Source organism: Ictidomys tridecemlineatus, chromosome 2, assembly GCF_052094955.1.
Source record: "Ictidomys tridecemlineatus isolate mIctTri1 chromosome 2, mIctTri1.hap1, whole genome shotgun sequence".
NCBI lineage: Eukaryota > Metazoa > Chordata > Mammalia > Rodentia > Sciuridae > Ictidomys > Ictidomys tridecemlineatus.
The window spans coordinates 20,969,602-21,257,959 of record NC_135478.1 but is presented as its reverse complement, the minus strand read 5'-3'; the positions used below and the strand labels follow the sequence as shown (position 1 = coordinate 21,257,959).

Sequence of the window (288,358 nt, the reverse complement as noted above, 5' to 3'; positions counted from 1 at the left end):
GAATATAAGAAAGTATTCATAAAGTTTCTTTTTGAAAACTAGGCAGATATGGAACAAAAATAGAAAAAATAAATAAAAAGACTTTTCCCTGTACACTTGACCTTACTTCTAGCTTTCTGGTTCATAAATGAGTTTGCTCTTCAAAACAAATTTACATACAAATATATTCAACTGAACATGTACAAAAAACTTCCTGAATAGAAAGAAATAATGCTAGTGGAAATTATTTTTAAATATAAATATGGAGAAAAATTGCTTTTGGTGCATTAGAGTACTAAATATCACAAAGATAGCAATACTTTCCTAATTGCTACACATATTCAGTACCAGTCCTAACATTTACTGGAAGACCCAAAATTCTCCTCAAATTTATCTGCAAAATCAATGTTTTTTTTTTTTAAATATGATTTACAGACCGGACAAGCTGACTCAAAAATGTATTATGACATGTAAAGGGCCAGGAATAGCCAAGACACTAATGTAAAGAAAGAACAAGAAAGAGATTTGCTGTACTATCAACACTAATTATAATATTTTAAATATTCGTATTTTATAACAATTGGTAGCTACCTGAAAGTGATGATTATTGAGAAAGTTGGTTTAACATGGATCTAATAATATTCAGGTTGTGTAACATTTGAGCAAGTTCAAGAACAAAAAACAATCAAAATTTCCTTATTAATTTAAAACCTACCGGTATCTGCTTAAAACTGAGTATCACATGATATGACTAACCCATAATTTATCAATATCTATTCAATTTTTTTTATAAAACATTAGTGGAATATTAAATTTTCTCTTGGTGAGTTCAATAGCACTTCCATATTGTAACTTTAGAAACAAGAAGTCAAATCCTGCCATTCTATATTAGTCATATTAAAAGCCAAACCTGCACAAAGTAGTGTTTTATTTAAACTGAAAGGGGGCTCTATTTTGAAAGAAACAATGGTCTTCTCCTACCTGAAGGAGTCAAAGATGGCAACAACTTAGGGAACAATTTGGAGACTTTTAGTTCATTATTTTTGAGATATGGTCTGAGAATCTCCTACATGTTTAAGGAAACTAGGCACTGAGAGGGAGGGAAGAAGAGAAACAAGGTCAGTTAGAGAGAAAGACACTGAGAAACTCTTCCCCAAAAGTAGTTTCTCCTAAGTTCCTTAGGCATGCTCTAAGTGGAAAAGTCAAAAAAACTTTTATAGGATATTAACACTCGTCAGCCAGGATGTGTTGGAACATGTCAAACAGCAACAGAGTTAATCAGACAGTCTCACCTGGGTGGCTACAAGATAGATCAGCTCCCCAAGGGTTGGTAAAAGGCACTGTTTTAATTTGCTGTTCCTGAAGTTCTCCCTAATTAATTCAGTTAAGAGAGCAATTGCCTGAAAAGAGAAAAGCATATTAGTTCAGGTGTATCACTCAGTTCTTTAAATTATAACGTTAAAAGCAAAACATGCCACAAATTTATCTCCCATTTTTTAGAAAGTATGTTTTCAAAGTATGGGAATTAGAGGAAATCATTTCCCCATCTTTAAAGAAGTAAACAGAAGTTTACAAAGGTTCCATCAACTGAACTAGGCCATCCAATTCACTGAGACACCAGGACACAGATTTTACCACACCACATCCCTACTCTTCTCCAGCACACTACAGTTTGAAATGTTCTCACAGTACAGCAGACTTTTACATGATTCCTTTAAAAGTCTGCGAGGGAGAATGTTATACCAACGTTTCAGTGTAATCTACTCCAAAATTCAGCAGCTTAACTTGCTAGGAGTCGGACTAAGAAAATCACATACATATTGAATTTGTACATAAGAACACAGGTTAATTGAATAATGAAGTCAGACAGAATGGTTTTAGAATGATACATACAGAATGACCCCATACTAAGAAGAAAAAAATGACTATAAATATTGTGGATGAATTACTCTAAAACACTGAAAATCAGAATGCAGTGCACAGATGAGACTATTTCTTATCATTCATTGGAAGACACTTGAAAAACTGAAAGTGAGCACTTCAAAAATTTCAGAGCAACTCAACAATGCCACAACATTCAAGCATGCAATTGCTGGATTTTGCAGATGCGTGTGGGGCTACAGCACTATACAGAAGACACACATTGAAGGAACACTTCTTGTCAAGGTATTTTTAAAGAGCTTTTTTGAATGATAACATATATACAATAACTATGGATATGCCTGTGAAATCATCACTATAATCAAGATGGTTAACATCCCCTAGAATGTCCTCAAGGGCCTCCCTCTGTTTGGCTCCTCCCCAACCAGCCTCCAATATATTTTTGATCAGTAGTTTGCATTTTCTAGGGTTTATGTAAATGGAATCATATATTTTGTATTCTATGGTTTCTTTCACTCAGTATAATACATTTGAGATGCACCCACATTGTTGCACTTATCAAGAGCTTATTCCTTTTTATTTCTGTGTAGTATTCCATTGTTTGGATGTACCATAATGTGTTAATCTCACTATGTTAGACCAGGATGCAAGAAAAGACCACTGACTCCAATTAAAATCAAATTAAAGCAAGCTTATTATTTCGACCGGCCGGGCTGCCCTTTCCTCCCAAAATGGCGGGAAGAAGACAGCAGCCCCACCTTTCCTACAGTCCAGCTTTACAGCCCAGCAAGTTACACAAAAGGGGGGTTACAGATAACAGAACTCTGACAAGCATCACACTAATGGTAGTTTACAATTTTTTTTTGCTGGTCCCAACATCAGAATTTATGAGGACCATTAGAGCCTCAGAGAGCGTTGTTGTCTGGCCAGGGAAGGCCAATATTTATGAGGTGTCACTAAAGTTTCAGAGAGGGCTGCTATCTGGTCAGAGAGCCAGGCATGGGTGAGTTCAAGGCACGGGCAGGCATTCCAAGCAGGTTCAGAATTTGCAGTAATTTATAGTAAAGCTGAAATTAGCTTTTCATGGCTTTGTGGCAAGATGGCTCCCAATTTTAATAAAAGATCAGGTTGGGTCTATCAACTACCCAATGACTAAAATGCAGTGAATCCCTACCAGAACATAGGATGAACAAAGAATGATGCACCATCACATTATCCTTTTCAGTATGTCATTTCCACAGTTTTCCTTTTCTTTGACCTTCACTGATCATCCACTAGGACTACACCGAATCATCTAAAATGTGCCTGTATTCAATTTTTTACCTACAAAGACAAACTGTCACCAACACACTACCCTAAAAGAATGGCTCAAGTTAAATATATGAAAGAGAAGGAAGGATGAAAAGAAGGAAGCTTGGAATATCAAAAAGGAATGAAGAACACAGTAAGCAAAAGTATAGATAAATACAATATGCATTCTTTTTCCTATTAATTTTTCTGAACTGTTTCATAGTTAAAGCAATTATATCAAAAATTGTGATTTTGTTCTAAATATATTTATAGAATATATTTAAGGCAATTATACAAAATGATAAGTCTAAAGAGATGAAAAGAATTAAATTTTCTGTACTTCACTTGAACTGGTAAAATTATGACACCTGTGGACTATGATAAGGTGTATGCAATACCTGGAGCAAGGATTACAGACAATTTATGCAAAGAGAAACACACACCACTATAAAAAAAAAGTCAAATGGAATTGAAAAAATGTTCAGTTACCCTTGGAAGATAGTAAAAGGAAAACATAAATGAGAATGAAAGCAAACAGAAAGTAGCAGGCTTAAGATCAAATATATCACTAATTATATTAAATGCACATGATCTAAATATAGCAATTTAAAGACAGTTCAATAAAGTGGAATTTTAAAAATGGCCAACTATATGCTGCATACAAGAAACTCACACCAACATATCGATATAGGTAGGTTGAAAATTAAAAACATAAAAAAGTAAATCAGGGAAGCAGTAATCAAAAGCAAGCACGAATGGCTATGTTAATATCAGTAGAAGAGAAACACTGTAGAACAAGTTAATCCACCACCCACCAAAAAAAAAAAAAATGCTAATCACCAATGTGTATCACTGAATAAGAAAGTCACAAAATACATGCAGCAAAAAGAATAGAACTGGAACGAGAAAGATAAATACACAATTAATGTTGTAGACTTCAACACTTCTCTCTCAGGTACAGAAAGAAAAATACTGCATGATCATCCTCTGTGAAATCTTAAAAAGTAAGACTTGTAGAAATAAAAAGTAGAATAGTGGTTACCAGAGGCTGTGAATCAGGTAGAGGGATAGGGGGTTGCTGATTAAAAGGTACAAAGTTATAGTTAGACAGGAGGAACAAGGACCTACTGCATAGAATGGTGACACAGTTAATGTGTATCACACAACTGTTCAAATTTTAAATATTCTAACTATAAATAACTATAGAAGGTGACAGATATGCTAATTTTCTTAATATAATCACTGTATAATGTATACATGTTAATATGTCACATTGTAAACCATAAGTAGATATTTGTCAATTTAAAATTTTTTAATAAATTGATAAAACAAGCAGACATAAAATGAGCATTCATCAAAAAGATAATGGAAAACTACAACCTTAGGCACATAAATTTCATAACTTGAATGAATGGACCAATTCCTCAAATACAAATTATCACCACTCACTCAAAAAGGAACAGTTATTTGCAAATGACATGATTCTTTACATGTCAACTAGGAATGTGATCTTCCTAGAGGTTTGGCAAGATCATAAGATTCAATATCAATATTCAAGAAACAATTATATTTCTATATATTAGCAATGAACACATGAAAATCGAAATTAAAAACAATGATATTTACAATAAAAAATATAATACTTGGGTGTAAATCTAACAAAACATGTGAAGAGTGTGTATGTGAAACTATACAACGCTGTTAAAAAATAAAATGTAAATCAATGAAATGAAGATCTAAATAGAGATATACACTATGTTGATAGATAGGAAAACTCAACATAATGAACATGTTAATTCTTCCTAAAATGATAGTCAGGTTTAATGCAGTTCTTATCAAAATCCTGGTAATTTTTATAGGTATCAACAAGATTTTAAAATTACACGGCAATTCAAAAGAATTAGAACATTCAAAAACCACTGTGAAAAAGAACAAAGTGGCTGGAATTATTCTATTTGACTTCAAGATGTATGTACATAAGTACAGACAACTGATTTTTGACAACAGTTCAAGATTTATGTTAGGGTTTAGATGCAAGGTGCCCCCAAAAGGTCATATGTGAGACAATGCAGAAATAGATTATGAGCAGTAGACCCTCATCAATGGATTACTCCACTGGTATGGATTAAATGGATGATAACTGTAGGCAGACAGGGTGTGGCTAGAGGAGGCAGGTTGGAGTTATGCCTTTGGGGTTTATTTTGTCTCTGGTGAACAGAGCTCTCTGCTTCCTGGTTGCCACATCCTGAGCTACTCTTCACCACCACACCCTTCCACCATGATGTTTTGTATTACCTTAGGCCCAGAGATACAGAGTCACCCAACCATGAATTGATCCTTGGAAACTGGACCAAAATAAACTTTCTTACAAGTTGTTATTGTCAAGGTTTTGGGTCAGAGGAACAAAAAAGCTGACTAAAATGACTTACATACTTTCTGTAATCAAGACAGTATGGCAGTTTTGATGGGACAGACACATGGTCAATGGGACAAAATAGAGAATCCAAAAATAGCTATACATAAGTACAGACAACTGATTTTTTACAACAGTGCAAAGGCAATCCAATGGAGAAAAAAAACAAACTTTAAAAAAAGAAGAAGAAAATGGTGGAATATTTGGAAGTCCATAGGAAAACCAAAAAGTGAGACTTAACCTAAATCTAACACTTCATTCATATAGTTAACTCAAAATGGACCAAATATAAAAAACAGAACTATAAACTTCCAAGGCATGGGGGAGGGGAAAAAACAAAATAAATCCTCAGGATGTAGGGCTAGAGCTAAGGAAAAAAGGTAGATCAACAGCAAAAGCATAGAGACATTGTACCAGAGAAGACAGTTGGCAAATAAGTGAAAAGATGCTCAACAGCACAAGAAATGAGAACAAAAACCAAAGTGAGATATCACCATACATCTATAGTAATAAAAAATAGAGAAAACATCAAAAGTTACTGAAGATGGTGAGAAACTGAATCACTCCTACCTTGATAGTGGGAATTAAGAAAGGTAAAGCCACTCTGGAAATGGTATGGCAGTTTCTTTTAAAAGTTAATGGAAAAAAAAACTCAATTACTGCACTCCTAAGCACTTATTTCAGATAAAGGAAGACTTTCATGCACAGAAAAAATGTTAATAGATATTCATAGCAGTTTTATTTGTAAACGTCAAAACTGAAATAACCCAGATGTCTTTCAATAAGCTAATGGTTACATAAATTGTGGCAAAACCATCCCAAGACGACCTCAGGAGGAAAAAATAAATTATCAATACACACAATTACCTAGATGAATCTCCAAAAAAATTAGGAATGAAAAAGAAATCCCAAAAAGGTTACATGTTACATGACTATTTATACAACATTTTAAACATGACGAAAACATAAAAATGGAAAAAAGATACTGAAGGTTGTGGGAGTGTGAGATCACGTGCAGTAGGAGGAGGCTAAGGTGGGCATTAAAGGGATCCTGAAGAATCATAGCAGTGATGAAATTTCTCTTTTCTTTAACTGTCCCAGTGTCAATATCCTGTGGTAATAGCATCCTATCATTCCCAAAGATGCTATCATTAGAGAAAGTGGACAGAGGATACTCAGCACTTTTCTGCGTGTTTTTTTTTTTTTAACAATTGCATGTGAATCTACAATTATGCCAAAATTAAGAATTTAATTAAAAAGAACCTCACACTAAACTCAAAACTCAAATCCAGCTTTCTGCTTCAAAGGTGGCTGCAGGGATTTACAGCATTTTTTCCATTTTATAATCCACTGGTCCTTTTTGTCAGTAAGCATCACTGGAAATTTAAAATGTTTTAATGCTGTAGACCCTTAAAGTGATAAAACTGTTTGGACTGCCTCCAGCACAATAGAAATTACTTTGGAGCTCAGTGTCTTGTAAACAGACACACATCATATAATTTATTCTAGCAATGCCACAGCAACCTTCATCTCACTTGCAAAAGTTAACTTTGGATAGCATTAAACCGGACTCAATGGGTAGCGGCTCCCTGCAAGGTTATTTGTATGGGTTTTCCATTTATCTTTAAAATTTACAGAAATATTAATATTAAAAGGGGAAACTAAAAATAATGAATACAATACAGAAAAGGAAAATACTAAGGAGAAGAAAATGTTTTTATTGACCTAGGTACAATGATATTTTTTAAAGGCCAATTCTAAATAGATAAAATAGATTTAGTTCTTCTTTGAACTCAAATCCATTTAATATGTGGGTATTATTCTTAGGCATGTTTGTCTTAGAAAATAAGTCTATTAAAAAAAAAACCCTGAGTAAAGAAAATAGTTTTATTGTTGTTCTTATTTCTACTCTTACACTTTGAGGCCTATGTATATCATTATTGATTCTTAATTAATTTAAATGGTTCTTCTGTAACCACAGGCATAATTAGTTGGTTGATGGGTATGCAGACAGTCATTTAAAACCGTATAGTCATTTCCCAAATTACTTCTTTGAAATCAAACCCATTTTATAACAAATGTGACCAAGTATAGTCAGGTCTTTTGGCTTTATCAAAAGTTATCTAATTGCTATTAAAAAGGTCAATCGCCTCAATTCCATATACCCTGGACTGAGTTTCTTAAATCAAGGGCCAAAAGAGAAGCAGATGAATTAAGATCCTAATAGTTTGCAAGGTCTACAGTTTAAAACTAGCCTGCTGATACTTGTACAAAAATAATTTGCCTGCTCTTGACCCTCAAAATGTAGTTGTTCAATGTCCAAGGTAATGTATGTGTAATTAACAGTTACAAATAGAAACTAAATTAAGCTCCAGATCCAGAAAGTTTCAGACATTTTTTATATGGTCGGTGTTTTACCCTGTTTACACTCAATGGGAAATTTGGCAATAGTGATTATACTAACAATCTTTTTTTTTTAAGAGAGAGAAAGAAGAGAGAGAGAATTTTTTAATATTTATTTTTCAGTTTTTCGGTGGACACAACATCTTTATTTTTATGTGGTGCCGAGGATCAAAGCAGTGCCCTGCACATGCCAGGTGAGCACGTTACCGCTTGAGCCACATCCCCAGCCCTATACTAATAATCTTTTAAATCATACACTGTCCAATACTGTTTCCTGAACTCTAAAATAAGAGGCATCCCAAAATTTTTCAAATGGAAAGAGAATGCCAATTCTCTGTCCAAGCCTTTTCTTTCTTGAAGACTCACTTTTAATATCTCAAAATTCCCTTGGACACTTGATTCTGTAAGCCTCATATCTTTTTCCCCATTCATGTTCAATTTTATTGATATTCAATCTGAAACTTCTTTGGATCTTATATATCTCATCAAGTCTTATCAAGAAAAATCACATCTATAGATGTGAAACTTCAAACTCTCATTTTCAGTGTTGGCTAAAAAAGAGGATGAACACCCTGGACACATAAGGGCTGGACACATGCAAAAAGAAGATAAAAATGAAGAGAATACAATTCTGTTCTGTATGTAATAACTCTGAAAGTGTCCTTGACAAGGTTGTAAGAAGCTCTCTTTGGTGACATCTGGACATCAAAGTTCTAACATTAGCTCTAATTTTCTGCGTGTTAATTAACTGCATTAAAACTGCATCTGTAATTTACATCTATCTCCTAAAACTAAATAATCAGTCAGAAGTAAGGACAACTATCTTGTCAGTTCTTTATGGAGCCCTAGGTTTAAACAACCAACGAGTAAACTGGCAGATTCCTTCTCTCAAAAATAAATAAAATATGTAAGTAGATGTCTCGAACAGTTTTTCAGTCATTTAAAAAGTATGAACATGCTGTTTATTAAATAAACTGTCAAATATGTCAAGAGCTTTGTAATGTTGTGAACAACCAATAAAAAAAATAAAAAATTTAAAAATAAATAAATAAACTGTCAACTTCCTCTGCTTTTCCCCCCACAAATGTCAACTGCAGAAGAAATTTGGGTTTTGGTTACTAGTTACCAGGTCCCTCTTCCTCAACCACCTTTTGAGATAAATCCTTTCCGATACTGGCCCTAGTCTGTTCAGCCTTCCAAATGTGGAAGACAAAAGGATCCCTGGCTCCCTTCAAGGGCTATCTTTTCTCCCATAATGTGGTACCATCAAGGGCAGGGCCACTTTTAGCCAGCAAGGCTCAGGAATCTGAATGACACAGAATAAAAGATTTGGCTGAAGTTCACTCATTGATTCTAGTAGTATCCCCAAGCAAGTCTCCAGGAGAATCCTAGTCCAAAGACCTTCGGGAGCTGTCAGGTACTTTTTGTTCTAAAATTTCTTTAGGAGCCATTGATCCTGTCCATTTCCTTCTAATATCTAGGTTAGGTATAAACACCTAAGTTAAGCATAAATAACTTTATGGCTAAGTTAGGCAGCACCCTTCAAAAGTGATAGTACTAGTGCTGTTGCTCACCCTTCCTGGACACAAAAACATTTCACAGATCCTTTACAGTTGGGTGGTACCATGTTACTAGCTCTGGCCAATTGGCTGAAATTGAAATCATATAGTATATTCTACATACCCATCTGACCTTGGAAACTTTTAAAACACTATATGCTGGATGGAGATACCACATAAAATGGAAGCAGCAAGTAATGCCGAAGTCAGCTGCCCCTCACCCCACAGCTAAAGAACAAGTCTCAGATTTTGACAGTCTTCATTACCACAACAGAAGCTTGTCTATCCTGAGACAACTAATTCAGTTTCAGGAGAGCACTCTATTTCTATGTAATAATGCAAGAGTTCTTACTTTCAAAGAATCATTAACAAAATACTCAGTAAACCATTGCATCTACATCTTACAGAAGATTTGTCTGGCAGCTAAGATCTGCTATTGACATTTATGTCATGGATCTGACACCGGGGTGGCAACACATCAGCCACTAGAAAAGTAGTCCATGAAAAGTACACTGAAGATCGTAATCCAGACAAGGCAAAGCCCTGAAGATAGTAAAAAGATCAATTGTCGCCAGGGGGATTGTGGGGGAAGGAGGGATTAACAAAGCATAGGAGATTCTTAAGGCAGTAACAATATATATCATATTGATGGATACATGTTGTCAAACATTTTTCCAAATCCATAGAAAAAAATGTACATCTTAAGACTGTTTTATACTTCTGTAACAGAATACCACGAATAGGTGACTTATAAAGAACAGGTTTAATTCTTATAGTTATGGAGGCTGAGAAGTTCAAGACTGAGAGGCTTGCATCTGTTAAGGGCCCTCACGCTGCATCAGAGAAGGCAGAGCAGAAAGAAACAGAAGAGGAAGGGAGAAAGGTAGAGGGTGTGAGGGACCAAACTTGCCTTTTTTATAACAAACCTACCTTAATGACAATGTCATTAATCACCTTTTACTAGGCCCTACCCAAAACTGTTGTACTGGGGATTAAGTTTCTAACACATGCTTTCTGGGGGATACATTCAAACCATAGCAACTTTCAACATCAAGAGTAAACCATAATGTAAACTATGAACTTTGGGTGACAATGAGGTGTCAATGAAGATGCAGCAAATGTACCACTGTCCCATTCAGATGCAAAAGGCTGATAATGGAGAAGGCTATGCATTGTGTTCAGGCAAGAGACATTGGCTATCTCTGCTCTTGTCTCTTATTTTGCTGTAACTGTTCTAACAAAAAAAGAAATTTGGTTTTTGGTGACTAGTTAACAGGTCCCTCTTCCCCAACCTCCTTTTGAGGTAAATCCTTTCTAATATAGTACTCAATCTTGCCTTGCAGATTAAAAAAATTGCTATCCATTGCTATAAATCTGTAGTTCATCATATTACTCAAAAATTCTTTGTCCATTTGTAATGGATTGCAGGTAAGATATTCTGAATGCTCTCCCATTGAAAATCATTTTTTAAATGCTGTTTAAAATATCCTTATAAAATGCATAGCTGAACTGTCATGAAAATGGGAAACTTCGAAGACTAAAAGGAGAGTAGAAAAGGAAAAACAAAGAAAAAAGGAAATGAGATAGGTAAGCACTAAGGATACTTTAACCCATGGGACATGTGCTGAATTCTGGTGACCTTGAAATGACATTTTTTTTTAATAATTATTTTTTAGTTCTCGGCGGACACAACATCTTTGTTGGTATGTGGTGCTGAGGATCGAACCCAGGTCGCACGCGTGCCAGGCAAGCACGCTACTGCTTGAGCCAAGTCCCCAGCCCCTTGAAATGACATTTTGAAATGAACAAGAGGCAAATCTCAGGATCTGTCCACAGGGTAATATAAAAATAGGAAATCATTCACATTAAGTTGGAACCCCAAGTATATACGAATAAGAAATGAACCAGCTTGTAAGAGAGCATAGCAAGGAATTTTGAATCATTGATACTAAATAGAATAATGGAGGTGGTGGGTAAATCTCCCAAGAAAATCAAGCCAGGCCTAAAAAAGCAGGTCTACAGCTCATATTATGCTTCTTTTGGGAGAACTGATTCAAATACCTAGGAGTCTGCTAGGCTGGTCTACATGGCCTCTAGTTAGTAAAGTCAAAACACTATTTTTTTCCTAGCATACTCTAGAACAGTGGTTCTCCAATTTTAACATGTATCACAATCACTAGATTTGCAAAAACCCAGGCTGCCAGGTCCCATCCTCAGAGTTTCTCATTTAGTAAGTCTAGAGTAAGGTCTGAGATTATGCATTGTCGACAAACTTTCCGAAGACACTGCTGCTTGTCTAGCACCATACTTTCAGAATCACTGTTCAAGTGCTCAGTAGTGCTACACGTTAGAATCACTGGCTTTCAAAACTATAGATACCTGCATCCACCTCCAGAGATTCTGATTTAATAGGTCTCAGGTACAACCTGGACATCAACATTTTTAAAGTCTCCAGAACTCTAGTGTGTCACCAAGGTTGAGAACCACTGGGCTAGAGAACAGAATCTGAAAGTTCAGTCAACTGAAAATGCTTATATGGTTCAACAGAATGCAATCTGCCCAGCCGTCTCCCAAACTACATCTCCTGGGTGGACCTAGAAGATATGTCTTGGTAAGGGGGATGATAGCACCCCTTAAGAGGTTTAAGGTAGCTATCCTTTACAGGTCAAAGAAAACAGTGAAAAACATTGACAATGTGATTGGGTATCCTGATCAAATGGGAATAACATGATTCAGAACCTGTCACAGTACTAGCACTTAACTGCAGAGACAAAAGTTGGCACAATTACCCTATGGAGTTACACAGCATTGTCATCAGATCATTCTGACCCTCCGACACAATGGTAAACTAACCATCACATCAGTTCACTAAGTTGTCACTTCACATTTAATAAAAAAATATTGAAAAAAATTAAGCCCCTGTACCAATGATTCACAGACTCATTCCTCTTAGCCAGATCCCAAACCCACATTGGTTCACAGAACTATGAAATTCCTCAACTACACTGGCAAATCCACTGAAAGAGACCCCTATGAAGGGGTCTCAGGTGAATTTTCCAGAAAGTCTTTAACATTTATCATGTGACTGGGCAATAGGGGAAAAAAATACCCAGACCCTTTGAAGTTATTAGATAATGACTCTGAACTTGAACTGATATCTAGAGAAAGCTAAAATGCCACTATAATCCAATTGTCAGATTAGGAGCTTATTAAGTTCAGATACTACATGGAATCATAGCTCAAAGTCATCTCAAATCTGTTCCAAGAACCAAGGGACCCAAGGTTATTTTCCTAGTCCCAGAACATTTAATAACTGGTAAAGTTCCCACACAGGGTCCCTCCTCAGTGGGCAAAAACTTACTCTACTCACTACACTTGCTCTACCAGCTCAGTCAATGACAGTAAATCAAGCAACCCCATATTCACAGGGAACTTGAGAGATTCAGTGCCAATAAAGACCAGAAGGTACAGAGATGGTGATTTCCACCACATTGTGTTGCCTGTCCAATGCAGACACCACATAGGTCATGGAGAATGACTATAGATTATTGCAAACTTAATTAGGTAAAGATGCCTATTGTAATTGCTATTTCAAATGTGGCATCTTCACAAACACAAATGAACCCAGCTCCTGGCACCTACTATGCTTTCTTTTCTATTCCAATCAGTACATAAAATCTGAAGACGCTTCTACTTATTGGATTACCCCATATCAAATGTCCTGCTATGTCTTAATACAGCCCAAAGGCACCTCGATCACCTCAATGACAGAGAACATCAAACTGTTCCATTATATTGGCAGAATGTTAACTGGACCTGATGAGCAGAACCCTAATTTATAAGACAAGGAGTAAGTAATAAATCCTGGAAAAGTTTAGTCTGCCATCTGGATGGTCTTCCTAAGAGCCCAGCATACTGGGGCATATGAAGATATTCCCTCCAAAGTGAGAGGCAAGTTGTGGTACCTTGCATTACCCACCAAGACAGAATTATTGAGACTGAATTTTGAAGGCTTCGACTCATTTACTGAGAATTGATAAGGCTGCCAGATTTGAGAAGGGCCCAATACCAAGTCCTATAGCAGAGCCATGCTGAAGTACAAAGTGTTCTTCCATTTGGGTCTTAAGACCCACAGACCTAATGCTACTGGAACTGTCCAGGGCAAAAAGGAGTTGCACACAGCCTGTAACAAACTCCAGCAGCAGAAACAGAGCACAGATCCCTAGGAATGGGGAAGATGGCCTTGCCCTCCCCTCTAACAACCATTATCCATTTGAAAAAGTAGCTTTTGACTTATTTCCAGGCCCTGGTTGAGACTGCATGATTGACCTTGTGACTATGAAAACTGACCTGCCCATGCTGTACTGAGTGTTACCATAAAATTGGTTATGCACAGCAGCATTTCATCTTAAAATTGATATTTATGAGACCAAGTTGAGCAAATTAATTCACTGCATGAGCACGTGGCTGAGACTCCTGTGTTATCTATTCATTCCACTGCCTCATCCCCTTCCTTAACCCATACCCACAGACCTCATGGAGTCCTGCAGTACCTCTCAAGAGGAAAAAGTACAGGCCTGGTTCACACATGGTCTATACGGTATGTCAGCATCAGCAAATGGACATTGCACTGCAATCCCACTCAAAGGTACCCGGGAAAGTCAGCAGCTAAAGGAAATCCTAGGTTCACAGAACTTTGGGAGGTAATCCACATTTACTTTAAGCAGAAAGAGATGACACAAGGGATGGATCCATAGCAGCTCAGAGGCAGTGGTTTACAGGCTAGCAGATCAGAAACTTAGGGGGAAAAAAATGTACTTAAGAGGAAGAAAAAAAAAATCTGGGATTGAAAGGCATAGATGGAGCTTAATGAGACCACAATATAAAGACATTCGTATTTCACATGTACAAATACCCACCATATCAACAGTCACCTGAAAGAATGGAGCATCTTTGCATCTTTCATCAATTACCCTGTAGATTGCTCAGCAAGCCCAAGTACAAAGAAAGCCAAACAGAAGCATGTAGGAAGGAAGCCAGGCAACAGCTCAACAAGGGCCCCACTCACCAAGGTCGATTTGGCTAATGCCATTGCTGGTACCCAACCAGTCAAGAACAGAAGCCCACATTAAGCCCTGATATGGCTTCATACACTGAAGGATCCACATAAATTATACCAGAACCCTGTGATCATGAAAAGGACAATATTTTTTCCCTCACAGGAATAGATGGCTATTCTAGGTATGGATTAGAGACCCCTGCTCCCTGGGCTTCTGCCAACTCCACCGTCTGTGCTACTGCACCTTCCAATCAGCTTCCCAAACACTGTTTCTTCTTGGTTCCAGGAATAACAGTCCCCACCCTACTCCTTCCGTTTGGGCCAAGAGGAAAACTCCACTATTACTACTAACTCTGGACAAGAGTACCACCGCTTTGTAAATTAACTATCAAATTATCTCAATTTGAGTATTCCATCTGTTGGAAACTAATATATTCCCCTTTGAAAGGTTCATGTTTCCGTTTTCCCCTTATTGGCTTGCACAACCAATATTGGAAACAAAAGCATCCATCATAATACCTGGGATGTAGCCTTTCCTTGTGAATACCTGTACTATATTATAAACTGAGACTGATCAATGAAAACCCAGAAAACTTCATTTGAGTAACAGCCTTTTAAATTTTCCCAAACTAGCCTTTTAAGCTTTCCCAAACTTTTAGTTTATCCTTCTGAGTTAATTTTACTCAAATTAAAAAAGTAACTGTTGGAATCTCAAGGGACAATATAACCATGTCATGTCAATATCAGAGAACAGACCTTCAATCCCCTATTCTCAACTACTCACCATGCAAAACTGCCCACCAATGGCAGTGATGTAACAGAAGTACAAAGAATGGTCCTGCACTCTGCAGAGGCATCCCCAACCTACAGCCTACCTACAATGATGAGAACAATAATAGTGTTCAAACAAGTGCCTTTGTGGGAACCCTTAGACATGATGGAAATGTCAATTCATACAGACATTATGGAAATCAATCAGTATTCAGATTCTTTATAAAACTACAAATATAACTACCATATGATCCAGCTGTATCACTCATTGGTATCTACCCAAAAGAATTAAAGAAAGCATACTTTAGAGATACATGTATTCCCATGTTTCTAGCAGTACAATTCACAGTAGCCAAATTATGGAACCAGCCTCAATGTATAAAGAAAATGTGATTTATATATATATATATATACACACACACACACACACACATATATATATACACATATATACATATATATATACACATATATATATATATATATACACACACACACACACACACCCCTAGTAGAGTTTTATTCAGTCATCAAGAACAAAATTATGTCATCTGAAAAAAAATAGATAAAACTTATGACCCTTTAACAGTCTACAAACCAACTGTAAAGCTAAATAAGCCAGACTCAGAAAGACAAGTATCAAATGTTTTCTAGCTAGTGAGGAAAAAAGGGGAAAGGATCTCATGAAAATAGAAGGGAAACCATTAGGTTTGAGAAAGAGGGCTGGGAAGAAAAGAGGAAGGGCAAGGGAATGTACTGGGGATTTAAAATGATCAAATTATATACATGAACATACCATGTATAAAATGAAATACACTATTGTACATAAGTCGCACTAATAATATATTTTTTAAAACAAGCACCTTTTTATCAATGCAGAGTACTATAGCCAGAATTAGCAGCTTCACTGGAAAGAGACACATAACCTCTTCCTATCCTTCTCTGCTGCCTTCTGACCACCAGAAACAACCTGATAAAGATGAAGAAACCATTCCAGGTAGGAAGAAAATTGGCATACTGCTGTGGCAAGTCCCCTCTTCTGTACATAATAAAAACACCTACAGGGGCATGGATGATACATGTATATTAAGGAGCAAAAGACATTTTATGCAGTAACAGAACACAAATGTGTTCACTACATTGTCTGATGAAGCCAAATTACCTTTGTCCTATTATTAAAATTGAGTCTTTTAGATGCTTTAGTAATTTAAAAGTTATGGCACAAAGGACATAATACCAATATAACAACTTTGAGCTTGCTATCTATTACTAATGTTATTTACTAGCTACCATATTCGTAAAAGTTCTATCTCCAACTCTCCTCAAATAGTAGAAATATAAAAGAGGTTTATTTTAAATTGCATTTTTCTGCTTCAGGGATCAGCTCTGATTAGTTGTGTTTTGTGCAATTCTTTCCATCACCAATTCACTCTCCATGTTTCTTTCATCTAATAGAAAATTAAATGTGATGCTTTGCTAGGTTCCCAAGGATTACTAAATTACATTGCATTCAAATATATAAGCCTCATAACTGCTGCTCTAAAAATATAGCAAAGGTACATTCATAGCACCCCAGGTAAAATAAGCATCAAAATTGGTCATACCAGAAAACACAGAAGCTAAAAATGGTTCTACAAGATGTCAGATAAGAAATTAAATAAATACTGTCATTATAAGAAATTAAGAGGCATGCCTTTTAAGAATCATTTTACATGAGATGTTTAATTTTTTTGCAAAAGTGATTAAATATGGCAGTTTCCCAAATGATATGCATTTGAGCATCATAGCTTAACAAATTGAGAATGTTTCACTTTACCCTACACAAAAATGTGGTGATTATTCAACTTTATCATTTAACAAAAATTTGTCTCTCATGCTGTCAAAAAAGAAACAGAAAAGATTGAAATTTTGATTGTTTCTGAAATTAAAACTTATGGATTAACATAGAAGAAATTGTCAGTTTTACATATTCAGTCTCTTCATCCTGCAATTGGAATGTCTCTCCCTTTATTTCATGATATTTATTGCTCAATAGGTTTGTGTTTTTCTTTCCCCAGCATCACTGAAGTATATATAATTGATGAAAAGAAATTATACATAACCAATTTTATACATAAAAATATGTAAAATAAAGAAGTTTAGCAGAAAATATAGTGAAATTAATTATGTAGGTGATTAAAAAATGATATAAGTTCAGGGCTACGAATCCAGAAATTATCATGCACAGTGTTTCATGTGACATGTGGCATCTTATGACCCTTTAACAGTCTACAAACCAACTGAGAAAACTACATCAAAGCAGCAGCAGGGTACAAAGTACTTTGTGAAAACATTAAACACAACAAAAAGGGAAAAGATGTAAACTAGATTTCACCTCCAAATCCAACAATCAAGTTTTTCCGGAAAAGCATTCAATTTCTACACACTGCCAACAACAAGAACACCTTACTTTGATATAGGTTTCAGATAATATTAACAAGAACAGCTAATTTTCTAAAAGATCTTCTGCCCTACAACATTATGGTTAGTGCTTCTTCTTGGGATATATAATCCATCACTGTTGTTAACCCAGACCTCATGACAGGATGCATTTAGACAGCACTCCATCCAATGAGAGAGAACATTTTCTCTGAGATTCCAGTATGGCATCATCTGAAAGCCTAAGCCTGCCTTTGATTCCCATTCGCTGCTGAGCAGCAAATGTCATCTTGAGCCTAATTCACAAAGCATTTGGAGGGCAGGTGAGGCTGCTGTACTCACCCATGCTGAGGCTTCCAAGCCCCATCTTGCCAAAGAATGTGTGAATGTTGGCAAAGTCAGTTCCTCAGCCCTGACCTTCCAACCCCTGCTGACTGTCCTTACCTGATGATGGTAGCTCCCTGTTCACGCAACTCTCCCCTGCTGTGTTCCTGTCCTTACACTCAGCACCATTGACATCCACATGAAAGACACATCAGCACCCTGAACACAGTTTCTTGACCTCATCATTCCATTCCTTCACCTTTTCCTTCTCCCCAGCTTAACCACTCACCCACAAAGTCACATCCCAGATCCTGACATCTCTAACACTTCAAATTCAAACGTTACCTGATTATCACTTATATATTCTAAAACTTCATTATTCAGTGCCTTTCAGCAATTTTTTTTTCTTTTTGCACTGATCAAGAATTAGCCAACCCTTGCTCAGAGCTTTTCTTACTAACCTTCTTTCATGGACTAGGCATACTAGGTTCTGGGGTATAAGACTCAAAATCATAGGGTCTCATGCAAGAGGGTTTGGAGTGGCCCCAGAAGCTGAACCATCTGAGACCATCACACAACTGGGCAGACTGACTTCATTCACCCCAAGTTCTTCATCATAGATTTGGTTTCTATGGAGCTCTCTTCTCTTTCCCTGGGAGCAGCCTACCCTTTCTCTGAGACAACAGTGTCACCTCTTCTCCACCTCTAACCCCTTGGGTGCCACTTATGCTATTTCCAATGGTGATTGCATTGCTGCATGCAGTCCAACATCAGCAGCTGTTGGATAGGAGACTGCTCATTCTCCCACCACCAACCACACCCTCCACTGCATTCACTTAGTAATCCTTTTTTCCTGCTATAGTGATAAACATGTTCCCTCTCTAAGGCCAATAACTTTAGGTTATTTCCTCCTACACATTTTAAAGACAGCTCATTTCTAGTTTTCTCTACAGACATCCCAATCTGGTTTATACCTTGCAAATTGTCCTTTGCGAGTCACTAATAAACTTCACCTTACCAAATGCAACAGAAATGTCCAATTTCTACTTTATAAAATAAAAAGTTGACTTTTCTCCTTTGTACAACACACTCCTCTCTTACCTTCCAACAAAGCAATTCTCCCAAGTTTCTTTCTACCTCATCACCATTCCTTTTCAGTCTCCCTTATTACTTCCTGTTTGATTGCCTCCCCCATTAGAGAACTCCTTGAGGGCACACTGTCTGCCCTGCTCATCACTGTCTACAGTGCTTAGACCATTACTAAGTTCAAGGATGGTGCTTGTTAAATATTTGTTGACTAGATGAGGAAAAAAACCTGATCCACATTTAACATTCTACTTAAAATTAACTTAAAATAGATTATTGGTCTAAATACAAAACTCAAGACTAAAAAATTTTAGAAAGAAACAGAGGAGAAACTGTATTCTTGGGTCAAAGGTTTTTTTTGTTTGTTTGTTTGTTTGTTTTGGAAATAAGATACCAAAACCATAATCCGTGAACGAACAAATTGGTAAACTACCTTAAGGTAAATTTATCAAAAGGTAAATTTATTCAGGGTAAATTCATCCAAGGTAAATTTATCAAAATTTTTCTTAATTTTAATCAGAATTTAGAACTTTGCTCCTTCTCAACTCCATCTTTGCTGTAGTGACAACTGAGGCTGTGGTTCAGTCTGACATGCAGTTCTTTGTCTACGCCCAAGAGCTACACTTCCTTGAAGTAACCAGCCTTAATCACTCTGATTAAGGCACATGTAACTTCACTGGAGGGCACCACCCCAGAAGATCAAGTTATGCTCCTGGCAGGCAGGCATGCTGCTGGAGGATGGGGCTACCCTACGCCAGTGTTGGGTGGAGGCCAAGACCACCGTGGAAATAGCCATGTGCTTGAAGGTAAAATTCATGGTTCCCTGACCCATGCTAGAAAAGTGTGAGGTCAATTCCCAAGGTGGCCAAACAGAAGAATGAAGTCAGGCTGGGTCATGCAGCAGATGCAGAATAACTGGTACTTTGTCAATGCTGTACCCATCTTTGGCAAGAATGGCCTCAAGGTCATCTCGTAAACCTTATGTAATCCTTGCTTTCTCTAATAAAGACACTTTATCCAGACCAAAAAAATAATAAGAAGAAGAACTTCTAATGAAATTATGTCATTTTCATGAAAATAAATGAAACTGGAGAGCACCATGTTAAGTGAAATGAGTCAGTCACAAAGACCAATATTATGTTTTTCTATATATGGGGAAACTGGGGCTAGGGGGCGGGAGATGACAAAAATAGAAGGGAGACCATTAGGGGAGAAGGGGTGCAAGGGAAGAGAGGAGGAGAGGGTAAAGAGAGGTACTGGGGAGTAACATTGAGCAAACTGTTATATGCATGTACGAACACGCCACAATGAAGTCAACTATTCTGTATAATTAACATGCACCCATAACTTTCTTAAAAAATTAACTTTTAAAGGCAATAAAAAGATAAGTCACAAGCTAAGAAAATACTGAAAAAAAACATTGAATCAAGGATTTGTGCTCTGAATATTAAAATAACTCAGGTAAAGGTAGGCAGGCATGGATAGATGGATGGGAAGGCAGATCACACTCAAAACTTATCAATAAGAATCAAATAATCTTAAAGATAGTAGTTTTCTTGAGACCATCTGATCCATACCCAACCCGCCACATCACTTGTGACATCCTTCCCAATTGCAGAGCGACTTGGATTTTCACTAATTACACCTATGTCATAGGACCTCTGCTATTACCACTCATGTTAAGTAGCCTGTCTTGTACCTTCTTAAGCTAAGTGAAATTAGTAATGAGGGAATGTAAATGTAAATCAATGTATTTTATGTATCCTGTATGTATAGTGCTATGCAATTATGGGGGGAGAAAGAAAATATTAATTCATCAGTGGAGTCATCTAGGCCTGGAACTTGTTTCATGGAAAGATTTTTAATGAATTATTAGCAGATATAGAGCTCCTCAGATTTTTCTGTATCTGTTATCAGATTCAGAAATATATAGGCAACTTCTCTAACTCATTTGAGTGACCAAGTGTATAGGCAGAAAGTTGCTCAGGCGAGTATTATGGTCTAGGTATTAGATGTCCCCCAAAGCTCATGTGTGAGACGATGCAAGAACATTCAGAGGTGAAATTGTTACAAGAGCCTTAACCTAATCATTGCATTAATCCCATTACGGGGAATAACTGAGTGATAACTGAAGGCTGGTAGGGTGTGGTTGGAGGAGGTGGGCACTGGCAGCATGCTTTTGGGATATATATTTGGCAATTGAGCATAGACTTTCTGCTTCCTAAATGCAATGCCCTGAGCCACTTTGCCTCACCAAACTCTTCCACCATGATGTTCTGCCTCACCTCAAGCCCTAAGGAATGAAGCCACCTGTCTATGGATTGACACCCCTGAAACCATGAGGCCCAAATAAACGTTTCCTCCTTAAAATTGTTTTCATCAGATTTTTTTGGTCAAAGCAGCAAAAAAAGATTAATGAGTTACAAAAATACAAACTACTAGGTTTGTTGGGTTTTGACTATTTTATCTGTTTTTACTTTTTCTATTATCTATTCTTTCTAGGTGTGCAAGCATGTGTAAGTACATAAGTGCAACCATGCAAGTGCACAAGCATGTAGGTGAGTGCGCAGGCACGCAGTTGTGTGGGTAGGTGTGTAAACATTGGGTATGCAAGTGTATGCAAGCATACACTTAGATGCTCGCATGCTTAGACTCACGTGTACTTACACTTACAACACACACTTACATGCTTACGCACTGACACTTGCACTTATACCTTACATACTTACATTCATACATGCTCACATTTACATGCTTACACACATTTGCACACTCACATCCTTACATACTTTCACACACTCGCATATTTACATGCTTACTCATAAATGCTTACACACATGCTTACACATTTACTTATACTCAAATAAGAATGACTGTGCAAGTGTGTGTGAGTCTAAGTATGTACACATACATGTGTGTGAGCAGCCCTTCACAGGCTATTCCAACTCAAAGTAAACACAGTTCCTTACAGAAGTGGCTTCAAAGCTAGGGGATGATGATTCCCAAGCAGCCCTGTGAAATGTTGCTGCCAAAAAGCAAGCACATCTTTGGAGACAGTGGCAGGGTCACGTCAAAAGGAGCAATGAGTAAACCTGAAAGGACTCTCAATGGACAGATGTGGGCCAAAAAAAGCAACAAAAAGACTAATGACCGCAAAGGAAATAAACATGTGTGTATGTTTATATATATTTCTCAGTACAAAAAAACCTCAATGGATGTTTTGGAGATAAAGGCATGAGCTTATCATTTTTAAAACTGGCCTATAAAGGGAAACAAGCAAATATCCTGCCTTGCTAAACACATCTTAGAATAACCAAATGGTTGATCAAGGAAAATTCCTCTAAGAAAAACATTCAACTATCAATGGTAAAGGAGTTACTGAATGGAAAAAATCATTACATTATAGTCCTCAAGAATTAATGCATCTAGACAATGATAATCTTTGTTAAAAGTTTTAAATGAAAGTGAGGGATAAATTTATAGTAAGACTAACATCTGAAACTATCGAGTAATCCTAATACACTAATAACAAGACAACCATATGTATGCTTTTCTCTGTGAGGCAATGGAAAATACCACAGCACCACCTAAGAATTCTAACCCCCATCACAACCGTCCAAAAATGTGAACTTGGATCTAATCAAGGGGCTACATCTAACCAATCTTTTCAGGCAATGCAGGTGATAGGGGACTAAGTTAAATGATAGCATAAAGCCACAAAAAAGTTTGACATTCCACTTTCAACTAAGACAAATGGAAATCTCTCTAATAAATGAATGGTACCAAAAGTAAGAGGGAAATGTCTGATAGTACTTTTTCGGGTGTAATAATATAATTTGGGCTATATTTTTAAGTTCTTTTCATGAGAAAAAAAATGAGTGTGAGGAAAATGTGATTTTCTTAAAATAAAAAGGAGAAAGGGAAGGGAAACGAGATGAAACAAGATTTGCAAAATGTTGATAATTTCTGGAAGTAATAAAACCTCATTATTCTACTCTACTTTTATATATATTATGAAAATATTCCACAATAAAAATGTTAATGAAGAGACTAACCTAATGTTAATATTCCTTTCGATTCTAGAATTTTCTGCATCTATATTCAGTTTCCTAAAATATATTCTCTACATGCTTGAGACGACATGCAGCATAGTACCAGAAATATTCCTTACAAATTATTACACTTAAAGAGCCCCAGTAATTAGAATGGCAAATGTATTATCAAGATGATAATAAAAGATTATCATCTTGATAATACATTTATCAAGAAAAATGTATTAACTAAAATCATCAACTAAAGATGACTGTATTTTTCTATGGAAAAGAAGCCAATAAAAGATCATGACCAATTCTTATATGTAGCTAGGAAGAGATAAAAGAAACCTAGAGTATATCATAAGGATAGCAAAATAGATTTTTTTATTGGTTTCTTCTGTGTTTTTATATTTTATTTATATATGATATATATACACACACATATACATATACACACACACCACTATACTTTTCTTATCATTCTTTTAATCATTTGTTTAATCCTTAAGCATTAACAGAGTGCCTGAAATACATATGCAACTTGGCTGGCTTGGCACTGTGGGATACAAAGGGAGTAACAAAGTAAGATTCTTATTCCTTTAAAATACTTACTGGATCTTCAACCTATGTTTATTATTCATGGGTATTAAAATGACTAGAGAAAAATTCATCAAACACCTGAAGTTTTTAATGAATGATTTAGTGAAAAACTATATATAAACACCCAACTGCATTATACAGAAAACTAGTCTCAAAAGCTCTGAGCCAAAGGTTCACCAGTGGCTCCACACAGTCCCCAAGTCCCCTCAAATCATGTGCAAGATGTTGCATGAATTTTTCTGGAGAGGATATCCTGGATTTCATTAATCTCATTGACCTAAAATGGTAACAATCACCAATAGAATGAAGCCAAGTTTTTTAGAAGAAACTCCTAAAAATATGAAAACACTGTACTGTACAATACCTGCTGAATTTCCATACATCTGCTTCTTTCACAAGATAAATTATTAAACTTACATAACATTTTTCCAGTGTTTGAGTGACATCTAGTGGTTAAACTGTCAAATTCAATTGCTCACAAAAGAACTGAAAAGTGCTTTAAGAAATAAAATTTAAAATGGCATCACGGGGCTTGGGGGTGTCACTCAGCGTCTCGGCACACACTTAACATGAGCACAGCTCTGGGTTCAATCCCCAGCATAAAAATAATAATAAAGACTGCATCACAAAGGAGCACCTGGCATGATTTCAACTTATGATGTAAACTCATTATCGAATAAAATTTCGTTCACTATGTAATATGCTGAATTCAAAAGTTTACTAGATAAACAGAGTATTACTTTTTTTTAGTGAAATAATTATTTCTCCAAGTCTGCATCCAAACACCAGTGAAAAGCCAGGAGGGAAACAGTGCAAGAATAAAATATACAGAACCTCAGAAACTAGTGCCTGGCCTCTCCTCTCAACAGAGGCAACATCAGGAATACTGTGTTGTGAGAGGGACAGCAACAAGAATTGGAGAAATACTGAAACACTACGTACCCAGCATCCCAAGAGAAGGAAGCACAAGCCAAGAACTCTAGCTAACAGTACAAACCACTGTGCAGTTCAGCTCTCAGGCAGCAGCAAAAGCATGTACCAAAAGGATCAGGCCACAGAGGAGGAGATCCCATCACCCAGGGTATGGACAGGTCCCAAGTTCCTGCAAAGGCCCTCTATCCAGACCCTTGAGGATTCCTATCACAGCAGAACATATCTCCTAGCCACTTACAGAGGGTTCCAAGCACAAAGATGCCACAGGGGTTAAGGGCAGCATCACAATACAGCCTTGGCCTCTAGCCTGTCTTCCCCTAACTAAGCCACAAGGCAACTCTCTTCTCCATGTACCTTCCACAACACCCACCTGCTCACCTCTCCCCGACGTTGTCTGCTCAAGGGGAGCTGCCCTTCTAGGGAGAAACCACCACAACCCACGGAATAGTTCTGAATATATGATCAGTCTTTCCCATACAATACCTACAGGTGTCTAAAACAATAGTCTGAGATTCACTTGGGCCTGTTGCCCAACACTGCTGTTCATTACTCTCAATGCTATTCTTTCAGCACTAACTAGCACACTGAATGTGACACCCTTCACTCATTCTTCTGTTGATGGAATATGGATATGGATTATTTTAAATGTGGGGCTGTTATAAATAATGCTGTCAGTATGTATCTACTTGTGTCATTTGGCACATTGAGTTTTAAGGTAATGATGCTGGGTTACAGGTAGAAATGTTTTCAGCTTTAGGAGACATGGCCAAGAAGTTTTCCAGAATGGCTACATTCATTCATACTCCCCCTAGAAGCATCTAAGAGCTCCTTCTCTCCAGTACTACCACAACCATGTAGGATTGAGAGACTTTTTCATTTTTGCCCATCTGGTGACCATTTTTGACACTTCACTTTTCTTTTCATTTGCATTTCCATGACAACACAGCATTTGGAATATTGAACAGTAGAATTTATATTGGGCAGACTTCTTGGATATTATAGTCTGCTTTCAGATATTATAGCAATTAGCAAATCTGTCACTCTTCTAGTATATCCAGGAAATAAGTATATGTGTAAGTACATGCAAGTATGCGTAGGTGACTAAGAACCTGATGCAAGTCACCATCACCTCTCACATTCTACACTAGTCTGAGTCTACCTTACCCTGTCCCTGAAATAGAGTGATCCTTTTAAAATATAAGCACAACAGTGTACCCCTCTGTTCTCAATCCTCCAGTGGCCTCCCATCTCATTTTGAATAAAATCCCAAGTTCTTATCACATCTTACAACAAATCTACATCATCTAGTTCCTGACACTTCATCTTCTACCAGTCCTCTCATCAGCCCTATATTCACCCCTCCTCCTTCCTTGAAATGGGCAAACCACACTTCTTTTACCTCTAGCCTTTTGCAAATGCTATTCACCCTGTCTCAAACACTCTTCTGCCAGATAGTTCACTTCATTTCTTCAATTCCTTCAATTCAGGCCTCTGCTTGGATGTTTCCATCACTACAGAAAGTTCATTTGGACAGTACTTAGACAAATAATTCCTCTAAATGCTCCAATACCACACCATCAGCTTCTGCTCTACCAAAGCCCCTCTCCTTACCCCAAGTTTTTGACCCTAAAAGCTTTGGTATTTTTTTATGCATTTTGACTCTTGACTCTTTCCCATTCCAAGGAATAAAAATACATTACCAATTGACCATACTTCACATTAACAGGATAGGTAGAAAGCCATTTTCAGTATTCAAAGTCACTCATATAAGTAGTACAATAGTAGTATTCACTTCACAGAACTTAAAATTATTAACTAAACAAGAAAAAATTCCCAGTATTAGTACTTGAAAGAAATGACTGATTGATACTAGAAATATCCTTAGTGCATGAATCAGCATCATGAATCAGTTATCAAGAAATAACTGACAACTGGTGAGGATGAAAACAAAATCAAGGTGAAAAGCCAAAAGAATTTCAATTTGAATTATATAGAATGATTCAAAAAGGCCTTGTATTCTGCCACACCATCTTCAATAACAGACAACTGTTGTAAATGAGCTTAATTCTATCCAGATCTTCATTTTACAATTGCCACAATTCCACAAAGAAAAATTAAGTGAAAGTCAACATAAAGCTGTATGTTCTAAACCACGAAAAAAAAAAACAATCTTTTTTGTCATTCATAACATGTCAGTAATGAAAGAAATTACCTCAATAATGGGTGTATTTTCCTGGAGCTCAGTTGTGTGCGAAGCCAGCAAACCAATTACCCGAGCAACTTTGGCCCGTCTGTAAATGGAGAGAATACAAACTTTGAAAAGAAGAGTTGGGACCAAAGAAGTCAATACTAGCTGTCACATGCTTTAGATATAAGACTATGAAATAAAAATTCAGTGTAATAGGACAGGCCTATAATCCACACGTACAATGCCCAAAGAAACCATCCCTCATGTATAAGGAGAAACTTGGAACAACCATGTCCTTTGTAATGCTATTTTGTTGACAAAATTTAAACAAGCTATGGTTAATGATGAAACGGAAAATGGACTTTTGAAAAGGCCTTAACCTGAGACGAGAGAGAAATACTAATTAACCCTTTTATGTGAGTACACAGGCATTTGGCTTAAGGTCTCTATTCCACTTTTACTGAGCTAGTGAGTTTCTATATAGGTGGTAAATAATATGAGCACCGTTAAAAAGATTATTTGTATTTTAATTAATCCTATTCAGTTTTAATGATGCATTTCTTTGGCATCTAGCAAAAAATGAAGTTGATAAATAATTAAATTTCAGACCTCGGTGTGGTTTGAAATACAGGAAATTAAGACTTTTTTTCACCAGAAAAAAAATTGGGAAGTTGATGAGAACCACATTTAGTGACACCTGCCTGTTTCCTGGCTCATCAGCATGCACTAATTTTCACAGTTCCTTAAACATTCCCAGGACCCATGCTACTCAGAAGTAGCATAGAGAAAATGTGCAGTGACACTTCTGACAGATAATTCTGACGGAATTCAATTCTCTTAACATACGCAGATAAAAGTCCTAGCCATTTAATGATTACCATCCCACCTCTGAATATAAAGACTGTACTTTAAAAGTGATCATTTTGAAAAAGATTTGGTAGGATATTATACCAACTTACAAAATAAAGAAGCTTCCAGTCACCAGTTTGTCATTGTTATGCCTTGGATCCTAAATGTCTCCCAAATATCCATTAGTTAAAAGGCTTGGTCCCTAGCCAGTGGCACTACTTTTAAGTTTTTTGAATGAGGTATTTGTCACAGCAACAGAAAGCTGACAAACAAGGCCATTGAGTAGCTGCAATTGCAACCAAGTCACTTGCTTTATTTCCACGTGTGCAATTCAAACAGGTAGCTGCATTAAGATCTAGTTGGGTTTTTTTCACAATTGTAAAACAAATGCTTGTTATCAAAAACTCACCAATGAGTAGACAATATGAAACACAAAACCTGTTTTCAAAAATAAGCTCAAAAATATTTATGAAGGGCTGGGGCTGCCTGGTACAGTGCTTGCCTAGCATGTGTGAGGCACTGGGTTCGATCCTCAGCACCACATAGAAATAGATAAAATAAAGCTATTGTGTCCAACTAGAACTAAAATATTTTTTAAAAATTTATGAGACACTAAATCATTTCTCAATCTACAAAATTAAATATTAAAGACTAGATTTACTCATCTAAAATACAATGTATCACAACATGGTAATATTTCCAATTTCCCCAGAAATAACTTCAAATCAAATCAGAGAAAATACCCTACCTAAAAACACTAATACTTTTCAACTATAAACTTAAAGTAATAATGACAGTAGTCCTCAGTTTATAACAAAAACTTAAATACAATAATACTCTATATACAAGACCCTCACAAGCCTGTCGTTTTCAGAATTCAGGTTTCTTCAATATGGCCACTCCAGGTTCTAATGCCCTCCCCAACTCAGCACAGTCTCCTAAGAACCATCCTGTATCCCCAAGAACATCTGGGGCAGCAGTGTCCAACAGACTTCCATGTAATAACAGGAATGTTCTATGACCACACTCTTCAATGCAGTATACACTGAAAACATCACTATTCGTGCACATAAAATATGCCCGGTGCAAGCAAGAAACTTAATATTAAATTTTATTGAATTTTACTTTAACAAACTACATGTAGTTAGTGGCTATCATATTAGAGATTAGAGCCGATTTAAATTTTTGTAGTTACTGTTCATTTGTTTACTCAATTATTATCTACCTCCCTCAAGGTCAACCCTTAAAGTCAATGAAGGCAGAGCTTTGTTCTGTTCACCATTGTGAACACTGAGACCAGTGCTTGGAGTACAAGTATGCCCTTTCTAAATGTCTGCTAAACAAAAATGATCACACCATCAAAAACTAAGTTACTACATGTGTTAGCAGGAAAGGAGTGGATAAAACATGGCTGCACATTGCAGAATTCAGAAGTGAAGCAGAAGTGAAAGTGAATTAAAGGCTGAAGTGAAGTAAAGCAGAATTCAAGGCTAAAAGCATTAAATGAGAAATTTTCTTATAAACTAAAAACTGTATGACCTACAAAAAATATAAGGTATGATCCCTCATACAACAAATAACAAAGCATGAAAGTAAAGCCAAAGGGAGTCAGAAATTTCAATCTACTTCTTCCCCAAGCTCAGCAATAAAAAGTGAGCATACACACATTCAAGCATCCATGGTAAGACCAACAAGGCTAATGGAACACATGTATACACCAAACTCTACACCCTGGAAAAAGATGAACACTCTTACTCAATGGAAGACTGTACAGGACGGTATCGATGACTAAGAACCACATGTCCTATGCATTGTCTTGAGTCCACAGTGAGAATAATTGGGGCAACAGTGCCCTGAGTAGTTATTCATCTTTTATGTGTCTGGGTCTTGGTTACCTCATAAGTTCAGAAGGACTAATATGTACTCCCTCAAGTTGTAAGAATCAAGGAATATAATCCACATGCAGAAACTATCTTGGAGTCTGAATTGAACAGGCTAGCTACCATTATTGACCATATTCATGGCCTAATTTTAAAAATTGATTTTATACAAGACCACAAAGATAAATTAGAACACTCCCACAAGCAGAAATATTACATAGAACTCACTATTATAATAAAAATAGAGAAGTGGAAATGATAAGCAAAAAAGCCTTGACACCAGCAAATTTAGAAGCACTTCTGTGTATATTATACAATAAGTAAAAAATGAAACCTCCATAAATCACAATCATGTTAGCGGACTAGACACTAATCCCTTCAAGAATCTGTTAAAATAGAAAAATTATTTTAACTCCATGATAATTAGAAACAAAGAAGGGCTGAAAGTGGAATAGAAAGTCCCAGATGACAAACAATCACACAGCAAATAAAAGAAACCCCTAAGGCCGGGCGTGGTGGAGCATGCCTGTAATTCCAGCGACTCAGGAGGCTGAGATAGGAAGATTGAGAATTCAAAACCAGCCTCACCAACTTAATCAGGCACTAGCAATTCACTGAGACCCTAGGGCTGGGGATGTGGTTCAGTGGTTAAGCACCCCCAAGTTCAATTCTCAGTATAAAGAAAGAAAGAAAAGAAAGAGAAAAAAGAAAAAAGAGAAAGAAAAGGAAGAGAAAGAAAAAGAGAAACAGAAAGAGAAACAGAGAAAGAGGAGAAAGAGAAAGAGGAGAAAGAAAAAGTGAAAGAAAAAGAAAAAGAGAAAGAAAAGAGCAGAAGAGAAAGAGAAAGAGGAGAGAAAGAAAGAGAAAGGAGACAGAGAAAGAGAAAGAAAAGAAAGAGAAAGGAGAGAGAAAGAAAAAGAGAAAAGAGAAAGGAGAGAGAAAGAGAAAGAGCGAGAAAGAAAGAAGAGAAAGAAAAAGAAAATACACCTGTCCACCAGCCAACAGATCCCACCTATTGATACGCACGTCCTCTCCCATAAAGGAGAAACACTAAACAAGCATGGAGGAAACTGGTGTTACCACATTATACATCATTTAATCATATTAAGAATAAAGTATCGTCAAGCATTTGAGAAATAAACAGCATTAAAAAGCAGAACTATAATGAAAAAGAAGTGACCTACAGGTTCAAGAGATAAGCGCACAAGTTTTATAATACTAATGCCTTACCTTAAATATTAATTATTATATTTAATCCTAATATATCTCAAAGGATTTTTTTTAAACAGTCCTAACATTTATCTCCAATACAAAAGTATATTTCATACCAATTGTAGGCAGGAAGAAAGAACAGAGAACAAAAAAGTAAAAACTTTCAAAAATGATTATTAAAATTAAAATTCACTAGAAATCCTAAAAAATAAGCCAGGATAAATACCAAACTTGATGACAGAGAGATACTGAACAGCAAGCAAAGAGCATGGCAGTTCTTCAAAAGATTGAACACAGCATTTCAACTACTAATTACATTTGTGATGAAAACATTTAAGTTCAGACAAAAACTGGCATATGAATATGAACTAATACTTACGAGATGGATGAACCTTGACCTACAAAAAATATAAGCCTGCAAAATGACAGAAGTTAGGCACAAAAGGCCACATACTATATGATTCCATTTATTTGCAATGTCCAGCATAGGACCAAAAAAAAAAAAAAAAATCAACATAAAGTAGGTAGGTGGTTTTCAGAGGCTAGAGGAACAAAAGGGGTACAAGGTTTTCATTGGAAGATAAAAATCTTCTGAAATAAGATAGCAGTGATGGTTGCACACCTTTGTATGTACTAAAGCCCAAACTCTACACTTTTAAAAAGTTGATTTTATAGTGAACTGTACCACAATAAAAAGGACAAAGTGAGAAAGCAAAAGAGTTTGAGAGAAGAGTCGGACAAATCCCACACCCATACTGCTCCTACTTTCAGGAGCAGAAAAGGATGAAATGGTGGAAGGAGCTAAGAATTTAGTAGAGCAACTGCTATAACATGTTTGTAAAAAGATTCCTACATATGGTCTGGTAAAAACTTGCCTGTCCTGGAATGAAAAGAAAAGTTCAGACAAAATAAAGCAAACTCAAACAAGATACACACAAGTTGAGGTTGGCCCCAGTTCCTGCAGATCTACAGTCAGCACAGGGGAAGACAGCACAAGTCCAAACTGTGGCATGGAGGTGAATGTGGCTGCAGGGGCAAGACCACCTCCCTGAGCCACTGGGTCTGAGAGAAACACCTAAGGAGGCAACTACTCCAGAAGCAGAGCCACCGACAGGCCTTCTTGGAAAAGTAAACAAAACAAACCTACAGAATAATGAAATTTGATCAACTAAGAAGAGAATTTGATCATAGAAATGGAGGAAACGTTCTAAAAAGATGAGCATTTAGGGCTGGGGTCGTGGCTCAGCGGTATAGCGCTCACCTCGCACATGTGAGACCCTGGGTTTGATCCTCAGCACCATGTAAAAATAAGTGAAATAAAGGTATTGTGTCCAGCTACAACTAAAAAAATAAATATTAAAAAAAAGATGAGCATTTAACCACCTCATCTTATTCAGATGTAAAACTATTACTAAAAAAAAAATAGGAAAAGTACTTCCCAAAATTCATTTTTTAAATTTTATTTATTTATTATTTATATGTGGTGCTGAGAATCAAACCCAGTGCCTCACACATGCTAGCCAAGTGCTTTACCACTGAGCCACAACCCTAGCCCCAAAATTCATATCTTAATGGACACTTAAGTGGCTAAAACAGTCTCAAAAAATGTGGACTTTTCACAATTTCAAAACTTAAAACTACAAGTAATCAAGACAGTGTGGTATTAGCATAAAGTCAAAGATCTAGACAAATGGAATGGAGAGCCAAGAAATAAATCCTCACATGTATGTGTAAACAATTTTCAACAAGGGTACCAAGACCATTCCATGGGGAAAGGCAAACCTTTTGACAAATAGGTATAGGTAAAACAATATCCACACACAAAGGCAATCAAGTTTTACCCTCAACTTACACCATTTACAAATACTAATTCAAAAACATATCAAAGATCTAAACTTTAAAACAAACTATAAAACTATTAGCAAAAAAAAAAATAGGAGAAAACTTTATGGCTTTGGATTTCACACTGACTTTCTAGATAAAGCACAAACAAGCAAAGAAAAACTACTTGAATCAAACTTCATCAAAATCAAAGCCTTTTATAAATCAAAGATCACTACAGCACAGTAAGAAGGCAAAAAACCCTCTGGACGAAAGAAAATATTTTCAAATCTCTTATTTGATAAGAGTTAATACCCAGGATATATAAAGAACAAAAATAAATTACTCAATTCAAAATTGGGCAAAGGACTTGAACAGACATTTCTCCAAATAAGATACAGATAACCAACAAGTACCTGAAAAGCTGCTCGATATCACTAGTCACAAAAGAAATGTAAACCAAAACCATTATCTCCAACTGGAAGAGCTACAATCAGGAAAATAAACAAAGACCAGCATTCATAGAACATGATTCACAATGGCCAAAAGGTAAAAACAATGCAAGTGTCCAACAGATGAAAAGATACATGATATTAGAACATTATTTGACCTTAAAAAGGAAGGAATCAAATTCTATCACATGCTATAACTTGGATGGACCTTGAGAACACAAAGCTAAATGAAATAGCCACACACAAAAAGACAAATATTCATACTTCTACTCATATAAGTACACACAATAACCAAATTCATAGATATAGAAAGTAGAATTGAGGTAACACACACAGGTATCAATAGAGAGAGAGAATGAGGAGAAACTTTAAAATTGTATCGTGACTCTAATTTTGTTTTCCTATATGCAGAACAAACTTGGAAAACTGAACAAAACTAGAAGCATCAGTTTCCTTATTGAAAAAGAAGGCTCCAATCAGAGGACTTGTCTACCTTAATATTTATCATTTTCCTCAAAACTGTTTTACAGTTAAACTTCAATTTAAAAAATGAAAAACAGTTTTAAAGCAGTACTTGGAAAGAACTAATGCCTACTCTAATGTCACTAGGGGGCACTCCATTCAAAGATAGAAGCTTTAAACAAAAGTATTTTAATAAAAATTTCAATGGTTCCTTTTCAATGAACATACAACAAATCTCATATTAAATGCTCAATTATCACCTTTTTCTTTACACCAAATTTTACTTTGGGAGAGTAACATTGGAAGATGCATCAGGGTGATTAATTACCCTAAAGCATTTTGTGCACTTTTCCAGCAGGGAAAAACAATTACTATCATGCCACTACCACAATTCACAAAATTCTTTCACCTCCCTTTTCTCATGTTTCTCCTAACAATCATGAGATAAGTATGCATGATAATAAGAATTACAAATTCCACACCCCCAATGTATATTAAGCACCCACTAAAATGTACGTGCTGTAAAAGATTTTCCACATATTTAGTTTATCAGGTAGTTACACTATCCCCATTTTACAAATAAGGAAAGTGAGGGTCAGCAGTTAAAGCAATTTTCCCAGGGGGAAAATCTGTAATCCACCACACCCAGGTCTGCCTCTGTCCTATGCACACTCCCCAGGAAGCAGAGACTCAAGAAGATTTCAGCATTTGGCTACGTCTCATTGGCAGCCAGAGCCCTGAGCCCTCTAATACCTGATGCAAATGTGCTTTTCACTCTGGCACCCAGAGTCCATAAAAAGTGCACTTCTTCCCTCAGGAGTTTACAGATCACAGGAAGCTATGTGCTGGAGTACATAAACAAGTAGCAATGGGAAAACTCAAAGGAGTGTAACAGAAAACACAGAATCCATTCCACAATGAATACTCAAGAGTAACAGTCGATAAAGTATCTAGACATTGCTTAGATAATCCCAGAATTGTGTTTATAGTAGGATAATGTCTATTTTTAAGTCTTTTTAAATGAACAAATCAGGATGCCTCCAGAAATTGCATTTAGACTCAGCACTTGTTATAAATATGTATTTTGTAATAACTTCATAAAACCACAAAGAACTCTTTAAAATATAAATGTTACTTACATATCCCAATTTGGAGCTATTCGCAAATGCTGGATTAGCAACTGGAACTAGAATTTTAAAAATATACGTTTAATTCATGAAACGGCACAGAAAGGGATGACTAAGTTAACAAATCAGATCTTTACACAGCTAAAATGTAAATTATACACCAAGAAAGTAATTTACAAATATGCAAAGCACTGAGTACATGAATAAAGTAAAACCAAAAACTAAGTAATTTAAGTTTTTCTTACCATTTAATGTTACTTTATATTCCACTCCCACCTGACACACCAACTATCAAAAGAAATCATTAATACTATCTTAATAGTATTAATGCAAAATGCACTTAATTTTTTTTTTTCAAGTTAGTTCCCAAATGAGGTCCCTTACAGAAAACACCTCCAAACCACTGTAATTCCTCCCAGAAGAGGACTTCAAAAGCTCTGCCAAATCCCTACAGGTTTATTAATAAGCCAAGACATTCCAAGCAACAATATTTCCAGGGGCAACAGAAAATAAGTCTAGACCCTTGAGGCCTCCCTTCAATGTCCTCTCAGAAGCCTTGGCATTGACCAGGTTGGCCCAGTCAAGGGGCCCCATATTCCAAAGGACAGTTCAATGCATGTGTGAAAAATTTCTTAGAATTAAGTTACATAAAACAAAAGCTGAGAATCACAAAAAAAAAAAAAAAAAAAAAAAAAAAAACCCACACCACACCTTGAAATCACCAATTACCCAGTGTTTTTTTAGGCCAAAAATTAAAATATGGATAATTTTCATGAACTTAAGATCTTGTAATCTCCAACAGCTAAGCACATGAAGGCAAGTTGTAGGGATTCTAGAAAAGGCTTTTGCCTCACTCTACCTACCAGGGGGGAATGGAGTAGCCTGGTGGCTACCTCCTTGTGACCAGCCACCACGCATAAATAGCAGAGGAGATTCAGCTTAGCTCGGGAGGCCGCTGTGCTCTTCTCAGTGGAGTCAATCTGTGAGCACACTTGTTGCAAAAAGTCATTCCAATCTTGGTCTTTCAGAAATAACAACTTGTCAACTGCAGAGGGAAAAAAAAAAAATATATATATATATATATATATATACTTTTAGTAATATATTATGTGAAAAAAAAGTACTGCTGAAAACATGAGAAATAAAACAATTTTGAGAGCAAGGATGAGGACTAAGAAAACCTTAACACTGTCAAACCAAAAACACTCCACAAATGACACTACTTTTCTTTGTCCTATAGTCCTCATCTCCATCTACCCAAGGAGACTTCTTAACTACTTCAATGGAAAGCTGCTCAAAAAGGCAGGCAGATGAGTAAAGGAGAACTGTTCTGCACCTAGGACTTAACAAAATATAAAGTTAGATAAAGTTGTATTTCAAGAAAACAAGATAGCCTTTTTATCTTTCTATCAGCCCAGCCCTAAAATACTGAAAAAGCCCTAGGTTCTACAGTTGTTAAAACATGCCCATGAGGGCTGGGATTGTGGATCAGTAGCAGGGTGCTTGCCTCGCACTCTGGGTTCAATCCTCAGCACCATATAAAAATAAATAAATTGTGTCCATCTACAACTAAAAATATTTTTTTAAAAAGTGCCCATGAAATTACTGCTCACTGTAACCAGGTTTATACAATAGCTGGAATCACCTAGAATTCCTACCTCCAAGTCCCTATACAAACAAAAGGCAAAGGCTAGAAAATGATACCATCTAAAATGTGCAGACACACATGGTGGTGCATGCCTGAAATCCCAGTGGCTCAGGAGGCTGAGGCTGGAGGATTCCAAGTTAAAAGCCAGCCTTAGCAACTTAGTGAGGCCCTAAACAACTTAGTGAGATTTTGGTCTTTAAAAAGGGTAGGATGTGATTCAGCACTTAAGCACCCCTGAGTTCAATCTTCATATTAAAAAATGAATTAAAATGTGCATACTTTCAGCTGACCTTTTTAAGAAAGATAAACTGGAAAAATAAATTTATAAATAACTCAAAGAGGAAAGAAGAATGTTATTCAGATAATATTTCATAAATAATCGTTGGCACTGAAAGCACTATGAACAATATTTTGCTTCATTTTAGTCTTTCCAAAACAACCCTCTGAGATTTTGGGGCTTTATTAGTTAAGGTGACCTATATAAAGCATTAGTTGGTTTATTCAAATTTAAATACTTTATTTTGAATTTACTTCAAATCATAAATACTACATGACTATAGTGAAGAATTTTCTCCAAATTTAGCTTAACAACTTGAAGTATCATTTGTTCAGCTTCTTCAATCAAGTGAAGGTATGTAAAAGTTTCTGGTGTACACTCAAAATTAAGACATTCATTAGCTGAAAGGAAACATAAGAAACATTCTTTAAATATCTCTATAGAAACACAATCCTCACAGCAGTACGCTGAGTAAGACTCCATTTCTTCATTATGGTCCCAACCCTGTGTACCCAGAAGGGCTCCGTAAATCAAAGAAATTCTACTAGCTCTCCAAGGGAAGGGAAGGAGAAGACTCTTCATTCACTGATAAGGAAAACTCATCGACAAGTGTGCAGGACAGCCAGAGCCAGCTGAGGAATATCAAAAGCTGGCAGGAATGGATTGCAGATGGTTTAGGATTTGCATAACACTGCCCTGAAGACATAGCCAAATAGCAAGACAATAGAAATTTATTCCTACACAAATTTCATTTGCATATAAATTTTATATTTGAATCTGAATTCAAAATGTTTGATAAGCCATTTATGAGCCTACCTGAATGTGCTGGTAGATGCAATATTTTTGGATCAAATTTAACTGGCGGTTGCTTCAAAATCTGTGGTTATAAAATAAAAAAGAAATCTTTTAAGATGCATTCTGAGATTCTGAAACAGATGTGTGTCCTAAAATGTCCCCTACAGAATATAAATCAATGAGGAAAACAAATGCTGTAAAACTTATAAGAATTCAACAGTGCTATTCCAGATTAAAATATAGACAATTTATTTTTAAAAATCATTTCAACTGATATCTGCAATAAACTATACTTTCACAAAAAAGATTTGCCCTACCTTGGATTACTCTTCGACTAATTTGTCTAGGTTAGAAATGTCAGCATTTGACAAATATTTACTGGGTACCTACCAGAGTAAGAGACTATTCTAAGCACTAAGGTGGATACAAAATAAAAGACACAATCCTATTGTCAGGAAGCCAATATTCTTGTCAGAGACAGAGGAGACATTAATAACTGTAATACACGAACCTAGAACAGAAAAGGGGCATTAATGGCACAGTGGGAAAAAAAGCAAATAAATCTGGTAATTGACAGCACTGTTTCAATCTTTAATTCCTGGATTTGCTATAGTACTGTGGTCCTATAAGATGACTCACACCAGGAGAAGCTGAATGCCTTTTGATTCCCAAGAGCTCCACTATAATTTTGAACCTTTCCTCGATATCTAAAATTGGTCCTAAAAGTCGGGTTATAAAACCAAAGAAAAAGAACATGGTCCAATATAATCAAATAGTTTGATAGAAAGTTCACTGGGGAAAATGCTCTATTACCCATCAAATGTAGTGTAATTCACAGTTACTCTGCTAGACATGTGAACTCATAAAAATTAGAACAGGAAGTAAAGTGTGAAATGTGTTGGGGGTCTGGATTAAAAAAATAAAAAAACAGCAGTACAAAGAAAGTAATTATTTTAAAGGTGATTATTCACACCTTAGTAACATAATATTACATTCAAAAACACATGAAGAAACAAAGCTCACTCTGGATTAGAAGTGCACTATGAACCATGACTCCTTACACTCTGGCTGTTGCTCCCACATCTGCTCTGCATCTTGACAGCCTTCAAGAGAAAGGGGTCTCTGTATGACCCGCTCACCTTCAGCCTCAGCCTGGTGAGCACCACTCACTGACCCATGGCCACCTTTTGATACCTCAGCAACCAGGATATTTGGAGTGATTCAAGGACATATGGATGGAGAAAGAAAGGGACTGAGAGCTAAGGTCTGCGGTGTAGAGGGCTGCAGCCAACCCCCACATGTCAAGACTGCAGTAACAAGAGGCAGAGCTGCAACATCAAAAACAGTGAGGGAGGAGGAGGGAGGAGGAGGAGGAAGAGGAGGAGGAGGAGGGCTGGGGTTGTGGCTCAAGTGGTAGAATCCTTGCTTAGCACTCGTGAGGCACTGGGTTCGATCCTCAGCACCGCATAAAAATAAAGATATTGTGTCCACCTAACACTGAAAAATAAGTATTTAAAAAAACAAAACAGTGAGGAGAAAACTCACCACTCCAGTGAGGTAGAAGTGAAGGAGAGAGTTGCAGACCAGGTGGGAGCTGGAAAGGCAGACGTAGTCGCTCAAATGAAAGAAGCAGACAAGAGGAATAGCAAAGAATACTCTGAAAACATCACCAATTCCAGCCCTCAGTGAAGCCTAAAACTCGGCCCTTAGTGGTTACACATCTTTCCGCACCTTGGGGTTGTCGATAATTGGGGTGACAATAAGATCTGAGTCTGTGTAGATTAGTGCTCTCATCTGGGATTCCAGGGCCTCCTGGCTCAGGTGTCCATTTGTCACCTGAAATAAGAACAAAAATTACACTTTGTTTCTATGACTGATAAAAGGCTTAGGAGACCTAAAAAGATGCTGAGGAAGACATCATTGTGAAAGGTCTTTGGTATCAATGGATCTTAATTGCTATTCATAGCACTGTCACAGTTTCGACCAATCTTCACAAAAGTCCTGAACTGTGTGTATCATTATTCTCATTTATAGACGGAAAACACAAGGCTTGGGTTTGTTCATGTCAGGGAATCCTTGCCACCAAGACTGGTTAGGACTAGGAGATAGACCTCCTATAGTGGGATATTCTAAACTGTGAGGCAGCGAACTGGTTTTGATTACTAGCATGGCTTTATCTTTCACAAAATGCTAATTATTTGTCTTATGAATATTCAATATGAAACTAAAATTGTAGTTTGGTAGCAAATCAGTACTTCAGCCCAAAGTGTTAAACACCAATATATTTAAAAACCTAAAGTAGAGTTGATAAATAAGGAAAATGGATAAGCAGATGTTCACCATCAGTTCCTCTGAGGTGTTTCTTTGTGCTCTACTTAACTAGAACTCTTATTCCTAGTGTTATGACTTAGTATATAACATCAGGGGATTTGTTTTTTTAGGGAATGGCTGGCTTCACTTAGCATAATCTGCTCTAATGCCATCCATTTCCCTCCAAATTATATGATTTTGTCATTTTTTAATGCAGAATAATACTCCAATGTGTATAAATGCCACTTTTTTTTATCCATTTGTCTATTGAAGGGCATCTAGATTGGTTCCACAGTCTTGCTATTGTGAATTGTGCTGCTATGAACATCGATGTAGCAGTGGAAGAAGATTAACATTAAACAGGGATGAGAGGTGGGAGGGAAAGGGAGAGAGAAGGGAAATTGCATGGAAATGGAAGGAGACCCTCAGGGTTATATAAAATTACATACAAGAGGAAGTGAGGGGAAAGGGAAAAATAATACAAGGGGGAGAAATGAATTACAGTAGAGGGGGTAGAGAAAGAGGAGAGGGGAGGGGAGGGGAGGGGAGGGGAAATAGTAGAGGATAGGAAAGGCAGCAGAATACAACAGACACTAGTATGGCAATATGTAAATCAATGGAAGTGTAACTGATGTGATACTGCAATCTGTATACGGGGTAAAAATGGGAGTTCATAACCCACTTGAATCAAAGTGTGAAATATGATATATCAAGAACTATGCAATGTTTTGAACAACCAACAATAAATAAATAAATAAATAAATAAATAAATAAATAAATAAATAAATAAATAAATAAAACTTAAAAAAAAAATAACATCAGGGGAAAAAGAAGATCTAGGCATTATGAACTTCAACTGAAACAAGGACTAACAAACTGAATAAAACAGAAAACCCAATCAGTGAGGAAAGAAGTTATCTAAAACTAAGGGACATAGATAAAGAAACAGCTTATCAAGTTTCTAGAAACCAAGACGGGCCTTGACAACTTTAGACAAAAGATATAAAAACACATGAAGAATAAAGAAACATGAACTTTCAAGACAGATGGAGATTGACTGACATGGGCACTTGTTAATTATGGAATCTTAAAACCTTATTTTATCTTAGATTAAAACTATAAACCTTCCAGGACTGTGAAGAATAAGTGTAGAGCATTTATAACAATGCTCGACACTGCTCAAAAGAGAACATTTGTAATTGATAAAGTTCTTTTTAAAAATCACACCAGCTTTAGCAGAGAAGGGGCTGGAGGAAGGCAAGGAAGACCTGGGGAGATCAGTTAGGAGATTAGTTATAATAAAAGTCTGATGGAGAGGATGGTGTCCTGGGAGCCTGGGGAGCAGGAAAGGAGTGGAGTCATCACCAGAGCCAAGGGATGGGCATCCCTGCTGACGGCCACTTGTAGGAACTGCTAGTAAGTAACTAGTCCACAGAGCAAACAGGCTGGTACTTGAAAAAAATGGGACTAAGTTAACATTATATGTAGATGCTGTAACTGAACAGTCAGGGAGCCAAAAATCAACTGAAGAATTACTAGAAATAATATAAAAGTTGTTAGGTAGATCAATAGAACATTTATATGTAAAAATTAATCTATAGGTAAACTGAATATATGCACAATGTTATTACTAAGTGATCAATAACTGCAATGAGATCAAAATCATAGTATGATTTTGAAAATACACTGTTCCTTTGAAAATACACATGTGTATAAAACTGAAATTACAAATGCTTACTCTGGGTAATGAAATTCTAGGTGATTTTTCTCTTTGTTCTCTGACATTTTTCAAGTTTTCTATAACTTTTAACTGAATAAAAAGTATCACTTAAAAATCATAAAACACAAATAGTTATACAATTATTGCTTGAATATTCAATAAAACGATGATTCTCTACAATAACCATCTGCCACTTCAACCAAAAAAACATTATTCCATTATTTCTGGAAGAGAGTCCAGAAATAAATCTATACACGTGCTGTCAACTGATCTCCCAAAAGATGTCAACACAAGAAAAGAATCTTTCAATTAAGTGGTGGTAACATCCAAACACAAAACAGTAAAGCTAGACTCCCCCCCCACACACACACCTCCTGACATATAAGAAAATTAACTCAATGGATCAAAGACCTGTATGTAAAAAAGTTATTAGAAGACAGCATAAGCACAACCTCTCTGACCCTGGAGGAGGCAATGGCTTCGTAGATGTGCCGTCTGAAGCACAAGCAATAAATACACAAAAAAGACTAACTGGACTACTCAAAACTAAAACTTTTGTGCTTCAAAGATACCATCAAGAAAGTGAAAAGACAATCTACAGAATGGGAGAAAAAGTTTACAAATCACACATCTAGAATATGTCAACAATTACAACTCAATAATAAAGATAAATAATATAAATGATCAAAGGATTGGAATACACATTTGCCTTAAGAAGATAGATGAGTGGGCAATGACCACATGAAAAGATTCTCGACATCACTATCAAGAATACACAAGTCAGACCACGAGGGGCTGCGCCCCAAAGGGAGTGAAAAGAGCTCAAGAAAACAAAGTTAAGTGTGCTGATCGGGAGCGGACCTCTGGTCTTAAAACTAAGAAGAGACGTGAAATACAGGGCCCCTAATTTTCCAGAGAAGGAAAAAGGACAATTTAGCCAAAGTCCTAGAAGTTCAAAATGTTGGCTTCTAGTTGCATTCCGTCCTGATCCTCCCATTTGGCAAAATCAGAAGGAGCTTATGGCACTGTGTCCAGGTGGTGGAACCAGTGGGAGGGATGAAATCAAGAAAGATCTGCAGCCTCCCGGGCTCAGTGCCCTTAATCCCAGCAATTTAGGAGGCTGAGGCAGGAAACTGCAAATTAGAGGCCAGACTCAAAAATATAAACAGGGCCACCCCTGGTTTCAATCCTTAGTATAAATAAATAAAATGAAAAAAAAAGACACAGATCAAAACTACAATGATACGGAATTTCACACCTACTGGGATTATTATAATCAAAAAGAAACAGCATAGCATTAGTCACAATAGCCAGAAGGTGGAAAGTGTCCATTAACAAATGAAGACTAAGTAAAATGTGGTAAATACATACAAGGGAATATTACCCTTAAAAGGGAATGAAATTCTAGCTCATGCTAGATTCATGGATGAAGCCTGAAGGCAGAGATTTGGGGGTTCAGTGGGTAGAATTTGAGATAATGAAAACATTGTAGAGATGGATGGTGAGGATGATTGTACAAAAATTTGAAAATAATGCCATTTAACTGCACTTAGACATAATTAAAATAGTAAAATAAATGTAATGTATATTTTTATAACTTTTTTCATAGTACTGTGGGTTGAACTGAGGGCCTTGAGCATTCTAGGTAAGCACTCCATCATTGAACTACATTCCCAGCCCCTACCACTTTTTTTTTTTTTTAAAGAAACAACAGATGTTGCTGAGGATATGTAAAAATTGGAAACCTAATACACTGCTTTTGAGACTGTAAAATAGTCTAACAGTACTCTTGAAAGTCAGTTTGAAAGTTCCTCAAAAAGTTAAAACAAGGTGTTTCTATGACATAGCAATTACACTCCTCAGTATATACCCAAAAGAAATGAAAATATACACCCTCACAAAAACTGTACACAAATGTTTAGATGTTTTTTAATCTTTTATACATATTGTTGTTGTTGGACCTTTATTTTATTCTATTTATTTATATGCAGTGCTCAGAATCGAACCCAGTACCTCACACATGCTAGACAAGCGTTCTTTCACTGAGCCACAACCTCAGCCTGCTAAAAATGCACTTTTATTATAGCCAAATGATAGAAACAATTCAAGTGTCTATTAAACTGGTGAATGGGGGAAAAAAAGATGTGATATATACAATAGAATTTTTTGAGAATTAAAGGGAATATAGTACTCATATATTACAACTTGGACAGATCTGGGAAATACCCTATTAATAAGTGAGGGGGAAAAATAGTCATAAAAGACCACATATTGTATGATTCCATTTATATGAAATGCCAGAATAATAAATTTAGAAAAAAGGTACATAAGTGATGTCCCAGGATAAGAGAGGGGAAGAAGTGGGGGAGGACTGCTACAGGATTTCTTCATGGGATGATGAAACAGTTCTTAAAATTCACTGGGGTAATGGTTGAATAACTACGAATACGCTTAAAGACCCTGATTTGTACACTTGACATGGGTTACTTTTATCCCAGGTCAATTTTATCTCAATAAAGCTGCTACCAAGGGTGGTCCCTGCCTGTAAACCCAGCAATCAGGAAGGCTGAGGCAGGAGGATCCCAAGTTCACAGCCAGCCTGGGAAATCTGCAAGACCTTGTTTCAAAATAAAAATGGCTGGGGATATAGGTCCTGGTAGAGCACCCTCAGTTTAATCCTCACTACCACCCCCCACACACGCACACACAAAGCCATTACCAGAACAACTACTAAGAAGCAACAAAATGGGATATTTCCTTTAGAGTAGCTACTAGAAAAAAAAAATGGTCACAGAAAATAACTATTATAAACCTTGCAATTATGAATACAATTCAAATATCAATTGCAATTATTTTTTTCTGAGCTTCTATATCTTATATAGAAAAGATTCTGTCACTGCTTACCTTGGTCAAAGGAGAGGTTTTCTGGGGTGAGTTGTGAGTCATATCCTCACCAGGACTCAATCCCACTGCAGTGCTAGTTCTTGGAGTAGGACGAGAACTGGAAAATACACATAATTCAACATTATTCAGATTTCACAAAATTTATCTGCTGCTTAGTATTTTCTGGGGGGTGGGGGGCAACGCACATACCATGAAAACTGGTAGAACGTGATGGTTACATAAGATCTCACCAAAATTTTAAACTCTAATTTGTGTTTATATGCTATAATTTTTGTAACTGTTAAAGCAATTTCTGGATAATTTATTATTTCTTTCATTTGCAGCTTCTGTGCTATAGCTTTTTGTTGTTTTTTTTTTAAGCTAGAAACTTCAAAACATTCATTTTATAATTTTTTAAATGTCTGCCAGTATAGGCAGGATTAACATAATAAGTCAAAGATTCTACAAAAGATGGAAAATATTTAGCTGTATTTCAATAAAGGGCCCCTATATTCAATTCCCAGTATCACCAAAAAAAAAAAAAATAGCTTGACTTCTGGAAATTTAAATTCATTTTTATTTGAAGTTAAAATACAAAATGAAAAGGCTTTGATCTTACAAATAGAAAAAGCGGTTTTTAAAATTCATAGCAAAATCTAGATTCCTGGCCATCACTTAACTACAACCTTGAAAATGGAGAGTGAAAAGTAGAATCTGGAATTAATATCCGTGTTCTTCACCTCTGTGTAACATGGTTTGCCAGCAGGGCAGCGAGTGCTTTAAGGAAACTTATCTCTCACTGATCCCTTGTTTTGGGACTTCACATACCTAAGAAGAAATATGGATTCATTCAATTGACCCCCAACAGTATTCTTCGGTCGCAACTCAGTTGGATTTTCTAAAACAGAAAAACAAGGTATCATCAAAAGGAATAAAAGTATCATAAGTAGAAAACAGAGAGATTTGAAAAGAAAGCTGAGATTGAAATTAGGAAAACAGAATCCAAAGCAATATGAATGTGCTGGAATGAAAGCTCACCAAGTCTGAAAGATTGGCTTAGCCGTTGGCTACCCTTCTGCCCCTTCGCTTGTCCATTCTGAGGGCTCTGTAAAAACTCCTTGGAATCTTGTGGTTCTGAACACTCCATCACATTTCTGCCAATCAAGAGGAGAAAAAAATCAACATAAACTTATTCAAACTCTACAGTTTTATGTGTAGACCACAAGGTTGAAAAAAAGTAATTAAATTACGCATGACATTTGGAAAGTCATAGTTAGAAAAAGCAATATTTTTCACCAGGTAGTTAAAATGAACACTTTCTATATACAACGTGTTGTACCCAGATGTCTATAACCCTTTCCCTAAAAAATGAATGGTAGCAAGCAGACTAAGATAACACTAAAGCAGTAACTAAACCCAACAATGAATTTCCCACTATTTTTCCTTTTCAGTTGCCTGGCCTGGTCTTGAAGGCAGCAAGGTACAAAGAAAAGCCCTCTATTTCTGTTCCAAGGAACGGAAAAGGGAATTCCTAAGAAGGCAGCAGAGGAAATCCCCTCTTGTTTTTTCTCTTTTCCCCTTGTATCCTACCCAGCCTCCAGGTAATCCTGCAACAGCTTATTGGGGACAAAAGCAGATGCTGGCCAGTGCCTGAAACTCTAAAAAAGGGGAACCCTTTTCTCCGATTGGAAAGCTAGGACCCCAAGAAAATGTGGCAAATCCCTCTTACTCTGCTTCCTCCCTCCCACTACTGCCTCCCACCTCTTAAATCCAAAGACATCCAGCAAGACATAAAAACTACAATATACCGTGACTAAGGGGTCTACTCTGGAAGGTTAAGACTGGCTGGATATTTGAAGACCAACTAATCTAATCCATCAGAGCAAGAGCTTAAAAAAAAAAAAAAAGCCATATGATCATATGAAATTACACAGAAAAAGCAGTTGATTACATTTAAACTGAAAAAGGGCAATTTTAAAAACCTCCAGCTAACATCATACCTATCAAGGAAAAGACCAAATGCTTTCACCCTAACCCCAGAAACCAGCCAAGGATTTCCACTTTCATCATTCCTGATTTAATATCTCACAGGAAAAGTTCTAGCAAATGCAATAAGGTATTGAAAATCCAAAAGGAAGAAATAAAACTACCACTATTTGCAGAGGACATGATTGGCTATATAAGAAATTTGTAATTAACATAAAAATCTTTCATTGGTTGATTAGCAAACTTTTCTAAATAGATGAAAATAAACAAAATTGATGAAAAGAAACACTACACATTTAACAGTAAGTTACATTAGTTCATTTCTTCAAGTCAGACCTAAATATTCATCCAATAAACAAAAAAGGATGCTGAGATACAGCAGAAAATTAACAGTAGCTATTATTATACTCTATTTTTCAAAGTGTTTTCATTTTTCAGTCTCTCATTTTTCCCTCTACAACTCTCGGGGTAAAATAATAACTACACTCATTTCAGAAATGATGAACTAAGGATCAGAGGTGTCCTGGACTTGCTGACACTAACAAAGACCAGAGCCCACTCTCCTGATGCACCTTTCTTCTTTTCTATAATGCCAACTCTGTGCCAGATAAAAGCAAATGGAAGGTGGAAGGTGTAACTCAAAGTTCTGTGGCTCCAGAGAGCCTAATACAATAATGAGAACATATTGATGCCCACTGGATCACAGAAATTCAAGTTTGGGAGAAATTGTAAATAGAATTCTCACTTCTCTGCACAGTACACTAAATCTGCCAAGATTAAAAATAAGCAGACAATCCTTCACCAGCAAATGAGCTGGGGATGGGGGAAGCTAGTCAAGAAAGACTTTCTCCCTATTCAGCTACTTTTCACACATTGCTCTTCTCCAAACACTTCAATTGCTAAGTGTCCGAGGCTAACAGGATTTTATAATAAACATGAAGTACATTAGGCAGGATGAGCTAGGTGATGCAATGGTTATATCCAAACACCAAATCTGGGTGGCTTAGAATCTCACTACTTTGCATCTCACTCATGTGCAGTCATTGAAGGTTGGCAGGAATGCCAAGTGTATCACTATTACTCAAGAGCCAGGCTGACAGAAACTTCATGTTGACGTTTTCCTTCCAGATTACACCAGCAGAAAGAAGAAAAGCGGCCAATCACACGTTAGTTCTTGAAGTTTCTATACAGAAGTAACATCACTTCTACTCATGTCAGCCAAATCAAGTCATATGACCACACCTAACTTAAAAGGGGAAATGGCTTTCTACCATGTACTTGGAAGGCAGGAAGCCAGGCATGTTTGGCGAGCAGGACTGATAACCACTACAGTACATCACTAATTGAAATAAAAAATAAAACTGGTCAGAAAATGAGCAAAGTCAAGAACACAAAAATATGACTAAACTCATTAAGCAACCCTGAATTATACAAATGCTCTATTTTCTCTATGAAAGCACAGAAATTCAGGTCACTGATATTGCATCATTAGAATAGTACGGGGCACATATGTTCAATAACTACACTCCAAGCACAAAAAATGTTTACACTACCTGAAGCTGAAACCCTCCATGTTGGATTCCTGGTCTTCTCTAGTGAAAGCATTCTTCCAAAATGAATGCTGCAGTAGTCCTGTCCAAGTTAATCTTGATAAAACAAATATTAAAGTTCCATTTTAGCATGATGTACCATAGAGAATTCCCAGGGCATTTCCCAATTATATATAACATCAGATTTTATAATTTGTAAACATCATACAAATGTACCTTTGAAATTGCTTTACAGTTTTCCGTTTCATTTCAGAACTCAATTAACCTCTTATACAACAAAGTCAGAAGAAATATTTCAGAAGCTTTAAATAGTACATAATGAAACTAGGAATTACAAGTCTCAGGTTTCACATTACATTGAGCTGGATAAAAATATTTCAGGTGTCCCAACCAGTCTAGAAAGAGAGTCAATCAATTTGCGATTTTAAAGTAAATATGTCAGATATTATCCATCTATAATTCTGTCACCCATTATATCCCAAGAAAAGCAAGATTAATTTAGTTACCCTGCTATTTGGGACATTTCAGTTGGGGAACTTAACCTTTCCTATTCAGAAATAGGAATATCTGTTTCTTAACTATATACAGTCACACCCCTAATTAGGAGTCAAAATCATATCTAGCTTGTTCACTTATACTAAAGTGACTTTAGGCTAATCTAAAACCCAGATCCAATTTCAAAGAATCAAATGTTACTACTGATTTAAACTCACTAGATTGAGAAAAGTTAAGCCTGACTGAAAATTAAAAACAAGTAATTTTTTTAAATTTTCACATTTTTCAAAATATCTATTTAAATAAAATCACTTTGATTAAAAGTAAAACAAAAATATTAAAAGAATTTGCAACTACATATAATAATATCCTTTTACACAAAGGGTTCTTTTTTAAAATATTTATTTTTTATTTGTAGTTGGACACAATACCTTTGTTTTATTTATTTTTATGTGGTGCTGAGGATCAAACCCAGGGCATCGCACATGCTAGGCAAGCACTCTACCACTGAGCCACAACCCCAGCCCCAAGCAAAGGGTACTTATAATTTACTAGATAAATAAAAATGGTCAATAAAGTAAAATTGATTTTTTATCCATAAGATTAGCAAACACCTAAAAAATTAAGCAAGCCTACTGTAGATGAAGGTGGTAGGCAAGGAGCCTGCTAATATACTGTTGCTGGCAGTGTAAATGTAGCAAGTGTACCAAACTTCTAATGCTCCCAGCCTGAGCAATCCTGCTTTGAGAAGTTTATACAAAGATCTTTGCTCAAGTGGACACCCTCAAAAAACCCAGAGCGATATCTAGTCCAGTTATTATAATATTCTAAATCTAGAAGCACTCTAAATGTCCGTTTTTATTATATATTATTGTACCTACATTCTTCAGCCACTTTAAATCACTAAGCAGATATATATATCTATTAATTTGGGAAAAAGATTCCACAATATACTATGAGAGAAAATAGTTGGTTATGGAGTAGTATTAAGTAAAAACAGTATACAAGAAAAATTATATAATATAAATGTAAGAATTTGCAGATATACTATACTAAATATAGCTGTCCCCCAGTGTCTTTGGGGGATTGGTTCTGGGATCATCCCACCAACATACCCCAAAAATGCAAGGATACTCAAATTTCTTTATGAAACGACATATTTGCATACCATCCACACACATCCTCTTCTACACTTTAAATCATCTCTAGATTACTTATCATACCAAACATAATAAAAATGCCATGTACATATAGTTATACTGTATTATTTAGGAGCTACTCACAAAAACAAGGTCTATACATGATTATTACACAATTTTTCCCCCAGTACTAAGGATTGAACCCAGGGTGCTCAACCCCAGGGTGCTCAACCACTGAGCCACATCCACAGCGCTTTGTTATATTTTATTTAGAGTTGTTTAGGGCCTCCCTAAGTTAAGACTGGCTTTGAACTTGCAATCGTCCTGCCTCAGCCTCCATGCTTGAGATTACAGGCATTTGCCACTGTGCCTGGCTAATAGATATTTTTATTTTTATTTTTTTTTAATATTTATTTATTTTTTTTTTTTAGTTTTCGGCGGACACAACATCTTTGTTTGTATGTGGTGCTGAGTATCGAACCCGGGCCGCACGCATGCCAGGCGAGCGTGCTGCCGCTTGAGCCACATCCCCAGCCCCTAATAGATATTTTTAAATTAATATTTTCAATTTGCATTTGATTGGATTTATAGACACAGAACCTACAGATACAGAGCACTGAGTATAAATCTCTATATTTATATATTTATATCCTATCAAAAAATGCCTGAGGGCTGGAGTTGTGGCTCAGTGGTAGAGCACTTCCCTCGCACGGGCAAGGCCCTGGGTTTGATCCTCAGCATCACATAAAAATAAATTTTTAAAAATAAAGGTACAATAAAAAAAAAAAACTGCCTGAAAAGTTAGCCACCAAAATAACACCAATCCTAAAGTATTCTAATATAAGCAAAAGAGGTTTAGTCCTACAGCTTATAGAAGAATTTGCTTCTCCTTCTACAGTGTTTTTCATACATTTGATAAAAATAGGGAATTATTTTACATGCTATACTAAACATTCCCCATTTTATACCCAGAAAGAGAACGCCCAAATACTTAACTAAACCCTCTCCCTAACTCCCACCTATCAAGTGGCAGAACCAGAAAAGCAGTTGCTCTTGGGCTGGTGATGTAGCTCAGTGGTACAGCACTTACCCAGCACACACAAGGCCCTGGGTTCCCTGGGCTCCATGCTCCCATACACATTTTCAAACTAAGGAGACTCCCCAGCCTCTCTGACCTTGTACTATAACAATTTCTAACTACTTGACCATCACTGAAACTCAAAAAATTCACCATATGCCTATTATCCTTTTCAGTGCTATCTTCATTATGATAGGATTATTATAAAAGACATCACATTGAAATGTCACTTTGAATTAACTCTCTTGACAGCATCATTCCTAGTTCTATAGTCTCTAACACTTTCAGCAACATACAATGGAAAGAAGTGTACTCCTTGGGTCTGGGAGTCATAAGAAAATAATGTATCAACTTATCAGGTAATTTTTTTTTTTTAAACATGATGCTGGTGATGGAACACAGGGCCTCCTGCATGCTAGGTAAGCACTCTACCCTGGAGCTACACCCCTACCCTGGCAACTATTTAATTCATGAAAAGAGAAACTGACTAGAAATACCTCATGATTAAAAACTCTTACAAAGTGAGAAAATGCAATCCAAAGTCAGACTTCTTAAAAACAAAGTAATTTGAATAGTTATTTAAATATTAAGAACACTACTTTAAAAGTATGTCAGAAAAAAATATTATACAATCATTCATGTTAAAAACTGGTCATACCTTTTCTGAGGGTCTTTTTGAAGTAACCCATTAAGCAAATTAATAAAGTCTGAAGATGCTTTAGGAAGTGAAGAATCTATAAGCAAATTTCCAAAAAGAAAAAGTGAAAAGTAATGAATACATAACATTTTAAGCCTACATCAGAATATTTAAAGTAATAGTAATTAAAGCCTACAAAGTACTTTTAAGAGAACAATTACAGCCTCCATTTAATGGGGCAGGACAGGGGAGGTGCACAGCACAAAGGTACCGAACTTCTCCTAGATCACACGAAATAATGAATCTCAAAAACTAAGTCTTACCTAACCTTTAAACTTCCTTTTTACCAACAAACAACCTCAATAAAAGTCACCAACTTTACAATGATGCTTCTGCCTTCTGCAATTGGTTAAGCCTTATTCTCAGAAGGTCTCCTACCCTGACCAAACTTGCTTTAAAAATATACTATCATTAAACTACTTGTAATGACTTCTTTATTTTGAAGTTCGTTAACAGGGAAATAATTTACATTGCAAATTTATAAAACCGGCCAATTTCATTAATCTCAAAATTTTGTTTTTTTAGTTAGATGAGCATTAAATTATGGACAATTCATCAGTTTATGGTAAAAAGAAATGATCTAAGACAATAGCCAAACACCCCTGAGATAAGGCAATCAATTTAGATGGAACCACTATGCACCGTGGCCCAAGTTTGATGAAGATCACCTAAATAATTAAGCTTGGGCCACTTGTGATAGCATGACCTGACCCCCTAATACTTTTTCAGATTTCTCTTCCCCACACGAAAACCTATAAGTTATACCAGAAAATACTTATTAAAAAAATTTGATCTTCTAAGACTATTTTTGACTTTTTAAAAAAATGACAGCAGAATGCATTACAATTCTTATTACATGTATACAGCCCAATTTTTCATATCTCTGGTTGTATATAAAGTACGTTGACACAAATTCATGTCTTCATACATGTACTTTGGATAATGACGTCCATCACATTCCACCATCCTTGCTAATCCCCTGCCCCCTTCCTTTCCCTCCCACCCCGAAGGCCGACTCATAGTGGGGTAGGGAAGGGGAGCATGGGAGGAATAGATGAATTCTAGAAAGACTATTTTCAAGGTATCAAGATTTTTATTTTTTCCACCTAGGATAATTCTAGAAATATCAAAAGTATTCTGCATTTCTATTTACTCCATTTATTGCTTCAGAAATTTTTCTTTTAAATATTCAACAAATATTTGTCCAGTTCTATATTCAAATGTATCTTAAGGTCAACTTATTTAATAATGTTTTATTTTTCATTTCTTAAAATGAATGGTAGATTGTTATGTCAGTCATATTTGTATAATTAAAGTTCCAACATTTTTTAAATACAATGATATCTAATTTTAAAGATTTTTAAAATTTCTCAGGATAGCATTACTATTCATCCAGCTAAGGACAGATAATCATCACCTGATGTGTTCTATAGAAACACAACAGAAATAATCATATGAGACATGAATACCAATAAAGTAGTACAGTCAAGAAACATGTATGATGATTCTTAAATCTTTAAATCTGTTTTCTTATAAGAGAACAAAATTCATGTTTTTAAATGAAACTTAGTAATACTTTCTTTTCAATTTTAATATAAAAAAATGGCAAAGAAAAAGCTATTAACTTGGGATCACTTGTAAAATACTTTTGAAGTTTATGCATCAGTAAAGCAGACTTGGGGAAAGGTACACTCAGTATAAGGTATAAATTAACTGCACTTTTTTGAAATCTTACCTTTTGGAATAGGTGGTAAAGGATCTTCATATAAAATCTTTTCAATTAATTCTGAAACACTTTCTGAGAAGAATGGAGGTTTTCCTGAAATCACATAAACTTGCAAAATTAAACAGTTTGCTATCACCAATTCTAAACTTATCTCAACTACAAATACTTTAGAAATATACAATTTATAGAGAAAAACAAGTACTACTCTGTGAATACCTAATATGTACACCAAGCACATGGTATCTTTTTATACTTCTAATTCAAAATTTACTATTCTAACCAACACATAAAATCATCACATATAGATCACTACCATGATCCAAGGGTTTCATGGGCTACTCAACAGATCTTAATTCTGTCACAAGGCACCTTTACAAGAATTTCTACTAACAATCAATTTTTAATAGACACATTTTGATATTCCAGATTACTATCACGATTACCTACATGTCAAAAAATTTCTAAAACCTATATACACCTAAGTATCAAGCAATTCAGCCAAAATGGGTATATATAAAAACAATAAAACCAGCTTTTTGATATCTTATAGATAAAATATTTGCAAACTAGAGAATTAACCTGCTTTTTATTTATTTGTTGTAGTCTAACCTTGATTTTATATTAAACAAGAAAGTAATCACCTGAAAACATTTCATAAAGCAGGCAGCCCAAAGACCAGAGATCACTGGTGACAGAGAAGTCAGTACCCCTCATAACCTCTGGTGCTGTATAGATAGGAGATCCTAAAAAAAGTACAAAGAACAACTCCGTTAGGCATTTGTATTATACCCACTCAACCTGGGAGAGATCTAGTGAGATGTAGAAGACAGGAAGAAAATATACATGAATAAAAAACTTCATGTGTATTTTGCCTTTTAAAATGTTTAATTTTTTTCAGTAGTCTAGGCAGTTTTGTTTTTTTATTTTTTAATTATCAGGGCTGGGGTTGTGGCTCAGCAGTAGAGCGCTCGCCTACCATGGGCAAGGCCCTGGGTTCAATCCTCAGCACTACATAAAAATTAAAGATGTTGTATCCAACTACAACTAAAAAACTAAATATTGTCTTTAAGTAATAGATGAACACAATACCTTTATATTTTATTTACTTTTATGTGGTGCTGAGGATTGAACCTAGTGCCCCCCCTCACACGTGGTAGGCAAGCACTTTACCACTGAGCTAAAACTGCAGCCCCATGTTTGTTGAGATTACATCTTGCAAAGGATATATATAAGATTTTAAAAATTCTCCTAAGTGAGAGGCATGGAACTTTCAGTTTTTATACACACATACTCTTTAATAATTTATATAGTCAAAAAAAAAACCTTCATTATACCATTATAATTTAAAAAGGTTGTTGGACAGCCTCCATAACCCAAAATTCTACTGGCTTAACAATGAAGGTACTTGTTAAAATCCTTGTCCATCACAAGTCAACTGAGGGACTCTGTTCCTCACAGTCAAAAACCCAGGATGATGGAGGCTCCATCTCAATCCATGCATCCTCAGTTATGGAGGCAGGGAAAAAAGAATTAGCAAATTACACACTGGCTCTTAAAATTCCCATCTCCAAGTGATTTGGCTGGCTTCTGCTCAAACCTTGATGGATTTGGCTGGGGAGAAAATTCAGTCCTACCACATATCCAGGAGAATGGGAAACATTTGATGAGTGGCACTTACTTACGTGTATAATATATACTTTATACAAGTTTAGCGTTACACAGAAACACCACGATAGAGCCTGAAAGTTCCTTTATTCACTAATGAGAGATGTTACAGGGGTATTCACAATCCCACAAGTCACAGCTGGGCAGTCAGAACCACCACCAACACCAACACCCAGGTGTTGGTGGATATTCTTATCTCTACCTGGTGGATACTCTATCCACTCCACCTCCCAAACCCCAGTAAGAATGTTCTCCCCATGAAATAATCAATTATTCAGAAACAAAATTCTACTCGGGTAAACCTTCCAGCACATTTTACCTCCACGGCTTACTACAGCCACAACGGCAGCCTTATGTGTTCCTAAGTGTAGTTTCACAGTTCTCCCAAGGAACTTTCTTGGTATGCTGTCACATTTTATACACAAACTCCTTCAACATTATGAAGGACCTATTTGCCCACCTTAGATGCTGAGGAAACAGAGATAAATTGGACCCTTGGGATACCCAGGCATCCTGCACAGCACTTAATAGGTTCTTCATTAACATTTGTTAAATGTGAATGACTATGTATCTTTTGCCACTAGAAATATAAGTTCAGTGAGCACCAAGGTTTTTACCTGTTTATTCACATCATATTCCTAGGACCTAGAACATGTCTAAATGTCAAATTAATAAACATGAAATTATCAAAGACATTAATAAAAGAATATGAAGTCCCTACATTCATGATCAAACAGGTAAAATAAATAAGTGTGTGTGTGTGTGTGTGTAAATTCAATGATAAACTGCATAGAATACTATGAAAGAAAACAACCAATACTTAAATACCTGGTCCAATAAAATCTTAGACAACGAAGAAAAAAGTCATCTGGGAAAAAGCTGAAGGCAGAAAAGAACAGGGGGAAACTAAAGGAAAAGGGACATATGGAAGCAACCATCTGATGTGTGCAGGAAAACTGTAAGCATGCTGTTTTAATGGAATGTAAGGCAAAAGGTAGTGAGGGCTGGGGATGTAGCTCAGAGGTAAAGCACTGCCCTGGCATGCACAAGGTCCTGGGGTTTGGTCTCCAGCACTGCAACCCCACCCCACCCCCACCCCCCGCAAAAAAAAAAAGGGTAGGGAGTCATGGGGGATGGGGTAGTCGAGGTCTTCCAAGAAGCAGACACAAAGTCAGAAATCAACAGTGCAAGGAAAGTATTACAGGAAGCTCTAAGTTAGGGGTAGTTGGTCAGACAGCAGTGTATAATGGACCCCAAGTGAAATACCACACAGTCTGAGAGGGGTTCAGAAAGTCATCAAGAATCCCTGAACCAACACTGGCATCAGACCATCTCACAGAAATAGGCCTGCATTAGTATCCTGCCACGCTGGTTGTGGCTTCTGGGGAGCACTGCCTCAGAACAAAAACAGGCTGTCCACGTCAAAGCCCCTCAAGGAACAGGAGACCTTGGTTAATCATGTACCCTGTAGTTGAAGAATGAGGCACACTTTTAGGAGCATCACAAGAATAGAGAAGCAAATAGGCAGATGATCTGGAAACCCAAACTTTAAACTGTAGGAAGGAGATTCTAAACTTGAAACTCATTTCATCAACTCAAATTCCCAGCTTCTCTCAATCAATCAACACTGATCCAGGGCAGAACTGAGTGAGTCCAGCTCAACATAATCTTCTCCTCTTAAACTGGGCCATTTCATTCATTCACATAACCCTCCAGTTCCTGAAGTTTGGGACCCATGATCAACAGGAAATTAAATCCTAGAAGCTATGACGTTATTCTCAAGGTTACGCAGTAAGGAGTAAGTCAGAATGAGAATCCAGGTGTCCTTTTAGAAGCTCTTTGCAATGCTACCTTTATACAGACCATCCAAAGCTTTCCATTCATCATAACATCAGCTTCACTCCTAACAGATTCTTGATGGTTATACACCGCTGCTGACCAACTGACAACCCCACCACAACACCCAGTCACCTGCATAGGTCAAAAGTCAGGTTATTTCATGTGCCTTGCTCATCACCATACTTAAATTGTAAATTATCAAAAGCTCCAAAGAGAAGTGGTTTTGCTTATTATCAGAGGATGTGAAGGTGAGTTGACTACGACATGGACAGCCCACAAAGGCAAGGATTGATTCTGCCCTGCTAGTTATGAGGGCATTCTCCACTGACATGACCTATCACAAGGACTGTGCTAGCATCACTTCCAGAACTTCTATACTTCACACAGCTCTCTTCAGCTTACTAAAGGGGAATATTTCAAATATACATTCCTGAAATAGCCTTTCTTGGTTTCTATAATAAAATCTTAAATAACTCAGAACTCAATATTCTACTAATATAGCCACAATAGCTATCTTCATAGAGTGCTGGTCATTCTATGGAAAGCTAATTGAGGTTCCTAAAAGCTGCAATGTTGGTGTGAAATTTTTCCTATACAAGACTGGCTCTAATAGTTAAATTTTCTTTGGTTACATTTATGGTGACTACAATTATCCTGCTATTCTCCATACTTTTCCCTCATCTCTCTCATCCCTAGGGCACATGGCTGCCAAGCCCAAGCACCCAACTTAACTGATGGCACAGCAGGTATCATAGAGCTTCAATGGCCCCAGTCTCAGGTACCTTTTCATGGAATTTGAGAAGAGATCTTCACCATTTCTACCAAAAGGTAGAAGAAATAGCACTTCAAGGGCTGGGGATGCAAGTTACTGGCAGAGCACTTGCCTAGTATGCATGAAGCCCTTTGATCTCATACTACAAAGAAAAATAGAAATATCACTTCAATTCTCCCTTAGGTACAGTAATTTTAACACCCCAGCCCCATTTCATTGCCAAAGTAAACCTACCAAGAATACACCCCCTAGAAATCTGTCCCAAATGGAGAAGATAAGTCACTTAATGATATTGAAGTATACCTACTAACCACAAGGGTGTGCCAGGCACTGTTCTAAAGAGTTGGAAGAGTCCCTTCTCTGTTCTAATGAGTGGCTGGTAACACATCAATTAGCACATAGCATTAGAGGCTTCTCACACCTAAAAATATTAGATCCAAAAGGAAATCTGTAATCCATGGACAAAGCTATACCCATGTCCAAGTTTCTTCCAGTAGTTTCTATTTTCTTTTTTTTTTAATTTTTTATTTTTTTTAATTGGTTGTTCACAACATTACAAAGCTCTTGACATATCATATTTCATACATTAGATTAAAGTGGGTTATGAACTCCCAATTTTACCCCAAATGCAGATTGCAGAATCACGTCGGTTATACATCCACAATTTTACATAATGCCCAATTAGTAATTATTGTATTCTGCTACCTTTCCTATCCCCTACTATCCCCCCTCCCCTCCCCTCCCCTCCCATCTTCTCTCTCTACCCCATCTACTATAATTCATTACTCTCCTTGTACATGATTTGTTTATAACAAAAGACCAACACCATCTCCTAAACACAAACTTTGGGTGGCCCAAGAATTATTATGATCTTTAAGCTCTCTAAGTCCACATACCTTTGACTCTATTTTTCATGCTTTTCTTCAGCATATTTTCCCCACTGTCACCTCCTCCTTCTTCTGCTGCCACCAAGGCAAAGAACTCTTCCAAATTTTCACCTTCCACTTTCGCCAAGCAAAAATTGCTAAACTTCAAAGTGCCAGGCCCTTCCAAGAGTATCTATAAAGATCAAAATACGTTTCTAGAAACAAGTTCAATTTAATTTGCATATCCATTAGTACCTCTTATAATTGCACTACAGACTTTCAGAGTTGGCTTTCTTGCTTCATCACAACTCAAAAATGCTAAAAATTTTTTAAAGAAGCTAATGAAAAATACAACATTTTAATACATTTTAATAGAATCGTCCATGTTAATAGAATTGGCCATTCTCAGATACCATATAACCACAGGGGAAACCTCAGACTTTTGGTAAATAAAGTACAATGTATATTATATTTAAAAAGTGTCTATTTAATTCATTTTTTTCCATGTTGAACATTTTGAGGTCTTTACATATTCTGGATATTAATATTCTGTAGAAGAATAGCACCAAAGATTTTTCTCCCATTCTGTAGGTTTTCAAATCGGGTATTGTGATAGCTCCAGATTGCCTTTTTTGGCTTCGAATTGCTTTGACTGTTCTGGGTCTTACTATTCCGAGTGAATCTTAAGACTGTGTTGTTTTTTTTTTTTTCCCTAGTTCTGTGAAGAATGTTATTGGTATTTTGATGAAGATTGAATTGAATCTGTATATTGCTTTTGGTGTATGGCCCTTTAATAATATTAATTCTGCCTGTCCATGAGCATGGCAAGATTTCCCATCTTCATGAGTCTTCAATTTCTTGCTTCAGTGTCCTATAGTTTTCACTATAGAGGTCTTTCACCTCCTTGATTTATTCCTAGGTTTGTTTTTTGTTGTTGTTTTGTTTAAGGCTACTGTGAATGAAATTGTTTTCTTGATTTATCAGCATATTCATTATTGGTATGTAGGAAAGCTATTGATTTTCATATCAATTCTATAAACTGCCACTTGGCTAAATTATCTCTATCAATCTTCTGGTGGATTTCTTTGAACCTCCTAAGTATAGAATCATATCATCTGCAACAGTGATAATTTCACTCTTTTCTTTCCTATTTTTATCTCTTCCTTTTCTTGCCCAATTGCCCTACCTAGAATTTCTAGCACCATTTAAGTAGTAATAATGAACATCCTTGTATTTTTCCAGATTTTAAAGAAAATGCTTTCAGTTTTTCCTCATTCACTATAAGGTTGGTTTGGGGTTTTATATTTACAGCCTTTGTAATGTTGGAGATTTCCTCTAGCTTTAGTTTCTTTAATATTTTTCAGTTCTAGGTGAACACAATATATATTTTTATGTGGTGCTAAGAACCAAACCCAGTGCCTCACACGTGGTAGGCAAGCGCTCCACCTGAGCCACAACCCCAGGCCTATCTCTAGTTTCTTAATGCCCATTAAAGGCTTTCTCTGCATCTGTTTAGATGACCAATTTCTGTCTTTAATTCTGTGTGATGAGTTATATTTATTACTTTGTGTATGTTAAACCATCCTTGCATCTCTGGAATAAAACTTGGTTTTGATGTACAATCTTAATATGTTGTACACATTTTGCTAATATTGTATTAAGGATTTTTTCATTTAAGTTAGGGGTATTTGAGTTTTCTTTCCTTGATGTTTCCTTACCTGATTTTGGTAAGATATACTGGCTTCATAGAATGAATTTTTTAAGTGTCCCATCCCTATTTAGTGGAATAATATGAGGAACATTGACATTAGTTCTTTAAAAATCTAGAATTCAGCTGAAGATCCATTTGATCCTGGGATTTTCTTTGCTGGAAGGCTTTTCATTACTGCTACTTGATTACTAGTTACTGTTCTATTTAGGTTTTCTATGTCTTCTCCATTCAATCTTGGCAGGCCACATGTCTAGAAACATCCATATCTTCTAGATTTCCTAGCTTACTGGAATTTCCAAAATAGTCCATAATGATCCTCCAGATTTCTATTTCATGTGTTATTTTAATTTGGGTCTTCTCTTTCTTTTGGCTAGGTTGGATAAGGGCTACTCAATCTTGTTTATCTTTTCAAAAAACCAACTCTTGATTTCATTGATTTATTGTTTTATTCTCTACTTCAGCTCTGATCTTAATTATTTCCTTCCTTTTTACAGGTTTTGAAATTGGTTTCTTCTTTTGCAATGGCCTTAAGACGTATCATTAGGTTGTTAGTTTGGGCTCTTCTGATTTTCTTATGTAGACACTCATAAGCTGTAAACTTTCCTCTTAAAATTGCCTCCACAGTGTCCCAGAGTTTCTAGTATGTTGTACCTCTATTCTCATTTGGGTCTAAGACTTTGATTTCTCCTGATTCCTTCTATCACCCATTCATAATTCAAAAGAATATTATTCAATATCCATGTGGTTATCTAGTTTCTGTAGGGTTTTTGGGTGTTGATTTCAAATTTCATTCCATTATTATCTGATAAGATTCAAGGAATTATATCATTTTTTGTATTTGCTAATTGCCTTGTAGCCTAAAATATGATCTATTTTTGGAGCAAGTCACCGAGAAGGAAGTATATTCAGTTGTTGGATGAAACATACCACAGATATCTGTTAAATCCAATTTACACACAGACGCGCACGCAAAATATACACACACGCATGTAATACACAAGCATCATCCTAAGCCCTCCTGGCTTTTAGAGTTTGTGCTCAGAAACCATAAATCATTCTTTTGGCCTGCCTCTATAGCCTATTTCTCTCGAGACTTTTAAAATTCTATCCTTGTCCTAAAAGATGTTTTAATTATAATGTGTCAGTTGTTTTTTATTCTTGTACATTTGGAGTTCTAAATGCCTCCTGTATCTAGATGTTCCTTTCATTCAAGATTTCTGAACTTCCAAGATACTCTTACTGTCCAATATTGAATTTTAGGAAATCCCTTTCACCCACCTCACTATGAAGCAGTACTCTCCCTTCTTGAAGTCTGAGCCACAGAGCAACTAGGAATGCAGTTTTCTAATCTACCATCTTGAATCCCCCTATGGTTTAGATCTTAAATATTTCCCAAACGCTCATGTGTTAAAGCCTTGTTCCCCAGGGCAGCAGTTTTCAGAGGTAGGCCTTTGAGAACTGAGTATATTGTAAGAGCTCTGATCTCATGAATGGACCAATCCAATTATGGATTCAGAGTTTAATGTGCTATTGGGAAGTAGTGGAAACTTTAGGAGGTGGGGCCTAGTTGGAGGACGTAGGTCATTGAAGGTGCTGTGCTCCCTTAGTGTGTATTTTGCACCGAACACCTTCCTCTCACCTCCCTAGCAATCATGAAGTAAGAGTTTTGCTTTACCACAAGCTTCCCACCAACATTCTGGCTCACCACAGGTCCAGAAACAGTAGAGCCAAATGATCACAGACTGACACCTCTGCAACTGTGAGCCAAAACAAATCCTCCCTCCTTTTAAATTGTTTGGTGTTGTGTCACGGCAACAGGTAGTTGACTACTACGGTCTACACTAAACCTGTACAGTTTTTTTTGTCATCATTCAATAAATGTAATGTAACAACTATTTACATAGCATAGCACTTATTGTATAAGTAATCTAGAGATTTAAAATACGCAGGAGAATATAAGTTGAAAATACTATGCCATCTTATATAAGGAACTTGAGCATCCTAGGATTTTGGTAACAAAAGAGGGTCCTGAAACTAATTCCCTTGTGGCTATCTAGAAATGACGATACCGTATCTAACAAACTGTACTTATCAACCCTCCGTGACATCTAAGAGACTTGGAAAATCCATCAACCTTTTATTCAAGAGGCAATATAATAAAAGATAAAAACCAGAATTCTGAATTTACAGAACTAGACTTGAGCCCAACACTTACTTGCTATCTGATACTTCATGTGTAAAATGTGAAACACCTAAGTCTTCAGATTACTGTAAGGGTTACAGTAAGGGCTAATAACTATGACTAGCAAGTGATAAGCACTCAGGTTTGCTAATATAATTTGTGAATATATTTTTTTTTTATAAACATGCTGGGAAGTGACATGGTTTCTTCTAGAGTCATTAAGAATATTTCTAGGTGGTTGTAATGGATTGGGTCACGTCTGTTTTTAAAAGTAACTTGAAGTTAACTCATAACTTCTAGTCATAAATACTTACTATAACATGTCTATTAGTCTACAAAAGTGGTTTTTGGACCTCAAGCATCAGAATTCTCTGAGGACTTGTTAAAGTGCAGATTATTAGCCACTCCCCAAAAGTTTGTTTCCTAAAGTCCAGGGTAAAGCCCAAGAACCTGCATCTCTAACAAGTCCCAGATAATAATACTGATCTAAGGAACACACTTTTGTTTTGTTTTGTTTTTAAATATTTACTAATTTATTTTTTAGTTATCGGCAGACACAACATCTTTGTTGGTATGTGATGCTGAGGATCGAACCCGGGCCGCAAGCCTGCCAGGCGAGCGCGCTACCGCTTGAGCCACATCCCCAGCCCATAAGGAACACACTTTGAGAGCCACTGGCAAACCATAGTATCTTTGTCCTGACTACTAAGTAGATTTTTATTAAAGAATTGTGTAGGATGGCTGTGTTCAAATAAAACTTTATTAACAGACAGGAATCCTGCCCAACTTTTCCCAACTCTTGCTCTAGAGCACCCATTACTTAATAAATCTGAATTTTAGATAACAGCTGATAAAATTCATTAAACTCCCATTCTCTGATCCAAATACAGCCACTGCCTGGTTTTTCATAGATATGACCTAAGGAGTTTAACATTTCCAAGTGGATTAAAAAAAATCAAAAGAATATTTGACACGTGAAAATTCTATGAAATTCAAATTTCAGAATCCCTAAATAAAGTTACTGAAACACAGCCACACCCATGCATTTGCACGCTGTCTATAGCCGTTTTCAGCACTACAATGACAGTTGGGTGGCTGCAGGCTTGGGGTAAGCATATGAATAATTCAAACTAGAACTTCTTTGCATGTTAAAGTTTCATGAAGTTCTCTTTTCAGGTTTAATTATCTTCTTATACAGATGGCCTACTAAAATAAAATTAAAATGAAATATTCAGCTTTTCACTTCATTAGCATAAAGAAACCTCAGCCTTGTAACATGTGCAATTCCTCCAGACCTATACTTATAAAACAGTAATAGCTGCCATTGATTTTGGACACACACCTGCCAGAAAGCACCCTAGAAGTTTAACCTAGATATAATACATAATCCTTTTTACTACTCTGAAATTATTTATCTACATATCACAAAGAAGGAAACTAAGGCAGACAGAAGCAGGGTGATTTGTCCAGGATCACATAGCTTCTGTGTCAAAACTGACTGCAACTCACCACTCTGGAAAGCAGTATGGAGATTTCTTAGAAAACTTGGAATGAAACCACCATTTGACCCAACTATCCTACTCTTCAGTCTATACCCAAAGAACTTCAAATCAGCGTATTACAGTGACACAGCCACATTAATGCTTACAGCAGCTCAATTCACAATAGCTAAACTGTGTAATCAATCTAGATGCTCTTCAATAGATGAATGGATAAAGAAACTGTGGTTATATATACACAATGGAATATTACTCAGCATTTAAAGAGAATAACATATGGCATTTGCAGGTAAATGGATGGAGTTGGAGAATATCATGCTAAGCAAAGTAAGCCAATCCTAAAAAAACAAAGGCCAAATGTTCTCTGATAAGTGGATGCTGATCCATAATGGTGTGTGGGGTGGGGCGGGGGAGGGGGGATAGGAAAAATGGAGGAATTTTGATTGGGCAAAGTGGAGGGAAGAGAGGTGAAGGGGTATGAGGGCAGGAAAGATGGTGGAATAAGATGGACATTATTACCCTAGGTACATATGACTGAAAATATAGTCCAATGCTACATCATATACAACCAGAGAAATGAAAAGTTGTGCTGCAATCATGTACAATGAATCAAAATGCATTTGCTGTCATATATACCTAATTAATTTTAAAAAATTGACTGCAACTCAAACTAAGCAGGTTTCATGACTCACATTGAAGATTTAGTTATGGGAATCAATTTTACCAAGAAAGAAAATATTTGATCCATGATATGAAGAATCACCTATATACTGCCAAGAATGCCATTGCCAAGCTAAAATAATGGTTCATAAATGTGTACTATAATTTAATAACTAAAAGTCTTATCTTACCTATTGGGTTCATCATTTACAATATACCTCAGTGGCAATAAGCACTTCTCAAATACCTCAGAAAGGAAGAGAGGCTTTACATTCCAAAAATTACTTAAATAGGCAGCTAAAATGTAGTACTACGTATTTTCTTTCATTTAAAAAAATAACTTTGAAAAAAGCACTCTAAATTGAGATAAGCCATTAGGAAATCAAAACTCATAAATTACCTTCCCAGGAGAAATGTCACAAAAGAGAATGCCAAGTTTATGAAGATGATATAATCCAGTAATCAGGTCAATCCCAAAGTCTCTTACAACATCTTCTGGGAGGTTTTCATCTTGAGCAATAACTGTTTCTAAGGAACCACCTGTAACAAGTTGATTAAAATCATCCATTTTAACCCACCAACATCACAAAGTCTTGAGAAGTCCAATACTGGCTGAGAGTAAGCATTAAAATGATTAAAACAGTAAACCCTGATAGACTAGTTGTGGACATAGTGGTTTTGCACTGTAAACAATGTCTGTTACCATATCCTAGAGTCAGTCCCAGGGAGCACCTGGAAGGATGGTATTAAGTCAGCAAATGGATAAGAGGATAATCCCCCCAAATCCCCTAGGAAATAAACAGCTGCAAAAATTAAACATTAACCCCAAACTGTACACTTAAACATACAAAGCTTAGGCTCATTTACTCACATGCAGCATCAGGCCACATTCCACAAAGCACTGTATGGCAAAAAGGATGACACCCTCCCTAATGTGGCTGTCACAACCCTTACTGGGCACCATTGAGACAAAAAGCCAAAGACACTGTGAATTCTATTGTTCTATCCTTCAAAGGTGCCAGTCCTGCCTCTTATCTAAGTGCCAGGGGCAAACTTTTAATTAAAGCATCAAGATTATAAAAGGAGTCAAGTTCTGATAAAGGAGTGTCTCAGCTGGCATGTGAAAGTTTAATCAGAATGACTATGATGGAAAGAAAAGGTATTCTGGGTTTATTTTCTTTTGGTGGATGAGGAACCAACCCCAACATTGGTATAAGTTAAAATAGGATATTACACCTGGTCAGGGGTCAGAAACAAACAGCTGAAGTCAAAATAACATTAGGGGTATCCCCTGATCACGCTGCCAGTGTGTATATCTATGAAGGTAAACCCACCATGACCCCCTCACACTGACTCAGAAAAATACAAATTAGCCCTAAAAGTAATTTGGTTTTAAGTTTTATAAATTCTGACTGCTGACAGGCAAAATTCATAATGCAAATAATCACATTACATCAATATTCAATGATCCTTTATTACTAATCAAGGTATAAAGTACACCAGTGGTGATGCTTATTAGTTTTTTTCTGTTAAACTCAAAATGTTAAGGCTAAAAGTCCAGATAAAATGTATTCATTCACCTTCCTCCCTGTATGTAGTCCCAGAACATTGAGTAAACAGCTATAACATTTCCATTGTCAAGGAGTGAGAATTGTTGGTTCATCTGTACTTTTCCCACATTGCTTCAGTTCTTATAAAGTGCAAGTATCCTTTTCATAAAGCCAAAGGATAACTGCTTTATGAATGTATTAGCTATTTAAAACTAGCTAACATCTAGTGTTTATTTTTATTTATTGTGAAAACTTACTTGACAAGTTAATCATCACTTTAAAATATCAAGTTTCTATACAGGTAATTTAATAACAAAGTAAACTCCAAGTAAACTTTTATACAATCTTTCCTTTTATCAAACATCTTTTATCTTTTGCCCTTCCCTAATATTCATCAAGCAATAGCTTTTCAAATTAACATAATAATATCTATAATAGATGATTTTTAAAAAGCAACAGGAGCTGGGGATATAGCTCAGTGGTAATGCATGAGGTTCTGAGTTCAATTCCACAGTGCCAAATTTTTTAAAAAGGTAAATACAAACATACACTACATTTCAATACTGCACCAGGGGACTACTTCAGAGCATGCCTTACAGCCTTACCTGTGCAGAGTTCCACCACCATCCAGAGATGATTGCTGGTTTCATACCATTCGTGAAAAGTTACAATATTCTTGTGTTTAATTTCATGGGTGAGACGGACCTATAAAAACATATGGCATTCACTTTAAGAAGTTCTTAAACTCTTAGATATGAGAGGCACCTAACTATGTAATTGGGACATGGATAAGAAGACAGTGGAAAATGGACTGGGGTTGTAGCTCAGTGATAAAGCACCTGCCTCACATGTGTGAGGCGCTGGGTTGGATCCTCAGTACCACATTAAAAACCAAAGATACTGTGTGTTTACTTACAACTAAAAATATATTAGAAAAGTGGTAGAATTTACTTACAGACATTAGAAATAATAGGAAGGCCAGTCACATGGAAAAATGCTAACAGTATATAATCTTAAAAAACATGCATCTGGGGGCTGAGGATATAGCTCAGTTGATAGAGTACTTGCCTTGCATGTACAAGGCCATGGGTTCAATCCCCAGCACCGCAACAACAACAAAAAAGATACGCATCTGTGTAAATACAGATTGTACAAGATTTACGGTTAATAACTAGAAGATGTACACACAGCTGTTAGTAGAAATATAGATACTCCTTGACTTATGAGGTTGTAGTCCAATAAATCCATCCTAAATTGAAGATACTGTAAGTAGAAAATGCATTTAATAGATCTAAACTATTGAACATCACAGTTTAGATCACAGTTTAGCCTCACCTACCTTAAAGGTGCTCAGAACACAAAGCTTAGTTAATAACTGTTGCACCTTATATACACAGAGAATAGATACGATGGGATACTAAAAAATAAATAAATAAAGCCATCACACATTGTGATGGTGCTTGCTTGTAATCCCAGCCACTTGAGAGGCTGAGGTAAGAAGGTCTCAAGTTCAAGGTCAGCTTGGGCAACATCATAATATCCCATCTCAAAGAAAAAAACAAAGACAAACCAAAACTAACACTGATCGTCTTCAGTGCACCTTTTTTTCTATCCATTTTTCTATGTTGTCCAGATTTTCTATTATGAGTATGCATTACTTTTATAACATTTAAAAGAACTTAGGATTTTACAATCTTCTTTTTCAAAAATATTCTTAATGAGTCCTAATATCAATTTATCCAGATTATTAAAAGAAATCACAATGAACACAGTGATCTTAAAACTGTATATTTTTATTTGACCTTAATACTTGTGCACTAAAAACAAATAAAAATGCAAAAGTCTGTCAATTTAAAAATACTAAATTGCTTCAGGGGCTTTGCTTTAAAATTCCATTAAATATGAAAACTAAAATCACAAAGCTATATGCATTAGAAGTCAATCATCAAGACTTAGAATTAAATCTTATTAAAAAGTGGATTATAAACCAGGTATAGTGGCACATGCCCAGTCATTCTGGAGGAGAGAAGATCACAAATTCAAAGTCGGCCTCAGCAACTTAGCAAGGCCCTATCTCAAAATAGAAAATGAAAAGAGCTGGAGATGTAGCTTAGTGGTTAAGCATCCCTGGATTCAATCCCCGGGGATTGAAAATAATCTACCAAAAAAGTGGATTATGTAAATACAAAATAGAACAGAGGCTAACCAGAAGTGGGAGGAGGAGAGAAATGGGGAGATGAAGGTCAAAAAATACAAAATTGCAGTTATGCAAGATGAATAAGTCTAAAGACCCAAAAATACAGCATGTGGACTGTAGCTAATACTGTAGTTTTACTGGAAATTATCCAAGAGACTAGATTGTAGGTGCTCTACACACACACACACACACCCCTTCACTATATAAAATGACAGTTATGTTAAATTGCTTACCTGTAGTAATCATTTCACTATGTAGACGTAAGTGAAAACATGTTGTATATTTTAAATTTATACAATTTTAAGAAGTCTTTGAAAATACCTAGAATGGCTGACAAGTACAAAAGTGCCTCAGATTCTTTTTTTAAAAAAAGGATCACAAATCCTATTGTCTATTTAGAAAGAGTTTTTTTAAAATGGAATATGTGGTACACTCTCAGAACTAGATAAGCTCATATTGTAATACAATTAGAGGAAAATGATTTAGAAAACAGATGAGAAAAATAATCAGTGATCAAGAAAGAATTTAAGGACTAAGAAACCATAAAACTAAAAAGACCACTGAAGAATGGTGAAGGCCATGTGGCAAGCATGTTTAAGGATGCCCACTGATTCAGGCACAGGAACACAGAGGTCCTGATGGAAAGAGATGAAATTCCCACAGATTCACCATCAGAATTCAGTTCTCAGCACACTCTGACACTCCCCAGCATTCGCCTTCCACCCAGTACCTACTTACTCTTCCAGTGTTCATTACAGGGCCTCATCATCTCTGGCAACCTTGCCGACTACCCCCACCTCAACCACCCATAGCTACTCTGCAGACCCGTACTATACAATATATGAGCTGCTTGCCATACAGGGCAATTACAAAGCAGCCAATATGAACAGATGTGTTCTAAGTGTCAAATATACACCAGATTCTGAAAACTTAATACCTGAATGAATGGAAATGACCAAGTTCTGATTAAAAATTACGTGTTGAAATAAGGTACTGTATTTATTGGGTTATACATTTAAATTAATTTCACCCTTGTGTTTGTGTGTGTTGCCTGAGGTCAAATCTCAAACCCGAACCTTGCACATGTAAGGCAGGTGCTCTACCACCAAGCTACACCCTCAGTCCCTTTTTTCTTTTTCAATGTGGCTACTAGGAAACATACAATTAGATTTGTGGCCCCCATTATAGTTTATGCTAGTTTTTCCTAATAATCATGACCTCCAAAATCTACCACACATGCCTGTGAGCACACTCACTTCCCTTTCCCTTGTCCTAGATCCCAATTGCAGCTAAATTCAGCCTTCTACAATCCTGCATGTACTCAAACAGCTGAAGTAGACACAAACCACCAGGTCACAATCTCAAAAGGCCCCCAATTACCTGACCTTCAAGAGGCTATTCTCACCTCCTCTTTCCTCAAACCTCTAATACTGCCTTCCCCTCCTCCCACCTCTTAATTGATGACTGCTAATTTCAGAGACAGCAAAATCCTTCAGGACTTTCTCTTGCTCCTGACACCAGGCTATCAAGCAGCATCCTTATCTCTATCCCATTCTCCTCTCAACTGACCACCCTCCTTTCAAAGCCACTGTTTTCTTAGGTATACAAGATCTCATGCAAACTTCACTTTGACAGCCATCTCCTCCCTACCCTACATTCATTTTCCCTTTATACTGGCTCATTCCCTGCAATTATCTCTGTGGAGAGGTTCCAGTGGCTTACCTAATACCCCTTTCACCTATATGCTTAATACAGAGTTCCTATATTGCCAAAGACAGCTTCATGCCTGGCCAGAAAAAACACTTCCTCACTTTCTGAACAGGTGAGAGGGCAGAGGAAAGGTACCAAGATGGTAGTCAAGTTACTGGCTGAAGTTTCCTAGGCAACTTTAAAGGGGTTTTATTCAAGACCCCAAGTAACACCTAAGCACCCTCTTCCTACCCAGGAAAACTGGCATGATGGCTAAAAGGTATTGTCACCCAGCAACTGTGAAGTGGCCTTAAGCACAGAGCCAAGCAATAAAGACAGCAGAGACAAACAACAGCTAAGAGGCATTTGGTGAAACCAGGTTATAAATCCAAGACTTCCTTCACCTGAGAAAACAGGCCATCTGCTTCAAGCCCTGGGATTTGAGGTCTTTCATCAGGAGTCACATGTAACTCCTAATGCCCCATATTGCCATCCAGCTGTCACCCTATTTCTCTGCTCCTTGCTTCATCAGAACTCAAGAGTGGCCTCCACCTCCTCCGGCTTCCTCTTAAACCAGTTCTGGCTTTTATCCATAGCAATTCACCAAAACCACCGTCTTTAAGGTCATCAGTGGCCTCTGTTGTCAAATCCTCAGTCCTCACCTTATCAGCTGCATTTCACACAACTGATTTCTCTTCTCCCTGCATCACTTTCTTCATGATTTCATGACAGCACATATTTGGCCAAAGTTTTCAGCTTCAGAAAACTGAATTCACTCTGGCAACAAAAGAAACCCCTCAGGGGCATTGGAAACTCAAACAATTGAGTTTCAATGAACAACTGAGGTTCATTGAAATCTTCTAAGCTGAACTTCCAGAAGAGATTCCCAAAAATCACACCATAAAACTAAGCCACAACCAGAAACAGCTGTCAGCTAATGTGTTACCTCTGCCACCACTAAGACGGACATCCAGCACCACCAATCTCAGCCCAACCTGAACTGATAAATTGGTCCCTTGAGGCCTCTCTCATCACTTCAGTTTGGAAACCAAATCTCCTCTAGTACATCCAAAGTGGATAATTTCATCAAGAATTTTATAAATTGGAGAATTGCTGTTTGTAGCTTCCCCAAGTCTGCAGAACAGGAAAGCATGCCAGAATGGGCAATGACCAAGTCAGTCCCAGCACTTCATCCCATTCTTTTCCAGCTCTCCTTTCACTGGATGCTCCCTTTCACACTACTTTGCTACTTCTACTTATGCTATGTGTTGCAGTAGGTCCTTGGTGCTCACCCATCTTCTCATGTTTACCCAACACCTACCAGCTGATGACACTCAAATATTCAACTCCACCCTGAACTTCCCCCTAAATGCAGACTCGAACACTCAATGTCTTTACATATCCATTTGTATATAAAATGGGCACCTCAAAATGTAAGTGCCCAATGAACCCTCATACCTAGACTTTCCCCTCTTAGGAAATGACATCACCATCAATCCAGTCACCTGGCCCAAAACTATAGAATAATCTTTGGCTTCTCTTTCACACCTCATATCCAATTCATGACCCAAACTCTCAGCTCTACTTTACAGAAGAACCCAAAATTATCTGTTCACATAAGCTCAAAACCAGCAAGACAATATCTGTGATGAAAGAAGCCAGGACCGTCATCATGCTTGGGGAGGAGAGGGTCTGAAAAGAGGTATGAACGGTCTGTAGAATAATGCTCATGTTCTGTGGCTGGCTGGATGCTAAGCACATCTTCAGGAAAATTTGAACAATTATGATTGTATACTTTTTTGCATGTATGCTTTATTTCTATAAAAAAAACTCAAGCTGGACACAGTGGAACATACTTGTAATTTATAATTCCAGTTGTTCAGGAGGTTGAGGCAGGAGTATCATAAATTCAAAGCCAGCCTCAGCAACTTAGTGAATCTCCAACTTAGGGAGACCCTGCCTCAAAATAAAATATAAAAAGGGCTGAAGATATAGCTCAGTGGTTAGCACACCTGGGTTCAATCCCAAGCACGTGCATACACACAAACACACACACACACACTCAAAATGTATACTTTTTAGTAAATAAAGTGACTAAAGTACTTGCAATAACAGATAAATCTCAAAAGTTTGATAATAAAAAGAAGTACAACACAAGAGTCACCACAGGAATCCATTTATTTGAGGTTTAAGAAATAAAATCTTCAATGCCCAGAAATAAGAGTAGTCGTTACAAAAGGGTATTGAAGAACAAGATATTTGTAAAGAGGCATGATGTACTTTCTGGAAAGAGAGATATACTCTATCTTGACTTGGAGATTTGTTACACGACTGTATACATTTGATCGAAGTCATCAAATATGAACTGAGCATGGTGGAATACACCTGTAATCCTAGCAACTCAAAAGACTTGAGCCATGTGGATCTCAAGTTCAAGACTTGCCTTGGCAACTTAACAAGACCCTGCCTTGAAATAAAAGTGGGCAATAGGAAAAGCTGGTGACATAGCTCAGTGGTAAAGCACCCCTGGGTTTATTCTCCAATATTGAGGAAAAAGCAGCCGTTGAATTGTAGACTGATCTATGCATTTTATGATAAACAATACCTCAAAAGAACTTACTGGACAAAATTTTTTGAAAGAAAATTTGAGGGGATGGGGTTATGGCTCAAGAGGTAGAGCACTCACCTAGCATGTGTGAGGTGCTGGGTTCGATCCTCAGCACCACATAAAAATAAAGATATTGTGTCCAATTACAGCTAAAAATAGATATTTTTTTAAAAAAATTTGAAAGTCTACCTTAAATGAGTATGTAAATAAACACCCTATCTATGCCTTCTCACCATCTCTACTGAAACCACCCTAGTCCCAGGCACCACCATTCCCCTCTTACAATGGTCTCCCAACTAGCTCCCCAATTCTACCCAATCTGCACAATCACGTCTCCATACAGATGCCAGAGAGAACTTACCCAGGAGCCTGTCACTCCCCTCCTGAAAATCCTACAAGTCTTCCCACCAGCAAAGAAACCTCCCCAGCTACCCTGTCCTGGCCACACTGGTCTCTCCTGTTCCTCACCCATGCCAGGCTTGCTCTAACCTCCAGGCTTGCACACTTGCTGCTTCCTTTGCCTGGTTATCCCCATTCTCCACCCCAGACACACCCTTGGCTGGCTCCCTCCCTCCTCACCTCTGCCCACATTTCACCTTAGGATCCTTCCAGCTACCCTAACTATGCAGTGACCATCATCATTCTTTCCATTACCTTCTTTATTTTTCTTCTGGCAACCAACACTAGTAACTATTACAGATCTTTACAAACAAAATGGAAGTTTCCTGAGGATAGGGGACTTTGTCTTCCTCACTGCTCAATCTCCAGGGACTAGAAATGTACCAGAACAGAGCAGGGACCCAGTAAGTACATGTTGAATGAATGAGTGTAAATGGTGAGCTTGGAGCTATGATAGAGTCAGACATGGGAAGACAAACAGTAAAATTGATAAATCCTGTTACAGAAAGAGGTGATGTTCAAAATAGGTCATCAGCCACAGATATGGGCACTGGCCAGATGTCTGGTGACCACTTGTGATGCCAGGGAATGGGATCAGAGGTCTCAAGAAACAGGCCACGGCAGCCCCACAAGGCACTCAGTCATTCATTAACCAGTATGGATAGGATTCAGTATTTTAAGGAAGAGTCCAGGAACCAGGTACTGTGGAAACACCAGGGAAAGAAATATGAAGTGCTTAGGGAAGAACTGACAGAAAATCAGCGCTTATCCTTAGAGGACTCAGAAATAAGAGTAATGACAATAATTAATGTGGAAGGAAAAAAATGACATTACAGATTTTGGGGTAGATTTTCACGGTAAATTCTCAACTCTTCAGGTGAGTACTACTATTTTCCCTTTTTATAAAGGAAACTTTAGATTTTCCCAGTGAAGATGAGGCTTAAACAAGTTCAACAACTTGACCAAGTTCATTCAGCCAGTTAAGTCATGGCTCCAGGACTCTACTTAGTTGTGCCTAGGACCCAAGACCCCAAAAACCCTAGCCCTACATAAGCACTCCTCCTGGTATCCAGCACAATTCTCAATCGCATTTGTTGTACTTGGAACGGCACCAGTTACTAACATGTTTTCACTGGGATTCTGGCATCCACTTTCACATCTGGCATCTGCAGTGTCACAAATTGCATTCTCCTGGCAAGATTGTCTCCCTGCTGTGATCTGGTCCCCTGCCAGGGTGAAAGAGTCAAGAGATTTAATAGAGGTGGCACTCATTCTGGACCTTGATAAGTTTCAAAAGTGTCACAAAGTCTCCTGCCTAAAATCTTCCCACCTGATGGGTCTATTGTAGTCTCTGAAAATTCCCAATTATTCACCACCATCCCCAAATTAAGCCACTGATGGACTCCAAAATGCCAATGGAATGTGATCAGAGAAAGGGATGACACTTTAACAAAAATGACTTTACTATGTTAGCTAGATAGATTACCCAGTAGTATCCTGAAAGAGGTGACTTGTAAATTAGGATACCTGAAGCTGTAGTTACAAAAAGGTCCAAAAAGGGCTGAGGGTTGTGGCTCAGAGGTAGAGCCGTCACCTAGCACGTGTGAGGCACTGGGTTCGATCCTCAGCAGCACCACATAAAAATAAAATAAAGATTGTGTACACCTATAACTAAAAAAAAAATTTAAAAAAAAAACTTTAAAAACAGTATGTCCAACAAAACACTAACAAACTGAATTCAACATATTAAAAGAATTATACACCATAGCCAAGTGTATTTATTCCTAAAACAAATATAGTTTAACATGAAATCGAGACAACATACACCACATTGACAGAATGAAGAAAAAACGGCACATGATCATCTCGCTTAATGCAGAAAAAAAAATTTTTGACAAAAGTTAACACTTGTTGTGAAAAAAACCTCAAACTAGGAATGGAAGGAAACTATCTCAATATATCAAATCTGTATTAGAAAAACCAAAGCAAGCAACATACTCAAAAGTGAAAGGTTGAAAGCTTCTATAAGATCAGGAATAAAGCAAGAATATCCATTCTCAGTTTTATTCAAAGTATTAGAAGTCCCTGCTAGAATATTTAGTTAAGAATTTTACTTTCCTTCCTAATTAGAAAAACCAAATTCTCTGCTTGCAGATGACATAATTGATTTTATATATAGAAAGCACTAAAAATTCCACATACAAAAATCCAGCAGAGCCTGGTGCAGTGACACATGCCTATAATCCCAACAGCTCTGGAGGCTGAGGCAGGAGGATCATGGGTTCAAAGCCAGCCTCAGCAAAAGTGAAGCACTAAGCAACTCAGTGAGACCCTGTCTCTAAATAAATAAAATACAAAATTACAAAATAGGGCTGGCAATGTGGCTCACTGGTCGAGTGCCCCCGAGTTCAATCCCCCGTACAAAAAAAAAAAACTAGCAGAATAAACATAGTCAAGTAACACGGTACAAAGTCAACACTCCAAAATTAGCTTTACTTCTATACACTAACAAATAAATTTGAAAATGAAATAAAGAAAACAATTCCATTTATAATACCATCAAAAAGAATAAAATGGCGGGGGGTGGGGAGAGCACTATAGCTCAATGACAGTGCTTGCCTAGCATGTCCTGGGTATAATCCCCAACACTGTGAAGAAAAATAAATAAATAAATTTCATAAGTATTAAATAAAGAGGTAAGACTCGTATATAATGAAAACTGCAAAACATTGAATTTTTTTTTAGAAATATTTCCAAATTATTTTTTTATTTTATTTATTTCTTTTTATGTGGTGCTGAGGATCAAACCCAGTGCCTCACACATGCTAGGCAAGCACTCTACCACAGAGCCACAACCCCTGCCCTGTTGAACAAACTTTTAAAAAGACAAATGGAAACATATCCCATGTTCATGAAGAAGATTTAAGATGTCAATACTAGCCAACACAACCTAGCCATTCAATGTAATCCCTACCAAAATTCCAGGTTTTTTGCATAAGTACAAAAACCTGAACAAAAATTCACACAATCTCAAGGCATGCCAAATAACCAAAATGATATTGCAAAAGAACAAGTGGGAGGATGCACACTTCCTAATATCAACACTTAACTTCAAAGCTATAATAAGTATAATAAGAACAAGACACAGGCCAATGGAATAGTACAGAGCCAAGAAATGAATTCTCAGATACAGTCAAATGACTTTCAAACAAAAGTGCCAAAATTATTCAACGGGGGAAATCAGTCTTTTCAACAAATGATACTAGGAAAACTGGATGTTCATATGCAAAAACACAAATTGGGACCCTTATCTAATACCATATAGAAAACACAAAATGAATCAAAGACCTATACACAAAAGTTAAAACTAGGGCTGAGGTTGTAGCCGAGTGGTAGAGAACTTGCCTAGCAGATGTGAGGCACAGGGTTCAATCCTCAGCACTATATAAAAATAAAAGTATTCTGTCTATCTACAACAAAAAATTTTTAAAAGTTAAAACTATATAACTCAAAAGAAATTATAGGACAAAAACTTCACAACATTAGATTTGGCAGTGATTGTTGAATATAACACCAAAAGGGTAGGCAATGAAAGAAAAAACTAGACTTCTTAAAAATTAAAAACTTTTGTACAAACTATCAGTGAAAAATTCAATCTAGGGAATGAAAAAATATTTGCAAATCATATGTGATGAGATCAATTTTTTGAGAACTCGTAAAACTTAATCACATTAAAACCCAGGCAAAGAACCAGGTACATACTTATAATCCCAACAACTTGAGAGGCTGAGACAGGAGGATCATAAGTTCCAGCCAGCCTCAGCAACCCCTGGATTCAAGCACTCAGTTCCACAAAATAGAATAAAATGGGCAAATAACTAGAATAGATATTTCTCTAAAAATATAGAGAGCTGGGATGTAGCTCAGTGATACAGCATTTGTCCAGTTTGTACCAGGCCCCTAGATTTGATCTCCAGCACCACCCCAAAAAAAAAGTCAATGATCACGTGAAATGCTATGCAACATCACTCGTCACTAGAAAAATGCAAATCAAAACAATGTTTTAGCTATAAAAAAAACACCATAACAAGTATTGGTGGTGATATGGAGAAACTGGAACCCTCATACACTGTTGGTTGAAAGGCTAAAATGTATATCCACTATGTAAAACAGCATAGTGGTTCCTCAAAATATGGAGTATTACCATAGGATCCAGCCATACCACCTCTTGGTATATTTGTAAAGGAACTGAAAGCAGGAGATATTTGTACATGCATATTCATAGCAGTATTCTCCACAATAGTTAAAACATGGAAGCAACTCAAATGGATATTGATATATGAAGCAAAATGTAGCATGTACGAGGTTGGTCTAAAAAGGAAAAATTCTGGCATGCTACAACACAGATTAACCTTGAGGACATTATGCAAAAATGAATCAATCACACATATACTGTATGATACCACTTATAGGAGGTACCTACAGGCATCAAAAGCCTAAGAACAAAATAGAGTTGTGGTTGCGAGGAGCTGGAGGACAGGACAGAATTGATTTTTCAATTTTTCTTTAGTTGTAAATGGACACAATCTCTTTATTTTTATGTGGTGCTGAGGATCAAACCCAGGGCCTTACACATGTGAGGCAAGCGCTTTACCACTGAGTTACAGCCCCAGTCCCAGAATTGATTTTTTTATGGGTATAGAGTTTTAGTTTTACAAGATGAATAGTTATGACAGAGGATGGTGATGGTGCTAGCATAACAGTATGAATGTACTTATCACTGAACTGTAAAATTTAAAACACGAAGGTGGTAAACTTTATACTTTAATACAATTTTTTTTAAAGGTAGGGTCCAAGAAGCCTAGGCTGTAGTTGCTTCAAAGCCAAGTCACTTTGACCCAATGTCCTTTCCAAAAGTTTCATATACATACACTAAATTATAGAAGAATACAGCTTCCCTTGCACCAAAAAACAACAAAAAGCCTTAAGTTGGTGATAACCTGGTTATGTTTAATTGTAATTTTTCAGGACTGGTAGTACTGAATAGACAGGTAACCCATCCAAGTGGGAAATGTGGCATTTGACAAAAGGAGTTCAGTAGATTCCATTCATATGCCACATTTGCTTGGTTGTAGCTTCGTCCCTCCTCAGATGAGAACACACTTGACTCACCCAGTTGGTTATTTCAGGCCTTTTGCACTTTTCAGTACAAAGAATCGCCACAAAATTGATTGTTCCCTTCCGTCGCCCTTTGTAGACAACAGTCTTGCTTCCTCTGCCAATCTCCTCATACAGAATAAAGTTTTCCATCTCTGGTCCAACTTCTTACATATGATAAAACAGCATCTTTAACTCCTAAATAGTAAACAAAAATGGAATTTATAAATGTAAGCTAGCTGCACGATTAGCACAGAATAATTACTGAAGGATAATATATATTAGTAAACCTAAATTCTATAAACTCAAAATTCACCTTTTATAGAATAAACAAAAGCTAAGGAAAAGATAAAAGGAAGATTCACAAACCAATATTCAACTTCCTATCAACAAGAGCTGAAGAAAAATAGTGCAGATAAGTCATTTTGAACATAAGTAACAAACTCAGAATGGATGTTTTTCTCCAATACTTCTTGATATCTTTTTTACCATGAAAACCTGGTTCAATGCAAAGTACAAGTCAATGTTTACTTTCCACATTTTTATTGGTACATCATGGTTGTATATAATGGTAGGATTTGTTGCCACATGCACACAATATAACAATGTAATTTGCCTAATATTGTTTCCCTGTATTTCCCCTTTCCCTCTCCTCCCTCCTTTTCCTCTATTAATCTCCCTTGTCATGAGATTCCCCCACCAAAACCTTTTTCCTTTCTGGCTTCCATCTGTAAGACAAACATACAATTTCCCACTTTGAGTTTGGAGTATTTCACTTAACATTCTCAAGTTCATCCATTTTCCTGCGAATGACAATTTCATTCTTTATGGCTGAATAAAATTTCTTTGTGTATACATACATACATTTTCTTTATCCATTTGTCCACTGACACCTAGGCCAGTTCTATACTCAGCTACTGTGAATTGTGCTGCTATAAACATGGGTATGCATATACCATTATAGCATGATGACTTTAATTCTTTAGGATAAATACTGAGGAGTGGTATAGCTGGATCACATGGTGGTTCCATTCCTAGCTTTTTGCAGAATCTCCATACAAATTTCCATAGTGGTTGTAGTAATTTACAATCTCACCAACAATGCCAAAGTGTTCCTTTTTCTACATATCCTCTCTAGCATTTTATTGTTTGTATTTTTTTTTTTTAAGAGAGAGTGAGAGAGAAGAGAGAGAGAGAGAGAATTTTTTTAATATTTATTTTTTAGTTCTCGGCGGACACAACATCTTTGTTGGTATGTGGTGCTGAGGATCGAACCCGGGCCGCACGCATGCCAGGTGAGCGCGCTACCGCTTGAGCCACATCCGCAGCCCCTTGTTTGTATTCTTGATGACTGCCATTCTGACAGGTGTTAAGATGAAATCTCAGTTGTAAAAAAAAAATGCAGAAAGTTAAAAAATTAATTTCTGTTCAAAGGACCCTATCAACAGAAAGCCAGTGAATGGGAAAATGTTTTTCAAATCATACCTGATATTAATACCCAGAACATATAATGAACTCCAATAAAAATTCAAACAAGGGCAAAAAATATGCATATACATTTCTCCAAAGACAATAAACCAATTATCAACACATAAATGTTCAACATCACTAATCTTTGGGGGAAAGTAAATCAACTGAGAGCCAGGGGCAGTGATGCCACCTGTCATCCCTTTTTTTTTTTTTTACCAAGGCTGGCCTTGAACTGGGCAATTCTCCTGCCTCTGCCTCTGAGTGTGGCTTACAACATTCAAGCAATTCTCTCTCTGGAGCTGTTTCTTAGAATAATATGAATTTGATCATAGGCAATGCCTACACCTATAGTCCCAGCTACGACTTGTGCCCAGGAGTTTCTGACAACCTTGGCAACACAGGGAAACCATCTCAATTAAAAAAAAAAAAAAAAAAAATCAGATAAATTTTAAACTTATGTTCCAAGTTTGAAGTTTCAAACTTTAAGGTTATTCTGACTTAGTCCAAAAACATTCCCCACGGAAGACTTCCTAATGCACTTTTTAAAAAATCTGTTAACTCCTTATATGTAAAATAAAATGCAGAAAACTCCACAACATAATAAATATCTTAATAAATTATGAGGAACACCCTGGTAATTACCACCCAGGTAAGGAAACGACACCTTGCCAGCCTCAAAAGAAGCCCCTCAGTTAGCCTATCCGAATCACAACCTGTTCTTCAAAAGTAACCACTCCCCTTTCATCCTCCACTTCCTTAGATTGCTTTATAAATCTCACCCAAGTGAGTTCTTCCCACAGTTTATTCTTCCTCGTTTCCTCAAAATGTGGTGCATCTTCTGTGATTTCTTAGATCTACAAGTTCACTCAGGAAACTTCTGAGAAGCCAGAAATCAGCGCCACTTACGTGCATTCAGTGAACATTGAAACAGATCACGTGATGGGAACACGCAGGTAAAAATCACCTCACCAAAAGTATTGACTCCCTGACTTGAAAGTATCCGCATCACCTGGGAAATCAACAGAAATGCAAATCCTCGGGCGCCTCCCAGATGCACAGCATCTACTCAAGAGGCGAGGCCCGGATGGCGGTTAATACACAGCCTCTAGGCGACTCAATGCATGCCCAGGTTTGCGAATCAACCTTACACGTGGACTTAACAGGCAGCACTACTGTGCTAACCACTAACAGGTGATCCTCTTCGCAGCCCTTTACAGACTGATGAAGCGCAGGCTTGGAACCACTACGTAATGACCAGCCCCTCGTGGCCCCAGCAGCTTCTCCCGCCTTCCAGGTCGGTGAACATCAGCCAGCCAGGACAGTTTGGAGCCCTGGAAATGCTGAAGGGCTATTAAGACGCGACCGCTCTGAATTTTAAGAAGTGGTCCCGGTATCGCCCCAACCAAAGAGCACCTTGGTCCTGGAACAGGTGACCCGTATGTCCTGAACCAAAGCCCCATGAAGTTGTGTAGAATTTTAGTTCAATGACTGCAAAACAGACAGCAGAGAGAGGCCTAGGGGTCGCGGTGGGCGAAGGCTCAGGAGAGGGCTGCCAGACCGCGCCCCTCCAGGTCCATACTCTTTTCACGTCCGCTAAGATTCTAGTCTGGACTCGCAACCACTACAGCCACTACCTCACGCACCTGGTAGCTGGATCTGTAGAAGGCGCCAGGCCACAGGACCGCTTGCTCGAGTGGGCGCGCCTTGGCCTTGGCGTGGATCAGTCCACTGGCCCACTACCGGGGGGGAAACCAACGAAGAATGACGGAGGTGCGGATGCACTCTCTGGCCCAGCTCCCCTCCGCATTTGGATTAGCCCGCGCTGTCTCTAGGGCAGCACGCAGAACGCCGGAAGAACAGCAGGGAGCTCACTGGCTGCTCAGTCTCCTTTCCCATTGGCCGGAGCGCGGAAGTGAGGGGCCACCAGGCAGCCTCCCTTAACTTTAAGGACCTCACACCCTACCCTAGGTGAAACCACGGCTGGAGACCGGGGTGAGACATGCTAGAGAAGGAGGGACTCACAATGGTAGTTTACGGTTTTGCAGGCCGATCACCCCCTCAGCATTTAGATTCGACCGCGCGTATCCATCGCAGCACGCAAACGCCGGAAGGAAGGCGGGGCGCTAACGGACCGAGCCTTATAGTTCCTAGTGACTGAAATTGCAAGGCCCCCTGCGTGTTCAGTCTTAACAGGTCGCGCAACTGGGGTGTGGTACAGGTAGATCTGACCTGTCTGGACAGTTGTTCCAGAGTTGGGGGCCGTGGAGGCCTGCCTTCACTGTCCTCCAGGAGCTGAGGTGTACGTGTCGCGTAGTCCGTGCAACTGAGCGCTCAGAAGCGGGCTCCTCACCCTTGAGACAAGAAAAGGCTGTGGCATATCATCCTAATTTATAGATGAGGAAACCGACCAGTTCTTCTTGAGTTGATGGCTTAATAAACAACGCTCCACGCTTTCAAATTCCCGCCAACCAGACACGTGAGAACCACCTGCCCCTCTTCTGCCTCCTTCCACCCAAGATAGCGCAGTGATTTTCAAACTTGAGCATCAAGATCACCTGGAGCACTAGTTAACAAAACACAGCTTTCCAACTTCATCCACAGAACTAATGATTCTGTAAATCTAGGGGCTAAATGTATACACTTCTATCAGATTATCAGGAGATGTCAATATTGCTAGTCAAAGGCCACACTTTGTAAGCCAATAACCATTCTCTGGTCTCAGGTGAATCATGTCTCGTATTATTTTCCTTCAAACCCTTTCTGCCTTCTCAAGAATCTTACTATTTTGTGCATTTAACAACTTTGGTATAGAAAAGATTTCTTCCTGGACCACTCCCAAATTAGCGAATACAATATTTCAGTTTATTCCGAGTTTTGATAACTAAGAGTTTATGTTAGAAAAAGTATTAAATCATGGGGACTCTTAGCCTGGTTTCCTTGGATGCTTCCAGGTAATTCATGAACCTGCTAAGACAGGTAAAATTTTTGTAAACGTGTACATTTTTCTGACTAGAGTCCACGGGTTTAACAGAGGTGCTAATGACTCAGAAAGATTTAAGAATTCCTGCTACAGATAATTTTAAGACAGTATCAAAAAGATAAGCTGAAAAACACATGGACATGACTCAGTGGCTACTTCTGGTCCAGACTTTAACAAACTAATTAATCTTAAAAAAAAAAAAATTGAGCTAGGCACAGTGGGGGACTCCTGTAATCCCAGAGGCTCAGGAGGCAGAGCAGGAGGATTAGGAGTTTAAAGCCAACCTCAGCAATGGCAAGGCACTTAGCAACTCAGACCCTGTCTCTAAATAAAACACAAAATAGGGCTGGGGATGTGGTTCAGTGGTTGAGTGCCCCTGAGTTCAATCCCTGGTACCCCACCGTGCACCCCAAAAAAAGTTGAGTATTGAACAGTCAACAGCTGAAACATGTTTTAAATTTCTTAAATTCATTAATTGGGCACAGCGGTGCTTGCCTGTAATCCTAACCACTTGGGCAGTTGAGGCTCAAGGATCTCAAGTTGGAGACCAACCTCAACAACTTGGTGAGACCCTGTCTCAAAAAACAAAAAGGGATGAGGATGTAGCTTAGTGGTAAAGTGACCTTGGGTTCAATCCCCAATACAAAAACAAAAAAGAAAAAATGTCAAATGCTTTCAAATGGTGAGTTTCTCAGTCAACCTTCTTTTCTCAGAATCCCCTAATACATCATCTTCCTCACCTCTAGATTATCATATTTAATGTCTTCATTCAACACAGGAATTTCTTAAGGACAAAGCACTGTGTTAGATGTTGCATAAGAGGAGAAAAAAATCATTTATTTTAATTCATACAAAGGAGTGTATGAATAATAATAATGCATTTAAAGTCATCAAAAAAAATTGAGCCAAAAAATAAACTCATAAAATTCACTTGAATCCTGGAGAGACATTAGAACAATACATACATTTTGAAGACTGAAGGATTGTAGGTATTCAGAGTGGGCCCCCAGAAAGACCCTCTACTTCCACTTAGAAGGGAGACAAAACAAAACACTTGGGAAGGGCTGTGATTGTCTTCACAAAATAATTTGGACTTGAAGTTCAATAGGAGGAGCTGAACATGAATTTACCATGAGGCCTCCCAAAACCTCTCTGAAATTATTGAGATTGAAACCATCAGGGCACTTAGGAACAAAGAAGGGAACCATCCTTAGATGAAAATTATGAGGCACATCTGGAGCACAGAAAGGACAAACAGGATCCATAGCAGAGGCAATCCCAACTCCACCATTAAAAATCTGAGGACCTAAGCACTTAATCCTCTTCTTGATAATGGATGAAAGGAATGCAATCTCCACTATCAAGAGACCTCATCACCCAGGGCAGTGGCTCATGCAGTAACTTGCTTTATTTATTTATTTAGGTACTGAGCTACATCCCTAGCCCAGCCCTTTTTATTTTGAGACAGGGTCTCACTTCCTTGCTGAAACTGGCCTCAAATTTCTAACCCTTCTGTCTCATCCTCCTGGGTCACTGGGATTACAGGGGTGCTGGCTCCCTGCAATAGCTTTTGCTTACAAGATAAAATGTAGAAATACTATCTAAGCAACATGAATAAAAGGTCAGGGTAATAGAGAATGAGTACAAATCTGCCTTCTGAACTATGAGGCCTTTCCTTAGCCCCCTGTCCTTCACAAATTATGGCAGCTAGTCAAAAGACTAGAATAAACTGAAATTGCTGTTGCAGTAGTGCATGCCTGTAATCCCAGTGTCTTGGGAAGCTGAGGCAGGAGGATCATGAGTTCAAAGCCAGCCTTAGCAAAAGCAAGGCGCTAAGCAACTCAGTGAGACACTGTCTCTAAATAAAATATAAAATAGGGCTGGGGATGTCATGTCGCTCAGTGGTCGAGTGCCTCTGAGTTCAATCCCTGGTATCCCTAAAAAAAAAAACTGAAATCAATTTCCATGCATGTATGAGTTTGTCAGGATGAACCCACTATGTATAACTATAAAGCTCTAATTTAAAAATACTGCAATTTTTTTGTTGGTAAAAGAAATTTACATGAAAAAATACCAACATCTGGGAGAAGGGAGAGTCTGCGGTTTAAAAAAAAAAAAAAAAAAAAAAGCTACCTCACTGCCTCATCATCACAAAATGAAAGTTCATAATTCCCTAAATATACAACAAATACTGAGCCTGTTAGGTCCTAACTCTTGCATATGAACACATAGATAACAATATCAAGGGCTGGGGATATAGCTCAGTTAGTTGGTAGAGTGCTTGCCTTGAATGCACAAGGCCCTAGGTTTAATCCTCAGCACCACAAAAATAAATAAATAAATGTGTGTGTGTGTGTGTGTGTGTGTGTATGTGTGTGTGTGTGAAGACATCAAAGAAAGACTCTAACATGAAGGAGATTGAAATATGCAAACCTATAAAAAAAACAAAATAATGCTAAAATCAGATGAAAAAACTTTTAAACTTATAATTGATGTCCTCAAAGTCGTGGTAAGATATAACATTCATAGTTTTCACTTTAGTTTAAACCAAGATACTTAAGTGCTGTGGATATTTTTAAATAAGCAATTAGATTTTTTTGTTGACCTACATGTTATTTGGATGTGAGAATTTATTAAAATTTTCTTTGTGGCCTAATGAATGGCTACTACAGTTGCTTCCTCTTGTCCTCAGGGGCTACATTTCAAGATCCCCAGAGGATGCCTGAAATAGCAGATAATACTGAACACAAGTACACTATGCTTTTTCCTATACATATATAAATGTAATGACTTTTCCATCTTCACTAAGCATTTAATATCCATGAAACTGTAACTTTTGCTGTTTGAGATGTGATAGCAAAAACTACCACAATTTTTTTCCTCCTTCACAATTTTAGGGATATAAGATTCCTTCTTATCGAGATCTTAACAAATTTCCCACACGTTTTTTTCCTTATTAAGTAAAAAACTTTCACTTTTTCCCTTAAAGGAGGTACTTTATGGCCTCCCTCTGGAGTATCCAAATTGCTAGTATCACTGATCTTGCACTTTGGAACCATTATTAAGTAAAATAAGTGTTACTTGAACATAAGCACAGCAACAATTAATCAAACCAAAATATCTACAAAGTTACTAACAGTCTGATGAAGTATACAGAATAGATACACTGGACAAAGAGATGATTCTCATCATGGGTGGGATAAAGTGGAAAGATGTGAGCTTGCATTATGCTTCTCAGAACAACATGCAATTTAAAATTCATGAATTATTTTTGGAATTTTCCATTTTATATTTCCAGATCATAATTAACTGCAAATAAATGAAACCATAGAAAGTGAAGCTGTGGGTAAGGAGGGAGGGGACTACTATAGTTTTTTAATGTTTTGCAGAAGTTTAAAAGGAATATATTTTTCTCACTTGAGGGGTTTAAATTTTTATATGCATATTTTCAAGCTTACTAACTGATATGTTCAAGTCCTCTAAATCTCTTTGTATGTTTCTTTTTTTTTCTCTCTCTCTCTACTTCTCTGCCAGTTCCTGAGAAAAGTGTTTTGAAGTTGCTCATTGTGGATTTGCCAATTATTTGTCCAGTTTAGTTCAAGGACAATGAAAAACAAGAATAAAATGATCATAGTAGAAACAGAAGGAAAACATTACTAAAGAAAAAAACAAATGAATGAGATAGAGGGGTGTTGGGAAATCTACTAGGCAGAGGCAGAAATTCAGAGGGTAGGAGATAAGTGTCCTTTGGTAAGCTTCTGTATTGTAATTCCCCACAGCACTAGACAGAAGCTGGCCAGGAAGTGATCGGATCTCTAGTCATCCTTAGGAGATAGCATGCTCTGCTAGAAGTTACCAGCTTGGGGAACTTCTTTGCCTTGAGAAAGAAACTGGAGTCTGGGAACCTCAGATTGCTGCAACCCTTTGCTCTGGAAGGACCTAGAAGGAGCATGATCCTTCTACAAGCACCAGCTTGTCAGTGATCTTCAGCACATTCTCTTTGCCTCTTGGCCTTATTCCCCTCACATTATTGACAGTGTAGTCCTCCAAATTTGTAAATTCTGTGATTGGGGACCTTTTAATTAAACTAACAAAAGAGATTTTTTTCTTATATATATGACTCTAGTGGAGTGCTTTACAATCATAATTATCCATTCATAGCACAATTCTTCATAACTCTGTATATAAGTATGTTCACACCAAATTATGCCATTATACATGAGCTCTCATTATTTTTTTTTTTGCATTACAATTCTTAATACACCTTTATACCATAATTTATCATATCTCTGTATATAAGATATGTTGACGCCAAATTCACATCTTCATACATGTATTTTGTATAATGAGGGACAAAAGAGATTAACGGGAGAAAAGCATGAAAATTTCATTTGATGTTAATATTTTAATTTCTTTTATGTGCACATCAGGATCTTCACAGGAAAGAATTGAAGTGGAAAATAAACATTATTTTAATAAGATTTATTGGTATAGATTCACTTTGGCATTAACTCCCCATCAGCAGTGATAAGAATGTTTTTCCTGCTACAGGGAGAGTACTTTTCTCACAAGAATTTATGCTATTTTTAGATAGAAAGATACAGGTACAAGCCCTACAAGTATCTACTGTTTCTCAATCACCTTTAATTCAAAGTAATCAGTATGCCAAAGCAGCTTGTTTTGAGATGGCATGTTTTGATTCCCCTCAATGATACTTCTCATAGGACTTTCCTCCACTTTCATTCTCTAAAATCCACGTCACTGTGTGAAATGGAGTTTTACTTAAAATATGGCAATAACAGATAGCAGTTACAGCACAGAAAGGGAGCAACTTAAAACTATTAGATAGAGTGGTGGTAAAGGAGTTAGAAAGCAGAAATTTGCCCATTACTAATAAGGGAGCACTTTAGCAGTATCTAGAAAATCACAAATCATATACAAATTATATCCCTATGGTCATCAATTCCATTTCCAGGAATATTTATAACCAGATATCTATCTATCTATCTATCTATCTATCTATCTATCTATCTATCTCTCTCTTTCTCTCTCTCTCTTTCTCTCTCTCTCTGACTCTGTACAGGGATTGAAACCAGGTACAAAGCCACATTCCCAGTCCTTTTTATTTTTTTATTTTTTATTTTGAGACAGGGTCTCACGATTGTTTAGGGCCTCTCTGAGTTACTGAAGCTGGCTTCGATCTTATCCTCCTGCCTCCACTCCCAAGCAATTATGATTATAAGTGTGTACCATAGTGCCTGATGCAATAGTTAAAATGTTATCTTTTCAAAATTATATCTGCAGAAGTATATTTATTGTGGCTCCATTTGTAATTTTTAAAAATCAGTTAAAACTCAAATGTCCATCAGCAGGAGACAAATTTAAGTTAGAAACAAGCCATTCATGGGGATGCATGCCTGTAGTCCCAGCTGCTTAGGAGGCTGGGGCAAGAGGACCACTTGAGCCCAGGCTCTGGGGTCAGTCCAGGCAATACAGTGTGAAGTGGGGGTGGGACAAATTAGAAGTAAATTGACTCTTCTTGCGTTGAATATGCAAATATCTCTAAGGTAAGGTATTAAGAAGAAAAACCAGGAGCAGGGGTTGTGGCTCTGTGGTAGAGCGCTTGTCTAGCACATGTGAGGCCCTGAGTTTGATCCTCAGCACTACATAAAAATAAATAAATAAAAATTAAAAAAATAAGTTTCATAACATTTAGTACACTACAATTTGTGGAGAGAAAAATAAAAAAGGAAAACTACATGTAGGTATTTTCTTATATATGCAATGAATATTCCCAATATTTCCTGAAGTATATGCAAGAAACCAGTAACTACTGATAGAAGGAGAGTAGGCAGGTACAAGAGATACATGTTGCACATTTTAAATTTAGAACCATATACTGTAGTCTTTCTGCATATCATATTATTTAAATTAATGTATACTTTTAATTATATATTATATGTGTATACAGTCATATATGTGTGTATTATGATATACATGTATGTAGCATGCAAATATGTATATAGTATGTGTATACATACCTATGTCTTATATACATAAATATTAAAATGGACAAAATGGAGTTTGGCAAATCTAGCTCCCACAAGCCTCTGAGGACTATGCCTGCAGCTCTTTCTATTTTTACCTTCTCATCTCTTCTACTCAGTCCAGGACTTACCCCTCTTTTCTCCTTGTCTTCAGGGAAAAGCTATAAGACTGACATGTGGTCTAATATAGCACTTAATTCTCTATTAATCACTTTCCTCTAGAAAGAACTGACCTGATCTAATCTTTCATCACCTATAAGAGTCAGTAAGGAGTGTTTCTAAAGACAGTGTTTTAGGACTCTGGTTTTGACCTTTAACAAAGCAAAAAATATGCACATTATTTGAATTTAGAGTTTTCTCTTCCAAATTGAGTTCAAATTCTTAGGCTAAACTCCCTTAACAGACTTTGAGGCAGGAGTCGAAGGGCACCTCCAGAATAAAAGCTAGTTTCTTTTCATCATTCCTAATACATAGGTAACACTGAAAGGATCATTCTTATTCATCAGTCTCGGCAAGGATCTTTGCTTTTATTTTTGAGGATAAATTCCTATGTAATAGAGTGATGTCAAAAGTTTAGAATTTCCTCTATGATTTAAAAAAAATGATTATTTTTGCAGCTCTGGGTGTCAAACCCAGCGCCTCAAACATACTAAGCAAGTGTTCTACCACTGAGCTACTCCCTCAGCCCTAAAAAATAATTTTTAATCTTGGAAAGACATTTTCTATTTGGAGATTAGATATTTGCCTATTTTTCTACTTTGTTTCACCTTTTACATCAGATTATTTAATTTATATGAAATTTATTTTGGTGAAAATTGGGAATTAGGATATAACTTTATTACTCCTCTGAATAATTAGCTAATTATACCAGCACTAAAATTCTCCCATTTTTAGGAATTTATGTTATCTCCCTCACTGTAGACCAGTTTTTTAATATACGCATTGAGGTCTGTTTCTAGCTCATTAATTTTGCTCCGTGGAGCTATTTTTGCACTAGTTGGAGACAGTTTTTAATTTTGATTTTAAATTTTTATAATAAAAAGGAAAGAAAAATTGCCTAGTGCCAGGTACAGTGGCTTGTGCCTGTGTCCCAGCACTTTGGGGCTGAGGCAGGCGGATTGTGTGAGCCCGGGAGCTGGAAGACAGCTGGGCCAAATAGAAAGAAGGTCCTTTCTTTAAAAAAAAAAAAAAAAAAATCTACAGAGAAAGGGGCCGGGGATGACCATGAAGACATAAAGGGGAGGGGAGGGATATGGTTAAGACAAGGCAGTGCAGAGTGCAGAGTGTGTGTCAAGGAGTCATTTAGAGTTAATAACTGAGGAGCTTAGTGGCACTAATGGCCTGACGGTGTGATAAAGCTCATCAAATTGTTGCAAGAGGAAAAGTCTCACATCAAGACCCTCAAATCTACAGCAATCTAAGAGCAAAATCAGAGGAATCCTATGTATTACCCTTCTATTTGATCCATAAAGGTATATTGAGACCTGCTATGTGTCAGACACTATATTAGCCTGAGCCTAAGGCAATGAACAGAGGATCTGCTTCCAGGAGCCCCCTGCAAGTAGAGAGAGATGTTGACCCTGCAGCAGAATATTTAGTTAATGGGAATTATGCCTCTTGTTTTCTATTGTGGATGTTTGTCAATTTTACCATCTTAGAACCTGAATCTTCTTATGTTTGGGTTATTACTTACTGTCTGAGGTTTAATTATTTAAAAAGTAGTACCCTAGGAGAGCATCATGCTTGAGATTTATTGGAAAAGGGTTCTTAAGAGAAGGGAGATGGGCCCATTCTATCTGTAAGGATGATAAGAAACATCATCTCTTAGCTGGGCACATTGCTGCCATGAATAAAATCAATGTTTTTTTAAAAAGGAGGAGAGTAAAGAAAATAGGACAGGTCATAGGGAAAAGCTAAGCAAGGAAGTGGTATAGCTGGAGACCCTTTGGGAGCTCTGAACCATAAACTGTACTTCAGATTTGGTCCCACCTTGAGGCAAGGATGTCACTTTTGAATGTCTGAATCAGTCAACCATTGATTGAAGACTACTAATGATAAGTAACCTAATTTCCATAGCTAAGGTTATCACCATTAATACAGGAAAAGTTATGAGATGTGTACTAGCCAGTTAAAGAAAACCTAGGTGAAGGGTCCAGGTCTGCCACTTTGGAGATTACGCAGCCTCAGAGGCTAGCCTGTTTACTCTGTGGGTGGGATAGTGAGCAGCAACTGCTCCTAAGGTTTGGCTCTAGTATCTACTACTGATGCCACCACTAATAGTTCTACTACCATGCTATTTACCTCAATATCAAATGCTTTTACATTCATAACTGCCATGGAGCTCTCATTTGGTACTCCGACAACTTCGGCTAGAATACTTGGTGGTATAACTTTGGGATTTGGATTAAAGCTCCCTGGAGTGGGTGGAGCAGCACGTATTGCATCTACTACAATTTCCACAACTACCACCACCACTGTCACTGCCATAGCTACTACCACAATCACGAGTGACTTTCACCTGAATCTAAGACCACTGACATCAACTGGGATTAATAACAATGATCCAGTCAGTGTTTCTTCTGTATCCCTTACTTCAACTGTTAATTTAATAATAACTCCACTGATGATATACGGGCAGCTGGGATGGTCTGATAAATAAGTGATGCCTTGAGTTAGAGGATCAACAGAAGTATTTTCTTCACCAGGCCAATGCTTGAAACTGCACATTGATTGAGAGCAGTGAAGAGATTACTATTTTACATGGGAAAAGTGGAAAAAGTGAAACCGAATCAGAGAAGGTTAGAATGAGATTTTTATCTTGTCACAGCAGAAGGAACTCAAAGATCTGTTGACTCCTTTAGAGAAGTCTGTGAGGGACCAGTGTGTCTGTTTACTGCAGCATGCAAATGAGGAGTGTGAGAGGACTCTTGATACAAAAGAAAGTAGAAGAGAGAACAAAGATTTTTTTTTTAATATTTGTTTTTAGTTGTAGTTGTCAATACCTTTATTTTATTTATTTATTTTTTTATGGTACTGAGGATCAAACCCAGGGCCTCGCACGTGCTAGATGAGTGCTCTACTGCTGAGCCGCAACCCCAGCCTCAAGAAAAACAAAGATTTTTAAGGACTGTCATTGCAAGGAGCAGGAACACAATATGAAGATTGCCTTTGACTCAACAACCATATCTTTAGCAGGTTGATTGTGGATTGTTACCTATGTATTCCAAAGATGTTAAATAGTGTTTACAGTTACTTAATCTTTGTGCATGCTTTTTCCCCATCAAATTACTATGTTGTTAAGAATTATACTTTATTTTTTTCTCAGAATTAAATAAAAGTTATATCAGCCCTTTTGCTCAGGCAGCAACCCATTAGATGTTGATTCTGCATGTGCAATACATATCTTACTCTCCTAGATTCCACATGCTACCACCAATTCACATTTTCCCTCTCACTCCAACTTAAATGTGAAAAGATGTCTACCAAAATATATGCATCAATGAATCTTTACTGTGTGCTAGTTAAATTCAATGTCAAGTGCTAGATATTTCAAAGTCTCTCTCTTCAATGGAACATACTGTATAGTTGGAGATATAATTAGTTAAGATCTGTATAAATATTGTATAGACAAAACAAGGAACTATTTGATGAATTACAGAATGTATGTTATAGAATTTCAGAGAAGGGCCAGGTACCGTGGCTTATACCTGTAATCTTATTGGCTCAGGAGGCTAAGGCAGGAGAATTACAAGTTCGAGGCCAGCCTGGACAACTTAACAAGACCTTGTCTCAAAATAAACAACAAAAGGAGCTGGGGGTACAGCTCAGTGGTAGTGTATCCCTGGGTTAAAACTTCAGTACCACCAAAAGGAAAAAAAGAAAGAAATTCAGAAAAGGAAGGAACAGTTAAGATAGATTAGGACTCAAATAGATTTTTTTTTGTTGTTCTGATGATGTTGTTTTATGTGTGTGTTGTGGTACTAGGGATCCTATACATACTAGGCAAGTGCTGTACCATTGAACTATACCCCCAGATTTAAACTAGATTGTTTTTTAGAAGAGTAAGGGTTAGGGCCAGGGTTGTGGCTCAGTGGTACAGCACTTGCCTAGCATGCGTGAGGCACCGGGTTCGATCTCTACAACATATAAAAACAAATAAAATAAAGGTATTGTGTCCATATACAACTAAAAAACATACTTTTTTAAAAAGAGTAAGGTTTAGAAAATTCAAGGTTTGTTTGTTTTTTATTGTACACACATCCTGGTGTGTTTTATTTGGTTTTATGATATATAGTTGTTGATCTTTGTGTATTTCTTTATTTGCTGTTCAAGAAAATGGCTTCTTGTTAGTTTTGAAACATTGGAATTTCTTGTGTTTTACTTAGGTCATATATAAATGTGATGTTCTAAAAAATAAAAACATGACACTAAAATAAAATAGACCACTTACAAGAAAAGAAAACTAGGTGAGACTCAAACCCTGTTCTACATTCACCTTATGACCTATAGCACTGCCCTGTGACCATGATCATAACCGTAGCACTAAACAAGGCTCAAGCAATAAGCCTCTCTTTGAACTTACATTTAAAAAGCCCTCAGCCTAACACAAGCCAAAACCCTGAATCTGGCTCTTGCAACCACAGATTTAACTCTAGCCCTTAAACTAATCCTAGTCCCCTTGTTTTTTGTTTTTGTTTGTTTTTGATACAGGGATTGAACCCAGGGTACTTTAACACTGAACTACATCCCCAGTTGTTGTTGTTGTTGTTGTTGTTGTTGTTTTTAATTTTGAAACAGGGTCTTATTAAGTTCCTGAGGGTCTTGCTAAATTGCTTAAGCTGGCCTGGAACTTACAATCCTCCTGCCTCAGCCTTCGAAGTAGCTGGGATGACAGGTGTGCACCACCATGTCTGTCTTCCTTGTCTTACTGTAACCCTAACTTTAGTCATATTCCAAACATACCTCTGCCCCTAGCCTTTGCCCTATCCCCAGCCCTAAACCCTATGGTATCTCTAACCCTAACTTGATGGCTTTGTTTATATTTCTGTTAAGCCCAGTTCTCCATTCTTTTTTTCTTTTAATTTTTTATTTGTTCTATTTAGTTGTACATGACAACAGAATGCATTTCAATTAATCGTACACAAATGGAATGTAACATTTCAATTCTCTGGTTGTACATGGTATAGAGACTCACCATTCGTGCAATCATACATATGCCTAGGGTAATGATATCCATCTCATTCCACCATCTTTCCTATCCTCATAACCCCTCTCCGCCCTCCCCTTTGCCAAATGCAAAGATTCTCCATTCTTCCCATGCCCCCGTTCCATCATAGATCAGCGTCCACTAATCAAGGAAAACATTCAGCTTTTAGTTTTGGGGAATTGGCTTACTTCGCTTAGCATAATATTCTCCAACTCCATCTGTTTACCTGCAAATGCCAAAATCTTATTCTCTTTAAATACCGATGAATATTCCTTTGTGTATATAAATACCACAGTTTTTATCCATTTATCTATTGATGAGCATCTAGATTGTTTTCACAGTTTAGCTATTGTGAATTCAGCTAGTATAATTGATGTGGCTATGTCACTATCGTATGCTGATTTTAAATCCTTTGGGTATAGACTGTGGAGTGGGATAGCTAGGTCAAATGGTGGTTCCATTCCAAGTTTTCTGAGGAATCTCCACACTGCTTTCCAAAGTGGTTGCACCAATTTGCAGTCCCACCAGCAATGTATGAGCGTACTTTTTTTCCCACAACTTCTCCAACACTCATTATCACTTGTATTCTTGATAACTGTCATTCTGACTGGGGTGAGATGATATCTTAGAGTAGTTTTGATTTGCATTTCTCTAATTACTAAAAATGTTGAACATTTTTTTCATATATTTGTTGATCACTTGTATGTCTTCTGAGAAGTATCTGTTCAGTTCCTTAGCCCATTTATTGATTGGGTTGTTTGGGGTTTTTTGTATTATTTTTTTTTAAATTCTTTATGTATCTTGGTAAAAATTGGCTCCTGTACTGTAGGCTCTCTTTTTACCTCTATGATTGTCTCTCTTGCTGAGAAGAAGCTTTTTAGTTTGAATCCATCCCATTTATTGATTCTTGATTTTATTTCTTGTGCTTTAGGACCCTTGTTAAGGAAGTTGGGGCCTAATCTGACATGATGAAGATTTGGGTCTGCTTTATCTTTTATTAGGTGTAGGGTCTCTGGTCTAATACCTAGTTGAGTTTTGTGCATGGTGAAAAATAGAGGTTTAATTTCACTTTGCTACATATGGATTTCCAGTTTTCCCAGTACCCCTTGTTGAAGAGGCTATCCTTTCCCCAATGTATGTTTTTGGCGCCTTTGTCTAGTATAAGATAACTGTATTTATATGGGTTGGTCTCTGTCTTCTATTCTGTACCATTGGTCTACATATCTGTTTTGGTGCCAATATCATGCTCTCTTTGTTACTGTTGCTCTGAGTATAGTTTAAGTTCTGATATTGTGATGCCTCCTGCTTCACTTTTCTTGCTAAGGATTGCTTTGGCCATTCTGTGTCTCTTATTTTTTACAAATAAATTTCATGATTGATTTTTCAAGTTCTATGAAGAATGTCACTGGGATTTTAATAGGAATTGCATTAAATCCATATAACAGTTTTGATAGTATGGTCATTTTGACAAAATTAACTCTGCTTATCCAAAAGCATGGGATATCTTTCCATCTTCTAAGGTCTTCTTCAATTTTCTTCTTTAGTGTTCTGTAGTTTTCATTGTAGAGGTCTTTCACCTCTTTTGTTAGATTGATTCCCAAGTATTTTTTATTTATTGAGGCTATTTTGAATGGAGTAGTTTTCCTAATTTCTCTTTCAGTGGATTCATCAGTTATGTATAGATTTTATATCCTGATTTATGGGTATTGATTTTATATCCTGCTACTTTGCTGAATTCATTTATTAGTTCTAGAAGTTTTCTTGTGGAATTTTTTGGATCTTCTAAATATGTCTTTGACAAATAGTGACAGTTTGAGTTCTTCTTTTCCTATGCGTATCCTTTTAATTTCTTTTGTCTGTCTGATTGCTCTGGCAAGAATTTCAAGGACTATGTTGAATAGAAGTGGTGAAAGAGGGCATCATGGTACACTATCTTTTACATATGTTTTTGTATGGGATTGACCATGATTTTATTGAGAATTTTTGCTTCAATGTTCATCAGGGATATTGGTCTGAAGTTTTCTTTCCATGATGTGTCTTTGTCTGGTTTTGGTATCAGTGTGATGCTAGCCTCATAGAATGAGTTTGGAAGAGTTCCTTCCCTACTTTTCTATTTCATATAATAATTTGAGGAGTATTGGTATTAGTTCTTTTTGGAAGATCTTGTAGAACTCGGCTGAGAATCTGTCTGGTTCCATTCTTCTTATTAAATCAGTGAGCTGCCCAGCATTTTTGCAATATACTCTTTTTAAAAATATTTATTTTAGTTGTAGTTGGACACAATACCTTTATTTAATTTATTTATTTTTATATGGTGCTGAGGATCAAACCCAGGGTCTTGCATATGTGCAGTGAGCACTCAACAGCTGAGCCACAACCCCAGCCCCTGCAATATACTCTTGTTTTGCTTAAATCAATCAATGATCAGTTCTATTGCTTCCAATTAACAACCCATGAATAGATGCTGGCAAAAGGCCCTCAGTTATTGGAGCAAACTTAGAGTAGATATCTAGTCTGCTTGGGGACAAAGGCAATGAAATCCAGATCATGTTAAGGTATGGGGATTTGGCAGCCTTTCACAGAATGTTAGAAAATGATTGTGTAGGGCTGGGGGTGTAGCTTAGTGGTAAAGCATTGCCTAGCGTGTATAAAGTCCTTGGTTAAATTCCCAGCAAAACCCACACGCACACACACACACACACACACACACACACAGAGTTATTCAAATTGTTATCACAGTTGTTTAAATTTTCACATGGAATGAACATTCATTGGAAGAAAATGCTTTAGAGCAATAAGTGATTGTCAAAGAACATACATATAAATTTTTTAAACCACAAAGAATTTAAGTCTCAGAGGTTGAGATTACTCTTTCTAGTGAGTCTGGAGAGAGTTAAATTCTTAAACTCTTGATTTAAGACATGGATTCAAACCCAGGGAATCTCAAAGACTGTGATAAAAGAATCCTCTAAAACTACAAGGCTTAAGCAGAAAAAAGTTGAATTGTATGACTCTTGAATCACATCTGCTGAATTCGCAGTCCTATTTTCTTAGTAGTCTAGCTGAAAGCCAGATTCAACGATGGTCTGTACTAAATATGGTTGTGATGTCTGAAATTCTAGGATATAATAAGACCAGAAGTTCTCCAATTTTTCTGGTCTCAGGGTATCTCTACACTCTTCAAATACTGAAGACCTTAAAGAGCTTTTGATCAAGTGTGCTCTACCTTTAGATATTTATCATATTAGAAATTCAAACAGAAATCTGAAAATATTTTAGTAATACTTAACTAAAGAAAAAACTCATATTTTTGCATAAAACATTTTAATAAAAACAACTTCAAAATAAAAAAAAAGAAGAGTAGCATTGTTTTATAAATCTCTTTAGTGTCCAACTTAATCAGAGAGAGCTGGATTCTCCTACCTGCATCTGTTTTCACTTTGCTGAGATGTCCACTGAACACTCATGAGGGAATAGTACTATTATGAAAATGGGTTTGAGCTCATACATTCCCTGAAAGGGTCTCTGGGCCACACTTTGAAAGCCATGAATATAGAGAAGGTTCTCCAAAGACTTTGAGAGATTCTAACCATTGCTTAAATATGTGCCACAATTAGAGTCTGAAAGAATTTCCTTCATCAAAGTCTTGAGAAATAAATTGATTGAGAGAAGAGCATAAACACTTTTTTAAAGCACTTGGGTGGCTTTTCTCTGTAGGCTGTAGATACTAATGCGAAATGTTATGGCTAGAATGAACTCTTTCATTTCAGGAGGAACAGCAGGATCCCAGGAAGGTCTGAACCAACAGCAGCTCTTGACTGTGAGAGCCAAGGTGGGCATGATTGTGGTAGTAGCCAGCAGGTACAGAGATAAAATTCTTACCCATTGGGTTATCTAGTATTGGCTATTTGAATATGTAGCCTTTATTACTCGACTAGGCGGCAGTATACTAAGATATAATTGATTTTATGACCCAACAAAAAAATTCAGGTAAGATCCAGGTGTGGTGGCACACACCTGTAATCCCAATGGCTCGGGAAGCTGAGGCAGAAGGATTGGGAGTTGAAAACCAGCCTCAGCAACTTAATGAAGTCCTAAGCAACTCAGTGAGACCCTGGCTCTAAATAAAATACAAAAAAGAAAAAAAAAGTCCTGGGGATGTGGTTCAGTAGTTGAGTACCCCCTGGGTTCAATCCCCTGTATAAAAAAAATGAGGTAAGGAAAACAGGTATGCTTTGAGATGCTGTGATAGAGCATCATGGTCCCTTCCCAGAGTACCAGACCTAAGATTTAGTAGAACAGAAAGTCTTTGAATGAAAGGGAGGCACAAATGCCCACGAGAAAACATGATGATAGCATAAAGAAATTTACCATACATCTTCTTCCTGGGTGTTCCCAGTAGTATTTAAGTCGCCCATAGCAGTAACAGTGAATGAGAAAAAGGGAAATGCCCAGACTGCTGAGGGAAATTGATTGGGCACTAGTTTGGGGATAACAGTACCAGTAGGATTCCCCTCCATTTGTTCCTCTTGGTCTGCCTCCTTTGATATGCACTTGCTCCTTCAATTCTCCCCTTTTTCTCCTGAGTCATCAGTTCATTTCTCTGCCATTAACTCACTGTATTTTAAATTTTTCCTCCAAAGAAGTTTGATAAAAATTGATATATTTTAGCAAAATTGAAGCTAAGCCTATGACCTCAAAAAGAGGTTAGAAATCAGAACAAAACAATATCCAGCCGGGTGCGGTGGTGCATACCAGTAATCTCAGTGGCTCCGTAGGCTGAGACAGGAGGATCATGAGTTCAAAGCCAGCCTCAGCAACAGTGAGGTGCTAAGCAACTCAGTGAGATCCTATCTCTAAATAAAATACAAAATAGGGCTGCAGATGTGGCTCATGGTCGAGTGCCCCTGCGTTCTATCCTTGGTACCGCACAAAGAAAAAAATCAATAACCAAAGAAGAAATTGAAAAATTTTCAAAAGATCTTCAGGCCCCTCAACAAGCAAAGTCATGCTGACTTTTTTCACACCAGATTCACTAATCATATGTATGTTCTAGGCAAACCTGTCACAAAAAGACTTCTTATCTTTTAGAGATACATTCAGAAATATTTATGAATGAAATTGATATCTGCGATTGAGATTTTCTCCAAAATAATTTCAGGAATAAGGGAAGTGGCTGAGGATGGGAAGTGACTGATAGAAATAGACTGGTTCTGCATAAATAGTCGTTGAAGCTGGTGATGAGTAGTACATGGGGAATAATATACTATTCTCTCTATTTTTACGTTTAATTTTTTTCATAATAGAATGTGTTTAAAAAAGAAAAACTGCTGAAGTGCTAGGTGCGGTGGTACATTCCTATAATCCCAGCAGCTGAGGCAGGAGGACTGCAAGTTTAAAGCCAGCTGAAAGTATAGCTAAGTGGCAAAACATCTGCCCTTCATGTGTGAGACCCTGGGTTTGATCCCTAGCACTAATATGCATATGCATGTGCTGGTGCGCATGCACACACAACACATGCTTGCTGAATATATGCTGATATTGCTGATTGGAACCCCCCAAAATGAGACAAGTTCCCTAGAGAAATAATATCATAATCATAGCTTTCACAAGAGAAAGAAGAATGAGGCAGCAAATAGAGAATGAAATATACAGAAAATCCTTCTGGAAATTACATACTCTGAATTGAATGGTTTCTGAGATTTTGCCTAAAACTCATGTCTCAGTGGACACCCGATGATTAATAAAACGTCTAAAGATTTTCTTCTAGTTAAAAAAAAACGGTTTCTATTTGAATTATCCAGGAACACAAAGAACCTAAGATACTGAAAGGAGGGAGAAATGTGGCCTGCTAGCCAGAGAGCTAAATTCTCCCACATTATTCTGTTTTGCATCTCTCCTTTTTCTGTTGTTGATGTATTTGTCTATTTCTACAAATGAAATAATACCTTCATTTCTCTAACTTTATTTTTCTATATAACTTTATGTTTCTAGTTGGGATTAGTATCCCTTGGTTGTTTTTTAATTGTCAGATATTCTTTTTTATGTTTTTTTTTTCTAGTTGTAGATGGACACAATATCTTTGTTTATTTTTATGTGGTGCTGAGGATCAAACTCAGTGCCTCTCATGTACTAGGCAAGCACTCTATCACTGAGCTATACCTCCAGTCCTGTCTTAAATATTCTTATGGATTTTTCTTTCCATATGAACTTTAGACTACAGTGTCATTCCCTTAAACTTTTCTTGGCATTTCATGGGAATTATATAAAATTCACTGATCCACTTGAGGATAAATGACATATCACAACATTGGGTCTTTCCATCTGGTTAACTTGGTTAACATGTAATCATTATCCTCGGGTCTTAGTCAACTCTAATTAAACATGACAGCCTTATATTAGCTGAGCTTGGGCAGACAGCTGGGGGGCCTCGAAGTAGAATAGACTGCAAAGATCCACAGAGGTCAGAGACCTGCAATGAGTCATTGCCAGGCCCAAGACAAAACACAACAAGAATCATGGAATGGACTTCTGAAAACTGTAAACATCTTTCAAGATTCTCAGACTTACTAAAATGGGCAGAATGGGCTGATGGGGACTGATGGGGACCGAGGCTGTGTGTGAGCTGGGAAAGGCAAGTGGAGGGAAACTGAGGATGCTGCTATTTCAGTAATAGAGTGCCTGTCTCTGGTTTCTTGTTTTTGTCTTAATTTATTACACATTCTTTCTGCATACTTTTGCCATTGTTTGGTACACTCGCCATTGTTTTCCACTTTTTAAAAATCATGTTCTTTCAGACGTCTCTTTTGTAAACATCGTAAAGCTGGATTTTTTTCTCATTTGTTTCCACCCACTCTGAGAGTCTTCTTTTTCTGAAGACGGATTTAACCTTTTAATATTTACTGTGACCATGAATTAATCATTGGCCTTATTCTTGTCAGGTTTCAGAGTTTGGTTTTATTATGCTTTATCGGTTTCCCTTGTGTTGATTTGGGTATCCTGTAGCTATTCCTATTTCTATTTCTCTAGCAATAACCCCTAACAATCTAAAAAAAATTGCACTTCTCCATATATTTATACATTATGCAGGTTGAAATCTTTACACTTTCCCGTTTCATCCTTTTCTATCACATTCCAGATTTTTTGGGAAATAGTATATTTTCATTGAAAATTATAATTATTTTTATGCTTAAATAATTCTTTAATAATACATGCATTAACTATCCTAATCACATTAAAATTATTTACACTTTATGCTGGTTTCAGCATTTACAGGTTTTTTTTTGTTTGGTTTTTGATGTTTAGGGTTGAACTAAAAGACTTAGACATGCAAAGCATGTGTTGTACTACTGAGCTATACTTCCAGCCATTTTTTAAAAAATAATCTTTTTTTACATTAGAAAAATTTTAGATTAATAGAAAAATTGTAAATATAGGACAAATGGTTCCTATAGGCCCCACATCCAGTTTCCCCTATTATTAACATCTTACAATTATGGAATATTTGTCTCAATTAATGAACAAATATTGATGCATTATTATAAACTCAAGCCCACATTTTACTCAGATATAGTGAATATCCTTTATTCTGTTCCAGGATCCCATCCATGATACCACCTTGCATTCAGTAATCATGCCTCCCTCCTTAGGCTCCCCATGACAATTTCTCAGGCTTTGGAGCCCTTGACAGTTTTGGGAATACCAATCAGTTATTTTTAGAATGCCTCTCACCTGGTATTTGTCTGATATTTTTCTCACAACTAGACTGTGGTTATGGGGTTTTGTGAGGAAGACCACAAAGTCCTATTCCCCACACATCCTAAGAAGGAGCATACTATTAACAGGACATCACTGTTGAGTCAGCCTGACCACCTGTCTGAGGGAGTTTGTCAGGCTTCTCCCCTGTGAAGTTACTCTTCCCCCTTCCCATACTCTACTCCTCAGAAGGAAGTCACTGGGAGAACTTACTCTACAGCGGAGATCTACATAGTTTGGAGTTCTTCTGCATGGAAGATTTTTCTCTTCTTCCCCCTGTATTTCTTTAGTTATCCATTCACATTTATTTATGTCAACATAGATTCACAGACGTTTATTTTGTACTTTGGACTGTAACCCAATATTACTTTATTTTGTTGACCAAATTGCTCTGGCTTTGATCACTGGGAAGTTTTCAGTTGACTTCTGTGTCCCTTTGACATGAACTCTATAATTATGCCTTAAAAAAAAAAAAACACTTTCCTTTCTGGCACTACCAACTAACTATTCAAGGCTCATCTTGAATTTTATCATTTTGCCATGCATATAATTCTTTAGCCTCTTTATTTGGGTTATTGTTTGTTTTCCTAGTGTATACCCTTAGTTAACAATATTACTGTCTCATTTTGATAAGAAATACACAATTGTTGAATTTTTAAGGTTAAATATTAAAGAAATAGAAACGGATTGTAAAACTTTCAAAATAGTTAAGAGTAGAGGAAAAGAACCAATAAAATATGTTTTATTAAATAAAATTTATAGGAGCCATTGCTTTGGAGCAAGTCCTAACAGTCTCCACCATAGCAGACCACGATGGGTTCACTCATGCTAAGTGCTACCTGATCATACTGACCCTTTGAGGGCTTCATCTGGATCTAGAATGCCCCCAAAGACCACGTTAAAGGTTTAGTCCCTTGCTAGGTACTGTTGGAGGATAGTGAAAACCTTTAAGAGACAGAGCTTCATTGGAGGTTTTAGGTCATTGGAATTCTGCCCTCAAAGGACGTCGTAGGAAGCCGGTCTTCTCTCTTTCATGCTTAGTGGTGAGATGAATGGGCTTCCTCCACTCTGTTCTCTTGCCATGCAGTGGTGCTGCCTCACCACAAGCCCAAAACAACAGGACAATCAACCATGGCTGAAACCTTCAAAATTGAGCCCAATTTTTTTAATGTAACTTTTTTTCTTTTTAGATATACATGACTGTAGAGTGTGTTTGGACATATTATACATACATGGAGTATAACTTCTCATTTTGGTGGTTGTACATGATGTGGAGACCTTTCCTCTTTAAGTTGATTATCTCAGGTATTTTGCAGTGATAATGCAAAGTTGACCAATACATTAAGCAGAAAAATCTTCAAATAGAAGATATAAAACTCTCCCTAAAAATAGGAGATTTGCAGCAACCCATGAGAAGAGCCCCAGTCAACCCGAACCAGCTTTAACCCTTACATAGAAAGAAATCGAATGTTAACAAATCCACTATTTGTATTATTCTATTTCCTTGTTCCCAAACTTAGTACATTATAAAAAAATAACTGTTCTGCCATATTCAGAGGAATGCTTATGTATTCTGTAGGGGAGATGCTGCCTGACTCATGAATTATTAAAAGAAGCCAACTTGATTTTTAAACTAAATTTGCTAAATTTTGTTTTAAAAACATATCTGACAAATTTCAGAAAAGGAGGGTCAGGGAAGGAAACAATGATCTAATCAAGCTTCATCTACTCGTGTATCATTTCCTTTGCTTGGCACTGTGCAATCTGGAAGGAAGCATGGGATGATGTATAGGCCTGAAAGCACAGTTTGAGTTCTTGTCAGGAATAAGATCGGCCCTTTCTGCAGCATGTCCAAGATCATCAGACAGAGGCATTCCTGCTCTTCGTTCTTGGCTGTGTTGCCAAAAATGTCAATCCATGTTGACTGAGGTGGCTTTTGTGTCCCATCACATTCTGTGATTCAAAAAAATGAAAGACACAAGCACTTTGTCCGGTTCCTGAAAAGTCCTTCTTCATCAACTTGGCTAACAAATAGGGCCTAGACCTTGGTTTATGAGCCTATTGCTGCTGAGTTTGCTAGTCAGCTTTTCCAGATGAGATGAGTTTTTCAGGAATAAAGTAATCTCTGTTCCTACCACTCCCTTGTTTAAGTCAGCCTCATCATTGCCAAGTTCTACCCATTTCTTACTGGTGTATGTATTCTTAAGCCTCTGTAAGAGAAACAGTCTATTCACAGTGGGTCAATGGATTTACTTTGCTCAATGTGATAAATTTAGAAACACCAGGAGAAAAATATTCTACTGTTGGAGCTGAGCAGTGCAAGATTGTTACATTTGTTTTCTTCTCAGGGTCCTTGCAGAAACAGCTGGCCCTGCTTGTCCTCACTTATCTCCAAGTGTGACATAAAAAACAATATCTAAGAAGTTTCTTTATAAGCTCTGCTCTGTGCTTTGACAGTTTCCAACACAGGTGAGTGCTAAAGCTAAACAACGACCAATACACATACTGGTAATAACAGGATAGGCCTCTATGTTATCCTGTTAGGGATGGATTCCCTGGAAGGTAGCCAATGAGACAGTTTATTTGGGAATGATCCCAGGCAGAGTAGCAGAAAAGCAAGACAGAAAAGAAGTGTGTTTTATCAAGTACAAATAACTGGGATCTTATCTCATTAAGGTAGTCTGGAAGCCAGAATAGAACATACATTTCCTGAAGGAGTGAGGGAACAGGGACTTCTGGAACAAGCTCTTCAGTTCCCCAGAATGTCCATGCCACTGCCTTGAGCACAGCAGGGTTTTGTAGCCAGAGAATGCTAGCAAAAGAGATGCAGGTGCTGGCAGCTGGTACTGGCTGTTCATTACAACTGTATGGCTGCAGGGGATGTAGGCAGAGCCCCAGTAGTATCCCCAGTTCTGATCAACAAGTAATTATTTCAGATGTCATAACATGGTGTCATGTTTGCTCCTTCCCTGACCATATATGGCATCTTATAATCACATGCTTCCCAGTGAAGCATGAAGCGGAGTAAAATATAACTTAAAATTTGATCTGATGAAACAATTTTTATTTATAAAACGTTTTCCAAATAAATCAAAATATATTAGGTGTGTGTGTCCATTTCTCACACCCCATATAGCAAAAATGCTAGCTGAATGTCAAAATCTGCTCTCCCCTTCTTCCCAGTTGCTCATTTAGACTCTATTTCCCAACTTCCCTTGCAGTGAAGTGTGGCCATGTGACTAAGACCTCCAGCCAGAAGTGCTGGCTCATCAAACCCCTCATACATGTCCCTTCATGCTCTTTCCCCCATCTGAAATTGGGGTGACCATGCCAAAGTGACAGAACCATGTCACTAAGATGGCAGACCATGAGTAGCCCAAGTCCTTGAATGAATGAATGCAACAGAGCTCCTCTACCAAGCTAGAGTCACTCTCGACTGTTCCTTTAGCAGTATTGAGACCTTCCTCTTACATTCTAGGTTTCCTTGTTACTTCAGTTTAGTTCACCTACTGAGTATCTGCTCTGATGCCTCCCTTGAGCCTCCATGGACACAGCATGAAGAATCCCAACTCAAGGGAAACAAAATATACACATGTGACAGTGGGAAACTGGGGCTAGAACCATGTTGGCTCATCCAGGAAGATGAATGCTTCATGAGTCAAGAGGGAGGAGACAGAAAATAATAATAAAAAAATTTTATATTAAAATGTGCTAAATTTTAAGAACTAGAGAAGAGTGACAGGCATTTGGAGTGCTAGGGGGAAAGAAGTATCAGTATTAAATGAGATGGCTCAAGGAGGCCTGTTTTGGGGTCTGCTGTGACTTAAAGGACTCAACCAGAACTATAGGGGAGGAAAAGTTTGAGGGCTCATGGTTTCAGAGACCCTAGTCCATAGAAGGGTGGGCTCCATTCCTTAGGGCTCAGGTGAGGCAGAACATTATGGTGGAAGAGTGTGGCAGAGGGAACCAGCTCACATAGTGATCAAGAAGCAGACAAAAGACTCCACTCTCCAGATACAAAATATATACCCCACAGCCACGCCCCCAATGAACCACTTCCTCCAGCCACACCCCACCTGCCTCTAGTTACCACTCAGTTAATAAATACCATCAGGGATAAAGTCACTGATTAGGTTAAAGCTATGACGCAATCATTTCTTCTCCAAACCGTCTTGCATTGTCTCACATGTGAGCTTCTGGGGGACACCTCACAAACTATAACAACGCTTCATGAGGAGGTGAGAGGAAGCTCCATAGCACATGTACAAAAAGAATGTTACAAGGCAAAGCGAAGTGGCATGGTAAGAGTTCTGAGGTGAGAGTGTTCCTGGCATGTTTCCCTTGAGTTAGGATTCTTGACTGCTCCTGTGTGGTGAAGTGAATTGGAAAGAAGAGAAAATGAGCTCAGTGGAATCAGAGAAGGAGACCATGTTGGTCTCTTAGACCACTGTAGCGATTTTTGCTTATAAGGGAAAACATTGGAAGGTTTTGAACAGAGGATATACATATTACTTACCCTTAAATAAAAAAAAAAAATTAACTGAACCCAGGTCTTGCATGTGCTAGGTACATACTCCTGAGTAGGTGTCTTAGTTTCCTAGGGCTGCCATAATCAACTACATACCCAGCCTCATTTTACTCTGATTTTATAGTATCATAGCTCCTATGTTGACAAAATACTGAGGTTGGGAGGATCAGGGAAGTAAGCAAGGAAAAATTTAGGAGGCTCTTGCAGAAATCCAGGAGAGATGATGGCAGTTTGGTCCAGATTGGAAGCTGCATAGGTAATGAGAAGTAGATTATGGATTACATTTTAAAGGTAGAACCAACAGGAATTCCCTGATAGATCAGATATGGGGTGGGGGAAAAAAAGAGAAATGAGAAAAGATTGTAGGGTTTGGGGCCTGCATTATCTGGAAGGCAAGAGTCTGTGGGACAGCAGAGCATGGTGGAAGACCTAGAGTGCTGTCTGGGAGTGATAAGGTAGAGACACCTATTAGACATCCAAATGGCAGTGTCAAGAAGTTTGCTTATGTGATCTGGAGTTTGGGGGTCGGGGTGGGGGAGGGGAGTCTTGGCTGGAGATATAAATGTGGAAGTTATCTGTAGATAGATGGCGCTTAAGGTCTTGAGATTAGATGAGATCACTCCTGGAGTGAGCGTGGTGGAGTATGACTTGCTAGAAGCCAAGTTAAGAAAGTGTCACCAGTGTACAAGTGACAGAGGTTGTATCACATGCTGCTGAAGATCAAGCAAAAAGAGTAGAGAGGGTGGATCCCTCAGTGTGGCAATGGGAGGTTAGTGGTCCAGACAAGAGCCTCGGTGGACTGGATTTAAGGGGGAAAACAGAGGAGAAGAACTGGAGACTCTGAGAATAAGCAACTCTTTTAAGGAGTTTTGCAATAAAGTAGAGCCAAGAAATGGGATGGTAATTGGAAATGGAAATGAAGTCGTTTTCTTTTCAAGGAAAAAAGTAACAATATGCTGTTTGCTGGTGAGAATATGCCCAGTAGAGAGGGAAAACTACTGGTGGAATAAAAGGTGGGAATTATTTTTGTGATGTACCTGAGTAAGTGTCTCAGTTTCCTAGGGCTGCCATAATCAACTGCTCCACACTTGATGGCTTAGAAAACCAGAAATTTATACTCTCACAAATCTGGAAGTCAGAAATCAAGCTTTGGCTAAGATGCATTCCCTCGGAATGTTCTAGAAGAGAATCCATTTATTACCTCTTTCATCTTCTAGCAGCTAATGGCATTCCATGGCTTGTGACCACATCTCTTTTTTTCTGCCTTTATATCACCTTCTATGTCTTTTCCTCCTCTTCTGTCTCAAATCTCCCTTTGCCCTTCTCTTAACTCAATTCAAACTAATACTTTATTTGTAATAATGTCTATTTTCTACAAATTTATTAAATACATAGAAAAAATATATATAAAATATATAAGTATAGGGGCTGGGGCTGTGGCTCAGCGGTAAAGCACTTGCCTGGCAAGTGTGAGGCACTGAGTTTGAATCTCAGCATCAAGTATGAATAAACAAAAAATAAGTCTCTATCAACAACTACAAAAGTATTTTATATATATATATATATATGTAGGTACCAGGAATTGAACTCAGGGGTACTCAAACACTGAGCCATATCCCCAGCCCTGTTTTGTATTTTTTTTATTTTTATTTTTTAGGTGTAGATGGACACAACGCTTTTATTTCTACGTGGTGCTGAGGATCGAACCCAGGTCCCACCCGTGCTAGGGGAGTGCTCTACCTCTGAGCCACAATCCCAGCCCTGTTTTGTATTTTTATTAAAGAAGGGTTTCACTGAGTTGCTTAATGCCTCGCTGAGGCTGGCTTTGAACTGGCTATCCTCCTGTCTCAGCCTCTGCGCCACCGCGCCTGGCAAAAATATTTTTCTCTGTTTGTTCCCACATAGAAACTCTAAGATTGTTTAAGAAACATGGGTTTTAATTAGCCTTCAGTTATGCAAAGTTACCTCTTCCATATTCTAGCAGCTAATGGCATTCCTTGGCTTGTGACCACATCTCTTTTTTCTGCCTGTACACTTCACCAATTGACATTTGGGGGCCCACTTATGTTACAGTGGGGTTTTAGCATGTTCCTGAAGTTTTACTGGTTGCAGTAGTAGCAATGGAGGTGGAAGCCATGGGAGCCCAGACTTGTATGAGATGGCCTTGAAGTGGTCTGGTCTTCCTCTCCCCCATAGCCACTCGCTGTTCCTGATAATCCACTGGAGTCCATCCTCCACACAGCAGCCAGAGGGGGATTTTATTTTTTATGTTTATTTTTTGGTATTGGGAATTCAACCCAGCGGTGCTTAACTACTGAGACACATATCCAGCCCTTTTAATTTTTTTAATTTTAAAGAAGGGTCTTGCTAAGTTCCTGAGGGCCTCGTTAAGTTGCTGAGGCTGGCTTTGAACTTGCAATCCTCCTGCCTCAGCCTTTGGAGCCACTGGGATTATAGGAGTGTGCCATCGAGCCTGGCTGGATGGGGCTTTTAAAGATGTGAATTTGATCATGTTACTCCTATGCCTAAAACTCTTTATTCCTTCCTTTTTTTTTTTTTTTTTAAATACCATCAAGGCCCATAGTCTGCCTCTTTCTTGAAACCCCACCCACCACAGCTCCAGCCATGGAGGGACTTTCTTGCCTCTGGGTCTGATGCTACCCTTTCTCCTTGTATGACTGGCTCCTGATCTTCCTCTGAATCTTAAATGTCATCTCCTTAGACAGGTGCCCCTGATCCACTAATCAATCATAATCCTCCTGTTATCCTATTTATGCCGCCTACATCCTTTTATTCTCAGCGCCTCTCACAAGCTGATTGAATATGGGTGCGTGTATGATATTATGGAACTACTCTCCTGGACAAAAGGCCCATTATAGGCAGGAATGTACCTGTTTTGTTCACTATTTTATTAGCCTAACCTCTTCCGGTGCCTGCCATAAGCAGATGCACAAACATAAAATATTGTTGAAAAATAACTTATGCAACTTTTTCTTTTTCTTTTTTTCGAGATAGGGTCTTGCTATGTTGTCTAGGCTATGTTGCTAAATTGTCTTCAACTTCTGGGCTCAACTGATTCTCCCATCTTAATCTCCTGAATGCTGGAACTACAGGCATGTGCCACCATGTCTGTAATAAATTTTTATGATTTTTTTTTCTGTTATTGATCCATACTACCATTTCATTCATTCTGTGTCTACTGACAGAGCATCTACTCTGAGCCAGGAGCTGTATTTGGTCCTGGGAATGCAGCAATGAAGTAAGTAGACAAAAATCCCAGACCACAGGATGCTTTTTTCCTGGTGACTCAGGTATCTTTGATGTATGTCTCATGTCACATCTTAGTCCCCCCCCCTTTTTTTTTTGTTCAGCAACCAGTTGAGACAGGAGTTGGTGGGTAAATACTCCATATTCAGTCTTGCATTCTCCCCAGTTCCTCAGAATTCTTAGTCCATGGGACTAAGTCCCAGTTGCTCAAAGAGTTTATATACATACTCTAGAATAGGCTTTCTCTCTTTCACTATTTCATCCTTTCTGCATCAAATTCCCTTTTCCATCCCTATTCCACAGGCTCACTTCTCATAAGAAACTTCTTGTCTGTAAGTCCTTTTCCAATACTGCTTTGGGGGGAACCCAAGGTTTTTCTTTTTGTTGAGTCATTTTCTTCATTTTCAACTTGGGTCCCTGTTTGCATTTCAGGTTCCTAAATGGCACAATCAGATATACTTTGTGTGTCTTCCCATGGTTACTAATTCAGAGCCTGGCAAATATCAATAAATGTATGTTGATTTTTTATTTGATTCAACAAAAGAATGCAGTGGCTATCAGTGGCTCAAGAGAAGCCTGTCATTTCTGGTGCAGAGACCTCTGCCTGATGTTGCATAAAGCCAGGACATGCCAAGGAAATTACTGTTTTCTCTTTGATGTAGCCATTCTGCTTCCTTCCTGGGATGTGTTCCCTGTACCTTGCCTTCCAGAAGCAGCAGGTTAGCAGACGCTCCAACTAGCTCTTGAGCTTGGGCAGATTTGGAGCTGGGGCACTCACTTAAGAGGGTTCTGCCTGCCACCTGCTTCCTCCCAGCTGGGGTGAGAGAGAGGGAAACTAGCCCCTCCTCTTCAGGGGTAGGATCTACATATCCTTCAGTTGGTGCTGGAAGCCAGATGTCAGAACCCTGTGCTGGAACAAGGCCACTGTCAGGCACTCAAATAAATTGAAAGAGTTCAACATTCTGTACCAACCTTGACTGAATGCATATATAGGAAGTGACAGGCAGCTGGTGAAGGTGCAAAGAGCATAGGACAAGAGTTGTAGTTATGGGTTTACCACTAATTTTATTCTTGTGTGGTCATGTACCACTTTTCTGCCCACAGTTTCCTAAAAATGAGAAGGTTGAATGAGATGGTCTCAAAAGACATCCCTGGCTTTAGTATTCTTAAATTGCAGAACTGGAAGGAATCCGATCTGTCAGTATATTTCAGATAGTCTATTTTCTACTCATTAACACCTTCTCTGTTGGTTACAGCATCATGTCTATTCTAATCCCACTATGAGACTGACAGCTCTAGCCTATTTACTCTTGTACATTCTCAGGCAGTCACACCTGTTTACATACAAACTTAGCACATTTTTGATGATATTTTGTAACTGAAATTTTTCTCACGATAATTGTAGATCCACATTCAGTTGTAGAAAAAATACTTTGCTTAGTGTTGTTTCCTCCAACGATTATATTTTGCAAAACCTTAGTATGATGTCACAATTAGTATGTTGATAAAACTCACCTTTTTTATTCAGATTTCTCCAGTTTTATTTGTAATAATATGTGTCCAAGTTCTACACAATTTTATCACTTCACCATAATCAAGAAACTTAGTTCCAAAGTCCCAGGATCCCTTTTATAACCACACCTACCTTTTCCTACCTAATTTCAGCCCCCACTCGATTTTTTTTCAAAATGGTTTAGAAATGAACTTGAACTTACAGAAATGTGTCAGTGCACCCTGTATCCAGAGCACCCATAAAAGTTTGCCTATTTGCTTTATCACCTTTTGCTCTCAAGATGTCTTTTCTCCTATAATGATGTAAGCTAAGTTGCTTGCATCATGATCCTTCACCCCTTAATGATACTTCGGTGTGTATTTCCTAAGAATAGAGACGTTTTTGTATATAAATGTAGTATAAGATATCAACGTTAGTAAATTTAACATTGATCCAATACTTCAATCTACCATATGGATTTCTATTTTATCAATTGGAATGTCCCTTATAACACTTCCTTCTGCCCCATTCAGGATCTAGTGCAGGTAACACATTTAGTTGTTAGACTCTGGCACTTTTAAATCTGAAACACTTCTCAAGATTTCTTTTGTCTTTCATGACACTGAAGAATATGGCCCCCACCCGCTTTTAGTAGATGTTCCTCATTTTAGGTTTTTCTGAGGTTTCATCATCATTGGATTCAGGCTATGCATTCTCCTGAGTATACTGCAGAAGTGATGTTCCCAAGGACAGGATACCCATCTGCTATCATTGGTAACGTTAACCTTGAATTGCCTAGTCAAGATGTTGTCCACCTGCGCTTTTGCATAGTTACTATTTCCCCCTTGCTACTAATAAGCAAGTCGACAGATTCCAGGCAAAAATCTAGTTCTCAATAACATTTCCTTAGAGTTAGTATCTATTAAGCTCCCCACAATCAATTTTTACTATTTACTTGCTCTCAGATCTTTTTCCAGTATGGGAAATTAAATTTTATAGGGTTTAGTTTCCTTGCGTTTTAGGTTCTAGTTTGAGTCCTCTCCAAGTCCTCCCAATGTCCTGTATATTCTCTGAGCAGAGATGAGGCTGGACACTTAGTCTAGGCAGCCTCAACTGGAAATGATCTAATGTGGGCTGTTCCCATTAAACCGTCCACAAGTGATTTGCATAAGAGTGTGGCCTGGGAGCGCTCACTTCCTGGATGGTTTCCTGAGCTCCCCTCCTCTGCCCAACCCCACTTTTACCCTTACTCTTTGGTAGCGTCTTGCTCAGATTGCCGGTCCGCATTCCCCCTCTCCTGGGTCAGTACTCCCAGGGTGTAAGCCTGACAGGGGACGGCCGACCCTACAGAAACCCAGCGTCCGGATTTCCACTGCATTCATTACATACACCCCGAGCGCGGGACAGGTCGCCGGAGTCCCATTCTTTGCTTTGACTCTTAGATCGACACCGAGAAGTGCCAGAAGTAAATAAATGCGCAGCAGAGATGCGATAAGCTTTTCTCGACCCAGATATTTCCAGGACACTTCTACGTGCCCAGCGGCGCCGGTAAAAAGCACCTGGGTGGCAGAGGGCTGCCTGGAGAGGCGGAAGGGGAGCGGCCGCGCGCGGCTCAGACGCGCCTGGGGCATCCTGGAGGGCCGCCCGCAGGTGGCGGCGCGGGGCGGGCGGGGCCGGGGGAAGGGAGGGCTCGGCGCGTCGGGCGGTGACGGCAGCGCGGAGGGGAGGTGCGAGCCGCCGGCCGCGGGGAGCCATGGCGAGAGGCCGCGCCGCGGCGCCCGCTTCAGTGCCCGAGTCCGCAGCAGCGCCCCCGGCCGCCGACCCCGGACCCACCCGGCCGCCGCCCCGGCGCACCCCGAGCCCGTGACACTCGCGCGGCGGGAGCGAGGCGCCCCGGGAGAGGGCCCTCGCGCGGGAGGGTGGCGCGGTGGACTCAAGTGCATCCCTAACGCGCCGGGGACTCTCAAGCACCCCGTCGACCCCCAAGTCCCGGATCCCCAGCCCAGGAGCGGCAGGTCGGCGAGCGTTCGACCGGAGGAGGCGGCGCCGAAGCCGAGCTCCGCCGCCGGTGTCCTGGTGCCGCCCGGCAGGCTGCAGCGGAGGGGACCGGAGCCGCCGGGCGGCCGGGCCGGACCGAACACCACGCGGAGGGAGCGGCCAGGAGAGCCCCGCGCTGGGATAGCCCGCTTCAGAGGCCCCGGGACCTTGTCTGCTTCGGGGCCGCGTTCCGGGCGCTTCTTGTGGGTAAGCCCGGGGTCTGGAGACCGGTGCTTCAGGCGCATCTAGCGCGGGGTGGGGAAGGACGCGGGTGTTCCGAAAGTGGCGGCGGGAGAGGCTGGGCCCGGGCCCCTGCGGGTACGACCCTTTGCGTTGGCCGCACCTGTCGGAGGCCCTTGGGGACCCAAAAAGGTATCCTTAGGGTATCGTGTCGTCCACGACGCGTGGCCTGGATTCCGGACGCTGGCACTCCCGAGGTGACAGTGAGGCGACCTTCAAGGAGCCCAGGGCTGAGCCAGGCCAGAGCGCGGCAGCACCCCGATTCCACTCAGAAGCGTAACTTAATGCAAATTCCATCTGAACATGTCAGGGACCAGACATATAGCCTTATAGGGTCCCCCTAGATATCCTGAGAACTAACAAGTTCACTTTGTCACTTTTTTGACCCGAGTTTTAAAATTCTAACCTCCAAGGTCAGCCTTTTGCAGGTGAAAACAGATTTAGTGAAATGAATTGTTTATTTTTATTTTTTGGTAAAGTTGTGTTTAGGGAAGCTTTCAAAGTTAGGCAACCAGGAACTGGATGACCTATCCCTTAAACCTTCCTGTTTGAGAACACTGTCGCTGCACTTGCTCAGACACAAATTAGCGTCCACTTTGAGAGCCTACAAAAGATGAGTGTTTAGGCCTCTGATTTTTATTTTTTTCTGATGTGTTTCACTAGAACTTTGTTTGCTTCAGTGGAATGTGTAAACCTTATCAATACTGCCTGCAGAGTGTAGCCAGGACTGATACCCTTTTCTGCAGGGTCTTTTGGTGATCTGGGGGTGAGTCTGAGCAGACACTATAGGGAAACAAGGTAGTTCCAGTATTCTTTCTGATTTCCAACTACCAGAGCAGCAAGAGGGAGGTGGCTAGACTGCATGCACTGGCTGATCAGCCCTGCTGTGGGTCTGCAGGGGAGAGGATTTCCCAAGACAGGGAGCTTAACTAGGAGGTTTTCTAAGAGGTAGACCTAGGGTGACAGATGGCTGTTTCCCTCTTAGGTCATGCTTTAGTGCTCTTTGATCTCTGACTCCAGCTTTATCACAGAGGAGCCCAGACAAGTGTAGAGCCCCTGGGGAGCTGAGTTGGCTCTGGGTGATGCTGAGTTGGGTTAGAAAGCCCAAGTCTGGGTGCAGGGGGTTTGGCAAGAGCTGGGTTTCAGCTTGGCCCCAGCACCATAGTTGTTTCCTGTTTGATGCTCCAGGGACCTGTGGGATTCAGTTTCCCATGGAGAGCTCAGCTCTCCATGGAGGGTGTCTCCATCCTGGCTCTTGCTTTTGCTCCTCACTCCGGTGAGTTAAGGACATTGGCCTTGGAGTGGGATTCAAATTCTAGCTCCTTGCTCTTGCTGCCCTTACTGGGTATGTGATATTGGGCCCTAACTTAATATCTCTAGTTTGGCTCTTTACCCTTCTGGATTGCCCCTTCCTTGCTAGCCCCATGTTCTTCCCCCAACCCCTAGCAAACTAAATTGAAGTGTTGTAAGGATTAAGGAGACAGTGTTTTAAATCAAAGTATCCATAAAAATTTGACAGAATGACCTGGGAGGGTTTTTGAGTCTCATTCTGACTGGACTGTGTGACTTAATAATCTTCTCTGAGTACCAGTAGGTATAATAAAGCAGGTGTTAGAGTAATTATTACCTTTTTTCCTTTTTAGGTTTTTTTTTTTTGTGTGTGTGTCAAATCAGAAAATGTAAAAGGGCTTTGAAAATAATAGAGCATCATTCACATTGAAAGCAGATCTAAACTTTCAGTTTCCAAATAACTGCCCCGCATGGTTTGCCATCTAACTCGGCCTTTGTTCCTGTCATTGCATTTGGAGGCCCTGCCCCTGGCTTTGCACGCAGTAGGCCTCTGTGATTATTTGATCATTCTTGGATTAGCCATCTGGGCTCCCCATCTTGACTTCATGCTCCCAAGGTGAAGCATGAACCGTGGGCTCCTCTGCTTCATCCACTGTGGGTGACATGATTGTTCTGTTGCCTCATATAGCTCATGAGAGAGCTGGGGAGAGTGAGCAGGCAGGTGGCCACTTTTCTTCTCCTGTAGGGCTCACATGAGGAAGACATTGGGTGTCGAACAGTTTACTTAAACTCACTGCGGGTTGCACATACTCACTCATGCGTTTTGTGCACACTGCATTTTAACACTAGGTGGTTGGGAGGTTTGATAAACTTGAGGTTAATGTCATAATGATCAATCTCTTCAAAATGATGATTCTGTGATCCTTGTGTTAGAAAATGGACTCTGGGTATTCATTTATATCCAGTATGCACTATGACTTTTGTGAGGGAAGACAAAATCATGCTTCTTTTTGAAGATGGAGATGGTAGGGGGAACTGTCTTCATATGAAGAGACATGTGGGTTCTTAGACTTTTTAGTCTTAGATTATTGTCTGTCACACATAGATACACTGTCAATGGGCTCCTTCTCCTTTTCTCTTTCTTTCTGAACAATGATCCCTATTCTGACCTGCCTTCTTATTAGGTGTATCCAAATGGAGGCCACTTTCAGTATTGAAAAGTTCAAAATCTTAGTGAACAGACCGTACATAATAGCATGTATATACATCTGGATGTCTCTGAGGTATGATGTGCAGCTTCTTAAAGAAAGGCTTTTGTTTTATAAAGGGCTGCGTGGCATTATTCATTGGGAAGCCCTGCTCATTATGTGATTGTTAGTGTACCTGAGTGGAAGAAAGGGAAGGGGACTCTTAAATCCTTGTTTAGGCTCTGGTTCAGCATTCTAGGAAGGACTGCTCTTAACCTGTTTGGTGATCAGAGTTTTTCTAAGAAGCAATGGACATCCACTTGATAAAGACTGACAAATGGCAGTGACTTCTCAGGTGGCCACTAACATCCTTGGGAGAGTTCTTGGTCTCAGGGTGTGAGGCTGTGAAATAGATTATGTTGATGCTTCTTGAATTTGTCCCTATTACCTTCAGGGCAAAGGAAACCTGAAAAGGGAATTTTCAGAGCTTAGCCTGGGGTTTCTAACACTTTTCAGTGTTAACTGAATAGTTCCTTTGATAAGAATAGAATGAAGGCTTCTTATTAATTTATTTATTGAGACTGGGTCTTATTATGTTGCTCAGGGGCTCCTCCTGCCTCAGCCTCCTGAGTGCTGGGACTAAGGTATATACCATCACACCCAGCTTGGATATATCTTGTTTTAATATGAAAATATTTTACTGTCAGAGTCAAAAAGCACTTGAAGATGCACCTTGTCTTCTTGAGGTCCTGGGAGAGCCCCTCAGCTTGAGTATGTGCACCCTAGTTTGGGAATCCTGGAGCTCAATTTCTAGGGTCTCTTCTAGTTCCAGAATTTATTAGGACATTCAAAAGCAGAAGGCAATCTACTCAGAGGAATTGGATTTTGTACAAATGTCTGAAAAGGATGCTCCAACATTGAGGGGAAATAGATCTAGTAGTAAATTTAAAAACCGCCAGAATATAAATTACCTGGATTTCAATGTTAAGTAAGATTATGCTAGGGGTATTCAGGGGACTTTAGAATCTTTCTTTAGAAAAAAATTATTTGAAAATAACCATGAAAACTTGGATTAAATAGTTTGACATTTGCAGAATAGCATCTCTTTAGCTTACCTTTCAAAACACTTCATTCTTATTGCATTCCTTAATGACTAGACTTCTTTACTAGATAGCTGCTTATGTTGATTAAAAAATGCCACTGTCTCCTGACTTATGTTCACACAGATTAGCTGTTAGGAAATCCTACATTGAGTCACAATGCCACAGGCTTATTTCTGTCTCTTAAAATGGATATTAACTAGGGATATGGGATTTTATTTTTTCTTTCTTTCTTCTTTCTCTGGGTTTTGAGAGAAAAAGCACGAATACATGTGGAGAACTGTAGATTTTTAGAAGTTCTCCACTGGTTCTTTTGGTGGTTTGGTAAAAATCAATCAGTCCTTGCCAGTGGTTCTTTAATGTCAACAACACACACTATGAGTCTGAATTTTTCAATGGTAACTTAAGTTTTGCAAAAAAAAAAAAAAACAAAAAACTAGAATAGATATGATCTTGTGTAGACTTGCCTCCTTTTATTGTGGGTCATTATCAAATAATTTCTCATTTTGAATGTGACCAAAGATAAAATGTCTCCCTAGAATGTAGGAGACATCACCTGTCTTATGGAATCATGAGTTTGGACCTTGAGGAGCAAGTGAGCAACAAATGTAGAAACCATCCTTGAATTTGAGGACCACTGGGGAACTTTTGGGGAGTGGGGAGGACAATTTCCTTTGATCTCCAGGAGCATCGACTGAGGATCAGTGTGATGAATGACCACAAGACAGCTAATCTGTTTATGCCAAAACTTCATGGTGGAATCAAGTGTCTGTGTTCTGGCGAGAACAGCAGTGGAAGACGACAGTATTTATGCGGGGGGGGGGGGGGTACCTTGACCTTTGCTGTTTCTGCATGACTTTTGGTTCCCTTTGTCCTGGGTCAAGCTGATTGCAGCTACGCAAACCAGGGATACTGGGCCAGCTGTAACAGCACGACCTGGAAACTTCTTAGGCCTGCAGAATCTCAGGCCCCCACACCTGCTAAATCTGAGTCTACATTTTAAACGTGTCCTCAGGTGGGATGCTTCTTTGTGTGTGCAGAGATGCATTCTTTTCAAAGCCACTTTGCAGAGGTTGGGAAGAGCGAGTGGCAGCACACACATGCCCCCTTTCCTGCTTGAGAGAGCTGGTTCTGGGTATTTCATTCAGCCTCCTGTCCTGCAATGAAAGGAAAGGGATTAGGGTTTCTTAGAAAAGATTGCTGAATCCATTCTCTCCCCATCCCCTCTCCTTTAATTCTGTGCAGTGGACTGTAAAATGGGAGGATCTAAGAGGGAAGGGACACGGGGCCCGTACACCCTCCCCTCCCTCAACACACACCCAAAACTTTGGGTGATGTTTTTAAGTTAGTGAAAATATGTCAGAGCAGGAATAGACATTTTCTAGTAGTAGATGCATCCACCCACCCACTCTTTGTTGAGCAGATCTGAAGTGCTGGGTCATTCACCCTAATTTTGAGAGATCACAAGCGCAGAATGACAGAACGGGAACTAGGTAGAGAATAAATAGATCTGAGCCCAGCACATGCCTCCCATCCTGCCTTCCCAGCAGGTACAGAGCTCTCAGTCCCCTCTGTATTCCCCACACTGTGCAGATGGAAGAAGTAACCAGTTTTTGTTAAATTCTTCTTTTCTTGTCCCAGGGGTGCCCAAGTCCCCCAGTCTGAGAGATAACAGAATGTCCCTAATGCAGTGTCTATTATTCCATTAAAAAAAAAAAACTGATAAAACATATACATATCAGTATTGACCATTTTAACCACTTTTAAGTGTACAGTTGGGTAGCCTTAGGTCCATCTACATTGTGTGCAGTTATGACCACCCTCCGTCTCTAGAACCTTCAGTTTTCCCCAACCAAAACTCTGTATGCATTAAACACTAACTCTCCCCATTTCTCCAGGCCAGCCCCTGGCAACCACCACCCTGTTTTCAGTCTCTGTGAACTTGACTGTGTTGGGTATCTCATGTAAGTGGAATTGTATAGTATGGCCTTCTGCATCTGACTTATTTCACTTAACAATGTCCCTAAGGCTCTCTCATGTTGTAACATGTGTCTGAATTTCCTTATTTATTTATTTGGTTGTAGATGGACATAATATCTTTATTTTTTTGTTGTTGTTGTTTGTTTTTTTATGTGGTGCTGGGGACCAAATCCAGGGCCTCATGCGTGCAAGGCAAGCGCTCAACCACTGAGCTACAACCCCAGATCCCGAATTTTCTTTTTTTTTTTTGGTTAATATTTATTTTTTAGATGTAATAGAACACATTACCTTCATTTTATTTCTTTGTTTTTATGTGGTGCTGAGGATCGAACCCAGGGCTTCGCACATGCTAGGCAAGTGCTCTACCACTGAACCACAACCCCAGCCCCTGAATTTTCTTTTTAAGACTGAATAATATTCCATTTTGATTATATACCATATTTTGTTTATCATTTCATCCACTGAGGAACAGACACTTGGGTTTCTTCCATCTTTTGGACACTGTAAATAATGCTGCTATGCATGTTGGTTTATAGAGATCTATTTGAATCTCTTTCTTTCACTTCTGGCCATTTACCCAGAATGTGAATTGCTGGATAATATGATAATTCTATGTTTAATATTTGGAGGAATTTCTATGCTGTTTTCACCAATGGTTGTTATCATTTCACATTCCCACCAGCAGTGCACAAAGATTTCAGTTTCTTCACATCCTTACTGACACTTACACTGTGTGTGTGTGTGTGTGTGTGTGTAATAATATCCATCCTAATGGGTGTGAGGTGGTTATTTCTTTTGAAATATAACCACTTTTCTCCCTTCATCCTGGTATTTTCCCAGCACCAGTCATAGTCTGCCTTGCTTTGAGCTGGGAGAAATTCCTGAAAAGCAATGGGATATTAGGAGTCCTTGCTTTGACTCACGCTCCTCCTGATTACTGTTAAACTCTTGGGGCAGTGCATTTAATTTATGTTAATAAGTGCAGAGGGATGTGAATAAATATGATTCCTAGAAGCTGCAAGTGTTTGAGGTCTTTCCCTCCATTCTTTGCCCTTATGTTTTATATTTTAAATTGGAGTCAGTTGATGGATTAAAGAGGAAAGAAAGGTAACTCAGTAAACCAGTATATTGATTTTTTTTTTTCTTTTTTTGGTGCTGGAGATTGAACCTAGGGCTGTGTGCAGGGTAGGCATGAGCTTTACCACTGAGTTACATCTCCAACCACATTTCATGATTCTGAATATAGAATTCTTACAATAACTTTGATTAGCCTGTTGGACTTTGAATTTGAGTTGGTGATTTGGTATCTCCGAGATTTGGAAATACAGTGAGAATATCAAGGGCCATTTTTTTTTTTTTTAATCAAGTGAAAGGTCTAAAGATGTGGGCCTTATCTGCACTGCAGAAATTCAATCTGAGAAGAAAATGGGAGGTTTACTTAAACTAAAGGGACAGGAAGATTCTTGTCATGTTACAAAGTTAGAAATTGTGCCAAGGGATGTAAAACACCAAGTAAACAAACAAAAAACCAAACCTGTGATTGAGGACACACTATAGTGATTTGGAGGGAGGGTGGGAAGAGGAAAAGGAACAATTTGCTGTATGTATGACTCACCAGTTTGGTCTGTGTGTGACATAGCTGGAGTCAGACTTTCTGAGACAGCTGGTTTACTGGCTTTCAGGATAGAGGAGAAAAAATAAAAAAGTGTCCCTCAGGTAGAGGGTATATCATTTCAACTTTTGCATTCAGAATATATTTTAAATAAAATGCTGAGTATTATGAGTATGGTTCTGGGCTGTAGCTTTGTTTTCATTCATTAGTTAAAAGATAAAAAACTTTAGATTTAACAGTCTGGATGAAGTGCACCACACCATCCATATATATGAAGCGTGTTTCTTTTTTCCCCCTTGAAGATTGATGCTTAGATGTGTTAACCCAGCAAACCCCTGCCCCAAACAAACAAACAATAACAACAACACACAAATCCTGTTTCTATTTGCATTCTGGGTATTGAACCCAAGGCCTTACGCATGCTAGACAAGCACTGTACCCTGAGTTACATCCCAACCCCCAAACTCCTCTTTCTGTAGTCCTGAATCATTGCCTCGTATGTTTACCTCATATAGTTATTAAGAAGATTACATGAATTAATACACGTGACCAGCTCCAGCAAGCATTTTGTGTTAGCTATTATTATTGTTGTTAGTGGGCTCCTTCTGATCCATTCATCCACACATAATTTGGGAGCATCACTGTGCGCCAGGCCCTGGGGGAGTGTGCTGGCCTTTACCTTTGTAGCACTAACCAGAAAAGTCCCTGTGGCCTAAGGCATTGTGTGACGGATGGTTTTTGCTCACTGGATGACTAATTTCCCTGCCTTGGATCTCAGAAGAAAGGGTTAACTTTGCAGTGGTCCCAAGGCATTAGAAAATTCCCTTTGTACTTGGTATTTGGACACAAATCTCAAGACATTCCAAAGATCTCTTGTGGGAAAAAAATGTAGTTTGTTATTATATATTTGAGAAAAACAGCTCTCTGTTTGAGAAAAACAAGCAGAATGTTTTTATTATTACAACAGTGGGTAAAAGGCGTGAAAAAGCAAATCATTGGGCAATAGATGTGTTTATTCTGTACTTGGAAGATAGGAAAGTAGTTTACATAAAAAGAAAACAGATTACTTTAGTACAAGAGGAATGTTTTAACCACTATTGAATGTTACCTGGTCTCCTGATGTTAGAAATGATAGAAAGGAATAAAAACAATTATAAATATTTCTGGGACTTTGGTTATCTTATGATCAATTCTTCATGGTATACTGAATTCTGTGTTTGTTAGGAGGCAGTATGGCAGAGATCATCAGCAAATTCGAGAATTTCCCTCACAAACTCAGAAGCTGCATCCACATTTGGTCACTGGGGTAGAAAAGGGATAAAGTTTGCAGAGTTCCCAAGGGAAGGCCCATGGCAGGTCTGGGTGGCATTAGGAGAGGTGTCTGGCTTCACCTTGGGAACATTTCCCAGGCCAGTGTATGGTGGGTGCTTGGCCTCCTTTACCTCCTCTGTGACTGAGCCCTGCCACAGAAACTCTGGCTATACTCAAGGTGACAGGGTAGTGACTTCAATTGGGAGAGTTAGTGATAGTGTGGATAGAAGGAAGTGGGTGTGTTTGAGTGGCACTGAGGAGAAAAGCTGAGGCTCAATTGCTAAGGGGGGGGGCCGGTAGAATGAGGGAGGGGCAGAGCCAAGGGTGAGACTGAGGTTTCTGAGTCAGATTGCAGTAACTCAGTTGTACTGGTGCAAGGACCCAGAGGGCACTGTTTAAAATGTGCCATGAGGTGCTCCTGATTTCCAAATGGAGATGTTCAGGGTAGTGGGACATTTGAGACTGACACTGGGAACGGAGATCCAAGTTTGAGGTGAGGGATTGGGGATCATACTGTGGACACTGTAATGATGTCACGGTAGAAAAACTTAGAGGAGGGAGCAGAGTCTGGGACTAGATCAGAAATGCTGGGGGTGGAGGTGGGGGTTGGGTGGGGGCAGGGGTGGGACAGTTCTCTTGGCAACAGGTTGCTGGAGGCCTAGTGAGATAAAGGCTAACATGTCCTTTGAGTTGGTTTATATGTAGTAGATGTGCAAATATTTGTGGTTGTATCACTTGGTTTTCCATTGTTCAGAAGGGATGTTGGCTTAGCCATTTTATAGCAACCTGTTGAATACAGGAGTTCTCCTGGTGTTGGTAACATTTTGCAAGTTTCCTTGCCAACACATCTATGCTGTCTCTCACAGATATTTATATTTTATGATTCTTGAAATTAGCCCTGAATAGAGAGTTTACTGTACCTTTTTGTGATTTTTTTTTTATAGTTTGCATTTTTGGAACTATAGAATCATGGTAAAATTAGAGGAATTGTAATTTGCTTGTTTGAGCAAGGAGATCTATGCAGTTCCCATGAGAATGGATAAAATAAGAAATTTGACAACACCAAGTGCTGGGAAGGGTGTGGACCAACTACAAGCATCACACACTATGTACAAAGAATAGCCACTTGGAAATCTGTTAATATTTATTACAGTTGAACATACGTATGCCTTATGACCAAAGATTTACTGACTTCTCCTGGTCAAGTAGTCAACAGAAACAAGCAATTATATACCTAGTTCATAGCAACTTTACTCACAGTAGTCCCCAACTGGAAACAACCCAAATGCCATCAATGGGTGACTCTATAAACAAATTGTGATGTAATCATATACTGTGGTATTCCTCAGCAGTGAAAAGGAGAGAAGCACTAATACATGCAACAAATGGATGAATGTTGCAGACAGAATGTTAAGCAAAAGACACCACAAACAGAAGTACTCACATATGACTTTGGAAACAGGCAAAACTTTCCTATGGTGATGGAGGCCGGAACTGTGGTTACATAAAAAGTGCATCCACAGTATAAGATGAACATGTTAAGTAAAAATTAATGGGGTTCATTCAGTGTATAAGAAAATGGAAGGGTCTAATTGATTTGTCAACTATCAGATAGTAGTGCAAAAGTATGTAAAATATTTCTTCCATGGAATTTCACTATTCTCTGACTTGTGTTTTCCATACCACTTACCTCTTAAAGACATTTAGAACACACATACCTTGGTAGATGGTCTTGGAGGCAGCTGTTGTTCAGTCTTTGGGGTAGTTAATGAAGCCTGGGTATTGTCTGTCTGTCTTCTGTCTGCCCAAGGATGTATTGTTTTTATTGGGGGCCAGTGCTTGGGCTAGGGTGAAGCTATTGAAGGCACTTACCTAGGGTACAAAATATAAGAGAGGGTGTCATAAACTCAGTAATTAAATATTTTTTTTGTGTGTGTGTGGTGTTGGGGATCAAATTGAGGGCCTTGCTGATGGTAAACGTGCTCAACCACTGAGCTACATCCCCAGTCTCAGATAAGTAATATTTTAATACAATACTTAAAAAATCCCCAAGTGCTAACAAAATCCATGATAAACAAAATATAAAAGTTAAAAGACAGGATCAATATTTATGTATTTTCCTTTTGCCTCAGGTGCCCAACAGGGTTCGGCAGGGGCTGAAGATGGAGCTGGGGGAATCTCTTGAGACTTGACCTGGATGTGAGACCCAAAAAGAGGAAAAAGACAGGTTGGAAGGACAGAGACTGAAGTTGTGATTGATTATGTTGAGGTCTTTCAGGGTTTTATGAATGCAAACAGCTGTGTGGTGTCTTGCAGAGGGATCTTCTCAGTGTACTAAACATTCAAGAGAATGACCTATGAAGTATTTATGGTAGCTCTTAAATAGTTGAATCATTGTCTTTGAATTTTCACAAGTTTTGTAGTTTTCATAGCAAGAGTGATTCACAGCTGATGTTATAAATCAAAATATGGAACTGTTAAAGGTTTACATAACTCATTTAGGTAACTTATTATTATGGTATTAACAAGGAGTAAAACACAGTCTTTCAGTATGTAACAGTGTTTAGCAGTAGGGAAGGTTAATGATTGCTCACTTCTAACTCTCGTGTGATTTTTTTATTGCATAATTACCTGCAGGCAGGAATGGAATTTAGTAATTTGTTAACCTTAGTACTGCATGCCTACAAACCCATCCATGCTATTGCATGTCACCAAGTGTGGGTTTTGAAGTGTAGCCACCTTTGTCTTTTTCTGGTGAATAAACCTCATGTTTCATATCCACTTTGCCCTTCGTGGCAGTCAGGATGCGTTGCTGGACCAAGAGTGAGAGATCCCAGGTTTCTCAGCTCCTCTTCCAATTGCTATGGAGACAGCCAGCATCAGTGCCAATTGGAGTCTCCCTTTTGGCACTTCCAGCTCTGCTTCCCCTTAGAGGCTGAAATTCTTCCCCGTTCTGTGCTTAGGTGTAGTTTCTTAAAATGATAGCGGGCCTTTAAAAGTGTACTGTGATAGGAATTTGTTTCAAGACTTGCACAAGTGAGGGTTAAAACTTCCCGCCAGGTGAACCACTTCTTGGTTGACCTCCCGCCTCCTTCACTATTCTCCTGTGCTGCCTTTCCTCCTAGCAACACTTCTCATATAGGAAAGGCTCCCGGGTCTCAGACTTGCCTCCCCAGACCTGGAGTCCCCTGTGCTTCTGGAGGGGGCCATACCTTGGCAGCAGTGCGCACTGGGGGCACACTGGCCTCTCCTTGTATTGTGGAAAGGGTTTTCATTAGGAGCTCTATTTCTTGAATAGATGAAGGGTTGTTCAGATCTTCTTTTTCTAGTTGTTAGTTTTGGTAAGTAGTCTATCTCAAGGACTTTGTCCATGTCATCGGTGTTGAATTAATTGGTATAACTACTCTTCTTTTATTTCCTGTAAGATCTGTAGTGATGTCCCCACCTTTGATGTCTGATATTTGCTTTTCTTGTTAAGGAGATGCCTATTCAGAGGAACTGCTGAATCTGAGTAACTCAGCCCAGGAAAGCGGGTGGGAGTGGTTTCTGGAAGGAAAGAATGGAGGCCCTGGGGGAAATAAAGCCAGGCTGGGGAGGGCGGGCGGAAGGCGGGACTTCCCCCGGGTACCTCCTTTCTCTGGAGTAGCTGCCAAGGAAGGAGCAGTCACGTGGGCGGTGAGCTCATGCAGCAGAGGACACCAGCTGTGCTATTATTAGGGCTCTTAAAGTCAGCAGCAGATGTTATTAGGCGGAGTTCCAGGCTTGTTCACTTCCCACATATGGCATAATACAGTACATGGAACAAGAGGGGCTCTAACACCAGCTTCTCCATGATATAGATCACTATTCTTTCCCCAGGAACTTTCTCTTCCTCTCTCCGTGCTTTTCCCCTTGTGCCTCTCCTAGCCTCTGTGTTTGTTAAACTCCCTGCTGTTTTTTTCACTTTCTCCCTCACTCTCTGTGTTTTCTCTTTCTTCCTCTATCCTCTATCTGACTGGTTTTTCTCTCCTCATTTCCTTTTCTTTCTTTTCCCCCTCAGCCCCTCTTTTTCTGTCCTCCCCACTTCTTCCTCTATGTTACTGTGTTCTCACTCTTATCTGTGGATCCACCTTCTACTTCCTCCTTTTCTCCTTTAAGGGCATTTTCATTTAACCTCATGTGGAACTACAGCAGGACATAGTGGGACAGGAGGAAAGTTCTCCCCTCTTAGATTAAAAGGGAATCTTGGCCTTTTCATAAAAAGTGTTAGGAGTGTAGGTAAATCTGAGGGTGGTGTGATCTTTTTTGACAAGGACCTGTTTGAATTGTACAAGCAGTGGCAGCTGTCCTGAAGGACCACTTTAACCTGAACAGACTGGAGAGCCAGCCTGGGTCACACATGATTTTCACACACCCATTTGTGTGTTGTTGTTGACCTATCACCTCTCCTGCTGCCGTTGCCCTGGTTCTTATTGATCAGCTTTATCAGAAAGCTTCCATGTGGCCTCACCCTCTCTCCTCCCTTTTAGAGTAACCACATGTCTCAGAATCACAAGGTAGAATCAATGTCAAACTGATATAAATTATTGCTCTGGAGGACTATATTTCTACAGCAAATGGACTGTTAGGTGAGATTACCTCAGGTGTATACTCTAAAGCTCAGAATGCTGGTAGCTTTATTATGGAAAGTTTCCTACTTTTTATTTTGAAATGCAGATGTTTTGATGTTAGTTTTCTAACTATGACAAAATTACCTGATCATATTTATATTTCAAAAATAATGAAATAATATAATGCATACATTAGGGGTATTTCTTATTCTAAGTTGCAACTTTCAGAAGCACCTTTTAAGAAAACTTTCTATAATCTGGGCATTTTTTCTTTAAAATAAAGTTAAATATTTATTTTGGAAAAATACTTTTGGATTTAAAACATTGCTCAGTTTTTAAAAAAGATTGGGGAAACAACAACAACAACAAGCCAAAAATTTAACACTGTAAGGTCAGAGTGAGAAGAGAGATCCTGAACTGGGCAACTGAATTCAAGAGTTCCTCTCTCCTACTTCAAGAACAGCCCTTTACTTCTTGGCTTTGTCTGGAGAAGGGGGATCATAAAGGAGGAGGCCTTTCCTTGCATCAGCAGCCACTCCTGCTTGTACAGACTAGTGGATGTGGGCGCCAGAGCTCCTAGCTTCCCCGGGCAGCATGGTTACCTGCAGTATCCAGGTGTATTTGCTGAGTGGTTTCTGCTGATTCCAAAAAACATGTGATCCTGACCTCATAGATCATGAGCTGATAAGAACCATCTTTGGTTGGAGTCAGGGGTTTCCTGGCAAAATGGGTCGATGAATGATTGCTTAGTATATGTGGAGTGGCTTTCCTGGGCCAGTCATTACAGTGTGACATTGACCACAGATGTGACAGACACATGGATGAGTGTAGGCTGTGGTCCCAGGTAGTGACTAGGGGAGAGGACAGAGTGGTGGTAGCAAGGCATCCCTTGGAGGTTATGGGACAACAGAGACTGAATAGAGGGGAATGAGCCATGGGAAAATATGGAGGCCTGGCTTCCCAGGCAGAGCAAACAGCATGTACAGAAGGCCCTGCAAGAAGACCAGTGCTGGCTGGAGGGTATGGGACTTCAGGAGAAAAGATGTGAGGGAGGCCCTGAGATGATCAGGGTAGCTACATCCTATTAGCCTGCCAGGCCTGGTAGGAGTTGAGATTTTAATCTCTGTGTAATGAAGCTGCTGGAGATGCTGAGCAAGGGGAATTCCATCGATTGATTGACTTTTTTTGGGGGGGGTACTGGGAATTGAATTCTGGAAGTGCTCTACCACGGAGCTATAGCACAGGCCCTTTTTAAATTTTGAGATAGGATCTCCATAAGTTGCCTACACTGGCCTCCTCCTTCCTCAGCTTCCCGAGTCCTTGAGATTATAGGTATGCACCACCATGTCTGGCCAATTGATTGACTTAAAAATGATTCCATGTGGATCTGTGCCAGGTGAGGCGAGGCAGGAGTGAAGTCTGAGAAGGGGAGTGGTGGTAGCTCAGTGGAAGGGTCTGATATACCCTTGGGGTGGAGGCTCAGGACAGCTGCACATATGAGAAGTCCTTGTAGGGAGAGCCTCTGGTGTTAATAGTCATACGTGATTGTTTTTTGTTCAGGCAGTTACCAGGGACTGCTTGGGGTCCAGTTGTATCAAAGAAGCAAGTAGAGGCATCTTTATCTCCAGGGAGAGTCAGAGGGTGCTCAGAATTGAGAATGTTATTTTCTTTTGTAGCTAAGAAATTACTTTGCAGAAGTAAGATGGTAAATCTCAGACTTCGCCCTAAATCAGTGAGCCCAAGGTAATCATCAAACAGAGTGTAAAGAGCAAAAGGGACCAAGTGCTTCAGAGCCTAGTATCAGTGACAATTGATTATAGTTAACCTCAGCTATGTGAATTATCAAACTTGAAAGTTTTCTGAAGATTTTTTGACCCTTGTGTATGCTATGAAATTTGCCAAGTCTCTGTCTGAGTACAGTGACCCATTTGAAACGTACTGCTTTTTAATTTCTGTTGTAAATTAGAGCATGGTTGCCTGAGGTGTGTTTCCAACTTCCTCATGTCTTGGGTTATAGCAGTTTCTCTCATAAGGCTCAGGGACCAGGGAGATTTTAAAAACATTAAACAGCTCATCTGAGGCTCATCATTATCACTTTCACTTACCTCAGTGATCTGAGATTAGTTCCCTCCCTGCAATGCTGCTGGCCTTGAGGACCAGGAGGAGGGCGGGGTGGAAGAGAGAAAATCCTCACTCACTCTTACTTTTGAGCAGTGAGTGGGGTTCCAGCTGCTCGCCCTGCAGGAGTATTTCCCAAGTTCTCTCCTGAGGTGTGTGCTGATGCTTCAAGGGGAATGTGGCCCAGGTTGTCAGTAAAGACTCTGGAGGGGCTGGAGTTGTAGCTCAGTGGTAGAGCGCTTGTGAGGCACTGGGTTTGGTCCTCAGCACCACATAAAAATAAATAAATGAAATAAAGGTATTGTGTCATCTACAACTAAAAAAATATATTAAAAAAAAAACAAACAAAACCTGGAGCTTGCAGTTCTCTTGGAGTCTGAAGTATTTGAGGACAAAAGCAAGCTGCTTCCTGGTCCAGTATGGTAAGAATAATTGGCACGAGAGCTGGGCTCCATTTTAGGATTGCAGTGAGTGGGGTGTGTCTGATGATTCTGAATGCATTGTTGCCTCCAAGGCAGGGGCTGCAGGTTCTGTGCAGAGCTCAGGGGCTGCCCATTGCCCCCTTGCTATTGATGGGCCTGGAAATTTCCCCGAGTATGATGTGAAGCTCCAATATTTTTTAAAAAATATAATTTTAGGGCTGGGATTGTGGCTCAGCAGTAGGGTGCCCACTTAGCACGTGCAAGGCCCTGGGTTCGATCCTCAGCATCACATAAAAATAAATAAATAAATAAAGGTATTGTGTCCAACTACGACTAAAAAATAAATATTTTTAAAAAATGTATGATTTTATTTTTAATTGGCACATAGTAATTGTACACATTTACATGTCACACGGGGCACAGCTTGACACTTTAATACGCGTATACAATGTGTAATAATCGGATCAGAGTAATTGGCATTTTATCACTTCTGACATTTATTCTTTCTTTGTGTTGGGAATATTCAAAATCCTCTCTACTAGCTATTTTGAGATATTAAATTAATTTTCACCGTAATTATTCCTAATGTTCTAGAGATTCTTAGGAGTCATTCTTTCTATCCAGCTGCTCCCCTGTCCTGTTAAACCAACCTCTCTCCATCCCTCTTGCCCCACACTCTTCCCAGGCTCTGATAACCACTCTCTATTCTTCTCTTATTTGGAAGCTCTGAGATTTGCTCAAATACACCCAAAGTGCGTCAACCTGGAAAAAACTTCTTCCCACATTTCTAACTCTTCTAGGCCTTTCCATTGTGTCTTATTTACATCCAAATAAATAAATGCCAAATTATTAAAATCAAATGGATTCTGATAACCTCCTTGGCTTGTTTTGTCCTATCTTTTTTGTCCCAAGACCGTGGCACTACTTTTTAACACCCTAAAGTGTGGTAGCTGCTGGTCTCCATAGAATGAAACTCCATTGTCTCTGGAGTTAAAACACTGGCTGCTTTGTTTGGAAATGTGGGAAGGAAGGGATTTTTCCTGTTGCGTTATGATCAAGTCAGCCCTTTTAGAAATATAAATTCTGCACTGGAGTTTCCTTAAAAGCTGATATTTCGATGTGTTTGTTCTGGTCCTATTAGCGCATCGCACTCTGGGTGTTTGTTAATGGGCTCTGGGTAATTACTGCAGCCTCCATTGCAGGGAGCATGCATCAGGGAGGACAGCCGGCTCATTACTCAGCAGCTGGCGGCCCCTGACCCCTCCTCCTTGGAAATACTGTGAGGCGCAATTAGAGAGGTCTTGCATGGGGATAAGTGATTGCTGGGGCATAAATAATGCAATCTACCCTGTCTGTCTGTGAGTGTGGTGGGGCAGAGCAGCACTGGTATTTGGAAGTCTGAATCACGAATTCTGGATCCATCATGTTTAGGCTCTGTGATCCTGGGAAAATTCTTAGCCAGCAAGCCTCAGTTTTCCCTTCTATAGAAGAAGCCTGTGTATTCTGCTTGTGGGGACTAGATAAGTTAATAAATATCTTGCTTGTTGGCAGCACATAGCATGCATTCAGTGAAGGGGAACTTTGAGTGCGTTCCTTTGGCGGGTGACATTTTGTTATTTTGTGTTTTTCATCCTCCCTTTGAACCCGGACTCTCAGCCTCTGTCCCTGGAGACTGGAGGAGCATTCTGGCCCAAGATTATTCTCCCCTGACCACCTGCTACATCACCCTGGGTTCTGATGACTCACCCAGCATCTTGACCACAGGCTCTCCAGTAGTGTCCTCTCCACCCTGCTTCACCCACTGCCTGAGGCATATCCTGGACTATGTCATCTCCTGGAGTTGCCTGTTCCACCTCTGAATAATTCAGAGAGCATAATTGCCATGCTCTCTGAATTCCACTCCTTCCAGCCCTCTGCACACATTCCTCGCCCCATCCAAGCTCCTGGCTTCTCCCCCTCCACCCTGTCCTTTCATCATCAAGCACCCATTGCCCTTCCTTTGTGAACTTGACAGAACTTTGCCCCTGCTTTCTAAGAGCAGCTGGAGAAATCACACCGTCACCTATCACCTAGGATGGTGACCCCATAAACCAATAAAGCTAGGTCACAGGTTCTGCCCAAGAGTGCTCTTGTGTTTGCTTAGGCTTCTCTTCAGGCCTTTGGGCATGATGACTGATCTAGGCTTCCCATGTCTTTCTGAAACACTGGATCCCAACTGGGTGCAAGTGCTGTCCTGTTGGCCTGCCTCCCTCTAAGCAAAGGAGGGACACTCTTTCTGAGGCTGGTTTGTGTCACCCAGTTGGATTTGTGTCCCTACTGAGGATCAGCATTTGTTGTCTCTGTCTCTTCAGCCTCTCCGACCTGTGGAATCCATGTCCTGTAATATGCTCAGTTCTCTGCCATCTTTCTAGACTTCCTGCAACCCCCCCCCCCCCGCCCCAGCCATAGCACTTTCCAGTCTCACCAAAATGTCCTCTGCCTCCTCATCCTGGCCCTGTTGCCATCCGACCCCTGAGACCATTACTCCAGCACCAGCAATATGGTGAATCTGGTACTAAGTCAATGATGCACCTTCCATTCTGGCCTTCTTGACCTCTGATAGCAATGATCTGCATTACCTTCATTCTTTCCTCCTTGAAACTCTTCTCTTGATTTCTGGGTGTCCTCACATTCCTAGTTTTCCTTCTGCTTCAACCACCTTGTGGACTTCAGGCTCTTCTGCCCTCTTGCAGTCTTTTCTTTTTTTCAGGGGAATGTGAGATACTGTGGATTGAACTCAGGGACACTTGACCACTGAGCCACATCCCAAGCCCTTTTTTGTATTTAGAGACAGGGTCGCACTGAGTTGCTTAGTGCCTCGATAAATTGCTGAGGCTGGCTTTGAACTCGAGATCCTCCTGCCTCTGCCTCCTGAGCCACTGGGATTATAGGCGTACCCTCTACGCCCAGCCTCTTGCAGTCTTTGAATGTTGGTGCCCTTCAAGTGGGTCCTGGTATTTGCTTGGCAGACTGCCCCTGGTGATCTAACAGAGCTATGTCTTGGTTGCCACCACTACCTAGATCTTGGTTTAGACCTGTCTCTGAGCTCTGGACCCATTCACTCACCTGCCTCCTTGTGCTAGTCAGCTTTCTATTACTTTAATAAAATACCTGAGATCATAAATTTAAAAAGAGGAAAGGTTTATTGTGGCTCACAGTTTTGGAGGTTCCAGTCTTCGGTCAGTTCGCCTATTGCTTTTGGGCCCCAAATGAGGCAGTATATTATGGTGGGTGTACATGTCAGAGGAAGCTCTCACCTCATGGACAGAAGCAAAATAGTGGAACAATGGAACAGGGTCCCATAATTCCCTCTGAGGGCATGCTCTCAATGACCTAAGATCTCTCATTAGTTCCCTTCTCTTAAAGTTTCACCATCTCCTAATAACTCCAGGGGCTGGGGAGTTAACATGTGGAGCATTCCAGACCCAAACCACAGCACTGCCCTTTGTATCCTTTCATTGTAGGATGCATAGGCAATGCCAGCTCACCACCACCATTGCTACCTGCTCCTTTGACCTCCTCCTCCAAAGAAAAGGGTCTGTCTGTGAGCCCAGCCACATGGAGGGTACCATTGACCTCAGCTGCTCAGGCAGGAACCTTTTCTTAACGCTCCTTTCTCCTTCTCCCTGATCTCCCTCTTGAGCTGGGTTGCTGTAGTATTTTCTCTATTCTGCTGCTAAGATGACCTTTCTAAAGAGCAAAACTGAATCCCATCACTCCCTGGACTTAAAACCAGTTCAGGAGCTCCCCATGGGGTCAAAGTGGCTACTGCCTCTCCTCCCCTTGCTAAAGCCATTTAGAACCTTTTAAATTTCCTAACTGGGTCATGCTCTCTCCCTCTCCTCCAGGGCTTTGCTTCCACTGTTGCCTCTGCTCATAGAATCTGCCTCTCTGATCCCTGCCTGCTCCTTCTCTACCCAGATTTCTCTGGCATTCCCAGCTGGCTCTGATGGCCCAGCTAATTCCTACTCACCTTTTAGTTCTGACCTGAAGTTGGCCAGGGAAGCCTTCCCTGACCCCAGGTGACCCATTTGTATCTGCAGTTTTCACAGTGGCCTGACATTGCTATTTTTATCTGTGGCCCCTTGAAGGCAAAGAGCATCTGTAAGAGACTTCATTGGGACAGTAAGGGACAGGCAGATGGCCTGGAAACCTGGCATTTGGCACTTGACTTCAAGGACCATTCTTGCTTATGTTTTATGGGGCAGAAGTTGAGATCATTCCTCTCAACAGATTGTAGGTTCCACAAGGGGAGGGATTTTGGTTGGGTTCATTTTCTGCTGAGTTCTCAGCACATGTAGTACCTCACAGGAGGACCTGCATATACTAGGTGCTCAGTAAATATTTTGTCAAATGCCTAAAGAGCAAAAGAAAAGTTTTTGATTTTCACTGAGTCAGTTTTCATAATAATGCTCAGAGCTTGGCCTCAGGACTCTCCAATGTAAGGTGCTCTGTTCCTCTGCTGGGGTGGATGGAAAGGTGGGGAAGGACATAGCAGCTGGCACACTGGAGGGGACTTTTTTCCTGCAGCTTCTCTTTGCTCATTCCTCACCCATTTGTGAATCTTTTAAAATCACAAGTTATAATCACCAGAATTCCTGGGTCATGAGACAGCCTTGGCTGCTGACTCCTGTCACAGCTGGGGAAATCTGCCCCTTTCTAGTCCTAAGAATTAAAGGCCACCCAGGCCTGACTGCATACATCAGAATGCCTTTTAGCTTTCCAGGGAGTTTATACAACTTTGAATTTAATCTGGCCCAGTGTGGAAGACAGCATTGTGGGACCAACAGAAACATGCTCTTACTATGGCATGATATAAATGGAAGCTGCTTTTGTAATTTTAGGATTCAAGTATCAATTAGGTAATGTTCTTATTGCTCATTTTTTGGACAAATACTTATGTTGTACCAATTTTATGTCGATTTTCTCCAATGAATTTTTTTTTTTAAATAGTCCTGGGGATCAAGCCCAGGGCCTTGCACAGGCTGGGTGAGTGCTTCACCACTAAGCTAAGTCACCAGCACTTTCTATTTTATTCAGAGATAGGATCTTGCTAAGTTGCCCAGGTGGAACTCAAACTTGGAATTCTCCTGCCTTGGCCTCCCAGGTCACTTGGATTATAGTGTGCACCACCAGCTGGCTCTAATGATTATATTCCTTGGTTTATAATTTCATTTTCAGCCTTCTCCTTAAGTGGAACAGAAGCTGCTGGAGGTCAAGGCCTCATCTGTGATGTTTTTTGCAGGTGCTTAGCACCTAACAGTGTCTGGTACAGTGTTTTTATTGAATGAAAGGCTGGCAGAGTGCTGGGGACAGTGAACAGATGCAGCCCCTTCATCATGGGGTTTGCAATCTGATTGAGGAGACAGACATGAATGTAGTTTCACAAATGTATGTAAAGTTGTAACTGCACTACAGAGGTTCTGTGACAGGCCACTTGTGCTCAGAGGACTGGTGAAGGAACTCTGGCTTAGTCAGTGCGTTATTATTGAGCTTTAAGAATTCTTTATATTTTTAATTTTTTTTTTAGTTGTAGATGGACACAATTCCTTTGTTTTATTTATATATTTTTATGTGGTGCTAAGGACTGAACCCAGTGAGTGCCTCAGGCATGCTAGGCAAGCACTCTACCCCCAGCCACAACTTTATGTATTCTTGATACTAGTCATTTTTCAGATATATGATTTGCATATGTTTTCTATGGCCATCTTTTCACTTTTTTGCTGGTGTCATTTTCAAATGTAATGAAGTTATCACTTGTACTTTTGGTGCCATATTTAAGAAATCATGGCCTACCTTAAGGTCATGAAGATCTATTCCTGTGTGTTCTTCTAAGAGTTTTGTAGTTTTTACTCTTAACATTTAGGTCTATGATCCATTTCGAGGTAATTTTTTAAAAAATTTTATGTGGTGCTGAGGATTGAACCCAGGGCCTTGCACATGTTAGGCAAGTGCTCTACCGCTGAGCCCCAGCCCCAGCTGGGGCTCAAATTAATTTTTGGAAGATCTCTGGAGGTCTGACTTCTCACTCTTTTGCAAGAGGTTATCTGATTGTCCTTGCACCATTTGTTGAAAAGTCCATTCTTTATGCATTGAATTGCCTGGTTGAAAACCAAAATAATTATGAGAAATATTTTTGGGCTCTCACCTCTGTTTCATTGATCTGTCTTTCTTTATGCTGATACCATACTATCTTGATTTCTATGGCTGTGTTTTAAGTTTTGAAACTGGGCAGTGTGAATTCACCAACTTGGCTTTTCTTTATCAAGATTGCCTTGGCTATTATATTTGTTATGTTATTATACCCCTTATGTTTCCATTTGAATTTTAAGACTGATTAACTTTTGTAAAAAATAAAGCATCTGGGATTTTTGATAGGAGTTGTGTTGATTGTGTAGATAAATTTCAGGAATATTGACATCTTAGCAATATTAATGAACATGAGATATCTTCCCATTGCTTTAGACACTAATTTCTTTTTGCAGATTTTGTTGTACAAGTGTTGTACTTTTTGGATTGCATTTGTACCTAAGTATTTTTATTCCTTTTGGATAATTATAAATGGAATAGTTTCCTTCAGTCTATTTGTGGACTGTGTATTGCTAGTATAGAAACACAACTGACTTTGGTATATTGATTTTATATCCTGCAACTTTACTGAACTTGTGTATTAGTTCTAATAGTTTTAATTTAGTTTTTTTTTTTTGGTGAATTCCTTAGGATTTTCTACATATAAGATCATGTATTTATGAATAGAGGTGACTTCACTTCTTCCTTTTTGATGTGAGTGGCTTTCTTTCTTTTTCTGCCTCATTGCTCTGGCCAGAACCTCTACTACAATGTTGAATAGACGTGGCAAGAGTGGGTGGATATTTTTGTCTTGTTCCTGATCACAGGGGCAGAACATCCAGTGATTTACTGTTGAGTTTGATATGGTCTGTGAGGTTGTCATAGACCCTCTGTATTGGGTTAAGAAAGTTTTCATCTACTTCTGGGTTGTTGAATGTTTTATTCTGAAAGGATGCTGAATTTTGTCAAATGCTTTTTCTATATGTATTGAGGTGGTCATACATTTTTTTTCTTTTATTTCACTAATATGGTAAAATTAACTTCACATCATCATTTCATTGTTTGTATGTTACTTTTTCAGGACTGTCATTATGTGAAAATAGTTTTTCTGTTCAGTCAAATAGAGAGTTCCGAGTAGAAATTGCTTCAGCTTGCAAATTGTCATTTATTTTTAAAAAAAAAATGAACCCATAAGAAGAATTGTTTCACAGTTTGTGGTCCAGAGACATCTCAGGAATATAGTTCTTAATGTGGTTGGTGAGTGGGCAGTTCCCCAATCTAGGGCTGGCCATCTATTGTTGTCACTGCTGTGATTACTATCTCTAAGTAGTCCCTGACTTGTCTCAAAATGGTGCCAATCATACTGGATTCCTTGTCTCATCTGTTAAAGAGAAAGATCATGGCTGCTTCTTATCAGAGGACACTGGCCTCCTTCAAAGTGCATTGGAAACTGGGTGCAGTGGTACATTGGTACATACCTGGAATCCCAGCTACTGGGGAGGCAGAGGCCTGAGGGTCACAAGTTTGAGGACTGTCTAAAAAAGTAAAAAGGGGGGGGGATATAGCTCAGTGGTAGAGTGCCCCTGGATTTAATCCCCAGTTTAAAAAAAAAAAAAAGCAAAAACATTGGAGGGATCATTTCATGGAATTTGATCCTGGAAACTCTGACTTTGACAGGTCTTTGTAATCTTTTCTCCCCTTTTGGGGTAAGAATCTCCAGACTGAACTCAGTTATCACGGGAGCAGTCATTGCAAGACACTCAGCTGTCCCAGTCTCTTTCCTCTCCCATTCCCCTTCTTTTATCCCCCCAGCCCTCCTCCTTCCCCTTGCCCCCAATCTTCTCCCCTTCCCTTTTCTTCCCCTCCCCTCCCCCATGCCCTCTCTGTCTACCTCTTCCTCCCCCTTCTATCCTGGCCCCTTCTCCTTTTCTCCTCCTGGTCCCCTCTCCCTCCCCCTTTGTCTTGGGAATCCTTTGTCCTTGCTCTGACCTCTTCTGCCCTACCCCCAGCTCCCAGCCCTGTGAGCAGACCTCTGCAGCTTCTGAAGGATGCTGTCTTTGGCTTTTCGCCTGTGTGTTTCCCCAACTCCAGACCCCGTGTCTGGTTTTCTCCTTGGAGGTCGGGGAGTATAGGGGATCCCAGTCTTCATGGTCTTAGACAGACTCTGTCTGCATATTTGGCCATTTCTGAACCAACCCCTAGTTTTGCTACTTGGTCTTCCTAGTTCTCACTGTGGCCTGTTAGGGTGACAGGAGGACCGCCTCCCCACGCCTCCAGTGCCCCCGACCCAGGGGCAGGGATTTGAAAGAGAACAATTCTTTGGCCTCTTAAGAGCACTTGATGACCTGACAGACAACCTTCTTCCTTCTCATCGAAAGGTTTTTAGTTGGTAAGAGGCCACTTTTATTTTTTTAAATCGGTTTTAAGTGTATTAGAAATAAAGCATAATGATTGCTAGGGTCAAAATTTAATATTTTATAAGTGGAAACTCAAGGATCCATAAGCTGGTTGTGGTCCTCTGTGCTGGTCTCTGGAGGCGAGTTGGTTTCTGACTTCACTCATTGAGGCTCTCGGACTTAGAAAACCACCTTTCAGATGGCCCTAGGCCCTGAATTGACTTAGATTTTGGACCTTAAAATGCATATTGGAATTTTAAATAATGATTTTTTTACTTCTGCTTCTGTGTCTAGGCTATTCCCATTAGTATTTCTCTCTCTCTCTCTCTCTTTTTTTTTCTTTAAGGGTATTTGAATACTGCGTGTCTCTGTTTAAGAGGGCAACTTTCCTAGAAAGTAGAGTCAATAAATTGGATTTGTAGAGGCTGGGCGCCAGAGGCAGACAGCCCAGCTTCAAGGCTGTCTGTACAACTCTCCATGTCCCTAACGTGGGTGCCCCTTCACAGAATTGAGGATGGGGCTGTGCAACAGGTCCAGTGCTTATTAATACCTGTTACCTATTAGTTATTAAGACATTTGAGTCACAAAGGTCAACCACTGAGAGCTAGGAGCTTGCTGCCAATTTTCTTTATTTCCTGTGATCATTTTTTTTTCACTTGAATTACATGATTTCTCTGGATTTTTAAGTTAGTCCAGTTTCAGAACTGGAAAACCAACTTAGAGAAAATACCAGCTGATGCCTGTGTGTTTTTTAAAGATTTTTTCTTTTCATCAGAAAATAGGACATAGCAATTTTGAAGCATGACCATTATAATTTCTGTAAGCATGCACAGCGGCTGGATTTTGGACAGTGGGAGAGGGTGCATTTGCTGCAAATGCAGTCTGCTGCCACTGTTGGGGCTTTCACTGATCACCTGGAACCTGGTGGTACAGTTCTTCCCCCAGTCTGCAGTTATTCTGGGATCCTGAGGCAGGTCCTTCTGGCTTCCACCCTTACCCAAGACTTCTTTACCCGGAAGGGTCAGAAATCAGGCTGTTGTATTTAGTAAAATGGATCCTACATAATATACTCTTTATTCAGAGGGACTTCCCAGTCAGAGTCGTTGTTGTAATTTCTTATTAGCATATAAAGATAATTTTTAAAAGTCTGTTTGTTTGAGCCTTTTGACTGTGTGGACTTTGGATAATTGAGCAATTTGTTATGTTATAGAAGAGGTATCCTGTGACCACACATCTTGGAGCCTACAGAACATGGCTCTCTTCCCACTGTTGTTCTCTCTCCTATGTCAGCTTCTGAGCCAGCAGTGTGTGTTCTGGGGCAGTGGTCTCCAAATGGATGGCAAACAGAAACAGGACTTCTTGGTGGCAGATCTGAATTTGGAACTGGAAGCTTTTGCAGTCTCCATAATCGGGGTTTTAACTGAGTGACTTTGGCAGTTGTATTCCTTTTTTTGTTGATTTAATTTGCTGAAAGCGTATTTTGGGGAAACATACATAATTTTTTGCACCATTCAGGACCTCCAGGTGGACTCTCAGAAGGCTGTAGCTTGAGAAAGGTAGGTGTAGGGGTCGAGTCTCTGAGGCAGGGTGGAGTTAGAGGAATGAGCGTCTGTGAGGGTCTTGGTGGCCCCTCTGCTGTCTCACCTGGCTCTAGAAGAGTTGTCTTATTTCACAATCAGGAGCATAAACAACAGGAGCCTGTAGTTCCTCCGGCTCTTGTATTGTTGTTCCTGGGAAGATGGAATTCAGAGGATGTCTAGAGTGCTTGGAGCCCTTCTAAGAGGGCAAGATGAATCAGTGTGTTTACAGTTGAGTTTGGTTTGGACTACAAGGCACGGTGTCTGCTAGGACTTACAGTACTTGACCTAGGAGGAAGAAATGTACAACTATTTTTTTTTTCCCTGTAAGACTAACCCCTAGTCACAAACCACTAATGGGTCATATCTCTGTTATTTTTTTTAAGTCTCTTTTAATCTGTAGGTTCCCCCCTTGTCAGCTTTCCATCACTGTAACAAAATACCTTAGAAGAACAACTTAAGCAAAAAAGGTTTATTTTGACTCATGGTTTCAATCCATGGTCACTTGGCCGGTTGCTATGGGCCCATGATGAGGCAGAACATATGGCAGGGAGCACATGACAGAACAGAGCTCCTCACCTCTTAGCAACCAGGAAGGAGGGAGAGAGAGAGAGAGAGGGAGGGAGGGGACAAGGAGAAAAGGGGAAGATATTCTGAGGACCTTCAAAGATATACCTCTAGTGATCCACTTCCTCCAAATAGCCTCCCAATAGCACCACCAGCTGGGAGCCCTCTTCAACATAGGAGCCTTTGGGATTATTCCAAATCCAAATGATAATACCCCTTTATCACTTTGCCTTGTTATCTCTCTGCTGAGGAGCTTGACTGTTGGACCTGTAGTTAACCATGAGTCTGAAGTAACTTTTCCTTTGTGCATAACCACAGTGCAGCTACTGTTTGCTTCTGTGATTCTAAATAGTATCCTGGCACATGGGTCATTGTGTTGATTGTGTGTGGTTGGTAGTTAGAGTAGACCCCAGGTGCCCTCTTTAACCTTGGTGGTGGTGTTGAGAAGTTCTTCACTGTGCTGATTCCTGTTCTGTTTTATGTCATTTATTTTCTCTCTGGAAACCTTTAAAAACATCTGAAATTTGAAGATGCTCTGTGGGACTTTTAAAATTCATTACCCTGGGCATTCAGTGGGCCCTTCCCATCTGGAGGTTCATGCTTTTCAGTTTTAGGAAAGTTTCTTGTATCATTTCTTTGGTAATTTCTTTCTCTTCTTTCCCTCTCTTTTCTCATTCTGGAACTCGTCTGGGATTGATCCTTTATTTTTCTTTTTTCTCTAGTTTTAATTCTGATTCTCTCTCTCTCTCTCTCTCTCTCTCTCTCTCTCTCTCTCTCTCTCTCTCTCTCTCATATCCATATCTTTATTCTCAGTCTTTTTAATTTAATCTTTTCATTTTTGCTATCAATTTTTTCAGTTTCCAAAAGGTCTCTCTTGTGGCTTCCAAAAACCCCTCCACTGTTGTGGAGTAGTGTCCTATTTCTATTTTCTAGATACAGTGTCCTCTGTCTCTGAAGGCATCAGTGATAGTTTTTTGAAGTTTTCTTCTGTTCCCTGCATTGTCTGTGGTTCCTGAGGTTCACTTTTCTGTTTGCTTTGCTGTCTGTCTGCAAGTTGAAGGCTTTCCTCAAGTGTCTGGTGGGCTTTGGTTGTCCACATTTGAGGGAGCTGGTTAGAGCTATGCATATAGAGTGGGGTTTGTGACTGTTAGACTCTGTTATGAATGATAAGAAACTTAGCCTTTTCCACTGGGGACTCTGTACGTCTCTGTAGATTTTTTCTCTTGGACTGGTGACTTTCAAAGGAGGAATTCCTCTAATCTCCTGCCTGGATACTTACTGGTGTTTTACCAGTTGAGCTGGGCAAGAGAGCTGTGGATGAGGGGACTTCACATGGAGAATATATACATTTACACATATTTCTATTTTCAATCCAATTTCAGTCCTGCTTTTCCCTCACCAGTTCTACCCAGTGCTATGGATGGAACCAGGGCCTCATGTGTGATAGGCAAGTGTTCTACTGTGGAGCCACACTCCCAGCCCCATCTTGTCTGTTTTTGTGTCTTGGTATACCAGAGCCCAGAGCTTCTGTATTTTGTCCTCTTTGACTCCATTCTCTACTGAATGATGCCTGAGGTTTAGGGAGGTGAAGAGGGCATTTATGGGAGCTGGGATGGTGTCACAGTGCCTATTTGTATGAACCTTTAGCTGGTTCCCTATTATTAGCTGCAAGCCTGATTTTCCTTCTTTACCTCCAAAGCATGGTTTTTCTAAGTCCCAAAACTTCTTGTTCCACTAAGGCAGTTAAGATTTCATCTAGCTGATTTTCATTTTCTAAAAAATGCATTAACATTTTTCATCATCTCATGTCTTCTGTTTTCTTTGCTCTGATGAGTTTATTAACATCTTTAAAAAACTTCCCTCATGCCAATGGTGGAATGCGATGAACATCATTAAGCTAGGTACATGTATGACTGCACATGTGGTGTGAGGCTACATCGTGTACAACCAGAGAAATGTAAACTTGTGCTGCAATTATGGACAATGAATCAAAATGTATTCTGCTGTAATATATACCTAATTAAAATAAATACATTAATAAAACCCCCCAAACTTCCCTCATGGTCTCTTGTGAGATTTAGAGAAGTAAAGCTGACATGGTACATTTAACCCCATGGCAACTGCAAGCCTTTTTGGTCTTTCCTTTGATAATTCATTAGGCAGCTTCAATTTGTGCCTGAGATGCGCAGGAGGACAGCCTGCTCAGGAGAATCCCTGCCTTCTCATTTTCCTCCAATGTGAGGGTTGTTCTAACTTTCAAAGATCAGGTGCTCTCTTGTGGGGACATTCCCTTTGCTTTGTCTTTAGCCTGGGCTGGCCTCTGATATCTCTTTGCTTGCTTTGGCTTTGCTCTCTGTTCATGGGCAGACTTGAGCTGCCGAGTGTCTGTCTCATAGTCCTATGACTGCCTGAACAGGCCTTCAAAGGCTCATAGAGATGGTAGCCCTTTGCACCTTTCCATGGGATGAGCCATTACAAGAAAGAAGGGAAGGAGAATTGTGGGTGGTATGTATGTGACATTAAGATTGGGAGTCCTATGTCCCTTAAGTCACAAGAAACAATGGAGGTCTGACTGCTTCATCCCCAGTTCCCAGAAGACAGTCCTGGTGGCTGACCAAATATGTGGGGCTGAGATTATTTTTCTTATTAAACTTATCTCTCTTGTAGCCTTATTTTCTCTACTGCCCAGTGACATCCTGATGACTCACTTAGTGATTTTTATCTGCCCTGTGCCCTTGTGATATTATATCTTAGCATGTGACCAGATTTTGAATGCTTTGGTTTTCAGACTCCATCAGAATTAAGGAGTCATCAGTGTGGTTCAAACACACAAATAATTTAAAGATGATTAAAAATAAAAATAAAAAAATATATATACCTTCCTCATGGTGCTGTAAGGGGCATGGCCTCAGCTCCATGCTGCCGAGTTCAGGGTATCAGTATCTGAGGTGTATGTGGCTTGGAATTACTTGCTGGTTTAGAGCAGTGGCCCTCAGTATAGTCCCGGACCAGCATCATCAGCACCACCAGGGAGCTTGTGAGAACTGCACATTCCTGGGCCTTACTCCAGACCTCAGAAACTCTGCTGTGGGGCCCAGCAGTCTGTGTTTTAACAAGCCTCCAGAGAGGTTCTGATGTGCATTAACTGGATTAGATGACCTGGCAGACTGGAACAGAAGTGTGTATAGCCTTCCAGGTTGGGGGGTTCCTCCCACCAGGCCTGGAAGGAGGGAGTGATCATTTCACTGGTGAGTTCTCCAGGGAAATATTCCTCCAGCGTCACTGTTTAAGGCACCTGGCGCCATTGTGGAGTGGATTCAGCCTCTGATTTGGGAGATCAGAATCAGGATCAGAAAGCTCCATTCAGGAGAAAAGGAGAAACTAACTTCTGTTATTTCACATCATATGAAGAAGTAACAGGATCTGAATATGTGGATGCTGGCGATGACGACAGTTGGCATTCCGGGGGCTCCTTCCAGTTTTTGTTCTGTGTGCTTGTAGGATGAGTGCCTAGCTGGCTGCGACCACATTGTAAGCCTTGCTCTATATTGTGCCCTCCCCATTGTGCTAAGGACTGAAAGTGGAGAGGGCTTCAGGACTTGAGTCCTGATTGACAGGGGCCCCTGTGCCCTGAGAAAGGGGCAGGCTGGTGCAAAGGTCCTGCAGAAGTCATTTTTGCATGGCATTTGGAGATGTTGGTGCTACTAGCTCATCTGGAACCTCTGGTAAGAGGGAGAGGCAGGGAGAGCCGCTTCATCAGGGCCACTGGATTGCCATTTAGATTCCCTGACTCTGCAAGCTGGCTCAATGTTGCTTTTTCATGTGCTGCTGGGAATGAAGCTGTCTGATTCTTTCTTCCTGAACAATGGCTGTTTTTATGAGTTCTTGCTTCTCCCAGGCAATATCCCACACAATGGAATCTTTTCTTTTCCATTTGTTTAAGCCATGGACCTTATGGACTCTGTCTGGTTGACTTTTATCTAATGTTTACAGTTAGTGTAGTGTGATAGTGTGAGCTGGGGTATTTTTGTGTGTGAAAAAGAAAAAGAAAAGGGAGATATCCCTGCCCCCTTACCCCCAGCACCAGAAAAAAAGACACTGTGTGGGAAAAAAAAAAAAAAAGCCATAGTCAGAATCAGGGATCAAGTTGGTAGCAAAGGAGGAGGGTAAAAGACGACCCTTGGGGTCAGTGGCTGCCACAGGAGGGATGAGGAATGAGGAAGGAGTACCCCGCTTTGCGGGTGTTGGGTCCACTTTGTATGATTCCCCCATGCTGTGGTATGTGCTTCTTCCCGGTACCCAGGCTGGAGAAATCCTTATGGCAGGAGCCACTGCCTCCCCATCCCCACCCCAGGCCCAGAGGAGCTGGCAGAGACTGGTTGTCACCTGTCTGAAGACCTGCTCTGAGGCAAGGCCAAGCTGACCCCACCTGACCTGGCTGGTCCGATGCAGCAGGCCTGAGCTGGCCTAAGTGCAGAGGTATTTGAACTGTAAGACATTGCCTTTCCTCCCTCTCCCAATGAAAAAGAAACCCCAGCCCCCCTCTGCTCCAGGGGCCCCATTGCTTTTCCATGACTGGTAGTGGATGGGTTTACTGCTCATCGCACACAATTGAGACCCAGACTCTGTCCCTGCAGACAGTCTAACCTATCCTGACACTAGCTTAAGCTGTGACAAAAGATATTTGGATATGCAGAGGTCTGCTTTTGATTTTAGTAGAAATTTCTCTGAATATTTTGGCTCTTCTTGCATCTCCCCTGTTCTTTTAAGATCAGCTTCATGGGCGGTTGTTGAGCTCCTGTTAATGTTGCCATTGGGGTACTGAATAGGAAAGACAGAACTCTGTCCTTTTACAGATTGGAAACTTGGGTTTTAGCAATTATGGGCTAAAGCCATGGGCAGGTCAGGAAGATCAGAAACAATTCATCTTGTGCTATGGTATGGATATGGTTTGAGTGTGCTGAATTTTTTGAAAGGATTTTATATATGGTGGCAATTCCATGTATGATGGAAAGTAGAAATAACTTAGTTATTTTATTCACTTACACAAATATGACCAAGTCACCAAGAGATAAATCATTTTTCTTTCTGCAGACTAATCATTGCCATGATTATCTCTGAACATTTTTTAAATATATCAGCTGTGCATGCCCAAAGTCATAGACTTTTGAACAAATACTTTGTTTTTTAAAAGCTCATTCAACAAAATACTTTTTTTAAATATATAGTTCTATGACTTTTAACACATGGAGAGAGTTGTATAACCACCACAAGCATATACAAAATAGTTCCAGTATCCCAAAGGAAATGCCTTGTGCCTATCCCTTTATAGTCACCCCATCCCATATACTTTTGTAAAAGCTTTTTAAAAACAACAACTTTCTTGAGACCTAATTTGCATACCACATAGTTCATCTGTTTATAATGTAAAGAACTCAGTGGTTTTTGGTGTATTCAAAGAATTGTTAACCATTACTACAACCAAGTTTAGAACACATCTATAAATTATTCCCCATTTTATTCAGTTCTCCAGCCCTTGCAATTACTAATCTTTCCATCTCTATAGATTTGTCTTTCTGCACATTTCCTATAAATGGAATCTAATATGTGCTCTTTTTCATGCACAGCTTCTTTCCCTTAGTATTAAGTGCACCAGCACTTTGTTCCTTTTTATAGTTGGGATAATATTCCATGGTTTGTATGTGTGATATTTTGTTTATTTATTCATCTATGGATGAACTTTTGGATTGTTTCTACTTCTTGGTTGTTTTGAATAAAGCTGCCATGAATGCTCAGAGACAAGTTTTTGTGTGCACATAGGTTTTCATTGCTCCTGGTAATGAAATGTTTGTGAGTAGAATTGCAAGATTGTGTGTGACTCTATATTTAACTTTTTGAGGAACTGCCGAACTGTTTTTCATAATAGCTGCACCATTTTGCATTCCCACTAGCAGTGTACGAGAGCTCCAATTTATCCATGTCCTTGCCAACACTTACTGATTGCCAACACTTACATGTCTCATTGATTATAGACATCCTTGTGGCTATGAAGTAGTATCTCATTGTGATTTTGGTTTGCATTTCCCTATGGATAATGATGTGGAACATTTTTTTCTTGTGCTTCTTGACTTTTGAAATTATCAGGTTGAAATATATCTTGGATAAGTAAATTTCAACATATTCTTAAAATATTCAACCTAAACAGAAACATGCTCTTTTCTTCTATATTATTAACTGATACTAGATTATTTCACCTAGGCAGAAACTTGCAATTATAAAATTAAAAGTATTTTACGCTCTGTTCACTCAAAAGTCTAGGAAAAAGGTAAAAATTCCCACTTCTTAATGTCCCAATCTCAACATTAAAGTCTGAGTTTTTTTTTGTGTCTTAAGCTTTAAGCACATGCCATGTTAGGATACTATATTGAGTAGTTGGTATAGATTTTAAATTCACAGCACAATTTTTTTTTTCCTGGCCTTGATTGTAATCATAGACTGCTCTGTATCCTTTTTGATACTTTTAAGCTTGGTCTTTCCATTTGCTATACTAGGGATTTAAAAATAAAAGTCTTTTGTGGATGCACAAAGTTAAGTACCAAAATTGCCTCAGTTAGAGGAGCCAGTTCCATGTGGATTTGAACCAACCTGTAACCTGAGTCACTCACAGCCACTATTAATAGAACGGGGGCCTGGTGAAGGGCACCTTCGGTGGAGACTTTCAGGAAGGAGCAACTTCCTGGCAGAGACAGACATCAAGATGGAAATAGGGCACCTGTGCATTTTAAGGTACAGTAATTGAAACCATTCAAAATTTCTCTTTGGTATTTAGATCACCTGAGATACCCAGTGCTGCTTTGGATATCAAGGAAAATGGAATATTCTTGTGTAAATGTAGCTGGACCTTATGGTCCTGGAGGGCTGACATCTTGTTTGGTATAAGTGTTTTCTCCTAGAAGACTGGCAGCAGGCTCAAGTGGTGCTTCTTGCATGAGTGAATGAATGAATGGATGAATGAATGCTGGGAGTACTGGATATTGATTGTCAATCCATGTGTGGCCTTTGTCATGCTTTCCCCTCTCCTAAGGGAATCCAGATTTGGTTCTACTCTTGGCCTCCTTTGCAGCTTATTGGGTGGGGGTTGAGGAGGCCTGGGGGCTTCTGCTTGCTCCAGGCCAGTCATGGTGGCCCCATTCCTGCTGGGTTTTGACACTGGCTGCTGTGATCCGGACAGGTCTGCTGTGGTCTGCCTAGGAAGGTCTTCCCCACTGAGTAGGAAGGAGACACGTGGGAAGACTGCCATTCTCTGCCCCAAGATGCTGGCATGGCTGTACATGCTGCCCTCCCGTCTTGTGACCTTAGGAGAACCTAAGGTGAACTCAACCCTGCTTGAGGCCAGCAAGAAAGGAGGGGTGGATTTGGATTCTGGGCTTGGTTCCTTCTTGGACAGGCCACATCTCCCTTCCATAAAGTGTCCTGTAGCCTCGAGAATTCACCTCAGTTAACCTGCCACCTACCCCACATCTGAATAGTTGTGTTCTTAGTCTTAAGTGTTCAAAGAATCCAGGAAATACAACCAACTGAAAGAAAGTTGCATTTTAAATGCCAATAAAACAGAACATGTCATTCTGTGAGCTTCCTTTTAAGGCTGAGCTTGAGCTTCTCTTCCTCCTTTCTGCTTTCCCAGAGCTGCCCTTTGCCCAGGTTGGGGCTATTGTGGCTGCCTTTATTTATGCTCTCCTGGCTTGGCTTATACTTCTGCTGCTCTGCCACAGGGGACATTTAGTTTGGGAATTGGACCTGTCACCAACTTTTAGGTAAATTATTGCTCTAAACCTCTCTCCTCATTTCAAAAATGTACATAATATGCATGTCTGCTGTCTGTTGTAGAGATTTACTGAGATAAGGTGTGTTTGTAAGTGACCTCTTTCCTGTAAGTTCTATTATCATGTAAATCTATATTATGATGACTGTGGACTAGAAGGAACCTTTAAAATCAACCTGACTTATCTCGGGGCTGATTCAGGGGTTTCCCCTACTATCCAGAGTGGACTTGCCCATTGTTTTTTGGGCCATTTGTATTGTAAGGCTGAACTTGCCTACCTTCCATCCCATGGCTGTATTTAAGTGATTCTATTTGACTCAGATACTCTGCATGTAAGCACCCATGCTCTGCTTCCAGCAGCGCTCAGAGCTGTGCAGAAATGTTTCTCACAGTATACTGCTAAAGACTTAAAACAGTTGAAGCAGTCCAAATCACCACCACAGGGTAACTGGTCAAGTTATGATTTGTCCATTCAGCAGATTTGTCTGCATCTGTAAAAGCTAAAGAAGCATCTTTACCAGCAATGATAAGAACTGATCTCAGGTTACTGCTGGGCAAGAGAATCAAAGTGCAAAACTGTGTGTAAAGCATGCTGCCTTTTAAAGAAATATGGGTCTAGGCACGTAATCAAAAGTTAACATGCCATAGGTTAAAAGATATCATTTGCTTTATGTACCTATAAGAAAAGTAATGTTATGAAGTTAGCACGGTAAGGTACCATTGACTATAAGACATACCTTGATTTCAGAGATTTTAAAATGGAGAAAGAGTGCATCATCTTAAGAGACTTATTCTTTACCCTCTCCTTGTGCTTTAACTGTAAGACAGAGTGCACGTTTTCCCAATTTAAAAGAAATCTAGGTGTGTATGTATATATTACATGTATGTGTGAGTATACATATGCACATATGCATACATATGATGTAAGTAGGATTTGGACTTTGGGGAAGCTATGTCCTTCTCTATATGTGCAGATTTGAGTTCTACACTGCGCTTCTCCCCTCCCCGACCATGGGAACCAAGTTAACTATTTTAGAAAGATACCAACTTGTCTTCACTAGTAGGTTCTCTACCAGTCTTTATGGATTCTAGAAAAATTTTGCAAACAGTGGTGGGGTGAGAACCGGGGGTCGTTTCTGCTTTGCCTCTCAGCAGGCTTCAGCTGTTGGCTTGTTTCCCTGTGGATATTTTCATACATTTTCCTATAAGAGTATGTGTGAAGGGTCACACATAATTTTCTTTACTTTTTGTATTGTATTTTAAAAAATGATCCAGCTGGGTAAGTTTATTATGGTCTAGGAGAAATCTTGAAGTGACTAATTCCAGAGTGTTTTTTCCTGCCACAGAGAGATTGTTAGCTATGGTGGGCAGAGGCCCATTCTAGGCAAGGTGTTGGGTAACAGATTTGTGTCCTGACTTCATATTTGCCATTATGTTTTCCTCTTCTGTAAAATGGGAACAGTGATGCTGGCTCTTACTGTCTCATAGATTTGTGAGGAATGAATAACTTACATAACTGACACATACTTAGTATGGACACTTATGCAGCAAAGGCATGAAGGACAAGGTTATATGCATATAGCAGTGATTCAAAGCATTTGGTTGATATTTATCATTTTTTTCCTGCATAAATAATGTCATTTCTTTAAAATATTCTGTTCTTGTCTCTTCATCCCAGAGAACAAAGTCAGTAAGACAGGTGGGGCAAATGCATAGTAGGTTTTGAAGAAATCCCATTAGCAATAGACAAAGCATATAAAAGCCCCATCACAGCAGAACTCAAATTCTATTTGGGGGAACCCGGTGGAACTCACGTTCTGTTTGGAGTAAATGGACAGTAAACAGATGAGTAAATTATTATATATTAGAATAGTTTCTAAGCATAAAAATAAAGAAGGGGGTATCGCATGTTGGAAGGGCATGCAGTTTTCGACAGGATTGGTCAGGACTTATAAGGGACTAATGTGTCAGCTAAGGTATGGAAATACCTTTTGGAGGAGGAGATTCCAGCTAGCAGGAGCAGTAGGTACAAGACCCAGAGTTCGAGGAACAGAGAGAAGGCCATTGTTAAATTACTTCTTATGGAAGCTTTTTAAAAAATATTGAGTAGACCATTCAACAAAAATAATTTTAGGTGCACTTAAAACTCTAAAGAGTGATCAAATGGCTACACGGACTAGAGCCAATATCTTTCCCAAGGGAACTACAGTGTTGTCCCCTTGCATTTGAGAAAGTAGAGACAGGGCAGTTTTGACACTGCAGGCCCCTGTAGTAGAGTAGTAGGTGAGGGGCTCCTTTCTTTAGCATGGCCTCTCTGAGCATCTTACCAGCTTATAGTCACAGCCTGTCATTGGGAACAGGCCTGAATGTGAACACTGTCACATTAATGTCACATCTGCTTGTCAGGTGTTTTGCAGTCCCTTGGTGATCTCATCAGTTTCATTTCAGAGCTAATAAATGACCTCTAAGGGATTAATGACTTATGAAGAGGAACTTTGTAAAAACTCAGGTATGCTTCAGGCCTTGAAGATGACCTTAAGTTTATGTTTGAAAAATCTTTATTATGGTACAATTACAGGTTTACAGAAAAGTTGCCAAGAGAGTAAAGAGAGTTCCCATATACCCTTGACTCAGCTTTCCCTAATGTTAACATCCAACATGGCCATTGACCTTTGGTTTTTAAGAGTGATGGGGTTGTGTGTGTCCACCCACACCCACACCCACACCCACACGTGTACATGCACACCGTGAGGCAGGCAGCCCTGTTATCTGCTGTTCTTTTGATAGCTCATCACACACACCCCTTCTGGGTAGAGACTGGACTCTGGCCCAGGCAAAAGCAGGCAAGGAGCTACTTTGAAGCCAGAGTTCCAAAAGCAGGAGATATGGGCAGAACAATCAGCTGTCAAGAGAGCTCTGAGGATCATGTGAACTCAGTGCCACTTGAACTTTATTTAGTAAAAGATCGGCCTGAGATACTTAATATAGACATCCCAGCTATCATGTGAGAATTCCATTCTCTTCAAGTAAAAATACGAGGGACTTTGGGAATGTTCACTTTTGTTTGTGTTATTTGAAGATATCTCACTTCTTTCTTGTCTTTTTTTATAAACCAGAAGACCAGCAACAAATACCAAGTTTGTTAGTTTGTGAATCAGGAGCAATAGGCCCAATATCCATTCATCTGCCTGGATTTTTGCTTTATTCAGTAGTACTTTGCCCTGGAAGAGATCCAGGTTGCTTTGGAAAGGGGTATTAAATTCAAATGATGACAGCCATCAGCACTCATTTTGGGGCTTAGGAAAGAGCCCACACCCTTCTAGGATGCTGGCGCCACCCTTCAGAGTGCAGCTGTCTTTGGTGGAGATGGTGAGGCAGCTGCTTCTGGCCAAAGCTGCTCAATTGGCAGAAGGGACATTGAAATTGCAATTCAAGCCATGGCGGAGGAGAATCCCACAGCAGATGAGGTTTTGTCTGTGGACACGTCACTTTTTTAGTATGTCTGCTTTTTGTGGATGAGATGGAATTTTCCAGAAACAGGAGTACAATGCTACAAGTTATTCTTGTGGAAATCCCTTATTCTCTTGGTGGGCTATTGCCATTATCAGTAGATGCAAACAAATTCCTTCTGTGTGCTGGGTATGGTGGTGCACACCTGTAATCCCAGTAGCTTGGGAGGCTGAGGCAGGAGGATCCCGAGTTCAAAGCCAGTCTCAGCAAAAGCAAGGCACTAAACTACTCAGTAGACCCTGTCTCTAAATAAAATACAAAAAAAAAAAAAAAGGCTGGTGATGTGGCTCAGTGGTTGACTGCCTCTGAGTTCAATCCCCAGTACCATAAAAAAAAAAAAAAAATCTGAGATTTTTATTTCGTTGACTGAGGATAGATTTTTCAAATTTTTGAAAAAAATTTTTCTCTACCTGCATCAATTTAGAAAAATAAAGCTTGCATCTACATATTTAGAAAGTTCCGATGATGCTTTTAGTATTACAAAAAAATTGCCTCAGAGACTATTTTAAAACTTTTCCGAAGCTCCAAACCAGTGACTATATTGCTATGCCTCTGAAGAAACTTTGAGTAATAACACTTCGGAGGCTTGTTTGTTTTGGTGGTTTTTCTCTTCTCCCTTGTGCATACTATTTATTTGTGAAATACAGTTGTGTCAGTGTTGTCCATATGCCTTAAAACTATGTATTTTGCCGTCAAGAAAGAGTGTAACAGTGCTGGGTCTTTAACGAAGACTTTCAGCCTGCTGCAAATTATAATTTTTATCAGTGAAGGTTTCATGTCGTGGGAAAACAGTGCCCAACAGCCCCGTCTCCTGCCTGGCTGCACTCGCTGTGGCTGGTCCTGAGAAGCTGGACAGCCTTTAGCTCTACAGATGGAACGAGGGGCACTTTCACCTGTGGAATTTCTCTTCCTGTAGTTGCCTTGGGAGATGGATAACATCACTCCTGTTATTTAGGTTCAGAAGATGTACTGCAGAAAATTTAAGAAGCTCAACTAAGATCTGCACCAGTTGTGAGTAGTGAAGTCAGAATTCCAGGCTTAGTTTTCAGTCCCAAATGCAGTACTCATTCTTCCAGACCAGGGCTCAGCAAAGTGACCCCTGGACCAAAGCTGTCCCACCCACTGTTGTAAATAAAATTTTATTGGAATACAGCCTCATCCAGTTTTTGCATTTTATCTGTGGCTAAATAGAAGGACTGGCCACCTGAGCTTCTTCCATCCAAAGAATTGTGAGGAAATAATAAACCATTGTTGTTTTTGCTGATAGGTTTTGGGGCGGTTTGTTATACATCAGTGGATAAAATGAAATGTCCCAAGACATTTCAAAATGAGATAAGACCCAAAAGGAGACCTCAGATGCCTTCTGGGTTGGATGGTAGTAGCACATCACAAAAACACGGATCCTCCCATGTTGGTGTTGGAAGACTTTGAGAAGTGAAACAAAGTTGAGCTCCCTTTCTGAGTTACCCAAATGTAATTCCTAAGAACTCTAAAATATTACCAATGGAATCTGGAGAGCTATCTTACAGATATGATAAGCATAGAATACTTGTTTCTTTATTTTGAACTTGTCATGGAAAATCAGTGTATAATAAACATTTTAAGTAGCTTACAGAATGTTTCCTAAAATAACTGAAGTTAAAACATTTGTACTAGACTTCCTGGAAATGAAAAGCTTTTCTGAAAATGATTTATGAGTGGATTTTACCCTATGATACTAAGGGTATATTTTCAATTCATGGGTTATACTTAATTAAGTAGCTGTATTTAAAAAAATAGTTGAGTAAAGGCTGATCAATTTGATATTGCTTGATTCTAATCAGATTTCACTGATAGTGAAAGTCATAGAAGTAGGTGTTCAAGCATGTGTCTTTTTGTAGCTTTGAATCTATGATGTGCACTGAGCAGGCCTGCCCACATACATGGTCACCACACTTTCTAATGTCAGAGCTGATTATTTCATCTAACTCACTGGACATCTCAGGTGAGCTTTGCAGCTAGATATGTTGCTACAGTTGCCCACCAGGTAAAGGCCAAGCTCTTTGTAGCAACTATAACTACAACTACTATAACACAGGTTATAGTGGTAGGTAGTGGCGTTCCTAGAGTTTTGACCAGCTGGCCTAGATCTACCCCCAGTAACCTCCCCAGCTCCAGCCCCCCTGAATCTTAAGCTCTACCCACATTGAACATTTTCATACTCCTGCTAAAAATGCTTTCCAGGTCTTTCCAACTAAACAACTCGCCCCCCCCCCACCACCTACCCCCAGCAACAAAGGAAAAAAGAAAAAAGAAAAAACCTTCCTGGTTATGAATATTTTACACTTTTTTATCCAGACTAATTTTAGAATTGTCTGTGCCCCTACCACTACTGTCAACAAACTTATTAAATAAAATGCAAGATTGATTTTTTGCAGTTTTTATTTAAAAAAATTTTGTAGTCCTTTGACTGTCTGAAGTGTGCACAGAGTATTGGATGAAAAGTGACTTTGATACTTTCTTTCCTTCTGAGGGTTTGCTACTAATTTTCTTTATAATTATGTTTATTTCCTTCTGTTTATGTTCTGTTTTGGGGTTCCCCATCTTCATTGACTTAATATCTTGATGATGTAAAACATCAATGCCTTTTTTGAGAGAAACAATAAACTATCCAGAAATTTATTTAAAATTTAAAATTTATTTATATGTGGTTCTGAGAATGGAAACTAGTGCCTCACACATGCTAGGAAAGCGCTCTACCATTGAGCCACAACCCCAGCTCTTTAATGCCTTTCTTTTTTCACTTAGTAATATATTCCAGTTTATGGGGATCAATCTATCTATCTATCTATCTATCTATCTATCTATCTATCTATCTATCTATCATCTATCTACCTATCTATCTATTTTTCTTTCTTTCTCTCTAGCAGCAAAGCATTCTATTATTTGGTTAAATAAACTCTTGCATAATTAAGATTGCTGCCAGTATTTCTCTCCTACATTTCATGTCATAACAAACAACTTTATGTGGTTTTAGAAAATGTTTTACCATTTTTTGCATATTTCTGAATATTTTAATTTTGCTATAAAATATAGCACTTTATTTTCCATTAGATTGTCTAACTGGTTCTTGTTAAGGATATGAATGTCATTGATTTTTGTGTAACATAGTGGTAGAATTTTTGTACTATATCCTTCTACTTTACTAAGTCCCTTTATTGTTTGAGTTAGTCTTATTATTATTTCTCTTGGGTTTCCAAGTATATAATAATATTATTAGCAAAGGGATAATTTAGCTTCTTTTCCTCTTCTTATGCTGCTAAGTTTTTCCTTTGGTCTAATGTGTGCTGATATCCTCACTGCATTGTAATGCAGTAGTAGAGATAGTGGGCATCCTTGTTTTGTTCTAATCTTACTGAGAGTGCCACTGGTATTTATCCGCTGGGAAAGAGGTTGGCTCTAGTCTGTGGGGCATGATGTGTATTCATGTTATTTTATGGAATATTTTTCTTGGAACTATAGTGTTGAATTTTATTAAAAAGTTTTTTCGTATTGATGAATATAATCCTGGGTTTTGCTCCTTAAATCTAATAATATGGTAGATTATACTAATGAACTTTAAAATGTTGAACCATCCTTATATTCCTGGTTAGATAGGTCTCATGATCTAATTTCATGTCCTGTAATTAGGATTATTTGGTCGTTGAATGTCTAATAAAATTCCTCTGTGAAATTCTGGCTGTGAATTGACAAAAGAATTTGATGAAGAAAATTCTCATTTTGTGAAGTCTAAGGATTCAAAAAAAACTTTTATGTTGGGTTATATATCTGCAATTTTAGGTATAAAAAATAAACTATCCAGAAATTTATTTAAAATCTATCCCTTTCCAGACATTCTTTTTTAACTGGAATATTGCAAAATGGCATTGATATAGGAAAGAGGACCTGCCAAGATCAGACTTCATTCTGTGATTATGGAAGCAAAACCATTCTAGAACTTCGCCCATTTTTCTGTGTAACATGCTAATAGAGGCTAGACAAATAAAAAAGGGATAAAACTAGCTGCACACACGAGTGGTGGGGACTGTGGCAAGTTGGACAGCAGATTATAACTCCTAACCAAATGCTCCTTCTCAGAAACATCTCAGGAATATGAGCCTGATGTTGCTTGACCTCCAAATTTATCTAGAGGCTTCATATCTAGAATTTTTTTAATGTGATTTTTAAGACTTAGCAATTAATTAGAGGCCCATTGTAGGCCAAATACAACTCATTTTGTAAAAATGTGACCCCCATCCGCTCTTCTGAGTGCAGGCAGGTGGGGTGGTTCTGACATGGTAAGTGTCTTGTGTCTTAGACGGGACTGGCTGCTCAACTTTCGGTCGTGAAGAGGAAGCTCTGAAGGTTGTCAGATCCACCAAAGCCACGGAGAGATGCTGCTTGCTCTGTAGCAGAATGAATGATCTTGGAAAGAAAAAGAGATGGCCTAGCTGATGTGGATGATGACTCCTCTGAGCAAGGTCCTGAGCAGTAAACACGTGGGACCTCCCGTGGTTGGTGCCATGGGGTGGTGCCTGGTGAGGACCAGTGAGGAGCGAGTACTCTTGCTTGGCAAGGTTGACTCAGTCCCCCTGCCTGCCATCCATCCAATCCCTTGCCTTTGAGTTTCCTCTTTCCATTTCCTATCGTTCTCTTGCTTTTATACATTGTGCTTATCATGGCCCACTCACTCCAGGGGACTGTTCTGACTACTTCCCTAGTGACAACCTGTCAGTTTCAGCAAGAAAGCCTATTTGGGTTCCTCTTTCTTGGGGAGTTGGAGAACATGCTTCTTTGAGTCCCTCTGTAGCTCTAGCCCCTGACCTCAGTTTCCTGGGCTGATCTTATACAGAGCTCTTGGCTTCTATCCCCAGTACCACACATTCCTAATTATTTGTGTTGCTTCTTGGGTCAGCCTGAGGTCTGCTTTGGATTACTTACTAAAAGTAGCTGATAAACAAATCAAGCTGTGGTTTCCATTTATTCTCTTGTTCTTTCCAGATGCCTGTGTTAATGCTTTTGTAGAGACTTTTCTCCTTTACTATCAAACTGGTTTAAGTCCAGTATCTGATTTTTCATGTGGACCAAAAACCCATTTGCCTTTCTGTGGATTATGTAAAATTAATGAAATCAGGGGATACTTTTCTCCACATATGCCTGGAGTATGACTTGCTCATTGAAGGAATTTTTATGCAGTCCAATTTGTCTTGATAATTAGGAACATAAATGATTTATTTATTGATTATATTAAAACACTTATTGTAAGGGGCAATATTTGTAGAGAAGTAGCTATATCCATGCTGAGATGTTTCTTCCCACTTGATCCCACATTGAAGTCAGAATATAGTGACAACTTCTGTTTCCATAGCTGCAGAATCTGTTTTCAAAAACACAAGACTGTGATCTCAGTGTAGTCGAGTGCACACTGAGAAGCTGATATGGAAATAGAAATGAGGCTTTATTCAAAATACAAACTTTAAAACAAAAACTTCCTGTTCCCTTTTGGTGAGTGGGTGAGATCCCCACCCCTCCTTTTCAGGTTTTGTAGTTTTCCAGGTTAATTTCAGAAGTTGACTGTGAAGGGATCCTAGCTGACTGTCATTTGATCGTTTCATTCAGGAAGCCCCTCAAACATTTCCTAATATGACAGATGAATCACTGGAAATTTATTGTACTTTATAGGTTGCTGCAGTTGTGATTGACCCGCCAGGTCACTGTAAAGACAGAAGAGTTGGTGTGGCTTATTTCAGCGGGCTTAGGCAGAAAGGGTGAGTCATTAAATTCATTCATTCACTTGAGTTCTGTGATGTTCGAGGCACTAAGGGCACACTAGGGTGAACTAAACAGGCAGAAGTGAGTCTTCATTCAGTTTTTGCTCTTACAGGAAGCATGGAAGTTTGTGCATTGTCTAGGGTAGGAAAATGCTGGTTGGAATAGGGTCCCATTTCTCCAACAGGCTGACCTCCATTTCTGGGGGATTATCTCAAGAGGTGACCCAGAGCTGTCTGTCATTCATTGAGCATTTTCTCTGCTAAGAGTGCATTTTTCCTCACTTTAGTGTATTATTCATTCTCTGTGACGACCCCGCACTGTTAGGGGCTGCTATTACTTTCCACTTTGTTGATGAGAAGGAGGGTCGTAGGGGTTAACTGACTTTAACTTGCTGAACATGACAGTTACTAATGCTGACCATGTCTTTTTGTCCCCAAAGGGGTTGAGCTTGTAGTAGAAGGACTTCAGGAAATGCATTTGTGGTTATGTGGTCGCGTTTAGGAAATGTGCTCACATCCAGGTTATTTGAAAAGTGCTGGTGGGTAGGACAGTACAGCAGTGCTAAGGTGACTCAACCCTGGAGACGGAAGGGCTGGACAGTCATGTTGGAGGCCAGCCAAGGATATAATAAGGAGGAGTAACAGGGGACTGTTGGTGTAGTCCTGGGTGGGGACCCAATGCCCGTGATGATGAAATTCTACCGGAAATGTTCTTTAATTACATTTGTCATTTTTCTTGTTTTTATGTAAATAAAGATCCCAATCTACCACTTTCCCACTTAATCTGCCCTGAGCATCCTTTTTCTGCATTGCCATTGGAGATGGTGTTACAGTGAGGAGGGTGCAGATGTGTTATCTGGACAGACCATGTCTTATTGAATTGAAATTCATATTCCAACTTACAAGTGTTATGCAGATGCTAAGATGAGGAAAGTTAAATCTCTATGCATGGTTATGATTTTTCTTAGAAAATAGTTGTAGAAGTGGAATTGGTTTTGACAACATGTACCTTTGTGTGTGTGAGGTCATCTCCCATGTCCCTGTCAGCACTAGGTTATAATTAGAATAAAAGCATGCCAATTTGATAGGTAACATAATCTCTTATACTTACTTTAATTATCACTGATTTAATGACTAGTTCTATTTTTTCCTGAAAACTTATTACTGTATTTTCTTTAATAAAAGATTCATATGTGGATATTTTATTGTGGGTTTAAACATTTTTTGGTGTGAAAAGATCTTCATAATTTCTTTGAGTACATTGGTCTTGAAATTGACAGTATCTTATAATCTTAATTTTTTTTTCCATGTAAGGTCATTGTCCCAGCTTTTTGTTATGAAAAATTTTCAAATCTATGTAAGTGATAAGTGCAGAATACAATAAACTGTGTGAGTATTTGCCTTATACATTTACTTTTTTAGGCATGTTTGCCATGTGTAATAGTTTTAAATAGGCTTGAGTTCAATACCCATCGCACCTCTCAATTCTTAGGACTCTAGGCAAATTACTACCAGCCTGAGTTTGGCCATCAGCATCTTGAACAGGGTGATGGTGCTGGCCCAACAGCTGCCATGAGTTTGGGGCAAAGACTCCCAGGTATTACCCCAGGTCTGGCTGAGCACTGCACAGTAAATGCAATCAATAATATGCTTTTCCTAATTAGCATTATTATGATTTTTAAAAAAGCTCTTAGTGCAGTAAAACCAGAACCTGCTAGCCAAGGTGGCCATGCCTTTAACCCCAGCTATTCAAAGGCAGGAGGATGATTACAAGTTTTAGGTAAGCAGGGCAACATAGCAAGACCATGTCTCAATAGAACTGTTCTCTCCCTCCCCATCCCATGTTCCTGGGCCTCTTTCTCACTCTAGATATTATATAAGCTTTATCCTGGAGTGTGAGGGCTCAGCAGTGCTGTTGTTGGCTGGGTGAAGTTCATTACTAATTCAGGGCTGTGCACTGGAGGGCTAGTAAGGCCTCCTGTGCTTGCCCATGGATTTCAACTCATATTCTACTGTTTTTTTCCTCTCCCAGGGACCCTGTGCCCATTCAAAGTGAAGGCATGTGCAGTGTGGGCTGCCGGGGTTCATAGTTAAGGCATTTGGCCCTTCCCAGGCAAGATTCTCCTCTTCAAAGCAATAGCTTTCCAGCCTGGAATCTCAGGTTTCTTTACAGGGATTTGTTATAAAGTTACCATTCTTGTAGCCCTTCTGGGCTTTGGCTAGACTCCAAACTTCTTCCTCAATGTAAAGAGAGCCCAGCTACAATTTCTGGTTCTCTGGTTGGGGCTTGCACCAAGATGTGGCATATTACCGCTGTGATGCTTCTCTGAGAACTGCCTCTGTTCTGCCTGCTGCCCATCAGGCTGGCCTTGTGCCCCTTGGCTGGCAGGATTAAGTGTCCGAGGGCCACCATTTACCCAGATAAGCAATTCTGTTGGCCTGGGTTGCTGAGAAAGCCCTTCTGCAGAGCAACACACTATAGTTTCTGTTCCCTACACTAGCCTGGGAGTGCTGTCTCAGGAATTGACAGTCAAATTTTGACTGCCCTCTGCAGCTTATAGAGTCTCTCAGATGATATATGTCTGTTCTTGGCCCGGTCCAGCTTGTCCACTAAACTTACTTTGTGCTGGAAGATACATAAAAGTTCCACTGGGGCTGAAAGAAGAGAGGCAAGCCGGGAGTAGGCTCCCTGTGTAGCCTCTCCCCCTGGTCTCCTTTGGCAGGAGAGGGAGCTATTTATGGCACTTTAAAAAAAATTTGCTGCCGCCAGCTAGAGAGAGACAGGGACTATTACGTAAGGCTGTGAGCGCGCGCTGTATTTTTGTTCTCTTTTTCTCCCTTATTCTAGGAGACAGAGATGGGCTTACAGAAGGCAGCGTGGCTGGGCATTTCTGTTCTCCCAATTGCAGCAGAATTATTTTTGGAACCGGGGATTTGGTCACATGACAGCAGTTTTCATTCATGAGCCCCAGATCGATTCAATGTTTTCATCTTTACTTCATAGGCATTTATTGGGGGTAGTGTGTGTGTTAGTGGGTTTGCATCCTGAGCAAGGGTTAGAGAGGAGAGTGAGTTGGATTCTGGAACTGAATTGGGTCAATTCTCCAGTTGCTGAGTTCTGCAAATTTTCTCTGAGTGATGCTGATTTCTTTACTATTTGGGGGCTTTGACTTTCCCCAGAGGAAGGTATAACCTTAAAAGTGGCATTTGATTCATGCGTGTGTGCATTTGTGTGCGTGTGTGTGTGTGTCTAAGAGTGTGCAATATGTGGAAGCTAGAGAGTAAAAAGGAAAACAAAGGTGGGGGAATCTCATGAAAATGGAAAGGGAGGTCAGTAGAGGAAAGGGGGCAGTAAGAAGGGAAGGAGTGGAAAAGTGGTGGGGAGTGATATTGGCCAAACTGTATTGTTCTATTTTGTGCATGTAACAACAGATCCCACCAGTTCATACAGCTATAATGCACCAAAAAATATGGAGGAAAAAACAAAACAAAACAAAAACCCAGGGCCTGAGTGTATACTAGGCAAACGCTATGCCATTGAGCTATATCCAGGGCCATTGTTTTCTTTTTCTTTCTTTCTTTTTTTCTAACCCAGGGCCTCTACATACTAGGCAAGGGCTCTACCACTGAACTACATCTGCAGCCAAAGTCTGCATTTTTGTTGTGTGTGACATTTTTGTTGATGTGTGCTCGGTTAGCTTAGTAGTCAGTTAATGATTCGACAGAAATTTTCTTAAACAATTGGAACCAATAAATCTCCCAACCTTTACTGAGGAAAAAAGAAAAAAAAAAAAAAAAGCCCAGGAAAGCAAGAGCAAGAGAGGACAGATGCACACAAGAGGCCCATACAGTACCCATGGCAGATACTGTGTGTGTGACAGGCACTAACTATAACTGCCACCCACATGCCAGGATGCCCGGAAGCCATACTGGCAGAATCTGTAATGGTGGTTGCCTCTAGTCCCTAGCTATCCTGGTCTTTTCTTTCGGGGGTCCTCGGACACTCTCTGGAGTGCACAAGAAGTTGAGAGTTGGCCTTGAGACCATTAGGCACCTCCTTTCCTGTGCTTTGGTTAATCTGCTACTGATTCGACTTCCTGGTTGTAGTTGCTGATATGGGTTCCTCCAAAGCTTTCTTGTTCTATGGGTGGTCACACAGTCCCCTCCTGAGATGCTCCTTCCCTTCACAACATCCCATCAAGTTGGGGCCTAATCCGACAAGAAGGAGATTTGGGGCTACTTTTTCTTCTGGTAGGCACAGTATCTCGGATTTAATTTCTAGGTCTTTGATCCACTTTGAGTTGAGTTTTGTGCATGGTGAGAGATAGGGGTTTAATTTCATTTTGTTGCATATGGATTTCCAGTTTTCCCAGCACCATTTGTTGAAGAGGCTATCTTTTCTCCAATGTATGTTTTTGGCACCTTTGTCTAATATAAGATAACTGTAATGTGGGTTTTCTTTTTTTAAGGAATGAACTCTGTGCAATGTACTTTTCTCTTAGTACTGCCTTCATAGTGTCCCAAAGATTTCAATATGTTGTATCGCCGTTCTCATTTCCCTCTAAGAATTTTTTAATCTCCTCCTTGATGTCTTTTGCAACCCATTGTTGATTCAGTAGCATATTATTTAGTCTCCAGGTGTTAGAGTAGTTTTTATTTTTTATTTTATCGCTGATTTCTAATTTCATTCCATTGTGATCTGATAGAATGCAGGGTAGTATCTCTATTTTTTGTATTTGTTAAGAGTTGCTTTGTGGCATAATGTATTGTCTATTTTAGAGAAGGATCCATGTGCTGCTGTGAAGAAAGTGTATTCACTTGTTGAAGGATGAAATATTCTATATATGTCAGTTAAGTCTAAGTTATTGACATATATTCTATATATGTCAGTTAAGTCTAAGTTATTATTGAGTTCTATAGTTTCTTTGTTCAGCTTTTGTTTGGAGGATCTATCCAGTGGTGAAAGAGGTGTTTTAAAGTCACCCAGAATTATTGTGTTGCGGTCAGTTTGACTCTTGAACTTGAGAAGAGTTTGTTTGATGAACATAGATGCTCCACTGTTTGGGACATATAAATTTATAATTGTTATGTCTTGTTGGTGTATGGTTCCCTTGAGCAGTATGAAATGTCCTTCTTAGTCCCTTTTGATTAACTTTAGCTTAAAGTCTACTTTATTTGATATGATGATGCAAACCCCTGCTTGCTTCCATAGTCCATGTGAGTGGTATGATTTTTCCCAACCTTTCACCTTCAGTCTGTGTATGTCTTTTCCTATGAGATGAGTCTCTTGGAGGCAGCATATTGTTGGGTCTTTTATTTGATACAATCAGCTAGACTATGTCTTTTGATTGGTGAGTTTAGGCTAGTAACATTCAGGGTTATTATTGAAACATGATTCGTATTCCCAGCCATTTTTGTTATTTAACTTGACTTGGTTTCTCCTTTGATTCGTTTTTCCTTTAGTGTAATACCTCCCTCTGCTGATTTTCGTTGTTTTTAATTTCCCATTCATAGACTATTTTGCCAAAGATGTTCTGTAGTGCACGTTTCTAGTTGTAAATTCTTTTAACTTTTGTTTACATGGAAGGTTTTTATTTCATCATCAAATCTACAGCTTAATTTTTCTAGATACAAAATTCTTGGTTGGCATCCATTTTCTTTCAGAGCTTGCTATATGTTGTTCCAGGATCTTCTAGTTTTCAGAGTCTGGGTTGAAAAATCTAATTGTTTCCTAATTGTTTCCCCTTATATATAATCCAATTCCTTTCTCTTGTGGCTTTTAAAAAATTCTCTCCTTATTCTATATGCTAGGCATTTTCATTATAGTGTGCCTTAGTGTGGATCTGTTGTGATTTTGTACATTTGGTGTCCCGTAGGCCTCTTGAATTTGGTTTGCCAATTTGTTTTTCATGTTTGGAAAACTTTCTGGTATTATTTCATTGAATAGATTGTTCATTCCTTTGGTTTAGAACTCTATGCCTTCCTCTATCCCAATAACTCTTAAATTCGGTCTTTTTATGCTATCCCATATTTCTTGAATATTCTGTTCATGATTTCTTACCATTTTCACTGTGTTGTCTACATTCTTTTCAAGATTGTGTATTTTATCTTCATTGTCTGAAGTCCTGTCTTCCAAGTGGTCTAATCTCTTGATTATGCCTTCAATTGAGCTTTTAATTTGGTTTATTGTTTCTTTTATTTCAAGAATTTCTGTTTGGTTCTTCTTTAGAACCTCCATCTCCTTATTGAAATAATTGAAGTATTGAAGTAATCTTTCACTTCCTGTATTTGCTTATGTAGCTCTTTATCGAAATGATCTTTTGCTGCCTGTATTTGCTCTCTTATATCATCCTTTTAATTCACAGAACATTTTAATTATGTACATCCTGAACTCCTTCTCTGTCATTTCATCTGCTGTGCTGGCCATGGATTCTAATAATGTGGTATCTTGAGTTATCTGGGGCACTTTCTTCCCTTGTCTTTTCATGTGTCTTCCTTCTAGCTCTGTGGATCCGAGGCGTTACTGTTTTTACCCTATAGGCTTATAGTGCCCCTGTAGGGATCCAATACCTCCTCTTTGAGAAGAAAGAAAATGTTAACAGATCCCAATATAAACAAAATACCACCTAAAAACAAATAGTTGTTATTAAGATGTTTACAGTTTGGTCACAATGTACAGAAATAATGAATTCAATTATTATCTCCAATATAATCAGTAGGTTCGTAAAAGGGTTTATAGTTTCTGATGGTGGACAAAGAACTGGGGGTGAGGAGTAGGATGATATGCTGAGGAGGTAGGAGGTGAGGATATAGAGTTTTTATATCTTAGGAGTGTGAAAGAGAAATCTAAAGAAGTAGCTAGAATAGAGAGGTAGTAATTTTGGGTAGACAAGTAAGAGGGAAGGCAGTAGAATACATAAAACACACCACATATATATTAAGAAAAATTTAAAAAATGTTAAAATAGTAAAACTTGGAGAGAAAAAAAGAAAAATATTATATAACATAATTGTAATATACTATTCAGTCATCTCAGTCCTCAATATCCAAATTCATGCAAAGTACTTGGTTTCACATATGTTGGGGATGTGAGGGCAGGAGAATAAAAGGGAGAGGAAAGAAAAAATATCATGAAGGAAGAAACAAGGATTGTTTTGTTTGGAGATCAGTATCTTTCCTGCCTCCCTTCTCATCCAGTAGGTGGGGTTGTCTGTTCTTAGTTGGTATCTCTGCCCTCAGGATGGTGGGGGTTACCAGGGTGTGAGGGTTGGTCTTGGGTTCAGGGCTCCTGGAAATGGGCTATGGCACCTGCTGGTTCTGTTGGGAGACTGCACCTCAAGGATCTCCTTTGGGGCCTGCTCCTGTGATGTGGGCACCAGGTCTTATCTCCTCATCTCGTCTGTAGACCTCACAGTTCCTGGCCTCTAAATTAGTCTCTAAACTCCTTCACCCTCACCCTTTCTACTTTCTATCAGGAACTTTTCTCTCCGGGGTCTTAAGTGTTGCATTCTGATGGCTGCGCACCTGTCGCAGAGGGCTGTTTTGAATTGGACAGTCACTGTGCCGAGTTAGCGGCTGTTGGGGATTAGGGGGAATTAGAAAACTATGGGTACCTGGCTATCCAGTGCTTCAAACTGGTAGTTGCCCTGACTAAAGATGGTGATGGAGGTGACCCACGGTGGAGGCATCTGCTTTTAGCAATGGGGTGTCAGGTTGGGTGGAGGGAGCCGTACGATGGTATTGTGCTATGCATTCAGAGATGAGCTCTGTGGCAGTGTTGTGGCTGTCAGCTGTTGGCTGTCTTCAGAGCCTGTGATGTCTCCAGGTGCAGGCAGGCTACCGTGATTAGGGGACTATGGCAGTAGCTACCGAATCCCAAGGTCGAGGGTACCGGGGGAGTCCTACGTTGGTAGATGGGGGTCCACATGGGAGCTGTGGCTGCAGTTCCTGCGTGTGGGTAGTGGCTGAGTGTCCTTTGTGGGAGTGACGTCTGGGAATTCTGTGTCAGTGGTCCTGCTAAGGCACCATGAGACCTGCATGGGCGAGTAGTTGGGAGTTGAGAGTTCTTTTGTAACGCTTTGGCCTGGGGCCCTGCGCAGCATGGTGGCTGTGATTCCTGCACAAGATCAGCTGTGGAGGGGTCCTCTATCGCTCTCAGCAAAGCAGTATTCTCACTAGTTGAGACCCAGGTCACAGAGTGACACAGAATGCTGCCTCCCTCTGGCCCACCATCTTGGATCCCTGGTTGACATTCTTGAGTAAAAGAAGTGCTTCTCAGTCCTGCTTCTGCCATTATTTCAGTAAAACTGAGCAGGTCAATTACCCTTTCCCCAAATCTTTCCCTGACCCCTGCCTCTTGAAATGAGAATAGTGCTTCCAAGTTCTAACTTAGAATTGGGCAGGACAGATGGCATTTCATTTGTGAAAGCCCATAGAGAGCTGGATGGTGTGCGTAGAGCTGCAAGGCCTAATGCTTCTCAGCGGGCTGGCTTCCCCAGCCTGGCACCATGGCTATAGAGTTGTAGCTCATCTGCTCATTGCCCAACTGTTCAGCTTTTACGTGACAGGTCCCACCACTTAGCCACTTGTCCAGCTATTTAAGGAGCTGGCCTGGGCTCATGGGAGTGCCAGGAAGGTCATATGAGCTAGGAGAGTGTTAAGAGGGAGAAGTAGAGGAGGAGATGGTTCCCACTTGGCTGCCCACCAGCTGTCCGCCACCCATGATGTCCCTGCAGGTCACCATATCTGGGGTGTCTGTATTTCTGCTGTGAGCTTCTGTGATCTCTTAGGGTCTTTGCTGAACTCCTTTGCCCCTTTAATGGTAGGAGGAATATATTTAGAGGACAGATGGAGGAGAGTAGTCAGGGGTCAGGGGTCACATAGAGCCAGAGTAAGGAGCATTCTTTTTTTAAATTTTTAGTTTTTATGCTTTTATTTTATTTATTTATTTATGTGGTGCTGAGGATTGAACCCAGTGCCCCACACATTCAAGGCAGGTGCTCTACCACTGAGCCACAACCCCAGCCCGAGTGGAAAGTTCTTTAAGCAAAGCAGAGTTATCACTCCCAACCATAACACAGTGAGCAGCGTCTTTGGAGGCACTCAAAGCAAGGCTCACATCCTTGGCAAGTTATTCAGTCACTCGGAGCCTGTTTCTTGTCCTGTAAAAAGTGGATGCTAATGATACTTTATAGGTTATGAACCTTGAACAAGGTCACATATAAACTACCAAGCACAGTGCCAGACCCGTAGCTAGCTCATTTTACAATTCCAGGAGTGCTGGGGTTGTCTGCACCTTAAAATAGCACATGTTGGTCTCATCACCTTCTAAGCAGGTGGCAGCTTGCTCAGAGAAGCAGCTGTAAGTTGGCACGAAAAAGAATTGTCTTGGCCTAGTGCTGGTCACACCTTAGGTGCCAGTTGACCTCAAGTGAGAGCCAGGTCCTGGAATGGCCCTCTGATTCCAGATGACTGGTTTCCCTCAGCACTATACCCAGCCTGCTGGACAAAGCTCACTCCCTCACTCCCTAGTCCAGATGGGGAAGGTTCTGAGGCCCAGAGAAGTGACACTGCCTCCTCAGTGTCACACAGCTCTTCTTATGTTCAGGTTCTGAGCCACTGAACTCATGGCTGGAAAGAGGAGAAAACTCTTAGGGGCTCACGCATGTGCGCTCTATCAGCAGAGTTGAGTTCAGCAACAAGCTGGAACAAACCGAAGTAGTCCTTCGAGTGCTAAGATACTCTGGGGGTTGAAGTCACTGACCATGAAGTTCAGGCCAGGGACTTGGGCCAACCACCCCCTGGCACCAGGCAGGGGCATTCTCCTCAGCTCCACTGCAGAACTACCTCTGTATGTGTTTTTTTCTTCTTCTTCTTTCTCCCCCCCCCCCCCCAGTGGCACCTCTTTTGCTGAGAAATTGACCAGGTTGCAAAATTTCTCACTCCTCTGCTAGGAGGAATCCTGCCTCCCTGCGTCTCCCCAGGCAGCACTGAGGAAACCAGACAGAGGCGCTTTCATCTCGAGGCCCTCCACTCACTCTTCTTAAGCCCTGTTTTGTTTCTTGAGGCCCATTTGTTTCCTCTGCCTGAAAGAAGCCTTTGGCTTGGTGTGCCAGGGTTTTGCTGGAGCCAGAGAGTGACCAGAGTGCTGGTTGATTTGCTCCTGAGCTCCGTGTAAACCTCAGAAGTGCCTGTGTACAATCACTGAGGGAAAGGGAAGAAGCACAGAGCCTGTGGCAACAAAGGACCACAAATCATTTCCCCACTGGATTCCCATCACTTGTTCCAGTTCAGACCTGGGTTCTCCCTTTGCTGGCTTTGTGACCTTTGGAAAGTTACTGAACCTCTCCAAGCATTCTTTTCTTCAACAGTTAAGTGGGGCTGGTAACAGTATTTAGCTAAGAAAAGATGTAGTGACGGGTTGTACATGTTAGAACTTCCAAAGCACTTGCCACAGTGGGTAGCACATACTGAGTCATCAATAAAAGTTGGTAGCACGATGAATTTATAGAAGTGCAGTGCTGTATACTGGTGTTTGAAATTGTGCAATTTTGGAAACAATCAAGGGTCACTTAGATGAATACTTTTGAGGAAGGTGATTAATATCTGAGAGTTTGCTGTGTGCACAGCACCTTGCTGGGTGCTTTATTTGCGTCTGTGTCAGTAATCTGTTTAACATTCTCAGAGGTGTGGGAATTGTTACTATATGAAGGAAACCAAAGCTCTAGACCTGCAGGAACTCGCCCAGTGTCTCACCAGCCAGGAAGCCCGAGCCCCACTCTCTTCTCCACAAATGATGCCTGGGGATTGTTGGGACCTGTGTACTGGGCAGCCCATTGCCACTTTTTCTTCTGTGTCTGATTCAATGCTTGGCTGTGTTTGCTTATTTTTGATCTTTGAACTCCTAGAGATCTCAAGCTCTCAGCAGAAATGTGATCTGAGTGCAAATGCTGATGTACAGTTGTGGGAATTTTGAATCACTAGAGTCTTTCAGAGTACTACTCAGCAGGCTGCCACATTACGGGAGGTTTGTTACCACTTCCCCACAATTTTGGGGTCTCCCCAGAGGGCATATGCTGTGACTTTCTTCAAGCTAGAAACTGGAAGGGCCTGTAAATAAGACTTCCTGATCCTGAATTTTTGCATGTGGGTCATTTGCTATGTTTGGCCCCTAAATCACATTTGATGTGTATTGGTCTGCATTGAGAAAACAATGAGGTGAGGTCAAACTGATGCCATCCTAGAGAGCCTGTGGGGTGCAGCCCACATGTATGGAACATGTCTGGAATGTTTCAGGGGTTCCCCATTGATTGCTATTAGTCCTCAAGTTTAGCCCTGTGTAATTAGTTCAGACCCTTTGGTTCCTGTGTGGATCATAGACCCACAGCTTCTTAGCTTCAGAGGATCTTTGTAGTCGTTTCAGCCAAACCTTATTCCATTGCTTATTATTTGTTCTGCAAACATTTACTTAGTACCTGATATGCACCAGGACCAGTCCATCCTTTCAGAGAATTTATAGTTTTGTGCAGGAGATGAGCCCTGGTTAAGTGGTGATGTGTGGACAGAGAATGAAGGTTGAATCTAGGGTGGAGAGACTATTCCCAAGCAGACTCCACAGAGTAAATGCCACATGAATAGGATTATGTAGAGAAAGGTTTGGAAGTGCTGGCATATGAATGTTATGTAGAGCCAAGAAAGGCGCTTGATTCTTGAGAATCTTCAAATTGTAATGTTGATGATAATGCTCATTTTGAGAATTTAGTATGTGCCAGGCATGAAAGTAATCATGCCTTACATGGATACCTTATTTTATAGAATTCAGAAGTTTGGACATGCCATAATTTATAACTATTCTTCTATTGATAGAAATGTAGGTTATTCCCCACTTGATTTTAGTTGGCAAAAGATTTTGGTCTTTTCACTTCAAGAGGGGCCCCCTGAGCCTTTGAATAGCTTTGCAATTGCTGAAAAGTGTTCTGGGGACTTCAGAACTGTGGCTTATGTTCCCTTTTGAGGCATCACTTTGATGGTGTCTCCCAAACTTCGTTTTTTAAGAAAGTGCTGATATTAACTTGCAATATTCATTTGATTGCATGTGTTTCTAGGTTAAGTGTATGACAGCTATATGTCAAAACAGATACTAGGAGGAGAAACAGTGGTTTAGGGTTAGCGATCGGGATTTAGATGATCACCCTCATCTTGTATGTGATGAAAGAGGAAGTTATATAATATATAGTTGAAGTCCTTATTAAGAAATCTACATAAAGTTGTAAAACCTTTGTTTTAAAAAAATCAGGCCAATTTAAACAAAAACTTAGCTTTCAGTAGAGCAATTGCATTTTGCAAAAGAAGAATTTCATATTTCTGTGTAAGGATCATATAAAACGTCTAAGTACAGGTTTAAGAAGGTATGAGTGAAAGTTCAATTGGTAATGCATTTTAATATGTATTTTTAGTTGTAGATGGACACAACAAATTTATTTTGTTTATTTATTTTTGTGGGGCACTGAAGATTGAACCCAGTGCCTCACACATGCTAGGTGAGCGCTATACCACTGAGCCACAACCCAAGCCCCGTTAATGCATTTTAAAACCCTTTGAGGTTCCTGTTCATGATCTACTGTCTCTCTGCCCAGGATATCTTTCCATGTTGTTAAATTCATACCTGCTCTGAAACTCCCTTTCCTCAGAAAGTTGACTTCTCTCTGGCTGCATCACAATTAATGACTATCTTCTGTTGTTGTTCATTTTTTTGTGGCATTCCACTTCGATAAATTTCTTTGACCCACACTTGGCCAAAGAGCCACATGCATTTTGCCAGGCTATCCCACTGAATTTATTCCCCATCCTACTACAATAATTCATTAGACCACGAGTTTCCTAAAACAGATGCCAAACTAAGTATTGTTACGTGTGTGTGTATACATATATACATATATGTATATGTGGTGTGTGTATGTGTGTGTGTGTGTGTGTGTGTGTGTGTAATTTTTTTTTTCTTTTTGAGGCAGGGTTGACTCATGATCCTCCTACCTCAGCCTCCTAAGTAGCTGAGATTGTGCCACCACCTGGCTTGTATCTTTGTTGGTCTGATAGTTTTTTTTTTTTTTAATCACTATTAAGGTTTTTTAAAATGTTTGGGGGCCTGTGGGGGCATTTTTTCTTGGTGAGGGCAGGAAATTTTCATATCCTTTGCTTCTTTTCCTTTTGAGCCATTTGCTTTAGGTTTGTGAATCACATGAATCATGTGCATTAATTATAAATTGATTATAAATTACTTAGACATTAATTTTAAGTATTCCTGGCTTAATTTCAGTGCCAGTTTTACTTTGTCATGTCTTCCTTACTTGGGGGTTCTTTCTGTTGATCTATTTGGTAATGAGAGCCCATGAGATGTGGTCAGCCTGCCTGGAACTCAGGAGTGTCAGGGTCATATCATTTCTATTTATTTCATAATGTCTTGCTATTGTAGTCTTTATGTATAACAGTAGCCTAAGTGGGCACAGAACTCTTACGTGACTGTCTTTCACTTAAACATCTGAGGAACTTATTCTACCAGCCACTGGCATGGTACATAGAGATATAAGGATTTTTTTATCCCCATTCTTCACATTTATTAGATTTTTATCTGTATCTTTTGAATTTAAATTTTCTCTAGATTATATCTACAAGTCTATTTCTTTTCATGAAGGTTAACTGGATCTTGGTGTAGAACCTCTTGATTTAGAAGTGGCAGTTTTCAACTCTAGAAAATCACTGATATATTAGTGTGTCTTATACTTTGTTCCTCTTGATTTTAGACTTTTCTGGGTTCTTCTGGAACTTTCATTAATATGCCTTTTTATCTTAGGGATGGCTTCTGAAGCTAATTCACAGATTCAATATCTTTATTCCCTAATCTTTTCTCTATTTTGTTGAATTACTTACCCCCTGCCCTCCATCCCCCCCCAGAAGTGTGTAGATTGTAAGAGTACAGCTGAATGGATTTTCACACACTAATGATTTTAACAAGTTAGTGTCCAGACCGGGCATAAGAACTTGACAAGCCCTGGGGCAAGGTCCCTGGTACCCCATACCAGGTAGGCTGTGGCAGTGTGCAGCGGCCCCTTTAGCTTCATCTAGGGAATTCCCATCCTGGCTCTCTGGAGTTCTTTTAATTACCTGTCTCAGGCCTCTGGTGCCCAGAGTACTTTTGGGTTATGCTAGGTGATCCTGGGCTTTCTTGTGCAGCATTTTATCTGTTTGTCTTTATTTGAATTACTGATGGAGGTGTGAAGATCCAGTTTTACCTGCATGTGATCTTACAGAAAAGTTCCTAGAGGCTCCAAGTTTCTCTTGTTACCGTTCCCTCTCTACCAGGAATACACAGCCTTTCCTAGCCCCTTTCCATTTTTATATTTGTCCATTTCAATGAGGGCAGGAAGTTTGTCTCTTAGGCTGAATTCATTTATAAGAGGAATTCTTGGTACATTTTGGTAAATAAATTCTTATTGAGGAAAAATGCCCCAGATTCAGGGCTGTTGTTTTCTGTTAGAACTGAAATGTCAAGTGAAATGTCTGCTAACCTTCCTTTTTATTTTTGGTGCTGGGGATTGAACTCAGGGCCTTGCACATGCTATCTATGTACTCCACCACCAAGCTGCACCCCCAGCCCCTTTACCACATCCCCATCCTCACAAATGAACTATAATGCATCATTTTTTATAAAGCAGTGGGTTGCAAACCTTTTTTGGTGGAGAGGTCTCAAGACCCCTCAAAGTTACTGAACATTCCCAGCTGCTTTCATTTATGTGGGTTATATTGATTCGTATATATTGAATTCTGTGGGTTATATTGATTCATGCATTAGAAGTTAAATTTAAGATTTTAAACCACAGGAATACAGAAGCACACATTCCACTAATTAGCCTTCAAAACAATGGCATCATCACCCATCATGTAGTCTCTGGAAAATTCCATTACATGTATGAAAGTGTCTTAGAAAATAGCCAGTCTCAGGAGCCCCAGGTGTTCTCAGACCACACTTTGAAATCCCTTGTATGAAAGAATGTTTTGTAGGCTTCCTGCCTTGTTCATTGAGCTCTTATGTAACATTTTTAAAATTAATTTACTTGTTTTAATTAGGTATATATGACAGCAGAGTGCATTCTGATTCATTATAACATTTTTGCCAGGTGTGTGTTTGTGTGTGCACACACACACAAGCAGTATTGTAGGTCCGGAGAGGAGGGCCCTTGTTGAATTAAAGGTCAGCTTCCAAGGCCATAGAGCTCTCCTGAAATGTGTGGCAAACTCACCTACATGCAGGTTTGTTCTTCCTGGGGCAAGTGCTATCCTTAATAGCTGCTGCTCTACACTCTCTTCTCCCTGTCTTTAGTCCCAGGCAGATCTCATTTATTTATTTTTAATTGATTTTATTTTTTTAAATACATGGCAGCAGAATGCATTACAATTCTTATTGCACACATAAAGCACAATTTTCCATATCTTTGTATACAAAGTATGTTCATGCTAATTCATGTCTTTATACATGTACTTTTTTTGCATTGTAATTCTTATTACACATATATACCACAATTTTTCATATCTCTATTTGTATATAAAGTATGTTGATACCCAATTTGTGTCTTCATATATGTACTTTGGATAATGATGTCCATCACATTCCACCGTCCTTGCAATCCTCTGCCCCCTACCTTTCCCTCCCACCCCCTCTTCCCTATCTAGAATTCATCTATTCCCAGGCAGATTTTAAATGGAGATGCTAATTGCAAGGTTGCTGTAGTGGTCTCTAGAGAGCTAGATCTACTAATCCCAAGGGCCTCAACCTGGGCTCCTTGGCTTCCCCGAACCTATGAATGGGCTGAATTTCCTGGAACTGCATGTTTTTTTGGAATAAGATGTAGTTTTAATCAGGTTTTTAAAGGAATCACCTCATTTCTCTCTGTAGCCGAAGGTTCACATGCCTTAAAGTTCTTAGAGAGTTGAGACTGTATCATACTTGGAAGAGTTTAAGAGAAGCATCAAGTCTTAGGCAATTTAGTGTGCAAATAACAGCATCTCCTTGCTTTGTGTACACATAATTATATACATAATTCCTATAGTGATGTGTCAGTTTGTGTTCCTTGTAATGCTTGCTTACAGCTCTTCCCACAGGTTGTGGTTGCCAGGTGTCCCCGATGTCCTTATATCAGGACATTCTAGCTGCAGTGCAGATTATTCATTTCCTAAAGCTGCTTCAAAATAGATGTCAACAAGTAAATGAAGCCATGTGCTTTGTATTTTGGTCTGCATTGAAGCCTGTTTAGTTGAATGGAACTTCACTGCAATTCTTTTATTGAAACTGAAGAATGTAATAGGAGATGCCTTATAGGAAACTTTTTTCGGAATTTGCAATCTGAACCTATATCATCTTAACTTTCTAAAGATTTTTTTTTTTTCTAGATATATTCATAGACTCTAAGTAACCATATCCTTATCTCTGATTGTTTCATAGATTCTCTGTAAGCCGCCCCTGCTGGTGTGCCAGACCTACCGGGGGCTGTCCTCCTGACTGCCCCAGACTCCGGCAGCGGGGCCCCCGATGGCAGTGGGCACCTCCCCCTGAAACCTGCCAAGCTGGACGCCACAGCTCCGCACGACGACACTTTGGCCAGCTCCGTGCCCCCTTTGGAGGCGTGCAACCATGCAGTCCTAGCCTGCAGCCCGGGCATCCCTGAAGAACACTATGTAAGCGAAGCTGTGGAAGATGCTCCCAGCGACAGAGCGTACCGGGATGCCTGCACCATTACCGGTATGGGGGCCCTTTAAATGTCTGGGTTGGATGGAGAGAGGCAGACTTCAGTGAAGACTGGGGAAGGGATGCAGCCACGGGGGAATGTGGGGTGGAACCACCAAAATGCAAAAGTCTGAGCTTTGGGGCTGTGAGGTCTCCCATCCAGAACCTGCTTTGCCAGTGAACCATTCTGTGACTTGTGTCAGTCACTGACCTGCCTGAGATATAGATGACACCTCCTAGAACTGTCATGATGGTTAAAAATATTAACACTGAATCCTGGGCAGCGGGCATGGTCCATCATGGATGCTAGTGTAGTTTGTCCCCTTTCTTCTTTCCCTGAGACTGTTTCTTCAGACAGAGGTAGGTATAATAGTAGTGTCATCGTGGGATGCAGAAACGGAGAACCACGTGCAGTATTTCCTCTACATGCAGTGACCATCCAGATCTGCACAGACATCTATTCTTCAGACACTTGTGTCAGTCATGGCTTCCCAGTGTCCCAGGAACTGAATAATCACCTCCAGGTCCACTGGTAGCATCTACTGTTCACACACTTTGTACTGGAGATCTTCCTCGTTTCTTTTCCCCAGGGGAACATTGAGACAAGCCCTTGAGCTAGTGCCAAGAGAGGGCTGGGAATGGAAGTGGTGTGGGATGGTGTATAGAACAGCAACGAGTAACAAAACTATAGTTAAACCTGTTGCATTCATATAGAAGTTTGCTCTATTTTTCATTTTTGACTTCATTTTTTGCTTTTGTCCTGTTTGAAATAATGCCCTGGTACCACTTTAAAATATGTGCATTTGCTTCCAGTAGCTTCTCATTGTTCTGTATGACCAGTTAGGCTTTGAGGATCTCCTGGGTGTTAGGCAGGGACACAGGGGAGGATGCTGAGGAGGGGGCTATAGCAGCCTTAGAGGGGAGAGGCTGGGGAGGACCAGGTGGCTTCATGGAGGAGCCGATATCCCAGCTGCATCTTCATTTGTCTGAACATGTGAACTTACCCTTGGGATTCTAGCGGAGTCTGTACCAATAAAATCCAGGAAACAACCAGCCTGTTTAACCAGTTTCACTTTTTCTGAACGTGACAACAGAGGGCAAAGAAATGGCAGAATGCAATGCTGAAACCTCAAACCCCACAGGACATTGTAACTCAAGGTCCTTTGCTGGGATATCTGTAGCAAGCTGCATAGGAGAGCTGAGGAACAGCTCAGTGCTGTCACGTTCGGCAGTGACTCAGTAAACAGAAGCGTAAACATGGGCACTGTTGGCATTTGAGGTGCTGGGTAGCCGGATGATGCGGAACCTGCTTGGGATAAAGTCTTACTAGATGGTCATTGAAAGGGAGACATAGACTGAAATAAAGCATTCTCTGAGAGACCTTGAGTTTCCCTAAGAATGTGTGTGTGTGGCCCCGAGGCTTTGCCCAGTGCAGTCCTGGGACACTGCCTGGTATCCAGCCTCTGGTACAGGCACTCCACCCCCAGTTCCCTGTGAGCTCCGAGATGAACAGACTTTTTGTTCTCTTTTGAATTTTAGGCAAAAGTGAATGCTGGTCACAAAGCCCTGTTATCCCTGCTTCTCCCCTACCCACAACTTAGAGGTATCACATTTTGGGGTGCGTCATTTTTGTTTGGGATGGTTTAACAAGATGAGCCGATAGTGTTCCCAGGCTGCTGGAGTTACGTAACGCATTGTGTACCCAGGGCAGCTCACAATCTTAGGATTTGTCCCAACAAGCAAACTCAGAAAACTGCTGAGGAAGGCTCAGAAGAGCAGCCGTACCCAAGCTGGCCTCCCATGGAGGATCTCTTGTCTCTCTGAATTGCCTTTGGAGTTTCTTTCTGCACATGGCATTGGTTTTTCAGTTGGGGCAGCCTGTAAAGGCCCAGCCTGTGCCAGCACTCTGCCCGGGGAAGGTCATTCAGACAAACTCTTGTGGTAAGTGTTTTCTCCGGGTGTGTCTGCTGTTTGTTTTCTTTGTGGTATAGCCAGAAAGGAGAAAAGACCAGAGAAATTGTTTCTCTCTTGCTCTGTGGCTGTGTGGTAGGGAGATTGCAATGTTGAATGATTGATGGGCATGGTGAGGGTGTTGGAAGCTGCATGTCTTTACTGCATCCCCTGGTCTGGGCTCAGAGACGGCCAGTGGCACCTGAAGGGCAAGAGCAGCAGGGCTAAGTTGGGACAAGGCTCTCTGGACTCTGACCCCCTTTCCCTTCACAGTTCTCTGTGGCAGCTGAGCAGGGTCACTAAGGTCCCCTCTTGGCCTTTCCAATTTGGCCGTTTCTCTAATCTTGCATCTTCCTCCCGGTTTCTCAGAGCCTCTCCTGGGCCAGCAAGGAGTTTTTCACTTGTGAAGAACTGAGTTAGACAGTGTCTCCCTCGCTCTCTTCTACCTTTCCTCACTGTCTTTTCTTCTTGGCCCTGTAGTTCCAGCCCACACCCTGGTGATGGAGAGCTTGCTGATCATGTCTGCTTTGGTTTGTCATCCTTGCTTGGGGCTGACGTTTTTACTCATTTCCTCTAAGGTGATCGGAATCTGATGGTACGATGACCCATCTGGTTTCTGTCCTGTCTACACTCTGGTTTTGGCTGTCTGGGCCAGAAACCAGTGAATTCCTTAGAGAGGTGTTCTTCCTATCCATTCCAGACAGTCTTAGCTTCCAAACATATAAATCTTATTGATTAAGCCTAAAGTCATTTTGAACCTGCACGAGTCTTACTATTGCACTCCTGTTGAATCAGCAGATGTTCAGGGCCAGCTTTTTACTGGGGTCCCTTCCAGAGAACTGCTCTTGCTCTCTGGCTGTAATCCTGAAAACTCAAAGACAATTGCTTAGGAAAGGGTGCTTATAGCAATTCTCCTACCCAGAAGTACTCTTCATCAAAGGGCCACTATTTAGGAATTTTTCTTTTCCTATCACTAATTTAAGTCATCAGACTTGATGTTTTATCCTCCCAGAATATGCTCAAATAAAACATTTGGACTTGTACATATTATTAACTAAAGTAAGGCATTACCAGTTTCCACCCAGTATAATTTTTAAGAAATGTTTTTCCATTGAAAAGTTGTAGTCTGAGTGATAACTTATGTGGCTATAAACAGAAAAGAGCGGGCAGTAAAATCTCCTTTTGTTGAAGAGTAAGAAAATTAATTCAGAAACTAGGGAATTGCAAGTATTTTCCACATGTATAATTCAGAAGTTTTTTTGTTGTTGTTTTTGTTTTTTGCTTTCTCTCTCTGTGAGCCCTCCCCTGCTTAACAGTTGATCAGTTTTGCAAGTGGAATGAGGGAAGGAGTCCTGTGAGTTCTGCTATGGTGATTTCTAGACATAACATCTTTCCAAAAACACAAAACACTCACCTAGGCTTTTTAAATATGGTATACGTGACTTTTGAGGCCACTGGCTGGCTCCTTCTCTTGTGTTCCTCATCCTGGAGTGGGTAAATGTATTAACCATGGAAGGTTTTCTTGGGGGGAGGGGAGGGCGGTACTGGGGATGAAACCCAGAGGTGCTCTATCTCCAAGCTTCATTCCCAGCCCTTCTTAATTCTATTTTGAGACTGAGTCTTCCTAAGTTTCCCAGGCTGGCCTTGAACTTGCCATCTTCTTGCCTAAGCCTCCTAAGTAGCTTGGATTACAGGCCCGGCATCCCACAGGGTTTTTGATGTAAATTGTAAAATGTAGTTACAGTGTATTGGTAAGATTCTTGATATGTAATTGAGGCTATAGTTCTCAGGTGCGTGGTATATTTTTGTCTTCCTTCTAATTGGTTTAAGTTATGCACTAGAAACTAGTTTTTAATATATCTACTATGTCACAGAAGAGTATTACAGTCTTCACCCGCCTCCAGCCATTTTAGGAGACAGGTAAATAATAAGTTATAATTGAAAAAAAAAAGTCACTTATTGACTTAGGAGCCAGTCTTGGGCCTCAGCCCCTGGTTCCAGTTCTTCCTGCCCAGCTAAGCCTGTAGGGCCTATGATTGAGAGTGACCAAGAGAGGATACTGGGTGCACTGTGGCCAGGATTGAGCAGTCCAAGGTGGAGACTGCAGGGCCTTTTATAACCTAACCCCAGAAGTCACAAAGTCACTCCTTCATATTTTCTTAGACTTACGGGCTAGTGGTGGTGATTCAGTGTGGAAGGTCACTACACAGAGCAGGTAAGGACCAGGGGGTGGGGTGTATTGGGGGGTGGGTATCTTGGAGGCACAGTCACACAGTATTACAACCCTATGAAGTATATCTTACCATCGTCTCCTCTTACAAATGAGGAAATTCAAGGCACACAGAACTTACATACGTGACCTGTTCAAAGTTGCACAGTTTAGTGGTGGAGCCAAGCTTAAAATCTAGGCAGTCTGTCTTAGGGACTAAAGCCCTCTTAATGACTCCCCATATTTTGTGAACTTTTTTGACTGTGATTCACAGTAAAACAACAACAAAAAAACCCCCAAGCCAGAAATCTCATCGTTTTACACTGCGAGTCCTCATATTCATACATAAGACCTCAAACAGAAGTTTCACAAAATAACCTTTGTCCTTATTACTTTCTATTCACTTGGATGTTTTCTGTCCTATTTCCTTCCAGGGGAGAAAGAAAGTAATTGTGATTCATCAAATTGCTTTTATATTCTCTTGCAGTTTGAAAGATTTTTGCACTGTTCTGTCTTGCCTCTGTAGAAACTTAAAAAAGTCCTGCTTCCCAGAGCTCACCCTAAGTTGCCTCAGCATGAAAAAGTGTGTCACAGAAAAAGTGCAGCAGTTTAAAGAGGCACCCTGGGGGTTTTCCACCCTGAGCAGGTTCATGTTCTGAGCACGCAAATGTATGCATGGTCCCTCTCCCTTAAAAAATTTTCTACGAATGAGGACATTAGTCACCATATCGTTGCTTTTTGTGCTCTGTACTGGAGACCTTTCCCTTTAGCACACATCCATCACATTCCTTTTGTGGTGACATATTGTTCATTGTTTCCAAGAGCCACAGTTCATTTAATGAATTTCCAATGATGGATCTGTGGATCGTTTCCAGTGTTTTGCCGTTGTACACAGGGCTGGGGGATATCCATGTATCCGAGCCAACATGCGGTGAAACTGTGAGACTCCCTTGAGCAGGGACCTCAGTTTTGGTGAATATTGTCAGAAGTTGTAGTTTGTGTATTATTCAGATAACACCGGGAGAATGTGAGCCACATCATCTGCACCCCGGGTATTATCCAATCTTTTATTCTTTGCCTGTTCAGGTATAGAAAACAGTGGCACTTGTGGTCTCCATTTTTGTTCGTCTCTGTGTGTAGAATTTGAGCATCTTGTGGTATTTCCTAGAGTAAAAATTTTTGGTTTGTGGTGTTAAGGATTGAACCCAGGGCCTTGCTACATCCCTAATCCTAGAGCAGTTTTTATTGTCTTTTGCACAACTTGAGATAGACACAACAAAACCCTTTATTTAAAAAAAATTTTTTTTAGTTGTAGATGGACACAACACCTTTACTTTGTTTATTTACTTTTCTGTGGTGCTGAGGCTCGAACCCAGTGTGTCACATGGGCTAGGCGAGCGCTCTACCCCTGAGCTACAACCCCAGCCCTACAAATCACTTTCTAACTGTCTCCACTTTGAGCACATGAAGTGGTTCCCTCTGTAATTCTAAAAAAGATATTATTTATATATATATTTTCTTTATCAGCTGTAGAGAGGGACTTATTATATAGTGCCTGCCTCACAAGATTGCTGTGAGCATTAAATGTAGGGCATGCAGAGTACTTAGGTCATCAGCATACAGTAAGTGCTTAATTAATCAGCTTCTTTGTTCATACTGCTTTTTAATTTAGCTTGCCTGCCTACTGATCTATCTATTTATCTGTCTATCTGTCTCGCAATCATTTGTCCATCTGCCTACCAATTTGTCTGCCTATCCTTCCATCCATCTCTCTCTGGCCTGGAGGAAAACCCTGGATGTCTGTTTCTGGGTTAGTAGTGGGAGGAAGGGCAGCAGCTACAGAGCTGTTTGAATTTTGCCCTGTGGTTGTCGCTGTTCACAGGCCCCTTTCCTCTCTGCTGCCTTTCTTGCTCTCTCAGAGTCTGGGCCCTAGGGTTTTCTCTTCTCTATTCTGGGCCCCAGATTTATTCTGTTTCTTCTTCCATCAACATGCTTGCAACTGTCCTGAAGAAGTATGGTTCTCCTTACCCCAGGCTGACTCTTCTTTCATGTTTCCTTTCCTTGCTCCCAGGGAGTCCTTCTTTTTGTTCCATTCCTGCCCTCCCTGATCCCGGAGGCTGGCTACTCTCTGTGCTTGTCCTGCTGGGAGTGACAGGGCTGGCCAGACTTGCAGTGGAATCTGCTGGGTGTGATGGGGCGTGGCCTGCAGGGGGTGCAGGCTGTGCAGGCCTCTGAAGTTACTGGGGAGGCAGAATACGTTTATCTAGCCATCAAATGGGAATAAGGGCTTATTGGGAAAAGCAAATGATGGTTTTTTTTTTATGAAAATACTTCAAAGACTCTGAAGCTCTGTGTAAAGTCCAATGGAAGTATTCTACATCTCTGTCACTAGCCGTGTGTGGCCTTTGAGTGCCTGAGGTGCAATTATTGTGACTGAAGAATTAATTTTAACATGTTATACAATGTAAATTAATTTGAATTTAAATAGGCACACGTGGCTAATAGCAATATATTGGAAAGCACAGCCCTGTGCATTTTTATAGTTTATTGAAAGGCACTGACTCTCAATTAAAATGTTTTCATAGATCTTTAAAGTATGACCTCCACTTGAAAATCAAAAAATGTCGTTGATTATAGACATGATTAGTCTTTCTGTATCATTCATAAAAAATGACTAAAGATTCTTTCTTTGTTATTCCATATTTATCTCAGAAGTTTTTGGATGAGCACTTAAGGTTCATGCTAGAACTATTCATTTCTTGCTTGAGTCTTCTTCCACTTATTAGATCATAAGTGTGTGCTTGTTTCTCTTTTTGCTTTGGCTTCTAGGAAGCAGTTACCTTAGGTGTTCATTGAGCAGTTATTCAGGTAAAGTCTTTCCTGCCTTATTCTCTTTAATAAAGTATAGAGGTTGCTTTTATTTTATGTTTATTCTTGTGGTTCTGTTGAATCCTTACTGGACGTACATGGGGTGTAAAATGATTGAACACTGGTCCATTATACTTTCTCAAGGAATCATGAACTCTCTCCTTTGGGAACACACCTTACTCACATATCTTGGCCTGATCAGACCCCATCGATATTCCCCAGGGATAAGCAGTGTGACTTCCTGAGATTTTAGGCCTCAAGTGCATTGGCTTTGGGGCAGAGACGTGTGGATGTAATTCATGGTGGTAGCACTCCTGGTTTGTAACCTTGGGCAGCTCATCCAGTCTCTGACCCTGTTTCTCCATCTCTGAAAGGGGCGTAAGAAAACTATCGCTGATTCAGAAGATACCTGTTAAGAGCCTAGTGCTGTGGTGCATGACAGTGTTCAAGGAACATTAGTAACTGTTTTTGCTTCTATCTAAACTTAAATGCCAATTTCTCCAAAGCTGCTTCTAACCACCCCAGTTCACATGGAAATTTTCTGGTACAGTACTTGCTTGCCCACCTCCTATGGCACTTCCCTGCCTATTGGGCTTGGATTTTGAGTTCTGAAAGAGAGGGAGTGTGCTTTGGGTCACCTTCTGGGCCTACAGAGTGCCTTGTAATAAATGTACCAGGGATCACCACATTTTTTTGATTTCAGTCTTTAAGTTTTCCAGACATCTATCTTGCAAAACAGAGCAAACAATTCTGGGGATTGTTCTGGAAAGGGCTGCAAGGTATTTATCACTTGTGAATTGCAGCAGCATTAGCAGCTGTGGCAACACCAGGGTTCCCTGGGCACACTGTTTCCAGAGGAATCTCTGGGATAACTTTCGTTTTTAGTTTTCTTTTCCTCCTTTCTTTCCCTGTTCCCTGTTTCTCCCCCCAACTCCAAACCATGTCTCCCTTCCTCCCACCTGTTTCTGCCCCCTCTTCCTCCTCCCCACATTCCCTCTCCTCCTCTTCCTTCTTCCTCTCCTCGCTCCATCTCTCCTGTGCCCTTTTCTTCATCTGCTTTCTGCTCTCCCTCTTCACTAGAGAAACAATTTCTTCTTTCCATTTTAAAATAGTGCAGCTAATAGGTGGATCTAGGTTGGCTATGGCTTTAGAAGCTTTGCAACGTTCAGGAGAACTGAGATATAGGCAAAAGGTCACAGGCCAACCTGGGTTCATGTCCTTTGATGCTTTCCCGACATGTGGCCAGGCTGGCCTGTTATAAACGTGCCCTTTCCCCATTGCATCTGAGTAACAAATACCCTTCTACCCTCTTTCATAATATGGGTTCTGTGATAATAAAGGCATATATCATGATGCACATTTGGGATGGTCTGGGGTTTGGCCAGAAGCAGGAAGCTAGTACAGGTGTTACCTAGTGGTTGATCAGTGTACCATAGGTTTTTTTAATTCTTAGAGTTAAATGAGCAAGAAGAGAAGAACTTTGGCCAGGTGTGGTGGTGTACACCTGTAATCCCAGCGGTGTGGAAGGCTGAGGCAGGAGGATCATGAGTTCAAAGCCAGCCTCAGCAAAAAGCAAGGTGCTAAGCAACTCAGTGAGACCCTGTCTCTAAATGAAATACAAAAAGGACTGGGGATGTGGCTCAGTGGTTGAGTGTCCCTGAGTTCAATCCCCGTACAAGAGAGAGAGAGAGAGAGAGAGAGAGAGAGAGAGAGAGAGAGAGAGAGAGAGAGGGAGGGAGGGGGGGGGAGGGAGGGAGGGAGGAACTTTGAATAAAATGAAGTAGGAAGGCTGAAAGCTCTGGGCTCTGTAGGAGATGACCACTGGGGGACGGAAGGTGTAGGTACCTACTTGCTCAAACATTGCAAGAACTTCTTTCTCCCTCTTGTCCTCATGATGTTGGGGATCCAACCAAGGGTCTTGCACATGCTAGGCAGCTGCTCTACCACTGAGCTACACCCCTGCTCAAAGTTTGGCTTCCTAATGATTGGAAAGTCAGGCCAAGCCTGTGGGCAGGGTCCTCTTCCTGAAGCATCCCCTCCCTCCAGCCTCCAGCTATGCAGAAAGGGCAAGCCGTCCTGAGGGATCCTGACATTCTATCTCTTTACCTGGGAGGAATTTGGTTCTTACTCAGCTCCCCACGGTAGTTGTCAGCTTTTCAGAGAAACACATAATTATACTTTTATCAGCATTGAAAAGTCCTTTGAACAGATCATTTAGACTGCTATACCTGTAGGTTCCAATTCCAGTGCTCAATGCTATTTTAATTGCTATTTCTGTGTGTGTGTGTGTGTGTGTGTGTGTGTGTATGCGCACACCCTGTAGGTATGTGATGTAAATAGAAAAGGGAAGGAGCGAATCTGAATTGTGAAAGGACCTAAAAATTTGCAGGTGCCCATTCTCCTTTGCTTTGCCTTTTGATTTGAATTCTGACTGCCCTCGACAAGGGGGAATGAGAGGTCTGTCCAGGTGAGGCTGCAGCACCACCTAGTGGTGTAAGGATGCACTAACAACATGAATTGGGAGCCTGAAGGCCAAGGCCAGATTCCTGCAAGTCCCTGGGTTTTCAGCTTTTGAAAGAGATTGCAGGAAAAGGGAATTACTTGTCAGGGTAGTCTGACAAGACAAGCAGCTTTAGTTGTGTAGAACATAAGAAATCCTTCCTCTCAGCCTCTCTTCTGCACTCTACTGTGCCTATCAGCTCTGTTTGTTGGAGCTAATTCCAAAGTAGTTCCTGTAAGGCAGAGTGTTATTAAAACCAAGTGTGACCATTTCTTTCTTGCTTAGTCTACATGTAAGGAGAGAACTTTATTCTTCTAGCTATCAGACATGTTATGCTTTACATGTCTTTGAATCAGGCATTGCTGTAGAAATGCCAAGAGCAACTCTGAAATCTCAGTGCCTGCCTCAACATTTATTTCTTACTGACGGTCACAGGTGACTTTAGGATTGACTAGGCTTCATCTGGGGTTTGCTTCTTTTTATCTGTCATTAGAGATTTGGCCTAAAGGGGCAGCAGAAGACAGGTACTCAAGAGGGTGCACCCAATCACACAGGACATTCGGAGCCGCTGGTTGGACGTGGAATAAGTCATGTCCATTTACATTCCATTGGCTCAGAGTCACAGGGTTATGAAATGGTTGTGCACAGTGAACTCAGAGGGGGAGTAAAGGAGGAATTGTGAACCAGATGAACCTGGATTCGAGAAGATTTTGAGGTCACAGGCACTCAGATGGCTGAGCTGTGCTGGTGGTTTTCAGGAAAGGCCTCTTGGTGTCAGTCACCTCTCAGCCCTGCTGGGCTGGAAGACTTGGGGTGAGGCTGGTCAGGGAGGGACATGGCTCTTTTGGCCTGGAGCATGGCTTGGCAAACTTCTGTGAAGGGCCGGAGAGGACATACTTTAGCTTTGCAAGTCAGGTGTCTCCTTTATTGTAGGAGGGACAGGTGAGACTGTGTTTCATTAAAACTTTTATTTATAAAAAAGGGCAGGGGACTGGATTTCCCTGTGGGCCATTGCTTGTAGACTCCTGGCCTAGACTTTCGAGGACATATTTATTACAGGACACCAACTTAACAATAAGAGGGAAATACTCCTTTTTTTTTTTTTTTTTTTTACTTAGGAAGCCAAAATAAAATTCCCAGGGCAGTTGGTGAGTCCAGTAATCCCCACCCACTCAGCCCTGTTAAGCTGGGAACAGTCATTTCATGTCATTGAAAGCTACGTAACCAGAGATCATTGTTTGTAAGCATGAAATCTCATTTGCTTACCCATCTTCAGCAGCGGTGTCTGTAAAAGTTGTCAGAAGCTCCTTGGGCTTTCCATACATGGTATGTGGAAGGTAACTTAACCCTTTTGCTGGATTCCAGTTTATCTTTTGTGAGCAGTGTTTCTGCTTCCCAGAGGTGTGCTGATGTTCTTAAGGGTAGTAGGTGTGCTCAGCTGTCATTCCTTCACATTCTTTCTGGTTGAATCTTTTTTTGTTTGGTTTTTTTTGGGGTACCAGGGTTGAAACCCAGGGCCTCACACATGCTAGGCAAGCAGTCTACTACTGAGCCATACCCAACCTTTTTTTCTTTCTGGAACTGCCTTCATAGAGATATCATTTGTATTCCATAAAATTCATACATATAAATATTACAATTCCATAGTTTTTAGGAGGCCCACCTGGTTGTGCAATCATAACCACAATCAATTGAGAACATTTTCATCACTGCCAAAAGAAACCCCACACACCTTTGCTGTTGTCTCCTGATCGTTCCCCTCTCCTCCAGTGTGGCTGCACTTTTAATGTTTTCAGAACCCTCTTGGTTTCTGCTGCTACTGTCTTGACCCCAGCAGGCTCACTCCTAGCCTGGGAGAGCAGAGCGGGGTCCTCCCTCAGTGGTTATTCATACCCTTCAAGGGTGCACTTCTTAGACACTTGGATTGCACCTGACGCTCATGCACAGTGACTGCATCACTTGATGAGGTACTTTACTACTTTTCTCTTATTACAAATTTGTATTTCCTTATTTGTATTTTGCTTTAGAGTAACTTGTCCTCTGTCACTTTTGACAAGCCAAATTTATGTTCCTATTGATTTGAAACCTAGTTCAGGTAGCCTGGCATTGTTTTGCTGTCAGGTTTAACTTGTTTGGTTTATTTATTTTGTCTAACTGCCTATCCTAAGGCTGGAGAAAGACCTTTTTTGGATAACTTTGAAATCTTTTAATATCCAGATGATCTCATTTGAGCTTTGGAAAAGTAACTATTGTTCATTTATAAATAAAGTTTCCTTTCCAGGAAATGATTTAGGTTAACAATTAAACAGATGAACATATTGAATGGTGGGGCCAGAGTTGGCATTGTGGATTCACAAAGTATTGCTCTATTAATAAAATAAAGTTTTCCTGATTTGGAATTAAAAATTTTTTTTAATGTCAGAGTTTACCCCTTGATGCTAGCTGGCCTTCCTTGTCTATTACCGAGAGGACACTTTGGAAAGGAGAGGACTGTGGGGGATTTGGGTTCTGAACTCCGACAGCTGCTCAGGCTGTCTCAGAAGCGTGGAGAGTCTGATCACAAATATTGGGCATGAATGCTTAGGGATGATAAAACCCAAGTGTAAGTGTGAAAGTTAATTACTTGAAAATAGGAAATGACCTGAACCCCAGATTAGAGCAGCAGAACCCAGGAGATGGGAGGGAGATTGGTAAGATGGAGGCCAAGTGAGCTATCCTGTTTTTGCGGCGGAGAGTTGGAGAATGAGAGTTCCCAGTGATTTAAAGGGAGCTATATCATTAAGGATTAACATTTGCTGCATAGAACCGTGACTTCACCCAATAATCTTTATTTTTTCTTTCATATAAATGAAGTTCAGAGAAAGGCAATGCTGATGTGGCCCTACTACCCTCAGGGGCCAAGGATTTTCCTTTCTTTTGGTTTCACCATTCTAATTATGGTTTCCATCCTTAAAGTCACCTCATGTCTAAGAAGGCTGCTGAAACTCCAGCTGTCATGACTAAGCTTCCCAAGGCTTAGAAGTTTACATACCACTTCTTCTATTCATTGGCCAGAACCTAGCCTCGTGGTCATATTTTGCTGCAGGGTTGGGTGGCTAACACTGGTAGTCTTTCCATGGGGCTCAGGGATTTGATACTAAGAAGGGTATGGGAAGCCAGTAGTAAGTAGTGCCTACTCTGCCTCCCTGACCACAATTAACAGTACAATGTAAACCTTCGGACATTAGTGTGCCCTTATCTTTCACATCATGACCCTCATGAGAAAATAATAGTGCTTGCAAAGCCTGAAGGTAAACTGTGTAGGTAGTTCATAGCTGGAGGCGACCCTGGGGGCTGCCCAGTGTTCTCTAGTCCCAGCACTGTTTAGAAGAAGAGCTCCATGTTAAATCACTAGAAGAGAAAGGAATCTGGTAGCATAGCCTACAGAGCAAAAGGCAGTCTGTACTAAGACCTCCAGAAGTCGAACCACTGACAAGATCAGTCGTACCCCACATGACGGTGGTGCCCTGGCTTGGGACAAAGTCAAAATGGGTCAAAAAGGGAAGCGTTAGCTATGCGCTGTGTTTAAGGGGCTTTCAAAGTACTTGAGAGATTGGAAGTTGGGAGTGAGAGAAAGAAGAATAACAAGGAGTTACTAGGAGCTCAAGGGTCTCCTAGGGCCAAGAGCAGGCAGCATGGGTAGTGGTTAGGGCTGTGGCCTCTGGTCCAGACTCTTAGAAAACCAGGGTCCACTACCTGCTAGCTATATGATGTGGCTCCAGTTGTTCTACCTCTCAGTGTTGTAATGCATCCATTGTATAATGGGGGACAGTAAGAATTCTGACACTTAGAGATGCTGGGAGGATTAGAATTGTTAATGTATGTAAATTCTCATGTGCTTATGCTAAGACTCCATCGTTATTTTAAAAGTTCAGCTGAATCCCTATGGAACTCCTTTAAACTCAATAAAATCCAGATGATTCAAAGATACAGTGGATCTAAAAATTAACATAATAGTTCTAAAAGAAAATACCACTGGACATTTTAATAATCCTGACATGGGAGGGCCATCCTAAGCACAGCATGAACTGTAAGCATGGTACAACTATGAAGAAAGTGATCCATCAGCTTGAGTGTACAAATTAAACTTTAGGTGGCCCAGTGGCACATACCTGGGATCCCAGCGATTTGGGAGGCTGAGTCAAGTAGACTGCAAGTTCAAGGCCAGCCTGTGCAATTTAGGGAGACCCTGTCTCCAAAGAAAAGAAAAAAGTATAGTGCTGGGAGCGTAGCTCAGGAATAAAGTGCTCCTGGGTTCAATCCCCAGCACCGCCAAATAAATAAATAAACAAAACAAACAAACAAACAAACTTTGTACAGAGATTCTTACTGCAATATGATATGTTTGTTCTTGGAAAAACTTGCATGTTCTGCAAAACTAGACACTGAAATTAACAGGAATTATGCAACTTTGTAACCAGGCAGGTTGCTCCACCAGTGGCGGAAGCCACACAAACATGGAGAGGCTGAGGCCTGCAGAGGGCAGGCAAGACAGTTGCCAAGCTGGGAAAAACAACTGCAAAGCATTTGATAGAAGAAGCCCCTCTGTACATCAGACCCCAGGGATAAGAAAAGAAAAAGGACTCGTGTTGGCAACTTGTAGAAGAACTCTGATGGCCAGTTTGTCTGAACAGGACTCTTGAATATTATTAAGAGAGAAATAGAAATAATGGAAATAAGAAAGTACAGATTTATTTATTCATAAAAATAAAACTAGGGGCTTAGGTTGTGGCTCAACGGTAGAGCGCTTGCCTAGGTTAGGCGAGGCCCTGGGTTCGATCCTCAGCACCACATAAAAATAAATAAATTAATTAAAGATATTTTTTAAAATAAATAAAGCTAGACAAGGAATAAAAGCAAAATACAAGTGTTTGCCTATCAGATTTGTAGAACTTAGAAACTAGTTACAGTGAGAATGTGAGGACACAGAAAAACTCACGTGCTGTGTGTGGGTGTGAATCCATGTGCCTGTCTAGAAGTCAGCCTGGTACGAACACAAATCTCACCCCACAATTTCAGTTCTAGAATTTCTCCCAAGGAAGTAATTGGATCTACCCGAAGGGATCTGGTAAAGAAGGATGCTCCTTCCAATGCTCCTCACTGGCCCAAGAGACTTTTCCAAGGAATATAGAGGGGGAAGCAGTCAAGTGAAGGCAGTAGAAGACAGATTTTCAAAGTGACTTTGGAACCAGTGACAGCATCTAAATGTTTTTGGACCTTTTTTCTTTCCTCTTCCTCCTTCTAAATCTGTGGCAAGCTTACCTGGGAAGTTCTTTCAGGAAGTCCCATCCCCCTATTTGTGAAATTGTAGAGGTCCCAGGCAGAAAGTGGATTGGCAGCAGCCTCTTGACTTTTTTTGTTCGTCTCAAAATATTTTTATTTTTTAAATAATTTTTAGAGATATTGTACAAACTATAACACAACTCAGATTTCCCAGTGCTCATATTTTATTCCATTACTTTATCACTTTTCAATTTTCCTCCCACCTTGCCTCAACCCTTTGGGAGTAAGTTGCGGATATCCTGACCACCATCTGTACATGCTTAGTGGGTGTTCTGTAACAAGGATGTGCCCTGAAATAACTGCAGTGTAACAACTGAAATTAGGAAATGAATTCTGACAGTGCTGTGATCTATCCCAGACTCCTTATTCAGATTTTGTCAACTGTCTCATGAATGTCCTTTAAAAACAGAGTTTCTCAGCCATGGCACTGGTAACATTTTAAATCTGAAAATCTTTGTTGTGGGGCTGACCTGTTCATTGTAGGAAGTTTGGGAGTCTTCCTGGCCTCCACTATTGGATTCCTGTAGCACCCCTCCCAGTGATGGGAGCCAAAAAATGTCTCTGGACAGTGTCACATGTCCCTAAGAAAAATTTTAAATAATCATGTTAGGGGTGGGGAAAAAATAGCAAAACAAATTATTTCCTGGTTCAGGGTCACAAGTTGTATTTTTTTGACCTGGCTCAGCCCCTTGCCCGTGAAAGGTAGGATGTGAGCTCTGTCTGTCATTTCACAGACAGGCCCTTTGAGGCCTAGGAAGGAGTGAAGGAGTAGAACACAGAAGCTAAGTCTTGTCTTTATGCATTTTGGTGGAAGCCCCAGCTCTCCCAAATGTTCAGTGATAGACCTCACTGCTTGCCCAGTGTTTGAGAGGACAGGTTTCCCCAGTGCAAAGCACGGAGGTGCTGGTGAAGAACAGGTTCTTGCTCATTCCATTCTGCTGCACTTACTCCGTTGCTCTGATCCCGTTGGAGCCAGCTTTGGCCCAGGTTTTCTAGGAAGCTGGCCCTGAAGAAGTTACTCTGTCTGGGATCTGAGGGCACAGGCGTGGTTGGCAGGTAAGGGCAAATGTGCCAGGTAGAAGGCTGAGTGTGAGCAGAGGTGCAGTAGCCAAAGGAGCACAGCCTGTGGTAGGACGGGAAGAAGAGCAGGGGTGGAGGCATGGAGCCCGGACCTGGGGTGGGAGAGGGCATGCTGCATGTCTTTGCAACGTGGGCTGAGGGAATGCAGGACTGGAGAGGTGTGCTCCGGCCAGGTTGAAGTTATTCTGGGTCTCTTGTGGATGGGAGTAGGGGGTGCAGCTTGCATTTCCTTTGGAAATAGTAACAGCGGGAGGGCAGCCCAGTGTGAATCTTTGAAGGTGATAGAACCAAAATTTGGGGGATACTTCCTTCTTTTTTTTTTTTTCTTAATTCTCTTCCTCATAAAGGGAGAAAGTGAACAGAGGGTAATAAATCTAGAAGTCAAGAAACTGACCCCCTGCCTCTCCGTCACTACCAATTGAAAGAAAAATACCAACAATTTTATTTTGAATACTCTATCTGGGGCTGAGTTGGGAGACAGTCAGACTACATAGTTTATTGATAAAACCAGCTCACAAAACAAAGTGATAATTGTCTTTATGAGGGCTTGGCTTCAGGAACATTATCATTGCTAATTGGGTGGTGTCACTCTTAGGTTACTTTATATGGCAGCCCAACCAAAAAGTAAATAAATGTCATCAGGCCACCTTGCAATATTTCCTTTTTTAAAGAGGTTTTCAAAGACACTCCTTGAATCTGCCCTCTTTTTCAGGAGACTTGACCCAAGTGGTCCTGACTTTCCCAGTACCTTCCTGTACCAGGTGTGTCCTCGGTGGTTACCAATGAGTCCCCACTCCAGAGTGGGCTGGATGCCAAGGAATTCTGGGAATCTGAGGGCACCCTGACCCCTCCTCTCAGTTCTTCCTTGAAGAACACAATATTTGTTTGAATGAATGAGCACCAGTGTATTTAATTTTTACACGATCAATTATAGCATCTAACAGTCTCAGTTTTAAGGAAGCATTGTATGCCATCCTAATGCTCCCCAAAGCTACTCCTGTCTCTGCATAATTTGAAAAAAAAATCTGTTAGAGAAATATGATCGAGTTTTTACAAGCATACTTAAAACCTTGGCACAGAACAAATTTTTGTAGATTAATATAATTGGCTTCTGTATAAAAACCTACTTCAAAAACTACAGCTTGTGTATAATTTTTACATGATTGTAGTCCATGTAGGAAGTCCCCTCCCACTTTTAATTTTGTATCACAAGCGTCTTTCTCTTTAGCTGTGTTGTCTTTATAATAATACCCAGGTAGGTCATCAGCTGGTCCTGTATATCCATCTTCAAATATTTCAACCAGTTCTCCCACCCATTGCTCTTTGGCCTGAGCTGCTCTCATCTCTGGCCTGGCTTGTGGTGGGAGCCTCGTCACCATCTCCCAGCTCTTAGCCCCTTCAGTCTGTCCACCTCGCAAGCCACCAGAGTCATTTTTTAATCCTTGAATCAGGCCATGGCATGCCCAAGGAGCAGCTTCCTGTAGCCCAGACTCCCTGCCCAGGCCTAGAAGTTCCTGGGGGATGGGGCTCCTTGTCCTGCACCTTCCTCCTCTCTTGGCCCCTGCCACAGGGGCTGCCGAAGGCCTTCCTTTGTTTTTACTATTCCTCTGTCTGGAACCCTGTTTCCCCAGGTCTTCATTCCAGGTTCTGCCGAATGGCCCCTCCCCAGAATTGAACAAGTAATTGATATTCGTGGCTTTATATATTCTGTCATGTGGTTGTGATTTGCTTAAATACCACCCTTTTGTTAAACAGGAAGGTCGTATTTGGCAATGCAATGAACATCTCTTAAACATTTATTGAAGAGATGAGAGTTGACATATAGAAGGGTAGATTTATAGACGTATCTGCACCCCCATGTCTATTTAACAACTGTGATATTTGTGATCTACGTGTTTTCATCCAAGTTTCTGGCTCATGGCTTCTCCCCCAAGGGAGGACACAGAAACTAGAATTTCTTTTGGCAGAGGCAAGCCACAGAAACTGACCTTCTACCTGCCTCGGAGCTGGCCCTGGAGAAATTCTGTAACTTAGTTTGTCTGATAGTAGATGATAAGACCCCATTTCAGAAGGGATCCTGCCCCATACCCTGAAGGAAAGAATGCTGAAGAATCTGGACTGACAGGCCTTGCTGGTTTTCCCCACCTGGTCTGTACACTGGATCCTGACCCTTTTGTCCAGTCACCTTTTGATATGGTTGAAAGAGCTTCCTAGATAGCTGAACATGTAGATGGTGGGGCACCCAGAGAGGGCATGGAAACTCTGTACCCTTCGAGCCCACCATGCCCTATGTATCTGTTCGTTTGTAGTATCCTTTGTATTAAATCAGAACAAATAGGTAAGTCTTTCTTTGAGTTCTGAGTGCTCAAGCAAATTAATTGACCCAGGGAGAGGGTTGAGGGAACCCTGATTTATAGCCAGTGAGTCAGAAGCACAGGGAAAACTATCTCAAGCTTGCTTTTGGCATCTGAGGGTGTGCGGCCTTGGGGACTGAGCACTCAGCTTGGGGCATCTGCTGCTGTCCCCAAGCACATAGGGGCAGAACTGAATTGGAGTGGAGGACACCCAGCTAGTGTCTGCTGCAGAATTGCTCACTTGCTTGGTGTGTGGCGAGAAACTCCACCATGTGCATTTTGCCGATTTTTAAGTTTTGGTGGTTTTATACTGTATACATTTTATACTGTATACACCCTTTGCAATTTTTCATCACCCAATGTGCTTTTGATATCTCTGATGTTGATATACAGTCATGCATTTTTTAATGAGGCATGTTCTAAAAAATACATCACTAGTTACTTTCATCACGCATGAACAAATGTAGGATGGCTGTGACATTGCCAGGCAATATAATCTTATGGGGACCCTCATTCAATATAATCTTATGGGACCCACATGCAGTCTGTGGTTGGCCAAAATATTGTTCCACAGTACTTGATAGTATGTGGATCTAATTTGTTCATTTTAATGGCCTTATAGTATTTTACAGTTTATTTGCCTCTTCTGTTGAAGGATGGTTAGCTCATTCCCTGTTGGGGTGTGACAGACAGTGTTATAGAAGCCATCCTGTAAAATATCTCATTGTTTGTGTTTTAAATTGTGGTTCAATACATATAAATTGAAATTGACCATTTTATCCACCTGAAATGCTCAGCAGCATGAAGCACATTCACGTTGTTTTGCAACAATTATCACCCTTCAGCTCCACTACCACCACTCATCCTCCCATCTGAAACTCTGTACCCATTAAATAATAGCTCCACTCCTACCCGCCCCTACCCCGCTAGTCCCTGGCCACAGCTCTTCTGTGCTACTTCTGGCTCCATGAGTCTGACTACACTAGATACCTCCTAAAAGTAGAGTCATACAATATTTGTCCTTTTATGACTGTCTTAACATAAGGTCTTCAAGGTTTATCCATGAATAATGTGTTAGAATTTCCTCCTTTCTAGGACTGGGTTTTTACCATTGTATGTATTTATCACATTTAATTTATATACTCATTGGCCAGTGGACATTAGGGTTGATCGTGCCTTTTGGCTATTGTGAATAATGCTGTCTTGAACTCAGGTATAGAAATATCTGTGTCCCTGCTTTCAATTTTTATTTTTAAATTATACCCAGCAATGGAATTGCTGTATCCCGTGGTGACTGAGTTTAACTTTTTGAGGAACCTTATTATGCATGTTTTTTTACTTCATCAAGTGTACCCAAACTAGGCTTATGTATTTTGCACTTTAGATTTCTTGGATTCCTTTCTTAGATTTAGTTCTAAGTGCAATTGTGGGTTTAGGGCTTATGGACAGATTTTTGGTTTTCCAAACATGCTGTCAAACTGTTTACGCTAAGTGTTGTTCCCATTTACACCGGCTCCATCTGTCTAAGCACTAGTTCTGTTGTGAGTACTTTAATTGCAGTCATAGCGACACTGAAAATTTTTATGTAAATAACCTCCCCCTGGTTATTAATAGTTGTAATATATAACATATTCACTTTTAAGAGAAGTCATCAAGGAAATTAGAAATCCAAAGTATTCTTTGTGTTTACTTACTGGCATGACAAATTGAAATAGTAATAGCCCATTTTCTGAGTGTTTTCCTAGAAGTTTAACTTTAGACTGGACTTAGACACATTGATTTTTTTTCCTTTAAAAATAAAATAAATTTGTCTCTTTTGCTGAGAAGAAACTTTTTAGTTTGAATCCATCTCATTTATTGATTATTGGTTTTAATTCTTGCACTATAGGAGTCTTATTAAGGAAGTTGGGGCCTAATCCCACATGATGGAGATTAGGGCCTACTTTTTCTTCTATTAGACACAGAATCTCTAGTTTAATTCCTAGGACCTTGATCTACTTTGAATTGAGTTTTGTGCATGGTGAGAGATAAGGGGTTTAATTTCATTTTGTTGCATATGGATTTCCAGTTTTCCCAGCACCATTTGTTGAAGAGGCTATCTTTTCTCCAATGCATGTTTTTGGCGCCTTTGTCTAATATAAGGTAATTATAATTCTGTGGGTTGGTCTCTGTGTCCTCTATTCTGTACCATTGGTCTACCAGTCTGTTTTGGTGCCAATACCATTCTGTTTTTGTTACTATTGTTCTGTAGTATAGTTTAAGGTCTGGTATAGTGATGCCACCTGCTTCACTCTCCCTGCTAAGGATTGCTTTAGCTATTCTGGGTCTCTTATTTTTCCAGATGAATTTCATGATTGCCTTTTCTATTTCTATGAGGAATGTCATTGGGATTTTGATCGGAATTGTATAGTGCTTTTGGTAGTATGGTCATTTTGATAATATTAATTCTGCCTATCCAAGAGCAAGGTAGATCTTTCCATCTTCTCAGGACTTCTTTGATTTCTTTCTTGAGGGTTCTGTAGTTTTCATTATATAAATCTTTTACCTCTTTCATTAAGTTGATTCCCAAGTATTTTATTTTATTTTTTGAGGCTCTTATAAACGGGGTAGTTTTCCTCATTTTCCTCTCAAGGATTTGTCACTGATATACAGAAATGCCTTTGATTTATGGATGTTTTATATCCTGCTACTTTGCTGAATTCATTTAGTAGTTCTAGAAGTTTTTTAGTGGATCTTTTTTGGTCTTCTGGGTATAGAATCATATTATCAGCAAATGGTGCTAATTTAAGTTCTTCTTTTCCTATACGTATCCCTTTAATTTCTTTTGTCTGTCTAATTGCTCTGGCCAGTGTTTCAAGAACCATGTTAAATAGAAGTGATGAAAGAGGTCATCCCTGTCTTGTTCCAGTTTTTAGAGGGAGTGCCTTCAATTTTTTCCATTTAGAATGATGTTGGCCTGGGGCTTAGCATAGATAGCCTTTACCATGTTGACATATGTTCCTGTTATCCCTAGTTTTTCTAGTGTTTTGAACATGAAGTGGTGATGTATTTTGTCAAATGCTTTTTCTGCATCTATTGAAATGATCACATGATTCTTATCTTTCAGTCTATTGATGTGTTGAATTACATTTATTGATTTCCTTATGTTGAACCAACCTTGCATCTCTGGGATGATCCCATTTGATCATGGTGCACACCTACATCTTGGGAGCAAATTTTTACCCCTCACACATCAGATAGAGCACTAATCTCTAGGGATATAAAGAACTCAAAAAGCTAAGCACCAAACAAACAAACAAACAAACAAACAAACAACAAAAAACCCCAAAAAAACCAACAACAACAAAAAAAACCCAAAAACAACAACAACAAAAAAACAAATAACCCAATCAATAAATGGGCCAAGGACCTGAACAGATACTTCTCAGAAGAGGATATACAATCAATCAACAAATATATGAAAAAATGTTCAACATCTCTAGCAATTAGTGAAATGCAAATCAAAACCACTCTAAGATATCATCTCACTCCAGTCAGAGTGGCAGCTATTATGAAGACAAACAACAATAAATGTTGGTGAGGACGTGAGGAAAAAGGTACATTCATACATTGCTGGTGAGACTGCAAATTGGTGCAGCCAATATGGAAAGCAATATGGAGATTCCTTGAAAAACTGGGAATGGAGCCACCATTTGACCCAGCTATCCCTCTCGGTCTATACCCAAAGGACTTAAAAATAGCATACTACAGGGACATACCCATATCAATATTTATAGCTGCACAATTCACAATAGCTAAACTGTGGAACCAACCTATATGCCCTTAAGTAGATGAATGGATAAAAAAATGTGGCATATATACACAATGGAATATTACTCAGCAATAAAAGAGAATAAAATTGTGGCATTTTTAGATAAATGGATGGAGTTGGAGAAAATAATGCTAAGTGAAGTTAGTAAATCCCAAAAAGACAAATGCTGAATGTTTTCTCTGATATAAGGTGACTGATTCATAGTTGAGTAGGGAGAGGGAGCAGGGGAGGAACAGATGAACTCTAGATAGGGCAGAGGAGTGAGAGGGGAAGAGAGGGGGTGGGGGGTTAGCAATGAAGGTGGAATATGATGGACACAATTATCCAAAGTACATGTATGAAGACATGAATTGGTGTGAACATACTTCATATACAGAGATATGAAAAATTGTGCTTTATATGTGTAATAAGAATTGTATTATTGGGGATGTGGCTCAAGCAGTAGTGCGCTCGCTTGGCATGCACGGGGCGCTGAGTTCAATCCTTGGTACCACATAAAAATAGAATAAAGATGTTGTGTCCACTGAAAAATAAATATTAAAAAAATTCTCTCTTTCTCTCTCTCTTAAAAAAAAGAATTGTAATGTATTCCACTGTCATGTATTTAAAAAATAAAATCAATTTAAGAAATAGAAATTAAAATAAATTTTGCTGGGTGCAGTGGCACATACCTGTAATTTCAGTGACCTAGAAGACTGAGGCAGGAAGATTGCAATTTCTAGGCCAGTCTCAGCAACTTAGGGAAATCTTAAGCAAAGTAGTGAGACCCTGTAGTAAGATAAAAAATACAAGGACTGGGGATGTAGCTCAGTAGTACTGTGCCCCTGGGTTAACTCCCCAACATCAATCAATCAATCAATCAATCAGTTTCTCTACAATTTTGGTTTTATAGCTGAGAAATTTGGAATTACTCTAATCTATAATATAATTATCATCTGCTTTTGTGGATTCCTATACTACTGTTTCTAAGAAACACAGACTTTGCTTTTGACATTCTGGAGCCTCTATAGCAGACTTTCTCCTCCTTGACTTTTCCCTGACCCTGCTTGGCCTCTGTTGTTGCACAATGAACCCGTGTGCCCGAGTGAACTGTGCCATGTTCAGTTGCACAAGGTGCCCTTTTGCCTCATGTTGGAAACCCTGTTTCTCACTGCTGCACTCAACCTGGGTGGATTGGCCGCCTTTGCTCAGCTACTGCTGTTGGGGTATGTATCCTTGGAGCCAGGGTCTGTGAGTTAACGGGGTGCCTGACACCAGTCTGCCTGGAGCTGAACCAATGTACTGGTTTAGCCTTTCCTTAGATAGAATGGCTTCTGGTGGTAATTAAGGCCACAGTTGTTCCAGAGAGCTCCTGGTCAAGTGTTTGTTTCTGTCTCTCAAGCATAGTTCTGTTGGCTTTTTTTTTTTTTTTCCAGTTCTGAATAGGTTTCTCTGTCCCTTCTCTGAAGAACAGTGGAATTTCCCCTCAGTGGAGAGTCACAGAAATGGAATAGAAAAGGGAGATTTTGTACCCATTCCCCTTTGGCTGGAGAATGAGCTGGGAGGTGGTGCTGAAGGGGACAGGTGGGAGCTGAGGTCCTGGCTCCCAGTCCTGCTGCTGCTTAGCGGAGACTTTGGCATGTCTCTGAATCTCACAGGGGCTGGGTTCCCCTTCTGTCTTTTGGACTGTGCTTTCCTAGCTTATAGAATATGTTCCTAAGCCTCATCCTGCACTGCCTGTTGGTTTTGGAGATGAAGTGAGCTGCAATAACAGATCCAGGAGCTTTGCATGGCCCGGCACATCCTTACAAGCACTTAGTGGTGGCCAGGCAGGGTCCTGGGAGCAGGGCAAGTGGTGAGAATGAACTGGCATCTGAAGGTGCTGTGCTGCTTCCAGAGGCCTCTGCTGGGTGGGACCTGCAGCACATCCTGGCACAGTCTCCCGTGTGCTGCTGGTTTGCTCTGTGATACGTGGTCACTTTCTAGCTTCTCTGAGCATGGTGTTCTTCTCCACTAACTGAGGTGGTTGAGTCAGGGTGATTTTGCTCTCATGGCCTCTCTGTAATTTGTGGAATCACAACTTTTCTGATATGGAAAAACCGAAGATGCCTAGGTTAGACTCTAAACTGTATGAGCCCATGGAATCTTCTAGAAGAGGAATCTTCTGGAAGGTGTTCTATCAGACACCAGTTACAGAGCATTACACAGGTCTCTGGGACCCACGTGGCCTCTGTGTGACTCTGGGTCTATGCCCTTTAGTCCTTCCAGTTTCCAGAAAGTGGAATCATTTCCAAGTCTGTGTAGAGGTTTGCCAGTGTCTGAGTGGGTGAGGAGTCTTGTGAAGCCTTTAGAACATTGCTGTGTCTCGCAGTCACTGCCCAGGGAAGCGGGCAAGGAGAGAGGGCTGCTGCCTCCAGTCAGAACATCCTTGGATTCGAGCCCCAGGTCTCACTTCTCGCTCTCCACCCTATGGCCAAATGGGAACTTGGTGGGTAAAGAAATGGAGTGGGGTAGGGATGGGGAGGAAGAAAAGGTGAGCCCCTGTTATGTGTCCCTACTTGATGGTGAAGGATCTTTTCATGTTGAGTCTTGTCCTTAATGTAGTCCACGATGTTCTCCCATTCCTCCCAGAGTGAGGCATGGGGTAGGCATGGTAACACACATCTATATTTTTCTCTTAGGAGTTAAAAAAAAAATTCTAAATTAGTGTCTAGCATTTAGAAATCAGAGGATTTCCTATAAACATACAGTTCCTGGTCTCAGCAGAAGTGGGCCCGGCTGTCTCCTCATGGAGCAGGGAAGCGCTGTAGTGGTGGCTGCCCTCAGACATGACCTTTGTAACCTGCAGCTGCACTCCAGCTGCCCAGAGAAACTTAGAGGGGAAAGGGAGTTTTCCTCAGCTTCACACCTTTGTTCTACAGGAGAGGAAACTGAGTCCCAGGGAGGTGAAGGCATGACTTGGAAGGGCTATAGGGCGAAGTGAGGGCAGCATGAGAGAGTGGGACCCCATTCTCCATACTCCTGGCCTGGTGCTCTTGCTGGCAGTCAGGGCCATCTCCAGCAGGTGGCGGCCGGGTGCTGGCTTCCTTCCACTCTGCCTCCTCCCTGGCTTTCTGTCCCCTTTCCTCTGTGCCCTTCTGTGCCTCTTTCTCCCTTCTCTTTTGCCAGAATTTCCTCTCACCCAACCCTTTCTCTTGCTCTTCTTGTCTCCTTCCCTCTCCCAACGCCCGTGTTTTCTCGGATATCCTGCAGACTGGGTGTGTGTTCAGGGGTGTTTGCATACTCTGCTCCCTCTCATGGCTGTGCAGTTCTCTGTTCTCCTGGGACCAGAGCTCTGGCATGCAGGAGTAGGCCCAGAAACCCCATCAGAACCACCTGCTCCCATCCAGAGTCACCCACTTGAACTGTGGTTCAGAAGAGGTGGGCCAGGAATCCTAGGTGTGCCGACTTCCAAGAGGCCAGGGGTTTGTAGTTTGACATGAGATTCTGTGATTTTTAAATTTTTTGAGTTCTGCCTCTGCTGTAAGAAAGCATTGTCCCGGGCACTGACAGGTTTGTCAATCTGGCATGTTACCTGATCAGTACAGATCCCTAGATGGAGGGTCCTCCTTCTAGCCCCTCTCCATGGCTGAGGATCTAGCCTGGTTAGATGTGGGATGGACAGAACTGCGTCTATAGCCCCAGACACTCTGGATGCCTCACAGTCTCCTGCACTTTCTCCCGCCTCCCAGGCAGCACTAATGAAGCCCTCATCTTGGAAGGAGGGGTCCATTTTAAACCTTTTGCTTTGGGAAAAACCTCAGAAAGGTTATAGCTCCCAAGAGGTGAAGAATTGTGTTCTGCTCCTAAAGTGGTGCTGTAAGAATGGTGGGCATTGGGTTGGCATTTGCTGAGGATGGAGGGGACATCCACTTTCCTACGGGGCTTTCCTCCAGGCTGGACAAAGACCTAGGGTGGTACTGGGAGGGGCATGGAAAAACTTTGACACTAGATGACAGCACTTCCTTTGTGCTAAAGGCTGGGCGTCTGCAGTAGGTGGGGGTGGACAGCGTGGATCTGCTTTTCCTTCCCTTTGCTCTGTTATGTATGCAGCACTTCTGAGTCCTACTGTTGCTCAGCAAGGTGCTAAGGGCCAGGCTAGATATAAAAGGGTGTTTCAGAGCCCTTTTTCCCCCCTAGGGGCTCACAGTTAGTAGGGAAGACATGTGGAGAAAACACTGCTAACATTGTGTTGGAATCATTTATGCACTGAGTGCTGTGGTAGCCAGAGGGGAGAGGTTGAGCCAGGCTTTGCAAATGCAGGGTGACATTTGAGTGATATTTTAGAGTGGAGCTGGCTGGGCAGTGAAGGGCATTGTAGGCAGTTAAAATAGCTGGTGTAAAAACCCAGATTTGTGAAAAAAACATGTTTGGAGAATGGCAAGAAGTTGGTTTGGCCTAACTCAAGGAAAATTGGAGATCATAGCACAGGATTAGCCCAATAAGAAAGGCTGCTTACCAGAGACCAAACCGATTGTGAATAGTGGCCTGAATAAGGTAGATGTCATTTCCTTTGCTCTTAAAAGTTCAGGTGCAGAGTGTTTCAGGAGTGCCCTCTCCACCGAATTTTCATCCCTGGGATTCCTTTGCTTGTATGGGCAAAGATGATTCCAGAGGCAGCTCAGCTCTGCAGCTAGACAGGTGGCAAGGCCATGGCTTGGAAGCTCTGTTTAATTCCTGGTAACTGGGAAGTGGGGACCCATTCCTGCAGGGAGAGCTGGGAAATATATTTTCTAGTGGGTTGACCAAGGGCCATCCATCCCTTGGGGGTTACTTTTACTAAAAGGAAGAGTCAGAGACTGGATATTGGCAAACCGGCAGTGGCTTCTGCTCTAGGAAGGCACAGGCTGAATTATGAGGACTTTCATAGGGAGCTAAGGAGATTTTTAAATCAGGGCAGTACCGTAATTAATAAAGCATCTTTCTGAAGATGGTGCCAGCAGCAATCTGGCAATTAACCACGGGGAAGGAGGAGACACTGAGGGGTGGTCAGTGTCCTCTAACTGCCTTGCTGAGCTTGATGGCTTGACAGGCTGGAGCCGGGGTCCGTGGGGCTTGGGGTTGCTGTTACTACAGATCTGCCAGAAGCAAAGACCTGTAGGGGTTTGGGTTCCATCAGGAAATTGTTGCTTTCATTTGAGATTTAGCTAAGAACATGTTTTGTTTTTTTATTTTTCATGACACTGGGATCCAAACTCAAGGACACTGTACCACCGAGTTACACCCCAGCTCTCTTAAAAATTTATTTTTAGACAGGGTCTGCCTAAATTGCCCAGGCTGACCTTGAACTTGTGATCCTTCTGCCTCAGGCTCCCTAGTAGCTGGGATTACTGGTGCGCACCACGCCTGGCTGAGAACACATTTTTATAGCTCGTTAAAAATGTGAATTGGAGCTGTGGGGAAATGATGACCATAGAGAGCACAAAGGGGTTTTTTTTTTTTTTTTCCTTCCATGTGGGCTGGCAGTGTCCCTTCACATTATCAGCTCTAATAAGCTTTAAGAGAGGGACAGGGCTGTCCTACACAGGCCACTGGCCCTCCGAGATTCTGCACATAAGTTACTTCAGTTCTTGGCTGTGCTTCTTGCTGTGTTCTGAAAGGGAAGATGACTCTGGCACCACCCTAACTTGCCCTTGTATTTTAAGCCACCATCCCTAGCATACATATGAAGCCTTCTACCTGTTGAGAACAAAAGCTTCCTGATGATGATGGTGTCCTTGGAATTGCCCAGTGTTTCACGTGCGCCCTCCCAGAAGATGGGCAGCAGATGCCAGGGCGATGGCAGGGCTTTCAATCAGCTGCTGAGACTTCTCAGACAAAATGCACCACTGAGCTAGCGTGTGACCTTGACCAACAGGACAGTCCACACCTCCTGTGAATCTCAGCTTTGCAGCCTATAAAAACCCAGCAAATAACATCCATGTCCCACATTTCCAGGAGGGCTGAGAGTGCTCAGAGGTGTGTGGCATGTCAACAGCATTCCTGGGGGATTCTTGACAGCTCCTGTGTTACATTCACCCAACCTCAGGCTGCTGGTGTGCCTTCTCACTGAGGCTGATGTGGTGTCTACTTCCAAAAGAGTTCTCTGGGCCTTCTGAAAGTCAAGGGTAGCTCCTGGGGCAGTCGCTTAGGGGTATCATCTTTTCTGTGCCCCAGTTCTCTGGGCTTTCCAAGCAGCTGAAAACTTATTGACATTTGTATGGCTGGCCACATTATGGAAAAATCAATTATAAAATTTTTTTTTAACACAGCCTTCCCTTTTGATACTTTATCTCACTGGTCATCACATGCTTAAAGGAAAACAACCTCTCTTGGGGCACCAAGACCCACACTGTAAATATGTTGATCTTCAACCCTGGAAACATGGAAGAACAGGTCAACTCTCAGCTTTTGAGCAGATGATGTTGTGTTCACAAGTAGCACTTTGATCTCAGAAGGGATATTTTTTTTTCCTGGATTTTTTTTTCCCTTTCCCACCACCACACAGCATCCAGACACCAGAGGATACCAGCCTGTCCTGTTGGTGTGTCATGCAGGAATGTGCTGGTCCCCTGCCTGTTCTCCTGGGTACAGGCTGGGTCTTCCTTTTGCAGAGCTGCGGTGGAGCATGGTTTGGTCAGGAGATGCTTGTTTAGGCAAGAGATGCTGTGACTGGCACCCACATGCCTTGATCCCAGATCCCCTCTCTCACATGGTGGTTGTATTGAAGCTGGGAGTCCTCTCCCAGAGTTGAGCTCTGTGGGAACGTCTTCACTTGAGAATGAGAAGAGAAACTATTCACTTCTCATGGGCCTGTCTTGAACCTTTTGGGTGATGTCTTCTTGTTGGTGGGAAATGAGAAGAAACCAGAGAAATCGTCTTGAAGTGGGGCCACCACTCTGTCCAAGGCAGGATGTGGAGCTTCCGCAGGTCTGTCCTGGTTTTTGGCTGGTTGAAGTGCCAAGTGTGCACACTGTGACATTTCCCAAGTGTTCAGATGCAGTCTACCCTCCAGGATTGAACTGTTTCCTAAAACCCCAAGTAAAATGCTGAGTGTCCTCCTGTTCCAATCATTAACGCTCCTTAGCACTTTGGAAAACCACACTGACATCCTGAATGAAAGCATTGTGCAGTAAAGCTTTGCACACGGAGCTGAATGAGAGGGGCTGGTGGGGGCTTTGGAGAATGTGGGGGCTGGCAGTGTCTCCAGCAGGCTGCTGCCCAAAGGATGACAACCCCTAATTGTAGGTTCTCTTTCCCTCTGGTGGTTCTTCCCCCCTCTCCTCCCCCCACCTCCCATCTTTGCCTGTTGTGTGACCTTCCTGTTAAACGCAAAGGAGGCAGGAGTCTGGGCGACTCTGTGGTGGCTGCTCTTCTGGGTGCTGGCCTCTCTGTGTTCTTCTGCTGTCGGCTCAGGGAGGGGCTGGAGGGGAGAAGCTGCCTCCCCTGCTGTCCCTGCCTTGTTTCTCCAGAGAATCCTGGCCCCAGGCCTTCCTGCTCCCTCTGACAGCTGCCTCCCCCACTACTGTGGACGCCAGTCATTGGCTCTGCGTGTGTGTTTAGGACCTGACTTCCCCCTTCCTTTCTCCTTTGGTTTCATTCCACCTTCCATGTTTTGGGAACACCTCATAATTTCAGTCCTTCCTCAGCAACCCCATTTCCCTATGGTGTTGGATGGTTTGATTCTGAGCGTGTCTTCTCCCCTGCTCTTTCTCTTTGGAAAGGCCGGAGACAGAATCATGTGTGGTCCTCCACCTGCACCCAGTTCCCACCTGTGCTTTCTTCTTCAGGCAAGAACGTGGTACAACAGCTTCATCAAGATCTGACCCTCGGAGCAGTCTAATCTTTCAATTGGTGTTTCTCTGTTGAACACTAATTTCTAGCAGGGAAGACTGGATTAACTCTTGTCTCTTTTCCACCTGTATGCACCACAGGTGCTTGGTTCAGCTCTGGGTTGGCAAGACCACTGCTCTGGGGTTTGAATATAGAATATTCAAAGTTAGAGGGAGAGAGAGGAGAGTGAAGGGGTAGAGGGAAGGCAGACATGATTAACGCACAATGTATACATGTGTGGAAACATCACCCGAAACTATTAATTTGTATAATTAATATGTGTTCAAAAATTTTAAAAGACCACTACTGCCCCATGGGCCATTTAGCATGGTGGGCTGAAATGTGGTTGATGTCAGAATTAACAGAAAATTATCATTCGCCCATTACCACCCACTTTATTCCTTCTCCATATTTCTCCTTTGATAAGTAAGTGCTGAGGTGGAAAAGTAGGGTCTGTGTCCTGGGAATGTCTGCCACATTGTCATGTTTATAATTTAGTCACAAGTGCTGCATTTCTGTACTTTGTGTGAGTTGGTTCAACATTGAAGGCATTATTGGGTACACCTTGGGCTCAGCCTGGGCCCGGTGCTGAAGGGTTCAGGAGGTGGATCAAGGACAGCTGTGTATGGAAGATTGCCATCTCACAGCAAGAGGAGTCGGATGCTAAACTATCCAGAAGACACAGCTTAATAAGTGCAGTAACAAAAGTTCTGACAAAATACTGTGTGGGTATGGAAAGGGGAGGAAAGAATAGTTCTGTTTGGAAAGATCAAGCACCAGCCTGGCAGACTGTGCCTTGAGGGGCAGGCTCCTGTTGCTGTCATTGTCATTGTCTTACAGGATGCCCTGTAAGAGCGTGTCAGGAAGGTGGAGCCGGGACTGCTGCGTTGGCCATTGTGTCTCCTGTGAGACATGTGGATGGATGGATGGATGGATGGATGGATGGATGGATGAATGAATGAACAGATAAATTAAATAAAGGTCAAATTCTAGCTGAAGGGATAGCTTGAATGGTTAAAGAGTGAATAGAAGGAAGAAGTTGGGCATAGTGGTTAAGTTATAACTGGTTTGGCTAAAATGTAGGGTACTTGGAGAGGATAGTAGGGGAAAGGGTTGGAAGAAAGACTTAGCCCAGAGAATGAAGGTCACGAATTTAGGCTTTCGTTCCTTGTCGGTGGACACTTAACAGTAACAGTTGTCTTGGGCAGATCTTGACAATAAGCATGCATGATTCTAAGATAAATTTTTTTTCAGTTTTAAATTATATATAATAATTGTACTATTTGTGAAGTACAGTGTCACTTTTCAATACAATTTGTATATAACATGCAGTGATCAGATGAGGGAAATTTACATTATTTCAAATGGTTTTCATTTTTTTTTTAAATGTTGGGAACATTCAAAATCCCCTCTAGCTGTTTTGAAATATATAATTAATTATGATTGACAGTCCTCCTACTGTACTATAGAATATTCAAAGTTATTCTTCTTAGCCAACGACATTTCTATACCCTTTAGCAATCTGTGTCACAGCTTTCTGTTGCTGTGACAAAATACCTGAGAAAAAACAACTTAAAGGAGGAAAGATTTATTTTGGCTCGTGATTTCAGAGGTTTCCATCTGTTGTCAGCTGGCTCCATTGCTTCTGGTCCTGGGGCGAGGTGGAGTATCATGGTAGAATAGTGTGGTGGAGCAAGGCTGCTTGCCTCATGGCGAACAGGAAGCAGAGAAAGAAAATAAGAAAGAATCCCTGGACAAGAAATACCCTTCCAGGGCATGCTTCCTCCAAATAGGCCCTACTCCCACAGTTTCCACCCCTCCCAATAGTCCATTCAGCATAAGAGCCCTCATGGTCCAGTCACTTCCCCACCTCTGAACATTATTGCACTGGAGACCAAGCCTTCAAGGAAGGAGCTTTTAGGGGACATTCCAGGTCCTACCCACACCTCTTCCCCATAACTCTAAGTCTGATGTGGCCTTGTCTGGCCTCTCTGTGCTGTAGATGAAACCAAAGACCCACTGCAGGTCACAAGTGTAGCTAACCAGTGGTGGCAAGGCCTTAGCCAGAGTGGACTCTCCTTTCTTAGTCTCCTTGCTCTTCCTTTCTCTAGATGTGTGCAATAGCACCGATCTTCCAGAAGTTGAGATCATCAGCTTGCTGGAGGAGCAGCTGCCCCACTATAAGTTAAGAGCCGACACCATCTACGGTTATGACCACGACGACTGGCTCCACACGCCTCTCCTTTCCCCAGATGCCAACATCGACCTCACCACCGAGCAGATCGAGGAGACGCTGAAATACTTCCGTGAGTAGCTGCCCTTTGATGCTCTGATGTAGCTCCCTCTTAGCCGCGACCTCAGGTGAGGTCTGGTACTGGTCACACTGTCCCACAGCCTGCCTTCTCTGGAAGGTTGATGTGGCTGAGGGTTAACCACAGGAAAGGGTCTGAATCTTAGATCTTCTGAAGTTTTAGAGCAGCGTGGACCAAGTAGGATTTTCATTTGAACCCACTTTCTTTTAGCTGACAAATTAGAAAAATGTTCCCATTTCTGCTTCTTACCAGAGGACCACTTGAGTACCTAGAAACTCCTATGGGGAAGGAGTTTGTCTCATTTAAAATCAAAGGTATTTGAGACATTGAGGGACCTAATGAGACATGTGCCAAGGGTGACAACTGAGAAACTCTTTGAACTGGTATTTGGGAAAGTCGGGCTGTGGGTTGCAGCAGGAAACCGTTGATGCTTTTGGGCTGCAGAGCTTATACCTGGTAGGGTGAGCAGTACACTAGGAGAGCTCTTTTCAGTAGTCAGGATGACAAGAGATGACACTTGGTATTGTAGACCTCAAAAAAGGTGACAAATTTAAAAAAATTAATAATTAATACTTAATTTTGGTAACTGAAGTTTATTAGAGAGGTAGCTTTTTAGAAGCAGTTTCACTCTTTAGAAATTCATGCCAGCTGGGTGATTTACATATTGATGTATCATTGCATCAGCCTTTAAAAAAAGAGTACAGCAGTCCTGCTTTTATGTGGAGAAAACATGATTCAAAACCAGCGTATGATGCATCTCTAAAATTTTTTACTAATGCAGACCAGTTTTTCTAATTTTCTTAAAGTTTTGAGATCATTTAAAATAAAGAGGCTGGAACTACAGGTTTATTTTTTAGGTTGTATCAGAGGCCATTTTCAGATTTTCTCTATTAGATACTTTCGTATTAGGAGGGAAATTTGTTTAAATTGACCTGTGTTTTTATACCTGATGCAAATCCTAGTTACTTTGTGAACACTGCAGAAAATCAGTCTCAATAAAAATAGAATATTCCATAGGCTTTTGAATGACTCATGTATCTTGCAGAGTTTACGAAGCTCTTTGTAAGTCATTCTAGCTTACTCATGGAACTGTGGTATTGTGCACAGAAAAGCAAGTCCAGAGTAAGATCCTCGGTGTGTTCTGTATTTGCCTCAACTGTGAAATCCACAGTAGAATCCACAACACAATTATTGTTTGAGAAATCTCTCTCTGTTACTTACTCTTCCATAGATGACCCTCCTGTGATTCTGTAGTACCCCTTATGGCTGTTTCTGCCATGGGAGGCTCCCTAAGTTCCTTCTCATAACTCTGAATAATCACTGGATGCACGGTATAATTGGAACACCATCCAAGAGCAGCACCACACAGTTTTCAAAGACCTTTCACACTAATTGCCTCATTGCATCCCTATCAAATGTCTACAGTTGGGCAGGGCTGGTTTTATTATCAAGGAAATGGAAGCATGGTGAACTTGGTGTCTGTTCTGTAGCACTGATCCATAGTCTCTAAGGTCTACTTGACAGTAGACTCAAACAGAGATTGTGTCTTCTGTTTGTTAGTTTTGATTTTTAGTTATCTATTAAAAAAAAAAAAAGAAATCCTGGTGAATTTGGCAGTGATAACCTATAATAAAATTGAAGAACTGAAATAAACATTGAGCAGAGATTCTGAAAGCTTTTACAACATGGTTGTTTCCTGGTATCCCCTTACTTCTGTTTGTTTTGTTGTATCCCTCCCACCCCGTGGTTCCTTTGCTTAGCGCAGAATGGCTATTTGTTATATTAATTGAATGATCAAGCATTAACTCTTTTTTTTAAGAATTATTTTTTAAATTGTAGACGGCCATAATACCATTTATTTATTTATTTTTATGTGGTGCTGAGGATCTAACCCAGCCTCTCGCACATGCTAGGCGAGTGCTCTACCACTGAGCTCCAGCCCCAGCCCTAAGCATTAATTAATTGAAACACAGGACCCTCTAAAAGATGTTTTCAAACCAAGGTCCTGGGGCCCCAAAGTATGCAGGGAGAACTGAGGGGTCTCTTGAACTGATAGAGGAAAAAAATAGGCATCATTAACTTCTGACCAAAATGAGGTACAGACAACAAAGCATGGCGGTGCTGGCAGGACAGTGACTTTGTCACCAGTGGGGATCCTAGGTGTTTGCATGTCATGCCACAGCAGAGGCAAATCCCTTCAAATAGTGTCTTCACTCATCACTGCTCTGAAGTTACACCAGATGCTGATAGTCCTCATTTTTGATGCATTAATAGAGAAGCACTTATGTCACGGATGTTGGTTTTTGTTCCTGTCACAGATCCTTTTCAAGGTCTAGTAACTACATCAGTGCAGCCATCTTCCTTGTACTTGTACTTGATCATTCATCTGCAGACCTTCCTTACAAGGAGGGATCAGTGAGCCTTTTGCCAAACTGGTGGAGGGGTTGGTAGAAGGCATAGGCTAGGAGCCCTTCCCTGAGCCTGGTGTCCTCCTTGGGTTCCGTGTGTTTGTTTACACGTGTGTAACCCAGGAGATGTGTGAGTCACTTGTGAGGTACGTAAGAAGAGAGCGTAATTCTTTGTTTCAGTCTAGACTTATTTTCTGTTTTAAGGGTATTATAGCCTTCTATGACAAGTGGCAGTGGGGACATGGAGCTCCCAGGTGCCAGCACTGAGCAGGAGGCCAGCTTCACTTTGCTGCCCAGATCCAAGCTGACACAGCATGGCTGCCAGGGAGCCAATAAAACTCCTTTTCTTTCCTGAGTGGAGAAGCCACACTTTGCCTTTTAAATCTGACCTTCACCTGGTTTGCTGAGAGGAGGGGAGAGCCATGGGTGCTCCACCTTTACCAGGTGGCAGAATGACCTTTTCAGAAAAGTTTCAGCACTTCTCCATGAGTCCAAGAAACACCAAAAGTGAAAATGACCCACAAAACAAATGTGTCCATAAACTTAGGGCATTTGAGAAGCAATGGTCAACATGTGGCACTTACTGTGTGCTCGGCCCTGCTTTCAGTGCTGTTCTTGTCTTTCCTCTAATCTGCCAGAAACCTCTGAATTCATTCCTGTTGCTGCCCCATTCTACAGCTGAGGATGTTGGGACTCAGGGAAGTCCAGAAACTTCCCCAAAGTCACACAGCTAGCAAAGGGGGATGCTGAAATTCAAACCAAGGTTGTCAGATATGACTCTACACTAACCACTGTCTTTCAGAGTCACTAAAAAAGGGGAAAACTCTAGTTTAAGAAAAAAGCTAGGGCTGGGGTTGTGGCTTAGGGGTAGAGTACTTGTCTAGCACGTGAGGCACTGGGTTCGATTCTCAGCACCACATATAAATAAATGAATAAAATTAAGGTTCATCAACATCTAAAAAATATTTTAAAAAAGAATAAAGCTAATCTTGTGAAACACAAAAGAAAAAAACCAAAACACTTAAAAATATGTTTCAGGATATGTTTGTAGCTTGTTGATTTATATTTGTCTAACATACACGAAATTGATTTTTCTCCCATGGACCAAGGGGATGTCCCTGACCCTCTAACACTTAGCCTGATGTAGCTTAGTTTGAAGATGAGATGTGATTCTTCCTTGTGATTTTTCACCTCCATCCTGTGGTCTGCATATCCTGCTTCCCTTATCTCAGACGGGGAGGTGTGCTGTAGACTCTTTTACTCGAGTAAGGTTCAGCAGACACCAGATGTGAAGGCTGCTGCACTGGTTAGTGGGTGACTATGACTCCTTTTGGGTCCTTCTTCCAGGGGCATTTGATATAACTTTGTGGTTAATGAACATTGGGAGGAAAGAAATCTGTTTCACGTGCGTTTCAGCTGCTGACCATGTTACCTACAGGTTCCTAAGGAGAAGAGAAAGTTATGAAGCAAACAAGAGTTTTGAGATATCGTTCCACTGTTGACTTTTACTCTAAGGTGCCTTTAAGGAATCTACTAACAGGTTTGACTGAGTGGCCAGTAACCCCTGTAATCCTTTGAGAACTTGACTTGTTTGAGTTTCAGCTGAGGCTTTCTTACTAAGGAGATCAAAACAATTTCTGCATTATTGATTTCTTTCCACGACCTAACCCAGAGACTTTGCACTGGGCAGGACCAGTGCAGGCAGCTCCCCGGGCCTCTGTTGGCATCCTGCATTGAGTTTTGTACCTTGCTTTTCATGGCTCAAGGTCACTGACCCAAGTGACACTTGGTCTGATATAGCTTAAGTGGAGATGAGACTTCATTCTCCCTTGTGGCAGGTCTGGGAATGTACGTATTAAGCCAGCTCCTGTTGCCATTTTAATGTTTTTTTTTTTTTTTTAAATTTCAATTTCAATAAGAAGCTAAAAACTATTGATCTAGTCTAATCACAATTGGGCACAAAGGCTCCTAAGGCCTGGTATGGACTTATCCTGAGCTCCTGCAGCAGGGTGTGAGGAGCAGGAATCGTGTGCAGGGTGCCCCAGGCTTGCCCCAGGACTCTGGGCTGTACAGGAACATTACCTTCTGTAAGACTGTACTTGTTTCTGCCTTGTTCATGCCCTTGCGTCCCCCATGCTCACAGGCATCATGAGTGTTTGTACAGTTAGACTTGTGAGAATTCATGAGAAGGCTGATGTGTTACAGTATATTCATGCAGGGCTCGTCCCAGAGGGGCATCCAGCAGGGTAAGCATGCAGAGCTGGAGTCCCTGGCTGGGGGATTTCACCGACTCTGCCCACTGCACACCCCTGTACTTGGAAGACCCATCTGCCCTTGGCACCAGAGCAGGCTTGATGTGGCCACTACCCCTTCTGGATCCCTCCTGGGCTGACTTCCAGGGCCTCTACTTGCTCCAGGTTTCCCTGCTGTGCCCCATGCATGGGTCCTTCCTCTCCCTCTGTGCTTCCACATCAGTGGCTCTCAACCCTGATGCACCTAGAGCTTTAAAAAGGTTTCCTGCCCAGGCTGTACCCTCAGAAGTAGTTCTTCTCCGCCTTAGGCAGCTATGAAGTACAGCTCGATGCTGGTGAGCCCAGCCTGCTTCTCTGCCTGTGATTATTGGGGACCCTCTCTCCCCCCACCCCCGATTTCCCCAGCCTCAGTAGTAGGCATGAGCTTCATGTGGACTCTGCCAAAAGCAGACTTCCTTTCCTCCACGCCCTTTTGTCTTAATAAATAAATGACACTGATTACTCCATATCCACAATCTCCTGGCCTTCGGTGGTGCTGTTGATTCTTCCTCTGGGTGTGCCCCAGATCCCTTCTCTGACCCTGCCGCCATCTCATTCCTGGGCCACTGTCTTCCCCTGTTCTTGCTGCTCTCACTCTTGCTTCTCTGATGTCCTCTTGTATTTTCTTCAAATTCAGTTGGTTTGTTCTGTACCTTTGTCTTCCATGGCTCTTTGGATAAAATGTGGTGTCTTCAAAACCCTGTGGCCTGGCTTTAGCTCTGTCTCCATCGGGCCTCCTTTGCCCTCCCACTTCCCTGGCAGTTACACTGGTGCCTTCAGCCCTTGAGCACACCTCCCACCTGCCCCAGGCTTCTGCTGCTCCCTGCGCCCTCTCCCCTTTCTCTTCTCTTCTCTGGTTGTCAGCACAACTGTGTCCTCCTTTGAAAAGCCTTTGCCATGACCAAAACACCTGACACCAGCTTGGAGGAGGAAAGATTTATTTTGGCTAATGGTTTTAGTCCGTGGCCAACTAGCTCCAGGGTAGAAAAATCATGGTGGAAGGATGTGGTGGAGGAAAGCTGCTCAGCTCATGGCAGCTAGAAAACACAGAGAGGGAGGGAGGTAAGGAGGGAGGGGAAAGAAGGGGCCAGTGACAAGTTTGAGTCCCCAAGACCCCAAGATACCTACTCCCTCCAACCATGCCCCTCCTGCTATCGTTTCCACCACCTTCCACTAGTCCATTCAGCTATCAGTGGATTAATCCACTGATGAGGTCAGAGCCCTCATGATCCGATCACTCCCCTAAAGCCCCACCTCTGAACCTTGTTGCTTTGGGGACCATGCCTTCAACACATGAGCTTTTGGAGGACATTCCAAATCCAAATCATAGCACCTTCCCAGACCTCCCCATCTGTGGTGTCCACCCACTTCTGTGGCTCTACCTTCATCCTGCTGTGGCGACTCTCATCACTCTGTAACTATTTGCTTGATAGTGATGATCAATAATGATAATGATGAGTCACATTTATTGAGTGCTTACTGTTTGTCAGGGTTGTGCTTAGTGCTTTATGTTCGTGAGTGCCCTGAGACCCACATACTAGATTTGAAGTACATAATCCTCTTTGTGTTAAATGACTTCTTCAAATATAATTGTTTTGTCCAAATTGAATTGGCTATTTAATTGATTCTTTATTGAGCATTTCAAGATGTAAAACTTTTTCTTCTTAGAAGAAGTGCTTGTTCTTTTTATATGTTCATGAAAAAAATAAACCCAGTTAATTATATCAACAAACAAAACAGGCATAAGCAAGTTTTGGAACACACAAATGATCCATGGTGGGGACAGTGAGCTGTTCACAGGAGCCCAGATGCTTGGGCACAGAGAAGTGGCCAGCTGTCTGGTGGTGGTGCAGGTGTGGGCAATGGGCAGTGGACTCTGCTATAGGTGGGGGTACTGTGGTGAAAAAGCAGGATTAGTTAGGAAAGTGTCCTCCTTATGCTGCCGTTGCTCTTTTTGCCAGGTAGGATTTTACCTCTACTAGACAGTGAACACCTTGAAGGCAGAGGTCCTGTTAGTTTTTGTTTCCCTCTGTACAGAGAGAGGGTAGAGTGTGTGTGGGTCGCACTGCATTGCCCAGGCTGGTCTTCAGTTCCTGAGCTCAAAGGATCCTCCTGCCTTAGCCTCCTAAGGAGCTGGGACTCTTATCATGCCTGGCCTAATGTAATGCTTTTTAAATTAATAAATGTTGACCATTTTCCTGGGTGTTAAAATTCTTGAAAAACACAATTTTCACTACTGCTTAATATTCAACCATTTTATGTCTAATCATTTGTCTATTATTAGGAACCTAGATCATCTCTAATTCTTCCCCAAATAACACATGGGTGAACATCTTTCTGTATAGACATTTGTCTGCCCACGCCATCATTTTCTTAAGGTGTATTTCTAGAAATTGATTTATTGGACTTCCAGGTTGACCATGAAAGCCTCTTTGAACCATATTATTACGAACTCATAGGTTAAATATTTCCATAAATTAGTGCAATAAAAGTTGTTTGGCTAACTCATGTTGAGTTGTGGAATTAATAGGAAAACCTAATGAGCAAATGCTGAGTGGGTAAACGAATAAAGCACCATTCTGTGAGATGAAGGATTCAGGAAACTCCCTGGTGCTTTCCTCGCCTGAGAATGTTCAGAGGAGACTTGGATAGTGTTGAGTGCCTTCCTCTTTGGGTTGAGAATTCTCCTTTCCAGGTTTCACCTCTAATTTCTGTTGGCTGGTTTGTAGGTGATAATGGTTAATGATGAGTGAAGAGAACATCCATTGTGTGTTTACGTTTAGTCCCTTCAGTAGGCTGTGGGGTGAAGGCTGTTCTTAGCCTCATTTTAAAAATGGAGGATCCTTTGTTGTCTGTCCAAAGTCACACAGGAAGGGTGAGCAGCAGGGCCTGAGCTTATTCTCTTCCACACTATGATCTCTGACTGTAGCCCATCCCTCTTTCTTTCTTATTATTTACTGGTCTGAAGGGTCTCATGTGCTTCTGAGGCACTAAAAATGGATATGTGCGCACCTCTCTGGAGCTCCACCTTGGGATCTTCTCATCTTTAACCCATTTCTTTTACTTTTAGACATCAGGCCAGGTAGGACTGCTAAGCCATTTGCCCCCAAACACCAGAGTTGGTCTTTAAGGGAGTCTGAACATATCCTTAAGATTTTCTTGTAAGATACCTGAGGAAGAATCTTAACCTTTTTCTTAGTTTGAATAGGTTGTTATCCATGAGTAAATGTTTGGAAAATGATAACACTAGGTAATGACCGCGAAGGAGCTCACATGGGCGTTTATGTGAGCGTGCCAAACCATCTCAAGATATGCTGTTATTCTTCTAACTCAAAGTGTCTTCAAGGGATCAACTTCTAAAACTTTGTACCAAGGGAAACTTCATGGAAATGAATAGTGCTGTATGTTTTCTGTAGAAGTTTAGCGAAAATTGAGCACAGCTAATCCCTGTGGGGCAGGCGATGTCTCTTGGAGGTGTGGGCGGCCTCTGTTTCTTAGTGAAGGTTTTCTTTTCTGCTGGTTCTTCAGAGAGTGCAATGGTTTGGATCTGAAATGTTCCCCAAGGTCCCATATAGTAAAGGCTTGGTCTCTAGCCCCTGGTGCTACTGGGAGGTGGTGGAACCTTGAAGAGGTGGAGTCTAGTGGGAAGAAGTTAGGTCATTGGAGGGGATATTGTACTCCAGTCTCTCCTCTTCCTCCCTTTGCTTCCCAGCTGCCATGAGGTGAGCAGTTTGCTCTATCATGCTTTCCCTGCTATGATGTGCTGCCTTGCTACAGGCCCCAAGGCAAGGTGGCCTAGCAACTGTGAACTGAGGCCTATGAAACCACAAGCCAAAATAAACCTTTCCTTACAAGTTGGTTGTCTCCAGTATTTTATCATAGTGACAGAAAGCTGGCTAACATAGGGAGAAAAGTATTTTGAGTGCCAGTAGTCCAGTGTAGAGGCCACCAACCAGCTCAACTGGCCTTGAACAAATTACTCATGATTATGTTGGCACTAGCTTTTATTATCTGGAAATTAATCAGCATTAAACATTCTGTGAATCACTGAAATGTGTCTTTGAGAATTTTTTACTCTCTAGTCAAAGGTATTCTATAATGAAGTAGTTTTAAAATTGTTCTTTTTGTTTTTTTGAGTTTCTGCTCAGGTGGGTGGTGGAAAGTTCTGCACGGGTGCTGATGCTGATGGTCTTGCTTGGGTAACCAGGAGTTCTGCATGGAGGAATAGTTGGGAGACCTACTCTGAGCTGAGGCCCGGAGCCCTGCATGGCACAGTGACTGTGATTCCTGCACTAGAGCAGGAATATCACTCACTGAGAAGCAGTATTCTCACTACTTGAGGCCCAGGGCATGGAGTGACACAGAATGCTGCCTCCCTCTGTCCCACCTTCTTGGATCCTCCAAGTTTTTTTGAGTTTCTTAATTTGAGTTTTCCTGTCATTCATATACATATATATATACATATATATATATATATATATATATGAATTATAGTTGGAACTTTTAATTCTTGTTTTTATAAATCATAATGTTGTTTGCTTTTTTCAAGTGAAAATACTGTTAAATTGTTTTCAAGTGATTATTTAGGGACCATCTTAAAGAATTCTCAAATTAACACCATAGAAATATTTATCTAACTCTTAAGTTTGTTCTAAATTACCTGGGACTTTTTTCATTAAAATTTCTTTATGTAAGGTATAAATTAAAAAAAAATTGCAAACTATTTAAAAAGTTTCTATATTTATGGAATGAAGCCTTCAAGGGCAGAGCCCATGCCTGCTTGAGTGGATCAGGACCTCACAGTCAACAGGTGCTTAATAAATACTTCTGAAGTAAGAGAAAGTACAGAATATGTGCCTTTAAATGGAGAACAAACAAACAAGTGTTTCTCCTTTTTTGAGAAAGAGATCTTTCTATTCTACATGTGGATTTAAAATTTTGCTTTTTTTTATAAGAAAGATAAGGAAGTAGGAAAGTTTGTTTTTCAATGACATTGACCAAATTAGATTGTTGTATTGTATGCATGTACAAATAGTAATGATGAGTTCCACTATTGTGTATGATTATAATGCACAAATAAAAGAAAGTAAAAAAAGAATAGAAAGATCATTTCATCTGTTGTCACCTTCCAACAATTGCCTTCATCCTAATGAAAATGAAGCAAAAATTGGGGCACCATAATATGCACAAATTGATACATAAATAGCACAAAGTGCTGACATTCTGGGAGAGGGGATGGCAGTAGTTTTATGAGATGGTGACCCAGAGAAAACAGATTGTGTGTGTGTGTGTGTGTGTGTGTGTGTGTGTGTGTGTGTGTGTGTGTGTTCGTTCATCTGTGCAGGGGAAGAGCCTGCTAGTACAATGAGGAATCTGTTCTCACTCAGACTTGAGAGTGGCAGGGCAGTGTTGAATGAAGGAAGGACAGAAATATGGGGTGGGGTGCAGATTGTGGTGGGGAAGGAAAGGGAACTTATTGGCCAGGAGAGGTTTTCAATATCATTTGTTAGCACAAATAATGCATACTTGATAATGTCCTTATAAAAAATGGCCATGAATTTCTCTTTTGCAGATGCTAAGTACTGGGGGTGCTCCTTCTTCCATCCCTAAGACCTAGGGCCTTTTGTTCCCAGGAGCTGTGCCTTCTCTCCTCCTGCTCTAGCCTCATGGGAGCAGACTCTTCTTAGGCCCAGGTTTCTCCACTTGTAGCTGGCCCTAATGTCTGCAGGATCAAAGATGGAAGCAGCATGGCCCTGGCTGCACAGTCACTTCCCACACGTGAACCACACAGGGTGGTGATGCCTACACCCAGCTGTAGGCCTGGCAGCCACACTGTGGTGATTGAGGGTGCCTGTATGGAAAGTTGATCAAAACAGCCAACATGTCAGAGTGCCTGACAGCACCAGGAACCCAAGCACAGTGTCTGGTGAGCCGGGCAGTCAGATACTCACATGATAGGCATACCTCTCTTGTGGCCCTGCCCTTACTTTGTCACCTGTCATCTGACAGCTTTCATTTTGTTGTTGTTGTTTTTGATCAAACCAGATTCCAACTTTGAGTATCTCCTTCCCCTTCCTTTTCTTTTTAAGAACAAAAATGCTTGGCAAGCAATTCTATACAGATTGACTGTTTTCCTTTTCATGTTAATTCAGCACGTCGAAGACAAAACTGGAGCAGACTCAGGTGGGAAATTGACAGCCCAGCTCACACGCCATCCGCTCCTCCTGGTGATGGGCACAGGCTACTATGGTTTAGCTAAGTTTTGGCAGGAGTAGAATTTGGGGCTGTTTGAGCTTCTGGTTTGTTTGCTATGAAGCCTGAGGCATCTGCTATGTGACCTGCTGGTCACAGGAATGAGATTTCTCGTCCAGCCCTCCCAGGCTGACAGGAGGCAGACACAGAACTGTGCAGGTTGTACTGATATCACGACGCATGTCAACTCTGTTTCTCCTCTCTGTCTTCCTCAGCTGAAGGGTTGTTGTTAATGGGTACTGCATGGGCACCTGGATATGGTGCCCTGAAGTGCTTTCTGAAGGCCTTCTCCTGACTTGTGGATGCTTTTGTAAAAGCCAGGCTTTGTTCCCCACCTTCCCTTGCAGTGGGGGTGCCTGTGCCTGGAGTGAGGGGGAGATGGTTGGGAGGGGTAGTTGACAGCAAGCTGTTCCTTAGCAGCCTGCCTTCTGCCGTGGGTGCTCAGTGACTGGCAGTGGCAGCGTTTTAAAAAATAAAGATCAGAACCAGAACCATGCAGAAGCATCCTGCTTAGTTAGTTTTCTGAAGCAAGTGAGAGAAGGCCTGCTTACAAGGTTGTATTTCACGTACGCCTCGTGACCCTCTTGGGGCTGTCCTCTTGTCTTAGCCTCCAGGTTGCCCTCATATGAGGTCAAAGTGGCTGTGCTTTCTGAAGGCAGGAGAACTCTGGAGACTGGGAGTGTGTTGCAGAGGAGGCTTAGGATACCCCCAGTGTAGTCCTGCAGCAAAATGTCCAACACTTCCACTTAAGCACTGGTGCTGTGGGTTTGATTTGTTTCTTGGTGACTTCTGAACCTAATTTTTGTTTTTTCATGGATCTAGTCATCCTTACAGACATTGAAGAACATACCATCTCAGAGTAGTTCTAGTGGAGTTCCAGGACTGCCATGGCAAATGACTGTCAATCTGGTGGCTTAAAACAGTATAGATTTATTCTCTCACGTACTGCAGACCAGAAGCCCAGAATCCAAGTATCAGCATGGTTTGTTCCTTATGGATGCTCTGAAGTCTGAAGGAGGGAATCCATGCCTCTTTTGCAGTTTCTGGTGGCTGCTGGTGGTCCTTATCATTCCTTGGCTTATAGATACATTATTCTAATCCCCCAACCCTACCTACCACCCCACCAGAACTGGAGATTAAATCCAGGGGCATTCTACCACTGAACTACATCCCCAGCCCTTTTTTATTTTTATTTTGAGACAAGCTCTTGCAAACATGCTTAGAGCCTTGATAAGTTTCTGAGACTGGCCTCAAACTTACAGTCCTCCTGCCCTAGCCTCCTGATTACAAGTACACACCATCATGCTCTATATTCAACTTTTCTCTTTGAGTTCAGGGTACCTTCTCCTCTCTGTGTCTTTTCTCCTCTTCTAAGGGACACTTCCCATTGGATTTAAGACCCACCTTAGTTTAGGGTGATGCCATCTTGAGACCTCCGATTCGATTACACCCACAGAGCCCCTTTGCACATAGGTATAGCTTCCAGGTGGACATACCTTTAGAGGGTCTTCCACTTTCAGCCTAGAGCCATTTTCTGAGATGGCCACTTCTTTCCCTTTGGTTACCGTGACACTTGGTCCCATGCTCATGAAACATTCATCTGGGACATGTCTAGAAACACGAGGTTGGTCAGTGTTCCAGTGTTACAGTGTGACAGGGTTACACTGAGCTGTCATTTCTCAGGAATCTGGGGCCCTGTGTGGGCAGTCGGCTCTCCTCTGGAGCCTTCTGGATAATCCAGTCCTGGCTTTGATCCTCCTCCCACCTGGGTGTACTTTGTGCCCACAATGCAAGTACCTGCGTCCTCGTTCCATATCCGATTGGCTCACTCATAGCCTCTCTACTCAGACACGTTCCCACAAGGCTCTGGAGAAAATAGTGGCAGAAACAGAGCAGTCATACATACCTACCCAACTTCCTAAAATGGATTAGAATTAACTTCCTATTATAGACTCCTTTCTTTTATATTTCGGTTTGCCTTGTTCATTTGTTGCTCTTTTCGTCTTGATATTCATTATGAATTCATGGCCTTTACAGACTCAACTTGTTCTCTTTAGCTATAATTAGTTATCTTCTTTTTTTTCATATTCAAACTGTCACAACTTGGCCTGCAATTTTCTTCTTAAACTGTCTCCTGTGCTCTATCACTTCTACCCACACTTTTGGGAATGGTCTTTGTGTTCTCAAAACTTGGTATTGCAGGCCTATCTTGGTGTTTCCCTGTGCCAAGATATGCAATCAGCAGCTCTCCAGGGAGACCTGGTAAAATCTAACCCAAATGTGGTTGATGTGCTGGTGATGGGTGGAGGGCTATTTGTTACCCAAATAGCCCATCTTTGTTGGGCTATTTGGGTAACAGAGCTAGAAATTATATTCTTTCTTTCCTTCTCAGGATTGAACCCAGGGATGCCCTGCCACTGAGCTACACCTACAACCTCTTCTATTTTATTTTGAGACAGGATCTCACCAAGTTGTACATGCTGGTCTTGAACTTGTGATGCTCTTGCCTCAGCTTCCCCGTAGCTGCGATTACAGGCATTACCATATCCAGCTTAGTATTTTCTTCTTGACATCACAAAGGCACATGGATATTTTTCAGTTTCAGTCTTGCTTTTCTGATCATTTTTAAATTTTGTTTCTAAACTTTTCAAATTGTTTTCTCTATGAGATGCCGAGTTTTTTTTTTTTTAATCTCCTTTAATTGTACCTTTTCTCTTTTTCCTCCTTCAACATTTTCTCAACCACTTATGGAGGAAGTGGAAAGGCTCAGGTGGTGGGCTATGCACCTGGTGGGTATTAGATGCTCTTGGCATTTGCTCTGTGATCCTGGACAAGTGATTAACCCACCTGAGGCCTAGTGCTTGTCTGCACGGTGTGAGGGTGAATTGGTTGTAGGGACCTGAGGAACCAGTGGGATTTAAGGTAGTGAATGCACTTGTAAGTGGTGTGGTGAAGATGTGAGACCCAGAGGTAGCAGGCCAGGGGGGCAGTGAGGCTCCTCTGGGGCTGCTCCTGGAACTTGTCTAGCACAGGTGGTATTGGGGAACAGGGTCACATTTAGGAGGAGGTTGTCCAAGCCTGGACCAAGGGAGGGGCATAACCCTGAGGAGTACTGGGGTCGTTGGTGTGGATTTGCAGCCAAATACCCCTGGATTTTAATTTTGGAATCGTCTCCACAGAGCTGTGGATGGATTATTTTCTCCTTCTGAGCCTATAAAATGGAAATTTTGATATAGACGTTTACTTCAGAATTGCTCAAAGCCCATAAAATTGGCCCATAAGTGATGCTGTTTCCTTTATGTTTATTATACACTCGGTTTTGTTACTTAGCCATTTTCTTGAAAAGCAAACGGAGAATGCGTAAGCTTTGGACTTGGTGTAAGTCTTTTTTTCAGTAGTGGGGATTGAACCAAGGGGTGCTTAACCACTGAGCCACATACCTAGCCTTTTTTTGTATTTTATTTAGAGACAGGATCTCACTGAGTTCCTTGGGGCCTCGCTAAGTTGCTGAGGATGGCTTTGAACTCATGATCCTCCTGCCTCAGCTTCCCGAACTGCTTGGATTACAGGCATGCCCCCACACCCAGCCTTTGGTGTACGTTTTGATCAAGAATATGTTACTATTTAGAAACAGCCCCTCATGTCCTTCTACTCTGCTCATGAACTCAGTGCCTTTGAATTAGATAGGTTGGGAAAAGCATATAAATGATGTCTCTCCTCCTTTCCCTAATTATAGCTAGAAATTTATATTCTCTTTTTAATTGCTCCCACTGGCTTATTTCCTTTTTTTTATAATATATTTTTTAAACTTGATTTTATTTATTTATTTTTATGTGGTGCTGTGGATCAAACCCAGGGCTTCACACGTGTGAGGCAAGTGCTCTAACGCTGAGCCACAACCCCAGCCCCTGGCTTATTTCCTTTTCTAAAGAACTAGAGTAACAAACATTTATCACAACTAACATTTATTGCATCTTACTTTGTCTCAGGCTCCTGCTAAAAGCTGTGCATGCATTAATTAAAGCCCACCCTGGCTCTGCAGCATGTGCTGTCATCATCCTCATTTAGCAAATGAGACTGATGTGTCTCACAGGGTTGCAGAGATGTTGATTGAGAAGTCTGAACCAAACCTTAGGCCATGGGATCCCCCAAACCCTATGTTCTTAACTGTGAAATTACACTGTCATCCATCCACCCCATCTGTCCATCCATCCATTATTTTTATTTGTTTCTTTTGGGGTGTGAATAAAATATTAAAGAAATTCATAGCATGGTAAGGTAAATGTGCCAAGGCCTCCTCTGATTTTCATAGGATCCTTGAGGAGCTTGTATTTCTTCTTCCTTTATTAAATCTTCACTTTCCAAATTAATATTGGACCTTCCTTCCCAGACATAATGGATCAAATCTGTTGAATGCCCTGGTTTTGGAAGAGACTTAACTAGCAATTTGTTTATTTGTGGGGCCTGTCATCATCTTTTCAGAAATTTTGATTAAACAGACCTTGGAAAACCTCAGGACACCAGCTTGTGCTCACCTGTTCTGAGGAATGACACATGAGAGGGCGCCCAGTGGTTTGTGGTGGGGCTGTTGAGGAATACCAACAGTGCCAGGGGAGAGGTGTTAAAAAACTAGTGGAAGAGACGAGATGTATTCAGATAAGGGGCAGTTATTGGGATTCAAGTCACTGCTGACTTCTGATGTCCTAGAAAACTTTCAATGTGTCTCCAAGAGCTGGGGTAAGAGAGAGCAATTAATCTACGTGTTGGAGGCTATGGGGGTCTGTTTCCCACTTTGATCAGGGAGAGTTTGGAGTTGGGTAGTGGATGCCAGAGCAGCACCTGGCCTCCAGAGTGGGGGCGACAGCTGGAGGACACATGAATAGGAATGGCACCATTCCTTTGTCCCCTGTATTTTTTTTTTTAAACTTTTCCGAAAACTTGCCAACAACTTGAGTCAAAATTCATCACTGTAATGGGTGGGCCTCTGTCCACACTTGGGTGCTTCCTCACCTGCTTATGGTTACAGCCCTTGCCTTATCTTCTCTTTTCCCTTCTGGTACTTGAAGAAGCTTTGCTAGTTGATAGTGGTAAAGAGATAGAAATCTTGCAGTCCTCAAGTGGACAGGATGCCACCTGGGCTCAGTCACCTGCCTGGAAGTGATAAATCAACATGGCCCTGAAGGGAGGAAAGGGCACCCAGTGGTGAGAGGCTTTTGGAACAGAGGCAGGGGCTAGGAAGCCAACATTAGGGCAGCATAACAGGCTTTTTATCTTCCTATGATTTGGAAAGGTTAGATATATTTGTACAAAGAATAGATTCTAAGGCTCTATGACACCAGGAATAGTGTGTGTATAATGTAGTTTTTCCTCTTAGGTTTTTTTTTTTACACTATACACATATATACATAAGCACATAATTATGTATATTATATAACACACACACAACTCACATGCATATGTATCTGTGAGTTCTGCATCTGCATATTTAGCCAACTGTGAATTGAAAATATTTTTAAAAAACTGTGTCGTGTGCAGAGTGTTATGCTTATCATTAGTCCCTAAACAATGTAATATAATAACTATATAAACAGCATTTGTATTGTATTCACTATTATAAATAGTGTAGAGATAATTTAAAGTGTAGGGGGAGATGCATAGGTTATATGCAAATACCGTGCTATTTTATGTGAGGGAGATGAACATTTAAGGATTTTTGGTATTCATGGAGTCCTGGGACTAATCTCTTGTGGATACCAAGGATGAATGTTAACCTGTGTGCTGCTGATGACACCTACAGAGACAGACCCTGGTCAGTGAAGTAAGGAAGTAGTTTGGTTTAGGGCAGGGTTGTCAGCCAGATGGTTTTGCATTCAGGGGATATTTGGCTATGTCTTTAAACATGTTTGGTTGAAACATTTGTGGGTTGGAGGGTGAAGCTACTGGCGTTTAGTGGGTGGGGTTCAGAGATGTTGTAAAGCATACTGCAATGCCAAGGGCAGCCTTCTACAACTCCACGTATTGAGTATTAAATTTTAGACTATCATAAGTCTAAAATCTGTTGAATAATCCGGTGTTTCATTTTTATTATGAGACATTTGGAACATGTCAGTCATTTAGAACTAATAGATATTAACTATTTTTCAAGGAAATAAAGCATCACAAGTGCATTGATGAGGCCAGTTTCAAAGCCCCATTCCCTCACTCCTTCCCCAGAGGCAACCACCTTCCTGAAGGTGGGCTGCTTCTTTCATGTGTGCTTTTTTGTGTTTTGATCACACACATCAGTGTCCGTGGAGCAGGATATTGTACTGTCTGAGCTCTCTGTAATAGCGTTCTCCTCTGTTTATATGTTGTATGCTATTTTCCCAGAAGTTTGAGCAAAGGCGTGAACACAGAATAGAGTGCTCTTATCTAAGTGAAGTTACCATTTTTGAGTTACTTACATTTCCTTTAGGTGCTGGTCACAAATTTTAAGAGCTGTTTAATGGTTTGAACCAGTTGGAGGAAAGAAAACCAAAAGTATGGTTTGCAAATTATAAAAGGTGGCATTTTCCAAATGTAGAAAATACTTTCTGTAGTGACCCAGAATTGAGCAAATGAGTATCTTTACTTTTGTTTGAGGCAATGATAGTGCTAAGCCCCTAGCCTCCCCACCACCTGCACCCTCTCTTTCCCTGAGTAGCACCTCTCAGCCTCTGCTCCCAGCATCCTTGGAAGACATTTCCTCCATCTCTGCATCATTTCTCAGAGACGGCCAGTTTCTATGGCAACGGTTAGATTGAAAGATGAGTGGAGAGCAGGAGGCGAGGCTTGAGTGAGACTGCTGGGTGGTGGTGTGTGTCCCTGACGTCACCCTCCAGGCGTCTGGATAGGATGATTCTGGCTACTCCCATTCAGGGCTGCTGTCCAGTGCCGTTTTATTAGCAGGGCTGCCAGAGTCTCGATAGCTCTGCAAATTGCCTCCCTTTCTGCTCCCCCTGTCCCCCTCCCCGTCCCCCATAGAATTTTTCTTTCCGCTGCCCCTTTTCTGTTTTGGCTCCAGACTGTCATTAAGAATGCACAGCCTAATCCTGGTGTGCCTCGGGATGCTCTCCTGCCCAGCATTCTGGAAGGGCAGGGAGGCATGGCAGCGTTTCACTTGATGTCGATGGCGCTGTGAAGTCCGTTCCTCCCTCTGCAAGAATACTGACTATGCAGAAATTTATCGAAGCGGATTATTATGAACTAGACTGGTATTATGAAGAATGCTCAGACGGTAATTATGGCCCCTGAAATCCAGAGCAGGGATGTGTAACGGTATTGTCTCTCTGAGAGGGGTTCCTGAAACCTTTCTGGGGAGATAGGCAGAAGCTGGGGGCACCGGAACTGGCAGGCATGCATGGCTCTGATAATTTGGAAGGCATGGTGGGGGAGATGGCAGGTGGGCAGGGCTTTTGACAGTGGGAGACTTCTTTTGCAGTATGCACATTGATTTGCTTTGAAACAGGAGATGGCTTTGGTGTGCTGGGCTTGCAAGCGGTGTACTTCTAATGGATTGAATTCCCTGGCGTAAGACGTGAGTGTGTTGTTGATGCATGTGTGGTGTTCAAGTAGAAATGTGTTTGCTGTGGACCATGCTTTCAGAGGGGTTAGGGAACTAGAGACTGGACTGGAGCTGGCTTCCCGGATGGTTAATTGCAGGCCTGGAAGAATCTGCCCTTTCCTGAGTCCAGACCTGGGGACCACTGGGAATGCTTGGGGGAAAGGCAAAAATAGCTTCCCACTTAGCGGGTGATTCAAATGAATTTTGCTTGTTGGATCCAACAGAAATTGAGGTGGGAAAGTGTCAGGATGGGCAAGGAGAGACTGTGTCCTGTCACTGTCTCAGTTTGTGCAGAGAGGGTGTGGCACATTCCAGAGGAGACTGCGTGGAGGCCAACTTGTACAGCTGGATGGGTCTCAGGAGGTTTCAGGCACAGGAAAATAACACAGAGAGGCATGACAGGGAGGGGGTCTCAGCTCCCATGGTGTTGGGCGTCAGCATGTATGTTGCACGCTTAATCTGTCTTCTTGAACTTTTTTCTTGAAAATGACCCTTAAACCAAACACCTTTACAAGAGACACAATTAAGAGGTTTGCTCTGAGGGTCAGTTCCCCAGTGATGATATGTCCCCAGTCTCCCATGAGCCTTTAATAGGTAAGGTATCTGCTTTTTAATTGAATTGGAAGTTTTAGATTGCTCCAGCCATGACTACGTTTGATTAACCTGAATGATGTAACAGGCTGGGAGCTGGCCTAGTTAGCCCTAGAACTGCATAATGATTTCTTATCTGCAGATTTTTGCTTTGACTATAGACTATAGGAGAGAGGCCAAGAGGCTTTCTCAGGGTATTTATATAAATGTGCTGAGAAACTTTACCACTGCCCCCCAGCTTTACATGAAGATGTTGTCATGTTGGGTCTGTGTGCATCTTCAAACATCTTCAGTAATGAGGATGGTGGACAGCTTCCAGGGTGTTGAGAGGAAAGGGTGAATGAATTTTTTTTTTGAGGGGCGGGGCTGTTAATTTTGGAAGCAAGTTCCCAAGAGGTAATTATAACTCCAAAAGGCAATTATAGAGATACTTCTTTGGGGAAGCCATCATTGACCCCCTTCTAGTTTCCTTGATGATTTGTGCCTTCTTGGACCTTTTATAAGTTTTTAAGGTAAGCAATTAAATATATCATCAGTGTCCCATTGGATCAGGGAGTGTTGGTTCCAGTGAAATGCCAGTCATTGACCTGTGGGTGAGCTGGGTGTGGCTGTGACTCCTGTTGAAGGGGGGAGAAGGTTTCTTAATGTCTGGAACTGGTTCTTCACTGTTCTCTTTACACACTGAAATAAAGCTAGTCAGTCTGGAGACTGAGAGGAGGCCTGCTCTTCTCTGAGTGTCTGTCCATCAGAAGGATTTTTTTTACCCAGCAGTTCCTCAGTGGCATGTTTTGGCCCTGAGGCCCCATGACCTCTCCTTTTGCAAGAGCAAAGGAAAACGGAAGCGACAGTTCATTCATCCAGGGATTAATAGATATTGATTACTGTTACTGTCTGAATGTGTGTTGAGCAAAAACACTTGCTCTTCAGCTCCATCCCATTGTTGGATGAAGGGGAGAGAATGGTTGGGACAGAATTTACAGGGACAACTGACGTTTTCATAATCCCACTTAAAAGATAGGTAGCAAAATATGATAAAAGGAACTGAAATCCAGAAATCATTGTTTAGGAAACTCACCAAAGGGGGATTTTGTGTGTATAGTAATTTCGTGGTTATTTGTTTATACATTTCAAATTAGTTGGATTCTTTCCTGGTTTTAGGCAGGTTGCCCTAGAAGTGGTATTTGCCCTTGTATGTGGGTTGTTTTTTTTAATTTCAAAATAGTAGACACACAGCATTGCTTTGTACATCTTATCATTTGGCATTTGAATCAATATTGAGGTAAACTCAGTGTGGAGGAAAACTTCTGAGAAACTTCTGAGAAACTATACATACTGATAACCAAAGGCAACTCAAATGTTTTGAAAAAGATCCAAACTCATTATTTATTTCAGGGTTACTGACTCACACTTAAATTGCACCATTAGCAATGAAAAAGTAAGGTGTATGGATGGGAATAGAGGTTGCAGGCCAATTAGGACCCCTCTGTAAAAGTTGGAATTAAGTGATGGCTGTTGTTCTCTCTGATCTTTGACTTCCAGAGTTCATAACTCCTTTAGTTATGTGGTCTCTTTAGGTGGTCTTGCACCCATCTCTGTGCCCCCACCTCCTCGTAAGACTAATAAAAGGCATGGAGCAGGGACTTAAAATAATAAGAAATGGAGAACGCTGATTGCTCAGTACCTTAAAGTAATTTTTAGAGATTCAAAGTGGCCAGCCATTGACTATATATAGCAGTAGCCTTTACACGATTTGCACACATTTACAGTTTAAACTTGGGGGGTGGGTCAAACTTTGTAGTTATTTAGATTTGATGTTCCCTCTGTACAGCAGGACCTTTAAAACTTGGTAGATCATTGGATATTACCCGCTTATTGAGAAAGCAGATTCTCAGACTCCTTTCAGACTGGGAGAGACCTTAGGAAATCTGAATGCTTTGAGTGATTCTTGTATCAGGAAAACTGCCAGTCAGTGAAGAACAACAGGGTCTGGTCAGTTGCAGAATCTTACATCAGCTACATGGGTCCCTGAAAAAAAAAAAAAGTGTGCTTATGAAGAGTGAAAGCCTTTTTATTTTCAGAAGGCTTGGGTTCAAGTGCATGTCCTTAAATAGATTGCATTTTGTAGTTATTCTAGGAGAATATAGCGTGATGGAAAGAGCCCTGGCTTGGAGTCTGTGTTTGAAGCTTGTTGTGCACTTCGTGTGGCATGTGGTTGGTGCTTCCTGGGACCTCTGCAAGCTTCTCTAAACCCAGAATCCACCTCTGGAAGATGGGAAGAGCCAGTTGATTGGAGCCTTTGTGAAAAGTAGAAATTACACATGTAAAGTGAAAGCTCTTTCGTAAATTGTGAAGAGGCAGCCAGGCCAGGACTCAATTTTATTTTCTCAGAAATAGTACAGATTGTTAAGTTCCTTTAAAAAAAAAATCCTTTGAAAATGGAAATGGTTTTTGGGACAAGGTTGCGACCACCTGTTCCTTGTGACTGTTACCTCTATAATCAGACCTGTTCTACATCCACACTCGCCCTGCCTCTTTTTTTTACAGTGTTTTTGATTTGAGTGTTGGGGCAAAAGATGAGGTTTAGTTCATGGTGATTTTACAAAATAGGAGACTCAGAAGGATTGTTGTCAAGATTTGTTCTGATGAGTTCTCACCCTGCAGTGGAAGTCCATGACCACAAGCAAGGGTGATCATGAGGTTATTTGCTTGATTTCAGTGACTTCTAAAATATCACCCAAGATGGGGGTGGTTGGCTCCTGAGAAATTTTGTTAAATGAATTTTAAGCATAAAATGCAAAGCTGTCCTAGGGTTTTGAGGCAATTTACGTAATTTTCCTGCACCTTCTTTTCCCGAGTGTCATACAGTGGAAACAGACCTCTGTTTCTTCATCTTGTGTGAATTTTTGATGCACCCTTAGAAGTGGAGATTGATTTTAACTTTTTCAGACACTGCACTCTCTTAAATGGCTGTTCAGGTGATTTATTTTTTCAAAAAAAGAATGAAACATAAACAGTTTTGTAATGAAACTGTTTTATCACTTTCCTCAGTAGAAATAATGTCCTCCCTCTGACTTAGAAGCCAAGGATGAGGGAATTGACAAGAGAAACAAAGAAAGCCCAGAACCCAGGAGTTTGGGACTTAGCTGTTGTTTTTATTTATTTAAAGGACATAAACCAGGTCCTGGGGAAATGACCCTCCATCATGGCCCAGCCCTGCTCTGTGGGCACAGAGTGGGATGTGAGGGAGCTGCAGAGAACATGGGGAGAGGAGAGAGCAGCAGGTGGAGTGAAGAGGAGAGAGGCTGTTACATTGGTATAGATAAATGGATGACTAAAGAGTGGGAGAGGAGAAAAGGTCACTACCAACACTCAAAAGCCAACTCATAAATGCAGGAATCGTGGAATGAGAAATTCACCGTTTGCTGTTCATCATAATAACTGCTTCACGAAAGAATCTTCAAAACTAGTGGTCTCAATGTGTGTCACCACCCGATGCTTTTTTTTTTCCTTTAAAGTTGTAGTTGGACACAATACCTTTATTTTTATGTGGTGCTAAGGATCAAACTCAGCACCTCCCACGTGCCAGACAAGCACTCTACCACTGAGCCACAACCCCAGCCCCCACCATCAGATGCTTTCTAACTGCAGAAAGAAACCTAAGAACTTGATAGTGGAGCAGTTTGCAGACATCACCTGAACCTAGTGGTCCCAGTAGACAGCAGCAGGAATAGGACTAACCCACAGCAGGTGCCTCCTGGTAAAGATGCATCAAAGAGAAAATGCATGCCTCTGTGGAGTCTTTTATTGTTGTTGTTCTTTTTAGATATGACAGTAGAGTATATTTTGACATATTATACATATATGGAACATATCTTATTCTAATTAGGATCTCATTCTATGGATGTACATGATGTGGATCCTCTGTGAGGTCTTTCTGAAAGCTCATAAACCCAGTCTATCATAAGAAAACACCAGATCAACTAAAAATGAGGGACAGTCTACAAAGTAAGTGGCCTTCGTATTCAGAAATATCATTGCCTCGAAACATAGAGACCCAGGAATGGTCCCAGATTAAAGAAGGATCATGGGACCTGTCAGTTCAATGCAACACACCATCTTGGATTCTTTTGCCATAAAGGATATTATTGGGACAACTGAGGAAGATCTTAGTAAGATCTGAGGGTTAGGTAATAACCTTGTTTCAGTAGACAGAAAGAGAGAGAGAGGAGACAGCTGTGATAAAATGGTAGCATTTCCGTAATTCTCAGCTGTCATCAAGGAATGCAGGATATTCATTATTCAGTTTTGGTGGAGGTATATGGGTGTTCATGGGAATATTCTTTAAAAGTATTCTGTACATTTAAATATTTTCATAATTAAGAGTTGGGGGCAAAATGTTAAATGCCCTGTCCTAAATGTTAATTATGGTTTGGTAGATAGATATGTCAGTAGGTAGATAGAAAGATAGAAAGAAAGAAACTTGGATCATTTGTTAAGAATACCCTCAGTTTGAATTAGAAGATGAGTAGAAACAACAGGATTATGAGTAAAATTCCTGGAGGGAGTATTTTCAAATGTGTGAAATCACCTTTTGTTTTCATCTACATGCTTTCTGGCCCAGTGTGGCATCCTGCACACACCATAGTCAGTCTGATACTTGCTGAATGAATCATGCACAGGTGGAGATCCCCACCCCCTTCCCAGAGTTCAGGATAACCCATTCTTTCATTTGGAAGATCTGATTCACAATATTATCATCTTTAGAATTTAATTAAGAAGCCAAATTCAGTAGCATTTGATGAAATTCAAGAATTTCTTCATACTAAGTGTGTTTTAAAATAAACATTGTATTTAAATCTTACATAGTTTTTCAAAATGTAGTTTTGAACTCCTTGCTTCTCAAAAAAGGTGCCTCCTTTTTCTCCTCCCTATGAAGACCATATGTCTTTAACATAGTAGAATGTAGCAATCTTTTTCAGGTTCCAAAGATTTAACCAGAAAATGCTTGTGTACCTAGATCTTCATTTCAGATAGGTTTTAATTTTAAATAAAATCTTTATTATCTTTTGGCTATCTACCTAAAGGCACTTGTGTACCATCCTATGGAAGTAGCAATTCAATTTAGCAGACGTTTTTAGCTACTTAAGCAGAATCCTCAGCTCTAAGGATTCCAGACTGAATGAGACAGTCCATGACCTTGTATAGGGAATTCTTTGTGATGATCTTACCTCAGCTAAAATCTCCCCTCTTGGTTACCTTGCAAGGTTACCTGAATTGCCAGAGAGGTAGAATGGGTCTCTTGGTGTAGCTTTTGGGGTCAGGGAGACCTGTCTCTGTGTAGCTAGGAGATGGCTGAAGTCCAGACATTATAGAATGAGCTGCAGTACCCTGAGATGCCCTCACTGGGGGCCACCTTTCAGTGGAGTGAGAACCTGCTTTGTTCACTGTTGCAGGTAAAATCAGGCAGTAAGGAGGAAATGGTTTCAAGATACACAAATGGTAGATTCCTTTCTCAGGTAACATTGTAAGATGTTAGGCTTTAGATTTTTTTTCTTGCCTTGCTCCAGTAGTTAGAAAGGATCTTTATGAATTTGTGGAAATGGATTTAGTGTGAGAGTGAGATTTTTTAAATGCAGATTAGTAAAGAGAAAAAGCAATGTTATTGCTAAAGAAGGACTAGGATGAATTAAGTTTCACATAGGCAGTCATCCCGCACAGTTTCCTTTTTGCTAGACATCAGAAGGATCACTTCCTGCCCCTGAACAGCGCTGTCAGCAGGTGATTGTCACAGATTTATCTCAAATTCTCAAGCACACCCACAGGAAATCTCTCATCTGAAGGCTGTTGTGCAACCCTTCACCAGGGCAACTCCTCCACTAGCACCCCACCTTTAGACAGGTGTACCTACTGTGGCGTGGTTTGTATTTTGCTATCCAGTTGCTATGAAACTTCCAGGAAGCTACCATTCTTGTTGCTCCCAAGGGGGAGAAAATATGAGGAGAAGAATCTGGAGGCGGAGAATTGGCCAAGTTCCTGTACCTGCCTGGCCAGCTCCCCTCTGGGCCATGGGCACCTGGCAAGGTCGCCCCAGTGTGCAGCAGGGCAGGACATTCCCATTCCTACAGGTGCTTCGCCCCACCCTGCCCCTCCTCCAGGCTTGTGGGAGCCACCCCCTTCTGGGTCCTCTCTGGGTGATGCACACCCCTCCACTCCAGCTGAGCCAGGGCATGTCCACTGCCCAGGCCGGGGCCCAGCTTGTGCCCCTTGGGCCTGGGCCCCGATGGCTTTTCCAGACAGGCATCCAAGAGCTCCCTGAGGGGTAGCCCCATAGGGTGATGTTTCTGCTTTGGGGCAACTTCGGCAATGTCCCTGAGAGATGTAGGAGGGGAAGAGGAATGTTTTGAATACAATTGCTGGGATGAAGAGAGGAAGACCACCTATGAGCGGCAGGACAGCCTGGACAGCTTGGAAGAGGGTAAATTCTGTTCTTTTCTCTTATTTGATCCTTTCTCTGTTAATGTCAACAATCTTCACTGTTCTGATTTTACAACCCTCTTGTATATATTTTTTTAAGTTTGAGGTATTAAAGAGCACAGATATGTAAACAGCTTGATGTCTACATAAAACCCCCACCCAGAGAAGCAGCTTCTGCAGCTCCCTAGAATGTCCCCATACCCTTTTCTTGCTGACCCCTGCCTCCTTAGAAACCACTGTTCTGAGTTCTGTCACCTAGAATGGGCTTTGGCACTTCCTGATTGGCATCCAGCAGTGGGTATTATTTTGTGTATGTTTTTCATAGCTTAACTAAGGCCTTTGGTCTTTGAAATTCATCCGTGATACAGGTATGTCATCCTTGGTTTTTTTCTTTGTGGCATTACAAGCACTCTGTTTTAAGAGTTTCAGTTGTTTTATTTTGACTGGGTTTTAATAAGTTAATGAACAAGAAAATGAGTCATTATTAAATAAAACATGTTTTTAATGCTAGCAGTGTTTATTTAAAAAAATGATTAATCACTGATTTGAAATAAGGATTAAAAAAAAAAACTTAGAAATAATTCAAACAGAAAAGCCCAGAGACTGACATTGAAACCTCCAGGGAGGCCAGTCTAGAGTCCCATCAGAGGGTTGCCCCTATTCAAGGAGGAGGAGTACAGGTGGGCCAAATGCTGGAGTGAGTTCCTGGTCAGGCTTCTGGGGCTTTACCCACAGCCCAGAGAAAGGGGCTTTTGGGAGTGGAGCAGGTTGAGTAAGCAGTGATTGCCCGGATGTCCTTTAGGACTCTGGAGGAACAATAATCAGAAAACCTTTTCAGTACTTTGCTTTTTAGGATGATCTGTTTTCAGGTCTCAGGATAACATTTATTTTCAAAATTATTTATAACCAGACACATGGTGAAAGTTTTTTTTTTTTTTTTAAGTTACTGTTCCAAAAATATTGTTAACATTTCACTTCCAGCATGGTGAAGTGAATTTCATTGCAGAAAAGAAGAATTTGGGACAAGTCATAGGAGAGCAAGGGGCTCAGTCTGAGGCCTGGAGCTTGACAGGTCCCTTACCTGGCTCTTCCCTGAAGGAGACAGTGGAGGGGAACAGAGTGGGCAGGCTGATGGGGACTTGAAGGTTAAGGAGGACAAACATTTGTTGGGCCCCTGGAAGTAACCAAAAGAAAGGCATCCGTCTTCTCTTGTAGAAATAGAGCCAGCTCACATTTAACTGGTTTGCTTCCCATCCTTTAAAGCCATGCCAGTCCAAATATGACCTGTACCAGTGTCATCCTTGGAGCTTGCTAGAAAGGCAGAATCTCGGGCCCTTCCCCAGACCCAGAATTGGCTTCCTGATGAGATCTAATAACCAAATTATAATTTCCATCCTAGGGTTTTTATAGGAGGAAAGCTAAACAACGCAACCAAAGTCACATGGCTAATTAGTGGTCCCAACCTATGTAGAATGGCTTTAGAGTTCTCTGCTTTTAATCCCGATGCCAGTTATCAGTTCTCAAACTTGGGTGCCTGGCCAGCCGTGTCAGCGTCTCCCAGGAACTTGTCAGAAATGCACATTCTTGGGACCCAACCCAGACCTACTGTATCAGAAACTTTGGGGTGAGGCCTGGTAATCTTGAGTTTTAACACACCCTCTGGGTGATTCCATGCACATTGTCCTGTGCTAGTCCACATCTCAGATACCAGCGCGTCTGCCTTGTCATAGAGTTCAAGGGGAGAACCTGCCCTGCATTTGCCATGTTATGATTAACAGTTATATTCTCTTCCTTCTCTTGAGCTCCCATCTAATATCTCCCCTTTCTCTAGTAAAATACTTTCAGCTGTCCTGTAGGTCAAATGATAATAATATTTTCAGGATAGTAATCTCAAGAGAAAAACCCTGTATTGCCAACATGCTTCTTTTTTGTGTGTGCAATAGAACTGCCTGGAGGAGGTCTGTGAGGAGGCTCAGGAAGAGTGCAACTTCAAAGGTTTGGTTACGTGGTCAGGTTTTCTGGAAGCCTGTCGTGTATCCCAAAGCAAGCTGGGCAGGACCCTGTTTTCCATCACAGTTTTACCACCCTTGTCTTGAGTCATGGGAAGCCGGTTCCAAGTGTGTAAGAGGAGCAAGTAGCAAAAAGCACACGCAAGGATGTGGCTCCTGGGGTGCTTTTCTTCACCTGTCCACTTATCTAAACCAAGTGCTTTTGTTTGAAGACTGAAGGACAAAATTCGTACTTGAGTTGCTCTGATAGTTACAGGTACAGCATGTATCTGTTGATCTCTCCCAGTCACCTTGTGGGGTGCAAGTCACTTGCTGACATCACCCATTTAATCTTACAAACACATGTTGAGGTAAATATTATTCCCATTTTGGCAATCAAAACACCTGAGGCTCAGTCAGGTCAGCCTTGTCCAGGGTGCCTCAGTGGTAGAGGGGGGGTCCTCCTTCTATACACCTAGGCTCTTATATTAGAGTTCCAGACCCTCTTAGGTCCTTCCTGCGGATAATCCTGACCCACCAGGCAGCAAGGCTGTGCTTTTTTCTGGGGAGAGGACATATTCCGGCTCTGCATGGTGCCAAAACCAAAATCAATGTGCCGGGTGGGTGGGGTGCTTAGAGGAAGCTTTGTTGCGTTCGCAGCCCCTTCTCCTTGGGGTGAGATCAGCAGGGCTGACCTATGTAAATGAAGTGGTGGGCCACCCTGGAATGAGGAGGACGGGTGCAAAATGCAGCTGGTGCTTTGTTGCCTGGCAGATCCACGTGGCTTTCTCAGGAGATGCCTGAAGGAGCCTGGTGTGCTCATTTCTTCTCACCTGGGCACGTCGAAGGCTGTTGTCCTATTGCTTGATGAGTTGCTAAATTTTGGCAGATGTCCTCCAGGATCACTCAGGAGAAGGCAGGATTTAAGTGGAGCATGTGGAATAGTCAGGAATTTGCCAAGTGCTCTGGTGGTTGAAGTTCCCCGAGACTGCAGCATGTATCTCCTCCCCGTAGGGTGCCTGCCTACAGTCAGGGTGTGGGCAAGCTTCGGTCTTTTGTATGAAGGGCAGTTTTCCAGTGCTGAACACTAACCAGAGTTTATAATCTGGACAGAGATTTAAAAAAAAAAATGCCCATGGGTGCTGGAAGCCCAGAGCCTGATGGAGTGCCCTGGGCCAGATGCCCAGTGGCAGCACTTGCTGGCTGTAAGTTCTCCATTTGGTTCCAAGGTGAACCGTGGGAAGTGGCACAAATAAATCACCTTCATCCAACTCAAAGGAGTGTTCCTGGGCTGCAGGGGGAAGGCTGGGCCCCATGGAGAGTGATTGGTGTGTTAGCCCTGAAGGTGGTTGTCCTACTTCAGGCCCCTGTGGGCTGTGGAGTGGGACCATCCGCTCAGAGAAGGGGCCTGTGGCCTGGTGTCTTGTTAACAGTGTGTGACACTGGAGGGTGATGGGCAAGTCTTCCTGGAGGATCATGGATGAGGAAGGAGCTGACCCAGTTTCTCAGTTACTAACTGCAGCACAATTGAAGGTCTCTTTGCATGTGGTTTTCATTGTCCTAGTCTCCACTTAGGGCTTGATTCTCCATGTCCATGGGTACACACAGGTCTCCCAATGATGTCAGTTCCCCTACTGGAGTTGGGGGACAAGCATCACTTCATAGTGGGCCCTGGGCAGAGCTTACTCACCATCTCTGTATTTTAGGGTCCCTCTGCTGATCTGCTCACCACTGGGTCTGTCTCTGTTCGCCTGAACTTACCAGTGGCACCACACTTCCTGCGGCTTCTCTGTCCTGTGCTAGCGTGTGCAGGTGTCTTACCTTCTCAACTAGGTCAAGAATTCCTTGAGGGTAGGATTCATTATTTACTCAAAAGATAACAATGAAGAGCTGCAGTTTGGGGGTCAAACTGATCAGACCCTCCCATAATAGCTCTGAGACCATGGGCAGGTGTCTAAAATGGAACAATAGCAGTGCTTTCCTTACAGGACCATGTAAACTATAAAGGAGATGATATGCATACAGTACTCAGCCAGGTGCAGGCACATGGTGTGTGCTCAGGGTGAGCCATTTGACTGTCACCTCATTAAATGTCTCGGTGATAAATGGCCACCTTAGGTCAACACTGGTGTTTTAGTCTGGGGCAGGGACAGATGATTATAGAATCCAGCAAACCTGGAAATACACAGTTATATCCCATCTGTCCTTGGACTAGCCACTTGGCCTCTCTGTTTTGTTTAATGGGGATCATATTTGAGTTGTGGGGTTGTTCTGGTCTTAAGTGAAGTAGTACTTATAAAATGCCCAGGACAGAGTTAGCATGAAGCAGATGTTCAGTACTAGTCATTCCATTTATTCCTCTCTGCCTTCTAGATTAGCCTGCTTTGGTACACTGCTCCCAGATACCAAGGCTGAGGAAAGTGAACCAGTAAAATTGACTCGCAACAACTTCAGTTAACAATGGCACTCCAAGCAGTAAGACGAAGCCAGAGTTGTATCCCATTACTCGCTGTTCTTGGCAAGTGGTGCTTTGCTCCTGCTGCCTGATGCAGGGATGGGGCACCACACAGGTGTAGGTGATGGCCCCGTAGACCGCTGTTTGGATGGTTCTGGCTCAGGACTGGCCTCTGCCAGCACCATCGCCCCAGAGAACTTTGGTGCCTTTTCCTGGAAGCCAACAGGCAGAGCCACCTGGGGTGGGACGAGTAGCAGGACTCTGCTGGTTGCTAATACCACAGATACTTAGGGAGGCATCCTGTGATGCATCCTTCTTTGCAACTTCCTGTTTCTTCTTCTTTTTACGTCACATTGGACTTGAGCTTGATTGTCCCTTTCCAGTTGGTTTCTTTTTTTGCAGGAAGCCTTAGGGCAGGGAGAGGGACTCTACAGCTCACTTGTTTGTCTTGGGGTGACAAGATGTATAACAAGATGTAGATTTCCACCCCTCTCTGGAGTGATGGTTAGGAATGAGCTATTCTTTGCAAATAAAATAGATCTCACCCCCCACCTTTTTTTTTTTTTTTAAATATGAGCTGTGTGTCTGGTTCAAAATGAATGTCTGTGCTGGTTCCTAAATGGAGGATTTGTTATTCCTAAACAATTTGTTTAACAGCACTATTGTGGCCCAAGCAAGGCTTAGTCAGGGGATGAGGTAATAAAAGAATGTTTTTATGTTATCACAGAGAAGTGATTGGAATATAGTGTGGTTTAGACATGCTTTTTTGCATGTTATTTGGTTACTTTAAATATTGAGGCATAATTGGCACACTGTAAAACTCACTCATTTTAACTGGGCAACTCAGCAACAGCATGTCTGAAAATAAAATTTAGCACAAAAGGGTTTGGGGATTAGCTCAATGGGAGGACATTCCTGGGTTCAATCTCTAGTTTAAAAAAAAAAAGGAGTTTTCCAAATCAGCCTGGTGAATTTTACAAAAGTGGACAGAACAGCTAGAATAACTGAGACTTGGAGACTTGAATAAGTACTTTCTTCTTGCTGGGTCATGGGAAGAATAGGAAATTCCCAGATGGAGAAGTGGGAGAAAGACTGTTTCTACAGAGTCAGACACCTGAGAGTGCCAGGCCAGACACTCGAGAGTGGCATCACCAGGCGTGTCTGAGCTATGCAAAAAGAATAGACTGAGGGTTGGTGAGGAGGTGGGAAGGGTGGATAGGCCAGGTAGAGATGGCCTGTGTTGAAGCTGCTGCTTGCAGGAAGGGGCAGAAATTTGAAAGCCAAACGGGAACTAGTTAAATTCAAAAGCATAGAGACAGGAGTTTAAAGGACATCTATTTTGTAATGCCTGGAAACTTGGCTTAAATGGTGACTCATGTAGTATTTTATGGGAAGCTTTTCAGCTGGGCTCTCAGGTTCTGAACCTCCACCCTCCACCTTGTGACAGGGCAGACAGTAAGTAGTAAGTTGCCTTCCCTGAGTGTCCAGGGCCACACAGAATGATACTTTTTCATCTTGAAAACTGCTGCTGCTGGTCATAGTGAGAGAGGGCCCTTCCACTGCCTTGTGGACTTTTCGTTTTTCTTTCTTTCTTTCTTTAGATACCAGGGATTGAACTCAGGGGCACTCAACCACTGAACCACACCCCCAGCTCTTTTTTGTGTTTTACTTAGAGACAGGGTCTCACTGAGTTGCTTAGTGCCTGGCTTTTGCTGAGGTTGGCCTTGAACTTGAGATTCTCCTGCCTCAGCCTCCTGAGCCACTGGGATTACAGGTGTGCGCTACTGTGCTTGGCGTACTCATTTTTCTGACACCTAATTACCAGTTCTGCCTTGACTGGGCATATCAGAAATCCTAGGGGCGTATATATATTTTGAAAGTTTATTCAATATGCATGTGTTTTTTATAATTAAAAACTATAGAAAACAAAATTTTCTGTAATAATAAAATTTATAAATTGAAACAAATTCTAGGGTACAGATGATAGGAGGAAAAATTATTAGATAGTATTTGGATTCTAAAAAACAAATTGAAAATCTTTTTTAATGAAAGTAATGACCCTATAAGCCAAACAGAATACAAACAATCCCAAATGTAAATATATGGACAGTCAAGAATATTTGTGGATATGGCTTCTGGGTCTTCTTAGAGTTAGGAGGAGGCAGGGTCAGAGGTGTTTTTATTTTTTTACACAAAGACACACAACATATACATTTATGTATGGTGAGTAAATTATTGACTTATTTATTCACTTCAAAAACATATAGATGTATCACACTGACATTAATGGGAGAAACTGAATTATCTGAACTAGCTTAAGAGATGAGAGGAGTATAACAAATTAGAACAATTAAAAAGAAAAAGAGGTGATGAGAGCTATTTGCTCCTTCTACCAAAATGAAGGAGGAGTGAGATTTTCTAATATTTCTTAAAGACCACAAATAGGGTTGGTGGAAGCGTCAAGGGGGCTTATCAGGCCTGTTAATGTGACATGTGACATGGAGCTGAGGTCCCTTAGGAAAACATGTTGCTGGAGACGAAACCTGAAGTTCCCTGCTTGGGTCTCAGCTCTGGCTGCTGCAGACAGCCCTCCCACGGCTCCCACCCTGCACCTCAGTGTCTCCCCATCACTGTTGTTTTCTTCCCTTGTGGGTTTGCACCCGGGCCCTCACCCCCAGTTACTCCTGAGCTTCCTACTGGCCAGGGCTCCTTTGCCTGGGGCAGGGACTTGTTCCTACTCGGGGCCTGCCCACATAGATACTTGAGAATTTTTTTGACTATCATCTCATGCCAGTGAGTAGGAGGTGGAAAATGGGTGCCAGCATTTATTCTCCAATTTGTTTGGGGCATGGTTTAATTTTCATCCAAGTTGCACTACTGGATTTTGGACTAAAACACCTCTCAGAATGGTGCCCCCGCAACCCAGTTAGCCCTGACAGCCCAAACACACATCTCCCTCCCTCTAGTCAGCCAGCCCAGGCCTACTCATTCCACCTTGCCCTCGTGATACCTTCCTCTGTCTGCCTTCCCCAAAATGAGCACTTGATTCTCGCCTCATTTCAAAGTGGTTTCTGCCCCAGTGGCACCCAGTTGTGATGCTGGCGGGAGGAAAGGAGGGGTCCTGCCACTATGGGTTGTGGTCAGCCCTGTGGGCCTGGCACATCATCCTGCAGTGATATGACTTTCACAAAGCCCTTGATTTCACTGGGCAAGTTCCATGTTGCTTCTGACTTGTCATGTGCCCATCTGAAAGGGGGACATCAAACCTAGGAGGTAGACTGCTCTTGTTCCCCTCCTCTGGCAAGAGGTGCAGATCCTGTGCTTTGTGATTCACCTCCTGCTTTATCTGATCTCACAGATATCTCACAGAAAGAGCCCGCTTCTCTCTATTCCATTGCTAGCCAGGACCTTCCTGGATTAGTCCAGCAGTCAGGACTCTGGTCACTGTAAATTGCCTTGCATCCCCTCCCCCATGGATCCCCAATGAGATCAAAATGTTTTCTGAAATACAAACCTCACACTTTCCCTTTGAAAAGCCCTGCAGTGGCTTTTCATTGTCCTGTGATAAAAGTTGTGTAGAGAGGCTCCCCAGGCCTTGAACCCCCAGACACCTCTCTCTGGCTTTCCTGTTTCCCTTGCACCCCAGGAGGGCAGGTGACCTGACTCATTGGGCATAGAGCCTGGTGATGATAATGAATGCCATTTAGGTGTGAGTTCACTAGTACTAGAGGCTACATAAGTGTGTCACGTGGCTACTTGATGACCTAGACAGGGTACGTTTAAATTCTTTTTCTAGGATTTAGACCATAATATTAATGTATTAGTTATTATGGAGGTTTGGGGCTGTTCCTTTATCTTCTTTTTTTGTTTTGTTTGGGGGCATTGGAAGTGAGTTTACTTGGTAGTGCTCTCTGGGTCAGAAAAGGAGCTTCCATTTGAAACACTATTCCTACAGAGAGAAAAACTTGGCCACGGTTTGTTGTAGATTTAGTGTCTAGAAATTTGCTACTTGAAAAGCACAGCCTGTACTTATCTTACACTCTAATGGCTTGGTTTCTTATTTTCCCGGCCTCATTGGTCTCAGCCCTGCCCCCTTGCTTCTTGGAAGAGGAAACCCAACACTCAGCCATTAAGAGACCTGCCCAGGCCTCCTGGCCTTTGTCTCCTGTAAAAATCTAAGCCTCAAAGTCAAGACTCTTCCTCCCCCAATACCATCAGCGCTTCTTACTCTGTTCACACACATCCTGAGCACTGTTGACTGGTTCCAACCCTTGCCTCTCTCTTGTGTCCTTTGTGGCTCTCTGTCAGACTGGCCTAGGCCTAGGATCAGTCCCTGCAGTGCAGCCCCATTCTCCCCATTCTCTGTGACATTGTGTTCTTGCCATCTATGGAGTCACCGCTAGAACTCCACCTGCCATGCAGGGTTGCTATGAAGGTTCAATCAGAAGGAATATCATGTCCCGAGAGACAGCATAGGGGCACCATGTTAGCCATGCTCCTGCTGGGGACACTGTTCTTGTTTTGCATTTGCTCTTGCTAGCTGTATGGCATTGAGCGAGTTATTTCCTTTTTCTGGGCCACAGTTCTCCATTTGTAAAATGGTGTTGGTGAAAGTGCCCACCCCATGATATTGCTCTAAGGATTACTAGAGAGAATCCACACAGAGGGTTATGAATGACCTGGCTATAGATGTATTCTCAGTGGGATCTGCTCACATGGATAACCTGAGCACTCTGAGTTGACCCCTACATGATGTAGAAAGGCACAAGACACCACACTGTACCCCCATGAAGGTGTAAACTTATTATCTGTCAATTTTTAAAAAAAAGTTCTATTGCTGCTGGTATAAATTTCTCTTAAAAGTAAGCTTGGAGACTACCCTAAAACCTTATATTGTGGCTGTCTATATATTTTCCCTGAAAAGTATTTAAAGTAATCCCCCCAATGGTTATTGTAGAATAAAAAGAAAATTAAGATTTGTGAATGTATCCAAATATCAGCTTCTTTGTGGCTATCCTTAATTTTTTTTTTTACTGAATACTATAAATTTATACGTTTCTCTCTCCCTCCAAATTGGTATAATATGTACTTTTAAAACTATACCTGGAATAATAACACACTTCCTTGCAATAGAATAGGCACTAGGTTTTCACTTATACCTCTGACTTGTCTAATTAGATTCAGTCAAAGGTCCTTGCACTTATGGGGGTGCCTGAACCCTGTTCCTTCCCCCCAGCTACAGTTGTGCCATTTGGGGTGTGAAGGGGCACCCCAGCCTCCTTTCACTATGTGCGTGGTGTCAGTGGGTGCCTGATAAAGTGATGCTAGCAAGATCATTGGTGTAGCTGTGTATTTTTGTTGAAAAGGTATTTTAAAGCTTTTTGAAATTAGCTTTATAAAAGGGTAACACAAGGAATCCTTGTGGTGGTAGATGTGTAAACATGCACAGGCTGAAGATTGTACAGAGCTTCATGTACACCTGGTCAGATACACACACACACACACACACACACACACACACACTGTAGGTAAAACTGGGGAAATCTGAGGAAGATCCATGGATTGTGTCAATGTTGTATTCCTGTTGTAGTGTCATGTGATAATTTTGCAGAATGTTACCATTGAGGGAACCTGACTCCAGGGTGTGGGGGATCCCTCTCTAATTTCTTACAACTACATGTGGTTACATGTGACTGGCTGTATGAATAATTACAGTGATCTTGGTTCACAAATGGAGCTCTAAAGGTTTAAGTGTAATCTCTTATTAATGTAATGCTAGAGAAATAGCAGCTCTGAAACTTATTCTATAAGAATATCACATCTATGCAGGAGGAAAACTAACTCCTGGTTGTGGTGTAGGAATCTTCACATAGGATTTCTTGTGCCCTGGAGCTGGTGGACTATCTAGGGCAATTAGAGCTGGACTTCATCTACATCAAATTAGATTCTGGTTTAAGCCTACTCTTATAAATGTCCTTTGCCACTCCCTCCCTGGCAACTCTGTGTGAGGCAAGGGAAAGGGAAATGGCTCAGGCCATGAGTATCCCTGCAGCAGGCAGGAGGTATCCTGCCATGGAAGTGCTGAATGGAGGGCAGGGGGCAGAGGGCCAGGCTCCTGGCTTGGAGGACTCAGTCTGGTCGGTTTCAGATTCAGGACCAGATTTCAAGGTTCCTCCTTAAGCTAGAAAATCATTCCAACAGCTCAGATTTCTCTGAGCTCATTTGCTAGGATGATCTCTACTTGCATTTAATAAAATATTTAAAGACCTATTGAATTCCAGTTACAGTTTGCGATTAGTAATGCTCCTGAATATGAGTTACTAATACACTTTAATTCCTAATGCCTTGCATGGGCTATTACTGAATGGGCTGGACCACTAAGAAAGCATCCACTCCTAACAGAATTATTCTCCAGTGTTTTAGTTATGAAGCATTACTAAGAAGTTTTATTTAGCACCAAAGTGACAAGGTTTAAGAAATTTGCACTTTGGCCCTGAATCCATTTACATTCACTCCGTCCCCTGTAGAAGAAAACCTGTGCTACCTTCTCTGTGTTTGTTGAACTGCAAATCAATTCTTTGCCACTGATTTAAAATAAAACAACTCTGAGTTTTTTGTTTTGTTTTGTTTTTTGGCACACTTCTTTCCTTGCACATCCCTTTTCTTCATTAGAAGGAGAACAAAGACACATAGTCCTAAAGCAGCTTGTGAGCCCCCTCTGTGACCACAGTGAAGTGTATGTGTAATGAAACCACAGTGTGTGTGTGTGTGTCTGTGTGTGTAGCAGCAACAGCAACAATAGTAGTAGTGTTTTTTAAATATATATATATATATATATATCACCCTAGTTTTCTGGTATGAACGCTGGTTGTGTAGGCTTAGAATTGAGGCCATTTGGGAAGAAGGGGCCTGTGCTATTATGAAATTACCAGTTTAAGGTTGTTGTTCAGTAATTAAACCAATTGCTGCTTCCTGAAAGCTCCCGTTCTCTCCATGTGAATCTGTCCAGTCAATAGGCTCTGGATCCTATGGGAATTATGGAAATTGATTCATGGGAGCTGTGCTGCTGACCTCCTCCCCATTCACTTCAATTTGCTGAGTCTGTATGAGGCCAGACCCTCTTTCATTGCCACCACCAGACCTCACCTTGAAGTCAGGGCTTCATAGGAACTCCATGACAACTCTCCCTGTCACAAACCTGGGCTTCCTCACTGGAACTGGGACATGAGACCCCTGGGGTGCTGAGTACAGTGTGGGTTGAACCCAGCAAAATCCATTATCCTTCATGCCTAATAAGCAGAGACAATTTCAGGGCCAGTGTTTTACATGTACCATTTGTTGGGTGGGGTTGTGGCACCACAGTATCACTGTGACTTCTGTTTCTTACAGTTTTATGTGCTGAAAGAGTTGGCCAGATGACTAAGACATACAATGACATAGATGCTGTTACTCGACTTCTTGAGGAGGTAAGTATTCAGGGGAAGACAAAAAAGGTTGCTTATAATTGATCGATCGTAATTTATATTGATTAGTGCAAACGTTACTATTTCAGCAGGAGTCCTAGAGATTGGGCCTCCTTGGGGTATAATTTAATGGCTTTACTTTTTGAACTAGTAGTTATGTAGCTGACCTTGGAAGCTGCAGTTTTCTGCAAGTGTTTTAGGTTTTTAAAGGAACATATCATTGACACAAAATATGGTAGCATTCAGATACTTGCTAGAATACCCAGTTTAATATTTGAGAACCACTAAAATATATTTTAAATCCCAAATGTCAGAAAAATACATGATTATCCCTGTCTTTCTAACCTATTTTAAGTTTTTGCTTATATCAGGCTAGTGTGATATTACAGTGTCAGTGTGGGAAGAAGTAAAATAAGCGTGGCAAGGAAAATCTAGAGAAGTGGCTTAGGATTAGGCAACTACTTGAGGATTGGTTCTCAGTTTCTTCTGAGCATTCCATTGGCAGAGAATTGAGGTCCGAAGGCCTCAGAAAAAGGAGCATGACACGCGCATCCATAGGCCTCTCCCAGGCTGGAGCAGGTAGGGTTTTAGCTAGTATTTGCTAAGTGCCCCACATATCCCAACACCACTGAATCCAGCCTTTAGTGAACAGGTGCTGGCTTTTAGATCTGTGTTTCTGCTCTAGACTCCAGAATGACTTTGAGCTCATGACTGTTCATTCACATCTTCCCTGGAAAAAGAGTAGAAGGGATGGGAGACTGAAATCATTGCTACCATTTTTGGGGCACTGGGAAGACAAGGTTGAAACCTGGGTGGGACCTGGGCCAGTATGGGGGGGGACCCAAAGCTTTTGCAGTGACTCTCTGTTCTCCCTGTTTCGTGTCTCTGTCTTCCTGTGTTTCTCCCTTCTGCACAACCAGCCTCCCCACACCTGCCCTGCAACACACTCCTGTCTCGTTCTCTTGAAGGGGAAGTTGCAAACTCTTCAGGGCCATATAAATGATGTCAGGGTTTGTTTCTGTGTGACTGGGCATGGGGGAAAGCATTTTGGGGCCCTGACCTTGTGCCTTCTGTTGGCATCCAGAATTGCAGCCATCTTGGTGGTGGCATTGGCCATGTGGCAGGTTCACATGGTTGGGCCCAGGGGACTTTTTAAACCTTAGATATAATAGATCTTTGATGAAATATCTGTTTCTTACTATTTGGGATAAAACTGAACTGAGAGCTGAGTGTTTTCTACAGGCCATCTCATTAATTCTGTAGTAGCTTTCAGAAGTTGATATTGCTGTTTCCTCCATTTTACATGGAAGGAGCCAGAATCCAGTGGGACAGGCACCAAGATTACTTGGCAGATTCCCAGCCCTGCCCCTTAGCTCCCCTTGCCTGGTGGGTCTGTCGCTCTTGACAGTTTTGTTTGGTGGCCCATTTAGTCTTTGTTAATACAGTTGTCCGTGGGACACTTACTTGGAAAATGTGACCAGGGCACTGCAGCCTCTGGGTGTGCACTGCCAAGGTCCTTGCTGAGGCTTGTCTGAGCTGGCAGTGCTGTGTAGGTAAATGCTCCACAGGGCATGACCCTGCTCTCTGCTAGGACATGCAAGGACCACTTTTATTTTTTCTTTTTACTCTCTCTCTCTCTCTCTCTCTCTCTCTCCCCCTTCCCTCCCTCCCTCCCTCCCTCCCTCTCTCTCTTTTGTGTGTGTGTATATTGAGGAGGGCTCATGGTTTCAGAGGTCTGAGTCCCTAGATGGCTGACTGGGCTCCAGGTGAGGCAGACCATCATGGTGGAAAGTTATAGAGGAAGAAGCAGCTCCTTGGTCACAAGAAAGTAGAGAGAGCGCAGGACCATTTCTAAGGAGCCAAGGACATAAGTTTTTTTTATGTAGATACTTAGTATCAATTCATTTTCCAGAGGCTGGGCATATAGCTCAGTTGGTAGATTACTTGCCCTGCATGCACAAGGCCCTGGGTTCAATCCCCAGCACCACAAGTGGGAAAAACAAACAAATAAATAAGTAATTCACTTTCCCTCTAGTTTATTTCCTGACCGAATGTTGCTATATGAAGAATATAGTCTCATATTTTTTAAAAATTGAGTTGCTGGAAAGAATATTGGTAGGATAATTTCTTCACATGAGTGTTTCATTGTGGCTTCTTTTATTTTTTAAGAGTTATCATGTTTTTAGTTTTTTTTTATATTTTTTTTTTTTTTTAGTTGTTGATGGACCTTTATTTTATTTGCTTATTTATATGTGGTGCTGGGAATCTAACGCAGTGCCTCATGTGTACAAGGCAAGCACTCTACTGCTGAGCTACAACTCCAGCCCTGGGTTAGCATGTTTTTATCTCTGTGTTTTATAAATAGCAACACCATTTTGTTCTTGTCCTGATAAAAATCCCAGATGAATTTACTACCTTTCTCTGGAAGCAGTCAGGTTAAAGTCTAGCTGCACAAGTCATGTGACAGCTGCACCCTGCTGTGCTTTTCACTGGCCTTTGCCTCTGTTTCCTCTGCTCATTTGTGTTGGTTTACATGCTGGCCACATGCAGGCTGGTGCCAGGGAGTTGCACAGGATGCTGAAGCACAGCCCTTGAATGTGGACTGTGCTCCTGGTTTAAGGGGAGGAGGCTGCTGCAGCTCACCCTGGCTCCCTGCTGTTGGGAATATACCTTTGGGTAGACCATGTCTTGTCCCCAGTTCTGAGAGAGAGAGAGAGAGAGAGAGAGAGAGAGAGAGAGAGAGAGAGAGAGAGAGAGAGAGAGAGAGAGAGGTGTTCCACTGTCCCCTTAGTCATACTTTTATCCTAAAATTAGTGAATGGGATGAGTCAGCTGCTGCAAGAGGGAGGCAGGCAGTTCCTTCTCTAGTGGGTGCACTGTCAGTGCAGGGTTTTGTTGCAAGACCAAAGGCTGAGTCCAAGCAGCAGTCTTCAAAAGCAAAACAAAGCAAAGCATAGCCAAAGGGAGGGAGCAGGCAGTTAGAGCAAGCTCCACCTTGCCTCATTTCCCACATGGTAAGAAGATTAGGTTTTCCTAATAATTTACTACTTCCAAGGGCCTAAATTATTTGTAGTCTCTTATTCTCTTATGGTTTAATCCACTAGTCATTTCCTAGCTGTTTCCTGAATTTAGAAGCAAACATTTGTCATATGATAATTGGTAGTAAGAAATGGGAGCTTTTTTTCCCCCCATCTTGTGATTCCCTCCAAGGAAACTCAACCAGCCTGATGCATTAGTAAAACTAGAGCAAAAAAGACCAGAGATGCTATAATAATTTTGGAAGTGTTTTTCATTTCATCCATAAATATTTTTACTGTAACTTCCTGCTTTTTTTTTTTTAACCAGCAGAGAATATTCTTTGTGATGACTGTAGAGATAAGGTTTTCTGTGTGCAGATGCCAGCCCTCCATGGGGCCAGGAGAGGCTGGAGGCCCCAGGGCTGGGGTTGGAGGTGTAAATGCAGGGCAAAAGCCTTCCTTGTTGAGCTACCACTTCACTTGTTTTTCCCGCCCTGCCTGTTTCCATTGCTCTTGGGTGGTGGCCCTCAATGCCCTAGGAAGCCATCCCTCCTTCTTTGGGTTCCCTGGCAGTGCCTTGCCTAACCTGCCTTCAGCATTGTAATTTTTGCTCAATTTGTCTGCAGGGAAACGTGCAGACAAAATGTGGCTGAGGTGTGCAAAGGGTCTGTGCTTGCTGGGGCTCAGCAGCCTGGAAAGCAGTGCAGAGCAGGGAGCCAGAGAGTGGGCTGATGGGCGTTAATTAAGCACCCTTGGGCACTCAGTCTAAGAACTTGTTCTAGCAGAGAAATTTAATAGACTCAAGTTAGATTTATGGAGACTTTGCTTCACAGAGAAGTGTCCTTTGTAGTGCAGTTTTAGCCAAATGCAAAAGAGCTGAAACCCACTTGGACTGGGTGCTGAGACACTGGAATTCTGCACCTATTCCCTTGCACACAGTTCTTTGAATTCTTTCCCTTAGATACCAAGTAAACACAACTGTTGAGTCTGAGAATTGACAAAGGGATGTGAGATAAGGAAGCTTCCTGGTAGATGCTGTGGCCAGCAGGAATAAATGCACAGAGATGAGCATCTAGATGGATTGGGCAGAGCCACCGTGTCCCCTTGGCTGCATGGGAGGGTCCTTTCCACATGTGCTGAGTCTCTAGGTGGTAAGGGAACAGTGGTAAGGGAACTATTTCTAAGATGCTAGAAATAAAAACTGTATTTTCCTTTTGTCATACAACTTAGTCATAAAGCTAGATATTTTTTTTCCAAGGCGCTCTCAGCTAGCCTGCCCCCTTCCTTACCCTCCATTTAACAGACAAGGGAATTGGGCCACTGGGATGTTCAAACTGTTGTACTCAACTTAGAGTAGGATGGCTCACCTGGGAGCAGTTAAACTGGTGACCAGTGCCTGCTGTAAGAAACACAGCTTAGGGACCAGGATGTGGCTCAGAGGTAGAGTGAGTTCTTAGCATGCACCAGGCCCTGGGTTCCATCCCCAGCACCAAAGTAAAGAGAAAAGGAATGAGTCTTAGGTTTTTGTCCCGGTACTCATACAGGTAAACATGTGATAAACAAAAGTTTAAACATGAAATAGTGCCCTTATCATGTGCATGCACTCTGGTATTTTTCAGTTTTGTGCTATTGTTTTGAATTCAAAACAAAATGCTGGTAACTGAATGATGACTAAAATGATATTTCAACCCACCTAGGGGTCATAAGATGTGTTTCGAAACAACTAACCCACAGTGTTCCTGATGCTGGTGAAGCCAAAGCCATTTGCCTCAGGCCACATGGGTGGTTAAGAAGTGGGTGTTGGAGCATAACCTGGGACTCCTCTCCAGCTTTGTTTCTTCTCCCCCAAACTACAATGTTTCCATGCTTTTAAAATACTGGCGAACAGAATAATTAGTGTAAGACTGCTACAGAAATGTGGTTTCCCAGAGCCCCCTCTTCTCATCATCCCCTGTCCCCACCTAGCAGTGACAGGTGGAGTATGACCATAGAGGCAAGGATGGATGCTGTGGGGATCATGAGTGTGCACTCAGGGAAGCCATCTGTCCATCATCCAGGACATCTTTCTTCTCTCATAGACAGTCCTGTCTTTATGTGCCACACTGGATTTTCCAGCGTGTGCTGCTCTGTCTAATTGAGGTCATTGACCAAACCATCAGAAAATCATGTGTCTGAGCACATTGCCTCTAAAGTAGGGCAAATGTGTGCATCATCTCTGCATTTTGAAAGACTGTTGTTTGTTTTTAATAGAGCCTACATAACCTCTCCTAAGCAAAACACAAAATAGCCAAACAAAACAGATGTAGTTGTGTCTCAGAGTGACTTTAAATGTTTTTGTTTCATAGGAGGCAAAAATAAGGAACTCAGTGCATTCCAGCCTGGTAAATGGTACAGAGGCTGCCCCCCTGTGCCAGATCTCAGCTGCATTGTGAGAGCATTTTAGAACTTCTTCATTCCTCTTACAAAGAGTTATTGGTGTTTCCATGTGCTGAGCCCTGGCATTACAGCAGCCCAGTGGCAGGTGGAGAGAAGCTTTATCAACGATTGCACAAACACCAAAAGCAGTTGTGCAGAAGTGTCTTTGGAAGCATTTTTCCCACTGTGGGAACAAAGATTTGTTTTCATCACATCTTCAGGCTTCCCTTTGGTTGCTTCATGTCTGCGTAGCTCTCGTACATACGTGGGCAGAGTTTACTCCTCTTTAACAGGCGTCAAATGCTGACACTGATGGTGAATTATCAATTCTTTTGTTATTGCTGGATGCCCTTGTTTTCCTCACTTGACATCAAGCCCTAATGGCTCCTTCAGGACATGGGGGTATTTTTGAATCCTCCTTCTCCCTCTTGCCTTTTGTAGAAAGAAAGGGATTTGGAGTTGGCTGCGCGGATCGGCCAGTCGTTGTTGAAGAAGAACAAGACCTTAACTGAGAGGAACGAGCTGCTGGAGGAGCAAGTGGAACACATCAGGGAGGAGGTGAGGCACGATGGGCTTGGGAGCAAGGTGGAGGGAGATGGGTTGGAGAAGCCACCCTGAGGGAGCACCCAGACCTGAGCCAGGGCTCCTGTCAGAAGTGGCCTCCTGGAGGCCGGAAGCTGGTGTCCTGCAGCTCTTTCCTCACACATCATGGACGGGTCTCTCAGGGTAGGCACAGTCCTTAGTTAGTAGGCCTACAGTACCCTGTCATGTAGGCAGGCTGGGCAGCAGGGACCGGTCACAGTCCTCACCTTCTCAAAGTGCAGACTCCAACCTCAGAGCTGCTCCATGCTCAGCAGAAGCACATACAGGCCAACACAACAGCAAGTGAGCAGAAGGTGGCTGGGCCAGAGAAGGCCACCTCCTGCTGCAGGGGAGGGTGGTGACTGGCATTCATCCTTGTAATGTAATATCATATGTATAGGGGAAAAAATTAGCCTATTGTTTTCATGGAAAAAAACCCTGTTATTTTCATGATGCCCATCTTGGCTGGTGACTGTCAATGGCTACAGGAAGGGCACAAAATGTTTTGACTTATCAGACTTATCCTAAGAGGATGAGAAGGATCCACACCTGTTTTCTGAAGCCATGTGGTGTGGCCAGGAGGAAGGAAGCAATGGTGTCAGCCAGAGCTTCTGGAACAGGAGTAGGAAGCTGAGAGTCAGGCCCTTGTTTCCTGTCACCCTATTTCCACAGTGAATTTTGACTGTGAAATTTTGACAGTTTTTTTTTTTGAAAGGAAGCTTCTCTCTTATTTTTCTAACAGGAACTTCCTTATTGGGAGTGTGCGTCCTTACCCGTGTCCCTAAGATGTAATCAAATTTTCTTCTCACTGAAACGATTCCCAACCTGGGTTTAATGGCAATTTTAATAAAATGAAGTTGAGTTGTCATACTATATGAAAAGATTTAATCCCAGGCTATCTTTAAAGATGGTGAAGTAGAATACTATTGTGTTCTAGGAGAAATAAAGTTGACCCCTATCTTCCCTGCCCCTAGCATCGTGACCTGAAGTCGTCCTCCCTTCTCTTAGGTGACAATGAAGAAAGTGTGGGGGTTAGCCTGGGACCCTTCTTACAATTTTTCATTTTTTAATTGGTACACTATATTTATACTTAATGGTGGTATTTTTTGTTAACACATTCTTACATGCAAACAGTATAACACTATAATTTGGACGATATCATTTTCCAGTATTTCCCTTTCCCCTTTTCTCCTTCCTCCCCTTGGTCCCTTACCCTTTCCTCTACTGATCTTCCTTAGATTTATGTGAGATTTCTATCTACTTTCTTTTCTTTTTTCCTCTCTAGCTTCCACATATGAAAGAAATCATAAAGCCCTTGACCTTCTGAGTTTGGCTTATGTCACTTATCATGTTCTCTAGTTCCATTCATTTTTCTGCAAATGAAATATTTTCATTACTCTTCATAGCTGAATAAAACTCCACAGAATAAGTATACCACGTTTTAAAAAAATCATTCCTTGTCCATTTATTGATGGACATTTAGGCTGCTTCTATAGTTTTCAGACTGCAATTTTGTTGTTGTTGAAACGAGGGATTGAACCCAGGGGTACTCTAATACTGATCTATATCCCTAGACCTTTTTATTTATTTCTTAAATTTTGAGACAGAGTCTCATTAAGTTGCCCAGGCTGGGCTTGAACTTGTGATCCTTCTGCCCTCAGCCTCCCTAGTAGCCACCTCGCCCCTTCTGGGCAGAGGAACATGCCACTCAGGAACCAATAAATCACATTACCATTCTTTCATGGAATTCCTTACCACGTATAAATCCTATTCTCTGGGATTGGAAATGTTTTGTCCCCCTGCCTTGGAAAAGCTTTGAATTTACAAAGTATAGCATGTTCCTCTTTGACACATCATTGAATGATCAGTCTAGGTGTTGAAGACTTTGTGTATATAATAAATTGGCTTCTCCTCGGGAGAAACAGTTCACTCCTTGTGTTGGGTCGGAAATTGGACTTAACCGTAGACCTCACATCAAGTTCTAAATAAGAAAGAAAACAGAGTTGCACTACTCTTTTTAGTACTGATTTCATGTTCATCAGTACTAAATATTGGAAGGGCAAATGAAGAGTTTTATAGCAAAAGTTTTTTACTTTAAAACCTGAAATAAATCTCCATGATTTGCCAAACCACCATAGCAGTAGTTGTGTGATCAGTTTTTGATAGTTGCTCTTTTCCTCCTGTATCTGAAATTTCTGTTTAGGGATTGTTGAGTGAAGAGCAAGGACTGACCGAGAGTGTCCAGGAGCCCCATGAAAGTGTATCAGTCACCAGGTGGGGCTGTGTGGGCTTCCAGGTAGGGTGGACTGGCTGCTTACGGCAGCCCACCAGAGCTGGCACCTCCATGATCCTGTTCTGAGTTGGATTTGGTTCCAGCAGAAGTGAATGGCCTCTTCTTTCATTTGATAGTGTGTCCAGCTGGTCATCTAACTACTTCCAAAGCCCAGAAGTAATCTCATGTCCTCCATCATCATTCTAGAGCCTTCGTGTCCCTTTTCTATACCAAAATTAAAATTATTAATTTAGAGAAGGAGATTTCTGCCTTCAAGCAATGGATTCTGTTTTTCTTAAGTGGGGTCAGACTCAACTCTTAGAAACCCCTATTTTGTTGAGTAGCACATAATCGATTAGTGCCTTCACTTTCAACGGGAAATTTGTCTCTAAGTAGTAAGTGTTTGAGTACAAGGAGGACATTATCACCTCTTAGAAAGCAAAAGGTGGGCCTGGCTCTTGTCTGTGCAGGTTTCTCAGCTCCGCCATGAGTTGTCCATGAAGGATGAGCTGCTCCAATTCTACACCAGTGCTGCGGAGGAGAGCGAGCCGGAGTCTGTCTGCTCAACCCCGTAAGTCACCTGGGGGCTGTGTTTCTGGAGGCCAGGGCACAGGCTGCTGTTGATGTCATTGGAGTCACGTAGGCAGGGTCACCTCCACCAGCAGCACAGGTCAGCCTTCCCCAGAATAAGCATCTCTAAGTGCCTCAGATGGATTGATTTGTACTATTTTTGTGGGACATAGAAGGGCAGGTTTTAAATTTTCCTCTTACTGGGTCTTATTGCTTACTTATCAGGTCAGTTGATTTGCTCTGGCATGTTAAGATATTAAAAAAAAAAAAAAAAAGGTAGTGGGCTTTGCTGTTAAAGGAACACAGGGTTCTGAAGCCAGAGGTGCCATGGCAGGTCCTTGGGACAGAAGGTGTAGGGGCTGTTCTGAGAATCAGCAGAGCCCCGTGTGGAACTCTAGAACCTGATGGCCTGAATTCAATCTTAGCTCTGTGACTTAACCTGCATGCTCCTGGCCACGTTACTTAATTTTTGTGCTGTTTCCTCATTAGTAAAATGGAGCTACTAATAGCAGTTAAGTCATAGAGTTCTAGCATCGAGTTAATACATGCAAAATACTTAAAGCAGTTCTTAGAACATAGAAATGCATCCTAGATATCAAATAAACCTCCAGGCATCCCAGAATTGTGTTGGCTTTGTGTAGATTGTATCCCTCTGAATTCTGAGGTAATGTAGCAACTGCAAATTGTGGAAAGAGGGGTGTGCACTGTACACTGGGGTGTTATTTTCCTGGGCATTAGGGAGCAGTCTAATTGCAAGCCTCACAAACTTTGAGGCAGCCCTTCTGGGTCTCCAGGTGGGGCTGGCTAGGTAGTGGCGGAGACATCACCTCCCCAGATGGTGAGTGCACTTTCTCTCCCAGGCTGAAGAGGAATGAGTCGTCCTCCTCAGTCCAGAATTACTTTCATTTGGATTCTCTTCAAAAGAAGCTGAAGGACCTAGAAGAGGAGAACGTCGTACTTCGATCCGAGGTAAAGTGCACTCCCTCCCTGTCCTTGTCACCCACTGGAAGGGTGGTGGCCCTGTTGGTTGTATCTGGCGAGAATAGCCACAGTTACAGTGCTGTCCTCAGAGGCCACCATCTCTGGCAGAACCACGGAGCCTGGGCTCGCTGGGCATACTCAGCAGACAGGCCTCACCCCTGCACTGGACACTGCCTTCCCAGTTGCTGAATCCTGTAGCATGTGGACTGAGAAGAGGTGAAAACCTCTCCTCCTTCACCATGGAGTCTTTCCACGGTGTTCTTCAGCTCTGGTCTCAATGTGTAGGAAACGACTGAGAGTGGGGGTGAAGCCGGTTTTCATGTTACTGTAGTCAGATTGGCTCCAAAGAAACAGTGCCTCCAGAGCCTGGAGACATGTTTCTTGAACAGTTAATTTAAAAAGGTTGAGCTGAGGCAACTTGGAAACTCTGCTTTAGAGAGTTCCCTTTATTGGCAAGGTACTACGCTGGTACTTTGCGTATGCCATTATTATAATTTTTAATCTTCTACAGCAAGGCTGCAAGTTGCTTACTTTGATTCTCATTTATAGTGAGAAAACCAGGCTCCAGGCTGCTAAGTGTTTTGGTATCTCAGGGTCCCACAAGTCTGTAGTAAGTGACAAAGCCAAGATTTGGACATTTATGTGACTCTCAGCCCACACTTTTCCTCTTCACCTACTGCCCTTCTCTAAAAACATGGATGCATAAAAATTTAGTACTGTTTGTCTTAATTAGCAGTGGGTTTGTGTTCTCTAGCCAGAGGAATGATGTCAGGTTCAGGCTGTGTGCCCAACTAAGCTGGCCCCAGACTCCCTTGAGCCCCTTCAGTGGGGCAGACTGTCTGTCACCTTGAAATTGCTGCGCATTGGAAAGAACCCAACAAGATGCTTTTCTGCAAAGCCTATTCTTGTAGACTTCACCTCTTCCAACTCTTCACTTCCTAATGAAAACAACCCTGAGTGGCCAAGGTTGCCCGATTGTGCTCTGCCAGCCAGTGGCTTAGCCAATTACAGGAACAGTGTTTCCCATTCTGAGTCTAGCACTGCCTTTCCAGCCCTTGGGAGATGTCCCAGTTCTCAGTACCCAGCAATCCCACCCTCTGTCAGAATCTTAGCTAAAGTCAGTGAGGGAATCTGATCCCATCTATAGATTCTCACTGTCCTGCCTTTGTTCTCAGAAATGTAGTATCTATCTCTCCACGGCCAGGATCAGAGGGCTCTGAGACACCTTTTCTCAAACTGCATCATTTTCATTGGGCCTTCAGATCTCTTGCTGGAGGAAGCTGACCAGGGTCCTGGGATGGCTCTTAGGTCTCTAAATTTTCTATATTGGACCATATTCTGAACACAGCAGGTTTAACTCCAGCTCAGAACCTCATAGTTCAGTGACTGGCACAGAGTTGTGATAGAGTGTACGTTAGCTTCATATGATGTGTGCTTATCCTTATCCTTAGGATCTCCACACCTGGCTTTCTTTTTTTTTTTTAATAATACCTGAGATTGGACCCAGGGCCTTATTCATGTTAAGCAACCACTCTACTTCTGTGCTTCAACCGCAGTCCTGTGGGTATCCTTAGAATGCGTGCCATAGGCAGGGCAGGGTCTTAGGCACTGTGACAGCCGCAGTAGTGTCCATATCTATGAGCTGGACAGACAAATGAACAGGCAGACCCTCCTGTAGAATCTTACAGAGCTTGCTGTGTGTGGACCTTGGGTGCTGGCTTTGTGTGGCGCCATCTAGTGGTGTGTGTTTTTCAATTTTCTGCTTTGAGAGTGTCCCCTTAACTAAGTAGGAAATGTTTTGTACTTGAGGGCCTAACTAATGACAGGTGAAGAGATACTGACCAGCACTTCCCAGACTCAGGTTTGCTCCTGCTCCATGCCTCGCCCTCACATGCATGGCAAGTCACAGTGCAGAGTGAGTGCTGGGCCCTGACCTGAGCCTTTTCTACAGGCCTGCCAGCTAAAGACAGAAACCATCACCTACGAAGAGAAGGAGCAGCAGCTGGTCAACGACTGTGTGAAGGAGCTGAGTATGTCCCCTGCCCACTCACTCCCAACCCCCATCCCAGCTTCTACTTCCTTATATCTCCCATTGTCATGACCCAGTGGCTTTGTATCGTCCTTGATGAAGAGCAGGCTCCCTGCCAGCCTGAAATCAGTGAAAGGAGACCTGACCTTGTATGGCACCCCCTCCCCATTTGTGAATCAGGTTCCAGGCCATTAAACATATATTATCTCAGTTTCTTCTGAGGAGGATATTTAATTTTGGCTTTCTGCTGGAATATTAGAATATTAAATGCCAAAGTTAGGCTCAGATACAGAAATCTGGCTTGAGAATGTGAAGAAAACTGCTTTTTATTGATTTGATTTGTGAAAATTGAGGCCCGAGTTCTCAGTTTTGCAAATAATTACCCCCCTACCATTTTCTCCATTGCAAGTTTGCAAGGCAAGATAAAAGGGCAAATAGAATCTTTTGCATTTCATCAAAATACTAAGCAAATGAACCACACCCCATGTTTAAGTCTTATAAAATGGGTTATGTCTGAATAGGAATGAAAACCAAAGGGAATTGTAGTGTGCATCAGCAACTGGGATTTCTAGAACAAGGTGCATATAGCAGGGCTTCCTGTTGGTGACATGTATCCATTCATGTGTGGAATGTTGAGATTTGGCCAGATGCACCATGTTTGGAGTGTCTCCTTCTGGTGTCTCCAGTGCCTGCCTGATTGGGTCTGAGGAGACAGACTTGATCAGTGGGGTTAGGCCCAGGATGACAGCCCATGGGAAGATCATGTCCCTTCTCATGACTGACAGAGTCCCAAGAAGCCACTTTGCTTCACCATGGAAGAACACAGTCACTATGCATCCCTTCATCATGTACCCTCTGTACTCCTCCCCATAAAGATGGGTTTTCATGTGTGAACCACCAGGAAACCTCTCTCTCTGGTCTGTGTTTGTAGTTTTCTCTCTTACTCTTTGTCATTTCTTTGTCAAAGGGGATGCCAACGTGCAGATTGCCAGCATCTCAGAGGAGCTGGCCAAGAAGACTGAAGATGCTGCCCGCCAGCAAGAGGAGATCACGCACCTGCTGTCACAGATCATCGACTTGCAGAAAAAGGCAAAAGCTGTAAGGCTTCTGTCACTCTGGCTAACACCACAGTGGTTGTGCCAAGATGGGAAGGGGCCATTACTCTAGAAGAGTGTGTGTTGCCCCTTTGGAGAAAAAGCTTAGTGGATTCAGTAATAAAATGTCTTGTGGCCCTGAGTTGGTAAAGGGTCTTTTCATAACCTCTTACCTCCTGAGTATAATCTACAGATTAATAGAATTCATCAAAAAAGGTGCTGCAGGAATTCATTAGAAGCTAATATACTGGCCACAGTAATTATGCTTGACAATAGCCTGTGGTTGTTCAGTCCTCAATGCAATCCCAGCACCCAAATTTACATCAGCAGGAATTGGGTTACTAGAGTGGAGCAGCCTTCCATGAGTACATCCTCCTCTGAGTGTGACATTCCTAGATGTGGCCATGCTAATTAATTAGAGAAGTAACATTCCTCCAGAGGCCAGAGGCCAGGGTAATGAGAGTTTCTGTACTTACAAAATAAGAAATTTTTCTCTTCCTGCCCAATTCTACTTTCTTCTGCTTCTGCCACTCTATGTTTTCCTTCCTCCTCTTTTCTTAATGGGAGGTGGTATTATTATGTCTCAACACTTCTATATGATGTGCTCAGGGCATGTATTTGAAAGTGTCTAAGTTACCAGTTCCCCAGAATCCAAATTGAGACCTGATGAAGCACAGTGCTCTTCATTCACAGGTCTCCACTTTGAGGTAGATTCAGTACTTTGATGAGCTTTTGGGGTAAGGATTGGGGTTCACTCTGTGGTCATGAAGAGTTATATAGATGATGTTGGGTAGTCAAAGGGTGGACTATTGTAGATATTACTTGTTGTGTGTCCATTCCTCATTTATTGTAATTAAATGGATTTCAATTCTTATTTTTTAATGAGCTCAACTAAGATAATTTACAATGCAGTTATGACTGTCCTTGTGGTAGTTCTGGCCAGTGAGAAATCCCATGGGAGGAAATTATTTCGAAAATAAAATAAAAAGTTGCTGTTGATGTGAAGTTCTGAACTTTAATTTAATCACCTGCCTAGTATTTGTTTGGACTCAAGTGCACCAAGTATGTTGTGCAGTAGAAGTAGCCCCTTGAGGATTAAGTGAAATGGCAAAAAACAGTTTTATTTCCCATATGAAACCTTTGCTGTGAGAGGCTAAATAATTTTGGAAAAATGTAAAGAAAGAAGCAGAGAGAGAAAAAGAAGAAAGATGGAAGGAAGGAGAGAGACTAGCTTCTAGAAAGCAGCCTTTACATTGGAGGTATTGAGTGGAAATTGGACTGTAAGGCCTTCAAAATAATATAAGACAAAATTTTACTCCCGTTTGAGATAACACATTTCATTGTAGAAAGGGGATGGGGTCCTAATGGATCAGGTAATGAGGGGAAGAGTTGGGCTTCTCTGGTGTCTACTTACGTGTCTTTGCTGTGTTTTAGTGTGCAGTGGAAAATGAGGAACTCGTCCAACACCTGGGAGCTGCCAAGGATGCCCAGCGGCAGCTCACGGCCGAGGTGGGTGTGTCTCCCTTACCTCTTGAGGGCTTTTGGTTCCAGTGAAGGTAGAGCATATTCCCTTGACAGGCTTTGTTCATGTCCATGGTAACAACTGTTTTTATTGTTGGTGTTGTTGTTTGTACTAGGGGTCAAACCCAGAAGTGCTTAACCACTGAGCCACATCCCCAGCCCTTTTTCCTTTTCATTTTGAGACTGGATCTCACTAAGTTGCTGAGGAACAACTGTTTTTATATTGAATTTAATATAGCTTTCACCTCGGTTCTGCGCCTGCTGCCCCTGTTGCTGGTTGTGAACACAGGGAGGCCATGTTCCACACCAGCCCAGGGCCTGGCACCTGCTAAATCTTGGCTCTGTAAATGCTCATCAGTGTAAACCATGCAACATATGGCTTGAGAGGAGCCTGTTCAAGGATATGCCTTGAAGCAGGGTGTGCTGGTTTGCTTTTCTGTTCATTTAAGGTTGTTTTATCCACGTTGCTCATTGTTGGTATTTTAGGAGATTTTTGAGACTGTAGACTCACTCTAAGTAAAAGTTAAAGAAAAACCAATCTTGAGAGTTTTTGCCATTTGGCCAGCAGGGCAGCTGTTCCACACTGGAGGCCTGGTTAGATTGCATGTGTGTTTCTGGCTCTTGTGGGGGGCATGCGCCCGACTCCTCATGAGGTCCTGACCCTCTGCATCTTTCCTGGTCTTCTGTAGCTGCGTGAGCTGGAGGACAAGTACGCAGAGTGCATGGAGATGCTTCACGAAGCGCAGGAAGAGCTGAAGAACCTCAGGAACAAAACCATGCCCAACACCACGTCCCGGCGCTACCACTCGCTGGGCCTGTTTCCCATGGTGAGCTGGTGCTTTCTTCCCAGCACCCCTCTTCCCACCCACAAGGAGGCTTGTTGGGTAGGATGGCCATGGTGCCTGATATTGTGAGCACTGGAGTTGGGCGTTTATACTTAGCCTCTTATTTCACAGTCAAGGGCAAGTGAGGCCAGTAGATGTCTTCTTAACTGCATAAGACAGATTGTTGCTTTATTTTCCATCCCTCTAAATCTGTTGTCTTTCCTACTCCTGCCATTAAAACATAAATTTACTATGAACTTGATTTACTTAGATGTATTTTCTACATGACTCTTTTTCCTAACCTTATTAGAGTATGTGTTATTTCTTTTGGCTCCAAAAGTACATTCCAGAATTCTTAAAGTGCCATACAGTTCTGTTGGATCTCTGTATACTTATGACTCATTCTCTTGGTGACTTTCGGTGTCTGTGATCTCTAAACAAGTTTTCTTGTTTTGTTATTTTTTTTTTCATACTATTTTCACACAACCTTATTTCTTTAGCCCCACTTAATTTGTTTCATGTTGGGGCTTTAGGGGGAATGTGTTAGAGAAGGGGATTTTTCAGGAGGTTAATCTCTCTACAGCATTAGGATTAAGCTCCTTTTTTGGTCATTTCTACATGGCATTTGGTTACAGGAAAATCAGCTTACTTATTGTATCTTCTATCAGTATAAATCCCTGGAAGGGGAGAGGAATGTCTTATTAGTAATATTCTTTTCTCCCTTCCTCCCTTTAATACTCTGTACCAAACACAACAATTTGTATTTTGTAGTATTGTAGATCCTTAATAGATGCTGAATTACGGTGGGTGGGTGGAATGGATGGGTGGACAGATGGGTGGAATGGATGAATGGATGGGCAGTGGATGGATGGATGGACAGATGGATGATGGCTGGCTGGCTGGTGGGCTGAATGGATAGATGATGGCTGAAGGAAGCACAGATGGATGAATGGATGATTGATGGATAGAAGGCCTAAAGGACAAACTATCAAGAACTTCTTTATATTCGGTCTTCATTTTCATGATTTGATGAAATACCAAATTCTCTCTGAGGTGAGAAGAGATTTGGAAAGAAGCTCATCTCAATGAGATAAAAATAGATGACTATATAAGTTTGTAAAACCAATTCCCTTCTGGTTTTGGTCCCCCTTTTCTTGAGCTTTTTTCCTTTTTTCTCCCATTGCTGACCCTGGAGGACACTATCCTGCCATTCCCCGCTCTGTTGGGTCTTCTAAGTCCCGATCTCTCTTCTTCGCTTTTACATATTAGAGTCAGACTAGACCTTTCTCTCCCTTTCTTTCTTTCTCTTTTTTTAATAATACTTTTTAGTCATTGATGGATCTTTTATTTATTTATTTATTTGTTTGTTTGTTTGTTTGTTTATTTATTTATTTATATGTGGTTCTGAGAATCAAACCCAGTGCCTCACACATGCTAGGCACAACCTCAGACCCTTTCTCCCTTTCTCTCTTAAAAACTTGATTGAGGGGCTGGGGCTGGGGTTCAGTGGTAAAGTGCTTGCCTGGCATGTGTGAGGCACTGGGTTCGATCCTCAGTACCACATAAAAATAAAGGTATTGTATTCATCTGCAACTAAAAAAAATAAAAATTAAAAAAAAAACCAACTTGATTGACATGTAAGGGAAACCAAAAAGAAAAATGTTAAGAGCCGGTTTTCTAAGGGGCAGATGGATGATTCAGTGTTTCCAGGAATCCTAATAAAAACAAAGAATATTTTGTCCCCCAAGTTTCCCAATCTAGCAGTAACTGCTTGAGGCTTCCCCCTGGCCTGTGTAGCTCTGCAGGCTTCTTGCCTGGGTTTCCTTCTTTCCTGGCTTCTCAGTCTGATGTAGTGAGCTCCTGGGGCTGTCTTGTTTTGTAAGTACCTGGATTCACTCCACTGCCTTTCCAGCTCTCAAGGACAAATCTGTCTTTGAAAACCAAACCATTGTAAGGGAAAAGTTGAATTGAAAATAGTACTTCATTTTTTTTTTTTCCTTCTGGAAGGAGTCTCAGCTTTCATATTTGCTGAAGTAAAGCTTTTGTTTGCTTTTTTCTGTAGTTGTTGGCAAGCCCAGTTTTTGAAGATGGCTATTTTTAAAGTGCATTATGCATTGAAGGTATTTAAAACAGTTCTAAAGATCATACCATGACTGTTTCTGGAGCAGAATGCCCAGCTCTGTCTCTTTTGCTCCCTGCCATTCTAATTGTAGAATAAAACAGCGAGTAGTAGTTTGTGTAACCGTGTTCCCAGTTCTTTTGCCTTATGACAGGAGTTCTTAATCTAGGATCCACAGATGGAATTCAGGAGGCCTGTGAACTTTGAGGGAAAATCATGTGTTATTTTCATTAATCCCTAACTGTATTCAGTATTTCCTTCCTCCATGAAGGTAGGAACAAGCCACAGTGACGTGAACACCGTCTATGACCAGTAGAAATCATAGGTATTTATATAGCAATATCAGTTGTCACAGATGCCTCCAAATGCCAGTGATGCTAACTAATCTCCATGTCAAAATCAGTTATCATTCCTGAAGCCAAATACATACATAAGTAAATAATTTGTCTTCGTTATAGTCCTAATTATTTTATTTTTTAAAAAACTATATTCTGAGAAGGCATTCATAGGTTTCCCTGGATTGTTAGATTAGAGGGGGTCATGGCTCCAAAATGTCATGGAGCCCACTTATGACTTGCCCCAGCATGGTTTTGAAATTAGTAGTTTGGTATCTCATTTTTCTTAGGGTATACAAAGGTCCCTTCTTTCTCTCTGTTCCACAGAACTCTGGATATAAACCACATGGTGAATAGAAGTCTTAAGAAAAATATCCTCACCTTAACAGACCTCAGATTCACCTGGGGAAGCCCTTCAACAAGGCTTATGCTTATGGCAATCTGTGGGTGGTAATTATGAAGTAAAATGGCTTATTTGTGAGTTAGGATTGAAAACAAGCTCACTAGCCCTTTACTTATGGAGCTTCCTGCTGGCTCCTCTGCCGTCTCCACACTTGGTTCAGCTTCAGACTGGAGTGTCCCTGCGGACCATGGGGCCTAGGAGATGATGCTCAGGAGACTCCATCACTACCCCCTGGGAAGCACTGGCCACACCTGACTGTGTAAATTTAAATAATTAAAATTAAGTACAATTAAAAAGTCAGTCTTCGGTCATACTGGGCACATTTCAAGTGCTAGGCTAGTGGCCATCATGTTGACAGTATAGAGGACATTCCATCACTGCCAAAAGTTCTGTGGGTTAGCGTGGAGTTAGCCCTCCCCTTAGGTTGTCCTACCTCCATGTCTTCCCCTGGTGCTCAGCAGCTGCTTTTCTGAACACATGTGACCCCATGGGCATCTGCCACATCACTGTGAGGAGAAACTGTGTTAGGTTCTTCCTCATATAGCGAGGAGCAGTGGGTGGTATTGGAGAGGGGGTTCCATCAGGCAGTCTATATTGTTGAGTCTCAGCTTGGAGTCTGGACCACTGGGCCAGTGAGAAGTCATCGTTGACTGGCTCTTCCCTCATCCCAAAGCTCACAACCCAGGTGGAAAGAGAAATGAGTGAGCTGTTCAGAAAACTAGCAAGAACTTATGTTTGGGGTCTGCTTGGGAGCAAATGCAAGGCTCCTAGTGGAACAGGAATCATGCCTTTCATAGAGAAGGTGGGTGGGTTGGTGGGGAGAGGGCCTTCCCTTGTGGGAGGCCAGGGGAGGTTAAGGACACAGGCCGAGAGATGATAGTGCCCACAACCCAGTGGTCTACATAGAGACTCTATCTAGTGCAGAACTAGACTGCTCTATAAAGGTTGGGAGTACCTGCCTAGGAAGTAAAGTTGGAGGGCCTTCATCCAACCTCAGTACCAGAACCCTGGGTGAGCCAAGGGGCTGCAGCAGACCCTGTGGTCTGGGAGGACAATAACTTAGTGTGACCCACGTGGGCTGTGATGTCATAGCTAACCATTTATAAGCTTGGGGGTATTTTCAAACTCATCTGTCCCCACTGTTCTGAACACACTCCCCTCTGCCCTCCCAATTCTCTATTCTTCTTTGTGGCCATAGTTGTAGCTCTGTGGTTTGGCTAAGGGAACATGGGATCTTTCAGACACTCAGCAGCACTTTAGACATTATACTCAGGGCCTGATGGTGCAGCCATGTTCAGAACCTGCCTTGGTGATAGCATAGCCAGGGTCTCTAACCATAGAGACCATAGAGAATGCTCTTAACCTTATGTTGTGTTTCAGAAAGTATGGGTTTCTGATGCCTCAGTTTACTCTTTAATGGCTCCCCTGGCTACAAGCTTCTTATAGAGACAGACCCTTTGAATTGCTGCTCTCTTTTCATGTGTCTTCTGGCTTTTCTCAGGACTCCTTGGCTGCAGAGATCGAGGGAACGATGCGCAAGGAGTTGCAGTTGGAAGAGCCTGAGTCCCCAGACATCACGTAAGGCTAAACCACTTTTATAGCGCTAAGTCTCCCAGAGAATGACTTGTGACCCATGGTGCTCAAAAACTAGCATGTGTGTAGGTCTTAGGTATCAATAGTAATGACTGTGGTCCTTCCCAGGTGATAAAGGGACTTAAGAGAATGCAGTTAACATCATCCCTCATCTCCTCTTGAGAGGTTGTGAAGATACATGACAAACTTCTAGAAAGTTGGAAAAGAAGAGGTGAAGCATTGAAGTATGATTCTGCTCTTAGAAATAGCAGTTTCTAAAAAGAAAAAAGAAATTGGATATTTATCCTCTCATTGTACAAATTTAAGATCAATTTTAAGTCTTGCTTTTTAAAAAAATACCTTTATTTTATTATTTATTTATTTGTATGTGGTGTTGAGGATCAAACCCAGGACCTGACGCGCATATAGGCTCCGTCAACAAGTATTTGTTCTACAAATATTTATCAAGCCCCACTATGACCCCACTATGTGCAGAGGGCTCTTCAGTGGTGTGAGCAAGGCTTCAGATTCCTTTCTGGATGCATGTAGGGACATCAGCTTCAACATCTCTCTTCCTAACTTAAGATCTGGTTCTTGGCCTGCTCCAAGGTGCTTATTATAAGGAACCTGTAGACCAGGTTTTGTGGTGTTTTCTCTGTATCCATACTCCACAGACAGATCTTTAATGGGACCCTGGGTGTGTCAGTGTCCAAAGGACTTCAGTACTCATGCGAAGGAAGCCCTCTGTGGCCCCAAAGGAAACGCCATTATGGAACATATCTACCCTTTTCTCCTCAAAAGAGAATGAATTAGCATCAAAGTGTGGTTCTGCTCTTAGAAATAGCTGTTTGTGAAAATAGAAAAATCTGATATTTATCATTTCATTCCAGAAATTTAAGACTGATTTGGAGGTCTTGCTTTTTTTTTTTTTTAAATAGGAATGGTCAATAAATATTCCTTTTACAAAGATTTATTGAGCTGCACTGTGATAGCATAGCCAGGATTATGGGTGGCCCATAACCTGGCCTTGTTGCTGCTTCAGTGCTCAATAGTGAACACTGCCCTCCTAGAGCTTGCTTTAGAGTGGATATTATTAAAGAAGAGTAGTTGCTAGGAGACATAAGTTTTACTTTTGTTGTTGTTGTTGTAGCCAGACACAATGCTTTTGTTTTATTTATTTATTTTTTTATGTGGTGTTGAGGCTCAAACCCAGGGCCTCGCATGTGCTCGACGAGTGCTCTACCACTGAGCCACAACCCCAGCCCAACATAAGTTATACTTAAGTGTTTTTACTTGTAGGTCAAGCTTTCGGGACATGAAAAGCAATGTCACCTTTGCTAGTATCACCTTTAGTATACAACTGTGCATTACAATCTTGGAATCAGTGAGTGTTGAGTCTTCTGTTTTCACTTTATGAAGGAGGCACCCAATACCCTAAGAAAGATGTTGAAAGCACAGGATATAGTAGACTGCTCAGGGATTTCTTGAGGGCCAGGTGTCTTTGTGGGCCATCAGTTGGTCTTTTGTGGGAGATCTAACTTGCTTACTCATGGATGTTGTGTGTTCTCTGCAGTCACCAGAAGCGTGTCTTTGAGACTGTGAGAAACATCAACCAGGTTGTCAAGCAGAGGTCACTGACCCCTTCTCCCATGAACATCCCTGGCTCCAACCAGTCCTCAGCCATGAACTCCCTCCTGTCCAGCTGTGTCAGCACCCCCCGGTCCAGCTTCTATGGCAGTGATGTTGGCAATGTTGTCCTTGATAACAAGACCAACAGCATTATCTTGGAAACTGAAGCAGCAGATCTGGGGTGAGTGAGCTGGGAGTTTTCTGTGTCTGCTTTGGAGAGAAGAGAGGTAGTATGGGTTGAACCACAGGCTCATTAGTCATCAGAGGGAGCTTGATGAAAATTGCCTGGAAAATTAGACCTATACTTCTCCAAATACATTCTACAAGCCCACCAAGCTCATCCTTATCCTTGAGACTGATATTTTACCCAGTTGAAAGAGGTGTAACAAGTTGATGCTTTTCTGTTGAAGAAGAGGATCGATAAATATGTTTTTCCATGAATCATCACTGACATTTGTTTTGTGAACCCCTTTGTAGTTGAATGTTGAAAATGCTTAGGACTCAGGCTCTCTGTCTTGTTTGTTGTGGAGGTGGGGTGCAGGCATCCCAGTCACCTAGCAAATGTCTGCCATGTTGTGAGTCTGCAGGTTGGGCACTTTGTGCAGTGGTCAGTTCCTCCCTGTCCTGAAGCTCTGCAGATCCTTCCCCCAACCCTGCACTGCCTACTTTCTACACCCTTGTCCTCTTATTTATCAAAACTGATTCTTCTGGACCAACAGAGTCAGACAGATGAGAAGCTCCTTGATCAGAGCTGATTTCCTTTAGAGTTAAAATTCAGCTCCTTTAATTCAAGAGGAAAGAGAAGCCTCTTCTTGAACTAGCTGGCTGCCCTTCTGGTAGCGAGGAACTGCAGCCTATGGAAGGTTTCTTCCTGCAGGCTCAGGAGGGAGATGCTACTAGGGGGTGAATTTTACTTCAGTTTTCATTCTACCCTAGTGCCATGGCCCTTCTGAAAAAAACACTAAATCACACCCACAGAGTGAAGTAGTTCTTGGCGACAGGCATTTGTTTCTCCATTCTTGCCTCCATTTCAGCCGCTGGCCTTGGTTTCCTTGGTCCTGCGTGCAGAGCCAAGCTGCCCGCCCTGGAGCTGTCCTCCGGGTCTGTCCCATCTCAGCAGTCCTGCTGGCTGCCCCACTGCACCCTCATGGCATTTCTTCTTGCAGGAACGAGGAGCGGAGCAAGAAGCCAGGCACACCAGGCACGCCCGGCTCCCATGACCTGGAGACGGCCCTGAGGCGGCTGTCCCTCCGCCGGGAGAACTACCTGTCAGAGCGGAGGTTCTTCGAGGAGGAGCAGGAGAGGAAGCTGCGGGAGCTGGCTGAGAAGGGCGAGCTGCGCAGCGGCTCCCTCACGCCCACCGAGAGCATCATGTCGCTGGGCACGCACTCGCGCTGCTCCGAGTTCACTGGCTTCTCGGGCATGTCCTTCAGCAGCCGCTCCTACCTGCCCGAGAAGCTGCAGATCGTCAAGCCGCTGGAAGGTGATCCCAAGGGGCCAAGGCCCCTCTCTGTCCTCCTGAGCGACTCCCTGTGGTCCCTCATCCACCACAGTAGGCGTGGCCACCGCTGCCACACCTACTCCTTTTTCTTCCGTGACAGCCACCCACGCTGCTGGTTCGAGTTCCTCTGAGGGTGGCCCATAACCTGGCCTTGTTGCTGCCTCAGTGGGTTTGGCAGTGCATGCCCCACCCACCGAAGTAACCCCAGGGAGATGCACACAGTAGCCTTCTAATTCTCTTGCTTTTGCCTTAGTGCCTTAGATATGAGACCTTTTGGAGAGGCAGAGACACTGCCGACAGACCCCGAAAACCATTAGCCATGCCTGAGGAATATAGGGAGCTCACACTTTCACTTGTTAGACATTTTGCCATCAAGGAGCAGTGCCAAGCAACTACCATAATTTTTTTTTCTTTTTTGTTTTTCAATAACCACGTGAAAATGATCTGTGGGCTCATGTGTTCTGATTTGATCTTCATACAAAGAGTATGGCTTTCCACAGATGCAGTGTTCCGAGCAAGACTCTAGAGTCTGCAGTTTGGTGACCAGGAAAGGGTAGCTGTGTAGGCCAGTGAGCTTTTGTAGCTCTCTAGTTTAAGCCACCCTTTTGCAGGGGCAGTTCACTTTTTAGTGTCAGGGCTTCTTGGTTGATTAGACTCATGGAAAAACTCAACTTTTGTTTTCTTTCTCCTTTTTTCATTTTTTGCTTTGGGTATTATAAAACATTTTCCCTGTGCCTACTGCTACCTGCCAAGAGCCACCATGTTTGTAGTTTTCATTTTTCACTCCTTTAGTGTGGAAACCCACAGAGACTTTGAGAAGGTGTTTTAGAATTCTGCATTACATTTCTGATGCAAAGCCAAAATTTCTGTGAGTCAGTACTTCTCAACATTTATTACCTCTTTAAGAACCATTTTTAGACACTTTTACCTAATTGCACCCACCATGCAATTTTAATATCACAGAAATATCATTTATGTACTTCATATATAATCTATATGTAGATATATGTCAAATATAAAAATATATATTCTGTGCCTAAAAGGAGTATAATTTGTCTCACCTCAAAGACATCTGTTTTTTTCCCTTTTGAAAATACAGGCTGTAAGATTAGGTTGTGCTTGTTAAAGATTCAAGACATGACAAAATCCTTTATTTTCCAAAGGAGGGAAGAAAATGGGCTGTTTTTTGTCTCCATGGTAATTTTTAATTGTATAATTTAGGGCCTTTCTAGATTTCAGAAAAGGGATGGCTTATTCTTTTTTTAAAAATTATTTATTCAGTTGTAAGCTTGGCAATTGTTTTCTGATTTTCAATTATGTCTGTTTTCCTTTTAATAAAATCTTCCATTTCTGCAATTTTCCTTTCTGCCTTTCTTTTCTTTTCCTTCCTTTGTCTCTCAAAGATCATTGGATGTTATCATCTCTATCCTTTCCTTTCTTTATTTTACTGTGTTTCATTGGATCATCTAAGAATATGTTTTTTGGATTAATTTCCCAAGTATATTGCAGAATGAGATTTTTAAAAATTTATTTTGACCAATTCATCTTTATTTCTTCTAACCTCAGACTTAGAAATATTTTTGTGATAAGTTAATAGAATAAGAGAAAATCCCACTTGATATGCAAGATAAATTTCATTTGTAGCACCCTGTTCCCAAGAAGCTAAATTACTACCATTAAAAAGTCATGTCTTATCACTACACCCTGTAACTCATCCTCATGATAAAGATCCTTTGGGCTCCATTTTGTAGTTCTCTGATTTCTTAGCTGTTTAAAACACAAGCAATATTTTATTACTCCTTCTATAATTGTTGTGTTACTGTGTTTAATTTGATAAGGGGGGATGTGACATAGAAGTCTGCCTGAAGCTTAGCTTCTGTACCCTGTAACTATAGTATTTGATAAGATAACCCATCTATTTTGCTGTTTTCCTTATTTGTGAAATAGGCTTATAGTCGTTAAATAGATTGTGGTGAAGAGTTAATGCAGTGTGTTTTGTATTGTGCCTAGCACCCAACAGATACTTATTAAAACTTAGGCACCTCAAATTTACTCTAGTTCCAGCAGCTCAGGTCTCAAGGGCCCAGGTATCAGTGTTGAGACCTGGGCCAGCATTGTGCTGGGATCATGTTCCTACATCATCCTTTTCCATTGACCCAGATGAGAACCTGACAGGATTCCCTTGATCTCCATCTACCAGCCTAGGTGAAGGCATCTAGGCTAAAGCCCTTGGAGAGTGCTAGGTGGGATCTTAGCAGACAGACCATTCCTTACCCATTTGATTAATCTTGCCATCTGCTTATTGTGTCAACCGAAATAGCTGAGCTAGATGTTTAAGAATGCTAGCCTAGCACTCTGTCTGCATCTTATGAGTTTTAAGCAGGTAAAAGAACAAACAAAATATTCCAACTGGAAAGAGGGATAAATCAGTGTTAAAAAGACTGAGGAAGGTGGTATTTCTTCCCTCTGTTTTGTTCTTCTTTCTGATTCATTATAACTGAGGCGATACTTCCAAAGAAACAACTTACTATGTAATGAGGGAAAGCATACACTTCTAAGCTGTGTGTTATCCTGCAGGTTTTATTCTGACTTTTAAGCCCCAATGCTCCTCTGACATAGTAGATTTGGTTTTCTTCTCTTTAGAGGAAAACTTTTCAGATAAAACAGTGGGGTGTGGAAGAAAGCAGACAGAGGGAAGGGGGCCGTGACCATAATTATGTTTTCCCTGCTCTCCACACCCTTGTTCTGTAGAACTCTTTGGTTTTGGTGCCAACCAGGAACTCAAAGTTTGCCTCTTTCCCCAGCCTGTAATCATGAGGGTGGGAAGAGTAAGCAGGTCCTAGGTCCTAGGTGATATTAGCTAATAGCACAGTGCTTCTGCTGCTCTGTAAAGGAAGCTAGGCAAGGTAGTGAACTGGGAAAAAAAAGAGGCCTAGGAAATTGGCAACCTGGGATCAGCTCTGAATATGTGATTCATGTTTACTCTTTAATTTTCATGCCTCCTTGTGTCACATGAAAGACTTCAGGCAGCCAGGAGATGGATAGAATTCCTAGGTGTTGGTTCTGGCTGGGGATGTGGCAGGGCTGGGAGGTAGGAGGTGTTCTGCACAGGTGCTGGGTTCAGCAAACCCTGCTGGAGCCTGAAAACTAGCAAGGAGTAAAGGGTTCCTGAGCCCCACAGCCTGGCATATCTGAAATTGAACAGTTGGGCTGGAGATGGCTTTCACCAGGAGTCACTTGTGTAACATATAAAACGCCTGCGTGGGGACTGGCGACCCCATTCAGGGACGTTATTTTCTAGACTCCTGAGGCTTTACATATATGAGGCTGCCTCATTGCTAAGAGTCCTTCTACATGATTAAGAGAATGGACACATTCCCCGTCTCGGTTTCAGGCCCAGATGAGCTGCTTGCCACCTGTGTGCCTTCTGGAAGTTACTTTTACTTCCCTGTGCTCAGTGTCCTTGTCTGTAAAATAGAGATGACAGGGTTATCATGAAAACTAAACAAGTTATAGACATAGACCTCTCAGAAGAGTTTTGACACTTAAGTGGTCAGTAAAGGTCGACTGTTCTTATGTGAGTAGGGGATGCCCAAGGCGTGGGGTAAAAATTGAAGTATGATATACCATTCAGCATATTTCAGGGGAAATTGTACTGAGTTTCCTAGGCTATGTGGTTTCAGGGAATGAATTAATTCCGTGCATTTCTGTAGCCTCCTTAAATCCAAACAAAAGAACCACTGTAGCCTCATTTCTAGAGCCCCATCCATGGGTGGGTGGGTGAGGGGTAACCTGTGAAACAGGTGGAAGATCCAAGCCTATGGGACTCTTTCTAGGGCTTAGACCTCCAGCCTCCCTGAGTCCTTTCCCACTGGATTTTAAGCATCCTGAGCCCCTTTTAGGAGGAATGAGGAAAGCTGACACTTCCTTTCCACTGTTCTTCACTTTCCAGAGTCTCTTGGCCTCCCTTCCCCAGGTCGAGGAGACATGGACATGTTGTACTGGGAATTTCTTGTCAGCGTTTAAGACCCTAGGATGCAGTCCCAAGTTAGACATGACAGTGGCTTAAGTCTTCTCCCTGGTACTATTTTATTGCTGGGAATGTGCCGGCACAGCCAGTGGGCCCTTGGATAGTATGAATGGGAGTCCCAATAGTGGCAGAGAAGCCCCTGGCCCCCGCAGGAATGTGTGGGTCTCCTGCTGGGGCCTAGACACCCACCTGGGAATTTTGCTGTTGACTTTTTATGCAGCTGGGGGCCACCCACTACTGCTCACCTTGCCCAGCTTCCTGGCCAGAAGACTGATGCCCTGGCTTGTTCTCAGACCTGAACATTAGGGAGGGGGCAGTGTAAGAACCTGGCCTTTGTCACTGAACCCTGGCTCTGCCATCACTCATTGATTTCAAAAAATTACCAAACTTCAGGAATGCTCCATTTTTCCACCTGGCAAGTGTGAGTGAGTGATAATTCTTGCTGCCTAGGGTGGTTTTGAGGAGTGTATTTGACTCATATGTAAAATACACTAGGTTTCATAACTCCATGAGTTGAAATGATGCATGTCAAACACTGAGGCAGGTCATGCAAATGTGTCTCGATACAAGGCAGCTTTATAAAACAGATGCTGTAGCACTGGGCACTTGGGATCCCTCTGAACCCCTGACCATATCTGCGTAGCCTTGCTGGCACATGCGCTCCCTTTAGGGTCTGCGGCCTCCTTCACATTCTCAGGAGATCTGAACATTAAGAACCACAGCTCCAGAACAGGGCTTCCCAGTCTCATCGCTGGTGACATTTGGGACTGGATCATTCTTTGTGGTGGAACTGTCCTGTGCAGTTTAGGATGTTCAGCACCATCTCTGGCCTCTGCCCATGAGGTGTCATAAGCATCCTTCTCTCCCTTCACAGTTGTGACAACCAAAAATGTCTCCAGACTTGGGCAACTGTTCCCTGGGATGGGGGTGGGGCAGGCAGAATTGTCCCCAGTTGAGAACAACTGCTTTAGATGTTCGGACAGGTCTGGGATATAACTTCTTTTGTTATGTTCACCTCTGTGTTATCTTTTTCCTTTTTTGCACGTAGAATATTTTTTAATTTATAGTCAGTAGATGCAGGTTAAGTGGGTTGCCTTCCTACCAGTGCACACATAAGGCTGGGGCAGGTCTTGAGGTGGGTATCTAAGAGCACTTTCAATGCCTCTCTAAACATCTCTGTCTTGAGCATTGGGTACTTATTTGTGTGGCTATGTTTGGGTGACTCCTGTCCTTATATAGTAGATCAGAACTCCCAGTCCCCCAGGCTGTCCCCAGAGTGCTGGTTTCATGTGAGGCATGACTAAGTGTTTCAAGGGGAGAAAAGGCTTGTTCTATCAAATAGGCTGGGCAGAAACTCAGGCCACCAGAGCAGGTGGTGAGATGCTCTAGATGTTCTTCCCCAAACACACCTCTGAACCTAGGTTTCCCAAGCATGCTTGGCCTTGGAACACTTATCTTTGTACCGCACCTGGGACACCTTGAAGTCCTCAAAGACACACTCCGGTGTTATTACAGACCTTCCACAATGTCATCTGATTCCCAGGGTCTGGTGTCACTGAAGAGATTGGCTGCTCGGCTTTAGACCTCTGTGCAGACTTACCGTGTTCTTAAATCACACCTCTCTCAACCCAGTTCCCCCTCCCTATCCCTGCAGCCTTTCAAGGTTGCTGGCAGAATGAAGAAAACCCAAGTAAAGGAGGTGACAGTCAGACTTATCACTTACCTCCATGTGCTTTAATTTCCTTTGCTTTTCTCTGTGTGTCTCCCGGGGTGGATTTGGTAGAGTCTCAGCCTTCCTCGTTCCCAGTGGTCTGTATTTGGCACGAAATTGGTATTTTTGCACCCCCAGCCCCATATTTTTTCCCTCTTGTATTTGTAAAATGATGCTGTGTTGGTTTGGGGCATTGGCATTGGTTGATTAAAATAAAGAGCATCACCAAACCTCCTTGACATACAGTGTAACATTTTACTTAAAAAATTGTTTGAGCCCAGCATGGTGGTGCACACCTATAATACCAGCTACTCAGGAGGCTGAAGGAGGTTTGCAAGTTTGAGGTCAGCCTGGGCAACTTAGCAAGACCCTGTTTTAAAATAAAAATTAAGAAGCTGGGAGTGTTGCTCGGTGATAGAGCTTTTGTCTGACATGTGTGATGCTGTGGGTTCAACCCCTAGTACCCCCCTCCCAAATAAAAGGTTGATTGCTGAAAGTGGTGCCCCCTCTGGGTGTGGTGGGGATTAGTGACTATTTCACAGCAGGAAGGGCTAAGGCAGCTATACTGATATGCCTTCTGCAGTCCCAGAGCAGGCTAGGCCCTACCCTGGGTTCACACTAAGCATCATTACTCTTCCTGGATCTCCCAGATCCACATGTTGCAAAGCTCTGTGTGATAAGGGGACAGACCCTGAAAAAGAGGAATTGTCCCAGTGCTGTTATGCTTGCCACAGCATCTTAGACTCCATCCTAAATCTCCCCCTTACCCCCTCCTTCTCTCTCTCTCTCTCTCTCTTTTTTTTTTTCCTGCAAGGTTCTGCCACCCTTCACCACTGGCAGCAGCTGGCCCAGCCTCACCTTGGGGGCATCCTGGACCCCCGGCCCGGTGTGGTCACCAAGGGCTTCCGGACACTGGATGTTGACCTGGATGAAGTGTACTGCCTTAACGACTTTGAAGAAGATGACACAGGTGACCACATTTCTCTCCCGGGCCTAGCTACCTCCACGCCAGTTCAGCACCCAGAGACCTCAGGTGAGAGGTCCCGAGCACACGTGACTGTCTCAGGCAGCAGAAGTTACCCGAGCCGGCCTCAGGCTTCCCCAGAGGAGATGCAGGAGATGCCAGCAGCCACGGAGGAGGAGGAGGAGGAGGAGGAGGGGTCTGGTGAGGGCACCACAATAAGTCCTGTAAACCTGGCACCTTTACCAGAGGCAGAGTTCTGGGCCATTCTCACTTCTGTTCCGGGCATCATCTGTAGTGGCTCTTTGTCTGTAGCTTCCGCTCGTCTGTGTGGGTGACAATTAAAGCATTCCCATTGTGCCATTCTGTTTTTTAATACAGAGTCTCATGCCTCCTTTTTGTAACAAATGGGCGTAGCCCCTGCCCATCTTGGAGGTGCAGGGATTTTTAAATGGGAGCAGGAGAGGCTGCTAAAAAGAAGTGGGTTATCGGCCTGCCAAGAACGTCAGGACCCTTCTTCCTGTTATCGGTGTCGCCCCATGTCTGAGGGGCAGATTCTAGAGTGATTTCCCGACTGAACGGGGCTGACCTGGGCAGTGCTAGGGGAATTGTGAGTTCTGGGTCATTCTGAAAGCAAATGACAGAATCTGTTACCTGCGGGTTGCACTGAGAGAGAGAAAAGCCCAGAAAACGTTCAGGATCCAGACAACACTTGATAGACCAGCCTTTTGACTTGAATTACTTCAATGAAGGCATATATGTCACTTTCTTTCTAGCTTACACATATTCAAAGTGGAATTTTTCAAAGTGATTAACCAAATAAACCCTAACAGAATGTCATTAAATTCTTCCAGAGGACTCTAGATGAATCTAGAAAAGACATTGAGCTGATCTTGCCTCCCCACTCCCCTACCCCAGTCTCTGAAGGTGAGCCTGAGTTTGTAGAATGACCCATCTCAGTTGCCCCTAGAATGGGAAGCTTTCTACTCAGGGCCCTGGGAGCATGGGTCTGTGGTCACCATATGCCCCAGATAGTTACCCTTTACTCTTCCTGGATCTCCCAGATCCACATGCTGCAAAGCTCTGTGTGATAAGGGGACAGACACTGAAAAAGTCCTGTCATCCTTGTTACATTTCTGAGTCACCACCTTTGAAGGAAGGACATTCATCTTTGTGATTCACAATTTTCATCTGCAGAGACTCCAACATTCCCCACAAAAACACAAGGCAGGAAGGAACCAAGTTTCTTGGTGGTGTCTCCCATCCCTTGGCTAATTTCTGATAGCTGTGGTCAAGAGACTTGATTTGGGCCTGATTTTTCTTTTTCCTTTGTTGTCAACTTCCAAGGAGTCATAGGTAAAGTTGACAATTGTTTAACATTTAGATTTATTTATGGTTTGATTTTTTTAAAGCAATTAAGTAACCAGATTAAGTTTGTGCAAAAATGAAGATGCTTATCTATGTAGTATCTACACAGTCAACAAAGGGCAACTGGCCGTGTTAGCCATCCTACCCCTGTCCTAGTGGCCATCTGGCAGGCAGGTGTCCTTGAAGAACAGTATCTGAGTGACTTGTACTGAAAGGGTAGACAGTGCCTTCCCCACAGCTTTACAGGTAGAAGGTGAATCCAGGAAGTTCAAGGACTACCACTGGGTGCATCTTTGAGAAGTTGAACAGAAGCTATCATGTTGACAAACCACTTCTCTTGGAGGACCAAGGGAGAGAGGGAACTGGTGATGGGACTAAAGTCCCAACCATAAGCACTGGTTTACATAAAAAGGAAGGGAGCAGCTCCTGGTTGAAAGGAGCCAGGAAACTAGTCATGAGGACTAAAAAGTCACCATAAGCAGTGACCGTTCGTCCTAGGCCCTCCTTACTGAAACCTGAAGCAAATCCACCCCAGCAACGTTATTTGAGGTGAGGCATGCACAGTTATAGTTGAAACTGTAGAAGGGTCAGGCTCAAGATATGTGAATTCAAAAAGGAATTATCTAGGTTGTTAAAAGTAATTTAGGGATGGTCTCATTGTTTGAATGACCTAGAGTTCTTTTGAACTTGTTTTCCTGATAAGACCCATCTCTAAAAGCTCATCAGAGGGGGAAGGATGTACTCTGACTTGGCTCTTTTTTTCTCTGTTGGGAATGACAGAGCCATTTTGATGTTTGGAATGTGGAAAGCATTTTACTCTGTACATAAATCATCCTCGAGGCTCCAGGTGGCTCTCTGTATACAACCAGTGAGTCACAGGCAGACAGATGAGCCTCATTGGGAAGACTTGGGGCATCCTCTGTTTGGGGATTTGTATCCAGCTGGTCTGGTCTCTGCTTTGGTCCATCATCCACACTTAGCCACAGTCCTGGGATTCGCCATTCTGTCCAGGAAGATTTCATAGGGAGAAATTCTGAAAACAAGTTGATTAACCTTTTTTCTTAACAACTGGTGTGATGGGCAAACTGGGAAGACTTGTATTTTAGGCACTTTTGTCTAGAGCCTGCTGTCCCGTGTCAGGGGTGGGGGGAGTTTTGAGCACTGAAAAAATTTTATTAATATATTTTAATGTGTTCTTTGAAGTATCACTTGGTGATTTTTTAAAATCCAATGTCTTTAAAAGGATCCATGTTATTGTATTGTAAATAATTTAGATGATTAAAATGGATTATTTTAAACAATATTTAGATTATAGTTTTACTTTATTTCAGTGACATGTTTTTTTGTTCTGATTCACGTAGGAAATGCACTTGATTAGAAACAGTCCATATCTTGTCCTGACAGTGTTCTGTATTTTAGATTTTTATGTGTAGGGAAGAGCCTCTATGTGGCAGACGATTAAGAGTTAAGTTCACACAGTTAAGTCAGTAGTTGGCTGGCCACCTGGACCATTCAGGTGAATTATCTTGGATGCCTTGATCCTTAAAGGTGAAGAAAGTGTGAGATTAAAGCTGTGCCCACAGAAGATGTTGCAGGTCAGTCTATTCACCATTTATACACATGGAGCCCATTTTACCTGGGGAAATATCTGGAATCATGCAGACAGTGGCATCTGATCTGGTAGTGAGTGACCCTGCAGTAGAGATCTGTCATAACTGGGGCTGAGATCCTGAAGTTGGTATTGGAAGGCGGTCACACTTGGTCAAACAGGCCTTGAAAATTTCCCTAAGTCTCCAACACCTGGCCACTAGAGGTGAGAGCCAAGAATCAGCTTTCATCACATCTTTGTTTTATGCATAGGTCCAAATTCCATTCAGGAGCAGTTACAGAGTGTGGGGAAAGGGAACGGAATAGGTCCTGTTGGAAAGGAGCCAGACAGAAAGTTCTGGCAGCCATGTGTTCCTATAGCTTTATCACAGGGCAGGGGCCAGTTGCAGTACACCTTCATCAGCTTGTATCCTGTCTTGCTTTCAGTCAGTCACACTCATGCCCACAGAAGTGGGTCCAGATAAGCTCGTGAAGGAAAGGTGGCCCAGGGACCCAGCAGAACCAGACAGAAAAGGCTGGTACACTGATTGACAGGCCTTCAGATGTCTTTGGTGTAGGGAAGTTCCTTCCCAATGTCTTGTGTGAGGAAGCACTTTTTGATCCAGCCTGGCTCTACTGCAGTCTGCCCACACCCACCCACATCAGGACCTGCGGAGGAAGCCCCTGTGCTCTTGCATCAGCATGTATGTGAAGCCAGAGCAGAGCAAGCCAACTGCAGCTTGGAAGTTGAATAATGAAGAATGAGAATCGAAAACCAACAGCATAGAGCCAGCCCTGCTTAGAACTTCCAGAGCAGAGAGCACTTGCTGAAAGCAGTTTCTTTATGGTGTCCTTACCTGGGAGAACCACAGGAGGTCCCTCCAGAGTCCAGAGGCTCCCACATGGGTGCTGACTGGTGAGCATCAGCTCTTGATTCTTCTTACATGGAGGGGCCTTTGTGGAAGTACTCGCCTGTCAGGGTTCAGTGCAAGGGAGGAGTGCCCTCTTGGACTGGCTTTGAAGACGCTAGCAGGAAAGGTCTCCAGACAGCTCAGCCAGGCAAGCTCCCCTGCTTATTGGTGTCAGCCACAGAGAGAAGGACAGAAAGACAGAGGGCATGCAGGTGAGCTTGTTGACATCCAAAGGATCCATGGAGATTTTTGTACTTGCCCTTTTAATAGCATTCTAAAAAAATCTCTTCTCTAGATGATACCCCAGGGGCACTTGAGAGATTTTCTGGCCCTCTGCACAGTGCTGTGAAATTGTTCACCTCTTAAATCACATACTTTTTAGATGAAATACAGTAATAGCTTGGTGTAGTAGGATGACTAGACTTTTAATTTTGCAGGAACCAAGAATAAGTTGTACAGAAACTGGAAAAAGATTCTATGCTGATGAGGTTTAAAATCTCCATGTGCCTGACCAGCAGGGGCCCTGGAGTTTCCTCTGAGTTACAGGACCAGATCAGGGCTGTGTCCAAAAAATGTTTGAGAAGCAGAGAAGAGTTACCTGGCCCATGTGAGGCCTGGTACGCAAGGGCTTAAAAAGTATCATTATATAGTTGTATAGTACTTTTTAGTTTAAAGTCACTTTTTATCTTATTTTTTTTTAAAGTGATGGGCCACTTTATCTGAACCTACTCTTCATAATATCCCCCACTCCAAGGGAAATGCAGTTGAAACCACATTGATCGCTCTTACCATATTGGTGTTAATGATGGATTGTTGGGCCCGTGAGAGTTTATGGAGCTTTTTGTGTATGAATTCATCATGGAACTTTTTTTCCCCCAGAAAAATTCATAGGCAGAGTTATATAATGAAGTGACAGGAAAATCTTTAACGCATTTTTCTATGCCCCTGTATTTTAGTCTTTTAGGCAGAAATTCTAAGGCATTGCTTTGCCTTTTTTGTGTGTGTGTGGGGGGAGAGGTAAATGGAAAGGGAGCTATTTCTCATGTAGGTGACAGGCAGGGAGATATTCTCCTTCTCCCCTCCTCTTCCCCTTAAACAAAATTCAAAGTCATTACAAGCCAAGCATTTTAAAAAGATGTACTGATATTCTTAGGGCTTAGTTCAAGTCGTGCCTTTAAGTTGGGTTGACAGTGGCTTTTACTGACAGTAGCTTTGTTTTTGCTTAGATAGAAAAGCCTGGCCCCTGGGTGCTACCCTTAATGTGGCAGCTACTGGAATAGGCGGTGCAGGGAGGAGTGTATGCGTATGTTGGTTATGAATTTATAGAAATTACAAAGACCCAAGTCCTGACAGCAGCTTCAACACTACATGGTCAGGTTAAGAAAAGGAAAAAAAGCTCAAGATCATTTCCTTCATTTCACACAAGTTGGTCCTTTCCATGAAGAGTGGGGAAGAGAAAATAGAAGGCCACTGTGCACCACAAAGACAGGGTCCCTGTTTCCAAGATTTTGAGATGCATTTGAAAAAAAATTTGCACCACAGGTATTTTTAGAAATTATTTATGTGCCTTTAAAAAAAAAAAGATTTGGGTGCATGGCATGTCCAGTATTTCTCCATCTCAAAGACCTCTCTTGAAGCAGCTGGGTGTGTGCTGCATCTCCCTAGAGACACACTCAGTGAATGTTGCTCTCTTCCATAGCTCTGTGTCTCATGAGGGCTCTTTGAAGGACTAGATTCTGTGATGGCTTTTAGAGAGCAAAAAACTTTTGTTGAACCTAGCACGTTTCAAATTTGCCCTTCCCAGAGGATGGGAGGGGAGCACCACTGGGACTGATTAAAATGTATGAGTTAATGTGTTTTGTGGGCAAGCAGATGGAGTCGTCCTTCAGCCGTTGTGGAGATTCTGGGCCGACCAGAGCTTCCCCAGCCTTGTGTGTGTTCCTCTCCTCTGTTTTGGGCTGTAGAGAGGCAGTGGGCTTTCTAGCCTGAGCCTTCAGGAGGCCTGATTGCTCCACAAGGCAGCATCCATGCAGATTTATATGGCAACTCTACTGCTGTGTTACTACCACTGGTGGCAGCCAAAGAATCCCAGTTACTCAGTTCTCCAGTCAGGACCAGGCATCATGGAGCATGGGCAGTCAGCGCCACTTACCAAGTGGACCACTCCAGGCAGAAAACGCACCAGGGTTGCATCAGAGAACAGGAGAGAAGGGTGACTGTCAGCCGTAGAAAGCCCTCAGTGTGTGAACCTGCTGCTCACCAAAGACGGGTGCTTATGTGTGATGTGTTTTCAGAAGAAAAAACCTGCAAGCTAACTACCTACAGTTTGCCAGCGTAGAAGAGTTTGAATAATCGAAGATTAACTGAGTTTAAAACTTACCAAATTCTATATCAGGATCAGAATTCAGAGAGAGGAATAGCAATTGAATATAAGAAAAGTCTGGGGCTCTTTATTGGTAAATGTAAATTAATACATTTTAATCCCTGCACATCAATTTCTTCTCAGCCTTTTGACTGAGATCAAGTGTAATACCTCCCCCATCCACTGTAGCACCCAGGAACCTTCTTGTCAGGTTGAGGGAGAGAGAGGAAGAATTTAAGTAGAGAAAGCATTAATTCTAAGAAGTCCTGTCCTTCGTGTCCCCAAAGTGAGCAGCATGAGATGAACCCACATTACCATTTTCTGAAAAGAACTTTAGAGGGGGAGGGGCTTTGGTGTGTGAAATAGTCTTGGTGACTTCCGGAGTGAACCCTCACCCTGAGCCCCTGCTGCCTGCCAAGAAGAAGGTTTTACATGTATCTTGGTTTGGGAATCTCCTCTCTTCCTGCACCCAGGGCTGTCGCAAGCATCCCTTTGCTTCTCTGTGGCAAGCACGAGGAGCTCTGGCAAGCCCATCCCCAGGTGACTCACTGTCTCTGTGTTGTGTCATCCCAAGGAAGGGAGGTGCAGCAGCGGCCAGGCCATCCATGGTGACACGGGAGAGCTCCTGCATCCAGGCATCCCAGTGGTATTTTGGAGGGGCCGAATCTCCCGCTTTGGCACTTTTGACCCTCATTGATCTTCCTTGGTCTTCTAAAGCTATCCATTGCTCTGGGGAGTGGTGACTTCTGAATTTTTAGCAGCCTTTTCTTATCCCCAAAACCCATTTGTTTAAGATGGGTTTTGCTTCTGTTGATGCAACTGTATCTCTAAAACATCCTTCTTACCCTACCTGTTGTGATCAAAGACCTAATACTTAATGGGGTGGAGGAGAAAGTGTGCATTTGTGACCTTTTCATTTGATCTTCTGGCCATGTGTTTTGATGGGGGTATATTCCTAATGTTAAATTCAGCCTTGCCTTATTTGATTTTTTTTTTATGTTCTCTCTCTTTCAACTGTTTTGTCTTAATTCTACCTGTTGACTGCTTTTTCCCCCTCTCCTTCCTGAATAACCCATCATCCCTGATATCTGGGATGGCTTTTCCAGGCCTTCTGTTGCTTCTGTTTCTAGACTTTATTGCAGCAAGAGAATCGTGATTGTTCGGTTGCCTTCTCTTCATAGCTTCATCCATTTTTTTTTGGCTTGCAGCAATTTTTCGGTTATCTGAGTTCCTGAACCATTTCATTTATTGCTTGAGGAACAAAGATTCATAAAGGCTATTTTAAATGATTTTTTCCCCCCTCTCCCTCCCATTTGCCTGGATCTCCCAGTGGCTGAGAGGCTGCTTGCCATGCCAGGGGCCACGGGACCCTCCTTTCACACACAGAGCCCCACCAGACCACAGTTGGGGCATAGCATTCTTGCCTTGCTCCTCTGGCCCTGCTCACCATTTTTGTGCTTTGGCTTTGTCCTCACTTCCTTCAATGTATGTGCCTCCCATTTTTTTTTTTTTTTTTTTGGTTATCATTTGTTGTTTGTTTCATCTGGTTCCTGGTTTTCTTTTACGACACAGTCAGCTGTGTGTGCATCTGTAGGGTTTGGGGCACCAATCAGTTATGTTTTGTTTGCCTTTTTTTTTTTTTTTGTCAAACCCGAGAGAAAACGTCCCATAAGGAGCTAGAAGTTTCTAGTTCACAGCCTTTGGAATCTTCCTGGCCTTTGACTCCTCATGGCCTCTGAGATCCTAATCCGTTTTCTCCCAGGAGGTCTCTGGGGGGCTGAGCTGCTGCAGGGGCACAGGTGGGTGGGGAGGGTCGGGAGGATCATCCCAGGACATCATTGTGCATGCTTTTTGGTGCAGCCTGTTTTTTTTTTTTTCTTTTTTTCTTTTTTTTCCCCTAATGCTTGAGTTATGAATGAGGATGACCTCTACAATCATGATGTCTCGTGACTACTTGTTCTTTCGCCAGCTTTCTGATGCATGGTCTTAATACCTGTGATTTTACTTTGCTCCAGACCACAATCTTCAGCCGCCTCAACAACCACCTGTAGGAACATTAAAAGGAAATAAATTGAGGATCCCTTGTTGCTCTCTCGACTTCACTTGAAATCAGACATCCTAGAAATGGCAAGAAAGGAGCCAGGGGGAGGTGTCAAGGAGGGAGCAGTGATGCCACTTGCACCACTGTGTGTCAGACATTGTCCTGGAGCTGGGGCACCCCAGAGGCCCCTGATCTCTGAACTCTTGCCAGGTTGCTGTTGAGGCTGCTGAGATCGCCACCTCCCACCATGTCAATCACAGGTGGACAGTAGTGGAGCCAGCTTCCCGCGCCCCTTTTTGTATGAGCAGAAAAGGGAGCAGCACAAGCCTTGCCTAACTGCCAGGTGCCAAGTGCCTCTCCCCGCCCCCTCCATCCCCTCCCCTGGGCTGAGTTTTGGCACCTGTTTGCCCACGTAAAGCAACAAAAGAAGAAAGCAGATCCTGACCTCTGTGGAGGAAAACCAAATTTACCCCCAAGGCCCATTAGTACCTCCCCCTGGAACTGGATCCACTACTGGCCCAGGAATATGATGAGGAACCCTGTCTGGATTGGGCCGGAAGCTGGGATCCGATGTTCTCCAGACCAGTGCTCAAAAATGTGGTCGTTTTTTGAGGGACCACCTTCCTCACCCAGATCCAGTTCACAAGGTAGCTCATCACTTCTTGCATCTGCTCAGGGCTGTGCTGGAGTTTTGTTTTTACCGTGGTATACTTGGATGCAAGGAATATGTTTTGTTCCCCGATTTAGCGCACCACCCTGGGAAGTGCATGTCACAGACCAACTCCACCTTCACCTTCACCACCTGTCGCATCCTGCATCCTTCAGACGAGCTCACGCGGGTCACACCAAGGTAAGGGTCCCTGGCCCCTGGTGGGCAGAGGTGGGGTGAACCCAGGCACTCCCTTTCCTGCAAGGCTTCCTATGGAGCAAAGTGAGGTCAAGGAGCTCATTCAAAAGCCAACTCTAGCCATCTTGAGCATTTTAGGAGCATTTATAGTCACCTGTGCTGAGTCAGAACTTTGCTTTTGAATTGAACCTCCTGTTGATTCAGATGCAGGGGAGATGGAGAAACCTTCACCCACCTTTCATTGCCCTTTTCTTGGCCCTGGAATTACTCTCAGGCCCTTCCCAAACAGGTGAACAATTGAAATCCAACAGACCTGCAGCCAAATCTGCTGGATGTTTGCCCCAGAGCTTGCCAGTAGAGCATGGCGTTCTTTCATGGTGGAGTTACGGAGCTCTGTGGAAGCCCTTGTACCTCTGTAACAGGCCCCAGGAACCATGCACCACAGCCAGACTATAATGACCCAAATGATAAAACTCCAAGACCAAGCCAGAGCCCAGCATGGTCAATTCCTTCTAGTGCAGCATCTGGCAAGAGGCCTTGTATGTCGTGGGTTGGTCTGTTTGGCTTGATCAGCTGCACAACTTCCCTCCACACCTTCCAGTGAAAGGGAAAGTTGTCTCCCCAACCTAACAGAATGCCCCCCTCAGCCATTCCCTCTGTGGTGCAGTCAAGCAAGATTCTGAGGTTTAGGGAAGGTAAGGCTGAAAGGAAGGGAGGTGAGACGGGCCAGCTTAGAGGGAGCAACCATCCCCAGGAGCACCTTAAACTATGAATAATTCTCCGCAGGTCATGTGAGGAGGACCACGAAGCAGCACTGTGCCCCGCTGAGCTGAGAGGAGATGTAGGGCAGAGTCTGAGCCCACGGGCGAGGCAGGGGGTGAGCACACGGCCAGTAGTGCCTGCCCTGGCAGGTCACATGGAAAGAGCTGTGTGTGCACGCGTGGCCGCCACTAACCCGGGGACTGAGGCTTGGATGTGTCTCTGTGGTTGTGCCTGGCTAACAGAGCCTTGACCGTCCACACCCCTAACTCTCTAAACTGCCCCAGCAAGTCGAGTGCCAGCGCTAATACAGGCCTAACCCGAAGGTCTCATCCTGTGGATCTCTAAATTTTAGTTCTGTCTTCTCCATCTCCCCTGTGGCCCAGAAGAACCTGGTTTTCCCATCCTGTGGCTCTGTGTTTGGAAGAGGCTGTCTTTAAAGCCACAGAACTCACCTCCCCAGTGAAGGCTGGTGCAGGGCAACTAGATGCCCTTTCTACCTACAGCCTCAGAATGCAGACTGCACCCAAGTGGATCTTCATCTGGAAGACCACCCAGCTGTGTCCCGGACCAGGAAAACCATAGGAAGTCAGGAGTATGGAAGGGCTTTCTTACCAGAGTTGGAAAGAAAGGTAGCCAGAAACACAATGAAATTTTTCTGAGGATGGTCACATAAGGTTTTAAGTCTAGAATTTTTTTTTTTTACCCTGTCTTAATGATACATCAACATTTGTAAAATTCTCCCTGTGCCTTTACAAAATCCACATTTTCAACCACAGGAATATGCTGTGGTTTCTAATCTCACATTTCTCAGAGTACTCCTGATCGGCCAGCTTACTCCCTCCTTAGCTTGTGGGAGATGGCCCTGTTCTGTGGTCACTGCCCTTGCTGATTGGCCAGTGGGGAGGTCACCTGAGTGTGGAGCCACATGGTGTTTCCAGCCTGTATTTCTGGTTGAACTGTTTCCCAGGAAGGGCCCCTTTGGTCACTCCAGGGACCTGCTCCAGAAGGGGTCCCCTACCTTCCCTTTATGTGCTCTGCCCATGGTTTTTGGTCCTCCCCTGGCCAGGCTGGGGACACTCATCTGACCTGCCCCTTCCAAATCGGAGGGCAGGTCCCAGGAGACCTTTGGAAGGAGGTACTATTTGCCCTTGGCTGCTCATTCAGAAGCAGGAAAGGGCTCCCTCCTATTTGTCCCCCTGCCCCATCCCTGGAGCAGCTGTTAAAAATCAGTCTTCCTTGTTTTCATAAGCAGACCCAGAAGCCTTTCCCCCTGTTCCCCTCCTGTAGACTTCTTTGTCTGCTGGGCCCCTAGGGGTCCTCAGCAGGACACTGAGTGAAGGAAGGATCTTTCAGCTTTCCTTTAGTCACTCAGGAGCCTGAAGCTGGGAAACTCTGTAAATGAAGGTCCCATAACACAGGGCATGACTTCCTTCCACTGACCCCATAACTCTGCTCATCAAAATGAGTTTGGACAGCATGTGAAGGTGGTGAGGGGCAACAAGGTGCAGAGGAGAGAGTTCTGCCCTAGTGGTCAGGAGGCTGAGGTGCTCGCCACCTGGCCTTGGCCCACCCATAGTTCTGGTTAGTGTTTTGCCTGAGGGAAAAGTAGGGATTAGGAGGGAACAGTGGAATTTGAGTGGATTTGGTGGGGGAGGAAGGCCTCTTTGCCAATGAACTTCTTTCCCCATCTGAGAGCATTGGGGTCACTCAGACTTTAGATCTGGGTTATCCACTTAATACCCAGGTGTGACTAAGAAGCCACCTAAACTTGGAGCTGTTTCTTGGTCTGCAAAGGGAACAGTTACACCATGCAGCAGAGGAGAGCAAAGAGAATCACATGCATCTTCCATCAACTCACACCAGGGCCCTACTTAAGGGATTCCCAAGCCTCCATGGGTGAGGGGAAGAAACAGATGTGGACAGAGGTGTCTGGGGCTCCCATTGCAGGGAGTCCTCCTATTATGTCCCAGGTCCAACCCTATGGAATGACCACTGACCCTTCCCATGGTGCTCACGGGCATTTCTGATGGGTAACCTGTCATCTTTTCCTTTCAGCCTTAACTCGGCCCCGACTCCAGCTTGTGGCAGCACTAGCCACTTGAAGTCCACACCAGTGGCCACGCCATGCACTCCACGGAGACTGAGCCTGGCCGAGTCCTTCACTAACATCCGGGAGTCCACGACCACCATGAGCACATCCCTGGGGCTGGTGTGGCTGCTCAAGGAGCGGGGCATTTCTGCGGCTGTGTATGACCCACAGAGCTGGGACAGGGCTGCCCGGGGCTCCCTTCTACACTCCTACACTCCCAAGATGGCTGTGATCCCCTCTACCCCTCCGAACTCGCCTATGCAGACGCCCACGTCCTCCCCGCCTTCCTTTGAGTTCAAGTGCACGAGCCCTCCCTATGACAACTTCCTGGCTTCCAAGCCAGCCAGCTCCATCCTGAGGGAGGTTAGAGAAAAGAAGAACGTCAGGAGCAGCGAGAGCCAGACGGACGTGTCCGTCTCCAACCTCAACCTCGTGGACAAAGTCAGGAGGTTTGGGGTGGCCAAAGTGGTGAACTCAGGGCGAGCCCATGTCCCCACCTTGACTGAAGATCAGGGACCTCTCCTCTGTGGGCCTCCAGGGCCAGCACAAGCCCTTGTTCCTGGAGGCCTGGTACCCGAGGGCCTTCCCCTCGGATGTCCCACCGTCACCAGTGCCATGGGTGGACTGCAGCTCAACAGTGGCATCCGACGGAATCGCAGCTTCCCCACCATGGTGGGATCCAGCATGCAGATGAAAGCCCCTGTGACTCTCACCTCGGGCATCTTGATGGGTGCTAAGCTCCCCAAACAAACTAGCTTGCGGTGAGGTTGGGGGGCCTGTGCCCCGGAGGAGATGGACATTCTCCACCCTGTTCCCTGCCTCCCCTGCCCCCTGCAGCGCACTCTCCCCCTCTTCCCATCCCTGTCCACCTCCTGAGCTAGACAAATCAACCTTGTGCCTAACGGGGGAAGAGTGGAACTTTGTAAAGTGTGTACATAGGACTTGGAGACCTTGTGTCTGCCCCGCCCTTTCTTCCAGTCCCACAGGAAGTGCCCCCGCACTGTCCTCTGGTGAGGACTTCACCTGTGGATTCTGGGAATGGTGGTGTCCTTTCTTCTTTCCTTTTGAGAAGCACTGAAACTCCCAAGTGTGTTCTTATCCTATGGATAGGAACCAGTGAATCCTGTGTCTGACAGCTCCCCACCGCACCCCAGGGGCTGTCAAGTGGCCCAGGTTATAATGCATCTGGCGCCCCGGGGTGTCCTTGGATGCCTCGCCCACCCTAAGAGCCTAAGGGGCCTCCATCCTGGTCACAGGCACCTGGCATAGCTTTTCACAATCGAGAGCTTTTCTTTCTTTTACGGGTGGCCCAGCTTCTTCAAGACCGTCACTACTCTGCCTCAGTGGACAGTTGTTTCCCTTTTCTAGGTGTGATCTTTTCTTTTCATGCCTACAACTTGAAGTCATCCTGTGTTTTGTAATCAGCTGTCAGGCCACACGGCTGACCCGGAAGAGAATGTATTCACACTCCCACAGCTTTGTTCAGCAGCCCCTCTGTGTTCTGTGTGACGTTTTGTTTTATTTTTTCCATTTTTTTTTTATACATACACGCAGGGAAGCCATGGTACTGGCAGTGTGTGTTGTCTGTTTGGTTCCATGACACCAAAATGCAAATTTCAAACACACCGAGTTGCTAATGAGAGAGCAGCTTATTCCTGGGACCCAGTGTCACAAGCAGGTTAATTGAAGGCCAGACCCAAGACAACTCTAATAGCAGGAAAAGGGATAGGAAAAAGACTCCTTCAAGAAATTTGTCAACCGTAAAGGTAAAGGAGAAGAAACCCAGCTAAACCGTACCCACCTGGTCAGGGCAGGAATGGGGCATGTGTCTTCTGCTGGCTCAAGCTCTTGCTCTGAAATGGGCAACCCACTCTTACTCATGGGGTCGCCATTCAGTGCCCACACATTTGCCCTCTTGTTTCAAAACAGGATGGTCACAGTGAGATAGTTTCTTCCCCCCAAAGCGCTTAGTCTCCTTGTGCCTCCTTTTGTGCTTAGGGAGAGATTAGAGGTGCTTATGAAAAGAACCACACGCCCACAAGAGAGCCTGGTCTTGTTGCTGTAGCCGATTAAGTTGTGAACTTTTATTTATTCCCCGTGTGTGCCGTATTTTAAGCAAATACCCTTCCATCTCCAGTCTGTGTGTCTGTGGCATTGCAATCCAAGCAGATAACTTATTTATTCTAATCTGGGAACACTGCCCACCAAGGTGTTCCATGACCACCTGTTCCGGATATTTGTGGAAGGATAACATCCTCTATACATGAAATTGTCATTCTGTGCCCTCCCTCCCAGCTAAAGATGTGAGCTTCAGTTGAGTGAGTTTAACCTTACATCCACCAAGGCTTCTTTGAGGAAGTCCCTGAAGAGCCAGCTTCGGTCCCATGATTTCAAAACCATTTGTCCTCTGACTGTGAGAGCGCTGGTTATGTTCTCAATTTCCCCTCACCCTAGTGTTTCCGGACTCTCTGCAAGTAACTTACACCTTTTTTATTTGAATGTATTTTAAAGCAGTAGGTTGAATAACAAAGGAATATGAAAAACCATGGACTGATCGGACCACTTTATGTACTCAGAGAGGACCCACCCATCAGGAACACCAGTGTAAAAATGGGCAATTCAGAGGTTGCAGTATTTAGTATAGTAAATAAATTAAATGATCAACATTATGCAACCACTACCAAAAAGTGAGTTGTAACACATCAAAAAAATCAATAAAATTTTATTCGCTAACAAGTATCAATAAAATAAATTCAAATGATGGAAACCACCTTAGTTTCCTGACTAGTGTCTTCTCATCATCCAGGAGATGGCTTTCTCAGACTTGAGGGTGTTCATTTCTTTTCGGGAAAGTAAGTGAAAGGCATACACCCCCCGTGCTGCTATAGCCTCCCTTTCTTCCTACAGGAGACCATATCTTATGGTGAGATACTTTCCCAGTCAAAATCTTTTTCCCCTCTCAGGGCTACACCCTGTTCCTCTGTGCACACCTACCACAGTGAAAGCAGTACAGATGGTCATGGAGTCAGTTCTAATCTTTTGCTATCACAGCACTGATGTGAAAAAAGCTTGCATCTATGTGTTTTCCCACATATGTGAGCACGTCTGTGAAACCAGTTCCCAGGCAAACATTACCAACTGCCGTCTGGGGAGTCATGTTAAGAGACTTAAGAACCAAGAACAGTGGAGGCCCACCCGAGGGGCAGTTGACAGAAGAAGGAAAGGATCAGATGCAACTTATTCTGCCACCTTGGTAGGTGAAGGCTGTGAAACCCTGCCAGCGCTAGTGGGACATGGCACATAGATTAAAACCAGATACCACCATTCGGTATTGGTGTGACCTTGGGCAAACCACTTGTCCTCTTTGGGCCCTCCCTTTTGAATCTGTGAAATGGGGACAGTAATTACACCTTTGGGTTAATTAGTTGAGAAAGTATGTTTTGAGCACTTACCATGTGCCAGATGGTTTAGGTACTAGAGGGACAGTGATGAACAAGAGGAGTCCTGCTGTCATGGAGTATGCAATCTACCGAACGGAGGAGGACAACACCCCACAGAATAAGAAGGGGTATGCAGAGAATTACAGCAGAGGGGTGTGAGGGAAGGGCAGCCTCTTCTGATTGGACAGTCAGGGAAAGCCTCTCCAGGGAGGGGCATTGAATCAGCCATTTGATATCTGGCCTGGGTGTGTTTGGGCAGAGAGAGGAGCTGGTGCAAAGACCCATGGATAGAAAAGTGAGGATCACAGAAAGAAGGCCCATGTGTCATTTGCTGGTAGGATAATGGAATGCTGCGGCGTCAAAGAAACCATGATACTCACCAAAGAGTCCATCTGATCACCATATTTCCCAGCCACTGCCATTGAGCAGGCCAGTGGGGCTGTGAGCAGCAGGAATCCCAGGCACGGTTCTGCATGCTCCTCTCTTTCTGTGTGTTAAAGCTCAAAGCCACACACTGGAATGGTGGAGTCTCCATCAGCCAGCATCTCCAAGTACTTAAATGAGTATTCCCCATGAACCTGTGTTAGACCTGTCATCTGAAAGAGAACTAACTAAGCGTTTGTGTCAAAC

At 41.4% G+C, this 288,358-nt stretch overlaps 3 protein-coding genes and 1 long non-coding RNA gene across 18 annotated transcripts in view; 2 read left to right on the top strand and 2 right to left on the bottom strand.

Moving 5' to 3' along the window:
• Positions 1-81,211, bottom strand: part of Ulk4 (unc-51 like kinase 4) — a 496,824-nt gene extending 415,613 nt beyond the window's left edge. The window contains exons 1-18 of one of the 2 annotated variants that reach the window (XM_040290054.2): positions 80,953-81,211; positions 77,855-78,037; positions 66,395-66,494; positions 64,640-64,779; positions 58,218-58,380; positions 53,687-53,788; positions 53,055-53,138; positions 51,281-51,356; positions 47,914-48,006; positions 45,413-45,528; positions 45,203-45,272; positions 44,396-44,492; positions 39,193-39,297; positions 37,483-37,543; positions 35,605-35,786; positions 34,754-34,800; positions 26,963-27,041; positions 1,272-1,379 (exon numbers count right to left, since the gene is read on the bottom strand). In XM_040290054.2, coding sequence (XP_040145988.2) covers positions 1,272-1,379; positions 26,963-27,041; positions 34,754-34,800; positions 35,605-35,786; positions 37,483-37,543; positions 39,193-39,297; positions 44,396-44,492; positions 45,203-45,272; positions 45,413-45,528; positions 47,914-48,006; positions 51,281-51,356; positions 53,055-53,138; positions 53,687-53,788; positions 58,218-58,380; positions 64,640-64,779; positions 66,395-66,494; positions 77,855-77,992 — 1,761 coding nt within the window. In that variant the 5' untranslated portion in view covers positions 77,993-78,037; positions 80,953-81,211. The remainder of the gene's footprint in view (positions 1-1,271; positions 1,380-26,962; positions 27,042-34,753; positions 34,801-35,604; positions 35,787-37,482; positions 37,544-39,192; positions 39,298-44,395; positions 44,493-45,202; positions 45,273-45,412; positions 45,529-47,913; positions 48,007-51,280; positions 51,357-53,054; positions 53,139-53,686; positions 53,789-58,217; positions 58,381-64,639; positions 64,780-66,394; positions 66,495-77,854; positions 78,038-80,952) is intronic. The other variant, XM_013361299.4, reaches the window with a different exon arrangement.
• Positions 81,212-111,781: 30,570 nt separating this feature from the next.
• Positions 111,782-172,869, top strand: LOC110599009 (uncharacterized). Of its 2 annotated transcripts, none has more exons than XM_078038077.1 (2): positions 111,782-112,828; positions 123,474-123,563. In XM_078038077.1, the coding sequence occupies exons 1-2, from the start codon at positions 112,058-112,060 to the stop codon at positions 123,531-123,533; spliced, it is 831 nt and encodes a 276-aa protein (XP_077894203.1). In that variant the 5' UTR covers positions 111,782-112,057; the 3' UTR covers positions 123,534-123,563. The 2 variants fall into 2 exon arrangements, with proteins under 2 accessions (XP_077894203.1, XP_077894204.1); XM_078038078.1 differs by lacking the exon at positions 123,474-123,563 and adding an exon at positions 172,735-172,869 and having other exon boundaries at positions 111,788-112,828.
• LOC144375034 (uncharacterized) lies at positions 116,892-124,896 on the bottom strand. The gene is made up of 3 exons (XR_013434340.1): positions 124,554-124,896; positions 123,060-123,213; positions 116,892-117,595 (listed from the first exon to the last, which is right to left on the bottom strand). It is a non-coding gene; the product is annotated as an uncharacterized LOC144375034 (long non-coding RNA).
• Trak1 (trafficking kinesin protein 1) lies at positions 172,758-287,058 on the top strand. 13 transcript variants are annotated; one of them, XM_078038075.1, is made up of 16 exons: positions 172,758-173,031; positions 205,052-205,246; positions 242,683-242,759; positions 248,629-248,745; positions 251,512-251,612; positions 252,472-252,580; positions 254,544-254,622; positions 255,589-255,719; positions 257,150-257,224; positions 257,926-258,063; positions 262,419-262,495; positions 264,063-264,299; positions 265,285-265,601; positions 272,175-272,525; positions 281,338-281,440; positions 284,255-287,058. In XM_078038075.1, exons 3-16 carry the CDS (start codon positions 242,709-242,711, stop codon positions 285,051-285,053), a joined length of 2,685 nt encoding a protein of 894 aa, XP_077894201.1. In that variant the 5' UTR covers positions 172,758-173,031; positions 205,052-205,246; positions 242,683-242,708; the 3' UTR covers positions 285,054-287,058. The 13 variants fall into 13 exon arrangements, with proteins under 13 accessions (XP_077894201.1, XP_077894191.1, XP_077894197.1 ...); XM_078038065.1 differs by lacking the exon at positions 172,758-173,031 and adding an exon at positions 174,788-174,957; XM_078038071.1 differs by lacking the exon at positions 172,758-173,031 and adding an exon at positions 174,789-174,957 and having other exon boundaries at positions 272,175-272,330.
• Positions 287,059-288,358: the final 1,300 nt, after the last annotated feature.

Bases quoted from the DNA above. Each gene is read 5' to 3' on its own strand.
- LOC110599009 (XM_078038077.1), top strand. From the start codon at position 112,058: ATGCGCAGCAGAGATGCGATAAGCTTTTCTCGACCCAGATATTTCCAG. The intron at 112,829-123,473 runs GTAAGCCCGGGG...CTTTTGCCTCAG, and splicing joins GTTCCGGGCGCTTCTTGTGG to GTGCCCAACAGGGTTCGGCA.
- Trak1 (XM_078038065.1), top strand. From the start codon at position 174,867: ATGGCATTGGTTTTTCAGTTGGGGCAGCCTGTAAAGGCCCAGCCTGTG. The intron at 174,958-205,051 runs GTAAGTGTTTTC...TCCTTTCTCTAG, and splicing joins CATTCAGACAAACTCTTGTG to ATGTGTGCAATAGCACCGAT. The intron at 205,247-242,682 runs GTGAGTAGCTGC...TGTTTCTTACAG, and splicing joins GGAGACGCTGAAATACTTCC to TTTTATGTGCTGAAAGAGTT.